The sequence below is a fragment of the Salvelinus alpinus genome, chromosome 3 (genome assembly GCF_045679555.1).
Source record: "Salvelinus alpinus chromosome 3, SLU_Salpinus.1, whole genome shotgun sequence".
NCBI classification, from domain to species: Eukaryota; Metazoa; Chordata; class Actinopteri; order Salmoniformes; family Salmonidae; genus Salvelinus; species Salvelinus alpinus.
This window is the reverse complement of record NC_092088.1, coordinates 76,037,479-76,325,836: the sequence shown is the minus strand read 5'-3', so window position 1 is coordinate 76,325,836 and position 288,358 is coordinate 76,037,479. Positions and strand designations below refer to the sequence as shown.

The following is a 288,358-nucleotide window of genomic DNA, read 5'->3' as shown; positions in this document are numbered from 1 at the left end:
CCCAGTGACACAACCCTACCAGACAAGCTAAATTACTTCTATGTTCGCTTTGAGGCAAGTAACACTAAAACATGCATGAGAGCACCAGCTGTTCCAGACAACTGTGTGATCATGCTCTCCATAGCCAATGTGAGAAAGACCTTTAAACAGGTCAACATTCACAAGGCTGCAAGGCTAAACGGATTACTCGAAGCATGCACTGACCAACTGGCAAGTGTCTTCCCTGACATTTTCAACTTGGGTCTATAATGAGTCTATAATGAGTCTATAATGCCAACATGTTTCAAGCTGACCACCATAGTACCTGTGCCCAAGAACACTAAGGTAAGCTACCTAAATGACTACCGACCCGTAGCACTCACGTCTGTAGCCATGAAGTGCTTTGAAAGGCTGGTCATGGCTCACATCAACTCCATTATCCCAGAAACCCTAGACCCACTCCAATTTGCATACCGCCCAACAAATCCACAGATCATGCAATCTCTATTGCACTTCACATTGCCTTTTCACACCTGGACAAAAAGAACACCTATGTGAGAATGCTATTCATTGACTACAGCTCAGCGTTCAACACCATGGTGCCCACAAAGCTCATCACTAAGCTAAGGATGCTGGGACTATACACCTCCCTCTGCAACTGGATCCTGGACTTCCTGACGGGCCGCCCCCAGGTTGTAAGGGTAGGTAACAACACATCCGCCAAGCAGATTCTCAACACTGGAGCCCCTCAGGGGTGCTCAGTCCCCTCCCCTGTTCATGCATGACTGCACGGCCAGGCACGACTCCACACCATCATTAAGTTTGCTGATGACACATCAGTGGTAGGTCTGATCACCGACAACGATGAGACAGCCTATAGGGAGGAGGTCAGAGACCTGGCTATGTGGTGCCAGGGCAACAACCTCTTTCTCAGCGTGATCAAGACAAAGGAGATAATTGTGGACTACAGGAAAAGGAGGACCAAGCACATCCCCATTCTCATCAACAGAGTTGCAGTAGAGAAGGTTGAGAGCTTCAAGTTCCTTGCTGTCCACATTGACAACAAACTATCATGTTCCAAACACAGCAAGACAGTCGTGAAGAGGGCACGACAAAGCCTATTCCTCTTCAGGAGACTGAAAAGATTTGGCATGGGTCATTCGCTTTGTCACAGACAAACGAAATCAATTCGTGCTTAAAGATGAAGTCATAGAGCCTGCACACATTTGAATGGTGTCTCTGCACCACTCAGTGGACGATGATGAGAAATGTTTCTCTCGTCGGATTTAAATGAAAGATTGCCAATATTGTACTTTCACTTCGTTCTATAGCTAGAGGACTCTTGATATCTCCAGGAGTGATAAGTAGAATTGTCTTTATCTGTTGTCTAGTACTGTCTTTTTGATAGATAAGGCCACCTACTTTAAGTGCTGCCAGTCTTCCCAGTAGCCTACTTGGTGTGTGAATTGCTGACTGCTCATAACTTGCAGATTATTGTTGACACATCAACCAGGATCAAGGGGCAGGGCAATTTGTGACTTATTTTGGTGGCTGTATTGGAGGGGGAGTGGTTTATCCTCTCCTAGGCAATCAGCAATCAGTACAGAGAGGCGTGCTCTCCACCTCTGCTAGTCATTTAGCAATTAGGTTTAGTACTTCAGTCTGCCCTGCTTTCTCAGCGACGGCCGTGTAAGTGGTGGTCATGTAAGCAGTGGTTTTGTCGCCGAAACGAAGAACGTCACCAAAACAAAGACGGTTCTGCAGAGTTCTTCGAGGAAAAGGCTCCACACCACTCTCTCACTTGAGTATGTGGTTATTTTCTGATTATCTAATTTTGCTCTTTTGTAGCTTTGGCAACTATGAGAGTTTTCTATTCCTGTTCACTCCTCTCCCTGTAGGGTTTACAGACGTTCCCCACTCCTTGGCTGCAACCCTTCTAATTTAGTGTATCCTGCGCGCACAACCCATGTGGAATTCTGGGTCTCTGGCAACGTTTGGAACTGCTGATCTGGCCCTGACGGAGACATGGATCACCCCAGAGAACACTGCTTCTCCAGCTGCTCTCTTCATTTGACAAGGTTTTCTCTCATAGTCCAAGAGCATATAGTCGTCGCGGTGGGAGCACAGGGCTACTTGTTTGTCCTAACTGGAGATGTAAAAAAATTCTCCCTCTCTCACCTGTCCATTTCCTCATTTGAATTCCATGCTGTTACTGTCACTTGTCAACTCAAACTTAACATTGTCATTTATCGCCCACCAGGTGCCCTGAAACCTTGATAAGCTAATTTCCTGACAAAAACTCACCGCTCTTCCTACTTGGCGACTGCAACCTCCCGACATCTGCCATTTCTTTCCAACACTCTCTTTTCCCTCCACACCTCTTTTGACCTCTCTTTCCCAATCCCCTCCAACTCACAAGGCAAGCAATACGTTTGACCTCATCTTTAAGAGGCTGTTCGCATAGTAATCTCACTGTAACCATCCTCCAGGTCTCTGATCACTACTTTGTTTTCTTTCCTGTCTCCCTTTCCTCCAACCTTAACCACTCAGCCAATACCCAGATGGTCATGCAACGCCGCAATCTTCGCTCTCTCTTACTACTCTCTCCTCATCTATCCTATCATCTCTCTGCTAAATCCTTCTCCCTCATGTCTCCTGATTCTACCTCTTTGACCCTACTCTCCTCCATTTCCGCATCCTATGACTCGGCCCTCCTCTCCTGCTCTGTGGCTGAGTGACTCAGTGCGAGCTTACCAAACAGGGCAATTCTTTTTGGAAAACTCAACTTCCGGAGGACCTATCATCCTTTCTCTATCTCCTCTCTACCTTCTCGTCTGTGTCTGCTGCTAAAGCCACTTTCTACCACTCTAAATGTCAAGCTTCTGCCTCTAACCATAGGAAACCATTTTCCACCTCCTTAATCCTTCACCCTCTTCCGCCTCCCTCTCTCCCTCCTCCCTATATGCAGATGACTTCGTCAACCACTTTGAAAGAAGGTTGACAACATCCGCTCCTCATTCACTCAGCCTACTGATTCCACTGGTCCCACTCACACAGAACTACCCTATGCCTTGACTTTACTCCCCTCTCTCCAGATGAAATCCTGCGACTGGTGAGGTCTGCCCATCCAACAACCTGACCGCTCGACCCCATCCCCTCCCTTCTAAAGACCAACGCTGGAGACCTTCTCCAATTCCTCACTTCCCTCAACTCATCCCTGACCACTAGCTGCGTCCCCTCAAGAAACCAACACTCAACTCATCTGACGTCAAACTATAGACCTGTATCCATTATTTTATTTAGAAAACACTTGAGCATGCCTTCTCTGATCAACTCTCTAGTTAGATCTCTCAGAACAATCTTCTTGACCCTAACCAGTCAGGCTTCGAGGCGGGTCACTCAACCGAGACTGCTCATCTGTATCAGAGGCTCTCCGCACTGCCAAAGCTGACTCTCTCTCCTCTGTTCTCATCCTCCTAGATCTATCCACTGTCTTCGACATAATGAACCATCAGATCCTCCTCTCCACCCTCTCAGAGCTGGGCGTCTCAGGCTCTGCACACTTTTGGATTGCATCCTACCCTGCAGGTCGCTCGTACCAGGCAATGTGGAGAGGATCTGTGTCTGCACCACGTACTCTCATTCCTGGTTTCCTCCAGAGCTTGGTTCTAGGCCCTCTTCTCTCTATACACCAAGTCACTCGGCTCCATCATTTACTGACATGGTCTCTCTTTTCATTGCCATGAAACCCCTGCAACTTATTCAGAACGTTGGAGCCCGCCTGGATTTCAGCCTTCCCAAGTTCTCCCATGTCACCTTGCTCCTCCATACACTCCGTTGGCTTCCAGTCGAAGCTCTCATCCACTACAAGACCATGGTGCTTGCCCATGGAGCAGCAAGAGGAACTGCCCCTCCCTACCTTCAGACTATGCTCAAACCTTGCACACCAACCCGAGGGCTCCGTTCTGCCACATCTGGTCCCTTGACCCTCCCATCCCAAGCTGTTCTCTGTCCTGGCACCCCAATGGTGTAACCAGCTTCCCCCTGAAGCCAGGACAGCAGAGTCCCTGTCCATCTTCTGAAAGCACATGAAACCCTACCTCTTCAAAGAGTATCTTAAATAATCCCCCTCACCAAGCCCCCCCCCCCATAATTTTTTTAATAATACATCTGAACCAACAATTGAATCCCCCCATCTAGCTCTGACTTTGCTGATAAGTACTTTTGAGGAAAAGTGTACTTAATATGCCTGTGATACAGTATGTGGTTGTCCCACCTGGCTATCTTAAGTTGAATGCACTAACGGTGATATGTGGTTGTCTTACCTAGCTAGATGAATGCAGTAAATGTAAGTTGCTCTGGATACCATATTTAGAAAGTGCTCTGGATACCATATTTAGAAATTTACTAAGCACATATCCCTGAGGGGTCCCTGTGTTGAGGATCAGCTTGGTGAATGTGTTGTCTACCCTCCACCTGGGAGCGGCCTGTCAGGAAGTCCAGGATCCTGTAGTCAATGAACAGCATTCTCATATACTGTAGGTGTTCTTGGCTATGTGGGAAAGGGCAGTGTGAAGTGCGATAGAGATTGCGTCATCTGTTGGGGCAGTATGCAAATTGGTGTGGGTCCAGGGTGTCTAGGATGATGATGCTGATGTAAGCAATGACCAGCCTTTCAAAGTGTTTCATTGCTACAGATGTGAGTGCTATGGGGCAATAGTCATTTAGACGAGTTACGTTGGTGTTCTTGGGCACAGGGATTATGGTGGACTGGTGGACTGCTTGAAACATGTAGGTATTAGATACTGGGTCAGGGAGAGGTTGAAAATATCAGTAAAGACGCTGGTCAGCGCATGCTCTGAGCACGCGTCCTGGTAATCATGGTAATTGGCCTTGTGAATGTTAACCTATTTAAAGGTCTTACTCACATCGGCTAAGGAGAGCGAGATCACACATTCATCCGGAAGAACTGGCGCTCTCATGCATGGTTCAGTGTAGCTTGATTCAAAATGAGCGTAAAAAGGCATTTATCTCATCTGGTAGGCTAGCGTCGCTGGGTAGTTCGCCACTGGGTTTCTATTTGTAATCTGTGATAGTTTGCAAGCCCTACCACATCCGACGAGCATCAGAGCCAGCATAGTAGGATTCGATCTTAGTCCTGTACTGATGTTTCGACAGTTTGATGGCTTGTTGGAGGTCATAGCGGGATTTTTGTCCCACTTCTTGAAATCGGCAGCTCTAGCCTTTAGCTCAGTGTGGATGTTGCCTGTAATCCATGGCTTCTGGTTGGGATATGTACGTACGGTCCCTCTGGGGACGACGTTGTCGATGCACTTATTAATGAACCCGGTGACTGATTTGGTGAAATCATGTTTTTTACAGCACTGTGCCTTTTAAACATCTGAGCCAAACAAGCAGATGTCCACAGGACACATTTCCTTCTTCCTGTTCTAATGAGAGACAATGAAGCATGTCCGCGTCACCTGCAGCTCTACTCTCATTCCATCTATCATCTTTCTGAAACGAAAAAAGGAGAGGGGTGGGGAGTGAGCAGTCACACCTAAGAGTGAGTGCTGGCAGAAAAATATTGAATTGCTTTTCTTTGCTTTTTTTATCACTGAACTACTGGGACAACTCTGCACTATGGATGTTATCTGGTAAAGAACATCTGCATAGGTGACACATTTTTGCAAAGCACAGTTAGGTAGGTCTGTTTCCCCAGACCCATATTAAGCCTATTCCTGGACCATAGACCACTAAAGATGAATCCTAGCCAAGAAGGAAAGTGAATTACAGTAAAAGTATAATGCTGTATGCCATTGAAGGCAAAACTATTTCATTTACACTCTGGTACTGTATTTTATCTAGAAGACGGATACCTAGATCTATATTAATCTAGTAGATCTGTGTCCTCCTATTAGGTTGCTGTACGGCTGGTTGAGACATCAGCCATCCTCTCTACGTTCAGACTGAGCATCTGAACTGAAAACCCAATTACTGTAGCATGAACGCTAGTTCAGCAAGCCTTGTCTGATAGTCTGCTGATCCATTATGTGTCTAATTGCTGCCCTATCAGTCCAAATGAAATGTGCACTGTGGAGTCAATGTGCATCATCAACCCATATTCTGTCACTTCCCTCTGAATCATCTTGACTAACGAAGGAGGGTGAGATGGAGAGTCTGGTTGGGGTCTGTGACTGTTTGTGGTGACTTTTTGTGAGAGAGAACCATTATTTACTCCTCTGGGCTAGTTTGACAAAGTAGCCATAGCAACCGCTATATTACAAGGGCTTCATTTGACTTAATCTAGGTGGAAGGGAGACAATATGAAACCACTTATCCTGCGCCCCCCACGGTGGACAGTGGGGTGTTTCGGCCCATCTGAACATGTGACGATGGCTTTGTAATGGTTCCATTTGGACTGACACAAAGATTGAACCACAAGCTGCATGAGATAGCGAAATACAAATCTGAAAAATAAATTTTATATTAATTCTTACTGTAAAATTTACATTTCAATTGATCTCCTAAAATGAAATGGAGTTAACCCCAACCATGATATGCAACATTCTCCCCCATACATCGCTTCAGTATATGGTCATGAAACACCAGCTAACCACTACATTTACTTTCCCAGGGCAGTCCATGGATGTGAACCAATGGAGACTTTCATTATGCTGTTCAATGGAGCAGTAATATCGTAGTCTACTGGGACATTGGCTATTTTAGCTGGCTGTATGGGAGGGAGTGAGGGGGGTGTTGCTGTGAAGGCACAAGCAGCCCAGTGGAATAAGAGACTGAGCAGTTGGAAGATAATATTGCAGATAACTGGGCCTCATCCTTCCTCTCATCCCTCACAGGACAGGACAAGACTGTCAAGAAGGGCACAATGGTATTTGGAGACTTTATGTGGTTATTCATCCGTTATAGTTTGACGTTTTAATGTCATGTGCACAAATACTGTGAAATGTCTTTCTTGCAGCTCTAAACCCAACATGAAGTTATCAATATCAATGTAGCACTAAAAAGAACACATGGTAGAAAAAAGAAGAACATGAAGTAAGAAGCTACTGTATATACAGGGTCAGTTCCAATACCATATTTAAAATGTGCAGGGATACTAGAGTGATAAGAGAGAGCTATGTGTAGGGGTAAGATGACTAGGCATCAGGATATATGATAAATGAAATTGTATTCGTCACATACACATTTTTAGCAGATGTTATTGCAGGTGTAGCGAAATGATTGTGTTCCAAGCTCCTACAGTGCAGTATTATCTAACAGTTAACAACAATACACACAAATCTAAACGTAAAATAATGGAATTAAGAAATATATAAATATTAGGATGAGCAATGTCGGAGTGGCATTGACTAAAATACACTAGAATAGAATACAGTATATACATATGAAATGAGTAAAGCAGTATGTAAACACTATTAAAGTAACTAGTGTTCCATTATTAAAGTGGCCAGTGATTCCATGTCTATGTATATAGGGCAGCAGCCTCTAAGGTGCAGGGTTGAGTAAGGTGCAGGGTTGAGTTACCAGGTGGTAACTGGCTAGTGATGGCTATTTAACAGTCTGATGGCCTTAAGATAAAAGCTGTTTTTCAGTCTCTCGGACCCAGCTTTGATGCACCTGTACTGATCTCGCCTTCTGGATGATAGCGGGGTGAACAGGCCATGGCTCGTGTGGTTGATGTCCTTGATGATCTTTTTGGCCTTCCTGTGACATCGGGTGCTGTAGGTGTCCTGGAGGGCAGGCAGTGAGCCCCAGGTGATGTGTTGGGCAGACCGCACCACCCTCTGGAGAGCCATGCGGTTGCAGGCGGTGCAGTTGCCGTACAGAGTAGCAGCAGTGTAAATTATGATTGTATGCAAGTGTGTTTGTGTAACCGTGTGTGTGTCCCGTATAAATATGTGTGCATGTTATGTGTGTGTGAGTGTGCATAGTCATATGAGTGTGCATTAGAGATAAAATATAAGGGTCAACTCAGATAGTCTGTGTAGCCGTACTGTTAGCTATTTATCAGTCTTATGGCTTGGGGATAGAAGCTGTTCAGGAGCCTGTTGGTGTCAGACATGAGGTACCAGTACCACTTGCCATGCAGGTCTCCTATCATTTCAATGAGGATGACACTCAACTACTTTTCTCCTTCCCACCTTCTGACACCCAGGTGTCGACACACATCTCTGCATGCCTGGCAGATATCTCCACTTTGATGTCATCCCACCACATCAATCTCAACCTCGACAAGACGGAGCTGCTCTTCCTCCCAGGGAAGGCCTGCCTTCTCAAAGACCTCTCCATCACGGTTGACAACTCCACGGCGTACCCTTCCCAGAGTACAAATAACCTTGGAGTGACCCTGGACAACACCATGTTGTTCTCTGCAAACATCAAAACAGTGACTCGCTCCTGCAGGTTCATGCTCTACAATATCCGTAGAGTACGACCCTACCTCACACAGGAAGCGGCGCAGGTCCTAATCCAGGCACTTGTCATTGCCCATCTGGACTACTGCAACTCACTGTTGGCTGGGCTCCCGAGTTGTGCCATCAAACCCCTGCAACTTATCCAGAATGCTGCATCACATCTGGTGTTTAACCTTCCCAACCTTCCAGTCAAAGCTTGTTTCGACTACAAGACCATGGAGCTTGCCTCCAGAACAGAAGAGGAATTGCCCCTCCTTACCTTCAGGCTATGCTCAAACCATACACCCCAACCCGAGCACTCAGTTCTGCCACCTCTCTTGGCCCTACGGGAGGGCTGCTCCCGCTCAGCCCAGTCCAAGCTCTTCTCTGTCCTGGCACACCAATGGTGTAACCAGCTTCCCCCTGAAGCTAGGACAGCAGAGTCCCTGCCCATCTTCAGAAAACATCTGAAACCCTACCTCTTCAAAGAGTATCTTAAATAATCTCACAGCACCTGTACCACACCCGTGCCTTTCGTGAACAAACACCTGTACCTTTTGTGAACTAACAAGCACGGAGCCTTTTGTGAAATAATAATCAAACTTTACCTTTATTTGTTTAGGCCAACCGCTATCGTGTCATCAGCAAACTTAATGATGCTGTTGGAGTTGTGCGCGGCCATACAGTCGTGGGTGAACGGGGAGTACAGGAGGGGACTAAGCACGCACCCCTGAGGGGCCCCTGTGTTGAGGGTCAGTGTGGCGGATGTGTTGTTGTCTACCCTCACCCCCTGGGGGCGGCCTGTCAGGAAGTCCAGGATCCAGTTGCAGAGGGAAGTGTGCAGTCCCAGGGTCCTTAGCTTAGTGATGAGCTTGGAGGGAACTATGGTGTTGAATGCTGAGCTGTAGTCAATGAACAGCATTCTCACATAGGTATTCCTCTTATCTAAGTGGGTGAGGTCAGTGTGGAGTGCAATAGAGATTGCATCGTCTATGGATCTGTTGGGGTGATATGCCAATTGGGGTGTGTCTAGGGTTTCTGAGATGGTGGAGTTAATGACTGCCATAACCAGCCTCTCAAAGCACTTCATGAATACAGATGTGAGTGCTACAGGGCGGTAATCATTGTGGCTTGAAGCCTTAGAGTACTTAGGAACAGGAATGATGGTAGTCACTTTAAGACGTGGGGATTATCCTGTGGCTTCCTGCATTATTGTCGAATAGCCCCCGTCATATGCAACTTTTCAGGGAAGCTAGGAACCAATATACACAGGCAGTTTGAAAAAGCTAGCCTTTGCTTTCCTGACAGAAATTTGCATCCTGTAGCACAAACTCAAAAAAGTTCTGGTACACTGTAAAGTCCATGGAGAATAAGAGCACCTCCTCACAGCTGACCAATGCAATGAGGCTAGGAAACACATGCTTTCCACCTGGCTACCCCTACCCCGGTCAACAGCTCTGTACCCCCCACAATAACTTGCCCAAGCCTCCCCCACTTCTCCTTCACCCAAATCCAGATAGCTGATGTTCTGAAAGAGCTGCAAAATCTGGACCCCTACAAATCAGCCGCAATTGTTGCAACCCCTATTACTAGCCTGTTCAATCTCTCTTTGTATCGTCTGAGATTCCTAAAGATTGGAAAGCTGCCGCGGTCATCCCTATCGTCAAAGGGGGAGACACTCTAGACCCAAACTGTTACAGACCTATATCTATCCTACCCTGCCTTTCTAAAGTCTTCGAAAGCCAAGTTAACAAACAGATCACCGACCATTTTGAATCCCACCGTACCTTCTCCGCTATGCAATCTGGTTTCCGAGCTGGTCATGGGTGCACCTCAGCCACGCTCATGGTCCTAAATGAAATCATAACCGCCATTGATAAAAGACAGTACTGTGCAGCCGTCTTCGACCTGGCCAAGGCGTTCGACTCTGTCAATCACCACATTAATATCGGCAGACTCAACAGCCATGATTTCTCAAATGACTGCCTCGCCTGGTTCACCAACTACTTCTCAGATAGAGTTCAGTGTGTCAAATCGGAGGGCCTGTTGTCCGGACCTCTGGCAGTCTCTATGGGGGTGCCATAGGGTTAAATTCTCGGGCCGACTCTCTTCTCTGTATACATCAATGATGTCGCTCTTGCTGCTGGTGATTCTCAGATTCACCTCTACACAGACGACACCATTCTTTAAACTTCTTGCCCTTCTTTGGACACTGTGTTAACTAACCTCCAGACGAGCTTCAATGCCATACAACACTCCTTCCATGGCCTCCAACTGCTCTTAAATCCAAGTAAAACTAAATGCATGCTCTTCAACCGATCGCTGCCCGCACCTGCCTGCCTGTCTAGCATCACTACTCTGGACGGTTCTGACTTAGAATATGTGGACAACTACAAATACCTAGGTGTCTGGTTAGACTGTAAACTCTCCTTCCAGACTCACGTTAAGCCTCTCCAATCCAAAATTAAATCTAGAATCGGCTTCCTATTTCGCAACAAAGCATCCTTAACTCATGCTGCCAAACATACCCTTGTAAAACTGACTATCCTAACGATCCTTGACTTCAGTGATGTAATTTACAAAATAGCCTCCAACACTCTACTCAGCAAATTGGATGCATTCTATCACAGTGCCATCCGTTTTGTCACCAAAACCCCATATACTACCCACCACTGCGACCTGTATGCTCTCGTTGGCTGGCCCTCGCTTCATATTCGTCGCCAAACCCACTGGCACCAGGTCATCTATAAGTCTTTGCTAGGTAAAGCCCCGCCTTATCTCAGCTCACTGGTCACCATAGCATCACCCACCCGTAGCACGCGCTCCAGCAGGTATATTTCACTGGTCATCTCCAAAGCCAACTCCTCCTTTGGCTGCCTTTCCTTCCAGTTCTCTGCTGCCAATGACTGGAACGAATTTCAAAAATCACTGAAACTGGAGTCTTATCTCCCTCACTAACTTTAAGCATCAGCTCTCAGAGCAGCTTACCGATCATTACACCTGTACATAGCCCATCTGTAGATAGCCCACCCAAGTACCTCATCCCCATATTGTTATTTAGTTTTTTGCTCCTTTGCACCCCAGTATCTCTACTTGCACATTCATCTTCTGCACATCTATCACTCCGGTGTTGATGCTAAATTATAAATATTTCACCACTATGGCCTATTTATTGCCTTACCTCCCTAATCTTACTACATTTGCACACACTGTATATAGATTTTTCTATTGTGTTATTGACTGTACGTTTGTTTATCCCATGTGTAACTCTGTGCTGTTTGTGTCGCGCTGCTGTGCTTTATCTTGGCCTACCTGGTTAAATAAAGGTGAAATTTAAAAAATAGATGGTAGTCACCTTAAGACTCCCGAGTCATGCAGCGGTCCAAGGCACTGCATCTCAGTGCAAGATGCGTCACAACAATCCCTGGTTTGATTCCAAGCTCTATCACATCCGGCCGTGTTTGGGAGTCCCATAGGGCGGTGCACAATTGACCCAGCGTCTTCCGGGTTTGGCCAGGGTAGGCCATCGTTGTAAATAATAGCGTGTTCTTAACTGACTTGCCTAGTTAAATAAAGGTTTAATAACTTGGGGAATATAGATGGTAGTCACTTCAGGACACAGGGATTATAGATGGTAGTCACTTTAAAACGTGTGGGGATTATAGATGGTAGTCACTTTAAGACGTGTTGGGATTATAGATGGTAGTCACTTTAAGACGTGTTGGGATTGTAGATGGTATCACTTTAAAACGTGTTGGGATTATAGATGGTAGTCACTTTAAAACATGGGGATTATAGATGTTAGTCACTTTAAGACATGTTGGGATTATAGATGGTAGTCACTTTAAAACATGTTGGGATTATAGATGGTAGTCACTTTAAAACATGTTGGGATTATAGACGGTAGTCACTATAAAACGTGTTGGGATTATAGATGGTAGTCACTTTAAGACATCTGGGGATTATAGATGGTAGTTACTTTAAGGCGCGTTGGGATTAATAAAATGTTTACATACCCTACATTACTCATCTCATATGTATATACTGTACTCTATCATCTACTGCATCTTGCCATCTTTATGTAATACATGTATCACTAGCCACTTTAAACTATGCCACTTTATGTTTATATACCCTACATTACTCATCTCATATGTATATACTGTACTCTATACCATCTACTACATCTTGCCTATGCCGTTCTGTACCATCACTCATTCATATATCTTTATGTACATATTCTTCTTTATCCCTTTACACTTGTGTGTATAAGGTAGTAGTTGTGGAATTGTTAGGTTAGATTACTCGTTGGTTATTACTGCATTGTCGGAACTAGAAGCACAAGCATTTCGCTACACTCGCATTAACATCTGCTAACCATGTGTATGTGACAAATAAAATTTGATTTGATTATAGATGGTATCACTTTAAGACGCATTGGGATTATAGATGGTAGTCACTTTAAGACGTGTTGGGATTATAGATGGTAGTCACTTTAAAACATGGGGATTATAGATGGTATCACTTTAAGACATGTTGGGATTATAGATGGTAGTCACTTTAAGACGTGTTGGGATTGTAGATGGTATCACTTTAAGACGTGTTGGGATTATAGATGGTAGTCACTTTAAGACGTGTTGGGATTATAGATGGTAGTCACTAAAACGTGTTGGGATTATAGATGGTAGTCACTTTAAAACATGGGGATTATAGATGGTAGTCACTTTAAAACGTGTGGGGATTATAAAGACTTAATAAGTACGTCACAATAGAAATTGCCCCTTGGAGCAGCTGGAAGATAGTAGGGCCTTCTATAGCAGACAACTGTGCCTTATCCCTCCTCTCACCCCTTCTGTCATCCCTCCTCTCCTCCCTCTCTTTCTACCCCCTCCAGTGTTCTCTTCCACTGAACGCTCAGGACAGGACAGTCAAGGCGAGAGCACAGAGGTAAGCATCAGTCATTATTCATCATTTAAACATTTATAAATGGGTTTTGGACCCTTTATGTTGTGTTTGTTATAAAGGCTTTGTAGATTCTTTAACCACTCTGGTACCAGTGGAACTGTAGCGTCCCACCTCGACAACAGCCAGTGAAATTGCAGGGCGCCAAATTCAAAACAACAGAAATCCCATAATTAAAATTCCTCAAACATACAAGTATTATACACCATTTTAAAGATAAACTCCTTGTAAATCCAATCACAGTGTCCAATTTCAAAAAGGCTTTACTGCGAAAGCATACCATGCGATTGTTAGGTCAGCACCTAGTCACAGAAAACCATACAGCCATTTTTCCAGCCAAAGTGAAGAGTCACAAAAAGCAGAAATAGAGATAAAATTATTCACTAACCTTTGATTATCTTCATCAGATGGCACTCATAGGACTTCATGTTACACAATACATGTATGTTTTGTTCGATAAAGTTCATATTTATATCAAAATATCTCAGTTTACATTGGCGCGTTATGGTCAGAAAAGCATTGTCTCAAACAAACATCCGGTGAAAGTGCAGAGAGCCACATCAAATTACAGAAATACTCATCATAAACATTGAAAAATTTGTTTTTCATGGTAATATAGATAGACTTCTCTGTAATGCAACCGCTTAGTCAAATTTCAAAAACGCTTTAAGGCGAAAGCACACTTTGCGATTATGTTAGGTCTGCACCTAGCCACAGAAACCCACACAGCCATTTTCCAGCCAAGGAGAGTGTCACAAAAGTCAGAAATAGCATTAAAATTAATCACTTACCTTTGATGATCTTCATCTGGTGGCACTCCCAGGTCTCCATGTTAGACAAAAAAATGTTCATTTTGTTCAATAATGTTACTCTTTATGACCAAATACCTCCTTTTTGTTCGCGTTTTGTCCAGTAATAAAAGGCGTGTGCACTAATTCCAGACAAAGTTTTTAAAAAGTACAATAAAAGTTAGTAGAAAAATGCCAAATGATGTTTAAAATCAAATCCTCCGGTTGTTTTTGTCATAAATAATCAATAATATTTCAACAGGACAAAAGCTTAATCAATAGGAAAGGAGAAAAAAAGAAAGACGCGTTCCCGATCAGGCGCATGGCTGATGAATGGAAATTTCCACTGGCCACTGATTGAAAGTGGTGTATCTCCCTCATTTTTCAGAGTAAAAGCCTGAAACAATACCTAAAGACTGGCCACATGTAGAGGAAGTCACAGAGCTTGTGAACTGGGTCCTAAATCTTTGTATGGTGGATAGGCGTTCAATGGAAAAAAGGCCTTTCAAAATAATAGTACTTCCTGGTTGGATTTACCTCGGGTTTTCACCTGCCATATCAGTTCTGTTATACTCACAGACATTATATTAACAGTTTTGGAAACTTTAGAGTGTTTTCTATCCAAATCTACTAATTATATGCATATCCTATCTTCTGGGCCTGAGTAGCAGGCAGTTTAATTTGGGCACGCTATTCATCCAAAATTCCGAATGCTGCCCCTTACCCTAGTGAAGTCTGATTATATACATTTTTAACTGATAGCATAGGCCTATATATGTATTTGATCCACTATGGCTGTGAGCGTTATACAGCAGAGTATTGACCACTACAGAAGCATGGAGGACCTCACCAGCAGATTGTAGTATTGTTGCATCGTAGCAAATAGCTGGAGGCAGGGCTTTCTACTAGAGGGCTCAATTTTTACGGAATGGTCTGCCTACCCATGTGAGAGACGCAGACTAGCTCTCAACCTTTAAGTCTTTATTGAAGACTCATCTCTTCAGTAGGTCCTATGATTGAGTGTAGTCTGGCCCAGGAGTGTGAAGGTGAATGGAAAGGCTCTGGAGCAACAAAACCGCCCTTGCTGTCTCTGCCTGGCCGGTTCCCCTCTCTCCACTGGGATTCTCTGCCTCTAACCCTATTACAGAGGCTGAGTCACTGGCTTACTGGTGCTCTTCCATGCTGTCCCTAGGAGGGGTGCGTCACTTGAGTGGGTTGAGTCACTGACGTGATCTTCCTGTCTGGGTTGGCGCCGCCCTTGCGTCACAGTTTGCGTGCCGTGGTGGAGATCTTTGTGGGCTATACTCGGCCTTGTCTCAGGATGGTAAATTGGTGGTTGAAAATATCCCTCTAGTGGTGTGGGGGCTGTGCTTTGGCAAAGTGGGTGGGGTTATATCCTGCCTGTTTGGCCCTGTCCGGGAGTATCGTCGGAAGGGGCCACAGTGTCTCCCGACCCCTCCTGTCTCAGCCTCCAGAATTTATGTTGCAATAGTTTATGTGTTGGGGGGCTAGGGTCAGTCTGTTATATCTGGAGTATTTCTCCTGTCTTATCTGGTGTCCTGTGTGAATTTAAGTATGCTCTCTCTAATTCTCTCTCTTTTTCTTCTTCCTTCCTTTCTTTCTCTCTCTCGGAGGCCCTGAGCCCTAGGACCATGCCTCAGGACTATTTGGCATGATGACTCCTTGCTGTGCCCAGTCCACCTGGCCGTGCTGCTGCTCCAATTTCAACTGTTCTGCCTGCGGCTATGGAACCCTGACCTGTTCCCCGGACGTACTACCTGTCCCAGACCTGCTGTTTTCAACTCTCTAGAGACAGCAGGAGCGGAAGAGGATCTCTGAATGATCGGCTATGAAAAGCCAACTGACATTTATTCCTGAGGTGCTGACTTGTTGCACCCTCGACAACCACTATGATTATTATTATTTGACCCTGCTGGTCATCTATGAACAATTTAACATCTTGGCCATGTTCTGTTATAATCTCCACCCGGCACAGCCAGAAGAGGACGGCCACCCCTCATAGCCTGGTTCCTCTCTAGGTTTCTTCCTAGGTTCTGGCCTTTCTAGGGAGTTTTTCCTAACCACCGTGCTTCTACACCTGCATTGCCTGCTGTTTGGTGTTTTAGGATGGGTTTCTGTACAGCACTTTGTGACATCAGCTGATGTAAGAAGGGCTTTATAAATACATTTGATTGATTGTCATTTCCTCTACAACAGAACAGTCTGTCTCCTCAGAGACTGAGGAGGATACTGTACTCAACTAAATGAGGATTTTGCTGATGAAACTAAAGCTACATATATTCCACCAATAGGGCCTTATGAAGGCCTCCTGTAGTCTTACTTTATTTCAGTCCATAGCTTTATTAGGGCCTTAATTACATAAAACAGGATGAATTGATTGATTGATTTTAATACAGCTAATAGAACTCCTCTTAGCTAAATTAAAAACAGCGTCTTTACATTAAAACTGACGTTAATAATTCTCCCAGGGATGTTTTTTAACCAGTACTAATCCAGTGCCCAGCGGCCAGCCCTCAACCCTCCTGACAGCCATTGAAATCAACCCTGGCAGGCGTTGATTATTATTCAACCTCAGCTGTCGTTGTTGTACTGTACTGTGCTAGATGATACTCTCTCTCTCTCTTTCTCTCTCTCTCTCTCTCCCTCTCTTTCTTTCTCTCCCCCCTCTCTTTCTTTCTCTCTCCCCCTCTCTCCTCTCTTGCTCCCATCTCTCTGCTCCTCTCCCCTCTCTCCTCCTCTCCTCTCACTCTCTGTCTCCCCCTCTCTCTCTCTCGCCCCCTATCTCTCTCTCTACTCCTCTGTACACAAGCTACTATTAAGACATGTAGCTTTACGACTTGGTACAGTACTCTCTACCTGTTAATAAGATGTGGTAGCTGTCCAGTATGTCTGAGATTGAGTAGCACACCAGAGGGGTCTCAGTGTCATATGGCCCAGGCGGAACAAGCTACAGTAGTTTGAATGATAATTGCAGCAATTATGCGGCCTCAGATAATCAGAGCTATGGCTGGGATAATGAGGGGAGCATGTAGAGAAACATGAGACATAATAACTCACACAGAGAGCTAATGTAAAAGCTAAATAAATGTTAAACATGTTTCAAGTTCTGCATAATGAGTGGTTACATTGACTATCCTTTACATCAGCTTATGTTATTGAAGAATAACATGGTTTCAATGGACTTTTTCCAAAGATAAAGATCTGGGTATTTATTATTTTCAGATTTCATTGTGTTATTGTTGTATTTTACATTGCCACCTATCTTCATCAGCCATATAAGATCAAAGTAGGAGTATTATAAGCTAATTTGGAATAATATTTAGTTTTGATTACTCTATCTGATATGGTCAATATTCACATAACACAATGCTCAAATGATGTTAAACCCTCCCAAAAATATGCCCAGGACTGTCAAAGAATTGTTTGGGTTCCAGGTCATTTCTGACAAACGAAGGGAAGGACCCATCATTGGAACATGTTGAGTACTGTACACATTTTACACAGCCTTTTAATGAAATCTTTTCACAACGTGATTGCAACTGGGATGTCCATTTAAGCAATCACTTTCTAATTCAACCATGAACCAGTGATAAAGAGAGTTGTCCCATTTCCATTTAAACACATCAGACATCCCTGTCAGTGTTATTCCAATGCCTTATACAGGAATGAAGCCACTTGTAGGGGAACTGGACATTTATCCTCTGCTCTCCTCTATACACCAGCTACTAATAAGACAATTATATTAAGTTATATTGGGAAAGAAATGGTGTTTGACCAAAGCATAGTACACACTATAGAATAAGAACGAACAGCATTAAGTGGAATAAGTACAGAGGCATGATGTACTGTAAGTGAATTCATTCTGTCATAATAGCAAGGTTGATGTTTCTTACAACCATGTCATCATTATCAACCTATATGCTGAATGTACTGTATACAGAGCCTGTGGTGTATTTTGATTAGTTTTTTGAATTTCACCTTTATTTAACCAGGTAGGCAAGTTGAGAACAAGTTCTCATTTACAACTGCAACCTGGCCAAGATAAAGCAAAGCAGTTCGACACATATAACAACACAGAGTTACACATGGTGTAAAACAAACATACAGTCAATAATATAGTAGAAAAATAAGTCTATATACAATGTGAGCAAATGAGGTGAGATAAGAGAGGTAAAGGCAAAAAATAGGCCATGGTGGCGAAGTAAATACAATATAGCAATTAAAACACTGGAATGGTAGATTTGACAGTAGATGAGTGTGCAAAGTAGAAATACTGGGGTGCAAAGGAGCAAAATAAATAAATAAATAAATACAGTAGGGGAAGTGGTAGTTGTTTGGGCTATTTATAGATGGACTATGTACAGGTGCAGTGATCTGTGAGCTGCTCTGACTGCTGGTGCTTAAAGCTAGTGAGGGAGATAAGTGTTTCCAGTTTCAGAAATTTTTGTAGTTCATTCCAGTCAATGGCAGCAGAGAACTGGAAGGAGAGGCGGCAAAAGGAGGAATTGGCTTTGGGGGTGACAAGTGAGATATACCTGCTGGAACGCGTGCTACAGGTGGGTGCTGCTATGGTGACCAGCGAGCAGAGATAAGGCGGGACTTTACCTAGCAGGGTCTTGTAGATGACCTGGAGCCAGTGGGTTTGGCGACGAGTATGACGCGAGGGCCAGCCAACGAGAGCTTACAGGTCGCGGTGGTGGGTAGTATATGGGGCTTCGGTGACAAAACGGATGGCACTGTGATAGACTGCATCCAATTTGTTGAGTAGGGTGTTGGAGGCTATTTTGTAAATTACATCGCCGAAGTCGAGGATCGGTAAGATGGTCAGTTTTACGAGGGTATGTTTGGCAGCATGAGTGAAGGATGCTTTGTTGCGAAATAGGAAGCCGTTTCTAGATTTAACTTTGGATTGGAGATGTTTGATGTGAGTCTGGAAGGAGAGTTTACAGTCTAACCAGACACATAGGTATTTGTAGTTGTCCACATATTCTAAGTCAGAACCGTCCAGAGTAGTGATGCTGGACGGGCAGGCAGGTGCAGGCAGCGATCGGTTGAAGAGCATGCATTTAGTTTTACTTGTATTTAAGAGCAGTTGGAGGCCATGGAAGGAGAGTTGTATGGCATTGAAGCTCGTCTGGAGGGTTGTTAACACAGTGTCCAGAGAAGGGCCAGAAGTATACAGAATGGTGTCGTCTGCGTAGAGGTGGATCAGAGACTCACCAGCAGCAAGAGCGACATCATTGATGTATACAGAGAAGAGAGTCAGCCCAAGAATTGAACCCTGTGGCACCCCCATAGAGACTGCCAGAGGCCCGGACAACAGGCCCTAAGATTTGACACACTGAACTCTGTCGGAGAAGTAGTTGGTGAACCAGGCGAGGCAATCATTTGAGAAACCAAGGCTGTTGAGTCTGCCGATGAGGATGTGGTGATTGACAGAGTCGAAAGCCTTGGCCAGGTCAATGAATACGACTGCACAGTATTGTTTCTTATCGATGGCGGTTAAGATATCGTTTAGGACCTTGAGCGTGGCTGAGGTGCACCCATGACCAGCTCTGAAACCAGATTGCATAGCGGAGAAGGTACGGTGGGATTCGACATGGTCGGTGATCTGTTTGTAAACTTGGCTTTCGAAGACCGGGTATGATAGATATAGGTCTGTAGCAGTTTGGGTCAAGAGTGTTCCCCCCTTTGAAGAGGGGGATGACCGCAGCTGCTTTCCAATCTTTGGGAATCTCAGACGACACGAAAGAGAGGTTGAACAGGCTAGTAATAGGGATTGCAACAATTTTGGCAGATCATTTTAGAAAGAAAGGGTCCAGATTGTCTAGCCCGGCTGATTTGTGAGGGTCCAGATTTTGCAGCTCTTTCAGAACATCAGCTGACTCTATTTGGGAGAAGAAGAAATGGGGAAGGCTTGGGCGAGTTTCTGTGGGGGGTGCAGTGCTCTTGGTAGGGTCAGCCAGGTGGAAAGCATGGCCAGCCGTAGAAAAATGCTTATTGAAATTCTCAATTATAGTGGATTCATCGGTGGTGACAGAGTTTCCTATACTCAGTGCAGTGGGTATCTGGGAGGAGGTGCTCTTATTCTCCATGGACTTTACAATGTCCCTGAACTTTTTTGAGTTTGTGTTGCAGGAAGCAAATTGAAAAAGCTAGCTTTGGCTTTTCTAACTGCCTGTGTATATTGGTTTCTAACTTCCCTGAAAAAGTTGCATTTCACAGGGGCTGTTCGACGCTAATGCAGAACGCCACAGGATGTTTTTGTGTTGGTTAAGGGCAGTCAGGTCTGGAGAAAACCAAGGGCTGTATCTGTTCCTGGTTCTAATTTTCTTGAATGGGGCATGCTTATTTAAGATGGTGAGGAAGGCATTTTTAAAGAATAACCAGGCATCCTCTACTGACGGGATGAGGTCAATATCCTTCCAGGATACCCGGGCCAGGTCGATTAGAAAGGCCTGCTCGCAGAAGTGTTTCAGGGAGCATTTGATAGTGATGAGTGGAGGTCGTTTGACCGCAGACCCATTACGGACGCAGGCAATAAGGCAGTGATCGCTGAGATCATGGTTGAAAAAAGCAGAGGTGAATTTATAGGGAAAGTTGGTTAGGATGATATCTATAAGGGTGCCCGTGTTTACGGCTTTGGGGTTGTACCTGGTAGGTTAATTGATAATTTGTGTGAGATTTAGGGTATCAAGCTTAGATTGTAGGATGGCCAAGGTGTTAAGCATGTCACAGTTTAGGTCACCTAGCAGTACGAGCTCTGAAGATAGATGGGGGGCAATATTGTCTCTAGAAACATAATTGAAACTAAGTGATGTCATCACATGTGTGGGTGGTGGAACTGAAGGGTTGGATAAGGTATAATGAGCAGGGCTAGAGGCTCTACAGTGAAATAAGCCAATAAACACTAACCAGAACAGCAATGGACAAGGCATATTGACATTAAGGAGAGGCATGCTTAGCCAAGTGATCATAAGGGTCCAGTGAGTAGTGAGGTTGGTTGGGGTCACGGCGATTCAGACAGCTAGCCGAGCCATGGGTAGCAAGCTAGCAGTCTATTTTTAGCCACCCCGTGCCTTTCCGTCGGTAGATTAGTGGGGTTCCGTGTGGTAGAGGGGACCAATCCAATTGTCAAAATAGTTATAGTTATAGTAGCCCAAGAAGATTGTTCGATAGACCTGTTCAGATAGCAGCCGATATGCTCAAGACAGCTAACGATTAACGGGCCGCAGTTAGCAGATGGGCGTTCAGGTTACGTTGCGATGGAGGGGCCAGTTGAATAACTCCCTCGGGCAGATAACGTCGGTATTCCAGTTGTGAAGGCCCGGTGGGGCTCCGCATCGGCAGTAAAACGGGTCCGGATAGGTGATTGTAGCCCAGGAGTGGCTGATGGAACTCTTCAGCTGGCTAGCTCCGGGATAATTGGTGTTTGCTCCGGAATCGACGTTGGCCAATAGTCACTCGGATAGCAGCTAGTTAGCTGCAAGATCCAGGTGTAAATGTCCAGAGCTTGCGGTAGAAATCCGGGGATACGGAGAGAAAATAGGTCCGGTATGCTCTGGTCTGAGTCGCGTTGTACAAAACTGGCGATAGCTTTCCGAGCTAAAGGATAGCTGATGACCACTAGCCGTGGTTAGCTGAATACTAACATTAGCTAGTGAGCTGGCTAACTTCTGGCTAGCTTCTGTTGTGGATTTCGGATACGAGGTGAATAATACTTTAGGGAAAAAAACAGATCCGCACCACATTTGGTGAGGCGGGTTGCATGAGTGTTTTGAAGTTGAGTTTTTAGAAAAATATATAAAAAGATATGCGAAGAAAAATATATAAAATATATATACACGGGACAAGACGAGGACAAAGGACGTCTGACTGCTACGCCATCTTGGATAAGCCTGTACAAGAATGAAAGGGGAACATCTACTGTAAGTAACAGGAAATTATTGGCTCACAAATGACTCACCCAAGACCAATCAGCGTCAGTGTTTGGTTTCAACTTGGTGTGTCTGCATCCAGGGACACTGGTTCAGTTTTAATAAAACCAAAATACTCACAGATGTGTTAGTGTAGCAATGTATCCCCCCAGATAATAACCCATTTACATTCTCATTTCATCTGATGACCATAAAAGTTCTAAGGTACCACATTTTTTTTCGACAATGACATTTCTTTATATCAGTAGTTCCCACATGCAATAGTCTGTCTGTCTGTCTGTCTGTCTGTCTGTCTGTCTGTCTGTCTGTCTGTCTGTCTGTCTGTCTGTCTGTCTGTCTGTCTGTCTGTCTGTCTGTCTGTCTGTCTGTCTGTCTGTCTGTCTGTCTGTCTGTCTGTCTGTCTGTCTGTCTGTCTGTCTGTCTGTCTGTCTGTCTGTCTGTCTGTCTGTCTGTCTGTCTGTCTGTCTGTCTGTCTGTCTGTGTCTGTCTCTGTCTCTGTCTCTGTCTCTGTCTCTCTCTGTGTCTCTCTCTCTGCTGTTCTTCTCTTCATTAAGATTGAAAGTCTACTGCTGATGTGGCCACTTTCTGAAACCCATCTCCTTTTGAGTCTCGTGTCTAAATCCCAGGACCTTCACCTCTTCATAAGACCAATCAATAATTGGAAACTGTGGGGAGTCAGTGGTGAGGCTAGAGAGAGAGAGCAATTCATGTCAAAGTACTGTGTTTCTTAATCCAACTCAAAGCAGTGAAGAGCAGATTTCAACCAAGCTTTGGACAAACAAATGGATGTGTTTAAAGCCTTCTTGACAGGCATGGCCCCTCATGATCAAATGACATCATTAACGTTTCAATCTGCCACCCAGAAGATAAGACAGTAGCCATTTTGTGTACTCTTAATTTAACAAATGAATGTAATTTATTTGAATGTAAAGCATTTAACCTGTTTTTATATCTCATAGTTTGGATCTCTGGGTCTAGAGTTCTTCCTGGTCAGGTCTCCTGGTTAGTCAGGACAAACTCATGGCGTTGTGGATAACAATCAATTTTTTGTCAACCCAAGAAAAATAATTGAATGTGCGTCTGAAGAGGTGTTTGATGCCGACCACAATTTCCATCCAGAATACACATATTATTGTCTGAAGACCCAAGCAGGGGCTCGCTTGACATATCCTTCCACCGTCACAGCTGCTTTAAATATAGACCCCCTGTTAATGGCAGGAAAAGAGAGCGTATCCCTCCCCGGCTCTGGCCACGCATTGACAGTGGGTGTAAATGAGTTATAGAGCCATTTCCCCGCAGACACATCAGATCACGGACGAGAGAGAGAGAGAGGCCCGATGCAGACTGTAAACCACACAGACGGTATATAGACAGTGTTTTCTGCTTTAAGCCCTAACCTGTGACAGTGGTAATTTCATCAACAAAAATAGTGATGAAAATATTTGTCAAACACTTATTTTTAGGTGGTAATTGATGAGACTTTAGCTGACTAAATAGACAAAAATAGAAAAAACAATAACTAAAATAAAATGATTCTTCATTTCAGTTGACAAAAACGAGAAGAGACAAAATTATCTCTGTGACTAAAACCGGACTACAAAGTGGACTGGACAAAAGTTTTTGGTGAGATTGAGAGCTTTTCAGTGATAAGCACAATTAATATTAGCAGCACAGATGCGCAGTTCTGTTCAGCAGTGGGAAGGATGCGCCACACCCTCTACACAGACTATTTCAGCTGGTGAGCTGTGGGGGAGCAAGTGATGAGTGTAGGCAGACAGGCTCTTCTCCGGCTCCACTTCCAATTATACAAATTGAGCAGGCGACTCTTTTGCTTCCCCGTAGCTAACCAGTCAACACCAGCCTTCTAGTTAGCTACCCTTTGTCTCTTTAAGAGACACAAGCTGCCTTACATAATTTAAAACAATAGCAGCATTGAGTTTAAAAGTAAAACAGCAGTAACTACAGTATGTTTTTCTCTCCCTTGAGTATAGAAAAGTAGACTGTCTTTGAATTTGTAGTCTGGCTTACCCCTCCCACTTTCCCCACTGTATTTCATAGCTAGGTCCTGTAGCCAACGTAGCCACGTCTCCATCTTTTCCTCAGAGAAAATGGCTTTATTCTAGCACTTACCATTCAAAAGATATGACCCATAATACCAGCGCTACGTTTTTTTCTTTCTATCGTGCATTGGCAGGCCGCATTTTACATTCATAAAGTATATCACAGGCCATTCTAAAACTAGGCTACTTGTGGACCTGACTGTTAACCATTTGTTTAGGCTACACCTTGTTCAGTCATGTTACCTCATCAGCTACCTATAGCTAACAACCTGAGGCGCATTCAGCAGGACTCAAAGTTTTGGAACGTTCAGATAGAAATATGCTATGTAGAACAAACATGCCTCTCTGATATGTTGAATAATGAATAACATTGGCTCTATTCATGGAATTTCTATCTGCAATGTTCAAGAACGTTTTGCAACTGAAAGTGGCCCTGGTAACATTACCAGTAGCCTATATGCAAACATTTGGTGGCACAGAAAGAAAGGAAAAGGAATAGCAAACAATTTATTGACTAAATTCCTCTTGCCACAACACTATATCTGTCAGTGGAGGTTGCTGAGGGGAGAACGGCTCATAATAATGGTTGCAATGGAGTAAATGGAATGGAAACATGGTTTTCATATGTTTGTTACCATTCCATTCACTCACTAACCCGTTCCAGCCATTATTATGAGCCATCCTCCCCTCAGCAGCCTGGGAAATCTCAGACTTCCGACTTCAGTGCATTCAAGAAAACTGGGAATTCGGGGAAAAAAGAGCTTAGACTGGGGAAATTAATTTTGAACAGTGATCCAACTCAGAATTCCAAGTCGGGAACTCAGGCCTCTTTCTAAATCTCCGACTTTCCATCCCTTAAGATCACTGATGTCATGATTCGAACTCGACCTAGTTCCCAGTTGTCTTGAAAGCAACATTAGACCCACTACTCTTTTATTTGTTAAATAGAAAATGGTGATATCCAATTGGTAGTTACAGTCTTGTCCCACCCATCGCTGCAACTCCCGTAGGACTCGGGAGAGTCGAAGGTCGAGAGCCACGCATCCCCCGAAACACGATCCTGCCAAGCCGCATTGGTTCTTGACACACTGCTCGCCTAACCCGGAAGCCAGCCTCACCAATGTGTCGGAGGAAACACCATACCTCTGGCGCCTGAAGTCAGAGTGCATGCGCCCGGCCCGCCACAAGGAGTCACTAGAGCGTGACGGGACAAGGACAAACCCTCCTCTAGTGCCTTAGACCGCTGCTACACTCAGGAGGCCTAGAACCACTGGTCTAATCATGCAGGTCCAGGATTTGTTTCAGCCAGGGTGCATTTGCATTTCACACATGCTTTATAGCGCAGATCAGGGTACCAAACGCTCCAGGATCCGGATCATAAGGGGAAATGTGAAAGCACCCTAAGGAGATACAGTAATTCTTATATATTCCTATATACTGTATGGTTGTCATATTTCTGCTGTTGGGAAGAGAATAGGATGTTATGCAAAATAAAACATGTTGGTAGGACAAGGCTATGTATGTTTGTACACATGGAAGTCAGTGATGTATGTTTACTATAGGTTAATGAGGCAATACCAAATGTAATGACTAAAATGAAAGGGCATTTAGTTGACTAAAATGGCCCACTGTTTCCATCATTTCGACAATAACTAGACTAAATCATTATTCAAATGACAAAAATGTGATTAAGACTTAATGATATTTTAGTCAAAATGACTAAGACTAGACTAAATCTAAAAAAAAGAGTGCCAAAATGAACACTGCCATGTGAGCAATATAGATATCATTTCACCCATGCCTCCATCTTTTCAATGGAATCATGTCTCTGTGTGTGTGCTCGTGTGTTTCCTGCCTGTACACGTGTGTGTGTGCACAAGAAGGAGTGTGGGTCAGATATGATGTGAAAGGTTTATTGATGTGTACAATTATGGCTGGGGCATGGCTGTAGGCTGTGAGCCATACAGAGAAGGGACAGGCTGGGGTGTGTTATCAGTGCCTCAGAGCCACAATGGACTGCCAGTGGTAACAGAATCATAGCTAGGGACATGCATCTTTATCAATACCTCAGAGCCACAATGGACTGCCAGTGGTAACAGAATCATAGCTAGGGACATTCATCTTTATCAGTGGCTCAGAGCCACAATGGACTGCCAGTGGTAACAGAATCATAGCTAGGAACATTCATCTTTATCAGTGCCTCAGACGAACTGTGGTAACAGAATCATAGCTCCTACAATTACCCCAGTGATGGATGAACAACAGGAATATCTCCAGGGCTCTTAACCATCTCGCTGCATCCCCTGGCTGGACAATATACCTTTGAGAAATATTATAAAAAATGGGATGTATTATAATAACAATGGATAGTATCTATGTGCCTCTCCATCCATTCTCTGCTTTATGAAGTTAAGGCATGTAAACATACAGCTACAATACAGGCATACTGCTCTCTCTCGCAGACTTGGACCTTATCTATGAATGGAAAAACAATGTAGTTATGAAGAAATGTATTTAGAATTGCAGCTCCAAAGCCTTTTCTCATACCACCCAATGTTCCACAGTGGAACTGTATCAAGTACTGATAGCTGCCGATATCAACTTGATGTGTTGTCATTATCAACGTGATGTGTTGTCATTATCAACTTGATCGTTGTCATTATCAACTTGATGTGTTGTCATTATCAATGTGATGTGTTGTCATTATCAACTTGATGTGTTGTCATTATCAACGTGATGTCTTGTCATTATCAACGTGATGTCTTGTCATTATCAACGTGATGTGTTGTCATTATCAACGTGATGTGTTGTCATTATCAACTTGATGTGTTGTCATTATCAACTTGATGTGTTGTCATTATCAACGTGATGTCTTGTCATTATCAACGTGATGTGTTGTCATTATCAACTTGATGTGTTGTCATTATCAACTTGATGTGTTGTCATTATCAACTTGATGTGTTGTCATTATCAACTTCATGTGTTGTCATTATCAACGTGATGTCTTGTCATTATCAACGTGATGTGTTGTCATTATCAACTTGATGTGTTGTCATTATCAACTTGATGTGTTGCCATTATCAACTTGATGTGTTGTCATTATCAACTTGATGTGTTGTCATTATCAACGTGATGTGTTGTCATTATCAACGTGATGTGTTGTCATTGTGAGAGAATTGATGTAAGGGACTGGAAATCCCATGTTATTGTTGGGTGTAATCAATCACACGTTAGTCAGCTGCCATCTAGATATTTCCATGGGTAGGAGATCAATACCTCGGTTGAATGATTGACCAATGCTAATTCAATTGACTTTTTCAATCTGAATGAAATCTATTCAGAAGCCCGAATTTGCCTGCTCTCTTGCTTTAGTTAAAAGTGAGGTAAGTAAAGAAGACAAGAGAAGAGGACAAACAATACAGAGAAGGATTGATCTAGCCTCTAGTTACAGAGAAATGCAGTGCAGCAGTCATCATTTAGCCATACATTTAGTTTCTAGATTCCTTGTTTTATGTTCACTGTATTTTAGCGATTTTACATTCTCTGTTCTGCTTGGGGTTTTAAAGTGGTTGCAATTACAAATCAAATGTATTTTTCCTCAGAAGTTGCTTTGTCCCAGCACCCAGACTTTACCCAGACTGTCTGTTGCAGACTACACATTTAAATTCTACCTTCCCCCAAGTTCTAAAATGTACAGCACTGTTACAACTGTAGCTGTTCAGTTTTACCACAAACAAACAGACAAAACACCATGGAGAATCTTCAAGAGGGCCATTATTTGGTCCACCTAAGGCACATATGTCAAACTCTTTCCAAGGAGGGTTTTCTGCGGGTTTTCGCTCCTCCCTTGTACTTGATTGATGAATCAAGGTCACTTATTAGTAAGGAACTCCCCTCGCCTGGTTGTCTAGGTCTTAATTGAAAGGAAAAACCAGCAGACACTAGGCCCTCCATGGAATGAGTTTGACATGGAATGAGTTTGACATGGAATGAGTTTGACCTCAGATTAGCCATGATTGATGGGGTCATGTTTGTGTCTGTGTCTGTCTGTTTCACCAGACAGACACAGAAACAAAGCATGAAATGGACCTCGAACCGTTGCTGTGCTGTCTGTACGCATCCACAGACAGAATCTAGATGCTGGCTCTTTCTCAATTTTCCTGCCTGTCCTCGATTCCTCGCATATTATCTCCTTGTCTTCTCTCAACCATATTGGAGTTGATGGTCCAAGGTCCCTCCCCTCAAACGTTCTTTTCCAATGCATTTTGAGGAGGTGACGAAACAGAATGTGAGGAATCGAGGAAAGAGGACTTGAGAAAGAACCCCTGACTTTCGTCTTGAATAACAGCATTAGCTCCATAAAACCATGAACCCCCAGAATAATCCATCAGTCTGTCCATCAATAGGCCGTATTCATTTCCAGGCTTTAAGGATCAGCCCCTTTGTTTGTATTGTACCCGGCATGGAGGGTGATGAGCTGCAGCAGGTGGCCCTGACAGAGGGTAATGAGCTGCAGCAGGTGGCCCTGACAGAGGGTAATGAGCTGCAGCAGGTGGCCCTGATGGAGGGTAATGAGCTGCAGCAGGTGGTCCTGACGGAGGGTAATGAGCTGCAGCAGGTGGCCCTGACGGAGGGTAATGAGCTGCAGCAGGTGGCCCTGACGGAGGGTAATGAGCTGCAGCAGGTGGTCCTGACGGAGGGTAATGAGCTGCAGCAGGTGGCCCTGACGGAGGGTAATGAGCTGCAGCAGGTGGCCCTGACGGAGGGTAATGAGCTGCAGCAGCTGAGTGCCATCTTCCTTGTGAATTCCCTGTCTGGAATTGCAGGGACTAAAAGCGTAGCCTACGCTGCTAGCAGGACAAAGACCAAAGCCGGCGGGAGTACCATTGAGGACAATGGTGTCTCTCTAAGGATCTTTTAAACAAACAAAAGGGTTCTACTAGCAGTTGTTACAACAACAATAAAATAGCTTAAAGTGGAGTCAACTAATAAAATAATGGACAACTTGACCAGGGAGGTCCAGGACCTGAAGAACAGATTGCAGTTCTCCCAGGGTCAGCTAGATGAGATTAAACAAAAAAACGTCAAGATGACAAATCTGTAAGTCATTGAGAGAGGACATTAGTTCTGTATGTGAATTCAAAAGAACAATAACAGAGAAATCATATCATCTCGAGGGACAATCATGGCGGAACAACATTATTGTAGACGGAATTGCAGAATCTCCACATGAAACCTGGACGGAATCTGACGACAAAGTGAGGTAAATGATCTTGGGGAAACTGAAGAGGAAGGAAGATTGAGTTGGAGGGCGCCAACAGGACTGGAAAACCCACACCGGCCCAGGTTCCTAGGACATGGTAGCGGTTCTGGGAAAAGTCAAGAACTTGAGGGGAACATACATCTTCCTCAGCAAGGTCTATCCTGAAGATGTGCGCCAGAAGAGAAAATCTATCCCAGCCATGAAAGCTGCCAGAGCGCGTGGGGACATTGCGTACATCCGCTATGACAGGCTAATTGTCCACCCTCCCTTCCAAAAGCCTGGAAGGGATGAGAGAGCCAAGCCTATGGGTTCGTAGCTTCAACCCTGCAGCACTTACACGCACACCAACTGATATTTTTTTGCTTTGTTTGTTCTTTTCCATATTATCTCTGAGAAGCTACACAGAAAAGGGCTGAAAAAAGTCCCTTATTAATATATGTAGCCTTAGAAATAAGGTTAATGAAATCAATAACTTGCTAACATCAGATGACATTCATATATTAGCCATTTATGAGACTCATGTAGATAATTCCTTTGATGATACAGCAGTAGCAATACAAGGTTATAACATCTATAGAAGAGACAGGAATGTTTATGGGGGAGGTGTTGCTATTCAGCACCATATCCCTGTAATTCTTAGAGGAGATCTCATGTCAAGTGTTATTGAAGTACTGTGGCTGCAGGTTCACCTGCCTCATCTAAAGCCTGTTCCTTTGGGGTGTTTGTTGTGTTGTGTTCATCACTGATTGTCTAGTATAGCATCCGTGATTTGTATCATCGATTGGACAGTCTATTTTGTTTATGTTTTTATCGGAAATGACTAGGTGGTTTGGTGGTTCTATTTCTATTATATTTTGAGATGCTACTCGTTGAGATAAACGTTAGCTTCAACTGAAAACAAGTTTTTATGGTTTTTATGGTATAAACATAACACTGTGCTATAGGCCACCAAGTGCTAACAGTCTATCTAAGTAATGTGTGTGAAATGCTGGATAGTGTTTGTGATATAAATGGAGAGGTCTACTTTCTTGGGGACCTGAATATTGACTGGTTTTCATCAAGCTGTCCGCTCAAGAGGAAGCGTCTCACTGTAAACAGTGCCTGTAATCTGGTTCAGGTTTTAATCAACCTACCAGGGTGTTTACAAACACTACTGGAGCAAGATCATACACATGTATTGATCACATTTTTACTAACACTGTAGAACTCTGTTCTAAAGCTGTATCCGTACCCACTGGATGCAGTGATCACAATATGGCTATATCTAGGAGAACCAAGGTTCCAAAAGCTGGGCCTAATATAGTGGATCATACAACATATTTTGCTGTGACGCTTATGTGGATGATGTAAAAAATATTTGTTGGTCTGATGTGATTAATAAGGAGCATGCAGACGCTGCACTTGATGAATTTATGAAATTGCTTCTTCCAATTATTGATAAACATGCACCTGTTAAGAAGCTGACTGTTAGAACTGTTATTAATGCTCCATGGATTGATGAGGAATTGAAAAACTGTATGGTTGAAAGAGATTGTGCAAAATAAGTGGCTAATAAGTTTGGCTGCACATCTGACTGGCTGACTTACTGCAAATTGAGAAATGATGTGACTAAACTATACAAAAAGAAGAAGAACTTGTATTTTGAAGCCAAAATCAATGGTATAAAGAATGATGGAAAAAAACATAGGCATACTTTAAATGAAATTAGGGTCAGAAAGACAAATTCAACTCCATCTTTCATCGAATCAGATGTCTTATTCATCACAAAATCATTTGATGTTGCCAATTATTTTTATGATTACTTCATTGGCAACGTGGGCAAACTTAAACAGAAATTGCCAACAACGCACAAACCATTGTAAGTTTGAATTTTGTAAAGTTAGTGTGGGACAGGTGGAAAATTATTGCTATCATTCAATAATGACAATGACTGACTATAGCCACTCCTATTTGTCATAGTTAATCGGAGCCTAGAGGAAGGTGTTTGTCCTCAGGCCTGGAGGGAAGACAAAGTCATTCCGCTACCCAAAAGTGGTAAAGTGGCCTTTACTGGTTCTAACAGCAGACCAATAAGCTTGCCGCCAGCTTTTAGCAAAATGGTGTTTGACCTAATACAGTGACATTTATCTGTAAACAAATTGACAACAGACGTTCAGCATGCTTATAAAGAAGGGCTCTCAACATGTACTGCACTGACACAAATAACTGATGGTTGGTTGAAAGAAATTGATAATAAGAAGATTGTGGAAGCAGTATATTAAAGTGCAGCCTTTGATATTATTAATATATTAGTAAGACCCAAGTGCAGACTGTGTGAAGTAACAATGTTAATTGTCACAACACGGGCTGTCAAATGACAGGTCAAGGCAGGCAGGGGTCAATAATCCAGAGTAGGTGAAAAGGTACAGGACGGCAAGCAGGCTCAGGGTCAGGGACTTGAGTCATTGAGTACCTGGAGAGACTTGGACTGGTCATCCCACAGCAGGGTAGCATGGAGAAGGGGGTGAGTAAGGGGAGAATAATAATTATCTTTAAGACTCACTCCAACGAATGAGCTAGGTCTCTTGAAGAGACAGGTAGACACAAAATGACCGGCAGTACCGCAATACAGACAACTCTGGGTCTCAAGTCTGCGTGCGCGTTCGTCTGGAGACAGCCTAGCCCTGCCGAGCTGCATTGGCTCGGGAAGAGGTGAATCGGCAGTCTCCAGAGGCTCTTGGAGGGACTCGGGTAAGCTCAGATCCTCTCGGGGACTCAGACGCCGGGGACTTCCAGAGTTCATCAGCTGCAATGTGGGATCACTGAGTGAGCGATTGGGTACGCAATCGGACCTCTTCTCCCTCCTACGTTCTCGTAGCCGACCATCGAACCGGATGGTTAAAGTGATGAGTGAGTCAAGATCCGTCGGTAGTTCTCGGGCTGCCAGCTCATCGTTTACCTCCTCCAATAATCTGTGCAGGAACGTGTCGAACAGCGCATCCGGGTTCCAGGTACCCTCTGCTGCTAGCGTGCGGAACTCCACCGCATAGTCTGCCATACTGATGGTGTCCTGCCGAAGCTGGAGTAACTTCCGGGCAGCCTCTCTCCCGGACACCAGAGCCTCGAAAACTTTTCTCACTTCCGCCATCAATACTTCCAGACTGAAGCAGACGGCGGGTTGTTGCTCCCACACCGCCATGGCCCAGGCGAGTGCCCTCTCGGACATCAGTGTAATAATGTACGCTATCTTCGAGCGGTCCGAGGGGAACGAAGAAGGCTGCAGCTTGAAAACAAGGGAGCACTGGGCGAGAAATGCCTGGCAGGTTCTGGAATCTCCATCATAGCTTTCCGGGGGAGGTAAGCGGAGTTCCCAGGAAACCGGGTTGACGGTGCTGCTACCAGCCGGGTTACAGAGGGGCTGGGAGGTTACCGTTGTGGTAGGCTGCCTAGTAGGCAACCGACGGAATTGCTCCAGCAATGCGACCAAGGCTAGATCGTGATCTTCGGCCACAGCCTGGAACCCTTCCATCCGCCCTCGAAGCAACTCCTCGTGCCTACCAATGGTGGCTCCTTGGGAGGAGATGGCGTTGCAGAGCTGGTCCAAGTCTGCTGGGTCAGTCATGGCCAGTTTGTACTATCAGGTATCAAGGTAAGACCAAGTGCAGACTGTGTGAAGTAACCATGTTTATTGTAACAACATGGGCAGGCAAACGACAGGTCAAGAAAGGCAGGGGTTGATAATCCAGAGTAGGAGCGAAGGTACAGGACGGCAGGCAGGCTCAGGGTCAGGGACAGGCAAAGTGGTCAGGCAGGCGGGTACAGGGTCAGGACATGCAATGATCAAAAACCAGGAGGATGAGAAAAAGAGAGGCTGGGAAAAGACAGGAGCTGGCAGGACAAATGCTGGTAAGCTTGACAAAGTATTGCTGATGATTCAACCATATACTGTACGTGTCAGCAATCACAGCTAATGAAGTCACTGAAACCCTAAACAAGGAGTTGCAGTCAGTTTTGGAATGGGTGGCCAGTAATAAACTGGTCCTGAACATTTCTAAAATGAGGAGCATCGTATTTGGTACAAATCATTCCATAAGCTCTAGACCTGAGTCTAGAGCCCTAGACATGTTCTGTGTGGACCCCAGGAAGTGTAGCTGCAGCTTTCTCAACAGCTAATGGGTATCCTAATAAAATTCAAAATATGCTAAACACAAAAAATGCTGCCTAGATGTCAGCCACCTACAAGACGTCAGTGGCCTTCCGATACAGTACATTTCATATGAAATTATTATCATATTTTACCCACATAGATCATACAAATCCAATCAAATTGAATTTGTCACATACACAACTGGTGTAGACTTTACCATGAAATGCCTGCTTACGAGCCCTTCCCAACGAGTTTAAAAAGAATAATACAAAATTAGTAACATGAGTAATAAGAACAAGAATGGAGCTACAGGGAAACTAGACAGAAAGTATGAAGAAATTATATTTTCAAATACCTGCCCTTTTTCAAGCACGCAAACCGATAAAAAATAACAACAACAAAAAACTATTAAAAACATCTGTGTGGCCCTCTGTTGAATTTCAAAATCCCGATGTGTCCATCGAGCCAAAAAACTATCCCGCCAATCTGAGAACGACTTAACCCCCTGGGCACAGATGTCAATTCAACGTCTATTCCATATTGGTCCAACGTAATTTAATTTAAATGTGCCCAATGGGAAATTTCAGTAATGGATTTATTCTTTCTAGGTTTTAGGATAGTAGCCTACAACTAGAATGTTTGTTTAGGACATTACATTTACTGTTAGATGAATACATACAGCGCCTTCAAAAATTATTCAGGCTCAATGACTTTTTCCACACTTTGTTTAGTTACAGCTTTATTCTAAAATTGATTAAATAAATAAAAATCCTCATTAATCTACACACAATACCCCATAATGACAAAGCTAAAACAGGTTTTTAGACATTTTTGCAAATTTATAAAACCCTAAAAACAGAAATACCTTATTTACATAACTATTCAGACCCTTTGCTATGAGACTCAAAATTGAGTTCAGGTACATCCTATTTACATTGATCATCCTTGAGATGTTTCACGACTTGATTGGAGTCCACCTGTGGTAAATTCAATTCATTGGACATGATTTGGGAAGGCACACACCTGTCTATATAAGGTCCCACAGTTGACAGTGCATGTCAGAGCAAAAACTAAGTCGAAGGAATTGTCCATAGAGCGCAGAGACAGGATTGTCTCGAGGCACAGATCTGAGGAAGGGTACCAAAATGTTTCTGCAGCATTGAAGGCCCCCAAGAACACAGTGGCCTCCATCATTCTTAAATGGAAGAAGTTTGGAACTACCAAGACTCTTCCTAGAGCTGGCCACCCGGCCAAACTGGTCAATCGAGGGAGAAGGGCCTTGGTCAGGGAGGTGACCAAGAACTCGATGGTCACTCTGACAAAGCTCTAGAGTTCCTATTTGGAGATGGAGAACCTTCCAGAAGGAGAACCATCTCTGCCGCACCATCAATCAGCCCTTGGTAGAGATGGTAGATGGTATGGTAGAGAGGCCAGACGGAAACCACAGTAAAAGGCACATGAATTTGCCTGAATGCCAAGCGTCACATCTGGAGGAAACCTACCACCATCCCTACGGTGAAGCATGGTGGTGGCAGCATCATGCTGTGGGGGTGTTTTTCAGTGGCAGGGACTGGGAGACTAGTCAGGATCGAGGCAAAGATGAACAGAGAAAAGTACAGAGATCCTTGATGAAAACCTGCTCCAGAGCTCTCAGGACCTCATACTGGAGTGAAGGTTCATCTTCCAACAGGACAACAAATCAAATCAAATGTATTTATATAGCCCTTCTTACATCAGCTGATATCTCAAAGTGCTGTACAGAAACCCAGCCTAAAACCCCAAACAGCAAGCAATGCAGGTGTAGAAGCAACAACCCTAAGCACACAGCCAAGACAACGCAGGAGTGGCTTTGGGACAAGTCTCTGAATGTCCTTGATTGGCCCAGCCAGAACCCAGACTTGAAACAAATATTTCATCAATTTTAGAATAAGGCTGTAACGTAACAAAATATGGAAAAGTAAAGGGGTCTGAATACTTTCCGAAGGCACTGTATACTAGCAGTAGGTATTATATTGAGAGTTAGTGATCTAGTTAATGTGTTTCCACTTCCTCAGGTGTTCAACCCCAAATTAATTAGCCTATGATATTAGTAAAGCACATAAAGCTGTATTGAACAATAAAGAAATCTGGAAATTCTGGATTTTTTACAGTAAAATATTACAACTTGTCAACCCAATATTCAACTCAAAAGTTAGTAGCGCGTGCAGTGAGGTGGGCTGGTGTGGATAAAATACCAGGGCTGAATTCTTGTCCCAGTTCTCCCCTGTCCAGTGCCGTTTGCTGGATGGTAGCAGAGTGGACTGTCTATGGTTTGGGTGGCTGGAGTCTTTGGCAAATTTTATGGGCTTCCTCTATCACCCTTTAGACCCTCTGGTCTAAAAAATATCCCAATGCCCCAGGGCAGTGATTGAGGACAATGCACTCTGTAGGGTGCCGTCTTTCGGGTGGGACGTTAAACGGGTGTCCTGACTCTCTGAGGTCATTAAAGATCCCATGGCACTTATCGTAAGAGTGGGGGTGTTAACCCCGGTGTCCTGGCTAAATTCCCAATCTGGCCCTCAAACCATCACGGTCACCTAATAATCCCCAGTTTACAATTGGCTCATTCACCCCTCCCCCCCCCTCTCCCCTGTAACTATTCCCCAGGTCATTGCTGTAAATGAGAACGTGTTCTCAGTCAACTTACGTGGTAAAATAACGGATAAATCCTAAATTTTATTTAAAAAACCCTCTAATAGTTAAATGTTCAGACACATTAAACATACAATAAAATACCTTACCCCAGAAAATAAGTGTGACGCGTAGATTTAATAGCTGTCCCGCAGTAACATGGTTCACATCATTCTAGCATGACATAATAAACGAATGCTCTTAGCTGGAATAGTTTCAATTCATGGTACAATGTAGCTTTTTCTGCATTCACAAGGCTAACACCATTTCTTAAAAACTTTTTGGCTCTCACCGTTCTCTCACCGATCGCTGAGAGAACCCAAATGGGCTCAGAGGTGAGACTTTATCGTAATACTCCATGAGAACTGATAAAGAAAAAGGAGAAATAACTGCTCTCTCTGTCTCTCTCACTCTCAATAAAGCTTGTGTTCGGGGAAAAACAGCCTTAATGTCTTTCAGTTTAGCCTGGGGGAAAGTACTATATCACTGTTGAGGCTATATCACTGAAAGGTCAGTCCATCCTGAGTCTGATTAAAACTATCTTTCCTGGTAACAGTCAGTGCCAACCAGACGGAGCTATCATAATCGTATAAAGTACAACATAACAGCGGGGATGGGGTGAGGTTTGGTATTTTGGATATTGAGATCTGTGTTAACACATCGATTTGAACTTTTGTAAAAATGTATGTAAATAGTGATATCACTGGGAATCAGTTGCCAACCTGTGTTTTCCCCCCAATGTTCCCTCTCTGTCTCTATCTCTCTCCTGTTTGTTATTTTGTTCTTTCAATTTTTCCTTTCTTCCTCTCCTATTACCTTTCTCTATCACACCCCATCTCTCTCTCTACCCCCCCCCCCCCCCCCCCCCGCCCCTCTCATTTCATCCCTCCAGTACACTGTTTCATTGTGGGGAGAGATAACAGATCTGAGGTCAGTGTTAAATGAATACCCACCTAATACTGACCTATAACAGACTGAAAGAGTCAGAAAGTCCCCTTCACACACTGCTGTAATTGAGGTTGTAAAGTGAGACAGGTCAACATGTTGTTTTGTTAATTGTGATTAATTTGGCATAGTTAATTAATTAATTAATTGCAGATTTGTTGAATGCTAAAACTGTCTTCTGACAGTTTGATATCCATGTTCTGTAACTCGGCTGAAGGAAGGGTCATGGATGTTGTAAAATTAATGTCATGAGTTTACTGTACTTCTAAAAATCATTCCAACTGCGACATCTGAGCTTAACTGAGTCTGTGTACCATGTCTTTCAAACACAGACGTACGAACACCACTTTTCTTTTGTCATCGTGACCTGCAATCCTTTCTAAAAACAAGATCTTTGACTGAACCGAAGCCGCGCCGCGCCGCACCGACTTCCACTCCTCATAACCGTATGTATATTTATTCAGCCATGTAGTGTTCGCGGCTGACGATGACGATGATGATGAGGATGGGAGCTGGTTGAGTTAACACTCTGCACGACAGGCAGACAGACAGCTAGAGTAATAAAGGAACAAGCCGTGCTATACTACCTGCCCTGCTCTTTCTATCTCTCTCTGAGTGGGAGAGAAATGACAGGAGCTGAGAGGAGCGATATGAGATGTACAGTCAACAGCCAGGTAAATGGGATGGGGGAGATGGAGGAACACAACATAAAAACAAACAGCAAATGAATCTAACAAGTTTGTAAATTCACAAGCTTGATGTAGTCGTTGCATGCTATGAATATGGGACCAAACACTACTACTTACGACTTTAATACACATACACAGTGCCTGCTCACTCACACATAATACAACTTGATTGGAGTCCACCTGTGGTAAATTCAATTCATTGGACATGATTTGGAAAGGCACACACCTGTCTATATAAGGTCCCACAGTTGACAGTGCATGTCAGAGCAAAAACCAAGGAATTGTCTGTAGAGCTCCGATACAGTATTGTGGAGAGGCACAGATCTGGGGAAGGGTACCAAAACATTTCTGCAGCATTTAAGGTCCCCAAGAACACAGTGCCCTCCATCATTCTTAAATGGAAGAAGCTTGGAACCACCAAGACTCTTCCTGGAGCTGGCCGCCCGGCCAAACTGAGCAATCGGTTGAGAAGGGTGACCAAGAACCCGATGGTCACTCTGACAGAGCTCCAAAGTTCCTATTTGGAGATGGGAGAACCTTCCAGAAGGACAACCATCTCTGCAGCACTCTACCAATCAAGCCCTTTATGGTAGAGTGGCCAGACGGAAGCTACTACTCAGTAAAAGGCACATGCCCTCGCTAGAAGCCTGTGTTTCAGACATAAGGAAGTGGATGGCTGAAAACTTTCTACTTCTAAACTCGGACAAAACAGAGATGCTTGTTCTAGGTCCCAAGAAACAAAGAGATCTTCTGTTGAATCTGACAATTAATCTTGATGGTTGTAAAGTAATCTCAAATAAAACTGTGAAGGACCTCAGCGTTACTCTGGACCCTGATCTCTCTTTTGACGAACATATCAAGACTGTTTCAAGGACAGCTTTTTTTCCATCTACGTAACATTGCAAAAATCTGAAACTTTCTGTCCACAAATGATGCAGAAAAATTAATCCATGCTTTTGTTACTTCCAGGTTAGACTACTGCAATGCTCTACTTTCCGGCTACCCGGATAAAGCACTAAATAAACTTCAGTTAGTGCTAAATACGGCTGCTAGAATCCTGACTAGAACCAGAAAATTTGATCATATTACTCCAGTGCTAGCCTCTCTACACTGGCTTTCTGTTAAGGCAAGGGCTGATTTCAAGGTTTTACTGCTAACCTACACAGCATTACATGGGCTTGCTCCTACCTATCTTTCCGATTTGGTCCTGCCATACATACCTACACGTACGCTACGGTCACAAGACGCAGGCCTCCTAATTGTCCCTAGAATTTCTAAGCAAACAGCTGGAGGCAGGGCTTTCTCCTATAGATCTCAATTTTTATGGAATGGTCTGCCCACCCATGTGAGAGACGCAGACTCGGTCTCAACTTTTAAGTCTTTACTGAAGACTCATCTCTTCAGTGGGTCATATGATTCAGTGTAGTCTGGCCCAGGACTGTGAAGGTGAACGGAAAGGCTCTGGAGCAACGAACCGCCCTTGCTGTCTCTGCCTGGCCGGTTCCCCTCTCTCCACTGGGATTCTCTGCCTCTAACCCTATTACAGGGGCTGAGTCACTGGAATACTGGTGCTCTTTCATGCCGTTCCTAGGAGGGGTGCGTCACTTGAGTGGGTTGAGTCACTGACGTGATCTTCCTGTCTGGGTTGGCGCCCCTCCTTGGGTTGTGCCGTGGCGGAGTTCTTTGTGGGCTATACTCGGCCTTGTCTCAGGATCTTTGGTGGTTGAAGATATCCCTCTAGTGGTGTGGGGGCGGCGCTTTGGCAAAGTGGGTGGGGTTATATCCTTCCTGTTTGGCCCTGTCCGGGGGTATCATCGGATGGGGCCACAGTGTCTCCTGACCCCTCCTGTCTCTGCCTCCAGTATTTATGCTGCAGTAGTTTATGTGTCGGGGGGCTAGGGTCAGTTTGTTATATCTGGAGTACTTCTCCTGTCTTATCCGGTGTCCTGTGTGAATTTAAGTATGCTCTCTCTAATTCTCTCTTTCTCTCTTTCTTTCTCTCTCTCGGAGGACCTGAGCCCTAGGACCATGCCTCAGGACTACCTGGCATGATGACTCCTTGCTGTCCCCAGTCCACCTGGCCGTGCTGCTGCTCCAGTTTTAACTGTTCTGCCTGCGGCTATGGAACCCTGACCTGTTCACCGGACGTGCTACCTGTCCTAGACCTGCTGTTTTCAACTCTCTAGAGACCGCAGGAGCGGTAGAGATACTCTTAATGATCGGCTATGAAAAGCCAACTGACATTTACTCCTGAGGTGCTGACTTGTTGCACCCTCGACAACTACTGTGATTATTATTATTTGACCATGCTGGTCATTTATGAACATTTGAACATCTTGGCCATGTTCTGTTATAATCTCCACCCGGCACAGCCAGAAGAGGCCTGGCCACCCCTCATAGCCTGGTTCCTCTCTAGGTTTCTTCCTAGGTTTTGGCCTTTCTAGGGAGTTCTTCCTAGCCACCGTGCTTCTACACCTGCATTGCTTGCTGTTTGGGGTTTTAGGCTGGGTTTCTGTACAGCACTTTGAGATATCAGCTGATGTAAGAAGGGCTATATAAATATATTTGATTTGATTTTGATTTGATGACAGCCCGCTTGGAGTTTGCCAAAAGGCACCAAAAGACCATGAGAAACAAGATTTTCTGGTTTGATCCCTACGGTGAAGCATGGTGGTGGCAGTATTATGCTGTGGGGGTGTTTTTCAGCGGCAGGGACTGGGAGACTAGTCAGGATCAAGGGAAAGATGAACAGAGCAAAGTACAGAGAGATCCTTGATGAAAACCTGCTCCAGAGCCCTCAGGACCTCAGACTGGGGTGAAGGTTCACCTTCCAACAGGACAACAACCCAGGGACTAGTCTCTGAATGTCCTTGAGTTGCCCAGCCAGAGCCCGGACTTGTACCTGATCGAACATCACTGGAGAGACCAGAAAATAGCTGTGCAGCAACTCGCCCCATCCAACTAGAGCTTGAGAGGATCTGCAGAGAAGAATGGGAGAAACTCTCCAAATACCGGTGTGTCAAGCTTGTAACATCATGCCCAAGAAGACTCTAGGCTGTAACCATTGCCAAAGGTGCTTTAACAAAGTACTGAGTAAAGGGTCTGAATACTTACAGTACCAGTCAAAAGTTTGGACACACACTCAATCAAGGGTTTTTCTTTATTTTTATAATATTATTTTCTACATTGTAGAATAATAGTGAAGACATCAAAACTATGAAATTACACATATGAAATCATGTAGTAACCAAAAAAGTGTTAAAAAAAAACTAAATATATTTTAAATTTGAGATACTTCAATGTAGCCATCCGTTGCCTTGATGACAGCTTTGCACACTTGACATTCTCTCAGGCAGCTTCATGAGGTAGTCACCTGGAATGCATTTCAATTAACAGGTGTGCCCTGTTAAAAGTTAATTTGTAAAAGACCAAGTCCATATTATTGCAAGAACAGCTCAAATAAGCAAAGAGAAATGAGAGTCCATTATTTCTTTAAGATATGAAGGTCAGTCAATGGGGGACATTTCAAGAACTTTTAACGTTTATTTAAGTGCAGTCGCAAAAACCATCAAGGGCTATAATGAAAGCCTTGTTTCATGTAGTCCACGATCAGCTCCTTGGTCGTTCTGACCTTGGGGGAGAGGTTGTTGCTCTGGCACCACACTGCTAGGTCACTCCTCCCTGTAGGCTGACTCATTGTCGCCGGAGATCAAGCCTACCACCATTGTGTCATCAGCGAACTTGATGATGGTTTTGGAGTTGTGCGTGGCCAACCAGTCATGTGGGAATTACAAACCGGGACAAGGAGAGGTTGAAAATGACAGTTAATATGCTCCACCGACGTCTGTGTTGATTTTGTTAGAGAGCATCAAAAAACAGGCTTTATAAAGTGCACCTAAAGTGATTCTAAATGACTTGACACATGATACAATTTTACTGATTGTCACGTTGGTATGAATGATTAGGGAGACAGGCTCAGGAATGCGTAATATTTTTTTTATTTCTTACCCAAATTACGGCGTGCCGTGTAAAGGCACAGGGACGAAGACCAAACAAACATTATATAAAACACAGAGTTGAAACCCAAACAAAAGAGCGAGGAGTACCTCGAATAAATAAAACAAGAGCACAATGATTAACACACGGAACGAGACCCGAAATCATCTGCACAATCCACAATGGCACGAAAGCCAAAACACATAGCACAGGCACTCACACGCACCAACGGACATTGTAACAATAATCGACAGGACAATGGTAACCCAAGGACACACTTATACAATTACTAATCACTGGGAATAGGGGTCAGGGGCCAGGTGTGCGTAATGGACGTTCCGGAGGGATCCGTGACACTGATACTTTCATTGTGGTTCACTGATTATATCAATCTCAATTGGGATATTGTGATTGTACAATGAAATGTGTTTAAAAAAAAGATACAATTGATCCTTACATCGATGATGTTGTTACAGTCTCCCTCCTATGCTATAATAAGATCTGATAAGCCACTCCGCGACAACACAGGGTACGTTCTTTGAAGTGCACCTCTCAGCCCAGACCTTAATTTATTTTTATGAACCTTTATTTAAAAAGGCAAGTCAGTTAAGAACAAATTCTTATTTACTACGACAACCTACCTCGGCCAAACCCTAACCAGAACGACGCTGGGCCAATCAAGGCCAGTTGTGATACAGCCTGGAATCGAACCAGGGTCTGTAATAGCACCTCTAGCACTGAGATGCAGTGCCTTAGACTGCTGCGCCACACGGGGGCCCGAACTACAGTATATTAAGGTGTACCTCTCTGCCCAAACCTACAGTATATTAAGGTGTACCTCTCTGACCTGAAGTATATTAACGTGTACCTCTCTGCACAGACCTACAGTATATTAAGGTGTACCTCTCTGACCTGAAGTATATTAACGTGTACCTCTCTGCACAGACCTACAGTATATTAAGGTGTACCTCTCTGTCCAGACCTACAGCATATTAAGGTGTACCTCTCTGCACAGATCTACAGTATATTAAAGCGTACCTCCCTGCCCAGACCTACAGTATATTAAGGTGTACCTCTCTGACCTGACGTATATTAACGTGTACCTCTCTGCACAGACCTACAGTATATTAAGGTGTACCTCTCTGTCCAGACCTACAGTATATTAAGGTGTACCTCTCTGCACAGATCTACAGTATATTAAAGCGTACCTCCCTGCCCAGACCTACAGTATATTAAGGTGTACCTCTCTGACCTGAAGTATATTAACGTGTACCTCTCTGCACAGACCTACAGTATATTAAGGTGTACCTCTCAGACCTACAGTATATTAAGGTGTACCTCTCAGACCTACAGTATATAAAGATGTACCTCTCTGCCCAGACTTACAGTATATTAAGGTGTACCTCTCAGACCTACAGTATATTAAGGTGTACTTCTCAGAACTACAGTATTTGAATGTGTACTTCTCAGACCTACAGTATATTAAGGTGTACCTCTTAGGCCTACACTATATTGACATGTACTTCTCAGACCTACAGTTTATTAATGTGTACTTCTCAGACCTACAGTTTATTAATGTGTGCTTCTCAGACCTACAGTATATTACGGTGTACTTCTCAGACCTACAGTATATTACAGTGTACTTCTCAGACCTACAGTATATTACGGTGTACTTCTCAGACCTACAGTATATTACGGTGTACTTCTCAGACCTACAGTATATTACAGTGTACTTCTCAGACCTACAGTATATTAAGGTGTACCTCTCTGACCTGAAGTATATTAACGTGTACCTCTCTGCACAGACCTACAGTATATTAAGGTGTACCTCTCTGTCCAGACCTACAGCATATTAAGGTGTACCTCTCTGCACAGATCTACAGTATATTAAAGCGTACCTCCCTGCCCAGACCTACAGTATATTAAGGTGTACCTCTCTGACCTGACGTATATTAACGTGTACCTCTCTGCACAGACCTACAGTATATTAAGGTGTACCTCTCTGTCCAGACCTACAGTATATTAAGGTGTACCTCTCTGCACAGATCTACAGTATATTAAAGCGTACCTCCCTGCCCAGACCTACAGTATATTAAGGTGTACCTCTCTGACCTGAAGTATATTAACGTGTACCTCTCTGCACAGACCTACAGTATATTAAGGTGTACCTCTCAGACCTACAGTATATTAAGGTGTACCTCTCAGACCTACAGTATATAAAGATGTACCTCTCTGCCCAGACTTACAGTATATTAAGGTGTACCTCTCAGACCTACAGTATATTAAGGTGTACTTCTCAGAACTACAGTATTTGAATGTGTACTTCTCAGACCTACAGTATATTAAGGTGTACCTCTTAGGCCTACACTATATTGACATGTACTTCTCAGACCTACAGTTTATTAATGTGTACTTCTCAGACCTACAGTTTATTAATATGTGCTTCTCAGACCTACAGTATATTACTGTGTACTTCTCAGACCTACAGTATATTACTGTGTACTTCTCAGACCTACAGTTTATTAATATGTGCTTCTCAGACCTACAGTATATTACTGTGTACTTCTCAGACCTACAGTATATTAATGTGTGCTTCTCAGACCTACAGTATATTACTGTGTACTTCTCAGACCTACAGTATATTAATGTGTGCTTCTCAGACCTACAGTATATTACGGTGTACTTCTCAGACCTACAGTTTATTAATGTGTGCTTCTCAGACCTACAGTATATTACGGTGTACTTCTCAGACCTACAGTATATTACAGTGTACTTCTCAGACCTACAGTATATTACGGTGTACTTCTCAGACCTACAGTATATTACGGTGTACTTCTCAGACCTACAGTATATTACAGTGTACTTCTCAGACCTACAGTATATTAAGTTGTACTTCTCAGACCTACAGTATATTAAAGTGTACTTCTCAGACCTACAATATATTTAGAGCAGTGGAAGTCAACATAACAAGCATATTTTCCACAGATCTGTTATTTGGCCGGAAGAGGCAGAGTGGTCATTACTATATCGGGACCTATCCCTGGAGAGGCCCGCACTCCAAAATAAACTCCACACACAAACACACACACATAAAAATTATGACACAAACACGCCTCTCTATGCTCTATACGACCCCATACGTACTGGTGTGGGATCAATAATTTGATTGCTTTCCTGTTGCTCGGAATTGTCCTGCATCGCATGAAATGCAGATGAGCTTTGAGATTTACATCAATTCACTGAAATCTACACTAACACAAGGTTATATTAACATATGCACTTTTCATGTAGCTTACTTTTGGACAGCTAATAGCCTAATGGCCGATCATGCAACGTTATGGGCTACACTTTAAGGACCTGTTGCTGCAGGATTGTTTTGCTGTGACAAATAGGTCAAATGAAGATCCTACATCTGTACATATTTCTCCTCGCCCAGGGTCTATATTAACACATAAAGATCTAGCAGTGTGGAGACTAGGTGCAGCCAGCCGCCTAAACAAGATGTATAAATAAACACAACGTGGGGTAGGGAACCAGGGAGAGAAGGAGGCCGGGGTAAGAGGAGGGGAGGAGTCAGACCTATAGCTAAAGTAGGCAGACTGGGCTGTGTTTCGCAATAGCAGCTTATTATCGCTAAGACTGGGGCTCTTCAGATCACAGGTAGCTGGCCTCAGGGCATAATCACCACATACAGTACTGTAGAGGCCTTGTGTTTAGAAGAGTGTGAATTAAGAAGCCTGTCTCGTCCATAGAATAATATAATAATGGTCTTGTCTCCTACACCCACATGAGGAGAACATATAGGGAAGTAGGCCATGAAGAGCAATATAAGCCATTCCTGTACATCTGAATATCTACATCCTCCTCTGAGTTTACATATTGCTTGATTGCATTTTACAGCTTTCAGAGAGGGGGGGAGGCACTGCACACTTCTAATCACAATAACAGTCTCTTTTTACACACTGAATAAGGATGATGCTAAATGTGGATCATTTCCACATGAAAGGGTCAATCTGCGATTGCTAAATTCAATTTTGGACTTTTAAATTAATCATACACCTGTATATACCCATTGATTATTGAATAATATAACTTATGAATACCTCATGAGCTTAGTTCCATGTTCTTACCTCATCTGAACCCAATACAAACTTGTTTTATTCCTTTGTTTGTAAACAAAGTAATTGTAAACAAACAATGTATAGCCTCAAAACATTGTTAAAAATGTCATGTTGATCTCATGGATGGTCAGTCCTTGCATCCATAGCGCTGTCTATAAATGTGAGATTGGCTACATTTCTTCAGCCCATCCCTCAGCTACACTCTTAGAAAAAAAGGTTCCAAAAGGGTTCTACATAGAACTGAATCTGAATCTGATAGGATTTATTTTTGTATTTTGTTTCTTTCTTTCAAATAGTGCCTGAGCATTAGTGCTTACCTCAGTGTTTAAACTTTTACATCAGGAGTTTGAGTAATCTTATAATTTAAAAAAGATACACATGAGAATGTTTTAAACTGTACCTATATGGGAATAATTGTGCACGTATCTGGTATTCCCTTAATCATTTTACATATATGGTACTGCCGTGATTTCTGTCATTCAAATGAGTATTTTCTGTGATTTTATTGAGCGGAGAGTAGGAGAATAGAAGGGAATGAGTGAACCAGCAGTGTATTGTACTGTTTGGTAAATATCAAATTGGCCAGTTTTACCTAGTGTTGATTTTTCACTGTAACATGCCTAGTGTTGATTCAGGAGTTAAATTAACTTAACACTTAGTGGTATAAAATAACCCCAGTATTGGTGTTAATAACAAGAGCATAGTGTGATTGTGTCATTTTCACTCTGTGTAGAGTAAAACACTCAAAACCACTTATCATAAACTCAGCAAAAAAAGAAACGTCCCTTTTTCAAGACCTTGTCTTTCAAAGACTCGTAAAAATCCAAATAACTTCACAGATCTTCATTGTAAAGGGTTTAAACACTTTTTCCCAAGCTTGTTCAATGAACCATAATCAATTAATGAACATGCACCTGTGGAACGGTTGTTAAGACACTAACAGCTTACAGACGGTAGGCAATTAAGGTCACAGTTATTACAACTTAGGACACTAAAGACGCCTTTCTACTGACTTTGAAAAACACCAAAAAAAAGATGCCAAGGGTCCCTGCTCATCTGCGTGAACGTGCCTTAGGCATGCTGCAAGGAGGCATGAGGACTGCAGATGTGGCCAGGGCAATAAATTGCAATGTCCGTACTGTGAGACGCCTAAGACAGCGCTAGAGGGAGACAGGATGGACAGCTGATCGTCTTCGCAGTTGCAGACCACGTGTAACAACACCTGCACAGGATCGGTACATCCGAACATCACACCTGCGGGACAGGTACAGGATGGCAACAACAACTGCCCGAGTTACACCAGGAACGCACAATCCCTCCATCAGTGCTCAGACTGTCCGCAATAGGCTGAGAGAGGCTGGGCTAAGGGCTTGTAGGCCTGTTCTAAGGCAGGTCCTCACCAGACATCACCGACAACAACGTCGCCTATGGGCACAAACCCACCGTCGCTGGACCAGAAAGGACTGGCAAAAAGTGCTCTTCACTGACAGGTCACGGTTTTGTCTCACCAGAGGTGATAGTCGGATTCGCTTTTATCGTCGAAGGGATGAGCGTTACACCGAGGCCTGTACTCTGGAGCGTGATCGATTTGGAGGTGAAGGATCCGTCATGGTCTGGGGCGGTGTGTCACAGCATCATCGGACTGAGCTTGTTCTCAACGCTGTGCATTACAGGGAAGACATCCTCCTCCCTCATGTGGTACCCTTCCTGCAGGCTCATCCTGACATGACCCTCCAGCATGACAATGCCACCAGCTATACTGCTCATTCTGTGCGTGATTTCCTGCACGACAGGAATGTCAGTGTTCACTCAGTTGTTGAATCTTGTTATGTTCATACAAATATTTACACATGTTAAGTTTGCTGAAAATAATTGCAGTTGACAGTGAGAGGACGTTTCTTTTTTTGCTGAGTTTATTTCCAGGCATGCTCTATTTCAGGTTGCTTTTCAGAATTTTTTGTTTCAATATCTGTGTTTTTGCATGTACATTGATTGGTTGATTAATATTATGCTATACAAAAATAAATAACGTATCTTTTTCGAAATTAATCCAATCTGTTAGCAGTTGGAATTATTGCACTCATTACTGAGATGGTTGTTCCTGTTTAGATTATTGAGGTAGTCTCCTTACTCTATGCTCTCTCATTCGGAATGCAGGTTGCGGGTGATTAAATGAGCCAATGGTTGGATATCCTCTCTCTGGCTGGATTCCAGTAGATATTACACTTCACTTTGCACGCCGGCGTAGCGTGACTTGCAGGCCTGATGTGGCCTATAAACCAGGAGTTTCCTAAGACCACTGTGTTAGGGTATAACTTGGCCCTCAAAGAAAGGTGTCATGATATATGTAATGTATTGTCATAACGAGTTTAATTTTAAAGGCTAATAAAGCTGGTGAAACTGTTTATAGAGGGTTCTAGGAAGAACTCTTCAAAGATGAAAAGGGTTCTGAGTAGAACCTTTTATAGGGGTTTCTAGGCAGAACTCTTCATAGAGGGTTCTAGATAGAACCATATACAAGGGGTTCTATGGCAAACCCTACATTAACAACCCCTTTGTAAAGGGTTCTACCTAGTACCAAAAAGGGTTCCCCTATGGGGACAAACCGAAGAACCCTATATGGTTCTACTTAGCACCTTTTTTTCTAAGAGTGCATTTGCCAAACCAGTGGTGGGGAGGCGCATTGTTATTGTTTGAACTGCAGATTGGCCCTTTAAAGAAAATAAAAAGGTTCAAATAGATGGAGAAAAACCTGCCCACATGTAATTATAAAGCTGCAATGGCTTATACAAATAGTACTTCTAAAATGGCACCCTATTCCCTACTGAACTATATAGGGAAAGGGGTGTCATTTTGACCTAGCATATATTGATAAAGTCATTACCGTCAATTAAAGGGACCATTTAAATTAAATCTCCACGTCCTTACAATTCAACAGTGGCTGGCCTGTGAACCGCATTCTAAATTAAATCGTGGAAGACTTGAAGATGGCGAGAAGGAGGGAGGGAGGGATAGAGGGACAAACAAATTAGTAATAAGATGGGAGTTTTGTGGCTTATTGGGGCCAACAGAGGGCAACGTTATCTGTAACATCCATTTAAATCTGCCATATCAGGTGCAGAAGCACTTCAGGGATGGAAATGAGGCTTGTTCCATGGATGTTCCATTCAACCCCGGTCACGCCAAGGGCAGATTCATACAAATACAGCTACCACACAACGCATATGTAACGCTTGGAGCGCAATGATGAGGAGTGAAGGTGGAGAGGAAGGGCCAACCCAAGCCGTCTTTATGATAATACATAGGATTTATTTTTTCCTTTTAAAACTTGAGGGTGACTTTCGTATCTTAACTTGATGTATTTCCTTTCCATATAGTGGCGTGTGTCCCAATTATGTCATTCCTAACCAGACACTGCTGATACAGTACCAGTCCCACTTTTACTGCACATTTCAGGACAGAAGCTCACGACTATAAAATCAAGTAAGCAACTTTTCCCAATTACAACTTTAATTATTTTCCCACCAAAACCACAGCCCTGACTCCCCTATTTCCCACCAGCTCCTATATAGCAAATAGATAAGTCACCCACTGCTGAGATAGCATTGATGAAGATAAGGATTTGCTTTCTCAATGTACTCCCCAATACGTATAGGACATCAATCTATGTCTTTATGACCTCTGCTGTGCCCTGTTATTGTTGTCATTTGAGTCGGGGGGGGGGGGGGGGGGGCTAGGTCGTTCTGTATCCAGAGACATATCACTGGTTGGCCTGTCAGCTGTGTCAGCCAGAGATAACACAGAGCACTTTGTCACATAAAGGGCATTTAAGGTGATGCGTTGTGGCCAATAAGACGATTTTGTTTCAATTAATGCATTAATTGATTTGTTACGCTAATTTGATTTCTTTCCCTTCTGCTGTCCCTCACTGTTAGGATACTCGTACAGGGGAAAAATGTTATTGCACCACACTGTTAAAAAGAAGTGCTTTGTAACACTAAAACTAGTGGCAACTGAGCTGCCACCAACCTTAAGGAGACGAAACCTTAACTTTGCTGGAGCATTGAAAAACATGGTTGTGAGGGTTATGAGACAGATTTATGATGTACTGAAACGTTCATCCTGAGGTGTTCTGAAACATGACATGGTGTGTTGTAACACATGGGTGTTAGGGTATTGGGACAGACTGAAGGTGTACTGAATTTCTTCTGACGGACCTGCTGACGAAAACAGCAGGTCCGGGCCAAGGTAGCACATCTGGTGAGCAGGTCAGGGTTCCATAGCCGCAGGCAGAACAGTTGAAACTGGAGCAGCAGCACGACCAGGTGGACTTGGGACAGCCAGGAGTCATAAGGCCAGGTAGTCCTAAGGCATGGTCCTAGGGCTCAGGTCCTCTGGGAAGGGAGGGAGAGAGGGAGAGAGAATTAAAGGGAGCATTGGCCCCGTCTGTGGCCCCGTCCGACAATATCTCTGGACAGGGCCAACTAGGCAGGATAAAACCCCACCCACTTTGCCAAAGAACAGCCCCCACACCATTACAGGGATATCAAAAGACCACCAACTTACTACCCTGAGACAAGGCTGAATATAGCCCACGAAGATCTCCTGCATCACCCGAGGGGGGCGCAAACCCGAACAGGAATATCACGTCAGTGACTCAACCCACTCAAGTGACGCACCCTTCCTAAGGATGGCATGGAGGAGCTAGTGACTCAGACCCGTGACTCAGTCCCCTTAATAGGGTCAGAAGCAGAGAATCCCAGTGGAGAGAGAGGAGCCTGCCAGGCAGAGACAGCAAGGGCGGTTTGTCGCTCCAGTGTCTTGCCGTTCACCTTCGCACCCCTGGGCCAGACTACACTTAATCATAGGACCTACTGAAGAGATGACGGAGTCTGCGTCTCTCACATGGATAGGCAGACCATTCCATTCAAATTGATTTTATAGGAGAAAGCCCTGCCTCCAGCTGTTTGCTTAGAAATTCTAGGGACAGTAAGGAGGCCTGTGTCTTGTGACCTTAGCGTACATGTAGGTATGTACAGCAGGACCAAATCGGAGAGATAGGTAGGAGCAAGTCCATGTAAAACCTTAAAATCAGCCCTACCCTTGACAGGAAGGCAGTGTAGAGAGGCTAGCCATGGAGTAATACGATATATTTTGGGGGTTCTAGTCAAATTTCTAGCAGCCGTGTTTAGCACTAACTGAAGTGTATTTAGTGCTTTATCCGGGTAGCCGGAGAGTAGAGCATGACATGGTGTGTTGTAACAGATGGGTGTGAGGCTTATGAGACAGATTGAAGCATTGAAACATTCATCCTGAGGTGTTCTGAAACATGACATGGTGTGTTGTAACACATGGGTGTGAGGCTTATGAGACAGATTGAAGCTAAACTGAAACATTCATCCTGAGGTGTTCTGAAACATGACAGGTGTGTTGTAACACCAGTTAATCAAGAATGTGTTATATATTCTTTTAGGGCGATGGTCAATAAAATATCAAGAATACAAAAGTGGTCTTGATTCATATTGAAAGGTTGAATAAACTGCACAGTGCAGTCAGTCATTCAGGCCATGGGGTTTGTGAAGAGTCACTGACCCATTGACTGCATGCTATCATCACCATGCCTACCTGGCTGACATCAATACACATCCATTCAATCCTGGCTATTTCCCCTCAGATAGGAGAGGAAGCTAGAATAGTCCATTGTCAGAATATGTAATTGTGGGAAAATGGGCAACAAGAGCCCTATTATTGTTGTCATTTGAGAGTGGGGGAGGGGGGCGTTCCGTATCCAGAGACATATCACTGCTTGGCCTGTGTCAGCCAGAGATAACACAGAGCACTTTGTCACGTAAAGGGCATTCTAGGTGATATGTTGTGGCCAATGAGACAATGAGAGGAAACATATATTTGTTTCAATTAATTCATTTAGAAACGAATCAATTATTAAATGTATTGTTTCTCCTCATCTCATTGCAGTCTCTACTTGTACAGTTGGCAAATGGTATTGGACCACCTGTAAAATGTTGTCTTCCCCTTACAGGGCAATGGTCAGTAAAACAGCAAGAATACAAAGGTGAACTTGATTCATATTGAAAGGTTGAATGAATTGCACAATGCAGCCTGTCATTCAGACCAGTTTTTTAAAAGATTCACTGACCCATTGAGTGCATGCTATCATCATCATGCCTATCTGACTGACATCAATAGACATATGGCTCTGGCTATTTCACCCTATAGGCAAAAGAGAGGAAGCTAGAGCAGTCATTGTAGATGATCATAGTGGATGATGGGTAACAAGCGAAGCATTGTCTCTAAGTACACATGTAGGATCTTATTTAGAGCCAGTTTGCTACAGCAGGAAAATAATCCTGCAGCAACAGGAAATGTAAATTATTATGTGGATTATAATTAATGGACATTTTTTTGTAGGGGTTGATACATTTTTTGTTCGGGTAAATCAAGCCTGACATTTTAAAGTGGAAAAAACTAACTTTAGAAGCCTTTTTTAAACTTGAATACACTACAAGTTTGCATTTCCTGTTGTGCAGGAAAATTCTCAGGAACAAAAGACTGATCAAATTAAGATCTGTAGTCTGAATTAATGCCATTAGTTACCTGCTATTTTATTGAGTTTCTTCATGGCTTCAAAAGTCAATGTGTCACCCCATGTTATCCCTGCAGGAAGCCAACATTGCAATTTGGTGAACTATTCTCTAATCTATTAAGTAAGTGGGGCTATGTTCCTCCTCCTCTGTCTCACACAATAGGCAAGACTGTAGTGGTCCGTTGTGTTAGGTGAGTGAGTCACTAGACTGTTACTTGCTTCTTGGAAAGGCTCCTTTTGGTAGGACTGAAATAAACCCATAATTTCTCACTCACTCACTTTAGTACACACACACGCACAACCTCAATCATACACACAGGCAAGCAGGCAGGCAGGCAGGCAGGCAGGCAGGCACACACACACACACACACACACACACACACACACACACACACACACACACACACACACACACACACACACACACACACACACACACACACACACACACACACACACACACACACACTTCCAATTTAGTGCCCGGATTGACAATTATCATTATGTTCCCATCTAATTTTGCCTTTACAGATACTTAATTAGTCCTCACGGTTAATGTACTGTTTTATGTAAATCCCTATACAGTCTAAAAGCATCCCTATACCATTGTGGTGTGGCGTGGCACAGACCCCACTGTCTGTCTCCTTTCATGTTGTTAAGCCATGCTGCTTTTACTGTAGCTATAATGTCATCTCAAAAGGTAATCATGATGGACATGATCGGTAATACAAAGACATTGGCCAACCATCCTAACCCTAACCATCCATTCAGTAGCTGCCTGGTATTCCTGTAGTTGTTTTTGGCCACATACATTTGTTTTATACATGTTGATGATGCTGCTGTACCACAAGAGGTTGGTGGCACCTTAATTGGGAAGGACGGGCTCATAGTTAAAAAACAAATAAACATGATTTAACCTTTATTTAACCAGGTAGGCTAGTTGAGAACAAGTTCCAGTAACGTCTGGAACGGAATTAATGGAATTCCGTTCCAGCCATTCACTCCATTCCAGCCTTTATTATGAGCCGTCCTCCCCTCACCAGCCTCCTGTGTGTTGCACAGATAATGCAGTGCTGATTTGACTGAATGGAACCCCTGGACTGACACGACCATGTCTCCATAAGGAAGCCTCCGTGATGCAAGCAGATGCACTTCACTAATCAGTAGACATAAATAATTGAATGTATAGTATTCATACAATATTGTGCGACAGCGGATTTTCGCCACTGTGATGAGACGCCCTCTTCTTGGATGTGCAGGGGTGATATTTTCAACAATACAGACACAGGCAGGCCAGGCACTTGAGCCTCAGGGGTTGCTGTCCTCATCATCTCTCTATGATTGAACGAGAGACTCAGCCAATCTGTGCACGGTGACGTACCGCAAGGCTGGATCTAGACGCGCTTCATCATCATATTTAACACACCCACCCTCGATCTCACGCTGGACAGACAGTGGTTCTCTTTTTCCTCGCGCAAAAGCCACATATTCGAGAGAGAAAGCGAATCGGCACCTGTCCGAATTATTTATTTGATTTGTCTCGTTTTGGTTGTTTTGTATTGCCTGTCGTTATTCCGGTTTGTTGTGTGATCATTGACATATATTTCATCCTGGGTCGCTTACTGTGCAGTAGGCTCTCGGTGAACTAATTCACTTAGCCTACACTTATTTTTTTTTACCTGCGGCGCTTTTCAACGTTGGTTCACCGTTTATCGTGGCAAAGGAGGAATCTCAAATAGACTTATTTAAAAAAATATATATTTCGACATTGGTGAATAGCGCTCTCTGCGCTTTCCCTATCCCGGACTGGACCAATGCGTTGCCCGTGCCCAGCGGATCCACGATAGCCTCGTTTCTCACACCGCAGAGTTCACGCTCAACGGCCGGACCGATGTGCGCCAGCAGACCCCGCGAACACACACCTCTGATGGATCATTTATCTAGCGTTTTTGAGCTTTTTTTCCGGGCCCCTTGCACTTTCTTTATACCTTATGTTATGCATAAAGCCTTGAGGTCGGACTCGGAGCAATAGAGCAGAAAGCAGTTGAGATAATGCCGCTTGCCCAACTTGACCGTTGGTCTGAACCGAATCGACTTGTTTTACCTGGGCGCATGCGGAGAATCCTCTCGTTCTGAATCACAAAAGGAGCCTTCTATGTGGTTGGGAATACAAAAGTTGAACACTGACAACTTTAGTCTACTCAAGACGGCTATAAGTGAAGATGGTTTCGTGTTCAACGTGTATTTCATTAAATTGGCATCCAGCGTAATAAACATAATCAGTGATGTAGTGAGTCTGTTCATATGCGTGCTCATCATTTGCAGTAAATACTCACAACAGCTCAAACAGGGGACTATGAAGATGCTACTCTTCCGTAAATTCCGGGTTTTGATTCTCTTGGTGTTTCTAATCGCCTGCTCGATGCACATCTTGATAGACTTGTTACCAAAGCTGGAGAGGCGCGGCAACACCGGCTGCTCCTGCTCGCACACGCCGAGCGAGGACCCTCAGAACTGGGCTAAACACCGAGCCAGGTCGGGAGTGGAGTCGGGCTGGCCTAACAAACACACTCTGAGAATCCTCCAGGACTTCAGCAATGAGCCAAACTCTAACATCTCTTCCCATTCTCCGGAGAAGATCCCCAAAGCGGGGGACAAAACGGAAGCCTTTATACGGCCTGAACATTATGCGCAAAATGGTGACAAAAATAGACGGTTTATACAGGACACTGTGTTCAACAAAAACGTACCTGTCAAAGGTTCAAGGTTGCGGGCGCTGTTTGACCACCCATTATTTAAGAGAGCCTTACCATCTCTGACCGACGAGGACACATTGTTCAACGTCAACACAGACATCAGATTTGACACCAAAGGCGCCACAGAGAATCAGGAATGGTAACCTATATTTTTATAGATATTTATAGACTATCACCACAATCTGAAAGTGATTATTATCCTCCTCAAATTCAACATAAGACATGAACATAAATTAAACAAACAATACACCTATGATATGATGTGTTAATTTAATCAATTTAATCGTGTTACTACATGAATAAAGGTGTTATTACACAAAGGGTTATAGGCTACGGAACCATATTATCAAATGTCCCTCTTGCAAATTCAAGTCCCTTAGTAAAAAATGTCACCTCAACACACAAAACACTAAAACAGCTGAAGCACTAAAAAGGAGGGTGATTCAGGGGTTACACAAAATGCATAATCATGTCATCCTCCCTGTTGTAATAACACTGATCACCTCCTCCTCCCTCCCCTCTTCCCCCCAGGCATGCTGAGTGGAACGTGGAGGAGTACTCTCCGACAGGAGGGGAGCTGACGGCTGACTCCTACCCCAACTGGCTCCGCTTCCACATAGGGATTAATCGATATGAGCTCTACTCCAGACACAACCCAGTCATCGATGCCCTTCTCAGGGACTTGGTTTCACAGAGAATCACCAGTGTTGGTAAGTCAGAGGAGAGAAGGTAGCTTCTCTATAGCCTGGTCCCAGATCTGTTTTTGCTTCGTTCAGCCAACTCTCATTGCCATAGAAGTTGAGAAACTAGCCTGGTTCCAGATCTGTTAGTGGTTTGTTTAGCCAAGTCCTCTGACTATCATTGACACAGATAACTTGGCGAAGGCACATACAGATGGGACCAGGCTAGTTTCTCCTCTGTCTGGCACAACAACAGTAGTCAGAGGAGTTGGCTAAACGAAACACAGAAACAGATCTGGGACCAGGTTCTCTCTCCAAATCCACACAAAGTGAAATGAGAGAATGCAGGATGGATGCAACTTGGTCTGGCAGTATGGCCAGCTACATGCTGCTCCCTCCAGCCCATATAATTACACAGCTATATGACTACTGAGAAGCAGGATGTCAATACCAATTGAGACTACAGAAGTCAGCAGTTGGTAGTTTGGGTTTTTCTTTATATAGCATGCCTAGCTACAGTCACATCTACTTCACTCATTCACAGAAAGAATACAATACAAATGATCAATGGATATTATATACTGTATATTGATAATGTATGACAAATTCCATGTTCTAGTTGATAGGTGACATATTTGGTAATGTGTAACTCACACTAGGACACGTAGAACATAGAGCCTAAAGCCTTTGGGTCTGTTACATCAGGGCATCTTCCCTATAGAGTGGGTATGCCAACAGTCTAGAGACTGAAACGTTGACATTTTCCTCTTGAACGGTTACCCTCTTCTCGCCTTTGCACAGCCCATGTCAACATCTCTTTTACATTAAACAATATTTTCTCAAAGCTATTATGGTATTTTTCAAAGACTTTGTGCCTCTTTTTTGGGGCCAATTTGTTTTACGGCCAAGAAATTGACTTGAATTTTGTCCCTTTTTGGATGTGAGGATTCCATCTTCTGCCCTCTGAACAGCTGTCTCAGGAGTCCCTGTAGAATGGCTTATTGTGTTCTAGGTTCTAGAGCGAGAGAGGGGGAAGAAAGAACAGAGAGAGAGAATGAGGGAAGAAAGAAGAGCACGAGAGAGAACAGAGAGAAAACAGACAGCGATGTGAATGCACTCTCTGTCCTTCACCTCCCAGTCTCCTTCCTGATCAAACAAACACTGTGACATCATCTGTCACTCACTCTGAGTACACAGTCACACAGTCTGAACTGAATCAGTGGGAGAGGTTGACCATCCTCTGGAGAGGGAAATCCATTGCGTAATTGATTATATCATCTCTGATGATTTTCTTGTACTCTACAATGTGTGAGAATGATTCTGCCATACTGTGTAATTGCTGTCAATGATGATTTGAGTTGTTTGTCTTTGTGTATCTCCAACAGCCATGAAGTCTGGAGGCACCCAACTAAAACTCATCATGACGTTCCAGAACTACGGACAGGCTCTGTTCAAACCTATGAAGTAAGTAGAATGCTCTATAACAACCAGAAATGTGTTTCATGGTGATGTATTGTATAGGTTCAATAGGCTATCCGTACAGTGCCTCAGGGGGACAATCTAGATGAATAAAGGTTAAATGAAAACAACATTTATTTTATTTAACCTTATTTGTATCCAGGTTGGCCATATTGTAATGATAATATACTTCCTCTGAGAGACTTGGTCCTTTAGTCCTAATCCTTTTCATCATTGTTATAGCTAGCTGGGTTTTTAAATGTAATTACTTTTGTTATCGTAATTGGTTAATCATATTCACCCTCCCGTGGTGTGTGGCCTCAGTGTCAGTGTGGAGAGCTGGGTTAAGCCTGTGGATGATCACAGGGGGGAGAAGGAGGATGGAGAATAGGAGGAGGGAAGGGGGAGAAGGTGGAGGAGGAATAGGAACAGGGAAGGGGGAGAAGGTGGAGGAGGAATAGGAACAGGGAAGTGGGAGAAGGAGGAGGAATAGGAACAGGGAAGGGGGAGAAGGTGGAGGAGGAACAGGGAAGGGGGAGAAGGTGGAGGAGGAATAGGAACAGGGAAGTGGGAGAAGGAGGAGGAGGAATAGGAACAGGGAAGTGGGAGAAGGAGGAGGAGGAATAGGAACAGGGAAGTGGGAGAAGGAGGAGGAGGAATAGGAACAGGGAAGTGGGAGAAGGAGGAATAGGAACAGGGAAGGGGGAGAAGGAGGAGGAGGAGTGAAGAAGGGGAAGAAGGAGGAGTAGGAGTGAAGTGGGGGGGAAGGAGGAATAGGAGGAGGGAAGGGGGAGAAGGAGGAATAGGAGGAGGGAAGGGGGGAGAAGGAGGAATAGGAGGAGGGAAGGGGGAGAAGGAGGAATAGGACGAGGGAAGGGGGAGAAGGAGGAATAGGAGGAGGGAAGGGGGAAGAAGGAGGAATAGGAGGAGGGAAGGGGGAGAAGGAGGAATAGGAACAGGGAAGGGGGAAGAAGGAGGAGGAGGAGTGAAGGGGGGAGAAGGAGGAGGAGGAGTGAAGGGGGGAGAAGGAGGAATAGGAGTGAAGGGGGGAGAAGGAGGAATAGGAGGATGGAAGGGGGGAGAAGGAGGAATAGGAGGAGGGAAGTGGGAGAAGATGGAGGAGGAACAGGGAAGGGGGAGAAGGAGGAGGAGGAGTGAAGGGGGGAAGGAGGAATAGGAGGAGGGAAGGGGGAGAAGGAGGAATAGGAGGAGGGAAGGGGGAGAAGGAGGAATAGGAGGAGGGAAGGGGGAGAAGGAGGAATAGGAGGAGGGAAGGGGGAGAAGGAGGAATAGGAGGAGGGAAGGGGGGAGGAGGAGGGAAGGGGGAGAAGGAGGAATAGGAGGAGGGAAGGGGGAGAAGGAGGAGGAGGAGGGAAGGGGGGGAAGGAGGAATAGGAGGAGGGAAGGGGGAGAAGGAGGAATAGGGGGAGGGAAGGGGGGAGAAGGAGGAATAGGAGGAGGGAAGGGGAAGAAGGAGGAATAGGAGGAGGGAAGGGGGAGAAGGAGGAATAGGAGGAGGGAAGGGGGGAGGAGGAGGAGGAGGAGGGAAGGGGGGAGAAGGAGGAATAGGAGGAGGGAAGGGGGGAGAAGGAGGGATAGGAGGAGGGAAGGGGGAAGAAGGAGGAGGAGGAGGGAAGGGGGGAGAAGGAGGAATAGGAGGAGGGAATGGGGGAGAAGGAGGAGGAATAGGAGGAGGGAAGGGGGAGAAGGAGGAATAGGAGGAGGGAAGGGGGGAGAAGGAGGAGGGAAGGGGGGAGAAGGAGGAATAGGAGGAGGGAAGGGGAGAAGGAGGAATATGAGGAGGGAAGGGGGAAGAAGGAGGAGGGAAGGGGGAAGAAGGAGGAGGAAGAGGGAAGGGGGGAGAAGGAGGAATATGAGGAGGGAAGGGGGAAGAAGGAGGAGGGAAGGGGGGAGGAGGAGGAGTGAAGGGGGGAGAAGGAGGAATAGGAGGAGGGAAGGGGGAAGAAGGAGGAGGAGGAGTGAAGGGGGGGAAGGAGGAATAGGAGGAGGGAAGGGGGAAGAAGGAGGAGGAGTAGGGAAGGGGGGAGAAGGAGGAATATGAGGAGGGAAGGGGGAAGAAGGAGGAATAGGAGGAGGGAAGGGGGAAGAAGGAGGAGGAGGAGGGAAGGGGGAAGAAGGAGGAGGAGGAGGAGGGAAGGGGGGAGAAGGAGGAATAGGAGGAGGGAAGCGGGAGAAGGATAAGGAGGAGGGAAGGGGGAGAATCTATTCATAGGCTGTCATTACTAACTCCTTCAGTCTACTCATATCAAGTCAAGCGAGACACACCTCAAATCAGGAGAGAAGCATACTGACATTTTAAACCAGGTGGTTCGAGCCCTGAATGCTAATTGACTGAAATCTGTGGTATATCTGACCGCATGCAACAGGTATGACAAAAAAGTACTTTTTACTGCTCTTATTACATTGGTAACCAGTTCATTATAGCAATAAGGCTCCTCAGGGGGTGTTGTATATGGCCAATATAGCACGTCTAAGGACTGTTCTTACGCACACAATGCAACATGGAGTGCCTGGATACAGCCCTTATACCACAGCCCTTATACCATATACCACACCCCCTATGCATTGTTGCTGAAATATGCAATCAAAATCCATCCAGATTTTCTCTCTGCGGTACACTAATATTGAATTTGAACAGAAACACGAAATTACGTTTGTTTGAAAAGTCAAAACCTGTGGTGATGTGTTTGGGATTTAAATCTACAGTGAGGGAAAAAAGTATTTGATCCCCTGCTGATTTTGTACGTTTGCCCACTGACAAAGAAATGATCAGTCTGTAATTTTAATGGTAGGTTTATTTGAACAGTGAGAGACAGAATATCAACAAAAATATCCAGAAAAACGCATGTCAAAAATGTTATAAATTGATTTGCATTTTAATGAGGGAAATAAGTATTTGACCCCCTCTGCAAAACATGACTTAGTACGTGGTGGCAAAACCCTTGTTGGCAATCACAGAGGTCAGATGTTTCTTGTAGTTGGCCACCAGGTTTGCACACATCTCAGGAGGGATTTTGTCCCACTCCTCTTTGCAGATCTTCTTCAAGTCATTAAGGTTTCGAGGCTGACATTTGGCAACTCGAACCTTCAGCTCCCTCCACAGATTTTCTATGGGATTAAGGTCTGGAGACTGGCTAGGCCACTCCAGGACCTTAATGTGCTTTTTCTTGAGCCACTCCTTTGTTGCCTTGGCCGTGTGTTTTGGGTCATTGTCGTGCTGGAATACCCATCCACGACACATTTTCAATACCCTGGCTGAGGGAAGGAGGTTTTCACCCAAGATTTGACGGTACATGGCCCTGTCCATCGTCCCTTTGATGCGGTGAAGTTGTCCTGTCCCCTTAGCAGAAAAACACCCCCAAAGCATAATGTTTCCACCTCCATGTTTGACGGTGAGGATGGTTTCTTGGGGTCATAGGCAGCATTCCTCCTCCTCCAAACACGGCAAGTTGAGTTGATGCCAAAGAACTCAATTTTGGTCTCATCTGACCACAACACGTTCACCCAGTTGTCCTCTGAATCATTCAGATGTTCATTGGCAAACTTCAGACGGGCATGTATATGTGCTTTCTTGAGCAGGGGGACCTTGCGGACGCTGCAGGATTTCAGTCCTTCACGGCGTAGTGTGTTACCAATTGTTTTCTTGGTGACTATGGTCCCAGCTGCCTTGAGATCATTGACAAGATCCTCCTGTGTAGTTCTGGGCTGATTCCTCACCGTTCTCATGATCATTGCAACTCCACGAGGTGAGATCTTGCATGGAGTCCCAGGCCGAGGGAGTTTAACAGTTATTTAGTGTTTCTTCCATTTGCGAATAATCGCACCAACTGTTGTCACCTTCTCACCAAGCTGCTTGGCAATGGTCTTGTAGCCCATTCCAGCCTTGTGTAGATCTACAATATTGTCCCTGACATCCTTGGAGAGCTCTTTGGTCTTGGCCATGGTGGAGAGTTTGGAATCTGATTGATTGATTGCTTCTGTGGACAGGTGTCTTTTATACAGGTAACAAACTGAGATTAGGAGCACTCCCTTTAACAGTGTGCTCCTAATCTCAGCTCGTTACCTGTATGAAAGACACCTGGGAGCCAGAAATCTTTCTGATTGAGAGGGGGTCAAATACTTATTTCCCTCATTAAAATGCAAATCAATTTATAACATTTTTGACATGCGTTTTTCTGGATATTTTTGTGGTTATTCTGTCTCTCACTGTTCAAATAAACCTACCATTAAAAGTATAGACTGATCAATTCTTTGTCAATGGGTAAACGTACAAAATCAGCAGGGGATCAAATACTTTTTTCCCTCACTGTATTTGTTGTTTGAGGCTGTCAACTCATGTCTGATATTATCTATCCCCTTGGTGTTCTCATCTAGAGACAGGAGGGGCAGGAGGAGTATGAGGCTTATTTTCACTCCCCCGTCTTGATACATTTCATTTAACAAAGCATGGCCATCAGAACTGTCTTGACGGCAGAGTTAGACCCCAATCTCCATCCAGCTGGACTGGCAGACATATCCTCTGCACTATTCCCTAGACAATATTGTGAACCGACACACACACACTTACATTTGAGACATTTAGCAGACACTCTTATTCAGAGGAATCAGTATTAACTGCCTTGTTCATGGGCACATCGACAGATCTTTTCACATCGGTTCGGGGGTTCGAACCAGCAAACTTTCGGTTACTGTCCCAACGCTCTTAACCGATAGGTTACCTGCCGCCACACACACACACACACACACACACACATACACACACATACACATGCACGCAAACACTTGCGCACTCACACACACACCGCTCCATAACACCCCACCAACTCTCTCCTCAATCTGTTTGCGTGTTGCCACATGGTGCATCAAAGAGACAGAGGCTGCAACATCAAAGGCTTCACATCAGCTTCTCCTCTGAACACAAATGCAAATGCATCAACATTTGAGAGAGAGGAGCAGAGCGTCTGGGTACCAATCTGGCGACGGACTCTACCAGTAAACTGGGTTCAGAATAGAATGGCACCGAGCAGGTGCAGATCAGAGCAGGAATCCAGTAGTGCTGCTCTGTATCAATCCTATGTCTCTCTCTCTCTCTCTCTCTCTCTCTCTCTCTCTCTCTCTCTCTCTCTCTCTCTCTCTCTCTCTCTCTCTCTCTCTCTCTCTCTCTCTCTCTCTCTCTCTCTCTCTCTCTTTTTACTATTTTCTACATTGTAGAATAATAATGAAGACATCTAAACTATGACATAACACATATGAAATCATGCAGTAATAAAAAAGTAGCCACCCTTTGCCTTAATGACAGCTTTTCACACTCTTGGTATTCTATCAACCAGCTTCACCTGGAATGCTTTTTCAACAGTCTTGAAGGAGTTCCCACATATGCTGAGCACTTGTTGGCTGCTTTTCCTTCACTCTGCTGTCCAACTCATCCCAAATCATCTCAATTGGTTTGAGGTCGGGTGATTGTGGAGGCCAGGTCATCTGATTCAGCACTCCATCACTCTCCTTCTTGGTCAAATAGCCCTTACACAGCCTGGAGATCATCCAGAACCAGCCTGGAACCACAAATCTCAAATTTTGACTCATCAGACCAAAGAACAGATTTCCACCCCTCTAATGTCTATTGCTCATGTTTCTTAGCCCAAGCAAGTCTCTGCTTCTTATTGGTGTCCTTTAGTAGTGGTTTCTTTGCAGCAATTCGAACATGAAGGCCTGATTCACACAGTCTACTCTGAACAGTTGATGTTGAGATGTGTCTGTTACTTGAACTCTATGTAGCATTTATTTGGGCTGCAATTTCTGAGGCTGGTAACTCTAATTAACTTATTCTCTGCAGCAAAGGAAACTCTGGGTCTTCCTTTCCTGTGGCTGTCCTCATGAGAGCCAGTTTCATCATAGCGTTTGATGGTTTTTGCGACTGCACTTGAAGAAACTTTCAAAGTTTCTCCAGAATGACTGACCTTCATGTCTTAAACTAATGATGGAATGTCGTTTCTCTTTGCTTATTTGAGCTGTTCTTGCCATAATATGGACTTGGTCTTTTACCAAATAGAGCTATCTTCTGTATACCACCCCTACCTTGTCACAACACAACTGATTGGCTCAAATGTATTAAGAAGGAAAGAAATTCCACAAATTAACTTTTAACAAACCACACCTGTTCATTGAAATGCATTCCAGGTGACTACCTCATGAAGCTGGTTGAGAGAATGCCAAGTGTATGCAAAGCTGTCATCAAGGCAAAGGGTGTTTACTTTTACACATCGCAAATATTTAAAAAAATGATTTGTGTAACACTTTTTTGCTTACTACATGATTCCATATGTGTTATTTCATAGTTTTGGTATCTTCACTATTATTTTACAATGTAGAAAATGGTAAAAATAAAGAAAATCCCTTGAATGAGTAGGTGTGTCCAAACTTTTGACTGGTACTGTACATATAACAAAATAGTGGGACCAACAGCAATAATAATAGTAGTAGTGGAAATGGGATTACCATTAACAGAAACTACAACAACACTATTAATGAGAATAACAATTTTATAAAAGCAATAGTAGTAGACCAGTCTCAACCAGTCAGTAGTAGTAGACCAGTCTCAACCAGTCAATAGTAGTAGACCAGTCTCAACCAGTCAGTAGTAGTAGACCAGTCTCAACCAGTCAATAGTAGTAGACCAGTCTCAACCAGTCAATAGTAGTAGACCAGTCTCAACCAGTCAATAGTACTAGACCAGTCTCAACCAGTCAGTAGTAGTAGACCAGTCTCAAGCAGTCATTAGTAGTAGACCAGTCTCAACCAGTCAGTAGTAGTAGACCAGTCTCAACCAGTCAGTAGTAGTAGACCAGTCTCAACCAGTCAATAGTAGTAGACCAGTCTCAACCAGTCAGTAGTAGTAGACCAGTTTCAACCAGTCAGTAGTAGTAGACCAGTCTCAACCAGTCAGTAGTAGTAGACCAGTCTCAACCAGTCAATAGTAGTAGACCTGTCTCACCCAGTCAGTAGTAGTAGACCTGTCTCAACCAGTCAGTAGTAGTAGACCAGTCTCAACCAGTCAGTAGTAGTAGACCAGTCTCAACCAGTCAGCAGTAGTAGACCAGTCTCAACCAGTCAGTAGTAGTAGACCAGTCTCAACCAGTCAATAGTAGTAGACCAGTCTCAACCAGTCAATAGTAGTAGACCAGTCTCAACCAATCAGTAGTAGTAGACCAGTCTCAACCAGTCAGTAGTAGTAGACCTGTCTCAACCAGTCAGCAGTAGTAGACCAGTCTCAACCAGTCAATAGTAGTAGACCAGTCTCAACCAGTCAGTAGTAGTAGACCAGTCTCAACCAGTCAATAGTAGTAGACCAGTCTCAACCAGTCAGTAGTAGTAGACCAGTCTCAACCAGTCAGTAGTAGTAGACCAGTCTCAACCAGTCAGTAGTAGTAGACCAGTCTCAACCAGTCAGTAGTAGTAGACCAGTCTCAACCAGTCAGTAGTAGTAGACCAGTCTCAACCAGTCAATAGTAGTAGACCAGTCTCAACCAGTCAGTAGTAGTAGACCAGTCTCAACCAGTCAGTAGTAGTAGACCAGTCTCAACCAGTCAGTAGTAGTAGACCAGTCTCAACCAGTCAGTAGTAGTAGACCAGTCTCAACCAGTCAGTAGTAGTAGACCAGTCTCAACCAGTCAGTAGTAGTAGACCAGTCTCAACCAGTCAGTAGTAGTAGACCAGTCTCAACCAGTCAGTAGTAGTAGACCAGTCTCAACCAGTCAGTAGTAGTAGACCAGTCTCAACCAGTCAATAGTGGTAGACCAGTCTCAACCAGTCAGTAGTAGTAGACCAGTCTCAACCAGTCAGTAGTAGTAGACCAGTCTCAACCAGTCAGTAGTAGTAGACCAGTCTCAACCAGTCAGTAGTAGTAGACCAGTCTCAACCAGTCAGTAGTAGTAGACCAGTCTCAACCAGTCAGTAGTAGTAGACCAGTCTCAACCAGTCAGTAGTAGTAGACCAGTCTCAACCAGTCAGTAGTAGTAGACCAGTCTCAACCAGTCAGTAGTAGTAGACCAGTCTCAACCAGTCAATAGTAGTAGACCAGTCTCAACCAGTCAATAGTAGTAGACCAGTCTCAAGCAGTCAGTAGTACTAGACCAGTCTCAACCAGTCAGTAGTAGTAGACCAGTCTCAACCAGTCAATAGTAGTAGACCAGTCTCAACCAGTCAATAGTAGTAGACCAGTCTCAAGCAGTCAGTAGTACTAGACCAGTCTCAACCAGTCAGTAGTAGTAGACCAGTCTCAACCAGTCAGTAGTAGTAGACCAGTCTCAACCAGTCAGTAGTAGTAGACCAGTCTCAACCAGTCAGTAGTAGTAGACCAGTCTCAACCAGTCAGTAGTAGTAGACCAGTCTCAACCAGTCAGTAGTAGTAGACCAGTCTCAACCAGTCAATAGTAGTAGACCAGTCTCAACCAGTCAATAGTAGTAGACCAGTCTCAAGCAGTCAGTAGTACTAGACCAGTCTCAACCAGTCAATAGTAGTAGACCAGTCTCAACCAGTCAATAGTAGTAGACCAGTCTCAACCAGTCAATAGTAGTAGACCAGTCTCAACCAGTAAATAGTAGTAGACCAGTCTCAACCAGTCAGCAGTAGTAGACCAGTCTCAACCAGTCAGTAGTAGTAGACCAGTCTCAACCAGTCAGTAGTAGTAGACCAGTCTCAACCAGTCAGTGGTAGTAGACCAGTCTCAACCAGTCAGTAGTAGTAGACCAGTCTAAAGCAGTCAGTGGTAGTAGACCAGTCTCAACCAGTCAGTAGTAGTAGACCAGTCTCAACCAGTCAGTAGTAGTAGACCAGTCTCAAGCAGTCATTAGTAGTAGACCAGTCTCAACCAGTCAATAGTAGTAGACCAGTCTCAACCAGTCAGTAGTAGTAGACCAGTCTCAACCAGTCAGTAGTAGTAGACCAGTCTCAACCAGTCAATAGTAGTAGACCAGTCTCAACCAGTCAATAGTAGTAGACCAGTCTCAAGCAGTCAGTAGTACTAGACCAGTCTCAACCAGTCAGTAGTAGTAGACCAGTCTCAACCAGTCAGCAGTAGTAGACCAGTCTCAAGCAGTCAGTAGTACTAGACCTGTCTCAACCAGTCAGCAGTAGTAGACCAGTCTCAACCAGTCAATAGTAGTAGACCAGTCTCAACCAGTCAGTAGTAGTAGACCAGTCTCAACCAGTCAGTGGTAGTAGACCAGTCTCAACCAGTCAGTAGTAGTAGACCAGTCTCAAGCAGTCAGTAGTACTAGACCTGTCTCAACCAGTCAGCAGTAGTAGACCAGTCTCAACCAGTCAATAGTAGTAGACCAGTCTCAACCAGTCAGTAGTAGTAGACCAGTCTCAACCAGTCAGTAGTAGTAGACCAGTCTCAACCAGTCAGTAGTAGTAGACCAGTCTCAACCAGTCAGTAGTAGTAGACCAGTCTCAACCAGTCAGTAGTAGTAGACCAGTCTCAACCAGTCAGTAGTAGTAGACCAGTCTCAACCAGTCAATAGTAGTAGACCAGTCTCAACCAGTCAGTAGTAGTAGACCAGTCTCAACCAGTCAGTAGTAGTAGACCAGTCTCAACCAGTCAGTAGTAGTAGACCAGTCTCAACCAGTCAGTAGTAGTAGACCAGTCTCAACCAGTCAGTAGTAGTAGACCAGTCTCAACCAGTCAGTAGTAGTAGACCAGTCTCAACCAGTCAGTAGTAGTAGACCAGTCTCAACCAGTCAGTAGTAGTAGACCAGTCTCAACCAGTCAGTAGTAGTAGACCAGTCTCAACCAGTCAGTAGTAGTAGACCAGTCTCAACCAGTCAGTAGTAGTAGACCAGTCTCAACCAGTCAGTAGTAGTAGACCAGTCTCAACCAGTCAGTAGTAGTAGACCAGTCTCAACCAGTCAGTAGTAGTAGACCAGTCTCAACCAGTCAGTAGTAGTAGACCAGTCTCAACCAGTCAGTAGTAGTAGACCAGTCTCAACCAGTCAGTAGTAGTAGACCAGTCTCAACCAGTCAGTAGTAGTAGACCAGTCTCAACCAGTCAGTAGTAGTAGACCAGTCTCAACCAGTCAGTAGTAGTAGACCAGTCTCAACCAGTCAATAGTAGTAGACCAGTCTCAACCAGTCAATAGTAGTAGACCAGTCTCAACCAGTCAGTAGTAGTAGACCAGTCTCAACCAGTCAGTAGTAGTAGACCAGTCTCAACCAGTCAGTAGTAGTAGACCAGTCTCAACCAGTCAGTAGTAGTAGACCAGTCTCAACCAGTCAGTAGTAGTAGACCAGTCTCAACCAGTCAGTAGTAGTAGACCAGTCTCAACCAGTCAGTAGTAGTAGACCAGTCTCAACCAGTCAGTAGTAGTAGACCAGTCTCAACCAGTCAGTAGTAGTAGACCAGTCTCAACCAGTCAGTAGTAGTAGACCAGTCTCAACCAATCAGTAGTAGTAGACCAGTCTCAACCAGTCAATAGTAGTAGACCAGTCTCAACCAGTCAGTAGTAGTAGACCAGTCTCAACCAGTCAGTAGTAGTAGACCAGTCTCAACCAGTCAATAGTAGTAGACCAGTCTCAACCAGTCAGTAGTAGTAGACCAGTTTCAACCAGTCAGTAGTAGTAGACCAGTCTCAACCAGTCAGTAGTCGTAGACCAGTCTCAACCAGTCAGTAGTAGTAGACCAGTCTCAACCAGTCAGTAGTAGTAGACCAGTCTCAACCAGTCAGTAGTAGTAGACCAGTCTCAACCAGTCAGTAGTAGTAGACCATTCTCAACCAGTCAGTAGTAGTAGACCAGTCTCAACCAGTCAGTAGTAGTAGACCAGTCTCAACCAGTCAGTAGTAGTAGACCAGTCTCAACCAGTCAGTAGTAGTAGACCAGTCTCAACCAGTCAGTAGTAGTAGACCAGTCTCAACCAGTCAGTAGTAGTAGACCAGTCTCAACCAGTCAGTAGTAGTAGACCAGTCTCAACCAGTCAATAGTAGTAGACCAGTCTCAACCAGTCAATAGTAGTAGACCAGTCTCAACCAGTCAATAGTAGTAGACCAGTCTCAACCAGTCAATAGTAGTAGACCAGTCTCAACCAGTCAGTAGTAGTAGACCAGTCTCAACCAGTCAATAGTAGTAGACCAGTCTCAACCAGTCAGTAGTAGTAGACCAGTCTCAACCAGTCAGTAGTAGTAGACCAGTCTCAACCAGTCAGTAGTAGTAGACCAGTCTCAACCAGTCAGTAGTAGTAGACCAGTCTCAACCAGTCAGTAGTAGTAGACCAGTCTCAACCAGTCAGTAGTAGTAGACCAGTCTCAACCAGTCAGTAGTAGTAGACCAGTCTCAACCAGTCAGTAGTAGTAGACCAGTCTCAACCAGTCAGTAGTAGTAGACCAGTCTCAACCAGTCAGTAGTAGTAGACCAGTCTCAACCAGTCAGTAGTAGTAGACCAGTCTCAACCAGTCAGTAGTAGTAGACCAGTCTCAACCAGTCAGTAGTAGTAGACCAGTCTCAACCAGTCAGTGGTAGTAGACCAGTCTCAACCAGTCAGTAGTAGTAGACCAGTCTCAACCAGTCAGTAGTAGTAGACCAGTCTCAACCAGTCAGTAGTAGTAGACCAGTCTCAACCAGTCAGTAGTAGTAGACCAGTCTCAACCAGTCAGTAGTAGTAGACCAGTCTCAACCAGTCAGTAGTAGTAGACCAGTCTCAACCAGTCAGTAGTAGTAGACCAGTCTCAACCAGTCAGTAGTAGTAGACCAGTCTCAACCAGTCAGTAGTAGTAGACCAGTCTCAACCAGTCAGTAGTAGTAGACCAGTCTCAACCAGTCAGTAGTAGTAGACCAGTCTCAACCAGTCAGTAGTAGTAGACCAGTCTCAACCAGTCAGTAGTAGTAGACCAGTCTCAACCAGTCAATAGTAGTAGACCAGTCTCAACCAGTCAGTAGTACTAGACCAGTCTCAACCAGTCAATAGTAGTAGACCAGTCTCAACCAGTCAGGAGTAGTAGACCAGTCTCAACCAGTCAATAGTAGTAGACCAGTCTCAACCAGTCAGTAGTAGTAGACCAGTCTCAACCAGTCAGTAGTAGTAGACCAGTCTCAACCAGTCAGTAGTAGTAGACCAGTCTCAACCAGTCAGTAGTAGTAGACCAGTCTCAACCAGTCAGTAGTAGTAGACCAGTCTCAACCAGTCAGTAGTAGTAGACCAGTCTCAACCAGTCAGTAGTAGTAGACCAGTCTCAACCAGTCAGTAGTAGTAGACCAGTCTCAACCAGTCAGTAGTAGTAGACCAGTCTCAACCAGTCAGTGGTAGTAGACCAGTCTCAACCAGTCAGTAGTAGTAGACCAGTCTCAACCAGTCAGTAATAGTAGACCAGTCTCAACCAGTCAGTAGTAGTATATCAGTCTCAACCAGTCAGTAGTAGTAGACCAGTCTCAACCAGTCAGTAGTAGTAGACCAGTCTCAACCAGTCAGTAGTAGTAGACCAGTCTCAACCAGTCAGTAGTAGTAGACCAGTCTCAACCAGTCAGTAGTACTAGACCTGTCTCAACCAGTCAGTAGTAGTAGACCAGTCTCAACCAGTCAGTAGTAGTATATCAGTCTCAACCAGTCAGTAGTAGTAGACCAGTCTCAACCAGTCAGTAGTACTAGACCTGTCTCAACCAGTCAGTAGTAGTAGACCAGTCTCAACCAGTCAGTAGTAGTATATCAGTCTCAACCAGTCAGTAGTAGTAGACCAGTCTCAACCAGTCAGTAGTAGTATATCAGTCTCAACCAGTCAGTAGTAGTAGACCAGTCTCAACCAGTCAGTAGTAGTAGACCAGTCTCAACCAGTCAGTAGTAGTAGACCAGTCTCAACCAGTCAGTAGTAGTAGACCAGTCTCTCTCTCTCTGTCTCCTGAGATTATTGCATCCGGAAAGTCTTATGTTTTGTGAAAAGTGATTTGGAGCATAAGTCAGGTCAGTCAGCTTCCTCAAAGCCCAACTCAGGCAACAGTAAGTCTGATGATTCACCCCTTAACATCGGCCTTGTCATGTTGCGCGCCTTACAAATAATCTCTACATCCTATTTAGTTGCACAATGAGGTAGAGCCACCCACGGTACAGTCTAGTCTACTGTCTTAGTGGGTTAGCCTGAATCCTAACTGATAAGCTCCATTTCACCATGATTCCAGTCTTTGTTTGGGTATAGAGCGGTAGGTTGGGTGTAAACACTGCCTCTGTAACGATCATTATTCTGACAGCCAGTCTAGCTGTCTGTCTGTCAGTCTCTCTGTCTCATCTGTTTGTGGGTGTGGAGGAGACGTGATCGTCATATGTACATCCAAATTAGACCCTGAGTACACAGACATTGTTAGTTAGCTGATGAGATCAAATGGGAGGCAGGGTTGAGTGTTGATATAATCATGGTTTCTGTTCCAGCATTCCTGGTTAACTGTATTGCTTGTCAATCAACGCCACTGAGTCATACAGTACACACAAATCCAATATACCCTGTCGCTTTCTATGGAGACAAATTGGATAGTCTGTGTAGTATCAATCAAACACAGGAGGCTGGTGAGGGGAGGACGGTTCATAATAATGGTGCAACCATATATTTAATTGATTGACAGTTTGAGAGTAGTCAGTGCAATATTTTTCACTCTTTTTGTCAGTATATTAACAACACCAAATAACCCCTGAGATATGTCAGCATGTGTAGGCATATCATTACTCACACAAAACATTTCAACATTTCATCAAAATGGGCCAGATGTGAAACAATGGTTTTATCAAATAGCATCAGAGCTCAGGGCGATGTGCTGTATTGAGATAGAAAAATGTCTGAACTGAACAAGACGTGTCTGAACAGAGTGTCTTTCATTCGCTTTGATGGCCGCTTGGCTTCTCTCTGAGAACAATGCAGCCCTATGACAATACAACGAGTTCTGTTTTGTCAGCCTTATAGAGAGATATCAAACTAACACAATCGTTCAACATTCTCAGCATATAATATAACCTCTTCTCTTTATTTGAATCTCTAATACAACATGAACATTATTTCTCTCTCTCCCCTCTCTCTCTCTCCCTCCCTTTCTCTCTCTCTGTCCTCTCTGTTTTATAATATAACAATATTTGACTAGGTCTTCTGAGATTGACTGTTGTAGAGGAATGACTGGCCTCAGGACAACTGGTTGAGAGGAGATGAATATGAGACAGGTTTAAAATGAGTAGAACTGACACTTTATGATTACTACAATGACACAGCTTCAGGCCAGGGAAGGTTGGTATACTGTAGTAGATGTTTCACCTCTAACCGCTGGTTCAGGGTATTGTTTTCCCATCAGATTGTTTTATGGTGAACAAATACTGATTATTGTAAGGTTGTGTGATCCCAGATCTGTGGTGATTGAGGGGTCATCTTCTAACATAAGTGACACAGGGCAGTGATTGCTAGATGGGGATGCCTTCCCCAGGCCATTGAAAACAAGTCTAGGAAGCGGTAGATCTGTTCTATATGCACTATCTCTATGCTTTTTTAATTTTCTTTTTTGACGTCTTTTTCTTTCGGGTTTGTACACCAGGAAAATATATTTCACAGCGGTTTAGATGGTACAATGATTTTCTACACTATACTTGATTGTTTTGTCACATAAACTGAAATTAGGCGAACTATTAGAATTTTAGCAAGCAGGAAATTGCAGAGCGATTTCTGCATAGTGCATCTTTAATTGACCTGCCTGGTAAAATAATTATAATTACAAGAAATCAAACAAGAAATGCCACACTCTTCAAAGATATATTATGATGATCATCTGAACACAGAACTAGGATTAGCTTAGCTTCACCCTACTATAACTTAACCCATTAGGAGGAAACACACAAACAGACCTTAGATCAGTGTCTTGGTAGCAGTTGACAGTGTTCCTAATGGGAGACGAAGTGAGTCAGAAGAACAAAATAATGAATCAGTAAAGATCTCAGTGTGATCATGTGATACAACAGCACTGTGAGCCCAACACTGGTTCAGCAAATTACCCCCTAATGTTTAATAATGTTTTGACAATTTCCCTGTTGTAATACTGTAATTGGGTCCTCTGGGCTTTGTTGAGTTCAACAGGGTTTGTGTTGAATTACTTAATATATGTTTATGGGGGCTAGTCTAATGAACGGGAGGCATTGTGAAAGGCAATGTAAGCTTAACACACATGCAAACACACACAGGAATGCACAAACACACACTCACGCACGTATGTACAGTATACAGGCTTGCTCGCAGTCCCTACACACACAGTACCTGCACACACCTCCTACTCTCAGCCACAATGTTTAACCCTGGGGGGGTGTGTAGTGGCCTCCTACTCTCAGCCATCATGTTTAACTCTGAGGGAGTGTGTAGTGACCTCCTCCTACTCTCAGCCATTATGTTTAACCCTGAGGGAGTGTGTAGTGACCTCCTCCTACTCTCAGCCATCATGTTTAACCCTGAGGGAGTGTGTAGTGATCTCCTACTCTCAGCCATTATGTTTAACCCTGAGGGAGTGTGTAGTGACCTCCTCCTACTCTCAGCCATCATTTTTAACCTTGAGGGAGTGTGTAGTGAACTCCTACACTCAGCCATCATGTTTAACCCTGAGGGAGTGTGTAGTGACCTCCTCCTACTCTCAGCCATCATTTTTAACCCTGAGGGGTGTGTAGTGACCTCCTCCTACTCTCAGCCATCATGTTTAACCCTGAGGGAGTGTGTAGTGATCTCCTACTCTCAGCCATCATTTTTAACCCTGAGGGGTGTGTAGTGACCTCCTCCTACTCTCAGCCATCATGTTTAACCCCGAGGGAGTGTGTAGTGATCTCCTACTCTCAGCCATCATGTTTAACCCTGAGGGAGTGTGTAGTGACCTCCTACTCTCAGCCATCACGTTTAACCCTGAGGGGTGGGCGTAGTGACCTCCTCCTACTCTCAGCCATCATGTTTAACCCTGAGGGGTGGGCGTAGTGACCTCCTCCTACTCTCAGCTATCATGTTTAACCCTGAGGGAGTGTGTAGTGACCTCCCCCTACTCTCAGCCATCATGTTTAACCCTGAGGGAGTGTGTAGTGACCTCCTCCTACTCTCAGCCATTATGTTTAACCCTGAGGGAGTGTGTAGTGACCTCCCCCTACTCTCAGCCATCATGTTTAATCCTACAGGGATCTCACTAGCATCCTGTGATGCTCTATGTTGGCCTGTTAATGTATTGTGCCCTACTTGCCAATACAAAGGGTCAATATGTGTTACTGTACGATGCAAATAGGAGGTGAATTACACAATGTGGGCATGCACATTACTGTCCTTGTTACTGGCTTTGTGGGTTAATCGCTGTACGCAATGTGTAAAAACAATAGTGCTATTGAATGTTGGAAGATGTTGTTTGCCGTATTTATTTAGCTTCTGATTTTTAGGGTTGTTTATAATATGACAGCATTTGAAGTGTCTTACATGCTGTGCCTTACTCCTCTCTACTCTGCTCTCCTCTCCTCTCCCCTCTGCGCTCTCCACTCCTTTCTGCTCTCCTTTCCTCTCCGTTCTCCGCTCTCCTCTCTCCTCTCTCCTCTCCTCTCTGCGCTCTCCACTCCTCTCTGCTCTCCTCTCTCCTCTCCTCTCATCTCCGCTCTCCTCTCCTTTCTTCTCTCCTCTCTGCGCTCTCCTCTCTGCGCTCTGCTCTCCTCTCCTATCCGCTCTCCGCTCTCCTCTCTCCTCTCCTTTCTGCTCTGCTCTACTCTCCTCTACTCTCTCCTCTCCTCTCTGCTGTCCTCTCCTCTCTGCTCCGCTCTCCTCTCTCCTCTCCGCTCTCCTCTCCTCTGCTCTCCTCTCAGCTCTGCTCTACTCTCCTCTCTGCTCTCCTCTCGTTTCCTCTCAGCTCTGCTCTGCTCTCCTCTCCTTTCTTCTCTGCTCTGCTCTGCTCTCCTCTCTCCTCTCCTTTCCTCTCTCGTCTCCTCTCTCCTTCCCACTTTCCTCTCCTCTCTCCTGTCCTCTCCTCTCTGCTCTCCTCTCCGCTCTCCTCTCTGCTCTGCTCTCCTCTTTGCTCTCCTTTCCTCTCCTGTCCTCTCCTCTCTGATCTCTCTGCTCCGCTCTCCTCTCCTCTGCTCTCTTCTGCTCTATTCTCTCCTCTCTCCTCCTCTCTGTTCTCCTCTCCTCTCTGCTCTGTTCTCCTCTCTGCTCTCCTCAGCGTTGTCTAGCATTGCTGAGTCTCATTGTTATAAATCAACACTTCTCAGCCCAGTGTTTCTCCTCACCACACCCCTGATGATTTTGGACAGGCTGGGAACAAACAAATCTTTCTGTGTTACATTCAGTGATAGGTAGCTCTGCAATCCGTGCATTACTCACAGCTTCCATGCTTCCATGCTGTGAGTGTTTAAACCTTAGAAACATTTCTTAAAAAAGCTAAAAAACCTCCCTCCAGGTTGATTTTTATCAGTTAGAATGTTGTTCTTCTTCCACTGTTAAAGGAATGAAAACACATTTTTCTGCTTAGTAAAGGAAAGGTGGCGGGTTAGTACAGAATCTGCATATCACAGGTTCTCTGTGTGTTTGTCTTTGTGTGCCTGGGTGCGTGTGTGACTTCACTCCTGACATTTCTGTGTTGTCTCAGGCATAATGTTTATGGCTCATCACAATGCATCACATTAAGGCAGGCTCTGATAAACCCGCTCATTGTCTCTGGGAAGACAGAGAAGGTTAATCACCCTGTTTTTATGACACTAATGTACACAACCCCTCCTCCGGCCTCATCCCTATCTGTTCTCCTCTGGAGAGAGAATAAGTCATTTTAATAACAGTAGCTCATTGTGTGACTGTGTCAGTTGATATCAACTGTCACCTTGTCTCGTCTCATGGAGAGAGAGAGACATTATTAGACCCAACCAAATCATGAAAAAACAAAAGATAATTACTTGACACATTAAGAAGGATTAACAAAAAACGGAGCATATTAGAATGCTATTTGGCCCTAAACAGAGAGTACACAGTGGCAGAATACCTGACCAAAATTAAGGAAAGCTTTGACTATGCACAGACTAAGTGAGCATAGCCTTGCTATTGAGGAAGGCGGCCGTAGGCAGACCTGGCTCTCAAAGGAAGACAGGCTATGTGCACACTGCCCACAAAATGAGGTGGAAACTGAGCTGCACTTCCTAACCTCCTGCCAAATGTAGGACCATATTAGAGACACATATTTCCCTCAGATTACACAGACCCACAAAGAATTCAAAAACAAACCCAATTTGGATCGACACCCATATCTATTGGGTGAAATACCACAGTGTGCAATCACCGCAGCAAGATGTGTGACCTGTTGCCACAAGAAAAGGGCAACCAGTGAAGATCAAACACCATTGTAAATACAACCTATATTTATGTTTATTTATTTTCCCTTTTGTAGTTTAACCATTTGCACATTGTTACAATACTGTACATAGACATGAATTAACATTTGAAATGTTTCTATTCTTTTGGAACTATTGTGAGTGTAATGTTTACTGTACATTTTTTATTGTTTATTTCACTTTTGTTTATTATCTGTTTCACTTGCTTTGGCAATGTAAACATATGCTTCCCATGCCAACAACGCCCCTTGAATTGAATTGACATCCCTCCAAGGCCGACAGTACTAGTCTATCTTTCTGCCCAGAGAGAATGTAGCTGCTCGCATAGCCATCACGTTGATTCTTTCAAACTGCTTGACGGAAAACAGTGAATCCTCCTTTTATCCTGACGTACCTGGGTATTAGACGTGAAGCAGCCGTGTAACTCTTCTTAACTTTGAGCGGCACCATCATTTCTCTTTTTATAGCTTCTCTTTTACAGTGCTTTCCTACGTTTATAGGTGTAGGTTTAATCTAGTCTCCTGTATGCCAAAAGAATAAAGAATAAAGGCATTTCAAATGTCATATTATGTCTATATACAGTATTGTAATGATGTGCAAATAGTTTAAGTACAAAAGGGAAAATAAATAAACATAAATATAGATTGTATTTACAATGGTGTTTGTTCTTCACTGGTTGCCCTTGTCTTGTGTCTCTCTGTCTCTCTCTCCCCACCAGTAGGAGCAGACATGTTTTAGAACCGGTAGTTAGTGTCGGAGAAAAGACCCTCAGGAGAATCATTCATAGATAATTAAGCAGGGGGTAAAATACCACGTTGACAGTTCCACAAAGTCTTGACTGTCAGGTTTAATTATGACACCGAAGGGCCAGTGTCACGTTGTCACGTAGGTCTAATCGTTTTTTGTTTTTTTTTTACATGGGAGCTATAAGCTAAGTGATCTGATATGAAATATGGTGTTGTATAGGTCTATATGCATCATTATTGGACAACAGCTAAATCTATTTGCTGCTGTACAGTACATGGTAGTTTGGTCTTTCCCTAAGCTAAGTGATCTGATTCTAAATACACCGTGTTGTGTTGTAAATATGGATGTTTTGCTGCAAAATCTTTGAAAACAGCTAAATCTGTACATTGCTTTAGTCTTTTCCTTAGGAGCTATCTACCCTGATGCATCTGAAACATCACATTGTGATGCATAATTATTGGAGGATAAGGAACAGGAAAATCTGCATTGCTGTACTGTATGCATCTTTGTGGACGGCTGTCATTCAGCATTCTAAAGTCCCCATATACAATAGACTGGGTGTAAAGAAATATCTGTTCAAAGCTTTAAATGACTACAGCGCCTTAACTCCTTCTCTCACTCTCACAAGGGATTTGTAACTCCCTGATCCAGTGAAGGGAGATGGGAGATGGGAGATGTGGATGGCTCACCCCATTGATGTAACTGTCCTCAATGCAACGTGTGACATCCCTGTCCCAACATGATTTGTTCTCTAGTCTCCCCTCCTACAGTCCACCAGGGTTGATGAAGACTTTCTATTTGGACTCTGTCTCTGTGAGTTAGATGTTGAATCTCTCTCTCTCTCGCTCTCTCAGCCCCCCATGATGGGTTCAGATTTTTTGTGTGGCCCCCACCCCCATCAAAGTTGCCCACCCCTGCTATAAATTGTACCAGATAGGGGTTCTTTGGCTTGTAACCGTAGCAAAACCCTTTTTGGTGCTATGTAGAACAATTTTTTGAATGTTCTATAAATAACCATGCTGATAAGGTTCTAAATGGCACCTGTATAGTGCTATGAATAACCCTTTCCTAAGGTTCTATAAAGTACCATTAAAAAAAGTATTTTATACACTGGGTGATTGACTTTGTGATATATGGCCAATATACCACAGCTAAGGGCTGTGTCCAGGAACTCCGGTTGCATCGTGCGTAAGAACATTGGCCATATACCACACCTCCTCGGGCCTTATTGCTTAAATATAGCACCTAAAAAGGGTTCCGCTGTCGTTAAATCCCTTTTGGGGCTATATAGAACCCTTTTTATGGGTCTTTGTAGAGCCGTTATAGAGAATGGTTCTATAAAGAATCTTCCTCAATCTGAAAGGTTCTCTGTAGATCCTTTTGAAAAAGGTGTTTTTTATTCTGGCCAGCCCATATTCTATTGTTAAAATCCATAAGTGTTATTATTGAATGAATTGACAAATTGAATCAAGTCAGCTACCTCTGGAACAGCTGGGGGTCTCTGAGGGGAGAATTGACAACTAGTGACTGATTTAGACTCATACGTGAGTCTCTCAAGAAGACTCATACGTGAGTCTCTTACGTATGAGTCTTCTTTCACAGAAGAAGTCTTCTTCTTCTGTGAGGTTTAACGGCGGTTGCCATCCAATATGTTGCATTGCCACCCCCAACTGAACTATAGTGTAGATCCATTACACTTTGTGATACAAAATGGGAAAAGGGAAACAAAAAAAGGAACAAAATTGTATATATTTATTTTTAGATATTTATATATATTTATATATACAGTACCAGTCAAAAGTTTGGACACACCTGCTCATTCCAGGGTTTTCTTTATTTTTACTACATTGTAGAATAATATTTTAGAATAAGGCTGTAACATAACAAAATGTGGAAAAAGGGAAGGGGTCTGAATACTTCCCGAATGAACTGTATAGTGTATCCTAACATGACCATGGGTAAAGACTCAAAGGACTGACAGTGACTCCTCAGGTTCACCACGGTGGTGAGCCTGGTCACAAACACCAGCAATCTTCAACTTCAATTGCTCCACCTCCACACTTAACGCTACCCCAACTCCTTGCCCTGTTCCTAAGAGCAAAGGAAGAAACAGATCTTGACTCACGTTGCGTGGCACAGAGCGCCTGGTCCTTCTGGTCAGAAGAAACACAAACATCACAAGTCCACTTTGGGTTACCTTCACCGACTCAACAACACCCATCACCTTTTCCACCCAACCTGAAACCATCCATTGATCAGCCAAAAGGCCTGGTATAATATGTAATGGCATAACACAACACATTAGCTCAACTGAAATGATACTCACGGTTGCACAAAAAGAGTTGTGAGAAAACCACACACCCAAACATGCTAATGAGCCGCCTCAACTACAGTTTAATGATCATTAAAAGAGCAAATAAGCCTTTTGTGAACTGCAAAGAACCATTGAAGGGTCCGTTGAGTCATTATGGTTCCACATAGAACCATCACCCTTCCCAAAGAAACGTTGAGAAACCCTTTTTTTTTTGTGTACATTTCAGGGCTGTAGAATATAAAAACCTTCACATCTGAACACAAAGCAGCCAGAAGTGTTCCTATATCAATGCATAAGGAGGACACACTTACCATAACAGCTTATCCACCGTCATGAATTGGCTACATTTGTGAATGTGATTGTGCTATCCAAGTGGTAGGCAGTAGTCACAGCTGTTTTGAATGGAACAACAACAACAAAAAGTATTCCACAGGGACTGGAAACTGGTGGCTTATCATTTATAAAATGTCTTGCTCTTTGTGTGTGTGTGTGTGTGTGTGTGTGTGTGTGTGTGTGTGTGTGTGTGTGTGTGTGTGTGTGTGTGTGTGTGTGTGTGTGTGTGTGTGTGCGTGCGTGCGTGCGTGCGTGCGTGCGTGCGTGCGTGCGTGCGTGCGTGCGTGCGTGCGTGCGTGCGTGCGTGCGTGCGTGCGTGCGTGCGTGTGTGTTTTCCTCCCTCTTATTCTCCCTAGAGAGTTTATTAAAGTAGGTTGTGGATTGTGTAAAATGAAAGGATAAAGAAAATAGCATATGGCAACCAGCCCCACCAAATAATGATTATAATTTGTTGTTGCAAAGAAAACATGACTTGTGTACTTCAGCTTGGTTTGGCCAATCTGGAGAAAAACAGTTTATGAAACTCCATGTCGTAGGGACGGACCATCTTGTTAGTCTTTCAGTAAGGAGGGAAAACATGATGGTGTTTGTCTGTTGGCTTATTCAAATATGAGCTTTGGAGTTGAATCTCTGTCCGAGCAAGACCTCGTGTCTGGGGGAGTGTCTCGCTCATCAGTCACAGTAATGACCCAGTGAAGAAATCATAAAACAGTGCCAGAAATAGGATTTTATATTTACCTTCTGCCCTACCCCCTTCCTCTCCCTCCCACACAGTAGACATCATCATCAAGATGGCTGCCACTTGTTGTCTCTCTCTGCAAAACATTAACTCTGGCATACTTTCAATACACTGATCCAAATAAACTAGTTGGCCAACCATTATGTAAACAAATGACTTGGCTTTAGCATGAAAACATCACTTCAGATCAACGAAGTGATAATCCTGCTCCAGCTATGATCACTTAATGGCATTTTTCCCTTAGAGGAAGTGGAAAGGCTTGGGATGGGACTATTTTAGGTTTTAGAGTCTAAAAAGGCTCCAGAACGAGTAGGTCACCACAGGCTATTATTTCATTTGTGAATGTGTTATGAGTGTATGGTGAGGCTCTGTGACTAGTTCTGTAGGCTTTGGTTCCCCTGTAGGAAAATACGCGACAGTCATTCAGGAAGAGGTTTACAGAGTGGCACCGAGACTATAAGTGACTATAACTGCCACCAGACCTCTCTCTCTGCTGGATCCTTCTGGTATTCTGCACCATATTTGTCACAGTTCTATTTTTATGTTTCTATATCTAGTGTATCTATATCTTTGGTTCTATATCTACACACAGTTCTATTTATATCATTAATCTAAAAGTAATGTTGATTCTCTTTCTTTCTCTCCTCTCTCTCACCACTCGACTCCCTTTTCCAGTCCTCCTCCCCCATCCCTTCATCTTGGCGCGATAGGAAGCAGAAAGCACTGCCCTTTGTCTAGCAACAAACATGTTTTCTCTTTAACAACCTGACCGATCCAATACGGAGGAAAATATACCTCTTAAAATCTTGTGTTTTTCCCTCCTTCTCACTTTGTGTTTTGCTCCAGTGACTCTTACCAAAGCAGTTTATCCACATTGTTGGACAATGTGAACAGTCGTTCATGCACTGCCAATGTCAAGGGAGTCATTTATAATCTCTTTTTTCTTCTCTGACAAACTTGTTTTCCCCCAATAAAGCGTCCCAGACGGTGCCTGTAAATGTTTAACAAGGTTCGTTTTCAGTTGTAGTTTCCACAGTGTATCCTCTCCTCTATTATCCTGTTATATTGGTGTGTGTAAAATAACACAATGAAAGGTTTGGGTTCGTGTAAGGTCAAACAGAGAGTTTTAAGATGCCATTTTCTCTACTTACATAATAATACAAGGAGCTCTGCAGATTGTGTGGGTTGGGATCATCTTTTACTGCCGTCTCTATGGGGGTTTCTCTCTGTTTTTTTCTGTTTCCAGCTGGCTCTCTTTCTCCCTTGCTCAATTCCACCCTCTCTCTCTTATCTCTATCTCTCTTCCCTGCTCTCTTCATCTATCCATCTCTCTCTCTCTCTCTCTCTCTCTAGGCATCAGACTGGGTGTTGGTCAGGGGGTTCTCCTCACCGCTGCCTTACTGCCTGGTCACAAAGGCTCGTCCCAGAGTTTCCCTACTATATTTATAGAAGCCTTCCTGTTTTTTAAATGCTTATCAACAGCCACAGTATTCCCCACCCACCAATTTACCGTACTGAGTAGTGCATCTCTGGCTATACCACAGGGCTCTGACTATACCACAGGGCTCTGACTATACCACAGGGTTCTGACTACACCACTGGCTAAACCACCGGGTTCTGATTACACCACAGGGTTCTGATTATACCACAGGGTTCTGACTCTACCACAGGGTTCTGATTATACCACAGGGTTCTGACTCTACCACAGGGTTCTGATTACACCACAGGGCTCTGACTATACCACAGGGCTCTGACTATACCACAGGGTTCTGACTACACCACTGGCTAAACCACCGGGTTCTGATTACACCACAGGGTTCTGATTATACCTCAGGGTTCTGACTCTACCACAGGGTTCTGATTACACCACAGGGCTCTGACTATACCACAGGGCTCTGACTATACCACAGGGTTCTGACTACACCACTGGCTAAACCACCGGGTTCTGATTACACCACAGGGTTCTGATTATACCACAGGGTTCTGACTCTACCACAGGGTTCTGATTACACCACAGGGCTCTGACTATACCACAGGGCTCTGACTACACCACTGGCTATACAACAGGGCTCTGACTACACCACTGGGCTCTGACTACACCACTGGTTATACCACAGGGTTCTGACTACACCACTGGCTAAACCACGGGGTTCTGATTACAACACAGGGTTCTGATTATACCACAGGGTTCTGACTCTACCACCGGGTTCTGATTACACCACAGGGTTCTGACTATACCACAGGGTTCTGATTACACCACAGGGTCCTGACTATACCACAAGGTTCTGACTATACCACAGGGTTCTGATTACATCACAGGGTTCTGACTATACCACAGAGTTCGGACTATACCACAGGGTTCGGACTATACCACAGGGTTCTGATTATACCACAGGGTTCTGACTATACCATATGGTTCTGACTATACCACAGGGTTCCGACTATACCACAGGGTTCTGATTATACCACAGGGTTCTGACTATACCACATGGTTCTGATTACACCACAGGGTTCTGAATATACCACAGGGTTCTGATTACACCACAGGTTTCTGACTATACCACAGGGTTCTGATTACACCACAGGGTTCTGAATATACCACAGGGTTCTGATTACACCACAGGTTTCTGACTATACCACAGGGTTCTGATTACACCACAGGGATCTGACTATACCACAGGGTTCTGACTATACCACAGGGATCTGACTATACAACAGGGTTCTGAGTATACCACAGGGTTCTGATTACACCACAGGGATCTGACTATACAACAGGGTTCTGAGTATACCACAGGGTTCTGATTACACCACAGGTTTCTGACTATACCACAGGGTTCTGATTACACCACAGGGTTCTGAGTATACCACAGGGTTCTGACTATACCACAGGTTTCTGACTATACCACAGGTTTCTGATTACACCACATGTTTCTGACTGTACCACAGGTTTCTGATTACACCACATGTTTCTGACTGTACCACAGGGTTCTGATTACACCACATGGTTCAGACTATACCACAGGGTTCTGATTACACCACAGGTTTCTGATAACACAACAGGGTTCTGACTATACCACAGGGTTCTGATTACACCACATGGTTCTGACTATACCACAGGGTTCTGATTACAGTATAGGTTCTCCCCACCACATCTCTCTTTCTCACTTTCTCTCTATCTCTCATTGCTCTCTAATAACTATTCCAATATGGAGTGTCAGTCTGCGTCTACCACATACTCTATCTCTCCTCATGCACAGCCCACATGATTTACTGTTGAAACCCAGATACTGGAACTAGAAGGATCTATTCTATACTATACCCTTTTGACTCTCTTCCATGTGTTTTTGAGTCATTTTCTAATCTTATTAGCTTTTGGAAATGCTTTATTGATTTGATATTCTACACAATTTCTGAAGCTCTCAATCTTTAGACTGTTTGTGCCTTGAGAGTCAACCAACCAACATTGCGAGATCTACTCAACATACCTGAGGTGACGTCTGTTATCCAATCACCTCAATTCACGTCAACGCAAAGGAACCAGGATTAAGAAGTACTGATTGTGTTGCAATTAAGCCTGGTAAAACTGGAAAACAGCTCTACATGCCTGGTCCTGTCGGTTCTGTGGCATGCCAACAAAGCCTTACTACCGAGACTGCTTAGCTGTATAATTAGCTTAATTGTTGCAGCAATACATTTCATCCCAAACATGAAAGATTTTTGAGAAACAAATCTAATTATAGTTAGAGAAGTTAAAGAAGTGACCAAGGATGCTATAATCTGAAATTATATCCAATAGGGATCTACTTTTGACCGAAATGTCAACCTATTCCCTATATATAGTACACCGCCTTTGAAATGTCAACCTATTCCCTATATAGTACACTACTTTTGAACTGTCAACCTATTCCCTATATATAGTACACTAGTTTTGAACTGTCAACCTATTCCCTATATAGTACACCGCCTTTGAAATGTCAACCTATTCCCTATATAGTGCCTGTTGTATTCGGCACATGTGACAAATAACATTTCATTTGATTTGATCATACCACATAAAAGGCCCAATTCAACCTCCAGATTATGGGATAGGAATTGAGAGTTGTAGTGTAGCAAGTGACGTGTCATTGGTGGGATAGGGATTGAGAGTTGTAGTGTAGCAAGTGACGTGTCATTGGTGGGATAGGAATTGAGAGTTGTAGTGTAGCAAGTGACGTGTCATTGGTGGGATAGGGATTGAGAGTTGTAGTGTAGCAAGTGACGTGTCATTGGTGGGATAGGGATTGGGAGTTGTACTGTAGCTAGTGACGTGTCATTGGTGGGAGAGGGATTGGGAGTTGTACTGTAGCTAGTGACGTGTCATTGGTGGGATAGGGATTGGGAGTTGTACTGTAGCTAGTGACGTGTCATTGGTGGGATAGGGATTGGGAGTTGTACTGTAGCTAGTGACGTGTCATTGGTGGGAGAGGGATTGGGAGTTGTACTGTAGCTAGTGACGTGTCATTGGTGGAATAGGGATTGGGAGTTGTACTGTAGCTAGTGACGTGTCATTGGTGGGATAGGGATTGGGAGTTGTACTGTAGCTAGTGACGTGTCATTGGTGGGATAGGGATTGGGAGTTGTACTGTAACTAGTGACGTGTCATTGGTGGGATAGGGATTGGGAGTTGTACTGTAGCTAGTGACGTGTCATTGGTGGGATAGGGATTGGGAGTTGTACTGAGCTAGTGACGTGTCATTGGTGGGATAGGGATTGGGAGTAGTACTGTAGCTAGTGACGTGTCATTGGTGGGATAGGGATTGGGAGTAGTACTGTAGCTAGTGACGTGTCATTGGTGGGATAGGGGTGGGAGTTGTACTGTAGCTAGTGACGTGTCATTGGTGGGATAGGGGTGGGAGTTGTACTGTAGCTAGTGACGTGTCATTGTTGGGATAGGGGTGGGAGTTGTACTGTAGCTAGTGACGTGTCATTGGTGGGAGAGGGATTGGGAGTTGTACTGTAGCTAGTGACGTGTCATTGGTGGAATAGGGATTGGGAGTTGTACTGTAGCTAGTGACGTGTCATTGGTGGGATAGGGATTGGGAGTTGTACTGTAGCTAGTGACGTGTCATTGGTGGGATAGGGATTGGGAGTTGTACTGTAACTAGTGACGTGTCATTGGTGGGATAGGGATTGGGAGTTGTACTGTAGCTAGTGACGTGTCATTGGTGGGATAGGGATTGGGAGTTGTACTGAGCTAGTGACGTGTCATTGGTGGGATAGGGATTGGGAGTAGTACTGTAGCTAGTGACGTGTCATTGGTGGGATAGGGATTGGGAGTAGTACTGTAGCTAGTGACGTGTCATTGGTGGGATAGGGGTGGGAGTTGTACTGTAGCTAGTGACGTGTCATTGGTGGGATAGGGGTGGGAGTTGTACTGTAGCTAGTGACGTGTCATTGTTGGGATAGGGGTGGGAGTTGTACTGTAGCTAGTGACGTGTCATTGGTGGGATAGGGATTGGGAGTTGTACTGTAGCTAGTGACGTGTCATTGTTGGGATAGGGGTGGGAGTTGTACTGTAGCTAGTGACGTGTCATTGGTTGCAGTTGTAAGACACTTGAATGGAGTTTAATAGAGCATCAGACAATAACAGATGATGTGTGAGTCAGTGATTACCTTTAATAGAACCTAGTTTCACTCCACTTATTTTGTATTGTTGGCCGTGAAAGCCATTGTGATGTAATATTTTTCAGTCTGTCTCTGTGTCAATCTAAGCCTAAGGGCTTGGCCAAGTGGTGAACAACAATGCTCATTTGAACACATCAACACTGTATTCAACAGTTTTTTCAGTGTCTTTGTTTCATTGGACATCAAGGAAAAACGGAAGACAGTGATATGTCTGATGTTTCCTGTTTTGGTGCACGATTATTCCCTGCTTTGGGTTAACATCAAGAGCAGTGGAAATGAGCTGGCATTAATTAATCTGCTATGATTCCTGTCACGGCATACACGCACACACACTCACACACCTCCCCAAAAACACATTTATTGCTGATTTATTTATTGCTGGATTTATTTAAATTATCGCCCAGCTCTAACACACACGCACGCACGCACGCACGCACGCACGCACGCACGCACACACACACACACACACACACACACACACACACACACACACACACACTCACACACTATGTAGCTGTACACTCTTGAGTGTCTGTAATTAATGAATAGGGTCTGGCTAGGTATGGGACTCCAGAAACTGGATCTGTGATCTCCTTTCTCTCCTTTTACCTCTGAGACCCCTATAGGATCAGACAGAGGGCTCTCTGTGTTGGAGCCCTACTCTGCTCCTGGCTATAGGATCAGACAGAGGGCTCTCTGTGTTGGAGTCCTACTCTGCTCCTGGCTATAGGATCAGACAGAGGGCTCTCTGTGTTGGAGCCCTACTCTGCTCCTGGCTATAGGATCAGACAGAGGGCTCTCTGTGTTGGAGTCCTACTCTGCTCCTGGCTATAGGATCAGACAGAGGGCTCTCTGTGTTGGAGTCCAGTAGTATAAAGTAGGATTTGAACTGTGTTGAGGATGATGGTATTTAGTCCAGTAGTGTAAAGTAGGATTTGAACTGTGTTGGAGGATGATGGTCTTTAGTCCAGTAGTATAAAGTAGGATTTGAACTGTGTTGGAGGATGATGGTCTTTAGTCCAGTAGTGTAAAGTAGGATTTGAACTGTGTTGGAGGATGATGGTCTTTAGTCCAGTAGTGTAAAGTAGGATTTGAACTGTGTTGAGGATGATGGTCTTTAGTCCAGTAGTGTAAAGTAGTATTTGAACTGTGTTGGAGGATGATGGTCTTTAGTCCAGTAGTGTAAAGTAGGATTTGAACTGTGTTGGAGGATGATTGGTCTTTAGTCCAGTAGTGTAAAGTAGGATTTGAACTGTGTTGGAGGATGATGTCTTGTGTTTCCTCCATCCTCAGCCCCAGCCTAGCCAGACAGGATCCCCAGGGGCTAGCCTAGTACAGAGACACTCAGCGTCAGTTTACAGCGGAAGCTCACACAGCTTAGTGTGTGTGTGTGTGTTTCACAGTGCTCATCATCCCAAACGACAGGGGAAGAGTAGTGCCACGAGTTCGCTCTTCCCCCTTTCCCCCTCTCTCTTCCGTCCCTGCGAATGACTTTCACATGTTCACAGATGTGATATGATTCTCCTGAGCTCTCTAAGTCTGGGAGTTCATTGACTGTCTGACTAAGCTGACTTATGCACTGGGACTGGAGGACAAGGACAGCATGTGTTGTCCAACAACATTTTGCATTATGTGTCACTGCACTACATGTACAGTGATCTCTACACAGCGATCTCCACACAGCGATCTCCACACAGCAGTTTCCACACAGCGATCTCCACACAGCGATCTCCACACAGCAGTCTCCACACAGCGATCTCCACACAGCGATCTCCAGACAGCGATCTCCACACAGCAGTCTCCACACAGCGATCTCCACACAGCGATCTCCACACAGCGATCTCCACACAGCGATCTCTACACAGTGATCTGCATTTTGAGCTCTGTTGGCAAGTTACCTTGAAATCCTACATTGTTATTTGGAAATATTTGGAAGTATTTATGAGGCTCTGGCTTTGTCCTCCTTAGTGTGGCCTTCAGCTTTCAGCTGCACAGTGAGGTTTGAATCACTAAGAAGATAAGAGTCTGATATTCTAAATAGCGTTATTGAGAAGTCATTGAAAATCAATGCCGTTTTTTCTACGTTTTGAATTGACCCCACCCCTGGCGTATGTGATTGGCCCATGCAGCCTCTCAAAGTAAGATTCATAAACCAGGCCAAGCAGAGCTGTGTAATCTGAAGGAATGGACGGCCCCTGGCACTCTAACATTATGACTGTGTCATCATTGACTGCCTGCCTGGAATAGCCAGTCGAAGTGTGTACATGTGTGTGTGTGCAGGTTTGTGTGTGTATTCACAGGGAGGCCTAGCCGGCTGTATGACTGAGGACTCCACTCAAACGGCACAAATGATGCTCCTTTTATTGGCAGCTCCCAGGTTATCCCACTAACCAACCCCCCTCCCTGGCCCTCAGAATTCCCTTATAAAAATGATCTCACCACTCAGTAGATCCTCTCCCCTCCTGTTCTCTCCTCTCCTGCCTCCTCCCATCCCCTTCTCTACCAGGGGATTCTCCCTCTGCTCTCCAGACAGAGCTAAACCCATCAGGCCCCAGCTGAGAGGAATGGAACAGATTGACTCCAGTTACTCATCCTAAGCTTGTGTTAACAAGCCCCTGTGTATGTGTAGCCTAGCTGGTCTAGCAGAGAGACACTGTTCGTTCCTTTTCCGTCCTCTTAAATGTATATAATTTCTACCACTTGAAGAGAAGGAACTACAAGGCTGCATCTTTATAACACTTTTATCTACCACAACAATATGATGGATCTAGACTCTTACAGGATGAGGTACATGTTGTTTATTTCATGGCTGTTGTAGAGCATCCCTGTAGCCCTCAAATTTCAAATCTGGATCTTGAAACCAGTCACACTTCTGGTTTTCATCCTCTCCTTCTGATCAGGGACTGATTCAGACCTAGGACACCAGGTAAGTGCAATTAACTACCAGGTAGAAACAAAAAACAGAAGTGTATTGGCCCTCGAGGACCAGAATTGAACAGCCTGATGTAGACCATCACTGTGTGTTAGACCAGGGTTTCCCTAACTGGGTGGACATTTTGGCTTTTGCGCTAGCACTACACATCTTCTGATGACATCCCCCACTGTTGGCGCTTTCGGTAGCCTGATTGCGTCCAGACTGAGGAGAAATCCGCACACAATGCCTCCCTGACCACCTCCTGAGTGGTCAGACAGATCTGAACACAAAGCGACATTTGAGCGTCTAGACCCGTCTTTTCAATCTCTCTCTCTCTCTCTCTCTCTCTCTCTCTCTCTCTCTCTCTCTCTCCCTCTCCCTCTCTCTCTCTCTCTCTCTCTCTCTCTCTCTCTCTCTCTCTCTCTCTCTCTCTCTCTCTCTCTCTCTCTCTCTCAGATAATAGCATGTAGTTACACAGAGATCGCTCCATAAACCTATTGTCAACGTAGAACCACTTTCTGAATTCTATAGTGTCTAAGAAAAGGGGGTTTGAGCCAGTTTAGGACCATTGAAGAATGTAAGGATTCCGACCATCAATTGCTTGTTTTGAAATTGCATCAAAATGAATCACCTTCTGAATGAGCTCATGGGACAGACCAGAGACCATTCCATTCAACTTCACTAACTTCCAAATGTGGTTTGTGTTTCATACTGAATCTAATACAGTTAATGTAAAGAATAGCACCTTCAGACACAAGGATGCAATGAGCATTACTACACCCTGTTACACAGGGGTCAATTCTATTTATAAAACAACAATAGCAGTGGGTGTTGTCCTTTATACTGCATTGCAGTAACAGGGATAATAATAGTCAATTCCAATTACATGAAGACGGTGATTGTGTTATCGTGACAAAAGCAAACATTAAAGTAAATGCATGGAAGCTTGGTGATTGTTGACGTCAATCTTGTTGTCAACATCAGAAGGATTAAATTGCAGCTTTGAAACTGTGAGAGGTTGAAGCAGGTGTTATGTTATGTGTGGATCAATGAATCAATGCAGAAGAAGTTCTACGATCAGCACAACTAGAATAACACTGGCAGCTATTCTACCTTCACTCTTCAACATTCACGCTTCTACCATCATCTGAATGGTGGGTAAGAATGATGGATTATCTTCTATGACAGTGGTTCCCAAACTGTGGGGCGCCCCCACACTGTCATAGAGGATAAAGGAACTCAGTCCGGCTTTCAACTTACTCTTGAAAGTTGTAATAGTAGAATGCATAAGGTGCGATTTCGAAATTGAGTAGTGTATCATCAGTTTTCCTGTTGTCATATCAGTCATTGCATATCATAGGGAGCTATTTATAACTTGTCAGAAATGTCCAGATCAACGAGCCCATGTCAGCTTTTGTCAGCTTGTTGAGCCCATGTCAGCTTGGTGTCAGCTTGGTGTTTTAGCCCATAGATTTGTTTATAATGTTTGAGTCAAGAATATCACATGAATACACAAGACATGGCAACATTTATAAAATTGCAAGAAAATTAGCTTTAAAATGGCAAAACAAATTCTGCACCCCATGACAAAATGTGTAGAATTGGAGGAAATAAGCTTTAAACCTGCAAAATTGTCTCTCCACCAACAAGAGGGGTGTGAACAGTTAGTGTCATGTACAGTGTTTGTGCCCATAGAAATAGACGTGGCACGCAAGTGCCACCACGCGGGATGTTCCGCCACGCCGGATGTTCCCCAATGCTGTCAGGGGAAGTTTGGGAACTCCTGCTCTATGACACATAGAGTATGTTCCTAAAGGAGACCAGATTTTCTCCTGCCCACGCTGTAAAACACACATACAGTCCTCGTCGCTAGAGATGAAGAATAATTTAAAGACATGGCTTATACACTGAGTGTACAAAACATTAGGAACACCTGCTCTTTCCATGACATAGACTGACCTGTTAAATTAAAATTCTTATTTACAATGACGGCCTACCAAAAGGCAAAAGGCCTCCTACGAGGACGGGGGCTGGGATTTAAAAATGTAATTTCTTAAATAAAAATATAGGACAAAACACACATCACAACAAGAGAGACAACACAACACTACATAAAGAGAGACTTAAGACAAAAAAGTATGGCAGCAACACATGACAAAACAGCATGGTAGCAACACAACATGACAACAACATGGCAGCAACACAACATGGTAGCAACACAAAACAGGGTACAAACATTATTGGGCACAGACAACAGTGCAAAGGGCAAGATGGTAGAGACCACAATACATCACACAAAGCAGCCACAACTGTCAGTAAGAGTGTCCATGATTGAGTCTTTGAATGAAAAGATTGAGATAAAACTGTCCAGTTTGAGTGTTTGTTTCTGCTTGTTCCAGTCGCTAGCTCCAGTGAACTGAAAAGACGAGCGACCCAGGGATGTGTGTGCTTTGGGGACCTTTAACAGAATGTGACTGGCAGAACGGGTGTTGTATGTGGAGAATGAGGGCTGTAGTAGATATCTCAGAAAGGGGGGAGTGAGGCCTAAGAGGGTTTTATAAATAAGCATCAACCAGTGGGTATTGCAACGGGTATACAGAGACGACCAGTTTACAGAGGAGGGATGTGTCCTATAAGGAGCATTGGTGGCAAATCTGATGGCCGAATGGTAAAGACCATCTAGCCGCTCAAGAGCACCCATACCTGCCGATCTATAAATTACGTTTCCGTAATCTAGAATGGGTAGGGTGGTCATCTGAATCAGGGTTAGTTTGGCAGCTGGGGTGAAAGAGGAGCGATTACGATAGAGGAAACAAAGTCTAGATTTAACTTTAGCCTGCAGGTTTGATATGTGCTGAGAGAAGGACAGTGTACCATCTTGCCATACTCCCAAGTACTTGTATGAGGTGACTACCTCAAGCTCTAAACCCTCAGAGGTAGTAATCACACCTGTGTGGAGAGGGGCATTCTTCTACCAAAGCACATTACCTTTGTTTTGGAGGTGTTCAGAACAAGGTTAAGGGCAGAGAAAGCTTGTTGAACACTAAGAAAGCTTTGTTGTAGAGCATTTAACTCAAAATCCGGGGAGGGTCCAGCTGAGTATAAGACTGTGTCATATGCATTTAAATGGATGAGAGAGCTTCCTACTGCCTGAGCCATGTTGTTAATGTAAATTGAGAAGAGCGTGGGGCCTAGGATCACGCCTTGGGGTACACCCTTGGTGACATGCAGTGGCTGAGACAGCAGATGTTCTGACTGTATACACTGCACTCTTTGAGAGAGGTAGTTAGCAAACCAGGCCAAAGACCCCTCGGAGACACCAATACCCCTTAACCGGCCCACAAGAATGAAATGGTCTACCGTATCAAAAGCTTTGGCCAGTCAATAAAGATAGCAGCACAGCATTGCTTAGAATCAAGGGCAATGTTGACATCATTGAGGACCTTTAAGGTTGCAGTGACACATCCATAACCTGAGTGGAAACCTGATTGCATACCAGAGAGAATACTATAGACATCAAGAAAGCTAGTCAGTTGATTATTGACAAGTTTTTCCAACACTTTTGATAAACAGGGCAAAATAGAAATAGGCCTATAACAGTTAGGATCAGTTTGATCTCCCCCTTTAAATAAAGGACGAACTGTGGCTGCCTTCCAAGCAATGGGAACCTCCCCAGAGAGGAGAGACAGGTTAAAAAGGTCAGAGATGGGCTTGGTGATGATAGGGGCATCAACCTTAAAGAAGAAAGGGTCTAAACCATCTGATCCAGATGTTTTTTGGGGGTTAAGTTTAAGGAGCTCCTTTAGCACCTCGGACTCTGTGACCACCTGCAGGGAGAAACTTTGTAGCTGGGCAGAGGGAAAAGAGGGAGGAGCATCGGAGCTTGTCACATTAGAAGGGGTGGGAGATGAGGAAATGTTGGAAGGGCAAGGAGGCATGGTTGAGTCAAATAGGAATCCTGATTTAATGAAGTGGTGATTAAAAAGCTCAGCCATGTGCTTCTTGTCAGTAACAACCACATCATTAACTTTAAGGGACATGGGCAGCTGTGAGGAGAAGGGTTTATTCTCCAGGTCTTTAACCGTTTTCCAGAACTTCTTGGGGTTAGACCCACAGAGAGAGAACTGCTCCTTCAAGTAACTAACTTTGGCCTTCCGGATAGCCTGAGTGCACTTATTCCTCATTTGCCTGAACGACAGCCAGTCAGCTTGAATATGTGTGTGCCGAGCTTTTCGCCAAATGCAGTTCTTGAGGTGGAGTAAACTCTGCAAGATCATGGTTGAACCAGGGGCTGAACCTGTTTTTAATTATAATTTTCTTCATGGGGGCGTGTTTAACAATACCACTGAAAATATAAAAAAAGAAGGTCCAAGCGTCTTCAACAGAGGGGATTAAGCTGATTATATACCAATTTACAGAGGCCAGGTCATGAAGGAAGGCTTGCTCATTAAAGTTTTTTACCAAGTGCTTATGACAAATCAGGACAGGTCGTTTCACTGAGAAGCCATTACGAACACAGGCTGTAAAACAGTGATCACTAAGGTCATTACTGAAAACACCAGACTGATACCTATCAGCATTATTTGTGAGGATAACATCGAGGAGAGAAGCCTTTCCTGGGTGTTTGGAGTCATACCTTGTGGGATTGGTAATAATCTGAGAAGGATTTAGGGAGTCCCATTGCTTTAGGACTTGGTCAGGTGGTTTAAGCATGTCCCAGTTTAGGTCACCTAGCAAGACAAATTCAGACTTAGTTGAAGGTAAATCATTTAGGTGTTGTAGAGAGCTTTCATCTACCTTCCACAGGCTGTAAGTGTATTATTATTAACGGAGTGGCTGCGGATACAGAGTTTTAGTATTCCAATTTGCCCAGGAGGCTAAAAATACGGTATTTCGGTGCATGTGTAGGATTTTCATTTTATGGAGCTGAGTGCCCACTCCGTTGCCTACGTAGCTGCTGTACTGAGTACTCCAGTGCCGCTCCCTCCTCCTTGATCGCCTTTGTCATGGTCACTAGTGATGCCTGGGTTGACTCATAACCCGCAGCCCCCTCAACCCACACTAATGGTCACTGGTGAAGCCTACAAACTTCATGTTGTACACAAAACTGTTCCAACTATTGCATTCCATTCATCACTAAGCATAAGAGGAATGTCATGTTATTTTTTCATGAGGGGAGTAGGCTACATGCAGCTATTTACATGCTTTACACAAAATGCATTATCGCCATATTCATACAAACTTTGTTGTCAGTATTACAAACTTAAGCACAACACGAACAGGCAGTCTAGTGATTTCAAGTTCATTGATGTTGAGTTAGTTACATGCAGCTATTTGCTCTCTCCACGAAATCAGCATACTATGGCACAGGGTGATGCAAAACAAACTTGCCCATTGTCAGACTCTTTTCACCAGCCCCCATACATGCTCGGTTGCCTAGAAGGTTTGGCTGCCTAGAAGGTTTGGCTGCCCAGAGATGGAGCGCAGCAAGACACAGACACGCAGTCTAGTGATTGAACTTACTTTTTTCATCATCATTGTAAACATTGGCTAAGCTGCTCAGGAGGCAGACAGACAGTCAGTCAAGTATTGCTTTTTCAGGAACTATGATATGGCAGCAACTATAAAGATTAGCCTACATCATCACACAAAACATTGATTGTTGTTTCTCCAAAGTGTAGGGACTGCATCCTTCTTGTGCAACTGCAATATTGGTTACAACAGACAGAGAGACAAGGTTGTAGCCTTCATAATATACAGTATGTTTTACGAATGTTCATTAAAATTGCGCAGGGTTTTTATTTCAGCTGTTCAGAAATATGAGGAAGAGACAAAGGCTAAGTCATCATTGTTCAGAAGACGGGGAGAAAAGAGATAAACTGAAGAGGGGGAGTGTGTGCAGCAGCTACTTTAGAAAACTAATGTGTGCGTAAAATAACACATGCGCAGAATGTCTTTTTTATTTTATTTCACCTTTATTTAACCAGGTAGGCCAGTTGAGAACAAGTTCTCATTTACAACTGCAACCTGGCCAAGATAAAGCAAAGCAGTGTGACACAAACAACAACACAGAGTTACGCATGGAATAAACAAACATACAGTCAATAACACAATAGAAAAGTCTATACACAGTGTGTGCAAATGAGGTAAGATAAGGGAGGTAAGGCAATAAATAGGCCATAGTGGCGAAATAATTACACTTTAGCAATTAAACACTGGAGTGATAGATGTGCAGAAGATGAATGTGCAAGTAGAGATACTGGGGTGCAAAGGAGCAAAAAACTAAATAACAGTATGGGGATGAGGTAGTTGGATGGGCTATTTACAGATTGGCTATTTACAGGTGCAGTGCTCTGTGAGCTGCTCTGACAGCTGGTGCTTAAAGTTAGAGAGGGAGATATGAGTCTCCAGCTTCAGTGATTTTTGCAATTCGTTCCAATGTGATCCGGATCCTTAAGTAAGAGATTTCCGGAGTGGGGGTGTGGCTTTGGCGAAAACACTGTATCCATAACCATGGCCTATTATTAATCCCTTATGATGAAATTAAATAGAAACCTACACTTTAATATAACACTGTCGGGACGTGACTATGTGATGACTGGTATTCATTGAATAATTACGTTCTACGTTTAATTATTACTCGATTAAATTAATCATGTAATAATTAACTCATCAAGAATTTGGGGCACCATGGGAAAGTGTATTTAATTAGTCAATTTAATCAATCAATCATTTATTAATTATTTCCTCATATCAGTCTCATTCTGAATGTTGTTGACTCCGTTAATCTGCACAAACCCTAACCTAAGTGATGAATCAGCGATACACAAATTAGCTTAATTAATTATTTACTAACTAACTAAATAATCACACAGAAATACATAAACACACACACTGTATATGTTATTGATTACTAACATAAGGCAATGAGAAGTCCCTAGTGGACTAACAAAAACACGGCCGTTTGGTTACACAATAGAAAGGGGTGGGGAAAGAAAAAGCGCGGTAGAGACAAAGAGAGTGGACTTATCGTACATACATTTGGAACTACGCTCACCGTAAATATGAATATTTAGCACCCTAACAACCGCTCATCGGATTTAGAAATGCAACATACATTTACTTGTAGATGTCTTTCTCTGTTGTCTCTCTGTTGAAACCACCCGTCCATCTATGGCGAGTAGTTCGATGCAAATCTCTGGATGTCCATCAGAGGTCACAATGTCCTTCTTAGTTGTAGGCTTCTTTTGTTCTGGAGTGTTGCATTTCTAAATCCGAATGAGCGGTTGTTAGGGTGCTAAATATTCATATTTACGATGAGCGTAGTTCGAAATGTATGTACGATAAGTCCACTCTCTTTGTCTCTCCTGTTCTTTATCTTTCCCCACCTCTTTCCATTGTGTAACGACACATCAGAGGTGTACCACACAGTGGTAAAGTGGGAAATGCTCTTCCCTTTCGTCTTGGTCAATTGTCCTAGACTACTTCATAGTACCCAGCTGCAGACTGAGAATGTTTGGTCTAATCTTCACCTTCACTCGTTGAGAGTTTCGCAGGATCTTATAATTTTCTGGTCTTGTAGTGTTAACCTTTTCGTGACGTCCGGCTTACACCATCTGCCTGCTTGGTCTAATGTACATTTCGTTACGAGTTCTTTTAAGCACTCTGGCCTGAAAGGCGGTTCCATCATGTTGACACAAACTCTGAGCTCACTTGGGCGTGGCTACTGACCGTCACAAGTTTTGCAAGAAAAACTATTCTCATTTAGAAGCCTGAAATCACATTGCTATCTTTTCACAAATAGTTACATATTTAATCATATACGTTTTACAACATTTAGATGTAAATCTGAAATATACATTGTGAAAGCTCTTAAAGTTACGATGTTTCCGTTATAACGTCTTTCTGATCATGTTAATGACAAAAGAGATACTAATTTCCCATATTCCATCCCTCATCATCCCCAACATTTGGATGTTGAAGTATATTATCCCAGTGTCCATTGTCTGATGTTTGAAGTTTTGGGCAAGAGTCTCTCTTCTGTAACACAAAGGATTTCTTTCCCAATACTGCAGAACCAAACGGAGAGTTTCTGCAAGGTATTTACGATCTGGTTGTTAAGTCATAAAACTGTGCCAACTCCAACAGGAGAGAGAGAATTTGGCTATCTGTCAGCCATTGGCCTAGCTGATCCGGCACCCTTGATCCTCACCAAGGAGAGAGAGTCATGACAACACTTTTACTTTAACGTAATGATACAACTAGTTGATTCGACTTCACTCATCATGGGGCTAAGACGTGCTCCTGAGTGGCGCAGCGGTCTAAGGCACTGCATCTCAGTGCTAGAGGCATCACTACAGACCCTGGTTCGATTATAGGCTGTATCACAACCGGCCGTGATTGGGAGTCCCATAGGACGGAGCACAATTGGCCCAGAGTCGTCCGGGTTAGGGTTTGGCCGGGGTAGGCCGTCATTGTAAATAAAAATGTGTTCTTAAGTTCACTAGGGTAGGGGGCAGCATTCGGAATTTTGGATGAAAAGCGTGCCCAAATTAAACTGCCTGCTACTCAGGCCCATAAGCTAGGATACGCATATAATTAGGAGATTTGGATAGAAAACACTCTAAATTTTCCAAAACTATTAAAATAATGTCTGTGAGTCTGATATGGCAGGTGAAAACCTGAGGAAAATCCACCCAGGAAGTACTATTATTTTGAAAGGCTGTTTTTCCATTGAAAGCCTATCCACCATACAAAGACTTAGGATCCAGTTCACGAACTCTATGGCTTCTTCTACACGTGGCCAGTCTCTAGGCATTGTTTCAGGCTTTTACTCTGAAACATGAGGGAGATATAGCACTTTCAATGAGTGGACAGTGGACATTTCCAGACATGAGTCCAGCGTGTGATCGGGAGTGCGCCTTTCTTGTTTCTCCTTTTCTATTGACGAAGCTTTTGTCCGGTTGAAATATTATTGATTATTTATGACAAAAACAACATGAGGATTGATTTTAACAGTTTGACATGTTTCTACAAACTTTTATTGTACTTTTTAAAACTTTTTGTCTGGATGTTGAGAGCGCGCATTGTGCCTTTGGATTACTGAACTAAACGCACCAACAAAGCGGAGGTTTTTGGACATAAAGAGGGACATTATCGAAGAAAAAAAAAGAACATTTATTGTCTAACATGGAGACCTGGGAGTGCCACCAGATGAAGATCATCAAAGGTAAGTGATTCATTTTAACGCTATTTCTGACTTTTGTGACACCTCTCCTTGGTTGGAAAATGGCTGTATGGTTTTCTGTAGCTAGGCGCTGACCTAACATAATCGCGTGGTGTGCTTTGCCATAAAGCCTTTTTGAAATCTGACACAGCGGCTGGCTGATGAGGACAGGGGGTGCTATTTTCACTTTTGGGGAAAATCGTATCCAATTTAAACGGCCTCGTACTCAATTCTTGCTCGTACAATATGCATATTATTATTACTATTGGATAGAAAACACTCTCTAGTTTCTAAAACCGTTTGAATTATTTCTCTAAGTGAAACAGAACTCTTTTTACAGCCCATTTCCTATCCGGAAGTGAGATTTCCAAAAGCGAGGTCTCTCTTCAAGAGCTTGTCTATAAAAGGGCATGTCACTTATGACTGTAGAAACACGTCATACACCTTCCCCTGGGTGTCATGCGGAAGTGAGAGCAGAAATGACTTGATTATCTCGTTCTGGGATTGAATACAACCTCTTGGAGTGAGAGGTCCGCCATTATTTTTTTTTGGAAGGCGCGAAGTTGGACCTGGAATCGCCTCCTGGAAAACCGTCGTTATAGGTGAATATGATCTCCGGCTTCGATTTTATTTGATACATGTCACAATATCATCCTAAAGTATGTTTTTTCAATATAGTTTAATTATATTATTGAAATTTATTCGGGACTTTAGACGTGATACGTTGCAAGAATTTGTTCAAGAAGGAGAGGTTAGCGCCGCACGGCCAGTGTGCTTGCTAATTCAAGAGGGAAATAGTTCGTTCTGGATCCAAACAAAGACGGTTCTGAACAAAGGACCCCTTGTACAACATTCTGATGGAAGATCAACAAAGATAAGGACCCAATTTGGGATGCTATTTCATATATCTGTCGAACTGTGCTATCGCTACCGTCTGCCCTGAATCAATGCTGCTGTGTGTTAGCTATTGTAGTAAGCTAATATAACGATATATTGTGTTTTCGCTGTAAAACACTTCAAAAATCGGAAATATTGGCTGTATTCACAAGATCTTTGTCTTTCATTAGCTATCCACCATATATTTTTCTGAAATGTTTTATGATGAGTAATTAGGTAGTTGACGTTGGTGTCTGTATTTACTCTGGCTACTCCCATGCGATTTCTGACTGTAGCTATGATGGTAGATATGATGGTAGCAGTAATGTAAAACTGATTTATAGCTCAAATATGCACATTTTTCGAACAAAACATAGATTTATTGTGTAACATGTTATAGGACTGTCATCTGAGGGAGTTTTTTCTAGGTTATTTAGGTTGGTTCTAGGTTAGTTAGGTTGGCTTTGTGCATGCTACCTGCATGCTACCGTTGCTGTGAAAAATGTTTGTCTGTCTTTTGTATTTGGTGGTGAGCTAACATAAATATACGTGGTGTTTTCGCTGTAAAACATTTTAAAAATCGGAAATATTGGCTGTATTCACAAGATCTTTGTCTTTCATTTGCTATCCACCATATATTTTTCTGAAATGTTTTCTGATGTGTAATTAGGTAGTTGACGTTGGTGTCTGTATTTACTCTGGCTACTCCCGTGCAATTTCTGACTGTAGCTATGATGGTAGCAGTAATGTAAAACTGATTTATAGCTCAAATATGCACATTTTTTGAACAAAACATAGATTTATTGTGTAACATGTTATAGGACTGTCATCTGAGGGAGTTGTTTCTAGGTTAGTTAGGTTGGTTCTAGATTAGTTAGGTTGGCTTTGTGCATGCTACCTGCATGCTACCGGTGCTGTGAAAAATGTCTGTCCTCTTTTGTATTTGGTGGTGAGCTAACATAAATATACGTGGTGTTTTTGCTGTAATACATTTAAAAAATCGGACATGTTGGCTGGATTCACAAGATGTTTATCTTTCAAATGCTGTATTGGACTTGTTAATGTGTGAAAGTTAAATATTTCAAAAAAAAAAAATATTGAATTTCCCGCTCTGCTTTTTCAGTGGAATGTGGGAGGAGTTCCGCTAGCGGAACCCCTGTCCTAGACAGGTTAACAAGACGTTTATCTTTAATCCTATGCATAAACTTTTTTTTCGTCAATGTTTATGATGAGTATTTCTGTAATTTGATGTGGCTCTCTGAAATTTCACCGGATGTTTGTTTGAGACAATGATTACTGTACATAACGTGCCAATTTCAACTGAGGTTTTTGGACATAAAGATGAACTTTATCGAACAAAACACACATTTATTGTGTAACATGAAGTCCTGTGAGTGCCATCTGATGAAGATCATCAAAGGTTAGTGATTAATTTAATCGCTATTTCTGACTTTTGTGAGCCCTCTCCTTGGCTGGAAAATGGCTGTATGGTTTTCTGTGACTAGGCGCTGACCTAACATAATCGTTTGGTGTGCTTTCGCCGTAAAGCCTTTTTGAAATCGGACACTGTGGTTGGATTTACAAGAAGTTTATCTTTAAAATGGTGTATAATACTTGTATGTTTGAGGAATTTTAATTATGGGATTTCTGTTGTTTTGAATTTGGCGCCCTGCAATTTCACTTGCTGTTGTCGAGGTGGGACGCTACCGTCCCACTGGTACCAGAGAGGGTTTACTGACTTGCCTAGTTAAATAAAGGTAAACAAAAACAAAAAAATATTAAATTAAATACCTTCATGTTTCACACCTTTAATAATTAAAATAATTTGTTTACACTTTATTTTATGATACTTATAAATACGTTTTATAATCAGCTAGTGTTGATTAACACTTAACTCTGCATCCCTGAGGGTAGTAAGTTATATTATATCCTTTAGGTGTTGTTAGCACCATAGAGCCCTCTATCTCTCTTCACCAGCCCCACAGTGAAGCCTCATCACTAGGCTGGGCTGAGAGACACTCCACACTCTGCTTCTCCACAGCTCAGAGTTGGACGTTAATAGCCTGTTTGAAATGCTTAATCGCGTTCTCAAGCTACGTTTTTAATCAAATGCATTTTCATTAAATGTAATCCCTTAATAATGTACTGGTGGCTTTGATGATGATGCACTGGAAATGGAATGAGAGAAATTATATACACCAGGTGCTGTAGATGTCCTGGGGTGCAGGCAGTGTTTCCACGGTGATGCATTGGGCTTGACCGTACCACCCTCTGGAGAGTCCTGCGGTTGCTGATGCTGCAATTGCCATTCCAGGCGGTGATACAGGCCGACAGGATGCTCTCAATGGTGTATCTGTAGACATTTGTGAGGGTCTTAGGGGCCAAGACGAATTTCTTCAGCCTCCTGAGGTTGAAGAGGCGCTTTTACGCCTTCTTCACCACACTGTCTGTGTGATGGGACCATTTCAGGTTGTCAGTGATGTGCACACCAAGGATCTGAAAGCTTTTGGCCCTCTCCACTGCGGCCCTGTTGATGATGATGGGAGCATGCGCTCTCTGCTGTCTCCTGTAGTCCATGATCAGCTCCTTCATTTTGTTGATGTTGAGGGGGAGGTTATTTTCCTGCCACCACTCCGCCAGGGCTCTCACTTCCTCCCAATCTCATGGTTGTTGGTAATCACTGTTGTGTTGTCAGCAAACTTGATGACTGAGTTGGAGATGTGCGTGGTCATGCATCCAAGAGTGAACAGGGAGCATCGGAGGGAGCTGAGCAAGCACCCCTGTGGGGCCCCCGTATTGAGGATTAGAGTGGAGGAGGTGTGGTTGCCTAACTTCACCACTTGGGTTCGGCCTGTCGGGTAGTCCAGGACCCAGTTGCACAGGGTTCAGACCCAGGGCCCTGAGCTTAGTTATGAGCTTGGAGGTAGGTCACTAATGTGTTGAAGGTTGAGCTGTAATCGATGAACAGCATTCTTACATAGGTATTTCTCTTGTTCAGGTGGGATAGGGCAGTGTGCAGTGCGATGGTGATTGCGTCGTCCATAGATCTGTTGTTGCAATATGCAAATTGTAGTGGGTCAAGGAAGTGAGTGCTACAGGGCGATTGTCATTTAGTTCAGTTACCTTCACTTTCTTGAGTACAGGAACAATGGTGGACATCTTGAAGCAAGTGGGGACAACAGACTGGGATATGGAGAGATTTAATAATGTATGTAACCACTTCGAATCAAATCAAATGTTATTAGTCACATACACATATTCAGCAGATGTTATTGCGGGTGTAGTGAAATGCTTGTGTTCCTAGTTCCAACTGTGCAGTAGGATCTAGAAATTCACAACAATACACACAAATCTCAAAGTAAAAGAAATATATAAGAAATACACTACCGTTCAAAAGTTTGGGGTCACTTAGAAGTGTTCTTGTTTTTGAAAGAAAAGCCATTTTTTGTCCATTAAAATAACATCAAATTGATCAGAAATACACTGTAGACATTGTTAATGTTGTAAATGACTATTGTAGCTGGAAACTGATCATTTTTTATGGAAAATCTACATAGGTGTACAGAGGCCCATTATCAGCAACCATCACTCCTGTGTTCCAATTGCACGTTGTGTTAGCTAATCCAAGTTTATAATTTTAAAAGGCTAATTGATCATTAGAAAAGCCTTTTGCAATTATGTTAGCACAGCTTCAGTCTTCCCAGCCTGGTGCAGGTCTACAATTTTGTTTCTGGTGTCCTTTGACAGCTCTTTGGTCTTGGCCATAGTGGAGTTTGGAGTGTGACTGTTTGAGGTTGTGGACAGGTATCTTTTATACTGATAACAAGTTCAAACAGGTGCCATTAATACAGGTAACGAGTGGAGGACAGAGGAGCCTCTTAAAGAAGAAGTTACAGGTCTGTGAGAGCCAGAAATCTTGCTTGTTTGTAGGTGACCAAATACTTATTTTCCACCATAATTTGCAAATAAATTCATAAAAAATCCTACAATGTGATTTTCTGGAGAAAAAAAATCTCACTTTGTCTGTCATAGTTGAAGTGTTGAAAATTACAGGCCTCTCTCATCTTTTTAAGTGGGAGAACTTGCACAATTGGTGGCTGACTAAATACTTTTTTGCCCCACTGTAACCACTGATGCAGACCTTTGGAACATCTACATTTTCACAGTCTAATAAATCCATGTAATATAGCCTACACCTTCACAATAAATCCAGTATTTATTTTAGACAGGTCTAAAGAAGCATGATATGAAGAAAATGTAGTCTATTTCAGAAGAAAATAATAGCATACTCTGAGTTGTCCTTATGTTAGTTCCTGATGTGGCTATGCCAAATGAATGTGGCATACACTAGTTAATTTAGCAGAAACGATTTGCTTAGAATTACGTGGCATTGTTTTATACTATGAAGAATACAATTGAACAAAGCTGAATAAAGTATAAATATTTTCTCCAAACGATTTGAGGGAGTACGCACATGAGGCTATTCTGTGTTGAGTGGTTAATAAAGAAATAGGTACTCCTATGTGCTTAATTTAGAGTTATTCATGTAACTTTAGTTGTTCTACAAACATTGGGCTATATGTTTTGATTTTTAATACATTTTAAGGCTGCATGATGCGACTCTAATGATGATTTGAAAAAGTCGCTTGAAAGGCATGAGCTCTGCTTCGTTTTTTTGCGCAGGCTGTACACACTTCATTCGTCTCTCATTCACAATTTGATAAGCACTTGATAATGCCTCGAATTTCACAGCAGCATCCCCTTTGTGGCCGCAATCCGAAGCACCTCTCACTCACATAGGTCTCCATCACGTGATCGGGTCTTTCTCAAAGGCTACAAGTGAAGACAGACACATCAGGAACGCAACTGCGCACATCCTTATCCAATTCCAAGGTACGTATTGAAGATATTGGGAACTGTCTATATTTACTTTTCGTCAGCCAACAAGATGAGTAGGCCAAACGAATAGCAAAAGCACTAGCCTGTGTCAGCCTACTATCCCCCATAGTACAAAAGTCGACCTATTCTATTCTGTGCAATAAATAAATATTCCAAACATTCTTTGGGACAGTTGTCGGTTGCAATAGATCCCAAATTAATACAACCACTAGCATCCCCAAAAACGTATTTACCCAATGTGGCTGATGCAACAGATCAGAACGTTTAGCTTAAAATGTTGGAAAACTATTAGGCTATTTCTTCAAATTATAAGCGCAGTAATGCGCACATGGCAGTAGGCTATAAGCATGAATGTTAAATTAGCGGGAAAACACCATTATCAAAAGTGACCGCAAATGCGATTACGCATGTAATGCCTTTATTATAAAGGTGCAGTATTATTGTGAAAATTATCTTCCCCAATTGTGAAACTCACGAGCTGCTTATGTATGCCAGATTAATGTGCTTCATTTTAAGAAGTTATACAAACATATAGGCCTATGGGCTATGCTACATGAGATGTGCGACTGTGATTCGAAAATGTCTCAAAATGTTGTTTCTTATGCTGGGCATCCTTGACAAGTGATAATATATAATTCACAAGTGATAGGCTAATATTGTCACCAAATGAGGTGTTTTTCTTTATTTGTAATATTTTCTACATTGTAGAATAATAGTGAAGACATCAAAACTATGAAATAACACATATAGAATCATGTAGTAACCAAATAAGTGTTCAGATGACAGCTTTGCACACTCTTGGCATTCTCTCAACTAGCTTCACCTGGAATGCTTTTCCAACAGTCTTGAAGGAGTTCCCACATATGCTGAGCACTTGTTGGCTGCTTTTCCTTCACTCTGCAGTCCAACTCATCCCAAACCATCTCAATTGGGTTGAGGTCGGGTGATTGTGGAGGCCAGGTCATCTGATGCAGCACACCATCACTCTCCTTCTTGGTCAAATAGCACTTACACAGCCTGGAGGTGTGTTGGGTCATTGTCCTGTTGAAAAACAAATTATAGTTCCACTACGCGGAAAACAGATGGGATGGCATATAGCTGCAGAATGCTGTGGTAGCCATGCTCGTTAAGTATGCCTTGAATTCTAAATAAATCACAGACAGTGTCACCAGCAAAGCACCCCCACACCTCCTCCTCTATGCTTCAAGGTGGGAACCACACATGCGGAGATCATCCATTCACCTACTCTGCGTCTCACAAAGACACGGCGGTAGGAACCACAAATCTCAAATTTGGACTCATCAGACCAAAGGACAGATTTCCACCGGTCTAATGTCCATTGCTCATGTTTCTTGGCCCAAGCAAGTCTCTTCTTATTATTGGTGTCCTTTAGTAGTGGTTTCTTTGCAGCAATTTGACCATGAAGGCCTGATTCAAGCAGTCTCCTCTGAACAGTTGATGTTGAGATGTGTCTGTTACTTGAACTCAGCATTTATTTGGGCTGCAATTTCTGAGGCTGGTATTTTTAATGAACTTATCCTCTGCAGCAGAGGTAACTCTGGGTCTTCCTTTCCTGTGGCGGTACTCATGAGAACCAGTTTCATCATAGCGCTTGATGGTTTTTGCGACTGCACTTGAAGAAACTTTCAAAGTTCTTGAATTTTTCTGGATTGACTGACCTTCATATCTTAAAGTAATGATGGACTGTCGTTTCTCTTTGCTTATTTGAGCTGTTCTTGCCATAATATGGATCTGGTCTTTACCAAATAGGTCTATTTTCTGTATACAACCCTTACCTTGTCACAAAACAACTGATTGGCTCAAACGCATTAAGAAGGAAAGAAATTCCACAAATTCACTTTTAACAAGGCACACCTGTTAATTGAAATGCATTCCAGGTGACAACCTCATGAAGCTGGTTGAGAGAATGCCAAGAGTGTGCAAAGCTATCATCAAGGAAAAGGGTGGCTACTTTGAAGAATCTTAATTATAAAATATAGTAGGCCTAATCTATAGAAAGCTGATCACTCTTTTCTCGTGCATAGCCTATAGAAATTTTGCACAACATGAGCTCATGGCCTGTCATGAAGTGTTTGATTAGATTTTCAATTACATTTGCATTGATGTCAGAGTGATCAGAGTAGGGTTGCACATTTTGGGGAATATTCAGAGGTGTAAACTTTCCGTGGGAATTAACGGGAATATAAGGGAATTAACGGAAATATATGCATATTAATCCAATTTAAATGTAGATGTTTTTTGCATTGGATATATTTACCATATCATATGGAGACAAAACATAAATATTTGACCTTATCATAAGTAGACATAATTGAAAATGATTAAATCTTTTACAATAGAAATAAAAAAGAATTTAGTTACGAATTGAACTTAAATTAAATGAGTTGACTCTTCACATGGGATGATTTCACTGAACAACAAAAGAAAGGGAATATTGAATAATCCCCAATGATCCATCGCATCTCCCAAAAACGTTTTCAACATACAGTACATCTGTAAAATGATAGTCTAGAAACTAAAGTTTTGGTTTTCTTCCTCTCGGACTTCCATGTCTTCTCCCTAGACCTCCTCAATGTCTACCTCTTGAACGTCAGACTCTGAGGCCTCATCTTCACTGTCACTTTCCAACCTTGTTGAGGATGGCTTGTTGTCAGGCTCAAAAGCCTCAAATTTGCCAGGATGGCCACCAATTTTTCAACCCTTGTATTGGTCAGCCTGTTGCGTGCTTTGGTGTGTGTATACCCAAACAAGGACCAGTTGCGCTCTGAGGTGGCTGATGTTGGTGGGATTTAGAGGATGATGGAGGAAACAGGGGGAAAGAGCCTCAGATCCACAAAGTCTTTTCCACCAGGTGGCTGATGAGATATGTTGGCATGACTGCCATATTGTATCTCCATCCCAAAGCCCTTGCTTGAAAGTGTACTTCACCAGACTGCCAAGAACCTTGCCCTCGTCCAGGCCAAGGTGGCGAGACACGGTAGTGATGACACCATAGGCCTTGTTGATCTCTGCACCAGCCAGGATGCTCTTGTCAGCATACTTGGGGTCCAACATCAAATCAAAGTTTATTTGTCACGTGCGCCAAATACAACTGGTGTAGTAGACCTTACAGTGAAATGCTTACTAACCAACAGTGGCATTTTTAAGTAAAAAATTGTTATTAGGTGAACAATAGATAAGTAAGGAAATAAAAAAACAACAACAGTAGCGAGGCTATATAAAGGCACCGGTTAGTCGGGCTAATTGAGGTAGGACCTCTGGCAGTCTCTATGGGGGTACCATAGGGTTTAATTCTCGGGCCGACTCTTTTCTCTGTATATATCACTGATGTCGCTCTTGCTGCGGGCGATTCCCTGATCCACCTCTACGCAGACGACACCATTCTGTATACTTCTGGCCCTTCCTTGGACACTGTGCTAACTAACCTCCAAACGAGCTTTAATGCCATACAACACTCCTTCCGTGGCCTCCAACTGCTCTTAAACGCTAGTAAAACCAAATGCATGCTTTTAAACCTTTCGCTGCCCACACCCGCCTGCCCGACTAGCATCACCACCCTGGACGGTTCCGACCTAAAATATGTGGACAACTATAAATACCTAGGTGTCTGGTTAGACTATAAACTCTCCTTCCAGACTCATATTAAACATCTCCAATCCAAAATCAAATCTAGAATCGGCTTTCTATTTCGCAACAAAGCCTCCTTCACTCACGCCGCCAAACTTACCCTAGTAAAATTGACTATCCTACCGATCCTCGACTTCGGCGATGTCATCTACAAAATAGCTTCCAATACTCTACCAGGCAAACTGGATGCAGTCTATCACAGTGCTATCCGTTTTGTTACCAAATCACCTTATACCACCCACCACTGCGACCTGTATGCTCTAGTCGGCTGGCCGTCGCTACATGTTCGTCGCCAGACCCACTGACTCCAGGTCATCTATAAGTCTATGCTAGGTAAAGCTCCACCTTATCTCAGTTCACTGGTCACGATAACAACACCCACCCGTAGCACGCACTCCAGCAGGTATATCTCACTGATCATCCCCAAAGCCACCACCTCATTTGGCCGCCTTTCCTTCCAGTTCTCTGCTGCCAGTTACTGGAACGAATTGCAAAAATCGCTGAAGTTGGAGACTTTTATTTCTCTCACCAACTTTAAACATCAGCTATCTGAGCAGCTAACCGATCGCTGCAGCTGTACATAGTCCATCTGTAAATAGTCCACCCAATCTACCTACCTCATCCCCATATTGTTTTTATTTACTTTTCTGCTCTTTTGCACACCAGTATCTCTACTTGCACTTCATCATCTGCTCATTTATCGCTCCAGTGTTAATCTGCTAAATTGTCATTTTTCGCTCCTATGGCCTATTTATTGCCTACCTCCTCATGCCTTTTGCACACACTGTATATAGACTTTCTTTTTTTTCTACTGTGTCATTGACTTGTTTATTGTGTTATTGGCTAGTTTGTTTATTCCATGTGTAACTCTGTGTTGTTGTCTGTGTCACACTGCTTTGCTTTATCTTGGCCAGGTCGCAGTTGTAAATGAGAACTTGTTCTCAACTAGCCTACCTGGTTACATAAAGGTGAATAAAAAAATTTAAACAATTGTACGTACATGTTGGTATGGTTAAAGTGACTATGAATATATGATAAACAGAGAGTAGCAGTAGCGTAAAGTGGGGTTGGCGGGTGGCGGGACACAATGCAGATAGTCCGGGTAGCCAATGTGTGGGGGCACCGGTTAGTCGGGCTAATTGAGGTAGTATGTACATGAATGTATAATTAAAGTGACTATGCATATATGGTCAACAGAAAGTAGCAGCAGTGTAAAGAGGGGTTGGGGGGAACAATGCAAATTGTCTGGGTAGTCATTTGATTACCTGTTCAGGAGTCTTATGGCTTGGGGGTAAAAGCTGTTGAGAAGCCTTTTGGTCCTAGACGTGGCGCTCCGGTACCGCTTGCCATGCGGTAGTAGAAAGTCTATGACTGGTCTTAAACAATTTTTAGGGCCTTCCTCTGACACCGCCCGGTGTAGAGGTCCTGGATGGCAGGCAACTTTGCCCCAGTGATGTACTGGGCTGTATGCACTATCCTCTGTAGTGCCTTGCGGTCGGAGGCCGAGCAGTTGCCGTACCAGGAAGTGATGCAACCTGTCAGGATGCTCTCGATGTTGCAGCTGTAGAACCTTTTGAGGATCTGAGGACCCATTCAAATCTTTTTAGTTTCCTGAGGGGGAATAGGCTTTATCGTGCCCTCTTTAATACAGTATTGGTGTGTTTGGACCATTCTAGTTTGTTGGTGATTTGGACACCAAGGAACTTGAAGCTCTCAACCTGCTCCACTACAGCCACGTCGATGAGAATGGGGGCTTGCTCGGTCCTCCTTTTCCTGTAGTCCACAATCATCTCCTTAGTCTTGGTTACATTGATGGATATGTTGTTATTCTGGCACCACCCGGCCTACCACTGTTGTGTCGTCTGCAAACTTAATGATGGTGTTGGAGTCGTACCTGGCCACGCAGTCGTGGGTGAACAGGGAGTACAGGAGGGGGCTGAGCATGCACCCCTGAGGGGCTCCAGTGTTGAGGATCAGTGTGGCAGATGTGTTGCTACCTACCCTCACCACCTGTGGGCGGCCCGTCAGGAAGTCCAGGATCCAGTTGCAGAGGGAGGTGTTTAGTCCCAGGATCCTTAGCTTATTGATGAGCTTTGAGGGTTCTATGGTGTTGAACGCTGAGCTGTAGTCAATGAATAGCATTTTCACGTAGGTGTTCCTTTTGTCCAGGTGGGAAAAGGCAGTGTGGAGTGCAATAGAGATCGCATCATCTGTGGATCTGTTTGGGCGGTATGCAAATTGGAGTGGGTCTAGGGTTTCTGGGATAATGGTGTTGATGTGATCCATTACCAGCCTTCCAAAGCACTTCATGGCTACGGACGTGAGTGCTACGGGTCTGTAGTCATTTAGGCAGGTTGCCTTAGTGTTCTTGGGCACAGGGACTATGGTGGTCTGCTTGAAACATGTTGGTATTATAGACTCAATCAGGGACATGTTGAAAATGTCAGTGAAGTCACTTGCCAGTTGGTCAGCACATGCCCGAAGCACACGTTCTGGTAATCCATCTGGCCCCGCGGCCTTGTGAATGTTGACCTGTTTAAGGTCTTACTCACGTTTGCTACGGAGAGCGTGATCACACAGTCGTCCGGAATGGCTGATGCTCTCATGCATGCCTCAGATTTGCTTTCCCCGAAGCGAGCATAGAAGTGATTTAGCTCGTCTAGTTGGCTCGTGTCACTGGGCAGCTCGCAGCTGTGCTTCCCTTTGTAGTCTGTAATAGTTTGCAAGCCCTGCCGCATAAGACGAGCATCGGAGCCGGTGTAGTACGATTCAATCTTAGCCCTGTATTGGCGCTTTGCCTGTTTGATGGTTCGTCGGAAGGCATAGCAGGATTTCTTATAAGCTTCCGGGTTAGAGTCCCGCACCTTGATAGCGGCAGCTCTACCCTTTAGCTCATTGTGAATGTTTCCTGTAATCCATGGCTTCTGGTTGGGATATGTATGTACAGTCACTGTGGGGACGACGTCCTCGATGCACTTATTGATAAAACCAGTGACTGATGTGGTGTACTCCTCAATGCAATCGGAAGAATCCCGGAATATGTTCCAGTCTGTGATAGCAAAACAGTCCTGTAGTTTTGCATCTGCTTTATCTGACCACTTTTTTATAGACCGAGTCACTGGTGCTTTCTGCTTTAATGTACTCTTTGGCTTGTATGGGTTTGAGGCAGAAGTCTTCACGCTTTTTGATTGTATATCAGAATAGCATTTTCCTCTGCTTGGAGCTACAGTGAAGTGGGCAGGGCAGTACGGATTTTTACAGGATGCCATTGTCTCCCTCAATCTGTGCAATGGCTACTGCTATAGGTTTCAGGAGTTTCGGGCTGCTTACCACTCTCTCCCAAAATATGTAATCCAGGAGGATCCTCTTCATGGGGCTGTCCATATCAGCAGACTGTGATATGGCCATTTCTTGGAGAGACTCCTTCCCCTCCAGGAGACAGTCAAACATGATGACAACACCACCCTAATGGGTGTTGCTGGGCAGCTTCAATGTGGTGCTCTTATTCTTCTCACTTTGCTTGGTGAGGTAGATTGATGACCTTTCACATACCTAACCATTTCCTTGGCTTTCTTGTAGAGTGTATCGATTGTTTTCAGTGCCATTATGTCCTTAAGGAGCAGATTCAATGCATGAGCAGCATAGCCAATGGGTGTGATGTGAGGGTAGGACTCCTCCACTTTAGACCAAGCAGCCTTCATGTTCACAGCATTGTGTCACCAGTGCAAATACCTTCTGTGGTCCAAGGTCATTGAAGACTGCCTTCAGCTCATCTGCAATGTACAGTAGAGACCAGTGTGTCTATTGTACCTTGTGTCTGTGCTCTTGTAGAATACTGGTTGAGGGGTGGAGATGATGTAGTTAATTATTCCATGCCCACGAACATTCGACCACCCATCAGAGATGATGACAATACAGTCTGCTTTCTTATGATTTGCTTGACCTTCACTTGAACTCTGTTGAACTCTGCATCCAGCAAATGAGTAGATAAAGCATGTCTGGTTGGAGGGGTGTATGCTGGGTGAAGAACATTCAGAAATCTCTTCCAACACACATTGCCTGTGAGCATCAGAGGTCAACCAGTTGCATACACAGTTCGAGCAAGACATCCATCAGCATTTCTCTGACTACGTTCCTCCATTGAGTAAAAAAAAAACGTCTGATTCCAGAAGGACCATGAGGTGTTGCTATTGATAAGGTGTCTGATTCATCATTTTCACCTCGAATAGAAGTGGAGGGACTTTTGTCAGAGGTTGCTTGTTGTGAGCGCTGAGGGAACTTTTGCACTTGGCCAGATGATTCTGCATCTTTGTTGCATTCTTCACATATGATTTGGAACAGTATTTGCAAATGTACACAGCTTTTCCTTCTATAATGCCTGTGGCAATTTCCTGTAAAAGATTAGAAAAAAATTAGTAAAAAAACAACAAATACAATTCCATGTACAGATAAATAGTTAAGCAGTTAGATTAAACAACTCCTTTGTAAGATAAATGTTTTAAAATGAAACAGGTGAAGGAACACTCCTCAGTTAGTAGGCTCAAGCAAGCTAAAACCCACATGGTAGCAAAAACTAACTAGTAGAAATTGTTAACAAAATTATTTAAACACACTTTGCTGTAGGCTACTATTTACTAGTTAACAAAAAAGAATGTATGTCGTATAAAATATATTCACCCCACCCAGTATTGTAATCAAAACTTACCAAAAAACATGTAGTCCTTGGCTCAGACAGTGTAGTAGTGTGGGCTTAATAGCATCTCATTAGTCCACCTGGCCGTGCTGCTGCTCCAGTTTCAAATGTTCTGCCTGCGGCTATGGAACCCTGACCTGTTCACCGGATTTGCTACCTGTCCCAGACCTGCTGTTTTCAACTCACTAGAGACAGCAGGAGCGGTAGAGGTACTCTGAATGATCGGCTATGAAAAGTCAACTGACATTTACTCCTGAGGTGCTGACTTGTTGCACCCTCGACAACTACTGTGATTATTATTATTTGACCATGCTGGTCATTTATGAACAGTTATAATCTCCACCCAGCACAGCCAGAAGAGGACTGGCCACCCCTCATAGCCTGGTTCCTCTCTAGGTTTCTTCCTAGGTTTTGGCCTTTCTAGGGAGTTTTTCCTAGCCACCTTGCTTCTACACCTGCATTGCTTGCTGTTTGGGGTTTTAGGCTAAATTTCTGTACAGTACTTTGCTATATCAGCTGATGTAAGAAGGGCTATATAAATAAATTTGATTTGAAATTTGTGTGCAAGATCTTGAGAATCAACTGTACATGTGATGGAAGAATGCACTGAGCATGCAGAGGGTTGCAATTCCATTGAATTGACGATAGTTTAACCAAAATATGCCTCAAGACCTAGAATTGCCGTATGTGTATCCCACAAAAAAAGTTTGCTGTTATAAGCTAACGTTTTTGATGAATTTAAGCAAAATTCCCCAAATTCCAGGGCTTAACTTCTGACCCTGTTCCTGACGCTTTGCAACCCTAGATCAGAGGGACAATAGAGTGCTGAGTAACAGACAGTTAGCAAGTTTGTTAGGCTACTAATGACCATCAGCATTATCAGAGCTTGGAAAAGTCTAATTTCCTTGACTAGGCGGTCGCGTGGAATTTGACAGCCTTCATGACTCCTGACCGCTGGTGTTGCGGTGATATGGTCATCGCAACAGGGACAATGTATCCGGAGAGAGCCATGTTTCCGTGAAACAGAGTATGTTACAGTCCCTGATGTCTCTCTGGAATGAGATCCTCACCCTGAGCTCATCTACTTTATTGTCCATGGACTAAACGTCAGCAAGTAATATACTCAGAAGCGGTGGATGGTATGCACACCGCCTGAGTCTGACTAGGGCACCACTCCTCTTCTCCAGCTTTGGCGTTTTGGTGCAGCCCCCGGGATGAATAGAGCTGCCTCTGGAAGTTCTAAAGGATCCAGGTCAGGGAAGTTGAATTTCTGCTAGAATTTCTGGTGAGTGACCGCTGATATAATGTTCCAAAGTTATTTCTGTATGTAGGTAATAATACAAGAAACATTCTGAGCAAATAATGTAAGAAATAACACAATAAAAACCAAAATACTGCAAAGTTGGTTAGGAGCTAGAAACAGGGCGAGCATGTCTGTCGGCACCATCTTGTTAGCGCCTAAAGACAACATCTATTCCATGTTGGTTCCATGTGGAAACAACGTTGCTTAAACCAGTGTGTGCCTAGTGGGTTGCTGATTTTGAGGTCTGAAATGCACAGGTGTAACATAGATGCAGGAAGCAGGTGAAGTTAGGGAGTTTATTAACAACAAACATGGAACAATAAAAAAACAAGAGAAGTGTCTGCAATGGTAGTAATGAAGTCCAGGTGTGACTGATGATAGGGCACAGGTGTGTGTAATGATGATTGCCAGGTGTGCGTAGAGATGGTTTGCCAGGACTGGTGGTTAGTAGACCGGTGATGTCGAGTAGACATAACAACATAGACATAACAACAGAATTGAAAGCTATATTGATATTGCAGTGTCACGTGTGCTCCCTCTCTGGCCTCTAGGTCACCAGGCTGCTGACTATTGCACACACCTGTCACCATCTTCACGTGCAGCAGCGCCTAATGACAATCATCTGGACTCCATCACCTCCTTGATTACCTGCCCTATTTATGTCACTCACTTTGGTTCCTTCCCCAGGCGTTATTGTTTCTGTTTCATGTCTCTGTGCTGTTAGTGTTTCTTGTTTTGTATTATGATCCATTTATTTATTAGATATTCACTCCCTGTACTTGCTTCCTGACTCTCAGCGCACATCGTTATATGCAGTTATAGGTGCCCGGGTTCTGTAGTGTATTCTAGTGCTGTTGCTGCTTATAATGCATCTACAATTCGCTACTGTAGCTGCTTGCACATGTAGGATTGTAATTTAATCACTTTTTTTGTAGCTGAGAATTTTCCTGCACAGGAAGTAATACAAACTTGTAGTGTATTTCAGTTTTAAAAAGGCTTCATCAGCAGTGAGCGGTAAATCGCTCCCAGTCTATGTATAGATCCCTCTTTATGACCTGTTGATGTAGCTGCCTGCCTGGGCATTTACAGGATGTCATTACAACAGGGCCTGGTAGGGGAGGCTTGCTTATGGAGTATTGTAGTGAAGGATATTAGGTTATGCCTGTCAGTTTATCTACAGTATGTGTGGTAGACGGGGGGGTGGGTGTGTGGAGTAGCTGTGTGTGTGTGTGTCCTTGCGCACATGTGTGTGTGTGGGATTACAGATCTCATCCTGTATTGCATTGCAGGTGCAGGATCTATCTGTCAATCCCTTAGCTGTCTCTTGCTGTCTTCTGTCAGTCCCTTAGCTATCTCTTGCTGTCAACTGTCAGTCCCTTAGCTGTCTCTTGCTGTCACCTGTCAGTCAGTCCCTTAGCTGTCTCTTGCTGTCTTCTGTCAGTCCCTTAGCTGTCTCTTGCTGTCTTCTGTCAGTCCCTTAGCTGTCTCTTGCTGTCAACTGTCAGTCCCTTAGCTGTCTCTTGCTGTCACCTGTCAGTCCCTTAGCTGTCTCTTGCTGTCACCTGTCAGTCCCTTAGCTGTCTCTTGCTGTCACCTGTCAGTCAGTCCCTTAGCTGTCTCTTGCTGTCTTCTGTCAGTCCCTTAGCTGTCTCTTGCTGTCACCTGTCAGTCAGTCCCTTAGCTGTCTCTTGCTTTCACCTGTCAGTCAGTCCCTTAGCTGTCTCTTGCTTTCACCTGTCAGTCAGTCCCTTAGCTGTCTCTTGCTTTCACCTGTCAGTCAGTCCCTTAGCTGTCTCTTGCTTTCACCTGTCAGTCAGTCCCTTAGCTGTCTCTTGCTTTCACCTGTCAGTCAGTCCCTTAGCTGTCTCTTGCTTTCACCTGTCAGTCAGTGCCTTAGCTCTCTCTTGCTTTCACCTGTCAGTCAGTGCCTTAGCTCTCTCTTGCTGTCACCTGTCAGTCAGTCCCTTAGCTGTCTCTTGCTTTCACCTGTCAGTCAGTCCCTTAGCTGTCTCTTTTTTTCACCTGTCAGTCAGTGCCTTAGCTGTCTCTTGCTGTCACCTGTCAGTCAGTCCCTTAGCTGTCTCTTGCTTTCACCTGTCAGTCAGTGCCTTAGCTGTCTCTTGCTGTCATCTTGAAAGCTATTCAATAACACAATAACTGCAGTTCTTCTGCCTTCTCCTCACAGAGTAAAAACACATGTTGTCTTGCCACACACTAACCCTCTAATGGCTGTTTCAAACTCGGATTTACATTTAGGTCTATTTATAGCTTAAACACAGGACTTTTTAAATGTTGGGAAGTTTAATAAGGTAGGGATATTTCTATCTGTTACCACCCAGCAAGGTCAAAGACATCAGGCTTCACACTTATAGTTATTAGCATTCAACACATGTTATTTGATATATCTTAGAAAGTAGACACACAGAGAAGAGGACTGCCTATAGTGTCTTGGAAGTCAAAGTTAAATGGTAATGCAGAGAGAGAACCTGTCAGTCAGTCTTTTAGTACCGACCAACTCTCCAGTCATCTCCAATCCCTGTGTCAGAGTGTAACAGACCACCCCTGGGCCTTGAGAAATCAGCTGTCTCCAAAGCCACATCCAACCTCTTCCTTTCAGCCTCTCCCCCTCTCCACAGCCAGAGACAGCCTTTAACCATCCCCCTTTCAGCTGTGAGATCTGACGAGTGTTGAAGGGTCTTTACTGTTCTTAGAGATACAGAGTTGTCTCACGCACACACACACACACACACACACACACACATACAGTACAGGCACGTATATGCACGCACACACAGACACACACACACACACACACACACACAAACAGTACAGGCACGTATATGCACGCACACATGATGCACGCACACACAGACACACACACACACATACAGTACAGGCACGTATATGCACGCACGCATGATGCACACACACACACACACACACACACACACATACAAACAGGCATACGTGGACCACCGTGTAGGAGTTGTTAAGAATCCTCTGGCTACAAGAGTCTCTAAGTGGAATGTTTACTGCCTAGCTGAGTATCTGTTCACACACTCCTTCTCCCTCATAGACAAGGCAGTCTGGAGCACGCTCAAGGTCTCCTCCTCCTCCTCCCCTCTCAAATTCTCTCATCCTCACCCAACCAGTACACACACTGTCAGCTACCACTGTCTGACCGAGCACTAAATCACTATAAAACACAGCAGCCTATTGAGGCAGGGAGCAATACTGTGGTCATATACACTAGATAGCCTCTCCTATTTTAACTCTGTTTTTAAATGTGGTTGGGGAAAAGATACACTTAGAAATGAGGCGCCTCATTTCCAACACAACAACATGATTATGCTAATTATGCATAATTATTACATTATATTTTTAATCATTGCTCTCATAAAACTATAAGGTGCTTTTGTAGATTAATACGTCACCATCAGCCTTTGGAGAGATGTGTGTTGCCTTTCTCCTTTGATCAGCTCTATGATCAGGCCTGGTGCTCCAGTGAAGTTAAAACAACAGGCCACCATCACCATCAGGCCTGGTGCTCCAGTGGATTGACTAGTGTTCCATTATTAAAGTGAGCAGTGATTCCAAGCCTATGTATATAGGGCAGCAGCCTCTATGGAGCAGGGTTGAGTAACCGTGTGGAAGCCGGCTAGTGATGGTTATTTAACAGTCTGATGGCCCTAATATAAAAGCTGTTTTTCAGTCTCTCGGACCCAGCTTTGATGCACCTGTACTGACCTCGCCTTCTGGATGATAGCGGGGAGAACAGGCAATGGCTCGGGTGGTTGATGTCCTTTATGATCTTTTTGGCCTTCCTGTGACATCGGGTGCTGTAGGTGTCCTGGAGGGCAGGTAGTGCCCCCGGTGATGCGTTGGGTTGCAGGCGGTGCAGTTGCCGTACCAGGCGGTGATACTGCCCGACAGGATGCTCTCAATTGTGCGTCTGTAAAAGTTTGTGAGGGCTTTAGAGACCAAGCCAAATTTCTTCAGCCTCCTGAGGTTAAAGAGACCCTATTGCATGGTGTGTCAGTGATGTGTACGCCGAGGAACTTGAAGCATTCCACCTTCTGCACTGCGGTCCCGTCGATGTGGATAGGGGCGTGCTCCCTCTGCTGTTTACTGAGTACACAATCAGCTCCTTTATTTTGTTGACGTTGAGTGAGAGGTTATTTACTGGCACCACTCTCCCAAGGCCCTCACCTCCTCCTTGTAGACTGTCTCGTCATTGTTGGTAATCAGGCCTACTACTGTTGTTTCATCTGCAAACTTGATGATTTATTTGGAGGGGTGCGTGGCCACGCAGTCATGAGTGAACAGGGAGTACAGGAGGGGGCTGAGCACGCACCCTTGTGGGGCCCCTGTGTTGAGGATCAGTAAATACCTTTTCAGGACAGGAAGTTATAGAAATGTATTGTGTAGAACATATGTCTCTGACATACGGAATATGGACTTTTAGCAGCTCTATGCCATTTTCTATCTGCAACATACTGAACATGAACCCTTCCTAAACAGCCCCAGAGGGACACCATGTGTGGGAAACAGGGGTTTTCTGCAGCCAGCTCTTCATCCTACAGTATGTGTCTGTTTGACAGATTATAGATGAGAGAGACTGGAGTCAGCCTTTAAATGCACCTGAAAGGGCAGAGTGATGCCCTTGTCCTTTTCCTCTGTAGGTCCTTTACACAACATTGTTGCCACAAATAATCTATGCTCTACTTGAGCCCACAGTAAGTATGCACTTATCGTGTCAATATGACTTTGGGACAAAAGGACTTCTCTGCCACATCTGTTCTTTGTTGTTCTGTCAGTGAGAGGTCAGGTATGAGATGTAGTGTACAGGTATGCCTATGGTTTTCCTGTTGCGCATTGCTACTATTCTCACACGCCAGTGTTTGCAGAAACACTGCAGGGCTATTGGCTGCCTTGGGCTTCCAAGCCGCCAAGAAGTTGTCTAACCCTGGAGTGTAAACTATGTGTTTACCCCCTGCTACAGGGTCATGACAATACCCTCCTCCCCCTGATAGGAATCACTGATTCATTCTCTCTCTCTCTCTCTCTCTCTCTCTCTCTCTCTCTCTCTCTCTCTCTCTCTCTCTCTCTCTCTCTCTCTCTCTCTCTCTCTCTCTCTCTCTCTCTCTCTCTCTCTCTCTCTCTCTCTCTCTCTCTCTCTCTCTCTCTCTCTCTCTCTCTCTCTCTCTCTCTCTCTCTCTCTCTCTCTCTCTCTCTCTCTCTCTCTCTCTCTCTCTCTCTCTCTCTCTCTCTCTGTCTGTCTGTCTGTCTGTCTGTCTGTCTGTCTGTCTGTCTCTCTCTCTCTCTCTGTCTCTCTGTCTCTGTCTCTCTCTCTCTGTCTCTCTCTGTGTAATACCATGCTCCAGATAGATAGCTTTATTGGCATTTGAATTAGATGTGTATCAAAGTAATTACCCAGCCTTCCTGCCTCTGGGCAAGACACTCATTGACAAATACGTGTCAATGCTGGATCATCTCTGGCCCTGTAGACAATAAGAGGGGAACACACACACCATGCATATAGGCGCACACACAAACACACACATCCCACACACACCGTGCATGCACACACACGCACATGACAGCCACAGAGTGTCAGGGGGGACACAGAAAGACAGGGTCTTAGTCAGGGGGGACACAGCAAGACAGGGTCTTAGACAGTCAGGTGGGACACAGCAAGACAGGGTCTTAGACAGCCGCTGGGCCATAGGTTCACACTATGAAAACATGGTGTGTATTCTGTTGCACAGAAATGAAATCCAAGATTTTGTTATGTCTAGTTTTCACAAGGAAAGGAATGTGTTAGGAATGTGTGTGGTATGATTGTGGATTTCCAGGAGCCTGAATGACCTTGAATCATAGGACTGAATGTTTGCCAGAAGAAAAGGTGTTAAAAGCTAGTAGGCCTACTGTGCTAGTGCAGTAACTAGAGAGAAGACTCGTTTTCATACACATTTTTTCACTTGAGAAGAAATACTGAACCTAATATCTTAGATGCAAAATTGCTTGGCCCAAGCAAGTCTCTTCTTCTTATTGGTGTTGTGAGGGTTCAGTGACCAGCCGGAGGAAGACGACACGACAGCACCCTCCTCAGGGGATAGGTACTCAGTGTAAAGCCAATTAGTACACACCTGGGCCCACTAATTGGCTTGGTGTCTCCCTCTATACAGTCGTGGCCAAACATTTTGAGAATAACACAAATATTAATTTTCACAAAGTCTGCTGCCTCAGTTTGTATGATGGCAATTTGCATATACTCCAGAATGTTATGAAGAGTGATCAGATGAATTGCAATTAATTGCAAAGTCCCTCTTTGCCATGCAAATGAACTGAATCCCCCAAAAACATTTCCACTGCATTTCAGCCCTGCCACAAAAGGACCAGCTGACATCATGTCAGTGATTCTCACGTTAACACAGGTGTGAGTGTTGATGAGGACAAGGCTGGAGATCACTCTGTCATGCTGATTGAGTTCGAATAGCAGACTGGAAGCTTCAAAAGGAGGGTGGTGCTTGGAATCATTGTTCTTCCACTGTCAATCATGGTTACCTGCAAGGAAACACGTGCCGTAATCATTGCTTTGCACAAAAAGGGCTTCACAGGCAAGGATATTGCTGCCAGTAAGATTGCACCTAAATCAACCATTGATCGGATCATCAAGAACTTCAAGGAGAGTGGTTCAATTGTTGTGAAGAAGGCTTCAGGGCACCCAAGAAAGTCCAGCAAGCGCCAGGACCGTCTCCTAAAGTTGATTCAGCTGCGGGATCGGGGCACCACCAGTACAGAGCTTGCTCAGGAATGGCAGCAGGCAGGTGTGAGTGCATCTGCACGCACAGTGAGGCAAAGACTTTTGGAGGATGGCCTGGTGTCAAGAAGGGCAGCAAAGAAGCCACTTCTCTCCAGGAAAAACATCAGTGACAGACTGATATTCTGCAAAAGGTTCAGGGATTGGACTGCTGAGGAATGGGGTAAAGTCATTTTCTCTGATGAATCCCCTTTCTGAATGTTTGGGGCATCCAGAAAAAATATTGTCCGGAGAAGACGAGGTGAGCGCTACCATCAGTCCTGTATCATGCCAAGAGCAAAGCATCCAGAGACCATTCATGTGTGGGGTTGCTTCTCAGCCAAGGGAGTGGGCTCACTCACAATTTTGCCTAAGAACACAGCCATTAATAAAGAATGGTACCAACACATCCTCCGAGAGCAACTTCTCCCAACCATCCAGGAACAGTTTGGTGACGAACAATGCCTTTTCCAGCATGATGGAGCACCTTGCCATAAGGCAAAAGTGATAACTAAGTGGCTCGGGGAACAAAACATCGATATTTTGGGTCCATGGCCAGGAAACTCCCCAGACTTTAATCCCATTGAGAACTTGTGGTCAATCCTCAAGAGGCGGGTGGACAAACAAAAACCCACAAATTCTGACAAACTCCAAGCATTGATTATGCAATCAGTCATGATGTGGCCCAGAAGTTAATTGACAGCATGCCGGGCGGATTGCAGAGGTCTTGAAAAAGAAGGGTCAACACTGCAAATATTGACTCTTTGCCTCAACTTCATGTAATTGTCAATAAAATCCTTTGATGCTTATGAAATGCTTGTAATTATACTTCAGTATTCCATAGTAACATCTGACAAAAATATCTAAAGACACTGAAGCAGCAAACTTTGTGGAAATTAATATTTGTGTCATTCTCAAAACGTTTGGCCACGACTGTATAGGTGTGCCAGGAGAAGAGCTGGGGATGAATTGGGATCAGACACGGGGACCTGTGAGGACGTCAGACTTTCCTACCTCAGAGAAAGCATCTTCATCTGATGCACCTTGGCTCTATGTTAAACAAGGCAGGCTATAGATAGAGGGAAGCGTTCCCCATGTAAATATGATGTGTAGACAATAGTCTAAAGACAAGGGGAGACGTGTGTTGTTTTGTGTTCCCTTTTTGGCCACAGCCTTTGTCAGCTGCTTAGTTTATGTTTATTATTTTTACGCTGTTGTTTCAGCGTTGGACCCTACCTTGTACTGGGCTTATTTTGTCGGGCGAAAGAAAACCTGTTTAGTGACAATACAAAAGAAAAGGAACCACAGCCACTGCCTCCGGTCTGTTAATTTCATGCCCCCCTCCAGTGTTAGGGTGTTTTGGACGAGCTGATCCGTCACAGTGTATTTTAGTAGTGGTTTCTTTGCAGCGATTCGACCATGAAGGCCAGATTCACGCAGTCTCCTCTGAACAGTTGTTGTTGAAATGTCTGTTACTTGAACTTTTGAAGCATTTATTTGGGCTGCAATCTGAGGCTGGTAACTCTAATGAACTTATCCTCTGCAGCAGACGTAACTGTGGGTCTTCCTTTCCTGTGGCGGTCCTCATGAGAGCCAGTTCATCATAACGCTTGATGGTTTTTGCACCTGCACTTGAAGAAACTTTAAAAGTTCTTGAATTTTTCTGGATTGACTGAACTGGTCCCGTGTAAATAGTCCTCGTATTTTTCGTATACATTTCGTATATATTTTAATTTCACTTTCCATCTAGGAACTGAATATACATTCCTACATTCCGCCTCACCCAATGTGGTACGGACCTGCTATTTTTTATACTTTAGAACCGTAACCCCAATCAGAAGCTAGCCAGATAACTAGCTACTAGCTAGTAGTCAGTTAGCCACTGCTGCGGTCTTCACCCTTAACTCGGACACAGCCAGCTTCAGCTCGGGCCAATACCTGCCAGTCTGCAAGCGCGATATCAACCCAGAGCATATAGGACTGCTTTTTCTCTACCACATCACCGGATTCCTGACGCAAGCTCTGGACAATTACACCGTATCATCACAGCTAGCTAGCTGCAACCGAGTGGCTACTACTGGCTAACACCTCTGTCCCGAAGCAAGCACCAGTTAGCCTTGAGCTAGCCTCGAGCTAGGCCCATCTGCCGGCTAGCCGAAGAGGTCTACCAGCGAATTCTTGGGCTACAATACCTCTTTTGCCAATTGGACTGGACCTTTTTTTGCCGACACAGAGCCCTGCCAATCCATCACAACTGGTCTAAATCAGCTACAAGCTAATTTAGCCATTTTTTGCCGCTGCTAGCAGCTTTTACCTTCTGCACAGACACCAGCCCTGTTATTAGCCTGGATATTACTCACCAATTTACCAGCATCGGACTGTCTCTCGACAACAACGCCGGATTCCTGCCGTAATCCCTGAGCCACTACTTCTGATCCTCACAGCTAGCTTGCAGCTAGCGCAGCTAGCGCCACTGCCACGAAGCTAGCACCAGTTAGCAAACACAATTCTACAATTCACAACCTCTCTTTCGCCATCGCCATCCGGCTTGGATTCTCTGTCGACACGACCACGTCTGAGCAGACCCCCTCCGTCTGAGCAGACCACCCCCCGGGCTACTAACTTTAAACGCCGCGTGCTAGCTTAGTGGAGGCCTCCCTGCTCCATCTACGGCTGCCCCCTGGACACTATGATCACTTGGCTACATAGCTGATGCCTGCTTGACTGTCCATTAATTCACGGTACTCCATTCTGTTTATTTGTGTTTTATCTGTCGGCTCTGTGCTTTAACTCAGGATCTGTGTGTAGTTAATCCGACCCTCTCTGCCTAGTCGTCGCCATTTTTACCTGTTGTTGCTGTGTTAGACTAGCACCCTGTTATTGCTGCTGTTATCTTACCTGTTGTTTTAGCTAGCTCTCCCAATCAAGACCTGCAATCACTTTATGCCTTATTGTATGTCTCTCTCAAATATCAATATGCCTTGCATACTGTTGTTCAGGCTAGTTATCATTATCATTGTTTTGGTTTGCAATGGACCCCGTAGTTCCACTCTCTGTACCTCTGATACCTCCTTTGTCCCACCCCCCACACATGCGGTGACCTCACCCATTGAGACCAGCATGTCCAGAGATACAACCTCTCTTATCATCACCCAGTGCCTGGGCTTGCCTCCGCTGTACCCGTGCCCCACCATACCCCTGTCTGCACATTATGCCCAGAATCTATTCTACCACGCCCATAAATCTGCTCCTTTTATTCTTTGTCCCCAACGCTCTAGGCGACCAGTTTTGATAGCCTTTAGCCACACCCTCATCCTACTACTCCTCTGTTCCTCGGGTGATGTGGAGGTAAACCCAGGCCCTGCATGTCCCCAGTCACCCTCATTTGTTGACTTCTGTGATCGAAAAAGCCTTGGCCTCATGCATGTCAACATCAGAAGCCTCCTCCCTAAGTTTGCCTTACTCACCGCTTTAGCACACTCTGCCAACCCTGATGTCCTTGCCGTGTCCGAATCCTGGCTTAGGAAGGCCACCAAAAATTCTGGGATTTCCATACCCAACTATAACACTTTCCGTCAAGATAGAACTGCCAAAGGGGGAGGAGTTGCAATCTACTGCAGAGATAGCCTGCAAAGTTCTGTCATACTTTCCAGGTCTATGCCCAAACAGTTCGAACTTCTAATTTTAAAAATTAATCTCTCCAGAAATAAGTCTCTCACTGTTGCCGCCTGCTACCGACCCCCCTCAGCTCCCAGCTGTGCCCTGGACACCATCTGTGAATTGATCGCTCCCCATCTAGCTTCAGAGTTTGTTCTGTTAGGTGACCTAAACTGGGATATGCTTAACACCCCGGCAGTCCTACAATCCAAGCTTGATGCCCTCAATCTCACACAAATCATCAAGGAACCCACCAGGTACAACCCTAAATCTGTAAACATGGGCACCCTAATAGACATTATCCTGACCAACCTGCCCTCCAAATACACCTCTGCTGTCTTCAATCAAGATCTCAGCGATCACTGCCTCATTGCCTGTATCCGCCACGGGTCCGCGGTCAAACGACCACCCCTCATCACTGTCAAACGCTCCCTAAAACACTTCTGCGAGCAGGCCTTTCTAATCGACCTGGCCCGGGTACCCTGGAAGGATATTGACCTCATCCCGTCAGTTGAGGATGCCTGGTCATTCTTTAAAAGTTACTTCCTCACCATATTAGACAAGCATGCTCCGTTCAAAAAATGCAGAACCAAGAACAGATATAGCCCTTGGTTCACTCCAGACCTGACTGCCCTCGACCAGCACAAAAACATCCTGTGGCGAACTGCAATAGCATCGAAGAGCCCCCGCGATATGCAACTGTTCAGGGAAGTCAGGAACCAATACACGCAGTCAGTCAGGAAAGCAAAGGCCAGCTTTTTCAAGCAGAAATTTGCATCCTGTAGCTCTAACTCCAAAAAGTTCTGGGATACTGTAAAGTCCATGGAAAACAAGAGCACCTCCTCCCAGCTGCCCACTGCACTGAGGCTAGGTAACACGGTCACCACTGATAAGTCCGTGATAATCGAAAACTTCAACAAACATTTCTCAATGGCTGGCCATGCCTTCCTCCTGGCGACTCCAACCTTGGCCAACAGCCCCGCCCCCCCAACTGCTACTCGCCCAAGCCTCCCCAGCTTCTCCTTTACCCATATCCAGATAGCAGATGTTCTGAAAGAGCTGGAAAACCTGGACCCATACAAATCAGCTGGGCTTGACAATCTGGACCCCCTATTTCTGAAACTGTCCGCCGCCATTGTCGCACCCCCTATTACCAGCCTGTTCAACCTCTCCTTCGTATCATCTGAGATCCCCAAGGATTGGAAAGCTGCCGCGGTCATCCCCCTCTTCAAAGGGGGAGACACCCTGGACCCAAACTGTTACAGACCTATATCCATCCTGCCCTGCCTATCTAAGGTCTTCGAAAGCCAAGTCAACAAACAGATCACTGACCATCTCGAATCCCACCGTACCTTCTCCGCTGTGCAATCCGGTTTCCGAGCCGGTCACGGGTGCACCTCAGCCACGCTCAAGGTACTAAACGATATCATAACCGCCATCGATAAAAGACATTACTGTGCAGCCGTCTTCATCAACCTGGCCAAGGCTTTCGACTCTGTCAATCACCATATTCTTATCGGCAGACTCAGTAGCCTCGGTTTTTCTAATGACTGCCTTGCCTGGTTCACCAACTACTTTGCAGACAGAGTTCAGTGTGTCAAATCGGAGGGCATGTTGTCCGGTCCTCTGGCAGTCTCTATGGGGGTACCACAGGGTTCAATTCTCGGGCCGACTCTTTTCTCTGTATACATCAATGATGTTGCTCTTGCTGCGGGCGATTCCCTGATCCACCTCTACGCAGACGACACCATTCTATATACTTCCGGCCCTTCCTTGGACACTGTGCTATCTAACCTCCAAACGAGCTTCAATGCCATACAACACTCCTTCCGTGGCCTCCAACTGCTCTTAAACGCTAGTAAAACCAAATGCATGCTTTTCAACCGTTCGCTGCCTGCACCCGCACGCCCGACTAGCATCACCACCCTGGACGGTTCCGACCTAGAATATGTGGACATCTATAAGTACCTAGGTGTCTGGCTAGACTGCAAACTCTCCTTCCAGACTCATATCAAACATCTCCAATCCAAAATCAAATCAAGAATCGGCTTTCTATTCCGCAACAAAGCCTCCTTCACTCACGCCGCCAAACTTACCCTAGTAAAACTGACTATCCTACCGATCCTCGACTTCGGCGATGTCATCTACAAAATAGCTTCCAATACTCTACTCAGCAAACTGGATGCAGTTTATCACAGTGCCATTCGTTTTGTTACTAAAGCACCTTATACGACCCACCACTGCGACCTGTATGCCCTAGTCGGCTGGCCCTCGCTACATGTTCGTCGTCAGACCCACTGGCTCCAGGTCATCTACAAGGCTATGCTAGGTAAAGTGCCGCCTTATCTCAGTTCACTGGTCACGATGGCTACACCCACCCGCAGCACGCGCTCCAGCAGATGTATCTCACTGATCATCCCTAAAGCCAAAACCTCATTTGGACGCCTTTCCTTCCAGTTCTCTGCTGCCTGCGACTGGAACGAATTGCAAAAATCTCTGAAGTTGGAGACTTTTATCTCCCTCAACAACTTTAAAAATCTGCTATCCGAGCAGCTAACCGATCGCTGCAGCTGTACATTGTCACGATCGTGTTGACGTGAAAGAGAGGACCAAGGCGCAACATGACTTGAATACATCTTCTTTAATTATAACGACGAAGATGAACACGTAACACTTAACACACTAACCAAACAACAAACGATCGTGAAACCTAAAACGCAAGTGCACACACAAACTACTTACGTCGACATGTACAATGACCCACAAACAGCTAAAGCCTATGGCAGCCTTAAATATGGCTCCCAATTAGAGACAACAGAAATCAGCTGTCTCTAATTGAGAACCCATTCCGGCCACCATAGACTTTCCTAGTAAACTACACACCCATAGACACAGCTAGATACATACACTCAACACAAAACCATAAACTACAACCAACACCCCCTCTACCATATAATACCCCAAAATACACACATACCCCATGTCACACCCTGACCTAACTAAAATAATAAATAAAACAAATAATACTAAGGCCAGGGCGTGACATAACCCCCCCCTTAAGGTGCGAACTCCGGGCGCACCAGCACATAGTCTAGGGGAGGGTCTGGGTGGGCTTCCTTCCACGGCGGCGGCTCCGGCACTGGTCGTGGTCCCCACCATAGTCATAAGGGGCAGCACCGGGATAAGTGGCAGCACCAGGATAAGGGGCAGCACCGGGATAAGGGGCAGCACCGGGATAAGGGGCTCTGGCAGGTCCTGGCTGAGGGACTCTGGCAGGTCCTGGCTGAGGGACTCTGGCAGGTCCTGGCTGAGGAACTCTGGCAGGTCCTGGCTGAGGGACTCTGGCAGGTCCTGGCTGAGGAACTCTGGCAGGTCCTGGCTGAGGGACTCTGGCAGGTCCTGGCTGAGGGACTCTGGCAGGTCCTGGCTGGACGGCTCTGGCAGGTCCTGGCTGGACGGCTCTGGCAGGTCCTGGCTGGACGGCTCTGGCAGGTCCTGGCTGGACGGCTCTGGCAGGTCCTGGCTGGACGGCTCTGGCAGGTCCTGGCTGGACGGCTCTGGCTGATCCGGTCTGGCGGAAGGCTCTGGCTGATCCGGTCTGGCGGAAGGCTCTGGCTGATCCGGTCTGGCGGAAGGCTCTGGCTGATCCGGTCTGGCGGAAGGCTCTGGCTGATCAGGTCTGGCGGAAGGCTCTGGCTGACCCGGTCTGGCGGAAGGCTCTGGCTGATCCGGTCTGGCGGAAGGCTCTGGCTGATCCGGTCTGGCGGAAGGCTCTGGCTGATCCGGTCTGGCGGAAGGCTCTGGCTGATCCGGTCTGGCGGAAGGCTCTGTAGGCTCTTGGCAGACGGGCGGCTTTGCAGGCTCATGGCAGACGGGCAGTTCAGGCGCCGTTGGGCAGACGGGCAGTTCAGGCGCCGCTGGGCAGACGGGCAGTTCAGGCGCCGCTGGGCAGACAGATGGCTCCGACGGCGCTGGGCAGACAGATGGCTCAGACGGCGCTGGGCAGACAGGCAGTGCAGAAAGCGTTGGGCAGACGACCGACTCTGCCCTGCTGAGGCGCACAGTAGGCCTGGTGCGTGGTATAGGCACTGGCTGCGCTGGAGAGGAGGAAAGCTCTGACAGCGCTGGACAGGTGGGAGCAGCTGGAGAGAGAACCCGGAGAGACAGCCTGGTGCGGGGGGCTGCCACCGGTGGACTGGTACTTGGAGGTGGCACCGGGTATACCGGACCGTGAAGGAGGACACGTGCTCTTGAGCACCGAGCCTGCCCAACCTTACCAGGTTGAATGGTGCCCGTAGCCCTGCCAGTGCGGCGAGGTGGAATAGCCCGCACTGGGCTATGCTGGCGAACCGGGGACACCATTCGTAAGGCTGGTGCCATGTATGCCGGCCCGAGGAGACGTACTGGAGACCAGATACGTTGGGCCGGCTTCATGACATCTGGCTCGATGCCCAACCTAGCCCTCCCAGTGCGGCAAGGTGGAATAGCCCGCACTGGGCTAAGCACGCGTACTGGGGACACCGTGCGCTTTACCGCATAACACGGTGTCTGACCAGTACGACGCTCTCTCACTCCACGGTGAGCACGGGGAGTTGGCTCAGGTATCCTACCCGGCTTTGCCACACTCCTCGTGTGCCCCCCCCCAAAGAAATTTTTGGGTCTGACTCTCGGGCTCCCAACCGCGTCGCCGCGCTGCCTCCTCATACCAGCGCCTCTCTGCCTTCGCTGCCTCCAGCTCCGCCTTGGGACGGCGATATTCCCCTGGCTGAGCCCAGGGTCCTTTACCGTCCAGGATCTCCTCCCAAGTCCATTTCTCCTTGCGCTGCTCCTGTTGCCGCTGGTCATGTTGCTTGGTCGTAGATTGGTGGGTCATTCTGTCACGATCGTGTTGACGTGAAAGAGAGGACCAAGGCGCAACATGACTTGAATACATCTTCTTTAATTATAACGACGAAGATGAACACGTAACACTTAACACACTAACCAAACAACAAACGATCGTGAAACCTAAAACGCAAGTGCACACACAAACTACTTACGTCGACATGTACAATGACCCACAAACAGCTAAAGCCTATGGCAGCCTTAAATATGGCTCCCAATTAGAGACAACAGAAATCAGCTGTCTCTAATTGAGAACCCATTCCGGCCACCATAGACTTTCCTAGTAAACTACACACCCATAGACACAGCTAGATACATACACTCAACACAAAACCATAAACTACAACCAACACCCCCTCTACCATATAATACCCCAAAATACACACATACCCCATGTCACACCCTGACCTAACTAAAATAATAAATAAAACAAATAATACTAAGGCCAGGGCGTGACATACATAGTCCATCTGTAAACTACCCACCCAATTTACCTACCTCACCCCCATACTGCTTTTATTTATTTACTTTTCTGCTCTTTTGCACACCAGTATCTCTTCTTGCACATGATCATCTGATGATTTATCACTCCAGTGTTAATCTGCTAAATTGTAATTATTCGATTTATTGCCTACCTCATGCCTTTGCACACATTGTATATAGATTCTCTTTTTTTTCTACCATGTTATTGACTTGTTTATTGTTTACTCCATGTGTAACTCTGTGTTGTCTGTTCACACTGCTATGCTTTATCTTGGCCAGGTCGCAGTTGCAAATGAGAACTTGTTCTCAACTAGCCTACCTGGTTAAATAAAGGTGAAATAAAAAAAATAAAAAATAAAAATGAACTGTCATGTTTCTTTGCTTATTTGAGCTGATCTTGCCATAATATGTACTTGGTATTTTACCAAATAGGGCTATCTTCTATATACCACCCCTACCTTGTCATAACAGAACTGATTGGCTCAAACGCATTAAGAAGGAAAGAAATTCCACTAATTAACTTTTAACAAGGCACATCTGTTAATTGAAATGCATTCCAGGTCACTACCTCATGAAGCTGGTTGAGAGAATGCAAAGCTGTCATCAAGGCAAAGGATGGCTACGTTGAAGAATCTCAAATATAAAATATATTTTGATTTGTTTGACACTTTTTTGGTTACTACATAATTCCATATCTGTTATTTCATAGTTTTGGTGTCTTCACTATTATTCTACAAAGAAAATAGCAAAAATAAAGAAAAACTCTGGAATGAGTAGGTGTGTCCAAACTTTTGACTGATACTCTATATCCTAAGATATCTTGTTGTAAATACAATTATTCTGAAGACCAATGTATCCTTAACTACAACAACATTCTCAGTAATGGTTACAGAAACGTTTCACTTCCTATGACTGATATGTGCTTGGCTGAATGCACCGACTCTAAGTTGCTAAACAAGAATGCACGCTAAATGACCAAAATGTAAACATGAAGACTTGCAAAGAACAATGGGTAATATGTCCCTAGGTAATTACAGTAATATGCTGTAATTGTCATTAGTACTGTGAATGAGATTATAGTAACTCACTTGGTACTGTAATTTCTGGCAATAAGTTACTGTACATTTTACAGGAAATGTTTTACAGTGTAACCAAACACCATACGTAGGCCTAAGCAGAGTCACTTTTTCACTGTTGTTATTCTCATCAGGCAAAGACAGTCTGTTTCAAATTAGCGGTCCCTGTAGAGCCTTCTTCTTAGAAGATAGAATCTGCAGGCTGACGGGTCTTTGAGGATGAACAAGAGAGAGAGAGAGAAAGAGGGGGGAGAGAGAGAGAGAGAAAGGGGGGGGGGGGAGAAAGAAAAAGAGAGCAAGAGACAGCGAGGGAGAGCTAAGGAAGGAAGGAGGGATGAGGAAGCGTTAGTAGAGAGTTAGGAATGCGTTGTGGAGTGTTCCATGATTCCGGGTGAGTTATGTAATGATGGGTGCATATGTCAGCTTCACAGCTGTGGAGCAACAATCACACACAGCTGAAGGCTACAGAGAGAGAGAGAGAGAGAGGACATGAGGGGGGAGAGTGTGAGGAAGAAAGGGGGAATAGAGAGATAGAGAAGTGCTTGAGGGAGGCAGAAAGAGAGAGAGAGGGAGGGTGAGAAAGAGTGATAGAAGAAGAGAGAGAGCGTAGCGCATTGCCTTGCCAAGATAAGAATCTGTTTCCAATCCTCCTCCTGTCCCTCCTCTCCTCTCCTCTGCTCACCACCCCTCCTCAGCTGATGAGATAAGGCCTTCAGAGTAGATATGGATGTGGAGGAGGTTGCAGACCCATTTCTCCTGAAACTACTTCTCTCTGGTTGTGTTTTATTCTTCTAACGCTTGTGTAAACAACAGTGTGAGAGGGAACGTGAAGCATGTCATTGAATGGATGGAACAGTCCCATCTCAGCTACATTCCTTCTATTAATCAGCAATACACCCTGACTACACGTAGATGTTGGATGTTTTGTGGTATTTTTGTTGTTGTGATTAACAGAGTTTGTGAACTGCAGTTCAACTTGCTATCATGTCTTTACTGAAAAACATATATTCTGTGTCAGCTCGTTGATAATCTAAAGGTACCAAAGTGTATGTCTGTTTTTCTTCAACTTCAATGCCTTTGACTCCTTTGTACCTCGCCTCTAAACTCATCCTCTCTGTTGGGCTCTCCGAGAGGGTTAAGCCTTAAAAAGCTTTTTTTAAACAGTCAGAGCTTTCGGTCAGACAGTGTGTGGAAAGCATTTTCAGGGAGGATCATAGGACTCCAGAAATAGGTACGGTAGAGGGCTACAGTAACCTTGAATCTCTCCAGTCTCAAACACAAAGCCACAATGCAATCCGCAAAGTTTAAATTGTGGCTTCACCTCTGTTAGTGCTTTAGAGAGGGCCTTGGTTGTGTGGTAGGCGGTGTGTCTTTGTTAGGTATAGAAGTTGGCATCTTAAAATCCTAGATCTGTGCCTAGAGCAACGTCCATCTACCCAGATAAAACTTTGATCTACCTTGACACTGATCTAAGGTCAATGCAGCGTTCTTTCACCTAAGGCTATGCTTTGGGAAGGGGAAGCTGATCCTAGATCTATGCCAACCCAGAGCTTATTTTCTTGTATGGGGTTAAGAGAACAGGGTTGTAAACCCCTGACCTTTGCCCTTTCCCCTGCAGGCAGACTCGGGAGCAGGAGACGCCCCCTGACTTTTTCTACTTTTCGGACTTTGAGAGACACAATGCTGAGATCGCTGCCTTTCATCTGGACAGGTAAATCACACACACACACCTGTACCTGACACGAAGAATCCACAGTGTGTGTGTGTCTGTGTGTACTAGAGGTCAACCAATTAATCGGAATTGCTGGTTAATTAGGGCCGATTTCAAGTTTTCATAACAATCGGTAATCGGTATTTTTTTTTTTTTTACACCTTTATTTAACTAGGCAAGTCAGTTAAGAACAAATTCTTATTTTCAATTACGGCCTAGGAACGGTGAGTTAAGTACCTTGTTCAGGGGCAGAACGACAGATTTTTACCTTGTCAGCCCGGGGATTCGTTTTTGCAACCTTCCGGTTACTACTCCAACGCTCTAACCACCTGCCTTACATTGCACTCCACGAGGAGCCTGCGTGGAAGGCTGACTACCTGTTACGCGAGGGCAGCAAGAAGCCAAGGTAAGTTGCTAGCTAGCATTAAACTTATCTTATAAAAAACAATCAATCTTAACATAATCCCTAGTTAACTACACATGGTTGATGATATTACTAGTTTATCTAGCGTGTCCTGCATTGCATATAATCGATGCGGTGCCTGTTAATTTATCATTGAATCACAGCCTACTTAGACAAACGGGTGATTTAACAAGCGCATTCGCAAAAAAAGCACTGTCGTTGCACCAATGTACCTAACCATAAACATCAATGCCTTTCTTTAAATTCAATACACATGTATATCTTTTTAAACCTGCATATTTAGTTAATATTGCCTGCTAACATGAATTTCTTATAACTAGGGAAATTGTGTCACTTCTCTTGCGTTCCGTGCAAGCAGTCAGGGTATATGCAGCAGTTTGGGCCGCCTGGCTCATTACGAACTGTGTGAAGTCCATTTATTCCTAACAAAGGCCGTAATTAATTTGCCAGAATTGTACATAATTATGACATAACATTGAAGGTTGTGCAATGTAACAGCAATATTTAGACTTAGGGATGCCACCCGTTAGATAAAATACGGAACGGTTCCGTATTTCACTGAAAGAATAAACGTTTTGTTTTCGAAATTATAGTTTCCGGATTCAACCATATTAACGACCAAAGGCTCGTATTTCTGTGTGTTATTATGTTATAATTAAGTCTATGATTTGATATTTGATAGAGCAGTCTGACTGAGCGATGGTAGGCAGCAGCAGGCTCGTAAGCATTCATTCAAACAGCACTTTTATGCGTTTGCCAGCAGCTCTTCGCAATTCTTCAAGCATTGCGCTGTTTATGACTTCAAGCCTATCAACTCCCGAGATTAGGCTGGTGTAACCGATGTGAAATGGCTAGCTAGTTAGCGGGGTGCGCGCTAATAGCGTTTCAAACGTCACTCGCTCTGAGACTTGGAGTGGTTGTTCCCCTTGCTCTGCATGGGTAACGCTGCTTCGAGGGTGGCTGTTGTCGATGTGTTCCTGGTTCGAGCCCAGGTAGGAGCGAGGAGAGGGACGGAAGCTATACTGTTACACTGGCAATACTAAAGTGCCTATAAGAACATCCAATAGTCAAAGGTATATGAAATACAAATCGTATAGAGAGAAATAGTCATATAATTCCTATAATAACTACAGCCTAAAACTTCCTACCTGGGAATATTGAAGACTCATGTTAAAAGGAACCACCAGCTTTCATATGTTCTCACGTTAGCTTTTTTACATGGCACATATTGAACTTTTACTTTCTTCTCCAACACTTTGTTTTTGCATTATTTAAACCAAATTGAACATGTTTCATTATTTATTTGAGGCTAAGTTGATATTATTGATGTATTATATTAAGTTAAAATAAGTGTTCATTCAGTATTGTTGTAATTGTCATTATTACAAATATATAAAATAAAATAAAAATCGACCGATTAATCAGTATGGGCTTTTTTTGGTCCTCCAACAATCGGTATCGGCGTTGAAAAATCATAATCGGTCGACCTCTAGTGTGTACACCCACCACCTCCGGAGTTAGTCAGACACCCACCACCTCCGGAGTTAGCCGGACACCCACCACCTCCGGAGTTAGCCGGGCACCCACCACCTCCGGAGTTAGCCGGGCACCCACCACCTCCGGAGTTAGCCGGGCACCCACCACCTCCGGAGTTAGCCGGGCACCCACCACCTCCGGAGTTAGCCGGGCACCCACCACCTCAGGAGTTAGCCGGACACCCACCACCTCTGGAGTTAGCCGGACACCCACCACCTCCGGAGTTAGCCGGACACCCACCACCTCCGGAGTTAGCCGGGCACCCACCACCTCCGGAGTTAGCCAGGCACCCACCACCTCCGGAGTTAGCCAGGCACCCACCACCTCCGGAGTTAGTCAGACACCCACCACCTCCGGAGTTAGTCAGACACCCACCACCTCCGGAGTTAGCCAGGCACCCACCACCTCCGGAGTTAGTCAGACACCCACCACCTCCGGAGTTAGCCAGACACCCACCACCTCCGGAGTTAGCCAGGCACCCACCACCTCCGGAGTTAGCCAGGCACCCACCACCTCCGGAGTTAGCCAGGCACCCACCACCTCCGGAGTTAGCCAGGCACCCACCACCTCCGGAGTTAGCCAGGCACCCACCACCTCCGGAGTTAGCCAGGCACCCACCACCTCCGGAGTTAGCCAGACACCCACCACCTCCGGAGTTAGCCAGACACCCACCACCTCCGGAGTTAGCCAGGCACCCACCACCTCCGGAGTTAGCCAGGCACCCACCACCTCCGGAGTTAGCCAGGCACCCACCACCTCCGGAGTTAGCCAGGCACCCACCACCTCCGGAGTTAGCCAGGCACCCACCACCTCCGGAGTTAGCCAGGCACCCACCACCTCCGGAGTTAGCCAGGCACCCACCACCTCCGGAGTTAGCCAGGCACCCACCACCTCCGGAGTTAGCCAGGCACCCACCACCTCCGGAGTTAGCCAGACACCCACCACCTCCGGAGTTAGCCAGGCACCCACCACCTCCACAGTTAGTCAGACACTCATTTTGGCATCATTTACTGTAAATATGGAATCGATATGTGTCGAGAAAGAAAGAAATAAAATAAATAAATCTTATCTCAATTTAAAAATGGCATACAGGGAGTGACCATTAAATCTGGTCATAAGGCAGATACAGTGGACGGATAAGACACTCATTTGAATACCATGTGTAGACTTATATCAACAATGTGGACACAATCAGAAGATCAGGACAAAGGATGCATGTTAGCAGCAGGTAAAAACGGGGCTCATGTCTGTATATCTGAGGAATAGTTAGCAGGCAGAGTTCTGTGTGTTACTCTATTATAGCTCTAATCATCAGGAGGCCCATGAGTCACACTGACTGACTGGCTGAGCACTGCCTTCCTGCTCTTATAAGTGCATCTCAAATGGAACCCCTTTTCCTACATAGTGCACTACTTTTGACCAGAGCCCTATGGTGCACTATGTAGGAAATAGGGTTCCATTTGGGACTCAGCCTATAACAGCAGGAAGGCCATAGTGCACTACTTTTGGCCGGAGCCCGATGTAGGGAATAAGATTCCATTTGGGCTCCGGCCAAAAGTAGTGCATTATGTAGGGAATAGGATTGCATTTCGGATTTAATTTAACAATGACTAGCTAACCCAACCACCCGGCTCTGTCTACATCTCTCTTTCTGGCCTGTCTGTCTGTCTGTCTGTCTGCTCTGTCTTCCGTGTCTGCTCTATCTCTCTGTCTGCCTATCTGCTCTGGAACTCCACTGGCTTTACAAGGCTTTATATCCTGCCTGTTGAGAACGCATTAATGATCCTAGAAGGAAAACTTCCTGGATCTCCTGGATGTAAGAGAGACAAACAAATTAGTATTATAATAATACTGCCATGGTTATGCTCTTTATTATAATAATAGTGCCATGGTTACTCTCTGTATTATAATAATACTGCTATTGTTACGCTCTCTATTATAATAATACTGCCATGGTTACACTCCGTATTATAATAATACTGCCATGAATGTTAATCTCCAGAATATAATAATACTGCCATGGTTATGCTCCGTATTAAAGTAATACTGCCATGGTTATGCTCCATATTATAATAATACTGCCATGGTTATGTTATGCTCCGTATTATAATTATCATAACTCAAGGCGAGACACAGATGCAGACACAGGAGGAAGATGGTTGGAGTCTTAGATGTTTAATAATCCAAAAGGAGTAGGCAAGAGAATGGTCGTGGACAGGCAAAAGGTCAAAACCAGATCAGAGTTCACGAGGTACAGTGACAGACAGGCTCGTGGTCAAGGCAGGCAGAATGGTCAGGCAGGCGGGTACAGAGTCCAGAAACAGGCAAGGGTCAAAACCGGGAGGACTAGAAAAAGGAGAAATAGCAAAAGCAAAAGAACAGGAAAAAACGCTGGTTGACTTGGACATACAAGACGAACTGGCATAGAGAGACAGGAAACACAGGGATAAATACACTGGGGGAAACAAGCAACACCTGGAGGGGGTGGCGACAATAACAAGGACAGGTGAAACAGAGCAGGGTGTGACAATAATAATGCTGCCATGGTTACGCTCTGTATTATAATGATACTGCCATGATGTTTACACTCCGTATTATAATAATACTGCCATGGTTACGCTCTGTATTATAATAATACTGCCATGATGGTTAAGCTCCAGACTATAATAATACTGCCATGGTTATGCTCCGTATTATAATAATACTGCCATGGTTATTCTCCTTGTTATTATAATACTGCCATGGTTACGCTCTGTATTATAATGATACTGACATGATGTTTACACTCCGTATTATAATAATGCTGCCATGGATATGCTCCGTATTATAATAATACTGCCATGTTTACGCTCCGTATTATAATAATACTGCCATGGTTATGCTCCGTATTATAATAATACTGCCATGGTTACGCTCTGTATTATAATGATACTGACATGATGTTTACACTCCGTATTATAATAATACTGCCATGGTGGTTAAGCTCCAGACTATAATAATACTGCCATGGTTATGCTCCGTATTATAATAATACTGGCATGGTTATTCACCATATTATAATAATACTACCATGGTTATGCTCCGTATTATAATAATACTGCCATGGTTACGCTCCGTATTATAATAATACTGCCATGGTTATGCTCCGTATTATAATAATACTGCCATGGTTACGCTCCGTATTATAATAATACTGCCATGGTTACGCTCCGTTTTTATAATAATACTGCCATGGTTATGCTCCGTATTATAACAATACTGCCATGGTTACGCTCCGTATTATAATAATACTCTCATGATGGTTAAGCTCCATATTATAATAATACTGCCATGGTTACGCTCCGTTTTATAATAATGCTGCCATGGATATGCTCCGTATTATAATAAGGCTGCCATGGTTACGCTCCGTATTATAATAATACTGCCATGATGGTTAAGCTCCGTATTATAATAGTACTGCCATGGTTACGCTTCGGTTTCCATAGCTACATACTGTAGTGACATGGAGGTCTAATAGTTTTCTTTCAGGTCATTGATACTATATCGTTTGTAGTCATCTGTCGCAGCCCTTTTCACACAGCAAGGCTTTTCTCTGTCTGGCTCAGTTGTAGTCAACTGTGGTGTGAAGATGGTGATGATAATGTACTTGTTATCTCTTAGTCTTTCACACACATACATACATACACAGTGTACCTAGATAGAGTATGAAGCTGTATCTGCCTGGAGGCACAATTCAGCAATAGCAGACAGTCTGCCACACACCTTATAAATATAAGCCAGGCAGAGACTTGGGTTAGGGTTATGGTTAGCCAAAAGCAGTCGTTTAGTTTTTCACGTTTGGTTTCTGGCCTAATTGAAAGTTTCAGCGTTGTCGTCGGGTACGGGCTAACTATCGAGACTGAGGCTGCTCTGTCTTCTCTCCCAGGAGGCCGCAGACACACACATACACACAGGTATGTGCACAAACACAGGCACACACTTTCCATTTGGGATTTTAAGGTGGGCTCTATGCACCATTAATTATCTGATTGGATTAAAAGGAGGAAATGCTGTCTTAAATGTCTCAGCTTCCTTTGAACTTATGTGGGATGGAGGGTGGAAGGTAGAGGAGGGAGGCAAAGAAGGGGGAGCGTGGAGGGTGGAAGGTAAAGGAGGGTGGAGGTAGACGGCAGAGGTAGAGGATGGAGGAAAATAGTAGCGGTTGAGGAGGGAGGGTGGAGAAGGGAGGGTGGAGGTAAGGGAGTGAGGGTGGAGGTAGAGGAGGGAGGGTGGGTGGAGGTAGAAGTAGAGGAGGGAGGGGGAGGGTGGGTGGGGGTAGAGTAGGGTGGAGGTAGATGGAGGGGAGGGTGGAGGTAGCGGGGTTAGGGTGGAGTTATAGGAGAATTGTCACGCCCTGACCTTAGAGAGCCTTTTATTCTCTATTTTGGTTAGGTCAGGGTGTGACTAGGGTGGGTACTCTAGTTTTTTGTATTTCTATGTTGGCCTGGTATGGTTCCCAATCAGAGGCAGCTGTCTATTGTTGTCTCTGATTGGGGATCGTATTTAGGCAGCCTTTTCCACCTGTTGTGTGTGGGATCTTGTTTCTGTGTAGTTGCCTGTGAGCACTGCTTGAACTTCACGTTTGATTATTCTTTATAGTTTTAGAGTTTCATTGATTAAACATGTGGAACTCTACGCACGCTGCGCCTTGGTGCATTTATTCAACAAACGATCGTGACAAGAATGGAGGTACAGGGGGGTGGTGGTAGAAGAGGGAGGGTGGAGGTAGAGGAGGATGGAGGGAGAGGAGGGTGGAGGTAGAGGAGGGAGGGTGGAGTTAGAATAGTAAAGGTGGAGGTAGAGAACGATAGAGGATGGAGGGAGAGGAGGGTGGAGGTAAAGGAGGGTGGAGGTAGAGGAGGGAGGGTGGAGGTAGAATAGGAAAGGTGGAGGTAGAGGACAATAGAGGATGGAGGGAGAGGAGGGTGGAGGTAAATGAGGGTGGAAGTAGAGGAGGGTGGAAGTAGAGGAGGGTGGATGGAGGTAGAGGAGGGAGGGTGGAGGTAGAGGAGGGAGGGAGGGAGGGAGAGGGTGGAGATAGGAGGAGGGTGGAGCTAGGAGAGGAGGGAGGGTGGAGGTAGAGGAGGGAGGGTGGAGGTAGAGGAGGGAGGGTGGAAGGTAGAGGAGGGAGGATGGAGGTAGAGGAGGGAGGGTGGAGGTAGAGGAGGGAGGGAGGGAGAGGGTGGAGGTAGGAGGAGGGTGGAGCTAGGAGAGGAGGGAGGGTGGAGGTAGAGGAGGGAGGAAGTAGAGGAGGAGGGAGGGTGGAAGTAGAGGATGGTGGAGGAGGGTGTAGGTAGAGGAGGGAGGATGGAGGAATAAGAGCAGAGTGACGAGGGGAAATTGAATCAAGAACTACTTCCTTGTTCTCTCTCTCTCTGTCTCTCTCTCCCTCCCTCTCTCTCTCTTGCTCCCTCTCTCTCTTCTCTCCCTCTCAATTCAATTCAAGGGGCTTTATTGGCATGGGAAACATATGTTTAAATCAAATCAAATGTTTAAATCAAATCCAATCGCATATGTCACCGGTTAGTCGAGGTAATTGAGGTAATATCTACGTGTAGGTAGAGTAAAAGTGACTATGCATAGATAATAAACAGAGTATAGCAGCAGCTTAAAAGAGGTGGGGCGGACAATGTAAATCGTCTGGGTAGCCATTTGATTATTGATTAAGTCTTATGGCTTGGAGGTAGAAGCTGTTAAGAAGCCTTTTGGACATAGACTTGGCGCTCCGGTACCGCTTGTCATGCGGTAACAGAGAGAACAGTCTATGACTACGGTGGCGGAAGTGTGACATTTTTTAGGGCCTTCCTCTGACACCACCAGGTATAGAGGTCCTGGATGGCAGGAAGCTTGGCCCCAGTGATGTACTGGGCCGTACGCACTACCCTCTTTCGTGCCTTGCGGTCGGAGGCCGAGCAGTTGCCATACCAGACAGTGATGCAACCAATCAGGATGCTCTCGATGGTGCTGCTGTAGAACTTTTTGAGAATCTGAGGACCCATACCAAATCTTTTCAGTCTCCTGAAGGGGAATAGGCTTTCAGGAGACTAAACTGTGTTTGGCATGGGTCCTCAGATCCTAAAAAATTTGACATTGCCAAAGCAAGTGAAATAAACAATAAAAAGTCAACAGTAAATATTACACTCACACAAGTTCCAAAAGAATAAAGACATTTCAAGTGTCATAGTATGTATATATACAGTGTTGTAATGATGTGCAAATAGTTCAATAAAAAAAATAATAATAAAAAAAATAAAAAATTACATAAATATGGGTTGTATTTACAATGGTGTTTGTTCTTCAATGGTTGCACTTTTCTTGTGGTAACAGGTCACAAATCTTGGTGCTGTGATTGCACACTGTGGTATTTTACCCAATTGATTTGGGAGTTTATAAAAAAAAAAGGAATACTTTGTGGGTCTGTGTAATCTGAGGGAAATATGTGTCTTCAATATGGTCATACATATGGCAGGTTAGGAAGTGCAGCTCAGTTTCCACCTCATTTTGTGGGTAGGCTGCACATAGCCTGTCTTCTCTTGAGAGCCAGGTCTGCCTACGGCGACCTTTATCAATAGCAAGGATATATATATATATATCTCTCTCTCTCCCCCCCAGGCCTAGTTCATGTCAGTAGGTAAATATTGAAGCATCCCTGGTTAACAGTGGTGTCATCATTAACAGAAGGGGGGGTTATACATGCATAAAATTTGTGTGTAGCACGCACAGAGACAGGAATAACAGCACTCAGAGAGAGAGGGACTGACAGAGAAAGAGAGACTGACAGACAGAGAGAGAGGGACTGACAGAGAGAGAGAGAGAGAGAGAGAGAGGGACTGACAGAGAGAGAGAGAGAGAGAGAGAGAGAGAGAGAGAGAGAGGGACTTAGAGAGAGAGGGACTGAGAGAGAGAGAGAGATACTGACAGAGAGAGAGAGAGAGAGGGACTGACAGAGAGAGAGAGAGAGGGACTGAGAGAGAGAGACCGTGTTCATGCTAGAAGACTCCATCTCCCTGGAGTGGTCTCATACGTGCTGAGAATACTATAAACACAGAACATCTGCATAGCTCATGCATACACACATTCACAGGACATACACATCTGCGCCCACACATGCCAATATTCTGTGCACATACCTGGGTTCACACACAGATGAATCATCAGAGGCATGTGTCCAACTCGTGTCTTCTCTGGATAACTATCTCCTTCCCACATTGTAGAATAGAAACATAGCATATGTCAGAACTACGCATGGTGTAAATTAAGACCAAGCATGGTTGATTAGATCATTATCATCGCTGATTTAGAATAGAGTAATTTGAGCTTTTGATGTGAAATCATTTAGACTTTCTGTGATGACCAAGGCTGTTACTGTAGCAGTTCAAAGCAGAGTGCTCTTTCTTATGTCACAGCTACCTCTGGTGGTGTTAAAAAGAAACTACAGTGCACTTTACTTGAAGAAGAATAGTAGAATAAATAGCATGGTGGCATAGCATGTGGACCTATATGACTCTCTATGTCCTGTTGCAGGATCCTGGATTTCCGCCGTGTCCCTCCTGTAGCCGGTAGACTATTGAATATGACTAAAGAGATCAAGGACGTGACCAGAGACAAGAAGCTGTGGAGAACCTTCTTCATCTCACCAGGTACTGAACCAGACATGCTACGCTCCTCTGTTCTCTGTGTCAGTGTCCTATAGGACAGTAGTCTGAGGTTCAAACACAGTTGTCTTGAGCAATGAAACTGACATGGGAAGCTTATACAGCTTTATTCACATCAGGGGGATTTAGAGAAACAATATAGCTTTGTTCATGTTAGGGGAATTTAGCAAAACAAGGTAGCTTTATTCAAGTCAGGGGAATTTAGCAAAACAATGTAGCTTTCTTTATTCACATCAGGGGGGTTGAGTTCAGGGCTCTGTGCAGGCCAGTCAAGTTCTTCCACACTAATCTCGACAAACCATTTCTGTATGGACCAAGCTTTGTGCACGGGGACATTGTCATGCTGAAACAGTAAAGGGCCTTCCCCAAACTGTTGCCACAATGTTGGAAGCACAGAATCGTCTAGAATGTCATTGTATGCTGTAGCTTTAAGGAGCCTAGCCCGAACCATGGAAAACAGCCCCAGACCATTTTTCCTACACCAAACTTTACAGTTGGCACTATGTATTGGGGCAGGTAGCATTCTCCTGGCATCCGCCAAACCCAGTTGCGTACGTCGGACTGCCAGATGGTGAAGCGTGATTCATCAATCCAGAGAACACGTTTCCACTGCTCCAAAGTCCAATGGCTGTTAGCTTTACACCACTCCAAGCCGACGCTTAGCGGTGTGCATCAAATGAAATATATTTATATAGCCCTTCTTACATCAGCTGATATCTCAAAGTGCTGTACAGAAACCCAGCCTAAAACCCCAAACAGCAAGCAATGCAGGTGTAGAAGCATGGTGATCTTAGGCTTGTGTGCAGCTGCTCGGCCATGGAAACACATTTCATGAAGCTCCCGACGAACAGTTATTGTGCTGACATTGTTTCCAGAGGCAGTTTGGAACTCGGTAGTGTGAGTGAGTGAGTGAGTGTTGCAACCAAAGAGACTATTTTTACGCGCTACCCGCTTTAGCACTCGGCAGTCCATTCTGTGAGCTTGCATGTCCTACCACCTTGTGGCTGAGCTGTTGTTGCTCCTAGAAGTTTCCACTTCACAATAGCAGCACTTACAGTTGACCAGAGTAGCTCTAGCAGGGCATAAATTTGACTAACTAACTTATTATAACGGTGGCATCCTATGAAGGTGCCACGTTGAAAGCCACTGAGCTCTTCAGTAAGGCTATTCTAGTGCCAATGTTTGTCTTTGGAGATTGCATGGCTGTGTGCTCAATTTTATACAGCTGTCAGCAATGGGTGTGACTGAAATAGCCAAATCCACAAATTTGAAGGGGTGCCCACATACTTTTAGTGTAGCTTTGTTCATGTCAGGGGAATTTAGCAAAAAAGGTTGCAGCATTCATGTGAGGGGAACAAAGCAGTGGTGAAACTTAGGGGCAACTCCTTACGATATATGTGGCTCTTCTCACACAAGATGAACTGAGCAGGAGTTAACAACTTGGTGAAACTTCTATTTTTGTGTGTTGCACTTGCATTCAGTACCCACTCTGCACAGATGTCTATTCCACGTTGGTTCAATGTAATTTCATTGAAATTACGTGCAACCAACGTTGTGTGTCCAGTGGGTAGCGTCTATGAATCAGATAATTATGCATAGTATTGGCGTCAAACAGAAGAACCATGGACACAGTTGGCTCCTGGTGCTGTGAGATTATGATATCAGGACCTGCTTAGGCAAAGTAATTGTAACTGTAGAGCAATGGATGCAGTATATGGTCAAATGAATGGCTGCGGTGTTGCCGTTATAATGATTACATGATGCTTGGGATGCTAAGGCATAAAGGTATGAAATTGTATTATTATTTTAAATGTGGTTCTGTTCTTGTCTATTAATGTTCTGTATTATGTCATGTATGTTTTGTGTGGACCCCAGGAAGAGTAGCTGCTGCTTTAGCATTAGCTAGTGGGGATCCTAATAAAATTCTAAACATTATAATAAAAAACACAGTATGAACATATCAACTGTGTTTAAGAACTGTAGATGGTTCTATTGGTCACCAAATTGACAAATCAATATCACCAACTAAGCCATTCATGTCAACTACGTAATTTCTCAGCCAACAACATCTGTTTCTACGGGGAGTGTTCGTACTACTGCTCTACAGAGCATGCTCTGTGCGGTAAGCCAGACCAGATCCAGGGTTCCCTGGCTGCCTTCCTCCCAGACCTGACCCTGGCAAAACGCAAGACCTGGAGAAACCCCTGGAGACGATCCTACAACAAACGCAAGAAAGCAGAGTAAGGCACCAATACAAGGATGACATAATATAACAAATAGAGTGGTGCATTTATATACAGGCTTATACACCCATGTAGAGTTTGAAGAGTTAAGATGTTTAACAGTTTTATTTTAAGGTTGTTCACTCGATAGGTATATGTACATACTGTATATAGGTTATTATGGTGCTGATCAGTACTCTACTGTGTGTGTGTGTGTGTGTGTGTGTGTGTGTGTGTGTGTGTGTGTGTGTGTGTGTGTGTGTGTGTGTAGGTGGGAGGTAGACCCTGACTACTGTGAAGAGGTTAAACAGACCCCTCCCTACGACAGCGGCACCCGTCTATTGGACATAATGGACATGACCATCTTTGACTTCCTCATGGGTGAGACCACACCTCTTAATACATACTTCACAGGAGGCTACTGAGGGGAGGACGGCTCATAATAATGACCAGAAAGGAGCAAATGGAATGGCATCAAACACCTGGAAACCATGTGTTTAATGTATTTGATACCATTCCACTGATTCCACTCCAGTCATTACCACGAGCCTGTTCTTCCCAATTATTAAGGTGCACCAACCTCCGGTGACTTACATACATCAGTGGAGGAAGGGGAGAACCATCCTCAGTGGATTTTTTTTTTTTTTACCATTTAAAAAGTCACCCTTTTTAGATTAAGCTATACTAAATATATCCACATCACCAAATAATTGATTAAAACATACTATTTTGCAATGAAGGACTACAGTAGCACTAGGGTAGCACCATGGTGTAGCCAGAAGACAGCTATCTTCACTTCTTCTCTGGGTACATTGACTTCAACACAACCTAGAAGGCAAATGGTTCTCACCCCCTTCCATAGACTTACACAGTAATTATGACAACCTCCAGGGAACGTCCTCCAATCTGTCAGAGCTCTTGGAGCATGAACTCCACCCAATCAAAGGATCAGAGAATGAATCTAGTACTGAAAGCATAAGTTAGAACCGCAGTGCATAAAATGTGGTGAGTAGTTGACTCAGAGAGAAGACAATGGTTGAACAGTTTAACAAATTAATTTCTTCCAAAATGAAGGAGAAGCAAGAGATTATCATTAGTTTTTTTTTTACTTTTAGTTTCACTTAGCAAATAGAGCTAGCTAGTTTAGCCTACTTAAACACCCTGCTCAAACAGAGGGATGCTATGTTAGCTAGCTGGCTATGACTATCCAACATAACACTGGAACTCTTCCAAGTCAAAGTAAGCTTTTGGTTTTACTAATGTATTGCCACCGGGGCCCTCCGGTGTAAACCGTAGTCTGGCATTTTTATGGCGGTTTTGGAGCAGTGGCTTCTTCCTTGCTAGCGGCCTTTCAGGTTATGTCGATATAGGACTCGTTTTACTGTGGATATAGATACTGTTGTACCTGGGTCCTTGGCTGTTGTTCTCGGATTCATTTTCACTTTTCGCACCAAAGTACGTTCATCTCTAGTTGACAGAACGCGTCTCCTTCCTGAGCGGTATGACGGCTGCGTGGTCCCATGGTGTTTGTACAGATGAACGTGGTACCTTCAGGCATTTGGAAATTGCTCCCAAGGATGAACCAGACTTGTGGAGGTCTACAATTTGTTTTCTGAGGTCTTGGCTGATTTCTTTTGATTTTCCCATGATGTCAAGCAAAGAGGCACAGAGTTTGAAGGTAGGCCTTGAAATACATCCACAGGTACACCTCCAATTGACTCAAATGATGTCAATTAGCCTATCAGAAGCTTCTAAAGCCATGACATCTAAAGCCATGACATTTTCTGGAATTTTCCAAGCTGTTTAAAGGCACAGTCAACTTAGTGTATGTAAACTTCTGACCCACTGGAATTGTGATACAGTGAATTATAAGTGAAATAATCTGTCTGTAAACAATTGTTGGAAAAATTACTTGTGTCATGCACAAAGTAGATGTCCTAACCGACATGCCAAAATTATGGTTTGTTAACAACAAATTTGTGGAGTGGTTGTAAAACGAGTTTTAATGACTCCAACCTAAGTGTATGTAAACTTCCGACTTCAACTGTATACTGAACAAAAATACAAACTCAACATTCAACAATTTAAAAGATTTTACAGTTTTACAGTTCATATAAGGAAATCAGTAAATTCATTAGGCCCTAATCTATGGATTTCACATGACTGTGCAGAGGCGCAGCCATGGGTGGGCCTGGGAGGGCATAGGGCCACCCACTTGGGAGCCAGGCCCACCCATTGCTGCGCCTCTGCAGTCATGTAACATCCATAGATTAGGGCCTAATGAATTTATTTCACCCACAGGGGAGCCAGACCCAGCCAATCAGAATGAGTTTTCCCCCACAAAAGGGCTTTATTACAGGCAGAAATATTCCCCCATTTCATCAGCTGTCCGGGTGGCTGGTCTCAGACGATCTTGCAGGTGAAGAAGCCAGATGTGGAGGTCCTGGGCTGGCGTGGTTATATGTGGTCTGCGGTTGTGAGGCTAGTTGGAATTACTGCCAAATTCTCTAAAACAACATTGGAGGTGGCTTATGGTAGAGAAATTAACATTCAACTCTCTGGCAACAGCTCTGGTGGACATTTCTGCAGTCAGGGTGCCAATTGCACGCTCCCTCAAAACATGAGACATTGTGTTGTGTGACAAAACTGCACATTTTAGAGAGGCCTTTTATTGTCCCCAGCACAAGGTGCACCTGTGTAATGATCATGCTGTTTAATCAGCTTCTTGATATACCACACCTGTCAGGTGGATGGATTATCTTGACAAAAGAGAAATGCTCACTAACATGGATGTAAACAAATTTGTGCACAACATTTTTGAGAAATAAGCTTTTTGTGCATATGGAACATTTCTGGGATCTTATATTTTAACTCAACCAACATGGACCAACACTTCACATGTTGCGTTAAACATTTTGTTCAGTATAGTATTCTTTCTAACAAATATTTCTACATATATTTCAGGATTTTGTGTATCCCTGGGAATAATCAGAATTCATGTAAACATCACAGTTTTGAAAACTTGTCCATGAAAAGTGGTCTCTTGGCACAAATTACCCCGGGTATGGGGTAAGTTGAGCCGCGGGACAGGGTAAGTTAAGCCAGGTATACATTTCTGTACTGAATGAAATATTACCACTACATTTTTAAAACCATGTCTATCTTTATTTCTCAGACACAATTCAACACAATCACCATCGCTTTTTTGTATTTTAATCATTTTAAGCATATTTTAACACCTAACACATTGTACTTTTTTAACACTTTTAACATAAGCCAGGCCGTGTTGTTACCTCACATTCCAGTGATAATGTATTGCATTACGCCTGGAAAGAAAACACTTCAGTTTGCTCAACTTGCCATCAATCAATAATTTAAAATAATTTATAAAGCCCTTTTTACATCAGAAGTTGTCACAAAGTGGAACTCTTATAATCTCCAATCTCCACAGCCAGAAGAGACCACCCGTCAGAGCCTGGGTCCTCTCTAGATTTCTTCATTGGTTCCTTTCTTTCTAGAGTTTTTCCTAGCCACTGTGCTTCTACATCTGTATTGCTTGCTCTTTGGGGTTTTAGACTGGGATTCTTTATAAGCACCTGTTTGCAATTGCTGATGTAAAAAGGGCTTTATAAAATACATTTGATTGATTGATTGATTGAAGTGCTTATACAGAAACCCAGCCTAAACCCCAAACAGCAAGCAATGCAGATGTAGAGCATGGTATCTAGGAAGAACTCCCTGGAAAGGCACATAGTCTCCAGTATCTATGCTGCAATAGTCTAGGGGGGGGGGGGGGGGGGGACGACGACGACACTGTGGCCCGTCCAAAGTTACCCCCGGACAGGGCCAACCAGGCAGGGTATAACAGCAAGGGGGGTTAGTCACTCCAGTGCCCGTTCACCTTCGCACCCCTGGACCAGACTACACTCAATCTAAGAACCTACTGAAGATATGGGTCTATAGTAAAGACTTAAAGCTCGAGACCAAGTCTGCGTCTCTCACATAGATCAGCAGACCATTCCATAAAAATGTAGCTCTATAGGAGAAGGCCCTGCCTCCAGCTGTTTGCTTAGAAATTCTACGAACCATCGCGTACGGGTAGGTACAGTACCAAGTTTGTACACACCTACTTATTCAAGGGTTTCTTTATTTGTTTCTGTTTTCTACATTGTAGAATAATAGTTAAGACATTCAAATTATGAAATAACACATGGAATCATGTAGTAACCAAAAACTTTTAAACAGCTTTGCACACTCTTGGCATTCTCTCAACCAACTTCCACTGGAATGCTTTTCCAACAGTCTTGAAGGAGTTCCCACATATGCTGAGCACTTGTTGGCTGCTTTTCCTTCACTCTGCAATCCAACATCACAAACATCTCAATTGGGCTGAGGTTGGGTGATTGTGGAGGCCAGGTCATCTGATGCAGCACTCCATCACTCTCCTTCTTGGTCAAATAGCCCTTACACAGCCTGGAGGTGTGTTGGGTCATTGTCCTGTTGAAAAACAAATGATAGTCCCACTAAGCAAAGGACAGATTTCTACCGGTCTAATATCAATTGCTCGTGTTTCTTGGCCCAAGCAAGTCTTTTCTTTTTATTGGTGTCCTTTAGTAGTGGTTTCTTTGCAGCAATTCGACCATTATTGCCTGATTCACGCAGTCTCTGAACAGTTGATGTTGTGATGTGTCTGTTACTTGAACTCTGAAAAGACAGGCTTCCAGGGTAGAAAATTTTGGGGCTTCACCATGTTTCATCGAAATGTACAGCTGTGTGTTGTCTTCACAACTGTGAAAGTTGACATTGTGTTTCCGTATGACATCACCAAGAGGTAGGATATATAGTAAAAACAATAGTGGTCCTAGAACGGAACCTTGAGAAACACCGAAACGTACTATTTATTTGTCAGAGGACAAATCATCCACAAAGACAAATTGATATCTTTCCGACAGATAACATCTAAACAAGGCTAGAACTTGTCCGCGTAGACCGATTAGGGTTTCCAATCGCAATGAACTATATTAGCCCACACAGCTACAAGGATACACTTTCATCCTAGGTTTGGAACCTCATATTGAAGCTTATAGGGATGCCTAATGATATATAGAACAACCTTACAATGATCTACTTTGGCATCATGAACCCTCTAACACAATACATTCATTTGACTTGGTGAAAATCTGTTTTTGGACCTAACTCGCTTACCACTTTTTCCATGTGGTTTCTTGGTTCACAGACTGCATGAAATGATGACCTCTTCATAATTATGTGGTCAAATTATTAATTTTGTGTATGGTTTTCTAGAAACAAAGGTAGCTTAACTTACCCCTTTGGCTGAACTTACCGCACTCTCCCCTACAACTACAACATGGCTCCCTTTCTAAAATGACATCTCTCCTTAGGCAACATGGATCGTCATCACTACGAGACGTTTGAGAAGTTTGGCAACGAGAGCTTCATCATCCATCTCGACAATGGGAGAGGGTTTGGAAAGCATTCTCATGATGAGGTGTCTATTCTGGTGCCTTTAAGCCAATGTTGCAGGTTAGTAACTTTTTTTATATTTTCCATCAACTGGCATGTTTGATGTATCATTGGGCATGCAGACATCAAGGGCTTACTAATTAAACTGAAATGTCAGACACCTGTATTCATCCTGAACAATGAGAAATAAGATTTCTTTTATTTTAATAAAAAATAAAAATTTAAACGGCGATATTTAATAACATAGTAAATTGAATCATTTCAAATATAAAAGACAAAAATACTTAACTTCTGACTACTTTAATACACAGATAAGTGAATTTGTCGCTATACTTTTGGTACCCTAAAATGGGGGGTCTACGGGACTTTCTCCCTGTCTTCTTCGATTCGGGTTTGGGTGTAGCTGGTCTCCTGGACGGTGGGGGCTATTGGGGGTTCAACCTGGTTGAGGATAGTGTAGCTGGTCTCCTGGGTGGTGGGGGTTATCTCCTGGGCGGATCCCCAAGGATAGTGTAGCTGGTCTCCTGGGCGGCTCCTTGATAGTGTAGCTGGTCTCCTGGGCGGTGGGGGTTATCTCCTGGGTGGATCCCCAACCAGGTTCAACCTGGTTGGGGATCAGGGTGTAGCTGGTCTCCTGGGTGGTGGGGGATATTGGGGGTTCAACCTGGATGAGGATCCGGGTATAGCTAATCTCCTGGGTGGTGGGGGATATCGGGGGTCAACCTGGATGAGGATGGTCTCATGAGGGGAAACTGTATCAGACAGTTCATGGGCAGCAACAGGAGGAGAGGTAGAGGGTTGTAGTGTGTGGGCATGGGTGTTGATTGCCACCTACAGTCTGATATTACAGTCCACTGGCTTCCAGTTGAAGCTCGCATCCGCTACAAGACCATGGTGCTTGCCTACGGAGCTGTGAGGGGAACGGCACCTCAGTACCTCCAGGCTCTGATCAGGCCCTACACCCAAACAAGGGCACTGCGTTCATCCACCTCTGGCCTGCTCGCCTCCCTACCACTGAGGAAGTACAGTTCCCGCTCAGCCCAGTCAAAACTGTTCGCTGCTCTGGCCCCCCAATGGTGGAACAAACTCCCTCACGACGCCAGGACAGCGGAGTCAATCACCACCTTCCGGAGACACCTGAAACCCCACCTCTTTAAGGAATACCTAGGATAGGATAAAGTAATCCTTCTCACCCCCCCCCCCCCCCCCCCTTAAAAGATTTAGATGCACTATTGTAAAGTGGCTGTTCCACTGGATGTCATAAGGTGAATGCACCAATTTGTAAGTCGCTCTGGATAAGAGCGTCTGCTAAATGACTTAAATGTAAATGTGATATACCAAGGCTTTCAGACAATCAGCATTCAGGGCTGGAACCACCCAGTTTATAAATAAACTTCTGGCGCTAACATGCTTCCTTTGTCCTGATCGTGTCCACATTCTGATTGTGCCCACATTTTCAGAAATGCGTCTACATGGTCTTATCCGTCCACTCTGTCCGCATTGTGAACAGATTTCCTGTATGCTAATTCTTTGACAGATATTCTTTCAAAATAATACATTATTTACATTTGTTTTTTATTGAAGCCGCTCAACAACTAGATCACATTAGTCATCTAACAGCCTCCCATGCAGAGCGAGACACAGAAGCAACCAGGGTCAGCGCCCTGCTCAAGGGCATGTCGACAGATCTCCTACCAGCCCTCCAAGATCCCCCCTACAGTTCCCCAAGAGCTGCCCCCCCCCCCCCCCCCACAGTCCCCCCGAGAAAAGATAAATACAATAATTCCATTCCCCACCCCCAAGACCCCCCCCCCCCCCAATGCACCAACAACCAACAAAATTAATAAAAGCGAAAAAAGACAAAGACAAAGGAAAACAGAAACAACAATGCAAGAGACATCAAGGACAACAAAAATCATAACAGCAAGGCCAACTGAATATGTTTTAGTTCATAACAGCAAGGCCAACTGAATATGTTTTAGTTCATAACAGCAAGGCCAACTGAATATGTTTTAGTTCATAACAGCAAGGCCAACTGAATATGTTTTAGTTCATAACAGCAAGGCCAACTGAATATGTTTTAGTTCATAACAGCAAGGCCAACTGAATATGTTTTAGTTCATAACAGCAAGGCCAACTGAATATGTTTTAGTTCATAACAGCAAGGCCAACTGAATATGTTTTAGTTCATAACAGCAAGGCCAACTGAATATGTTTTAGTTCATAACAGCAAGGCCAACTGAATATGTTTTAGTTCATAACAGCAAGGCCAACTGAATATGTTTTAGTTCATAACAGCAAGGCCAACTGAATATGTTTTAGTTCATAACAGCAAGGCCAACTGAATATGTTTTAGTTCATAACAGCAAGGCCAACTGAATATGTTTTAGTGCATGTATGGCACTATTTACGTGTGTGTGTGTGTGTGTGTGTGTGTGTGTGTGTGTGTGTGTGTGTGTGTGTGTGTGTGTGTGTGTGTGTGTGTGTGTGTGTGTGTGTGTGTGTGTGTGTGTGTGTGTGTGTGTGTGTGTGTGTGTGTGTGTGTGTGTGTGTGTGTGTGTGTGTGCATTTGAATGAGAGTGCATATGTAAAAACACCTGCACTGCATCAGCCTCAGGCAAACAGGCATTAACTGTAACAACACTGCCCCTCAGTGTCATTCAAACTTACTTTTTGTTATATTTTATTTTTATGTAATTTTTTAAACTTTTATCTTTGACCGTCATTCATTCAAATCAAGCACATTATTTATAAAGCCCTTTTTACATCAGCCGATGTCACAAAGCGCTGTACAAAAACCCAGCCTAAAACCTCAAACAGCAAGCAATGAGGTGTAGAAGCATTCTATCCCCCGCCCTGCAACTCCACTCCCACTTGTCTCCAATTCCCCATCCCAACCCTCAGCTTCCCTCAGCCCGTCCCACCTATCTCTGCTGGCCACCCTCTTCGGATTTCGATGCACCATATATCTTTCAACTATGATGTGATGTTTAACATACAATTTCAATCTATCTAATCGAATAGAATCCACAGATTGCGAGTTGAAGATAAATACTTTTACTAAGTGTATTAGTATATTAGTAATTGACAGACCCGGTCTCTCCAGATCTCCCAACGGTACAATTTTAGATCAATGTTATGCATTTTCAGTCATTTGGACCTGAGTCCAAAAACAGGCTACTTGAGGGCAATACCAAAATAAATGGTCTATTGATTCTCTATCCTCACAACAAAATCTGCAGAGCATTGATGATTGTATGCCCCAAATATTTAAGATTTTGTTGCTGGCAAGAATTCTATATAATAATTTTATCTGAAGGGCATTAAGTCTTGAATCTTGTGTCATTTTATATATCAACTCATACACCCTGTACCATGGAATTGGTACATCAAAAATCTCTTCTAAACTATTTTGCAATCTGTATGGCACAGCTGTCAACATCCTGGTCCTCAAATGAAACTGGTATACTTTCCTATTAATGCTATTATTATTCCTCCGCCAGTTTTGATCCTTTATATTGGGCAGACAGACCAGTTCCCTACCTCCTCCCACTCCATTTATGGGGTAATGCTGAAATCAATTGGTTGTAATCTTGGATTGAGCAAACCTTCCCACACAATTTTGATAACTCCATGAAAGACATAACTCTATCATTCCAATTTACAATATAAATACAGGTTTTTTGTCAACCAGCACATTTGAGTTCAGCCATAATATTTGTTGTAATATTTGTTCTATCTTTTCAGGGGGATGAAATTTAAATTGTAGCCAGCTCTGCAATGCTTGTTTGAAAAAGACTGACACTTTAAAAAAAAATATTATTTTAAATGAATCAAAAATGAGACATGGCAAAAAAGCAATGTTTAAACAATGGTTGTGAGTAATCCACTTGAGAACCATTTAGGGTTCAAGTAAAACTTTTGAGTAAGTGAAGCTTTTAGAGAGAGGTTTAGTGCTTTTATATTTAATAATCTCAACCCACCCAATTCATATTCATGTATGGTTTAGTATCCCAGATAAAGTTAAATATATTTAGCTCATATGATTTTAAAAACGAATCATCAGGAGTAGGCATCACCATAACTAAGTGAGTAAACAGAGTTAATCAGAGCAATTTTTCCATAAATAGACAGGTATTTACCACTCCATGGCTGCAGGATCTGGTCTATTTTTACAAGTTTTCTATTGAAATGAATTTATATATTTTGTGTTATGAATAGCAAGTATGTCTACTTCACTATCAGCCCATTGTATAGGTAAACTGCAGGGTAATGTAAAAGTTTTTTTAAAGATCCAATACGTATCATAATTGGGTTTTAGTCCAGAGAGTCCAGAAAAGTTATCTAGATCTTCAATGAGACATTGCAGGGATCTAGCTTGCAGACTTAATATAAAACTTGAGGCATTGGCAGACACCTTTGTTTTTAAGCCTTGGATTTCTAATCCTCTAATGTTATTTGATAGCTAGCATTTCGATGGCCATAACAAATAGATATTGTGACAGAGGACACCCTTGTTTAACTCCTCTTGACAATTCAAAACTCTCTGAGAAGTAGCTGCTATTTACAACTTATACCTGGGGTTACTATACATTACTTTTAGAGAGAATCACCAAAATTGAAAAAATCCAGGCATTTATAAATGAAATCTAGTCTTACTTTATCAAAGGCCTTTTCAAAATCCGGTATAAATACCAGGCCTGGCTTCTTAGATGTTTCATGATGTTCTATTATTTCTAGTAGTTGTCGTATATTATCTCCAATGTATTGTCCATGTAAAAAACCTGTCTGATCAAGATGAACAATACCTGGTAAAACCTTTTTAATTCTGAGTGCTATGCATTTCACTAGTATTTTTGCATCACAACATTGAAGTGTAAGAAGCTTCCAGTTTTTAAGATAGACTTGATCTTTATATTTGCCATCTGGGTCTTGGTTTAGTAATAGTGAAATCAGACCTTCCTGTTGAGTACCTGACAGACTACCATTTCTATAGGAGTAGTTAAAACAAGCTAACAATGGAGCTTTGATTATATCAAAAAAGGCTTGATATACCGGTATGCCATCAAGCCCTGGGATTTTTCCAGACTGAAAGGATTTAATAGCTTCAAAAAGTTATTCCTCTGTAATTTGGCCTTCGCATTGATCTTTCTGTACATTTGTTAATTTTCAATTTTTTGTTTTATTTGGAAAGAATTCCTTACAGTAATCGTCATTAAGTGGGTGAGGATGAGACGGAAAAGAGAACGTCTGCTTAAAATATTTAGCTTCCTCTTTTAAAATATAATTTGGAGAGTCATAGATGACTCCGTCTTCAGTAACGAGTTTCTGCAAATTCTTTTTGTTAGCGTTCCTGTGTTGGAGATTCAGGAATAATTTGGTGCATTTTTCACCATATTCCATCCAGTTTGCTTTATTTTTGTAATAGATTACATTAGATTGTTCTTGAATAAGTTCCTCCAGTTCTTTTTGTTTTTCCTCTAACTTATTTTTTATCTCCGTAGTATCATTTTTGTGCTATCTACCTGTACTATTAGTTCATGTATTTCCCTTGTTAGTCGTGTCTCTTTAGCCAGAAACTGCTTTTTTTATTATTGATGAATATTGAATTGAATGACCTCTGAAGGTACATTTAAAGATATCCCAAACAATAAGGTGATTTGCTGAACCTATATTGTACTGGAAAAATTCAGTTATGAATTATTTGGTTATAGTTAAAAATAAATTGTCCTCCAGTAAACTTTGATTAAATTTCCAATATCCCCGTCCACGTGGAAATTCTATAAGAGTTATGTGAACTTCAATTAGATGATGATCCGATTGCATTCTGTCTCCTGTTAAAACTTTTTTAGAAATTAATCTCTGCCTTTTTTGTTGAGTGCTCCAAATCCATTCTGCCTCGAATTAGTAATTTTGGAAGATTTTCTTGGTAAGGCCTTTTGTTGGATTTTTGTCATAGTTGTCGAGCACCGCTCCTACTTTTCTTTGTTTGTTGTAGGCCTTCCTGAACTCTCAGAATTTACTTGAATTGTGACTGGTGAACTGCAATGCACTTAACCTGAGTTTTCACTTATCATAAATTGATGACTTTATATGAAGTTGTAATCAAACAGCATTAATAAACTTCCTCCATTCCCTCCTGTCCCTCCAGAGTGAAGAAGTCGACACACCTGCGTCTGCAGCTGCTGGCGAAGGAGGAGTACCAGCTGAGTGGTCTGATGTCTGAGTCTCTGCTGAGAGACAAACTGACCCCCATCCTCATCCAGCCCCACCTGAAGGCTATGGACAGACGACTACACCACACACTCAACGTCCTGGCAGACTGCATCGAGAAGGAGGGCTATAGTAATGTTGTGGAGGATGACCTGGCGGGGGAGAGGGAGAGGGGGCACACATCACCCAGGGGGAGGTAGCTGCGAGGCCTGAACCGTTCTAGAATAGACTGGATTGGACTGGATCGAACTGGCCGGAACTAGAGTGGATCGGACTTAATTGGACTGGATTGAACAAATGTGGACCGCTATCACCATAGGCCCCTTAAATAACTTAGTGTACACCACCCAACCAACCGATCGATCGATGGATTGCCCACCACAGCGCTACAGACCATGAAAGTCTTGAGAGATGCTTGTCTTGTTCAGAAGACATTTTTGAATTCAGTGAATTCCAAGACTGATATTATTCCTTCTGTTGTCACCTGAATCATGTGTGTTTATAAGCATTGTTGGGACCTGTCAAAGGCCTGTAAACAACATGCCTATTGGAGGAGATCGACTCTGTCTTAATTTTTTTTTTAAAGTGTATTGCTAATTGTTTTATTACTTCTGTTGCTGTTTTACGTTGTTGTCGATGTGTTTTTTTTATAAATATATTTGATTGGAGTGCCAGTTTACTGCAAATTGTGTCTTCTGCTTTTCATCTTTCAAGTGCAACCTGTTCTGAGAGTATTTATTAGTTACCCCTGCCACAAAGTGGTCACAGAGTTCAAAGTTTGTCAGGTAGAGGGTAGCACTAGTGCATCTACAAATAGCAATGTCCTTTGTCAATAAATTTGAACTTTTTGTTCAATGTTAGTGGAAAGGAATCTGAATCGCTTGTGGATTCTGTTTGAACTGTGTCAAAACCTAACAAGGGTACAGTAGGCTGAGTCCAATTTAGGCTCTTTTGACTTTTCAAGAACTGCACCAGTCCAGAGCTGTATCACAATTCACAGACCCGTTAATCATTGGTTGGACTAAATCATATCAAAATGTATGTTCAAATCTATGTTTATATTACAACAATTATTCAGATTATTCCTTTGTACTTTTTTTTCTTATTTTTCTCCTGCTTGTAGATTATTTTATTGATTTGAGGATGAAGTTAAGATTTAAAAGTAGTCCTCTATTGTACTAAGAAGCTAAACGTGACACCAAGGTTTTGTATGATGATTGTTCCTTTAGAGTGTGGTGAATGTCTGATGTCCAGATGGAAATGTGGTCTACAGATATTCAGGATGTACATTTCTTAACTTTCCAATGGCAGATCTGCTTTGCTGGAGAAAACATTTCAGTTATTGCTACTGAAAGTCAATATATAGATCATTGGAGGCTGGTGGGATGAGCTATAGGAGGACGGGCTCATTGTAATGGCTGGAATGGAATAAATGGAACAGTATCAAACACATTAAACATATGGAACCCACATTTCTGACTCCGTTCCATCTATTCCATTTTCAGCCATTACAATGAGCCCGTCCTCCTATAGCTCCTCCCACCAGCCCCCACTGCAGTAGATAAACCTAGTGCCTGTGCAATGATAGAACTACTTGAAAGTTTGGGATTATGACTAAAAGAGTAATTGCAGGAAAATATGAATTCCTGATATAAAGCTATATACATAGGTGGGGAGTTCTGTGCGTATACTCCATCTATCCCATCTTGTTTTTATCTGTGTCTCTTTAGGTCTGTCTGGTTGATACTGTATGTATGGACGGTTAATGTGGAGGTTTGTAAAGGTGCAATTAAACAAGATGTGCATTTAAATGTGTCATTTAACCTCATCAGTTATATATCTCAAAGTTAGAAAAATAGATAAAATAATGATTGCGACGGGGCATAAAACTCTGACTTGATTCTGATCCTTGTAGGCACCACAGAAACAGTCAAGTCTTACAGAAAACAAATATATCTAATATCTATGTGTCCATACGTTCAGAGTACAGTGCCTCATCTGTAGCTTAATTGACACAATCAAGTGAATTGAATACATATAAGTACAGTAATGATGTCTACTACAGCACCCCAACATCAACATGTTTACAGTCTTTTTGTTTTGATAACCTTTCCCTAGCCTCCGTAAAAGCCTCCGCTATGCTTTATAAATGCATCCATAGGACTGAATGGAGGAAGCCCAGTCTGAGTTTACGACTCAAATAGCACCCTATTCCCTATATTGTGCACTACTTTTAACCAGAACCCTATGTGCCCTGGTCAAAAGTATTGCACTGTAAAGGTAATAGGGTGCTATTTGGGATGCTGTCTGAGACAAGCATCTAATAGAGAGAGACCACAGGCCTAACCAGGGTAATCAGCCTGACCGCAGATGGGACAGCAGAGGAATCATCGTCATGGGAATAAACCAGGAATCCGACCAACAGGACGCCTTATCTGATCCTGCGCCCACCCTCTTTCCTCTGCACTGCTCCGATGGAGTGACCATAGAATAGAATAGAATGGACATAGCTTTGGAATCTGTTTCAAGTTCTAATTCTATGATAGTGACTCCTTGTTTGAAAATGTGGGTGGTACACCATGCCCTGGATTTGCTCCAGAAGACGGTTGATTTCACTGCATCACTAAAGAAAGGGAATTAGTGTACTGGCATGTTTAGAATAGATAATGGGTTATTGCAATTAGAATAACTGGCTAATCACTTTATTTGCGAAATAATTTTGAGGGAGACGAACCAAAGGTCACAAAGGTCGCTTACAAACAGAGAGGATACACCGTGGCTCTAAATGTGAATACAATATCCTGTAGTTGATAATGTGGACACCTCATTGTTGCAGTTGGACTGACACCTAATTATAGTTGATATAATCCACATTTTCTGGTATCGGCCTACAGTGCCTTCGTAAAGTATTCAGACCCCTTGACTTCTTCCACATTTTGTTACGTTTCAGCCGTATTCTAAAATGGATTAAATAAAAAAAATGTTCCTCATCAATCTACACATAATGCCCCATAATGACAAAGCGAAAAAAAATGTTTTTCAGAAAATGTTGTACATTTATTACAATTAAAAACCAGAAATACCTTATTTACATACAGTACCAGTCAAAAGTTTGGACACACCTACTCATTCAGGGATTTTCTTTATTTTTGCTATTTTCTACATTGTACAATAATAGTGAAGACAACAAAACTAAGAAATAACACATATGGAATCATGTAGTAACCAAAGAAATGTTCAACAAATCAAAATATATTTTATATTTGAGATTCTTCAAAGTAGCCACCCTTTGCCTTGACGACAGCTTTGCACAATCTTGGCATTCTCTCAACCAGCTTCATGAGGTAGTCACCTGGAATGCATTTCAATTAACAGGTGTGCCTTGTTAAAAGTATATTTGTGGAATTTATTTTCTTCTTAATGCGTTTGAGCCAATCAGTTTTGTTGTGACAAGGTAGGGGTTGCATACAAAAGACAGCCCTATTTAGTAAAATACCAAGTCCGTATTATAGCAAGAACAGCTTAAATAAGCAAAGAGAAACAACAGTCCATCATTAGTTTAAGACATGAAGGTCAGTCAATATGGAACAATTAAAGAACTTTGAAAGTTTCTTCAAGTGCAGTCACAAAAAAACATCAAGCGCTATGATGAAACTGGCATTCATGAGGACCGCCACAGGAAATTAAGACCCAGAGTTACCTCTGCTGCAGAGGATAAGTTGATTAGAGTTAACTACACCTCAGATTGCAGCCCAAATAAATGCTTCACAGAGTTCAAGTAACAGATACATCTCAACATCAACTGTTCAGAGGAGACTGTGTGAATCAGGCCTTCGTGGTCGAAATGCTGCAAGAAACCGCTACTAAAGGACACCAATAAGAAGAAGAGACTTGCTTGGGCCAAGAAACACGAGCAATAGACATTAGACTGGTGGAAATTTCTCCTTTGGTCTGATGAGTCCAAATTTGAGATTTTTGGTTCCAACCCCCGTGTCTTTGTGAGATGCAGAGTAGGTGAACGGATGATCTCCGCATGTGTGGTTCCCACTGTGAAGCATGGAGGAGGAAGTGTGATGGTGTGGGGTTGCTTTGATGGTGACACTGTCAGTGATTTATTTAGAATTCAAGGCACACTTAACCAGAATGGCTACCATAGTATTCTGCAGCGATACGGCATCCCATCTGATTTGCGCTTAGCGGGACTTTAATTTGTTTTTCAACAGGACAATGACCCAACACACTTCCAGGCTGTGTAAGGGCTATTTGACCAAGAAGGAGAGTCATGGAGTGCTGCATCAGAAGACCTGGCCTCCACAATCACTCGACCTCAACCAATTGAGATGGTTTGGGATGAGTTGGACTGCAGAGAGAAGAAAAAGCAGCCAACAAGTGCTCAGCATATGTGGGAACTCCTTCAAGACTGTTGGAAAAGCATTCCAGGTGAAGTTAGTTGAGAGAATGCCAAGAGTGTGCAAAGTTTTCATCAAGGCAAAGGGTGGCTACTTTGAAGAATTTAAAATCTAAAATATATTTTGATTTGTTTGACACTTTCTTGGTTACTACATGATTCCATATATGTTATTTCATAGTTTTGATATCTTCACTATTATTCTACAATGTATAAAATAGTAAAAATAAAGAAAAACCCTTAAATGAGTAGGTGTGCCAAAACTTTTGACTGTTACTGTAAGTCTTCAGACCCTTTGCTATGAGACTCAAAATTGAGCTCAGGTGCATCCTGTTTCCATTGATTATTCTTGAGATGTTTCTACAACTTGATTGTAATCCACCTGTGGTAAATTCAAATGATTGGACATGATTTGGAAAGGCACACACATGTCTATATAAGGTCCCACAGTTGACAGTGCATGTCAGAGCAAAATCCATGAGGTCAAAGGAATTGTCCGTAGAGCTCCAAGACAGGAGTGTGTCACGGCACAGATCTGGGGAAGGGTACCAAAATATTTCTGCAGCATTGAAGGTTCCCAAGAACACAGTGGCCATTATTCTTAAATGAAAGAAGTTTGGAACCACCAAGACTCTTCCTAGAGCTGGCCAAGAACCCAATGGTCACTCTGACAGAGCTCCAGAGTTCCTCTGTGGAGATGGGAGAACCTTCCAGAAGGACAACCATCTCTGCAGCACACCACCAATCAGGCATTTATGATAGAGTGGCCATAAGGAAGCCACTCCTCAGTAAATGACACGTGTCAGCCTGCTTGGAGTTTGCCAAAAGGCACCTAAAGACTCTCAGTCCATGAGAAACAAGATTATCTGCTCTGATGAAACCAAGATGGAACTCTTTGGTCTGAATGGCAAGCATCACGCCTGGAAGGAAACCTGCCACCATCCCTATGGTGAAGCATCATGCTGTGCGGATGTTTTTCAGTGGCAGGAACTGGGAGACTAGTCGGGATCGAGGAAAAGATGAACGGAGCAAAGTACAGAGAGATCCTTGATGAAAACCTGCTCCAGAGTGCTCAGAACCTCAGACTGGGGCAAAGGTTCACCTTCCAACAGCACACAGCCAAGACAACACAGGAGTGCTTCCGAACAAGACTCTGAATGTCCTTGACTGGCCCAGCCAGAGCTCGGACTTGAACCCGATCGAACATCTCTGGAGAGACCTGGAAATAGCTGTGCAGCAACACTCCACATCCAACCTGACAGAGCTTGAGAGGATCTGCAGAGAGGAATGGGAGAAACTCCCCAAATACAGGTGTGCCAAGCTTGTAGCGTCATACCCAAGAAGACTTGAGGCTGTAATTGCTGCCAAAGGTGCTTCAACCAAGTATTTAATTAAGGGTATGAATACTTATGTAAATATGATGTTTCATATTTTTTATAAATTTGCAAAAATGTCTAAACCTGTTTTTGCTTTGTCATTACGGGTTATTGTGTGTAGATTGATGAGGGGGAAAAAACAATTTAATATTTTTTAGAATAAGGATAACTTAACAAAATGTGGAAAAGTCAAGGGGTCTGAATACTTTCCTAATGCACCATACCTAGGCTGCCAGCATATGGTTGGGCACATTTTTCATATCATTACTTGAACGTTTTATTCATTTGGAAAATGCACAATTACATGATCTGAGAATAGGACTATATTTATTTGGACGTGGACGTCTAAAATGTTCACTCTTGTTTGCCTCTTTAAAATTGACCTGGGTGTTGACACTTTGTTACCCCATTAGTATAGAATTAGTAAACACAGAATTGCGTTTTAAAACGGTTCTGGTCGCATCGATATAATCACACAAAGGGCCGCTACAACAATTAATCTACTGGATCCCAGCAGACCACACATGGAGGCCTCGCGCCCATGGGCTGTTGGCTGCCTGGAGAGACCTACATGCCACTTTAGTAACCAGTCTGAACACGCATCCCTTGTTTAATTCACGGAAACACAATTTGCGGCCATTATACAGCGTTATAGACTGCATCTACAAAACTCTCCTTGTTGACTAAAATGCAAGGAGCCCCCCCCCCCCCCCCCCCACACACACACACACAAAAAAAAAAAAACATTGGACAGAAAAAAGTATAATCTTGACACAACACACTTTTTAAAGAGTTAGGCTGAAGACGAACAATAGAAAGAGAGCGATGGAGATGTGAGGTTTGTTAGTATTGGATTAGTTTAAATTCTGTTAGGTAGATTAACCTATAAGAAACATAACAAAGTCAATTCTAAGTAAGCTATAGACCACCCAGATTCAAAGTGAGACAGAGATTAGTCTAGCTACCAGTTGATCACACCCCGGGTTCAGACATTCAAGCAGACAGCATGTGTTGGGCTGGCCAAGTCATTTGGTGCATGGCATGTCTTATCGGCGCTAGCCTAGCCTACAGTAGCTGGGGAACAGTCAGCCAGTCAGGAGGAGAGTGGGGGTTCCTTGTGACCCAGTCATCAACCGAGGGAGAAGGTAGACTTCATTCTCAGTAGCTACCACTATGAGTAGAGTATGCTAGAGTAGAAGACCGTTGACATTCACTGTAAAGGAAACAAGTGTCTGCTTTTGTTGGTATTTTGAGGGTGGTAAAAATCGCCTTTATTTGTTAATTAGATGAAGCAGTCCGATAATAGCCAGTGTGGAAGTGTAGACATGTTTGATAACTCACAGTATCCATATAACTGCTTCAACTATGATGGAGATGGATACCCTTCCTGCAGCACAGATGAAGACAAGAAGATGTGTCGACCTGCTTACAGGTAGAATTCTTATGATTAATATAGGCTTATAAATGTATAATATAATTATCAAGAGTATTATTATTAGCATTATTCATGATCTAAGCTATTATAAATTATGTATTTAAAATATTACATTATGTTTAGTTAGTTTTAATGTGTAAAAAAGTACTAAAGAAATTCAAATTATTTTGGTATTTTATAGAACATAATATAAATCCCAAAGGAATGCAATGCAACTCATTTAAAATCTAAAAACCTTTTACTTACTCTCAGTTACCTTATTTTCTTAATTTCAAATAACCAAATATTGTTGTATTATTTTAATCAGATTGTGGTATTTCAACCAATATCCAAATTAAATTGGTATCATAATTAAGAATATTAAACCAGTTACCCTGAATATAATTTTAATCAGTCTTATCAAGATATTCTTGGTCAGGGTTGGGTAGGTGACTTTCTAAATGTAATCCGTCACAGTTACTAGTTACCTGTCCCAAATTTTAATCAGTAACGTCACTTTTGGATTACCAAAACTCAGTTATGTAATCTGATGATTACTTTAAGGTACTTTTGGATTACCTTCCCCTTAAGAGGCATGTAATCAGTTACTCTCCAACCATGTTCTTGTGAATTTCAATGTGAAAAACAACAAATAAATCGTTTTACTTTTTGTAACTTTCTGTCTGCACTCTCTCCTCAGTTACATAGCGTTGATAGCCATGGCCATCCAGCAGAGTCCAGAGCACCGGGTCACCCTGTCAGGGATCTATGAGTTCATCATGAAGCGCTTTCCCTACTACCGGTCAGGAGCTTCACATGTCTATTCAACAGCCATTTTCTGGATACCTTCCACAAATTTGACAGAGTAGTGTTTCCTTTATCCACTACAGGTCCAACCAGAGGGCATGGCAAAACTCCATACGACACAACCTCTCTCTCAACAGCTGCTTTGTTAAGGTAAGGGACATTTTATCACATGTTGTGTGATGATATTTGATCATTTGATTAAGAATCATTAACAAACAGTACAAATGTTATCACAATCGTCGATACAAGTTTCACTTGATATCAGTCAGAACAATATATAATATTTTATCCTCATTGATGAAATATTGTATGAAACTTAGAAAATATATTACAATAATAATAATAATAAGGTAACAGTAAAGACAGGCATACACGTTTACATACAAATTTACCAATCGACTGTATGAATTGTAAGCAAATACTTTTTTGTACACAATATCAGCAAAAATGGTAACAGACATAATACTGTTTCATTACAGTACTGTATGTAGAATTCACATTTGAGCGTGATCTCTTTTCTTATTGGTGTGTTTTTTTATTTCCCTCCAGGTTCCCCGTACGGAGGGAAATGAGAAGGGGAAAGGCAACTACTGGACCTTCGCCACCGGTTGTGAGTCCATGCTCGACCTCTTTGAGAACGGCAACTTTCGGCGTCGCCGGCGCCGACGCAACATGAAGATTGGTTTCAGAGAGCCTGGGGAGCCTTTCCTGCCAGTAAACAACAACAATAACAACATCAACAACCAACAAAGCGGCTCCACCAGGCGGTCCGATCCTAACCCCAACCCGGACTCCTTCTGTTCCATCAGCCCTGCCCACAGACCAGGTCACCACAACCCCCTCAACCCAAACTGCCAGGGGAAACCAGAACCGGAAATTAAATTCAGTATTGACTACATCCTCTCCACCCCAGACCCCCCTCTGCCGGGCTTCAGACCCCCACATAGTGGTACAACAGAGCCCCACATACACATTCTGGAGCCCCAACACCTCAACCTGCACTTCTGGACCCTGTGAGTGTCACAGTCTTGACTATAAAGAGAGCGAAAGACTATATCTGAAAGACTGGATGGTTTTCCCTCCATATCTGAATTAGTAAATGAAGAGATCGAAAGACTGCCCTTTTGTGCAAGGGGATATTTTATTGACTTGTTCTGTAATTAAATAACAGAGAGGTCCAGCATTGTGCTGTGGATCCTAGCTGATTATAGTAAATATACATTAGTATACACTCAAAAGAAACTTGTACACTGTTCATAGTCTTGCCCCAAGGCATACATGTTTACATTACGCTTTATCCATAAAGTGGGATGTTCTGTTACGAAGGTCTGTGAAAATAATGATTCACCTATATAATATCTATAATCTATATAATATCTATAATCTATATAATATCTTGCCTATTTTAAGTACAGGATAATACAGAGTATGCTGACTGTATGAGAAAGCTGATAAAACTGAAGGGAGTGTGATATCATCATGAACTATTAAGATTAAAAGGTAATAATCTCTACAATGTTTTGGGTTAGTGAAAGTGTCAAAGCAATGAACAGGGTAAAGGACACATGTCACAGCTGGTACTCAGCCACTTCAACCCTTGTTGTGATTGAAGGCAATTATCATGAGGTTGAATTAATCCAGGCTGAGCCCTCTCCAAACCTAATCTTTCCCAATGACCTTTTAAATTCTCCTGAGACTGACATAGTCCATATTTAATCCAGGCACTCCATTAAAATACATTATATTCATATATTGTATGTAGGAGTTTAAACATGGGGTCTACTCTGCTAACATTTATTTCCCTGTTATGAGGAGGGATATCAATCATCGCCGGGCTTCTCTTGCTTGTTTGAAGGGACAATTTTCAATTTAACCTTTATATTATGCCGTGACTACATCATTCAGGACAGGAGGGGTTTCAACAGAGCACAACAACACACTTAACATGAGTGGCATTTAATATAGCATTACACTTGAAAGGTGAGACCGAGATGTGACCCTAGTCAAATACACAAGGCCTGCCATAACACTGCCGCAACCCCCTCCCGACCACCCTGACGCAATTATAATTAAACACACCGGCGTATGCCTCCTTGCAAATCCTGTGATCGATCAGTGATATTAACATTCATACCTGCTTGGCCCTCCAGCCAATGTCTAGCACCACCACTGTTATGGATCAGTAGGTTTCCATTAACGAAGCTGTTGATATAAGGTGGCGCTGTGGATGTAGGCCTATTTGGGTAAATGAACTTAGCATAAAGTGCTGCAAGGCTGGTCTGGGTCTGCATGGGTCTGTGTTGAGACACCAAAGAGAAAGAGCACAGGCAGGGGAAAAGTCGGTGAAACACATTATGTTGTCAATGAATGCTCCTATTATTGCTGTAGCTGCGGACTCAAGGGTTCTAGAACGGCGTCTATTACATTTATTAAACATCTATATTTCATATTTCATGTTTGATTTATTTTTCTGGGGAAATATGTTTTAATTAATCCAAACATTTTCGCAAAATATTTTAAATGCATTTTGAGGCTATCAATATGTTTTACCTTAATTTATGTCATATTGAGCAAAAAAAAACAGACTCTGCAGCTGGCCTATCTAGCGGAAATCACTCAGTTCTGCCTGCCTCCAGGACAAGACTCATCCCAATAAACGTCAACCTGCTGTGGGCTATGTTGCAGGTAGGTAATGTTGAAATGTGCAACGCAGGGTAGATTGAGTGGAATAGGGAGAAGGAAATTGGGAAAGCAACGATCTGCAACGTTAATAACATCTAAATCATAAACATAAGTAAGTCATTTAATCTACAGCGTTTGTTTTATAATTGGATTTTCATTCTTGGGAGTCATTTTCAACATGACTATGATCATGAATCTCATTATAAATATGTGTGTTGTTGTTTATAAACAATACAATACAGTGTATGTTTGTATATGTGGGAGGCTGTGTAATTTCTCCTTACTTGACTAACAACCATGATTTCTTTGAGCTGTGGTAGGAGGGGATTGGAGGGGGTAGGGGTGCACAGTTTGTTGTATGGGACTTGCTTATGTACCAGTCCTACAGTGGAATGCAGATTGCTGGGTAATGATATCAGGCTTGCATCTAGCTAATGAAGATGGGTTGGAATAGCCTGAGAAGCCAGAAAGGACTCACATACATTTGAATCCATTCGAAGCCGCATTTACAGTACAAGTCAAAGGGCCAGGGATAGATTCTGCGGGGTGGAATATGCCAGTTTTAAAATGGCTTTTAAATGTGTTTTGAATGAGAACATCAACACTGGATGTCAAATCAATGTCAGTTTAGATGTGTTTACAGTTAGATTATATTTACTGTAGATCCTTCAGGCCCTGATTGCCTCCTGCTACTGGAGACCTGTTAGGATGTCCCTGCTAAACCCAAAACTGGGGTTTAAAAATGCCTAGAAGGGTGTCAGAAATGAAATAGGATGTAAGAGAAATACGGGAAGTATCCTTTATTTTACATCACTATTCACTGAGAATTGGCATCTACCTGCCTAGCAAGCAGGAACCGCTTTATATGTTGAGGCACTTCAGTGAATCTCAAAAGAAATGAGAGTAATTTGTTAGCTAATTACTATGTAATTATGGTAGCTTGCGACTCTTAGTAAATAGCAAGTAAACATCGGACTGTAAAATAAAGCGTAAGCCCTCATTTCCAATTCAGCCTGCCTCATTTCTTCTCCACCTCCAGTTCCATGCCTGCTTGTCCCAGTCAGGAAGCCTGGCAGAGCTTACGATGAGTCCCAAATGACACCTTATTCCTTTAGTGTATGTCCCAAATGACACCCTATTCCCTATATAGTGCACTATTTTTGACCAGGGCCCATAGGGCTCTTCTCAAAGTAGTGCACTATGTAGGGAATAGGGTGCCATTTAAGAAGCAGATTACTAAAACCATAGACAGAACACAATGTCTAATCCAATGTTTGATGGACCAATCTGAGACATCCACTTGTTGTTCCTGAGTCAACGTTTTGTAAACCATCTTCAAGAATATTATCTGTGACAACATCTATAGGGGTACAGCAGACTGCTTTAAAAAGCTAACTAGCATATTCACATTATATTGTCCCATGTTTCAGTATTCACACTTCACAGTCATGTCCTTTGGGTGAAAATACAATAATTAATATGCATTTATCATGAAATGATAGATGAGAAGACGGTAGACAATGAGATTAAAAAGTTTCAGAATCAGACCTTGACTTTTATTTAATTCTTCCTTGCAATTGTAAAGACTGAATTACACAGCATGCACAATGTGTGTCATCATGACACAGCTCTGTGTTGCATGGAAGGCGCATTGCACACCATGTACACACACATGCAATGCAACTACAATGCACCACAGCACTGGTCAATACACACAAACGCACGCACGCCAGACAGTCTCTCTCTCTCTCACACACACACACACACACACACACACACACACACACACACACACACACACACACACACACACACACACACACACACACACACACACACAGAGACACACACGCCAGTTAATTTTGCTGCTTTGCTATGAGTGTATGGGCTGATTGACGGTCGTTAGTCCCAGTCCCTTCCAGCGCTGCTTGCACATGGCCATTTGCCTTCTCACATCCAGTTTGGCCAGTAGGAGCTGCTCACAGCTTAGAATGTGAACTGTGATTGCCATGTTTCCATTGAAACTGAAGAGAGAGGAAGAGAAGAACATAATTAATCCTGTCTGTTTTACACCACTACTGCCTTCAGTAGGTTCTACCACAGATAAAAGGTTATCAGTATCTTTGATACTACTACGTACTGCAAAGATCCATGGTCCCATGTAAACAACCACTAGAAAAGGGGATGGGAAGAGACCATTGACATTAATAGAGGCTGGGTGACTGTAAGACCACTTGTTAATTCATGTTGTCGTAAGTCGGCCTATGCCAGGGTTCCCCAACTGGCGGCTCGCGGGCCAAATTTGGCCTGTAGTTGATTTTATTTGGCTCCCCAAGTTTTCTAAACAAAAACTAAAAACATTTTTGTTTTTAATTAAACATTATATATATATGTTCATTGTTGGACATAAAAGACTGCAAAAACACCAGGAAATCAGCTCCAAGTGATTTTAATTTAACCTCCTAGAGTTGATTGACGCACCGTTGCTTCGATCTAAGTTACATAACAAAAAAATCCCCATAAAAATGTGTCAGTTAGCTAGAGTTTAGGTTGTTTTTTGTGTGCATTGGATACGTCTCAATGCACCTCATCCGCCAGTGTCACACTTCCGCATCTGCAGTGAAAGGTGGTAAAGCTAGAGCGGTCTTTGTTAGACCATGAGACATCCTGAAATCGGTCTTCTCACTTAAACATCTGTAGCGTACGAATGGTTTGACCTACAAACTAAACTACTACCTCGCAATGGAAAGGGGAGACTCCCAAAAACGATGGTGTTCTCCGTTTTGCTCTACGACCCCCACAAGTGTCACGGGATATCCACATCCGACCCCCACAAGTGTCACGGTACCGGTTTTAAAAAACGAATGGAAGGAAGGTGATTTTGTGCATACCCCAAAAAAGGGGTTAAATATGTGTAAAGAAAATATATATATATAGATGTATTTCCTGAGTTTTCTTATATCTCCTAGATTTAGGACAGACACTTCAAAACCTTGTTTTTTATGATTTATTTTTTGACTATCTTTTTTGCCATTTATGAATGTGTTATTCAATGTGTTTCTCTGGGCTTTAGTAGTAAAGGCCAAAATCTACATTTTATCAAATCATTTTGTATATATTTTTTGATACCTAAAGGGGTCCTAAAATTCTAAATGTAACAGCTAAATGATCCATAGTATGACCAGTTTAAAACAATTCCTTGTCAGTTTAGTACCCCATCCTCCAACAATGTCTTAGACTCTAAAGAATTAAGAAATTTGTTCCCAAGTATTCCCACGCACAATTGAGACACGTGATCGTATACAAATTTAAGCAAGGTTTAAAGTTATTATGTTTTAGTCAAACATATCTGTTTGGGTTTTCTGTGGTCAATTTGCAGTCTACAAAGTATTTGTAATTATGTTCCGGCCCCCAACCATCTGCTCAAGAAAAAATCATCCCGAGGCTGAATCTAGTTGATGATCCCTGGCCTATGCTATGCTCAGACTGCTCCCTCTACACACATACATTAATCAAGAGCTCTATGGTTTTAATAATGTAATTGATTTATTAGGACATCTCTATCTATTTCAATCATTGATAACGCAGAGGCAGCTTTTTTCTCTTTCAGATCGATGTCCTGTTACCACTATCACATTACTGGACAATACGTAAGTCTTCAACGCAGTACTCGATCACATGTGGCATGATCACATTTTTTTCTTAGAGGTTTTCATAAAGGTTTTGAATCTTCTAGTTATTATAATGAAAGTGTTTTGGCGGGGTTTTCATAAAGGTTTTGAATCTTCTAGTTATTATAATGAAAGTGTTTTGGCGGGGTCACTTAAATCATTCACATTTTCCAAAAATGGCAGATTATAGTAAATTATAGCGTTGAAATTATGAGAAAGGATTATTATACAAGATTGAGATGATTCAGTAAATAATCAATCAAATATGAAATGTGAACACACTGCAAAATACATGTACATTGTCATAGAATTTCGCAACATGAAGAACAAACATCCATCTAATGCAACAATATATTATTACTAAGATTTACCTTCCAAAGTGAAATCCACACGTTATGGAATAGAACAGAATAGAATTTGTGGACAACTGTCCACACATGGTCAGCAAGCTTGTGCAAAGCATGAGTTGTGCAATAAGACACGCCCATATTTTTGACCGGGAAAATGCAGCAGGCAGTATGGAGCAGAATGTGAGGAGCCAGTCATGCTCCAGATGAGGTGATCCTAAACAACCAATGGGAGAGCCCCTAGACTACTGGCAGTTAGGGCCTGCCCCCCTAAGGAAGAAAGGGATGAGAGAGAGCCTTGGGGGGGGCTGGGGGGGGGATTGGAGGGAATGCAGTGTTTCCACAGCAAGGTGAATGGTTACTGTAGGTCAAATTAGACTAGAGTATTGTATGTGAGGCAGAAGCCATGAAAAGGTTTACTTCTGTTCCACAGTACAGTAATATACAGTAATGTACTTTGTGTTATTTATTTGGAAGCATATGTAATCATGCACAGCCAAAACTGCACACAAATGTATCAGACAAGTTGATACAGTCTAGACTCAACATAACTATATACACAGCATTAAACTATATACAGTAAGAAAAAAAAACAAAGGGATAAAGTTGGTGCAGATTACACTGCTATAGCGTTTTATTGGTGTTCAACACATGCATGAGTCACACAATAGAGTCAAACAAGTGAGCTCCAAAAGTATTGGGATAGTGACACATTTGAGTTCTGGCTCTACTCCAGCACTTTGGATTTGAAATGATACAATGACTATGAGGTTAAAGTGCAGACTGACAGCTTTTTAATTTAAGGATATGTCCATCCATATCGGGTGAACTGTTTAACAATTAAACACTTGTTGTACATAGTTCTCCCATTTTAGGTGACCAAAAGTATTGGGACAAATTCACTTGTGTATTAAAGTACTAAAAAGTTAAGTATTTAGTCCAATATCCATAGCATGCAATGACTACATCAAGCTTTTGACTCCACACATTTTTGGGGGATGCATTTGCTGTTTGTTTTGGTTGTGTTTCAGATTATTTTGTGCCCAATAGAAATTAATGGTAATTAATGTTGTCATTTTGGAGTCACTTTTATTGTAAATAAGAATAGAATATGTTTCTAAACACGTCTACATTCATGTGGATGCTACCATGATTATGGATGTTCCTGAATGAACTGTGAATAAAGATGAGTGAGAAAGTTAGAGGCACAAATATCATACCCCCAAGACAAGCTAACCTCTCACCATTATAATAACAGGGGAGGTTAGCATTTTTTGGGCGGTATGATATCCACATCTGGCTTCTTCACTTGCGAGATCATCTGAGACCAGCCACCCGGGCAGCTGATGAAACTAAGGAGTTTTTCTGTAATAAAGCCCTTTTGTGGGGGAAAAAATCTAAATTCTGATTGGCTGGTCCTGGCTCCCCAGTGGGTGGGCCTATGCCCACCCATGGCTGCCCAGTCATATGAAAGCCATAGATTAGGGCCTAATGACTGTATTTAAATTGTCAGATTTCCTTACATGAACTATAACTCAGTAAAATCGTTGAAATTGTTGCATTTATATTTTTGCTCACTATACTTCAATTTGGGCAGCAGGTAGCTGTGGTTAGAGCGTTGGACTAGTAACCGAAAGGTTGCAAGATCGAATCCCCGAGCTGACAAGGTAAAAATCTGTCGTTCTGCCCCTGAAGAAGACAGTTAAACCCACGGCTCCTAGGCCGTTATTGAAAATAAGAATGTCTTCTTAACTGACTCGCCTAGTTAAATAAAGGGTAAAAAAATAATACACAAGTGAATTTGTCCCAATACTTTTGGTCCCCTAAAATGGGAGGACTATGTACAAAAAGTGCTGTAATTTCTAAACGGTTAACCCAATATGAAAACAACTTCAAATTAAAGTGGAGAGTACAGAGCCAAAACAACAAAAAGTGTCACTGTCCCAATACTTTTGAAGCTCACTGTAACACAGTAAACAGCTGAAGCAGTAGGCATACATACAGCCTCCCTTATAAAATACCCTTTATTTTTTACCATATACACATTATTTGTTCTTTCTAAGGGCAGGCTTCAAAGTGACCACCTTATTATACAAGATAAAGTATAGAATCAAAGTTCCACTGAGCAAGCTAGATCAATATCAAGCTATATTAAACTATGTATACTGGATGGCACACATAGCAATACTTCTTCCCCCTCCAATACATGAGATGTACAGTCTTATAGCAGGGCAACCCTTCTACATGCACACACCATATTTCCATTCATAGAAGAGACGGAAAACCTTTTCATAATGTGCAATGTCAACACTTCTTTTAAAGTGTCTTTCAGAAGCGAGGTCATTTTTCTGACGCCTATGATGTTGGTTCATCATGTGCTAGGCTGTCCCATGAGATATATATATATAAAGACAGAGGGGAAGATACAGTAACATGACTGTACTGCTTGTTCAACAAACCATGGAAAAACAAACACATTCAATAGGGTTATTTTCTTAGTTACAAACCAACGAGTGGACACTTGCCATAAATAGTGACCGTTAAAGTTGTTGCAAATTAATCCGAATACATTTATACAATTTCTAACATTGAATCAGCATAAATCATTGTGTAGGAAAAGTCCATAAACGATCAACAAAACATGTTTAACACACATGAAAAACCTTGTTTTTTGAGACGATCAGTCTCATAAAGCAGTTCATGATTTCATTCTGCCTTGTAAAATAAAACTATTTCAAATACTGATAGAACAGAAGAAAATACAAAATAAATTATTCCTACACTTGTCAATATTTCAACATTCTCCGTTGATTACAGATATGTTAAACGTACCAACTCACTCAACTAGATCTTTTAATAATAACATAACAGCAGAATACGGTAATGAAGGACTGTCAAGTGTTTGTATGAAACAGCACGTGTACTATCAAGAAAGAGAATAAAGATGATTTCAGTACTCCATGTTCTTGCTCATACCAGTATAGCAGTGTTGTTTCTGAAAACATCAATGTCACATTCGCTAAATGGTGAGAGACTGGCTCCCACTCAGGCCATCCCTCTTTTCAGCACAGTCACACTGTTTCTGATCAGCTGGTGAGACCACTGAGCTAACTCGCTAGCATCTGAGTGATGTGCCAGCACAGCCAGCGAGAGACAAGAACATGGTAGAGTTCAGGTGAAAATATAACATTGGACTCCCCAATCAGAGACCAAATGTCCCCTTCATAGTGTTCATAACCATCTCTTCTATATATATTTTTTAACATCCACTAAACAAAACTTCAGTCCATTAATTCAGTTATTATTCAACACCAGACATACAATATTCAGCCTGCCTCCATATCTGTAGTGAAAACCACATTACAGACTTTAAAACCTAAAGTTATTGTTCTCATAAGACTGACTAATACATTATCACTTCTGACTGACTCTTACAGCATTATCAGCTACTCTATTCACTATGAATGTGATGCATTCATGCTTGGGCTCCACGACAACATCTGGTCTTTGGCTTCCCAGCAGCATTGTACCTGTCCCAATATATGGATGAACAGAAAATCATTGTCAGGTAGATACTACTTATTTGTTCATTAAAATAAAATGTATAACACCTCAATAAACAACCATAGCAGTGCATTTAATGATTTAATGAATGTTGTCTTACTCTAAAAAACATCAAATGAAAATGAATAACCCGAAAATAAATCTCTCCAAACTAATATTCTAGAAATCTACACACTCAAAAACAAAGTTAAATGGATGAAGTAAGACATCCAGTCAGGGGCTATAATGGACAATATAATAGACTTGGAATTAAACACATCGTAAAAACAATACAATGATCCAGAATATTCCCCATTCATACATCTCATGATATATTTCAATACTACCTGCCCTCATCTGACCTATAAAAAAAGGTTAACAATAACTGTCCCTGGACTTCATTTAACTCCCTTTCAGTCCGAGGAGGGATTGAAGGGTGGATGGATCTGTTAATACATGCAGTAGAGTAGGGGACGACTGGATAGGGATGGCTTCTTGCTGTCAGAACAGAGCAGAATATGGGTAGTACTGTAGGTAGGGAACGTCTCATATTACCCTTCAGAGGAAGACCAGCCCCGGGACAGAGTGAGCTGCTGGTTTATAAAGATGGCTGTTGATACTCCACAGTCCTTCTGAAGCTGGAGACAGTCCCAAACCATCAACTGTTAGATAGGGACGGTTGATTATGGGAATACATTGCAACCTTGTTCCTAATGAAGCTGGTTTCTTTCAACAAAAAAAAAAAAAATTACAATGCGTGGGGGTTCCCTTCGCAGTGTAGTAAATTGCCTGAGAACATGAATATGTGTTACTGGGTAGCAGACGTTTAGCTGATGGTAGACAGCTCCAGAGTGGGAGGATGAGAAAGTGGATTTGTCACAGACAACAGTCTGGGGACTCCAGGCGCTGGTCAGAAGTCAAAAGGTTAAGAGAGGTCTACTAAGCGAGGGGTTTCAAACCTCTCCTCAGGGACCCACAGCCGTTCCATGCGTTTGAACTATTCCATGGCTAGCACACCTGATTCAACTTGTCAACAAATCATCAAGCCCTTGACTAGGTGAATCAGTGGGCTAGTTCAGGGCCACAACATTGTGAAATGTCTGGGGGTCCCCGAGGAGAGGTTTGAAAACCACTGTACTAAGTGAACAGGGCGTCCTCTGGTCTTTCAGCCTTCTTCTTGGGTGCACCGGTAGTTGCACCGGGATCACCACTAGGGGGTGAGGGGAGGCTGGGCACCATCTCTGCTGCCTTTGCCCGCTCCTCCAGAAACTTGTCAAACTCTAGAAGGAGGACGAGAGGGATCAGAGGAAGCATATTATACATGCTAGCTACTAGAGGTGAATAATTGTTTCCTACCTTCACTGGTCACACCCTCTTCGCCCTCCTCTCCTTGCTGTCGTGGAAGGAAAAGCATCATTGTGGAACTATCTTTTAAGGATAACCTGAATTCTGAATTTAAACTCCTATAATATACTTTTACATTTTGACCTTTCATTTACCCAAAAGTGCTGATTGAAACACAACCAGACCCAGCATTGACAAGTTCTGTGCTTAAAACCAGACAGGATTACACCCACACAACGGCGGATCCCCTATTTCACCAACACCGCAATGCCATTTAGGTTAGAGAACTTCAACACACACACAGTATTACTACATATTCTTACATCAAATTAAATGTTAAGACAAAACCACCATGCACCAAAGAGGACAGAAATCGTCCTTTGTTCCCTGCCAGGACACACCATTATTTAAGACTACACAGAAAGCTACAATGGATCAGAAACGTGATTGGTCAAAGATGAGAAAATGTGTTGAAAGACAAAGAAAGTGGAATGTGATAGTTAGATTTCTGAAGAACAAGAGGAGTCCAAAAATGGAAGGATGCAACAGGAAAAAGAGAAAAGAAAACAGGCGGAATAAAATCATAGTCTCACCACGTCAGTACACAGCCACTCCTCTATGTCATCCATGACAGAGGATTGGCCAACGGGAATCTACAGGGCAACGTCATGGACAAACAGCACCACAACAAAAATATCCACAGAAAAAAAAAAGACAAACAAAACCAACTTAAATATAAAAAATAACTGAAATAACGTGAAAAGCAATACTTAAACCTAACATTTAATAAAAACGCAACCAAACCATTCGATAAATGGTACATAGACCTCTGCTACTGATCGATGACATGCAGTACCAAACACCATGAAACACTCCAACTAACACACAGCCATGTGAAAGCTTTGCAGCGTCATGCAGTGACAGTCAATATGAAGAGGCAGCATCTTCCAGGCTGTATAAAACACTGTTGGATGGAATGGCCATGCACTAGACTTTAATGTTAGAGTTGTTGTTAGGGAGAGAGGTTGTCTGCTCAAAACAACAAGCACCAACTACCACAGGCCAGCTAAAAAGATCTATCCCATCAAAAACAAATCTCTATATGAAATCCTTACTTCTGAGTGAGTGTAAGCTTGGGATCAATGGTTAGAGCAGAGGCCAACATTAAACACACACGCGCCAATGGTGGAAAATAATGTATTGCCCGCAGGGCTGACCCCATTTAGTCGACTGGTCGATTGTATGGTCGATAGGCTGTTGGTCGACAGAGACACCCGTCTGATTCTCGCCTGTCTCAGTGGCCTAATCCATTGTGAAGGCCGTGGGGATGGTAAAGTCCATCACTAAGACATATGTGCTACTGAAATTGTAGTTAGTTATATTATGCAAGAACAAAATGGTGCAACGCTAATAATTTTTTATTATCATTTTACAACAAATGTTTTCCGAATTGTGTGGTTAATTACTATTAACATATAATGCCAAACATCCCCTTTCATTTATCTGTGTATCGGCCAGATTTTTTTGCAGACAGCACACGCGAATCTGCCTAACTGTTGCCTAAGACTTACCTACTGCTACATACGGTAGCTACTCTGAACTCTTATTAGGTCTAATTAAAGGCAAAATGTCAAAAAAGTCTGCAGTTTGGCAACATTTCATTGTAGTAAAGGATGACACCAAAAAAGTGGAATGCGAACTCTGCCAACAGCGGTTTGCTTACCATAGTTCGACAACAAATATGACATACCACTTGAAAACAGTAAGTTAACCTCCTTTGTTTTTCTAGTTGCATGCTAAAACATTGACAGGTTTTATATGATTGAAAAGTGAACATTACCAAATTGAATAGGCATATTACAATGTAATAACATAGTAATAGCATACAGAATTTAAAATGTACTTTATTTGTGTATTTATAGGCGCATCCCCAGTACAGCGCCTCCACTGCTAGCTCAGGTTTAACCACCTCGGACCAAAAGCCCCACATCTCAGAAAAAAGAAAAAGAGAGATAACCGATGGTATCGTGGACTTCATTTCCCTGGACATGAGGCCCGTTAACCTGATAGAAGGCGTGGGATTTAAGAAGATGATGAAAATCTTGGAGCCTGGTTACACCGTTCCCAAGAGAGAAACTGTTATGCATGCTCTGACTGCCAAATATCATAACACAAAAGAGAAGGTTTTGGAGTATATCCAAAACAGCCAGGCAGTAAGTTTTACAACCGACATGTGGACCTCCCTGAGAATGGAGTCTTACATGACCATCACTGCCCATTTCATTACCAAGGCCTGGAGACTGCAGTGTCTTGTGCTGGAGACAAAACAAATGGAGGAGAATCCCACCACAGCCAACATTGCAGAGAAACTTGCAGAGAAACGTTTCCACGCTGTGGAACTCTTCTCAGACAATGCTAGAGTGTCTGCTAGAACATAGATGGCCCATGCTCTCCGATCCAAACTACACAGGGAAAAGGGAACAGCCTTGATCTCACCACAGCGCAATGGAACATGGCAGAATACATTTGGAATGTGCTGAAGCCTATGGTCACCCTGACGGAGCTGCTGTCTGAGGAGGACAACACATCTTTATCTGCAACCTTACCCATGCTGGCGCATCTCAAACGCCGCCACTTGGCCATGGCGGAGGACGACAGCCCTACCACTAAGAGTCTCAAAACAAAGCTGGTGCAGGAAATTGATAGAAGATGGCAGCTCAACGACCAAATATTTGACAGTAGTCTTTACATCCAAGCAGCAGTCATAGATCCCCGCTTCAAGCTGCTTTCCTTCCTTGACGATGCAAAACGGGATGAAGCCTATGTCAACCTGTCCCAGCTGGCCGACAGTTTGAGCGCGTCACAGCTAGAGGGGCCAGGGCCCCATGAGAGAGAACGAGACAACTCTACATCCACGGAGGAAGAAGAGGAACCTGCACAAAAGAAAACGGACAAGGAGCGAGAGATGGATATGCTCATGAGGAAGAGAAAGAGGATCAACGGGATAGCAAAGCAGAAAAGAAGGAATATCTCCAAGATATAACGAAAGTCAACGGTGGACCGCTAGCTTGGTGGAGAAAAAAATTAGGACAGGTATCCGAAGCTGGCCAGAGCAGCGAAATACCTCTTCTCCATCCCGGCGACCTCTACTCCATCAGAGCTGATCTTTTCCAAGGCAGGGCTTATATTCAATAAAACCAGGAGCTGCCTTCTGTCCGAAAATGTTGACAAGCTGGTGTTCCTGTCTCATAACTTGAAAAGATTGGGGAAGTAGGTTAATAAGTGGCAGCCCAGGTCTATGTGAGGAAGTAAAGTAAGCCAGTCCGATACAGCTGACAAGAGAGAAGACTAAGCTATTATGCAGGTGGATAAACGTTTGGAATTGTGCAATAGTCTATGCTTATTATTTTTTTGTAAGTAGCCTAGGCCTATATAAGCCATTTTATGTTCAGCATTAGAGATCATAAGCTGCTGTTGAAGGTGACTTAAATTGCCTACTGTTGTGACAACTTGTTCTTCATACACAAAATACCCCATAATGACAAATGGAATTAAGTTATTCAAAATTTTAACAAATTAATTAAAAATGAAAAGCTGAAATGTCTTGAATCAATAAGTAGTCAACCCCTTTTTATTGGCAAGCCTAAAAAAAATTCAGGGAAAAAATTGGCTTAACAAGTCACATGGACTCACTGTGTCCAATAAGAGTTTAACATCATTTTTATGACAAACTCATCTCTGTACCCCACACATACAGATAATTGTGAGGTTCCTCATTTGAGCAGTGAATTTCAAACACAGATTCAACCAAAGACCAGGGAGGTTTTCCAATGTCTTGCAAATAAGCTAGATGGGTTAAAATGTTTAAAGCAGACATTGAATATCAGTATTACTCAGTTGCAGAGGGATTTCACCAGGAAGCCAATGGTGACTTTATAACAGTAAGAGTTTAATGGCTGTGATAGGAGAAAACTGAGAATGGATCAACAACATTGTAGCTACTCCACAATACTAACCTAATTGACAGAGTGTAAAGGAAGCCTGTACACAATAAATAAAAAAATAAAGTAATACTGCAAAAAGTGTGGCAAAGCAATACACTTTTGTCCAGAAGTGTTATGTTTGGTGTTATGTGTTATGTTTGAGGCAAATCCAATACATTACTGAGTAGCACTCTCCATATCCTCAAGCATAGTGGTGGCTGCATCATGTTATGGGTATGCTTATAATTGTTAAGGACTGGGGAATTTTTCGGGATAAAAAATAAATAAAATGGATCTAAGCACAGGCAAAACCCTAGAGGAAACCTGGTTCAGTCTGCTTTCCACCAGATACTGGGAGATGAATTCCCCTTTCAGCAGGATAATAACCTAAAACAAGGCCAAATTTACTTTCAATTTGCTTACCAAGAAGACGCTGAATGTTCCAGAGTTAAAATGTTGACTTAAATCTGCTTGAAAATCTATGGCAAGACTTGAAAATGGTTGTCTAGCAATGATCAACAACCAATTTGGCATAGCTTGAAGAATTTTGAATCAATCATGGTCCACAAAGCTCTGAGACTTAACCAGAATCACTGCCAACGGTGATTAACATGTTTCGACTCAGAGGTGTGAGTACTTATTTAAAATTAGATATTTCTGCATTTCATTCTCAAAAAATTTGCTAAAATTTCCCAAAACATGTTTTCACTTTGTCATCATGTGTAGACGGCTGAATTTAATCAATTTTGAATACAGGCTGTAACATAACAAAAATCTGGAATAAGTCAAGGGGTATGAATCATTTTTTAAGGCACTGTATGTTGATTGAATACTAGGCCTATCGGCTGTAACTCTTGCGGTTCATTATTTTAATTAAGAACAATTTTATTGTTTATTGTTCAATTTGTTATGTTCTTAACAAATGTCTTATTTTATCTGCTCTTTATTACATAGCTTATAAGATTTTTCCATATCTTATATCTGAGAGACATAGGCTATTCGCGTTTGGAGGAGTCAGTGATAAGCTTAGCTTTGACTGTTTTAACCTGGCTGCTGTAGGTCTAATTCAGATGGTTGACTCCCACAAGTTGTTACCTGGTTGATTCGGTCAAATAGAAAGTATTAGTTTGTTGTGTATAATCACCAGTCTTGAAGCCAGGGGCGTAGGAGCGACTCCGACATTTGGGGAGGCACATTTTTGGGGGGAAAAACAGGTTTTAAATGTTAATTTCGAGAAAAGGATACAGACAAATATTAACTTACAAATGGGAAAATGTACAAGGTTAAAGGGGGCCTTGCAGAGGGGCACTTCTTCTGGTACAGTCCAATCAGTCTTAGGGCCATGGCCATTCATACTGTACTGAATACCACTGACAGTTAAGCTAGCAGCATGGTCAATCCGGCATCTGCATTGGCCGTACAGCATTTAATGCGATGCTGCCTTTGCAGAAGTCTGGGCATTCATACTTCTTGCAATTCGCAGAGTTGTTGTAAAGAAAGTTGTCAAGGAAGGAGTTTGTGTTTATACAGGACGTACAGCTCCCACCTACCATTCACATCAATGCGGAGCCTTACAGAGCCCTCTGCAATGTTACAACATTTTGGAGGTGCTTGATTTGGCTTCCACAGACCTCAGGCGGCTCTGCAAATGCATCACACCCTCCGTACTGAGTCTCTGGATCGCATTGCCAGATCAAGCATAAAAACCAGCTTTTTAAAATGTGAATATGTTCAATTAAAACTGTACTCTGTATAATTAATTTCCTAGTATTTTCCTCACTTCATCTGGTTGTTACTACTGCTGCTCTACTTACTGTATGGTTGAAAACTTAAAGTAACATTGTTCACTTAGGTTTATTTTCTTCTGGTTTATTTTCTTCTGGTTATCTTTATCTCTGGCTGCCTCTTTAGTCATTAGTGTGTCTTAATTATTTCATCAATTAGTGCGCTTAAAGAATCAGACAAGCGCCATGCATATAGTTCATTTTATTCAAACACATAGGGTGTGTATATATGGAAAAATACACGTTTTAAAGAACAGAAGAATCTCGGTCGACCAAGATTATTTTTTGTTGGGGACAGCCCTACCCGACAGTAACAGCAGACCGCATGGAAAAGTTAGTGATCATTAGTGATGTTAGCGCACTTCTAAAGGTTGACCAGCCACAATACTCACCCCTCCTGCAGGCTGCTGCCTGACTTCCAGAGTAAGAGGCAGCTCAATCCCACCTACAGCATTAAGGTCCTCTAGAGGAGCTCTGCCAGGATAGAGGTAATGACCAGAAGGACAGTTATAAAACATTCAGATTTAAAATGTATGGTGCAGAACAGACACTGTCAGTCATGTAGAAAAGCTATGCTCTATTCTCTAAAAGCTATTGTGTATGCTCTATTCATTACAAGCCTAGGAGGTAGGGGTTGTCTCTGAACAGGAGAACATGTATGATGTGTTCTTACGTGACGAGTGTCTCGGTGGTCAGTGGCAGAGCTCCGGTCCTGGTCTGAGCGAACATGTCAAAGTCGTCCTGAGGCTTACAGCTGGGCAGAGAGCTCAGAGTGCTGGTCACACTGGCATCCACGTCTGAGGAACAACAAAAAGACAGCCGCCAAATTGTTCCAACAAAATTAAAATATAAATATTTATGTTTTTAAGAACTTGTCACATTGCTAAATTACCTGGCAAACAGTTCAAAGAGAACAAAATGCTTCAGCACTGTTAAAGTAGAATGTCTTTTTACTGTACACCGAAGTCTATTTAGTAACAGTCTGGAGGACATACCGAGGCCGGCCAGCCGAGAGGCGAGGGAGGCAGGTGAGGAAGGACGTGCGGTGGGGGCGGTGAAGTACTGAGGCGTGGCGGTGGAAGTGACCATGTTGCTGACGACAGCAGGAGAACCAGGGCCCAGGTCTATAAGGTTGTCCTCTGTAGCCTCACTGAGGACCTGGGATCCAGGGATGACAGAAGGGGAAAGAGAGAAAGAGACCCATTGAAGACAATGTAAGACCACTCTTTTAGGAGCCATTCCAAAACAGAATGCTAATTCCATTACTATCACTACAGCAAAGTGACAAACTAGTCCTGAAGTAAGGGGAGAGGGATTACATAAAGGGCTCTGACATTTGGCTTCAGTTTGTTCATCAATTTGACTAAAATCAACCTGATTACCTTGAACAGAAAGGTACAGGCAAATAAAGCACGTGAGAGGTCAGGGAATATCATAGGTTAGCTGGAGAAAAACAGGAATCTGCCCATGAATGAGGAACAGTTGTTGTTTGTGGGAGTTTTTCTGAAGGGAGGGGTAGGTACTCAGCCAGAATGGGTTAGTCAGAGAATTGCAATAATATGATTTGTTTGTGGCGAAGAATGAGCTGTTTGGTGTGTCTGTGATATTGTCATTCATTTATGAGCAGTGACCACAGTAACCATGGCAATGACCTTTGCACTGGGTGGGTGTTTTTTCTTTTGGCTGCGAAAGAGAATCATTTTTCCTCTTGAGAATGATGGGTGGTGGTGGGGAAGGGGTTGGTGCATCTTTAGACACGGGTAGATGTTACCCCTTAGGCACAGATCTAGGATCAGTTTACCCTGAATCCCAACTTTAACCATACAGGGAGGAAACCCACCTGGCCTTAGATCAGTGTCTAGTGGCAACTACTCCCAGCTTTAGACTGTCTCAGTTACTGAGGGGAGTGGGTGGTTAAAACATGCCACATGGAACAAATGGGATGTACAGGGTCCATATAGTTCAGCCATGAGTGGCCACCTTGGGTCCAAATACGTGACATACTACTTATTGGGGCGACTTTCATACTTGCCTGCCTCAGCTAGACATAGAGACAAACAGAAAGGAAAAAGACCATGAAAAATCATTAACATGCCTGGGCAACACGCCACGGTCAGTGTGGACATGATATTAATGGTACGGTGCGGACATCGACAGACGATCTAACATGTAACATGCCTACATCTCTAGACAGAACAGTTGTATTTTAGACAGACTCGACAACGTTACAGAATGAGGAAACGTGAGAAACAGGCAAGCTATGGAAGACAAAGTACAGAAACTTTACCACAGAAATATGCGACAACCATGTACAAATAAGCAAGGGATGTCATTGTGTGTGTGTGTGGGGGGGTTACGTCCTATGGCTGTCACTACTAACTCACCCCATTATTGATACCCTGAGATGCTCTGCCTGACCGATACCTCTCGTACCTGAGAGAGAAGCCAAATAACAAGTAGTCCATACCTGCTCATAATGACTATAAAGTCATGCATGCCTCAGAGGAAAAAGGTGTTGAGACAGAAATGTTAGCCATCTCTCATAGTGGTGGGTGGGTGTGTGTAAGCTAGCCTACCTGTCGTAGCGTAGGAAGATGTTGTTGAGGTCGTCGTTGACATGCAGTAGTTCCTCTGTGACCTCCTCGTCAGACACACAGGAGATGAGCTCCACTATCCTCTGCTGCATGGCCCGGCATGTCCGGTTCAGCTCCTACAAAAAGCACAGGAGGGTTAGCCGTCAAAAGATATAGTGCTGCCCAGGCTGAAATCACTTGTTGATATCACAGATACCTCCACCAGTACACCAGAAACAATGAAGCAGACCCTACCAGTGGCCTCCGTAAAATAAAGTCTAGGAGTTCTCTTGTCATGTCACATGGCCAAGAAACCCAGCCCTATTTACACGCTATAAGAATACCAGAGAGAAAGAGGGGCAAGGAGGCTGACCTGCAGGAGCTTGTGGTCCGAGGGGTCCTCCTGTCCAGGAACCATCTCTGTCAGCATCTCTGACATCACCTTTGTGTTGCCACGCACAATGTCCAGCTCCCTTCGCAGCCGGCAGATCTGAACAGGGAATACCATGTCAACTCCATCTCCTTGCACCTTAGAATGCAAGCTATCCAGAAGATGTTAAAGCCTTCTTACAAATCTGAGAAGGGAACAGATTGTGCAACTGTAATGGCAATTCACTCATTCGCCTACCTGTTCAGGTGAAGGGTTGATAGACCCAGAGGCGCCAAGGTTGGGGACCTGCGGGGCGGAGTAGGTGGGAGGAACAGACGATGCAAACGATGGGGCGGAGACAGCATGGGGAGGAGGCTGCTGTTGGGGTTGGGGGATAGGCTGGGCCAGGGGAGGGGCGGTGGCTTGGTTCTCCTCTGGGCCAGTCAACAGCTTTAAATGAGAGAAAAAAAAAAAAAAAAGAGACTCAAACCCCAAAAAACTCAAATAAACTTGTTGAAAAGTGGCAGAACAGCAGATGTATTTTCATACTCAATTTAGAGTAAGGAAATGCATGCAAATGGATGTGACAGTGGCAGTTGTACCTGCTGAGGAGTGTGGATGGGAGACAGGGCATCCAGGTCCGACATTGGGAAATCTATACCCTTCCTCTTCAGCTCCTCATAGATCTGGACCACACCCGTCAGGTCTGGACTACTCCTGAACGCATCAGCCCACGCCTGGGAGACAGGAGGGAGAAGGAGGATGAGAAAGACAAATGTTATATACACTGTATAATCTTCTCATGTTTCTCAGTGCTGTATTTATTAAGTGGTCAAAGTATTAAGGTCAGAGGTGTCAAAAATTACATTTAGGCTACCACAAAAGCTATTGCTTGCCGAGCAAGGAAGCATGTGAGCATCTTTGGTGTACCAGTCTTCCGACTAGCTTGGAAAGACAGTACCGTGCAGTACCGAAGAGCCCTCACTGCTGCTCGATCATCCTACTTTTCCAACTTAATCGAGGAAAATAAGAACAATCCAAAATTTCTTTTTGATACTGTTGCGAAACTAACTAAAAAGCAGCATTCCCCAAGAGAGGATGGCTTTCACTTCAGCAGTAATAAATTCATGAACTTCTTTGAGGAAAAGATCATGACCATTAGAAAGCAAATTACGGACTCCTCTTTGAATCTGCGTATTCCTCCAGGGCTTAGCTGTCCTGGATCTGCACAGCTCTGCGAGGGCCTGGGATCGGGAGAGACACTTAAGTGTTTTAGTACTATATCTCTTGACACAATGATGAAAATAATCATGGCCTCTAAACCTTCAAGCTGCATACTGGATCCTATTCCTACTAAACTGCTGAAGGAGCTGCTTCCTGTGCTTGGCCCTCCTATGTTGAACATAATAAACAGCTCTCTATCCACCGGATGTGTACCAAACTCACTAAAAGTGGCAGTGATAAAGCCTCTCTTGAAAAAGCCAAACCTTGACCCGGAAAATATAAAAAACTATCGGCCTATATCGAATCTTCCATTCCTCTCAAAGATTTTAGAAAAAGCTGTTGCGCAGCAACTCACTGCCTTTCTGAAGACAAATAATGTATACGAAATGCTTCAGTCTGGTTTTAGACCCCATCATAGCACTGAGACTGCACTTGTGAAGGTGGTAAATGACCTTTTAATGGCGTCAGACCGAGGCTCTGCATCTGTCCTCGTGCTACTAGACCTTAGTGCTGCCTTTGACACCATCGATCACCACATTCTTTTGGAGAGACTGGAAACCCAAATTGGTCTACACGGACAAGTTCTGGCCTGGTTTAGATCTTACCTGTCGGAAAGATATCAGTTTGTCTCTGTGAATGGTCTGTCCTCTGACAAATCAACTGTACATTTCGGTGTTCCTCAAGGTTCCGTTTTAGGACCACTATTGTTTTCACTATATATTTTACCTCTTGGGGATGTTATTCGAAAACATAATGTTAACTTTCACTGCTATGCGGATGACACACAGCTGTACATTTCAATGAAACATGGTGAAGCCCCAAAATTGCCCTCGCTAGAAGCCTGTGTTTCAGACATAAGGAAGTGGATGGCTGAAAACTTTCTACTTTTAAACTCGGACAAAACAGAGATGCTTGTTCTAGGTCCCAAGAAACAAAGAGATCTTCTGTTAAATCTGACAATTCATCTTGATGGTTGTAAAGTCGTCTCAAATAAAACTGTGAAGGACCTCGGCGTTACTCTTGACCCTGATCTCTCTTTTGACGAACATATCAAGACTGTTTCAAGGACAGCTTTTTTCCATCTACGTAACATTGCAAAAATCAGAAATTTTCTGTCCAAAAATGATGCAGAAAAATTAATCCATGCATTTGTTACTTCTAGGTTAGACTACTGCAATGCTCTACTTTCCGGCTACCCGGATAAAGCACTAAATAAACTTCAGTTAGTGCTAAATACGGCTGCTAGAATCCTGACTAGAACCAAGAAATTTGATCATATTACTCCAGTGCTAGCTTCCCTACACTGGCTTCCTGTTAAGGCAAGGGCTGATTTCAAGGTTTTACTGTTAACCTATAAAGCGTTACATGGGCTTGCTCCTACCTATCTTTCCGAGTTGGTCCTGCCGTACATACCAATACGTACGCTACGGTCACAAGACGCAGGCCTCCTAATTGTCCCTAGAATTTCTAAGCAAACAGCGGGAGGCAGGGCTTTCTCCTATAGATCTCCATTTTTATGGAACAGTCTGCCTACCCATGTGAGAGACGCAGACTCGGTCTCAACCTTTAAGTCTTTACTGAAGACTTATCTCTTCAGTAGGTCATATGATTGAGTGTAGTCTGGCCCAGGAGTGTGAAGGTGAACGGAAAGGCTCTGGAGCAACGAACCGCCCTTGCTGTCTCTGCCAGGCCGGTTCCCCTCTCTCCACTGGGATTCTCTGCCTCTAACCCTGTTACAGGGGCTGAGTCACTGGCTTGCTGGTGCTCTTTCATGCCGTCCCTAGGAGGGGTGCGTCACTTGAGTGGGTTGAGTTACTGACGTGATCTTCCTGTCTGGGTTGGCGCCCCCCCTTGGTTTGTGCTGTGGTGGAGACCTTTGTGGGCTATACTCGGCCTTGTCTCAGGATTGTAAGTTGGTGGTTGAGGATTTCCCTCTAGTGGTGCGGGAGCTGTGCTTTGGCAAAGTGGGTGGGGTTATATCCTTCCTATTTGGCCCTGTCCGGGGGTTTCTTCGGATGGGGCCACAGTGTCTCCTGACCGCTCCTGTCTCAGCCTCCAGTATTTATGCTGCAGTAGTTTGTGTCGGGGGGCTAGGGTCAGTTGGTTACCTGGAGTACTTCTCCTGTCTTATCCAGTGTCCTGTGTGAATTTAAGTATGCTCTCTCTAATTCTCTCGTTCTCTCTTTCTCTCTGAGAACCTGAGCCCTAGGACCATACGTCAGGACTACCGGGCATGATGACACCTTGCTGTCCCCAGTCCGCCTGGCCTTGCTGCTATTCCAGTTTCAACTGTTCTGCCTGCGGTTACGGAACCCCTACCTGTCCCAGACCTGCTGTTTTCAACTCTTAATGATCGGCTATGAAAAGCCAACTGAGATTTATTCCTGATTATTATTTGACCATGCTTGTCATTTATGAACATTTTGAAAATCTTGGCTCTCTCTAATTTTCTCCTTCTCTCTTTCTTTCTCTCGGAGGACCTGAGCCCTAGGACCATACGTCGGGACTACCGGCCGTGGTGACTCCTTGCTGTCCCCAGTCCGCCTGGCCTTGCTGCTATTCCAGTTTCAACTGTTCTGCCTGCGGTTATGGAACCCCTACCTGTCCCAGACCTGCTGTTTTCAACTCTTAATGATCGGCTATGAAAAGCCAACTGAGATTTATTCCTGATTATTATTTGACCATGCTTGTCATTTATGGAAATTTTGAAAATCTTGGCTCTCTCTAATTTTCTCCTTCTCTCTTTCTTTCTCTCGGAGGACCTGGGCCCTAGGACCATGCGTCGGGACTGCCGCCCGTGGTGACTCCTTGCTGTCCCCAGTCCGCCTGGCCTTGCTGCTATTCCAGTTTCAGCTGTTCTGCCTGCGGTTATGGAACCGCCACCTGTCCCAGACCTGTTGTTTTTCAACTCTTGATGATCGGCTATGAAAAGCCAACTGAAAATTATTCATGATTATTATTTGACCATGCTTGTCACTTATGAACATTTTTGAACATCTTGGCATAGTTCTGTTATAATCTCCACCCGGCACAGCCAGAAGAGGACTGGCCACCCCTCATAGCCTGGTTCCTCTCTAGGTTTCTTCCTAGGTTTTGGCCTTTCTAGGGAGTTTTTCCTAGCCACCGTGCTTCTACACCTGCATTACTAGCTGTTTGGGGTTTTAGGCTGGGTGTCTGTACAGCACTTCGAGATATTAGCTGATGTACGAAGGGCTATATAAAATAAAATTGATTGATTGATCATTACACATACATCTTTGTGAGAAAACTGTGCTGTGTTTGTAATATAACACTTGCACGAGGTCTGGTGAGAAACCATTCAGTTCATTGCTGTCAGGTCTCTGTTATGTGTTACAGTACTTGTACAAGATGATATTGCTGTCAGGTCTGTGTGCTCTAGCAGACATCAACAGCCACCATGTCAGCGGGAAACAAGAAGCCACCTGAGGTAATCGGCCAGGGTTACCCGAGATCCCCACAGTAAACAGAGAACCAGTGGCCTGGCTGCAGGTAGCACACCAGCAAGACCCTGCCTGGTTAACACTGCAGCTACATGTAACCAAACACCCTCCTCCACTGCCTCAGTATGTAGCCTATACTGTACAGTACATTCTCAAAGCACTTGACATACAGTATACTTCCTCAAATGACTCCCATTTTCCCAAGGACAAACTATCATCATCTCCTCAGACAATTCTGTCAGAATACTCAATGAAAGCTGGTTCTATTAATGCCATCACTCAAGTCGTCAAATATAAAGGAAAACATGTCATGCATACACATTCACACAAGTGTGTGTGATCCTTTACCTGGATCAGGGTGAGCACTTTGTCTTGCACAATAGTGGGAGGGTTGTTTTTGGGAGAGATGATTTTCACAAGCACACCGTCTATGAAGTCCCTGCTGGTGATGAGGGCATGAAAACGATGCCCACAGTTCTTCACACATGTCTCCAGGACGGTCAGTGCCAGCATCACCTCCCTGTAGTTCTTGTTTCCGTTCAGCCTCTTCTTCATGGCCCTGATAGCATCCTTGGGCCTGCAGCAACAACACACAGAGCAGAGCACAGGGTCAGAGAGGGAGGAGACAGAAACATGATGTGCATGATACACAAAACATATAGTCTACTGTGTAGTAACAATGTAGTAACAGCACCACCAAACATAATTTCTCCATGTTGACTGAAATAATGTTAGTAACACTTTACTTAAACCCTTTAACACTCAATGTTTTACTTACATGGTCTAATAGAGTGCTCTGGTTTAGGTTACACTATAATGCAGATAACAAATCAATGGTACTGTGATAGGTAGGTGTGGCCTTCCCTTGAATTATTGATATAGGGCTTTATCAAACTGATGTCATACTTTGAGATAAACTGGGAGTAGGGGCAAATCAACATACCCTAACTTCCCATTTATCAAACAGAAACAGGCAATGGCTTTCAACATTTTCACAAACAAGGTTAATGGACCAGATTGCCATCCAAGCCTTAGATAGTAGAAGAGCACTTGGAGCAAATCCATCCTCAAGTCCATTACTGCTTCTGATAAGACAAGTATTTGATAAGCGGCAAACAAAGACAGAGATCTTCACCAAGAAAGCATGGTCATATTCACATGTAAGTCACTAGGGACAAATTGAGTCCAACTTCACACAGCTCCAGAAGAGGTGTAAAATGTGTTTTGACTTCATATTATTCATTGGCCTAGTTAGAAAGCTATTTTCTACTTACCCATCCTCAGTTTCATTTATGATGTCACATATTTCCATATTGAGGGTCCAGTCCTCACTCTGAAGGGAGCCATCAGTGGCTCTCTCTAAAGAAGACAGAACATTACATTTCCTCTTGTCAGAGCAGTAGAATTGTAATGATCACATACTAACTTGTCAGCTAGCTAATTGGCTCACAACCACTGTCAACTCTATTCTGTGGAACAGACAGGTAGTGCTAACTAGCTAGTTGCCCACACTCGTACTGGGGAGGACTGGTTATTGCGGTTTAGGACAGCTGCGCCCAGGTCAGTAATCCAGTTGTATCAGTTGTCAAATGTATGGCAAACGACAGACATGGTTCAATCGAATAGCTAGCTAGCCAGCTACAATCATTCGCTAGTAAGCCAGTTAGCGCAACCAGATACAGTACAGACTGTAACCTAGCTAGCTTGGTTGGTAACTAGCTAGTTTAGTAGTGGGAATGAATACAAGATAGTTGACGTTAGTTATAGCAGGCTAGCGATACAACATACTGTTCCAGATCCCCACCACGAACTAGCAAGATTACCACCAACTATTGTTTATGAGTATATACACATAGCTAGTTAACATCTTTATTTCCAAACAGCCTGCAAATAACCAAAATAATAGCAAGTCAGCCAGGCATATAGCGTCGCGGCTAATAAGTGGGTCGATAGCCAAAGAGCTTAAAGACGATAGCAAGAATCAAATGTCAGTGCGATTCAAGAACGTGAACCACGATTATCTGACGTTTCCTTTCAATCACAGTTTATTTAAAAAAATACTTACCAATGCAATGTCCCACAGGAGTGCTGTATGGATTTCCCAAAAGGAACTCCATCTTGATCGACAACAAACAATTTGTACGAAGTCACCAGTTCATGGGAAAGGCACAAGTAAGCCCCGCCCTTCGAGCAATCAGCTGCATCTAGCATGTCAATCTGATTGAGCAACATTAACGTCATCTTTACATTATTATTGTAAATAAATGACAACCAACAATAAAACCTACTCATTTTTGTTTTAGTTTTTTTCCAACTGAATAGGATTTTACAATCTGTGCAGTGGACACAATCCAATGTAAACCCTTGAGAAAGTATGTTTACATTACATATGTTTACATTCTCACATCAACAAGACAATAATTCAATGAATTTACAATAGGATTTCAAAATGTTTTCTAACAAAAAAATACAAAAAGTGTTTCCATGTCATTTTTATTCTAATGCATTTAGGGTTTGATGCAAAGTTGTTAGGCCAAAAAGCTGGTGATGTATGTCCCTGCTGTGCATGTAACAAACATACTTTAGTCAGTTTGACCCATTGATAGATTTATTAAATTTTTACTGAAGCAAAAGAGTAAACTTTGTACAAGCTAGTCACCACATAATAAATACAGTGGGAGTGGGTGAGAAGTCTGGGCTGAAACAGACAGAGGGTAACACTTACTGTTTCCATAAAAACATCCGATGTTCCAAAAAGTCACTGATGACTGAGGTACTAGCTAGGTTTCCATCCAATTGGGGACAGATTTTCATGGGAATATATAAAAAATCTGCATAAGAACAAAATACGCATTTTCCCACCGAGATGTGGTTCCATCAATGACGTAGATGCGTGATGACGTAACGCACCTACCCGTTGCGTTAAATTCCCATGTACCGAATAACAAAAACAAGTTAAATGGATTTCAATCGCATTTTCAACTCTACTGATGGGTCTCTCACAAAACAATGTGTTATATAGCGAGTGTGCCCACTCTGGTATTGGCACGTGCGCTCTAGCAAACGAGATTATTTTGTGTCAAACAGCAGCCAAGCATCGATGATCATGTCACCAGAATAAGACCCTCTATATTTATTGGAAAGGGGCATCAATTGAGTTGATCACCTTACACTTTATTTAATCTGTAGCCCAATACAGTGGTTCCCAAACGGTGAATACTTTCCAGACTAGTCATAGTGGGAGAACCACACATGTTATCAGCCGACTCCAAGTTTACATCGATACTTAAAATAATTTCCACCAACGTTTCTCATGTAATTAATTTGACCGATACAAAAAGAGCCCAACTTGTCTATCATATTGTGTTTTGTCGACATTTGTAAAGTTTGCAGACAAATGTTCTGTTTCCATCAAGCCTGCCATGATATTTTTGTCCCACATGTACTTTACTCCCATAAAAAGGTTGGATGGAAACCTGGTTAGTGATTCAAAACACATGTAGAAGAGATGATCATCATACTTGGCTGTACTTTATAGGGAAGGAGTTGCAGAGGAGACGGTTCCTCTTTACTGAAATGAATCATCACAGGACGTTTTATAAAAGGCAGATTATGTCACGGACCTGTGCAGATAAAAATACGTGTTTTTGTTCCGCCAAGGACAACACCAGAGATAAATTCAAGTCCTAAGGAGTTGGGATTTCTTCCCAGTCAGAGGCCAGTACACTGCCTTTGTTGTCTTTGCTCTTAGAGTGCTGTCTGAGCTTGTATGTTTGACTCAGGGAAGCGCCGAAGGGCCTCCTTAGTCTTGCATGAGTTTGCGTTTGACCGTTGAACTCTCAGAGGAGAAATGTACAAACAGAGCCCCTGCTGCTGTACGTGCTCTCAGCTCATACAGGTCAACATCATGAGCCCACTCTACATTTCCCCAATGCCCGATCTGTGAAGGGGAAAGAGAGTGAGGGGAAAATAAATCGTTAGTAAGAGAGGAAGACAGAAACAGACAAGGAGATTGAATACATAGCCAAGATGCTTTTCTAATCTGTATATGCATTGATTCTGTGGCGAGTTCATACCTGGAACTCCTCCTCTAGTCGTGACAGCAGCACGGCCTGCTCCACTGTAATGTGTTTGTCAATCAATGCAAATGCCAGCACCACAGACTTCAGCTGGGTGATCACATACTCCAGTCCTACACACAGAGGACACGCAAATAGTATTAGTGCAGTCGTGTACTCTCTATTTAACTAAGAGACTCAGCAATATGATGTGATCATGAACAGCGGTGCAACTTCTGAGGGTTCTCTCTCCATTGGTCTAGGCAAGAGGCTGATTCCTTTAGCACCCACACAGTTCAGAATTTGCACATGTGCACAGGATGGGAGTATCTCTAATTACGCTTTTAGTTGTTTTTACCTGTCATGGACCAGAAGTTATAGGAACCCAGGTGCTGGCGAAAAGTATCCATCGTTGCCTGTGGGATCTCTGGCCCCAGTATATTGGTAGAAGAGCCAATGACTACGTTGTACCTGCAAGAGGAAAACATTAATTCAAGTACTCTCAAGACAATGCTACAAATCTGTTTTCCTCCTTTGCTGAAGATGACATGCAAATAAGTAGACATGTCCATGGAACTTCTAGTAAGGTAACTCACAGCAAATGAGTCAATGATCATGTTAAAGTGAAATTAACCTGTCTTCAATCCAGTTCAGCACAGGGTCCCATTCATTATTCTGAAGCTCCACTAAAGTTGGAGGCTCCTCAACTCTGTAACTACAAGGAGACAACATAATCACAGAGTTATAATTCCTACAAAATCACACACATTAATGATCTGATGGAGAGAACCTGTGTATCATATTGGTCCTTTGTTAGGCAGGTTACTTTTATTCACCAGAAACTAAAACCCTATGCTACTACGAAGACATCTGCATACCAAATTGTGTCAGTCTCCAGATACTTCAGGGCAGCGGTGATTATTTGGTCCTTGCTGCGGAATGTAGGGTTATCGAGGGCTGTGTTGCAGAGAGTGGTCTGAAGTAGGAGAGAGAACAAATCTCAAATGGCACCCTTTTCCCCCATTAGTTTTAAATCAGTGCCCAAGTCAAAATAGCTAATGAAAGTAGTGCCCTGTTTGGGGTACAGTGTGTCATTCCAGATACAGCCAACATGAAGCATCAAACAAAATAAGTAACTAAAGTAAAAGGTCATACCATATGCATGCTGTAGAACTTGAGCGTGTCTTTCTGAGTATCCCACTCATTTGCCACAGCAATGGCTAAGGCTTCGTTGGGGGCTGTGAACAGCTTTCCTCCTGGTGTCTTCATTTTCCGTTGGTCCAGGTTGATCTCAAACATGCCACCTGCTGACCAAGAATCAAGGTAATGTTACAGTAAGTTCTTGAATTCTTAGCACTCAGACTTATTTCAATCAAGAGAAAGTATCTCACTCGCTCGGTCCAGTACTCACCCTCTCCGTGGGATATGCTGACATCCTTGTAGAATTTCTTTCTTTCTGTTGATGACAGCATAACAAAGTCAACATGTCAAGAACTGTGCAACCTCCATGGTGCATATAGCCAGATATTTGATGAAAAAAGGTGATCAAATGGTGCACCTCTTACCTGTGATAATGGAGTAATATTTTGAGTTCACAGAGAGTAGAGGGAGCGGCAGGTTGAGAGCTTGACTTCTTGGGTAGACAATGGGGGGAGAGAGGGCATGCCCCACACGACTGTGCAATCTCACAAGATTCCTCAGCATCGTGTCAGTGACAAGAGTTATTAACAAACAAGTTTTCCCAATCCAAGTGGGGTTCAAAACTTGCATTAACGTTAGCTAGCAGGAATTATGAATACCGGATAGTGTCGCTATTCAAAATGTAGGAAATATTGCGGTCACTATAAGAAACGACTGAAGAGTAGTTGAAGGTTGACTGACCTAAAACTAACCATTTGGAGAAATACGATTGTATTTCCACACACCTCTCACTGCAATGCATCGCATCTCTACATGAGATTGACCTTCCGTGTTTGACAGACGGCAGATTCGACAGAATTCCCAGATACATGGGAAACGTAGTTCCATAGTGGTTATAAAATCAACCAGAATGGAACAGTACCAGAGAGGAAAAAACGACATCCTCACACTTCCCAGGGAGCATTGCGCTAAATAAGCCAGTCAGGAGCGAGGTTTTAGATCACTGAAATTCCTCAGCTAATGAGAGAGGAGGATGCTGCTGCCTTACGGCACCTGCGTCAAAATCCGCTTACTTTACTCGAGACTGGTGGTGACTGAAGTGCTTACAGATTTGGAGGTACAGATTTGGAGGTATTTGGATGTAGGTGAGCCGCCTCATTCGTGCTCTCCGTACCCCCTTCCCACGTCTATCGCCCGGACGGCCACTGACTGCGGTCGGTGTCCTCCCCGTGGTACCTGAATCATGCCTGTCCCCGCTGGATACCTCCGTAACACCCCCATGGCCTTCACATCCTCGGCCTCGCTTATCCCGGCTCCCCCGATCAACACCCACCAGCCCGGGGTTGTCGCCTCGCTTCTGTACAGCGGCTCCAAGTTCCGAGGACACCAGAAGAGCAAAGGCAACTCCTACGATGTCGAAGTTGTTTTGCAGGCAAGTTCGATTTATGAAACTTTAATTTGCCAGTCAGCTGACGAGTTATTTTGCTGACATGTCATAACACGTAATGATTGACAGCTTCCAGAAATTACCTGAGGAACCCTCAACTCGTTTCTCTTATATCGAGGCGGAGTTGAGTTTTGATGACTGGTCGCGGGATTTACTAGCAACAGCATTGAGACGCCATCCATCCATTATTGTAAAAATGTTAATTCTGAAAACGCTTACCTGTACCTATGTTTGTCAAGTGTTCCAGTAGTAAGCTACACCACTTTAGGGCAAAAAAGTAATTAACTACTGAAAACACTACATATATTTGAATTTAGTTAAACTACCACCAAGCTAATGCAAAATGTAGTTAAATTAACGTTACTAGTTGAACTACATGTCGTTCACTAACGTTACTCCCCAACACTGGTTATGCTCGGCGGTATTCCGTATTTTACTATATGCCGGTAATGATGCACGGACCGGTTTGGGTTTTTACTTTACCTGGTATAATGCTATTTGAATGTTTGGTTTGTTAAATGTGATAAGTCTTGTAACGTCCATTTTATTTATATATATATTAGTTTACTCCGCTACTTGAGTCATCTCTTCTCTCTCGCTCTCTCTATGCTGCTTTCCACACAGACCTAGTCCCGCCCCCTGTCACTCAACCATTTGTTGCTTGACCACGAGACTTGTTTGGTCTGCATGGTCAATGCAACAATGTTGTTGACAACGATGTTGTTGCCACTTTCCTTCGTGCGTGTTATTACACTATTCGTTTTGTATTTTCTTAGCAAGTTTTAGCTAAATCGTGTTAGCAGCTAATCGCTAAATAGTATCTGCAAAGCACCAGTCTAACGTCAACAGTGAAGAGGCGACTCAGGGATGCTGGCCATCTAGGTAGAGTTGCAAAGAAAAAGCCATATCTCAGACTGGCCAATAAAAAGAAAGGATTAAGATGGGCAAAAGAACACAGACACTGGACAGAGGAACTCTGCCTAGAAGGCCAGCATCCTGGAGTCGCCTCTTCACTGTTGAAGTTAGACTGGTGTTTTGCGGGTACTATTTAATGAAGCTGCCGCTTGTGAGGCTTCTGTTTCTCAAACTAGACACTCTAATGTACGTGTCCTCTTGCTCAGTTGTGCACTGGGGCCTCCCACTCTTTCTATTCTGGTTAGAGCCAGTTTAAGCTGTTCTGTGAAGGTAGTAGTACACAGCGTTGTACGAGATCTTCAGTTTCTTGGCAATTTCTAGCATGGAATAGCCATAATTTCTCAGAACAAGAATACACTGACGGGTTTCAGAAGAAAGTGTTTAGTTTCTGGACATTTTGAGCCTGTAATCAAACCCACAAATGCTGATGCTCCAGATACTCAACTAGTCTAAAGAAGGCCAGTTTTATTGCTTCTTCAATCAGGACAACAGTTTTCAGCTGTGCTAACATAATTGCAAAAGGGTTTTCTAATGATCAATTTGCCTTTTAAAATTGGATTAGCTAACACAACGTGCCATTGGAACACAGGAGTGATGGTTGCTGATAATGGGCCTCTGTACCCCTATGTAGATATTCCATAAAAAATCATCTGTTTCCAGCTACAATTGTCATTTACAACTTTAATAATGTCTACACTGTATTTCTGATCAATTTGATGTTATTTTAATGTGCAAAAAATGTGCTTTTCTTTCAAAAACAAGGACATGTCTAAGTGACCCCAAACTTTTGAACAGTAGTGTAATTATAATCATCGTTCTATTTCCATGATTCCAACAGTTCACCCAAGTGTTTTCATCTAAGTCGGCAGTCAAATCGCAATTGCAACATTTGGTTATAGATGAGGTCTAGTTTTTTGCCCATATCATGCAGCCCTATGTGACAGTGTGGAAATTGTCTCAAATGAGTGCAGGGAATGCAGAAATTGATGGAAATTATTTTTGGTTGAATTGAACAGTATAAAACAATCAGAATGAAGAAAGGCCCATTGAATGTGTTGCCACCGTAGGGTCACGCACAACTCAAAGTAAAACTTTTTTCAAAAACGTTAAATACCGTCATACCATCAAATTTGGAAAATACTTTGATATGATATTTTGGCCATATTGCCCAGCCCTACTGCCAGTGTCATCTTACATTTTGTCAGGGATGCTCTAACAGCCATTATAAACTTTATGGTTCAAGCCCTAAATGCTGATTGGCTGACAGCTGTTGTATATCAGACCGTATACCACAACAATTTATATTTTTACTGTTTTAATTACATTGGTAACCAGTTTATAATAGCAATAAGTCAGCTCAGGGGTTTGTGATATGGCTAATATACCATGGTCAAGGGCTGTGTCCAGGCACGCTACGTTGTCGTGCTTAAGAACAGCCCTTAGCCGTGGCATATTGGCCATATACCACACCCCCTCAGGCCTTACTGCTTAATTAAACCTAGCTTTAGGATGACCCTATCATTAATTGAAGTGACATGTGATAGGGTTAACATTTTCATTACCAGCTCTCCTATCAGTCCTGAGATTCCAGCAGAAATCAGCTTTTCATTGATCTTACTTTCTGTATGTCCAGCCTTTATATTCACAATGAAGTGTTGTTTCTTTCAGCATGTGACCATGGAAGCCTCATACTTGTGTGGGTACTTGAAGATCAAAGGGTTGACAGAGGTGAGAATGAATTACGTGATACTGAAGAGGTTAAATAGAGGTTGAATCTCAAGCTTTTATTTTCATCATGTTTCTGATTGCTGTTCATTGACTACAGCTCAGAATTCAACACCGTAGTGCCTGCAAAGCTCATCACTAAGCTAAGGACCCTGGGACTAAACACCTCCCTCTGCAACTAGATCCTGGACTTCCTGATGGGCCACTCCCAGGTGGTAAGGGTAGGCAACAACACATCTGCCATGCTGATCCTCAACACTGGGGCCCCTCAGGGATGCGTGCTTAGTCCCCTCCTGTACTCCCGACTCCAACACCATTAAGTTTGCTGACGACACAACAATGGTAGGCCTGATCACCGACAATGATGAGACAGCCTATAGGGAGGGGGTCAGAGACCTGGCAGGGTGGTGCCAGGACAACAACCTCTCCCTCAATGTGGGCAAGACAAAGGAGCTGATCGTGGACTACAGGAAAAGGAGGGCTGAACATGCCCCCTTTCACTTCGAGTTTCAAGTTCCTTGGTGTCCACATCACCTACAAACTATTCATGGTCCAAACACACCAAGACAGTCGTGAAAAGGACATGACAAAACCTATTCCCCCTCAGGAGATTGAAAAGATTTGGCATGGGTCCCCAGATCCTCAAAATTCTACAGCTGCACCATTGAGAGCATCCTGAACAGTTGCATCACCGCCTGGTATGGCAACTGCTCGGCATCCGACCTTAAGGCACTGCAGAGGGTAGTGCGTACGGCCCAGTACATCGCTGGGGCCAAGCTTCCTGGCATCCAGGACCTATATACTAGGAAGGCCCAAAAAATTGGCAAAGACTCCAGTCACCCAAGTCATAGACTGTTCTCTCTTTGTTTTTACACTGCTGCTACTCGCTATTTATTATCTATGCATAGTCACTACCCCTACCTACAGTTGAAGTCGGAAGTTTAGATGCACTTAGGTTGGAGTCATTAAAAATCGTTTTTCAACCACTCCACACATTTCTTGTTAACAAACTATAGTTTTTGGCAAGTTGGTTAGGACATCTACTTTGTGCAAGACACAAGTCATTTTTTTCCAACAATTGTTTACAGACAAATTATTTCACTTATAATTCACTGTATCACAATTCCAGTGGGTCAGAAGTTTACATACACTAAGTTGACTGTGCCTTTAAACAGCTTGGAAAATTCCAGAAAATGATGTCATGGCTTTAGAAGCTTCTGATAGGCTAATTGACATAATTTGAGTCAATTGGAGGTGTACCTGTGGATGTATTTCAAGGCCTACCTTCAAATGCAGTGCCTCTTTGCTTGACATCATGAGAAAATATAAAGAAATCAGCCAAGACCTCAGAAAACAAATTGTAGGCCTCCACAAGTTTGATTCATCCTTGCGAGAAATGTCCAAATGCCTGAAGGTACCATGTTCATCGCACCAAAATACGTTCATCTCTTGGAGACAGAACGCGTCTCCTTCCTGAGTGGTATGACGGCTACGTGGTCCCATGGTGTTTATACTTGCGTACTATTGTTTGACGCGTTCCGTCTCCTAGAGCTGCAAATCAATCCCAGAACAACAGCAAAGGACCTTGTGAAGATGCTGGAGGAAACGGGTACAAAAGTATCTATATCCATAGTAAAACGAGTCCTATATTGACATAACCTGAAAGGCTGCTCAGCAAGGAAGAAGCCACTGCTCCAAAACTGCCATAAAAAAGCCAGACTAGGGTTTGCAACTGCACATGGGGACAAAGATTGTACTTTTTGGAGAAATGTCCTCTGGTCTGATGAAACAAAAATACAACTGTTTGGCCATAATGACCATCGTTATGTTTGGAGGAAAAAGGGGGAGGCTTGCAAGCCGAAAAACACCATCCCAACCGTGAAGAATGTGGGTGGCAGGATCATGTTGTGGGGGTGCTTTGCTGCAGGAGGTACTAGTGCACTTCACAAAATAGATGACATCATGAGGCTGGAAAATTGTGGATATATTGAAGCAACATCTCAAGACATCAGTCAGGAAATTAAAGCTTGGTCGCAAATGGGTCTTCCAAATAGACAATGAGCATACTTCCAACGTTGTGGCAAAATGGCTTAAGGACAACAAAGTCAAGGTATTGGAGTGACCATCACAAAGCCCTGACCTCAATCCTATGGAACATTTGTGGGCAGAACTGAGAAAGGGTGTGTGAGCAAGGAGGCCTACAAACCTGACTCAGTTACACCAGCTCTGCCAGGACAAATGGGCCAAAATTCACCGAACTTATTGTGGGAAGCTTGTGGAAGGCTACCCGACACGTTTGACCCAAGTTAAACAATTTAAAGGCAATTCTACCAAATACTAATTGAGTGTATGTAAACTTCTGACCCACTGGGAATGTGGTAAAATAAATAAAAGGTGAAATAAATCAGTCTCTCTACTATTATTCTGACATTTCACATTCTTAAAATACAGTGGTGATCCTAACTGACCTAAGACAGGGAATTTTTACTCTGATTAAATGTCAGGAATTGTGAGAAACTGAGTTTAAAGGTATTTGGCTAAGGTGTATGTAATCTTCCAACTTCAACTGTAAATGTAAAAATTACCTCAAATAACCTGTACCTCCACACATTGACTAGGTACCGGTACACCCTGTTTAAAGCCTCGTTATTGTTTATTTTACTGTAGTTTATTTAGTTAATATTTTCTCAACTCTATTTCTTGAACTGCATTATTGGTTAATGGCTTGTAAGTAAGCATTTCACTTATGACAAATAACATTTGGTTTGATTTGATTCCCAGCCTATAACTTGTTTCTCTTTCTCTGTTGTGATTTTCTTCCATAGGAGTACCCCACTCTGACTACGTTCTTTGCTGGGGAGATCATCAGCAGGAAGCGTCCATTTCTAACCAGGAAGTGGGATGCAGATGAGGATGTGGATCGCAAGCACTGGGTAAATCAAAGATGTGATCTTTAATTTAGCCTTTAAAAAAAAAAACGTGATTCCACCAACATTGCTCTGCTTTAGGCCTCAGATCTAAATGAAGTAGGCTAATCTTGTCTGGTGAGAATGTGGGGGCATCACCCCTGCCCCCCACCCCCCCCCATGAATGATGTTGGGTTGCAGTCACTGCTTATTTGGTCATATCAGGATTGAGTGAAGGTTGTGCTGAAAGTGGGGGCGGAGATTTCAATTAATGAGAGGATTCAATTAAGCTGGCCCGGGTTAAGAGTTTCTGTTTATGGGGATGGAGACTTCACTAGTCTGGTTAATATCTTCTCTCATGCATCTCCCCTTATCCAGCATATGACGCAGTTACACACAGTTCTAGTTCTGTGTTTCTGAGATCAGGTTGCTACAGAACAGTGGTTTGGCTTTTATTGTCTGATATCAGTAGATTTGTCAAGCAACAACAATAGTTCTGATTGTTAACAGATTGTACTGATCCAGCAAAAGGACCCCTTGTGGTGTGTTTTAACAATTTTCTATTTGGGCTCCAGGGCAAATTCCAAGCCTTCTACCAGTATGCAAAAACGTTTAACTCGGATGAGTTTGACTATGATGAGCTGAAGAACTCTGACTACATTTTCATGAGGTGGAAGGTAAGCTTAAACCTGACCGCATGTCACCTTTTCCTCCCCGACCAAGGAAAACCTGAAACATGCATATGAAGTTTGGAAACATTTCCCCTGTATAATGTTGTTATAAGGATGTACTAACTGTTGTTTTCCTCCTCCACAGGAACAGTTCCTGGTCCCCGATCACACAATTAAAGACATCAGTGGTGCTTCCTTTGCTGGTTTCTACTATATCTGCTTCCAGAAGTCCACAGCCACCATTGAGGGGTACTACTACCACAGGAGCTCAGAATGGTAACGGGACACTAAATACCAACGGGTTAATTCATGAACATTTTATGACTGATAACTTAGAACATATTCCTGTGCATCATCAGTTCTGATGATTTATTTTCTCTAAATTAATATTTTTTTATTTACACTGGTTTTGCAAATATTTGATATCCTCAGGTTATCAAGGTCAGAATGGTGTTCATGCCCTGTTTCTGTGGGGCATGAAGTTATGTGATTTTTACTTCAGTCAAGTTAAACAGAATGCACTGTTCTCTGTAAGATATGAGTCAAGGACTAGAGGTTGATTTGGGACAGGCCAATGCATCTCTCCTCTCTTGACTTTCCACACTAACTAGCACTGTCTGACTCTGTCTCCTTCACAGGTACCAGTCTCTGAACCTCACCCATGTTCCAGAACACAGTGCAGCCATCTATGAGTTCCGGTGACCCAGGAATTGTGGCTCTGTTGGCTCAGAAGGACTGTAAGGCCTGCAGAAGCTACTGAGGCTGGGGAAGGACTGGGGAGAAGGGAACATGGAAACTGTTGTTACGATTACCAAGAGGACGAAGTACATTTACATTTAAGTCATTTAGCAGATGCTCTTATCCAGAGCGACTTACAAATTGGAAAGTTCATACATATTCATCCTGGTCCCCCCGTGGGAATTGAACCCACAACCCTGGCGTTGCAAGCGCCATGCTCTACCAACTGAGCCACACGGGACCTAAGTAAAGGAAATTATGGATTTATTGATGGACAGATGGAAGGAGGTCTTTTAGGCTGGAGCTTTCACAGATTAAGGGATGGAAAGATGGATGCAAAAGACTGAGGGAAAGGACTGCTCTGCCCCAGGGCAGGCAGGAACTTCATTCGTAAGATTGGGGCAGACAGCTGCAGCAGTGTGACGCTTTATAATTTCTTAATTTGTTTTAATGTCTGGTTTAAAATATCTTGTTTTCTTTCACTCTGCTGCTTTGAGGTCGAGTCCTGGACTCCATTACTACAGCACTTATCTTTGGACACTATAAATACAGCTGAAGATTCCCTCTTATGGACTTGTCTGCTGTTATCCAATCACAGCTGAGCTGAACAGATATTGGACAAGGATTCTTCTAGAAGTTTACTCTATCAAATGCTGGGTCAATTTTGAAGCTGAATGTTAGCGTTTGGAATAAAGTTTACTGATCTTTGAACTACAGGTCAGGCATCTTTTGGATTGGAGGTTTATAGACTTTATAGCTCATTGAATGACAGTGTTATTGTTTTATTGGAAAGCTCAGCTAACTTCTCTGATTGCCTGCGAAGAGATTTTGCAAGTTACATCTTCAGCTACCCATTCTAAAGCTTCAGAAGACAGAGTAATGAGTGTCTGGAGGTCTCTGACTAACGAGGTGACATTCATGATTACTTCTGTTGCTGGGTTTATTTGCCACACATTGTTGTGTTTAACTCCAGTGCAACACTGGTAACCCAGTGTACATGCATAATGTAATGCCACACGTAGATCCTGGTTGGATTTGACATGGAATCATGTTATTAGCCCCATGCAGTCGGCAGCATTTTACTTTTCACTTACAAAAAAATCAATGCCACCTCATCGTTAACTATGCAACATTATTTAACAGTACAACTCTGACTTCAACCATACAACTCGTTTTCAGAAACCAGATTTATTCTATAATGATAGTATTAAACGTGTCTTTCTCATTAAAGGAAATATTGTGTCTAATTGCCTTTTAAAGCAGTCCCTTGCCATGGAATGGTGCCATCTTTTTAAAGCTTATCAAAATGTGTGGAGTGAAAGTAGATTGGTGTGACCTGACTGGTTGTGGCTATGAGGAATGGAGTAAATCATATCAAAACGCCTTGTCTTTTTCTTGAAAAATAAATGACTGTTGTATTAACTGTACTGCAATGACATACTAGCAATGGGTCCTGCTCTTTATATTTCTCATACAAACACCTATAATGAGCTAAATAAATATTATATCTGGTTGTATTTTCTGAGCCACATCAAGGTCAAGAATGCTCAGCGGAAAAAATGTGTGCAGTTTTTGGTTACCTGTTCCTACCTACAAACCACTGCCCTCTAGTGGTCATACCTATCTGATACACAATGTTTTGTCAATAGTTTACAACAAAGTATTCTGGGTCATAACGAAAAAAAGGATTCCATAACACAGAACGCTTCGACTGGTGACGCCTGGAAAATAAAGAAAAACTAAGCTCTGTTTCTGCATCGATCTGATCTGACATACAACAGGCTTACATTTCGGCGTAATCGCCTTAATTAAATCCTTGGCGGTCAGTGAAAGTAACCAATTACTTTATTTTTAAGTTTTCATAAACAACACAAAAACAAAACGCCCACTACACAAATCATTCTCTGAGACGGTCAACATACGATTTCCAAATTCTGTCAAATGTGTCTGGTTTATGTTATATAGAATATAATGGGGTGTAGCTTGGTAGTTCAGTCCTCCAGTTTGATAAGGGTGAATATGAGGCGTACCAATTTGATCGCTATTCATTTGTCCGTAGCAATTAGACCTGGATTGCAAAACTTTCTCTGATATTGATCACCAATATTTACATTTCCCAACAGACAATCTTGGAGATGGGTGGATATAAAATTCCTATACACAATAAAATGATAGCACATACATTATCCCAAAATAGTGTTCAGGGGATGCTGGTGGCAGAAGCTATAGGAGGACAAGCTCATTGTAATGGCTGGAATGAATATATGGAACTGTATTGAACACAGCAAACACATGGAAACTTTTTGCATCTCCAACAGCGATGTGACATTTCTGGGTGCATTACATTCATTCTGGCAGGAATGTGGTAAATCCTATGAATGATCTTAAATTGCTGTAGTTTCTGTCCCATGTTGTAGGAGCAGGTATGAGCATTTTCAAATATCTGTGACCAATAGTTCTCCATTTCTTCCTTTAGATCAGGTAGAGTTTCAATCAACCCTTGATATAACTTGGCAATCAACGTCTTTGGCGTAGAAGGTTCTTTCGTTATGTTTTCTATGTTAGATGCCTTTAGGTTCATCCAGATTTGTTGAAGCGAATTGAATAAGATTTCTGAGTTGTAAGAACATAAAGAAATCGGATTTGGATAATCCAAATCTTTTTTGTAATTGATTGAATGACAGCAGAGATCCATCATAGTACACATGCTCAGAATGTATGATGCTGCTTTGGAACCAGGATTTAAAGGTGGTATCATTAAACGCTGGAGGTACAGTGGGGTAATTCCAGATACGGGTGCTGGCGATATTGGTTTTTTCCACCTCCTGAATGTATGTTCATTTTCCCAAATACGAATGGAATGGAGAATCATTAGATGCTAAATTTGACCCGTGATGAGCTTCGAACTCGCATATGCTAGACGTTTGCGTTAATTATGTTTGCCTCAAGTAACCATCTGTCCAACATATCATACTACACTGAACAAAAATCTAAACGCAACATCTAAAGTGTAGGTCCCATGTTTCATGAGCTGAAATAAAAGATCCCAGAAATGTTCCATACACACAAAAAGCTTATTTCTAAAGCAATGTGTGCACAAATTAATTTACATCCCTGTTAGTGAGCATTTCTCCTTTGACAACATAATCCGTCCACCTGACAGGTGTGGCATATCAAGAAGCTGATTAAACAGCATAATCATTACACAGGTGCACCTTGTGCTGGGGACAACAAAAGGCCACTCTAAAATGTGCAATTTTGTCACACAACACAATGCCACAGATGTCTCAAGTTTGGAGGGAGCGTGCAATTGGCATGCTGACGGCTGGAATGTCCACCAGAGCTGTTTTTTTTATTTTTTATTTTTCACCTTTATTTAACTAGGGTAGGCCAGTTGAGAACAAGTTCTCATTTACAACTGCGACCTGGCCAAGATAAAGCAAAGCAGTGCAACAAAAACAAAAACACAGAGTTACACATAAACAAACGTACAGTCAATAACACAATATAAAAATCTATGTACAGTGTGTGCAAATGTAGAAGATTAGGAAGGTAAGGCCATAGAGGCAAAATAATTACAATTTAGCATTGGAGTAATAGATGTGCAGATGATGATGTGCAAGTAGAGATACTGGGGTGCAAAAGAGCAAAAAGATAAATAACAATATGGGGATGAGGTTGTGTGCTATTTACAGATTGGCTGTGTACAGGTACAGTGATCGATCGGTAAGCTGCTCTGACAGCTGATGCTTAAGGTTAGAGAGGGAGATATAAGACTCCAGCTTCAGTGATTTTTGCAAATCTTTCCAATCATTGGCAGCAGAGAACTGGAAGGAAAGAAGGCCAAAGGAGTTGTTGGCTTTGGGGGTGACCAGTGAAATATACCTGCTGGAGCGCGTGCTACGGGTGGGTGTTGCTATGGTGACCAGTGAGCTGAGATAAGGCGGAGCTTTACCTAGCAAAGACTTGTAGATGACCTGGATCCAGTGGGTTTGGCAACGAATATGTAGCGAGGGCCAGCCAACGAGAGCATACAGGTCGCAGTGGTGGGTAGAATATGGGGCTTTGGTGACAAAACAGATGGCACTGTGATAGACTACATCCAGTTTGCTGAGTAGAGTGATGGAGGCTATTCTGTAAATGACATCGCCAAAGTTAAGGATCGGTAGTACAGTTAGTTTTACGAGGGTATGTTTGGCAGCATGAGTGAAGGAGGCTTTGTTTGCGAAATAGGAAGCCGATTCTAGAATTCATTTTGGATTGGAGATGCTTAATGTGAGTCTGGAAGGAGTTTATAGTCTAACCAGAAACCTAGGTATTTGTAGTTGTCCTGTGTGTATCAAGAATGGTCCACCACCTAAATGACATCCAGCCAACTTGACACAACTGTGGAAGCGTTGGAGTCAACATGGGCCAGCATCCCTGTGGAACGCTTTCAACACCTTGTAGAGTCCATGCCCCAACGAACTGAGGCTGCTCTGAGGGCAAAAGAGGGTGCAACTCAATATTAGGAAGGTTTTCAGTGTAAGTGTTGGCTGGTGCAATCAAATTTCCCCTCTGGGGGATTAATAAAGTACTATCTTATTGCTATTTCGAGGACACCTATGGGAGGTCTTAAACGCCAAGCATGTGTGGTCAGATGGGGTAACAGTGTTTCAGAGACTAACAACATGTGATTCAATTCCACTGTTTTCCCCTTCCATTTATGAGGCGAGACTCAAAAGCCATATCCTCTGTCCTCTCACAATGAATATAAAGTAGACCTAGAGGGTATGAGCTGCCAATATAAAGTAGACCTAGAGGGTATGAGCTGCCAATATAAAGTAGACATAGAGGGTATGAGCTGCCAATATAAAGTAGACCTAGAGGGTATGAGCTGCCAATATAAAGTAGACCTAGAGGGTATGAGCTGCCAATATAAAGTAGACCTAGAGGGTATGAGCTGCCAATATAAAGTAGACATAGAGGGTATGAGCTGCCAATATAAAGTAGACCTAGAGGGTATGAGCTGCCAATATAAAGTAGACCTAGAGGGTATGAGCTGCCAATATAAAGTAGGCCTAGTGGGTATAAATCAAAGCAATTTTATTGGTCACATACCAGTGTTTAGCAGATGTTATTGCGGGTGTAGCGAAATGCTTGCGCTTCGAGCTCCGACAGTGCAGTAATATCTAACAAGTAATATCTAACAGTTTCACAACATACACCCAAAAATACACGTAAAACTAAGTAAGGAATGGATTAAGAATATATACATATATGTCAGAGCAGCATTGGACTAAGATACAGTGGCATATGTAACGGATGTGAAATGGCTAGCTAGTTAGCGGTGGTGCGCGCTAATAGCGTTTCAATCGGTTACGTCACTCGCTTTGAGACCTTGAAGTAGTGGTTCCCCTTGCTCTGGAAGGGCCGCGGCTTTTGTGGAGCGATGGGTAACGATGCTTCGTGGGTGTCAGTTGTTGATGTGTGCAGAGGGTCCCTGGTTCGCGCCCGGGTCGGGGCGAGGGGACGGACTAAAGTTAAACTGTTACACATAGTATAGAATACACTATATACATATGAGATGGGTGATGCAGTATTTACACACAATTAAAGTGACTAAGATACCGTAGAATATTATAGAGTACAGTTTACACATATGAGATGAGTAATGCAAGATACGAATACATTATTAAAGTGGCTAGTGTTTCATTTCCTTAAGATGGCCAGTGGTTCCTAATCTATGTCTATAGGCAGCAGCCTCTGATGTGCTGGAGATGGCTGTTTAACAGTCAGTGGTGTAGTATAGAATAGAATATAGTATATACATATGAAATGGGTGATGTAATATGTAAACACAATTTAAAGTGACTAAGATACTGTAGAATAGTGTGGAGTGCAGTTTATACATTCCTAATCTATGCCTATTGGCAGGCGCCTCTGATGTGCTAGTGATGGCTGTTTAGCAGTCCGATGTCCTTAAGATAGAGACTGAAAAACAGCTTCTCGGTCCCAGCTTTGGTGTACCTGTACTGACCTCGCCTTGTGTATGTGTATGTGGATGATAGTGGGTTGAACAGGCAGTGGCTCGGGTGGTTGATGTCCTAGATGATCTTTTTGGCCTTCCTATGGCATCAGGTGCTGTAGGTGTCCAGGAGGGCGGGAAGTTTTTCGCTGTGCATTGGGCAAACCGCAGCACCCTCTGGAGAGCTTTGCGGTTATGGGCAGTGCAGTTGCCGTACCAGGCGGTGATGCACAATTTACCATTCATTTCAATTGGGCACAAAATAATCTGAAACACAACTAAAACAAATCGCAAATGCATCCAACAAGTTTGTAAAGTCACAAGCTTGATGTAGTCATTGCTAGGAATATGGGACCAAACACTAAACATTTTATTACTTTAATACACATATAAGTGAATTTGTCACAATACTCTTGGTCCCATAAAATCGGGGGACTAGGTACAAAAAGTGCTGTAATTTCTAAACGGTTCAGCCGATATGGATGAAAATACCCTCAAATTAAATAGTTATTATATAATTTCACATCCCAAGTGATGGAGTACAGACACAAAATAACTAAATGTGTCACTGTCCCAAAACTATTGGAGCTCACTGTATATACAGTACAGTGCACTCCAGTGGATAAACCCCACAGCAGTGGATAAACCCCATGTCACTGGATAAACCCCATGTCACTGGATAAACCCCAGGTCACTGGATAAACCCCAGGTCACTGGATAAAGCCCAGGTCACTGGATAAACCCCATGTCACTGGATAAACCCCATGTCACTGGATAAACCCCAGGTCACTGGATAAACCCCATGTCACTGGATAAACCCCAGGTCACTGGATAAAGCCCAGGTCACTGGATAAACCCCAGGTCACTGGATAAACCCCAGGTCATTGGATAAACCCCAGGTCACTGGATAAAGCCCAGGTCACTGGATAAACCCCATGTCACTGGATAAACCCATGTCACTGGATAAATCCCATGTCACTGGATAAACCCCAGGTCACTGGATGAACCTCATGTCACTGGATGAACCCCAGGGCAGTGCTTGAAGTCATGACCAAAGTTGTTGCTATTTTTCAAATGACCACAAGAGAACAGCAAAAGACCTGTAGAGCAAACCCCATTGATACAACCCTGCTATCTATTCTTTACATTAAAATAAAAAAAGTTTACAGGATTGATGAATAAACTGCTTATTTGTGAAGGTAATAATAATAATAATTCATTTAATTTGTAAAGCACTTTTCTATGGAAGAGTATTAGGGCCAGGTGAAGAGAAAAAAAAATAAACGTGATGGGTGGTTGCAGTGGCGATTTTAGCATGTAAATCTTGGTGGAGCAAACAAAAAAAAGTGGGATGCATGCCAGTAAAGCCACTACACAACACAACACAACACTACACAATACATTAGTTGCACTATAACAGTGACAAACGGTGCCCACAAACTGTTAGGGCCTACATAAAGATGTCCAAACAGCAGAGTCTGAACAGCAGAGTCCCAACACCTTACCACTGCTACACCTGGCTTTCAGCGGAGCCTTGTCTGTTATCGAAACAATTCATTCAGCCTCAATTACTACCTTTAAAAAAACATATCTGATATGGCAGACTTGCTTAATACTGACAATTGAGATGTACAAACTATGGCATAAGGGGACGACAAGCGGATAAGAGGCAATCCGTAATTTCGATTAAGACATGAGCAAGTGACTTCGGAAATAGTCACTATAACTATTTGTTTAGCACTTTTGAAAATGTACAATGACAGAATTCAGAACATGGGCCGTTCTTACAGTGAACCTGTACAAGTTAGAACTGTAGGATAAATAAATGGGGCATATAAACAGACAATGAAAGCGCTTACAATATTCGATGAATACATTGCTCTAAAACAGGTTATAGGCTATTTGTGCGCTACCAAGTTAGAACAGTAGGTGAAATTAAGAGGTGAAAATAGTAGTGATGGGCATTCCGGCTCTTTTCAGTGAGCCGGCTTGTTCGGCTCAGCTAACCAAAAAGGGCTGGCTCCTTTGGCTCCCAAATGGCTCTATAAAAAAAATATGTTTCGTATTTTTTCAAGTCAAACAGTTTGCGATAGTTTGACTATGATTGGTGTTAAAACAATTCTAATTAAATTATTAAATGAGATCATATTTAAAAATGCATTGGTTTGTTATGAAAAAGAATGCTATTAAACATTTGCATTTAAAGTATAACCTTTTAAAGTATATAAACAAAGTGCATATAAATGTAACAATTCAAGACTAATACAATCTGAACAGCATAATAATAGAATATTGCACCATATCAAAGAAAAATAAATAACAATGTGCAAAACTGCAGCATCCCACTTAAAACAAAAAGGATCTGACCTCCGTTATTGCATCTTTGTGCTGCATCCCCAGTTGCTCTCTCGTCAAACAGCATCCAAACAGCAGACGTTTGTGGCACTACTGCTGGTGCTTCTGCTCCATCTGATCCCTCTTCTTCCTGTTGCCCTGGTGCCTGAGCCAGCTGACTGCTGGGGCTGTCCCCCCCTGCTGCTGAGGTTAATCTTTGAAGAGCCTCATCAATCGCTCTGGCATCACTGAAGGCTAACTTCTTAAACCTGGGGTCAAGTGCAGCGGTTTCTGATAGCACGTGATTATATTCCATTCTGTGGAACTTTCTGTCCATTGATGAACGTAGTGTGTCCATCAACTCTGTCACATGTCCTGTGGTTACATTTGCTTCTCTCTGGCGGCTGGCTGTGATTCGCTTTAGACCCTTACACAGGAGTATCATTTTTGAGGCTGTCACATAGCTGAAAAGACAGAACAGTAACTTATTAGTTCAGGTTTTGTCTACTGATACTACATTCTAATCTACTGCTCATATACATATATAATACTGGGTTAAATAATGATGTAGTAATAACTGCTTACTGTACATCTCTCCACTGATCTCCACAGTGACCTGCTCAAAGGGTTCCAGGACTCTGCACAACTCCTCCACCACCTCCCATTCCTCTTGAGTCAGAGACTCAACAGGTGCATTGACATTGGCCAGGGTAGAGATGATGGCATCCTTTGACTCAAGAAACCGCTTCAACATATAAAATGTTGAATTACACCTTGTAGTGCAGTCTTGTTTAGGCCTCAGCTCAGGCATCCCCATCTGGCCTTGTGTAGTTTTTCAGCACCTACTGTGCTCCTGTGGAAGTATTCCACAGCTGCTTTCACTTTGTCCACAGTAGGCATCATCACCCTCAGAGCATCTCTTACAATCAAGTTGATTGTGTGGGCAAGACATGGATGATGGGTCCATTTTAGTTACGTTAGCTGCATTGTCGCTAACACAACAGACCACTTTTCCATCTACTTGCCATTCTCTGGCCACTCTCAACAGTTCCTCTGCCAAGTTCTCTGAGGTGTGTCTGTTGCTGAACTCAAAGCAGTCCAGAAGACAGCTAGACATCGAAAACTCTTCAATGAAGTGACATATAACTGACATGTAAGAACTGGTTACCCTTGATGTCCAGCAGTCAGTGGTAAGGCAAACTGCAGTAGCTTTTTGGATTCTTTCCCAGTCTGAAACCTGTGTGCTCTCGTACAGTTGTGGAATAAGTGATTTTGAAAGGGTTTTCCTCCACAATCGAAAATGGCTGGAAATCGGTGGCAATCATTTTAGCCAATACGATATCAATTTGGCCTTGTTTTGCTACAGACATAGACTTTGGCATAAACTGATCCATAGAAGACTGCGTTGCTGTGGGTTGCGGAGTAGGCCTACTTGACTGAGTGGATACATCTCCACATGTGGAGGTGCTGGCTCCACCACTATCACTAGCAGGCCTGCTAGTTTCTCGAAACTCCGCTACAGATAGCTTCATAGTTGGGTGCAGTTCGCATATGCCGGTGTAGGTTGCGCGTAGAACCGGCTTTATATGAGATTTTGTTCTGGCAAATTCTACTCTGTGTGTTGATGATCATTTACATGAGAATGAGACCAAGTCAAGACGCTGGACAGGGTGGAATCGGATATAGTAAAGGCAGTTTATTCTGAGTCAAAAGATATCTTTTCAAGCGTGCACGGACTCGTTCTTTTAGCTCAGAGGGAACTAGCAGAAGAGAGTCCCTAAACATAGCGTGCATTAGGTTTTAGTTTTGCTCTTCTGACTGGTCGGTGAAGAGTTGGAGGCGGGCCTGCTCTAGCCAGAACAGTAGCCCCATTGGTGCACAGCAGAGTCCTCTGCTCTTGGCACCCGACCAGTAGAGAGGGGAGTGAAATGTGTGTGTGTGTTTGGGTTCATGCGATGTAACTCTTTGTGTGTCCAGGAGTCATGAGATGGGCTAGGGAGTTTCCTGAGTTATATGGATGTGAGCAATTACTTAAGTCAGGCGGTTTAGTTTGGCGCTTCATAACTGTTTTGTGCGGTCAGCAGTTTTGTGACAATGGGGTATCCTGTTCGGTGCCTCAGCAATCTTGTGTTTTAGTCATGGGGTGTGTTGTACAAGCTTTTAATCCTATTGTCACACACAGTCTCTAACGCAGCCAGATGACACTAAAACAGGAGTTATCTAAAGGTTAACTAGTCTGACCATTGAGTTAGCTAACCCAATGGTACTGTATGCACAAGCTATATGTATGTTCATATATATGTAGATATGGTTATGTATGTATGCATAAGCTAGATGTATATTTATTATATATAACATGTGCTCTAACATTGTCTACATTATTAAAATGCTACTGTGATTCCAACTCATTTTCCAGCTGTTGTTTTCACAGCTGTCCTTCTCTCTCCTCGGCTGCTAAGTGTGTGACTGTGAGTGAGTTGGCTCGGCCCTCCCTCACAGGTGAGGCTGTTAGCCTGAGCAGACAGTCAATTAAATAAGCTTTTAATTTGACACGTCAAATAACACAATTCTAATGTAGAATGTTGTGCGTGATGAATTTGCACGTGCAAGTCAAGCACCACCAATACTATCAGTGGCGCTGTCAAAGCTGTACAAAAAAGTTGCCAAACAAGCACAAACCAGGCCACGAACGATGGGTATACAATACCGTGTTGGTGAAAATAGACAAAATGATTATTGTGAGGCACATGGCCTACTAACAGCGTACTACACAATATACACTTAGTATTACTTTCTTAGCTAGAGTAAACATTTCCCCCTTGCATATTACATAATTCATGCAGCAGCATCCAAGACACTTTTGGACTCACTTTGTGAAGGTGGCGCAGCGGTCCTTTCTGGGCAAATTTTGTCATCAAAGTCTGGCATTCTTTGGATTTATGGTGGGAACTCTGGAAAAAAAACACAGCCACTTCATTGAATAGCAGGCTAACATTAGTGGTTTCTTTGCAACGCTTGGAGTTAGCAACTGATTCCTTCCAAACAACTCATTGTTGAATTTGCGATTTCCATCTTGTTGTGTAATCTTTATGTACAATGGCCGATGAGCACCGATACGTTTTATTTATAATTTCTCTTCATTATTAATCTTCATATGACAAGGATTAAAAAGGATTGTCGGCTTGATGACAACTGATGAGGACTGCTAGCTAAGACTTTGAAAGTAAGATGTTGACATGATCAGTCCAATCGAAGCTATTGTAGATATAACGTGATTTGATGTCATTCTATCTATGGCCAATGACCTTTAGCCTTCTTGGATGAGCACTTCTAATATAACTCTATGGCAGAACCCAAGGGGCAAACATTTTAGAGCTTTACGCTTAGAATTGGGGTGATGTACTGTCCCATGAGTGACAGAAAACTGAGCCAATCAGGCGCAACGCTCTGTATTTTCTGCTGGCTAGCCCCACCACCACAGAAAGCACTGAGCTAGACTGAAACACCTGCATTTTGGAGCTGCCTTACTCAAGAAAGCAAAACAGAGACCATGTTTGTATGTGGCTTTATTAACTCAATCATATATATTTTTTTACATTGTTTGCAAACTGATATGTGACACATATTAATGCCAAAATAGCAAGCAAAACAGGCAACCACCCCCCAAAATATATGTTTTATATATATTACATTTTTTACCTAAAAGTGTGGAGCTCAAAACCCCACCTGCCCTGAGTGATTGGTCGCCACTGGGTGGTTGTACTTGGAGATTTTTTTGTGGCACGATAGTACTTTCGAGAATAAAGTGGCAATATTTTGAGAATAAGCTCGAAATTCAATTTCTTTCGAGAATAAAGTCTAAATACATTTAGTTAATAAAGTAGCAATATTTTGAGAATAAAGTGGGAATATTTCAAGAATAATGTCAAGATTACATTTTTAGAATAAAGTGGCAATATTTTTAGAATAAAGTGGCAATATTTTCAGAATAAAGAGGCAATATTCCTAAAGTGGCAATTATATTTCAAGATTAATGTATGGGGATTTGGTTAATTGCATGTCTCCCAGAGACATGCAGGGAGCCCTGTTGCTGTGTCCACCACTGTTGAAATGCCTGAGTTTGATGAACCTATTCTTTAGAATTGGCTTTAGTAACAAGGAAATCCTTGCTCTTTAAAAACGAAATAACCATATTATTATAACTATTAGGACAAAGAGGTTGTGCCACAGATCATTTTCAGAAGGAAGAACCATGGTTACATACATAGGGAGAGACGGGAGCGTTGTGTGTTTGCAGATGTGTGTGTGTGGCCGTAAAAAGTTGTGGCAAAACAAACAAATGGCCATCAATTTTGATCTAAAACACTCGTTCAAACAAGGAGTTACGCTTATTTGGTATTTGGTCTTTTAATAGGACACCCATTAGCTGATGTGAAAGCAGAACCTTCTTTTTCTGGGGTCCACACAAAACATAAAAAATGACATAAAACTGGGCTACGGCCGTTTGGGAACAACAGTCGGCCACATGCTTCAGTCTGGAGGGATTTGTGGCGGAGGTGAAAAAAGTTTTCGAGGCTCTGGTGTCCGGGAGAGAGGCTGTCCGGAAGCTACTCCAGCTTCGGCAGGACTCCCTCAGTGTGGCAGACTATGTGGTGGATTTCCGCACGCTAGCAGCGGAGGGCGCCTGGAACCCGGAAGCGCTGTTCGACACGTTCCTGCACGGGTTATCGGAGGAAGTAAACGATGAGCTTGCAGCCCGGGAACTACCGATTGATCTCGACTCACTGATCGCTTTAACCTTCCAGGTCGATGGTCGGCTACGGGAACGTAGGAGGGAGAAGAGGTCTGATTGCGGTCCCAATAGCTCACTCAAGGATCCCACCTTGCATCTGATGAACTCCGGAAGCTCCTGGCGTCCATGTCCCAGAGAGGATTCGAGCTTACCCGAGTTCCTCCAAGAACCTCCGAAGACTGCCGATTCACCTCAGCTCGGCAGTGCTAGGCTGTCTCCAGCTGAACGTGTACGCAGACTTGACACCCAGAATTGTCTGTATTGCGGTACTGCCGGTCATTATGTGTTTACCTGTCCCTTCAAAAGACATAGCTCATTCGTTGGCGTAAGTACTCTGATGGGTCTTAAAGATCATTTTCTTCTCCCCTTATTCGCCCCCCTCTACATGCCATCCTGCTGTGGGGCGACCAGTCCAAGTCTCTCCAGGTACTCATCGACTCGGGAGGCCGATGTGAGTCTTATGGACGTCACCCTGGTGTCTGAACTGGGCATCCCCTCTCAACCCCTCTCCATTCCCATGGATGTTAGAGCATTGGACGGGCGCTCTATAGGCCGGGTCACCAACCATACCACCCCCATCAACCTACTAGTATCAGGGAACCACAGCGAGACGATCCAATTCCTGCTAGTTGAGTTTCCGCAGGTTCCCGTGGTATTGGAATTCTCTAGGCCCAGAGACACAATCCCTCTATTGACTGGGCTACTGGTGCCATCGTGGGCTCGAGCCCATCCTGCCACACTCATTGCCTGAAGTCAGCTTTGCCTGCCCCAGGACGTCTTCGTGGGGGCTTGGAAGTTGCCCCGGACCTTTCCGCCAGCCCCGCAGATTACCAGGACCTCCGGGAGGGGTTCAGTAAGGCCGGGGCCACTTCACTTCCGCAGCACCGACCGGTATCGGAGAAGGTCAAGCCAGATGCGCTGGCACACCGCTACACCCCCGGAAGCCGAGACCTTCCCCCCCCGCTCCAAGATCATTAGCCCCTCTGCTGTTTGTCCTCTGTTGCCCCGTGCCCTCCGTATACTTCCTACCTTTCCTGTGTCTAGTACTAAAACCATGTCTTACAGCCCTTTGTCTCCTGTTTCCAGTCCCACCCCTCTCCCCCGTCTCATCAACGGCCAACCGGCGTACATGGTGAGACGTCTCCTGAAGGTTCGACTTCGGGGCAGGAGATTCCAGTACCTGGTTGACTGGGAGGGTTATGGCCCGGAGGAGAGGTGCTGGGTCTCCGCTAGGGACATCCTGGACCCAGGCCTCATCTCCGAGTTCCAACACCAGCACCCCGCTCAACCAGGTATGCTTGTCTCCACCCCCCTCCAGGTGTCACCCATCTTTCCCATTAGCCCCTGTGTATTTATACCTGTGTTCTCTGTTTTTCTGTTGCCAGTTCGTTTTGTTCATAGAACCTACCAGCGTTTTGTTTCCCTGCTCCCGCAGTTTCCTTGCTCCTGTTTTCTAGTTTGCCGGTTCTGACCGTTCTGCCTGCCATGACCCTGAGCCTGCCTGTCGTCCTGTACCTTTGCCCCACTACTCTGGATTACCGACCTCTGCCTGACCTGACCCTGAGCCCGCCTACTGTCCTGTACCTTACACCCTCTCTGGATTATTGACCTCTGCCTGCCTTGACCTGTCATTTGCCTGCCCCTGTTTGAGGAATAAACTTTTGTTTCTTCAACACTGTCTGCACCTGGGTCATACCTTAAAACGTGATAGTTTGAATATATTTATGGCTGGATTCTCCCTTTCTTGAAATAATCATTGATCTAAATATAGGCCTATTAGATAAATTCTTATAGGCTATAAAGAAATAATCACTTATCTGACATGACTTGGTAGCCTACCGTAATATCTCCTTTCACTATCCATATATCGGTGATGTCTTCAAGGATGGGAGGAATCAAGCATGCATAAGTTATCCCAAAGAAGGGGCATCATCCCTGTTATAGGCTATTTGTCTCAGCTATACCGCTAACTTAGGCTACCACTTGTTCACCTTACAGAGGCAAGTGGCTATACCTGTTTGCTGTTAGGTTATAATAATGGAACATACAATTACCCTTCTCATACGGGGCTTTACCCAAACCCCTGCCCATGCTCCATGGCTATGCAAGTTCCATGACAATCGTTTGGGGGCAGCCCTTGAGCCCGACAGGGACACGTAATCCTTCTCCACGCAATTCGTGACATTCACAAGATAATAAGCATAGGCCTATGATGCTACTTCATTGGAAGTGTAGCCAACATAAAACCCCATGCCATTACGCACACGTTTGTAAGTTAACCTTTCGTTTCAACATATAGGCTGCTGGTCTAGCTGTTACTCTCTAGTCTAAAATATACTGTACAAGGTGTTGACATACCCAGGGGATTGAGGATAACATTGTAGCGAATTCAAAGGGCACCGTGAAGGAAAGGGAATTACCTAGTCAGCTGTACAACTAAATACATTCAACTGAAATGTGTCTTCCGCATTTAACCCAACCCCTCTGACTCAGAGAGGTGCGGGGGCCTGCCTTAATCGACATCCACGTCATCAGCGCCTGGGGAACAGTGGGTTAACTGCATTGCTCAGGGGGAGAACGATAGAGTTTTACCTTGTCAGCTCCGGGATTCAGTCCAGCAACCTTCCGGTTACCAGCCCAACTATCCTACCCGCCAGTCCCTGTGACTGATGCTCACAACTCCATGTCTCTTCGCAGTCTGACAACTCACCATTGCCGTTAGAATGGTATTGCTTTTGGGATACTGTGTGTGTGTATTCTTGAAATATTGACACTTCATTCTTGAAATATTGCCACTTCATTCTTGAAATATTGTCACTTTATTCTCAAAATATTGCCACTTCATTGTCGAAATATTGCCACTTTATTCACTAAATTTTATTTCGACATTCTCTAAATATTTTTGTAAAGCACTATACCGTAAAAGAAAATAATATTATAATATATTATCCAAGTACCACCACCCCTTACCATTTATAAATGTTTTTCTCTTCACTAGGCCCTAATAATCTTCAATACTTTTCTCACACCCAAGGCGAAAAACATGTATGATAATAAAAACACTCCAAAACATAGACAACAAACAAAGCTATTTACAGGTGTCATTAGATCTGGTGGACATGAGAACAGAATTAGCAGAGTTCCTTGAAAGCTTTTCTGAACAACATGGTCTTGAGCTGTGCTTTAAAGCAGGACAGAGACTCTGCAGCCCTAATAGTCTCCGCTGAGCTGCGTAACTGAAAGCCCAGTCACAACATAGTTCTAATTACATATACATTGTCATATTTATATATGACTAACTCAGATAACCACATTCTATATACCAAACATGTATTTTCCCCAGAGTTTCATGATGACCCATAAAGAAATAACTTCCCTGTCCAAGGTAACAAACCCCAGCCAATCACTCCATAAATCATCATTGCACATCCTCTGTCCTGTGCCCTTGTCATAGAAATAACTTGTAAGTTGCAGTATAATTTCAGGTATCTACTGTCCTTGTAGATATGATGTGTTGGTTAGTTAGCACTTTGGGTTTGGTAGGGTATATAGTAGCAGGTCTGGAAACCCCCATCGCTCTCATTCAACTGGTATGCAGTGGAGGAAAAACCCATTGTCTAGACACGTTTACACCAGAACAATGGATCTTTATGTTATTTATTTCCCAGAAATAGTAGGAAGGTCAGTGTTGCTCTGCAGTGACACAAGGGCATGGCTGGTATTTCCTGACAATAAAAAAGCATCACTGGAATTAAATAAAGTTATATTTTCCTGTGTCCCATCATAGTGTGTTTTAATTCAAGAATATGGCTTGTGAGTTAATTATATTTATGTAAGGCTCAGAGGTCGATTATGAGTGTATGAATGTTCCACAGAATGGAACTGACTGCGTTTTAACGACTTTGCAGAAATGAAACAAACAGACAATCATAAAATCAAAAACAAATATCAAACCACAAGTTTATGCTTCAAAACCAACTTTTAAGAGGTTTAAAAAAATTCCATGACATACAGTGCATTCGGGAAGTATTCAGACCCCTTGTTTCCACATTTTTATACGTTACAGACTTATTCTAAAATTGATTAAATACACACACACAATACCCCATAATGAAAAAGTGGAAACAGGTTTTTAGACATTTTCGCTAATAAAAAAAATAAAAAATAAATAGAAATACCTTATTTACATAAGTATTCAGACCCTTTGCTATGAGACTCAAAATAAGCTCAGGTCCATCCTGTTTCCAATGACTATCCTTGAGATGTTTCTACAACTTGATTGGTGTACACCTGTGGTAAATTCAATTGGTTGGAGATGATTTGGAAAGGCACTCACCTGTCTATATAAGGTCCAACAGTGCATGTCAGAGTGAAGAAACAAGCCATGAGGTTGAAGGAATTGTCCATATAGCTCCGAGACAGGATTGTGTTGAGGCACAGATCTGGGGAAGGGTACCAAAACATTTCTGCAGCATTGAAGGTCCCCAAGAACACAGTGGCCTCCATCATTCTTAAATGGAAGAAGTTTGGAACCACCAAGACTCATCAAGACTCCAAACTGAGCAATCGGGGAGAAGGGCCTTGGTCAGGGAGTCGACCAAGAACCAGATGGTCACTCTGACAGCGCTCCAGAGTTCCTCTGTGGATATGGGAGAACCTTCCAGAAGGACAACCATCTCTGCAGCACTCCACCTATCAGGCCTTTATGGTAGAGTGGCCAGATGGAAGTCACTCCTCAGTAAAAGGCTCATGACAGCCCGCTTGGAGTTTGCCAAAAGGCACCCAAAGTACTCTCAGACCATGAGAAACAAGATTCTCTGGTCTGACAAAACCAAGCTTGAACTCTTTGACCTGGATGCCAAGTATCACGTCTGGAGGAAACCTGGCACCATCCCTATGGTGAAGCATGGTGGTGGCCGCATCTAGCTGTGGGAATTTTTTAGCGGCAGGGACTGGGAGACTAGTCAGGATCAAGGGAAAGATGAACAGAGCATAGTACAGAAAGATTCTTAATGAAAACCTGCTCCGGAGCGCTCAGGACCTCAGACTGGAGCGAAGGGTCACCTTCCAACAGGACAACGACCCTAAGCACACAGCCAAGACAAAGCAGGAGTGGCTTTGAGACAAGTCTCTGAATGTCCTTGAGTGGCCCAGCCAGAGCCTGGACTTGAACCCAATCAACCATCTCTGGAGAGACCTGAAAATAGCTGTGCAGCAATGCTCCCCATCCAACCAGACAGAGCTTGAGAGGATATGCAGAGAAGAATGGGAGAAACTCCCCAAATACAGGTGTGCCAATTTTGTAGCGTCATACCCAATAAGACTCAAGACTTTAATCGCTGCCAAAGGTGCTTCAACAAAGTACTTAGTAAAGGGTCTGAATAATTATGTACATTTTATATTTTAGTGTTTTATTTCAAATACATATGCAACCATTTCTAAAAACCTGTTTTTGCTTTGTCATTAAGGGGCATTGTGTATAGATTGGTGAGAAAAAAACACAATTTAATCAATTTTATAATAATAATAATAATAATAACGTAGCAAAATGTGGAGAAAGTCATGGGGTCTGAATACTTTCCGAATGCACTGTAAGTGGACATAATAAAGGGCATATGTTTTCTAGTACAATAATGTGCAGTTTGGGTCACAGTTGTATGTTCTTTTGTAAAAACAAATAGTCTATGTCTGGCCTGTGAATTTGCTAACTATGCTGAACTTTAACGACTGTTATCCACAGTTAACATATCTCTTAGTTGTCAATCAAATGTATTTGGCATCGATCAAATGGGCGGGCAGGCAGGCAAGTTCCCATTCAGTTTTCAAAACGTGGGTTGGGACAAGCATGCATTAGCAGGCAAGCTGCAGAAGGACGAGTAGGTTACTATTCCCAATTGTTTATCAATCAATGCAATTTTGACCGCCAATTAGCTGTCAAAGTTTGAAAGAGTTTATCTGATGTTCCCTTGTTAGATTTTAGCTCCTCTCGCTCTGGCTCTCGCTCTGGCTAGCATTAGTTGTTGATCAAGCTAAAAACACAGAGCCTAACGTTAGCTAGCTAGCTAGCTTCTGGGAGGATGCTTCAAGATGGCCACCATTGTTCCTGTACCCAAGCATGCAAAGGTAACTGAACTAAATTACTTTCGCCCCGTAGCACCTCACTTCTGTCATCATGAAATGCTTTGAAAGACTAGTCAAGGATCATATCACCTCCACCGTACCTGTCACCCTAGACCCACTTCAATTTGCATACCGCCCCAATAGGTCCGCAGACGATGCAATCGCCATCACACTGCACACTGCCCTATCTCACCTGGACAAGAGGAATACCTATGTAAGAATGCTGTTCATCGACTACAGCTCAGCAATAAACACCATAGTACCCTCCAAGCTCATCATTAAGCTTGAGGCCCTGGGTCTCAACCCCAGCCTGTGCAATTGGGTCCTGGACTTCTTGACGGGCCGCCCCCAGGTGGTGATGGTAGGAAACAACATCTCCACTTCACTGATCCTCAACACTGGGGCCCCACAAGGGTGTGTGCTCAGCCTCCTCCTGTACTTCATGTTCACCCATGACTGCGTGGCCATGCACGCCTCCAACTCAATCATCAAGGCGTACACATGGACAAATTGAAATGGTCCACCCACACAGACAGTGAAGTGAAGAAGGCGCAACAGCGTCTCTTCAACCTCAGGAGGCTGAAGAAATTTGGCTTGTCACCAAAAACACTCTTGTCACCAAAAACACTCACAAACTTTTACAGACGCACAATTGAGAGTATCCTGTCGGGCTGCATCACCGCCTGGTACGGCAACTGCACTGCCCTCAACCGCAAGTCTCTCCCGAGGGAGGTGTGATCAGCACAACGCATCACCAGGGGCAACTACCTGCCCTCCAGGACACCTACAGCACCCGATGTCACAGGAAGGCCAAAAAGATCATCAAGGACAACAACCACCCGATCCAATCTCAAGGCCATCAGACCGTTAAACAGCCAGCCATCACTAACACAGTGAGGCTGCTGCCTACATACAGACTTGAAATCATTGGCCACTTTAATAAATGGATCACTAGTCAATGTAATAATGCCACTTTAATAATGTTGACATATTTTACATTACTCATCGCATATGTATATCCTGTATTTTATACCGTCTATTGCATCTTGCTTATGCCGCTCGGTCATGGCTCATCCATATATTTATATGTATATATTCTTATTCCATTCCTTTACTTAGATTTGTGTGTATTAGGTAGTTGTTGTGGAATTGAAAAGGGAGAGAGCCTCCCTTTTCATGGTTGTTTGATCAATGGGACTGTGAAGTTCCCAAATGTTAGAGGACTCCTGTGGTATTTACATATTTGCAGAAGTCTGTTCAAGTACATTTTGTGGCTTTTGGCGAATGCATTCTAATGATCTAAAGTCACGCTGTTACTACTGCCTGTAAACACACAATCCTGTTCAAAGTGAATGATGGCAGGCCCGTGTGGCAAATGGCTTATTTGTATGTAGGCTTACAGTAGCTGTGATTGGCTATGACTCACCAGTCTGCGTAAACTCCGGTCCTGGACAAGACAGATGTTTTTATTAGGTTTTGCAGTGTCTATTTATTGTCCAAACGCATGGCAGCTTTCTCACTCTATATTGCTATAGAATTTTCATCAATGCCTTAGTATATAACATCCCCAAATATTCTATGAATGACCATATCTAAGTAAATGTAAAAAAAGGTGTCATATTCTTCCTGGGGGTGTACAGTGCATTCAGAAAGTATTCAGAGCCCTTGACTTTTTCCACATTTTGCTATGTTACAGCGGTATTCTGCAGTGAAGAATAGGAGAAACTCCACAAGTACAGGTGTGCCAAGCTTGAAGACTCAAGACTGTAATCGCTGCTAAAGGTGCTTCAACAAAGTACTGAGTAAAAGGTCTGAATACTTATGTAAATGTGATATGTCATTTTTTTTTTTTATTAAATACAATTTGCAAACATTTCTAAAAACCTGTTTTTGCTTTGTCATCATGGGGTATGTGTGTAGATTGATGAGGAGAAAATAAAAAGTTATTAATTTTGGAATGAGGCTGTAAAAAGTGGAAAAAATCAAGGGGTCTGAATACTTTCCAAATGCCCTGTATATGAACAGATTTATATATGATTTTAAGTTGCTAAAACGCTGTCCGTTTCACATTAAGTACAGAAATGAGACAGAGAGGGCAGGGCATGAAATTGCATTACTGTCACGATCGTCGTCGTGGAAATGACCGGACCAAGGCGCAGCGTGGTGAGCGTACATTTTCCTTTATTTATGTAAATGTCGCCAACAAAATAAGAAACAAAGAAACGACCGTGAAGCTTACTAGGGCTATAGTTCCACTAACAAAGATAACTACCCACAACTACCAAAAGGAAAAAAGACTGCCTAAGTATGATTCCCAATCAGAGACAACGATAGACAGCTGTCCCTGATTGAGAACCATACCCGGCCAAAACATAGAAACAAACAACATAGAATGCCCACCCCAAATCACAGCCTGACCTAACCAAATAGAGAAATAAAACGTCTCTCTAAGGTCAGGGCGTGACAATTATAGGCTACAACAAAAATAGGGAGCAGCCTTACGTGAAGAGGTGCTCATCAAGGTTGGGGTCAATTCCATTTCAATCCCAGTCAGTTCAGAAAGCAAATCAAATCCGTGGCCTTTGTGGTCCAGTGGTTACAGCTTCTGACGCTGGCAAGCCACACACGTATGCCAGAGTCTGCATTGGGTTTGAATCCAGCCCACTGCCCTTTGACTCACCCTCCCCCCATCTTTCCAACATTTTACAGTCGGGTTATGTAATACTATATTGGATCACTCCAATATGGTATCCTTATTGGAGTGATCCTTATTGGAGTGATCATGTGTGTGAGGTAGAATGCCCTACCCCTTCATGGTCAGGCAGTTTACACTGTTGGCTTAATTATTTTTCCACAAGAGAAAGCTACAGCCATTCATGTTTCCTCTCCTTCATTCAGATAGTGTATGAGACAAAGGCTGATACTGTATGTCCCATTCTATATGATCATACAGTGGTTACAGTATATACTATAGACCATTAATATTACACTGTTGGCTTCATTTATTGTATGTTAGCCCAACCATAGTGAGATTACACTGGTGCTTTTTTCACACAGTTTCTGGGTTGCAATAGTTTTTGTTACACTGTTTTACAGTACAGACAGTAACTATCATAGTTTCCTTTGGAAACTCATATCTCAGCTCTTTACACTGAGGGTTTCAGTGTGTAGCTGTGTTTACTAGATCTGGAGACTGGCTAGGCCACTCCAGGACCTTGAAATGCTTCTTACGAAGCCACTCCTTCGTTGCCCGGGCGGTGTGTTTGGGATCATTGTCATGCTGAAAGACCCAGCCACGTTTCATCTTCAATGCCCTTGCTAATGGAAGGAGGTTTTCACTCAAAATCTCACGATACATGGCCCCATTCATTCTTTCCTTTACACGGATCAGTCGTCCTGGTCCCTTTGCAGAAAAACAGCCCCAAAGCATGATGTTTCCACCCCCATGCTTCACAGTAGGTATGGTGTTCTTTGGATGCAACTCAGCATTCTTTGTCCTCCAAACACGACGAGTTGAGTTTTTACCAAAAAGTTATATTTTGGTTTCATCTGACATTCTCCCAATCTTCTTCTGGATCATCCAAATGCTCTCTAGCAAACTTCAGACGGGCCTGTACATGTACTGGCTTAAGCAGGGGGACACGTCTGGCACTGCAGGATTTGAGTCCCTGGCGGCGTAGTGTGTTACTGACGGTAGGCTTTGTTACTTTGGTCCCAGCTCTCTGCAGGTCATTCACTAGGTCCCCCCGTGTGGTTCTGGGATTTTTGCTCACTGTTCTTGTGATCATTTTGACCCCACGGGGTGAGATCTTGCGTGGAGCCCCAGATCGAGGGAGATTATCAGTGGTCTTGTATGTCTTCCATTTCCTAATAATTGCTCCCACAGTTGATTTCTTCAAACCAAGCTGCTTACCTATTGCAGATTCAGTCTTCCCAGCCTGGTGCAGGTCTACAATTCTGTTGCTGGTGTCCTTTGACAGCTCTTTGGTCTTGGCCATAGTGGAGTTTGGAGTGTGACTGTTTGAGGTTGTGGACAGGTGTCTTTTATACTGATAACAAGTTCAAACAGGTGCCATTAATACAGGTAACGAGTGGAGGACAGAGGAGCCTCTTAAAGAAGAAGTTACAGGTCTGTGAGAGCCAGAAATCTTGCATGTTTGTAGGTGACCAAATACTTATTTTCCACCATAATTTGCAAATAAATTCATTAAAAATCCTACAATGTGATTTTCTGGATTTCTTTTTCTAATTTTTCTCAAATTACAGGCCTCTCTCATCTTTTTAAGTGGGAGAACTTGCACAATTGGTGGCTGACTAAATACCTTTTTGCCCCACTGTATGTTGCACTACTTTACAGTACAAACAGTAACTATCCCTTAATTGGAAACTGACAGCTCTATTACACTACTGTTTTTTCACACAATGTGTAGCTGGGTTTACCTTAGTTTCTCTTTTGCACTACTAACAGTAGACTACATACAGTAACTATGCTAGTTTCCAGTGACTATCCTATTTTCCCCTGGAAACTTACATCTCAGCTCTATTACACTGCTGTCTTGTACAGTGTGTAGCTGAGGTTACTAGTTCTGTTTAACTTACAGTTATGACAGTACCTATCCTATTTTCCCCTGGAAACTTACATCTCGACTCTACTACACTGAGGGTTTCAGTATATACAGTTGAAGTCAGAAGTTTACATACACTTAGGTTGGAGTCATAAAAACTCGTTTTTCAACCACTCCACAAATTTCTTGTTAACAAACTATAATTTGGCAAGTCGGTTAGAACATCTACTTTGTGCATGACACAAGTAATTTTTCCAACAATTGTTTACTGTCAGATTATTTCACTTATAATTAAATGAATCGCAACTTCAGTGGGTCAGTTTACATACGCTAAGTTGACTGTGCCCTTAAACAGCTTGGAAAATTCCAGAAAATTATGTCATGGCTTTAGAAGCTTCTGATAAGCTAATTGACATCATTTGAGTCAATTGGAGGTGTACCTGTGGATGTATTTCAAGGCCTACCTTCAAACTCAGTGCCTCTTTGCTTGACATCATGGGAAAATCTAAAGAAATCAGCCAAGACCTCAGAAAAAAATTGTAGACCTCCACAAGTCTGGTTCATCCTTGGGAGCAATTTCCAAACGCCTGAAGGTACCATGTTCATCTGTACAAACAATAGTACGCAAGTATAAACACCATGGGACCACGTAGCCGTCATACCGCTCAGGAAGGAGACGCGTTCTGTCTCCTAGAGATGAACGTACTTTGGTGCGAAAAGTGCAAATCAATCCCAGAACAACAGCAAAGGACCTTGTGAAGATGCTGGAGGAAGCAGGTACAAAAGTATCTATATCCACAGTAAAACAAGTCTTATATCGACATAACCTGAAAGGCCGCTCAGCAAGGAAGAAGCCACTGCTCCAAAACCGCCATAAAAAAGCCAGACTACGGTTTGCAACTGCACATAGGGACAAAGATTGTCCTTTTTGGAGAAATGTCCTCTGGCCTGTTGAAACAAAAATAGAACTGTTTGGCCATAATGACCATCGTTATGTTTGGAGGAAAAAGGGGGAGGCTTGCAAGCCGAAAAACACCATCGCAGCCGTGAAGCACGGGGTGGCAGCATCATGTTGTAGGGGTGCTTTGCTGCAGGAGGTACTAGTGCACTTCACAAAATAGGTAGGAAAATTATGTGGATATATTGAAGCAACATCTCAAGACATCAGTCAGGAAGTTAAAGCTTGGTCGCAAATGGGTCTTCCAAATAGACAATGACCCCAAGCATACTTCCAAAGTTGTGGCAAAATAGCTTAAGGACAACAAAGTCAAGGTATTGGAGTGGCCATCACAAAGCCCTGACCTCAATCCTATAGAAAATGTGTGGGCAGAACTGAAAAAGTGTGTGCGAGCAAGGAGGCCTAAAAACCTGATTCAGTTACACCAACTCTGTCAGGAGAAATGGGCCAAATTTCACCCAACTTATTGTGGGAAGCTTGTGGAAGGCTACCTGAAACTTTTGACTCAAGTTAAACAATTTAAATGCAATGCTACCAAATACGAATTGAGTGTATGTAAACTTCTGACCCACTGGGAATGTGATGAAAGAAATAAAAGCTGAAATAAATCCTTCTCTCTCCTGTTATTCTGACATTTCACATTCTTAAAATAAAGTGGTGATCCTAACTGACCTAAAGACAGGGAAGTTTTATTAGGATTAAATGTCAGGAATTGTGAAAAACTGAGTTTAAATGTATTTAGCTAAGGTGTAGGTAAACTTTCAACTATAGCTGGGCTTACTATAGTTTTCTTACATTAGTTTACATACAGACAGTAGCTATCCTAGTTTCCCTTTGAAACTCACATAACAGCGAGATTACACTGCTGGTCTTACAGTTTGTAGCTGGGGTTGCCATACTATTTTGTTATAGTGCAGGGTATACTACCCATCTCTTCTTCCCACAGAGAGAAACTACCATTTCCAGTATGGCTTGTCGCCTTTAGAAATGTGAGGTGTCTCTGCCCACAGCCAGCGGACTGCGCCTAAGAATGGTGGCACTGCAGTCACCCTGAGGTGCTTGCCGCTGGCATTGGCAGCTTCTCACAGGTCCAAAGGCCAAACTGAGAGTGACAAGTGGAGTCCCCATGGGCATTGAATAAAAACCACCACTATAGTTCTGGCGCCTGAAATGTGTCAGGGTCTTCTAGTGGGTCTTCTAGTCAGGGTCTTCTAGTGGTGACTCACTAGTTGACTGAATGTTTCCGAATGACTTCAGATGAAGGAGTGTCAATCTACATCCAAAACCCTCATTCTGGCAATGGTTTCTGTATGACAGACACGTTAACCGGCCATTACAGTTGTCCACACACGCATCTCGCAGTTGCGGGTGTACTAGGGGCTTCCCCCAGTGTGTTGTGCCCGGCTAGGGAAAAGGACACTTTCACAGACACAGGCAATATAAAATCTTTATCAGTTTTCATTAACTATGGTGAGAGAGTTTTGGGCCAGGGCCTATCTGACCGGACTCTCACATTGCATGGTTGACACTATTACTGCAGCATTTCGGCTGGCCCGCCGGCCTTTGCCTTTTGTTGTGGTGGCACATTCTACTGGAGGAGTAACTGCCTTACCTGGACGATTGGATAGTCTACCCTATCCAGGGAACACGCCACAGCGAACACCAGCGCCCTCTTGAGCCACATTCGAGTTACGGGCCTCACCCTAAAGGAGGAGAAGAGTCACCTGACACGCTCACGGAAGGTGACCTATCTCGGGATGTCCATAGACTTGACTCTCATGAAGGCACGGCTCCCTCAGGTGAGAGTAACAAAATCCTATCCTATCTCAACCGTTTCCGGCTCGGACGAGCCATGTCGGTGTTAGATTGCCAACTGTTACTCTGTTAGTGTGGCTTCACTGTTGGTTCCACTGGGCATTCTCCGTCAGACCACTCCAGCCATGGTTCAATTCTGGCGGTCAAAACAACACAGACACTGTCAACTGTTGGTGCAAGTCTGAGGATCCTATCAAAGTGGCTATCCCGCTCCTTCCTGGTAAAGGAGGTGAGCCTGATCCGAGTCCACCATAGAGAGCTGGTGTGCACTGAAGCCTCTCTGACGGGTTGAGGTGCCATGTTCATTGGCAGCTGGCCACTGGATTCCCCCCATGGAGTGGTCATCACATCAATGTGCCGGAGCTCAGGGTGGTTCACATAGCTCTTCAACACTTCCAGCCCTACCTGGTAGGACAGTATTTCCTGATCCTTTGGCTCGGGAGCTCTTGCCGTGGGCCTAGACCCGCTTGACATCGCTGCGTGCAGCACATATCCCCGGGGTCCTGAACAAAGCAGCGGCATGCTCTCGGGAGACGGACCGCTGGGGGGGCCTAGAGTCTACACCCTCAGGTGGTGGTACAGCTTTAGGACAGGGTCAGGAGAGCACAGGTGGACCTGTTTGCATTTCAGGAGAACACTCATTGCCCCAGTTGGTTCTCGAAGTCGGACCCTATGGTACTGCGGCGGCAGCTATTTAAGGGGGACAGCCACAACACTACTAATCTGAGGATACTATTGTGTATGTTACCATGGAAGAGTTTTGAAATCTGTCACAGGGACATCAATGGGACATCCCAACTCTGACATCACCCCATTGAAGTAAAAATTTGAAACGGTTGAATCATCTTTTGTTTTGTCAGAGGAGAAAAATATGCACGATTAAAAACAATATGCTACGTATTGTTTTATCTATAACATGTCTTGCACAACATACATAATTTGTTTTGAACACTTTACACATTTATTTTGGGATCCACCCCGTAAACGTCATTATTTTGAGATCCACCCCCTAATAACGTGCGAGTGGAGAAGCACTATCTCATTTCAATCAACTGCATTCCATCCACTTTCACTCTCCTCGCCGACTCTCCTCAATTAACTTGGACCTTTTTCAAAAGGAGACGAGAGAGGACGGAGGAGAGAGGACACGTGAGGTGAGCAAATCTAATTCATAAAATGCCTATATCTTCAACAAAGCTAAAACAAATAGGCCAAGTGCAGTCAAAAACATGATTTACCTGTGTTTTACAGTGCATTCAGAAAGTATTCAGACCCCTTGACTTTTTCCACATTTTGTTATGTTACAGCCTTATTCTAAAAAAAAAATTTTTTTTTTAAATGTCCTCATCAATCTACACACAATACCCGATAATGACAAAGTGGTTCAAGATGTCCACCATTGTTCCTGTACCCAAGAAAGAAAAGGTAACCAAACTAAATTACTATTTTTCCGTAGCACTCACTTCTGTGATCATGATGTGCTTTGAGAGGCTTAAGGATCATATCACCTCTATCACACCTGACACCCATTACCCACTTCATTTTGCTTACCGCCCCAATAGATCAACAGACGATGCAATCGTCATCACACTGCACACTGCCCTATCCTTCCTTGACAAGAGGAATACCTACGTCAGAATGCTGTTCATTGACTATAGTTCAGCCTTCAACACCATAGTACCCTCCAAGCTCATCATTAAGCTCGGGGCCCTGGGTCTGAACCCCACCCTGTTTAACTGAGTCCTGGACTTCCTGACGGGTCGCCCCCAGGTGGTGAAGGTAGGAAACATCACTTCCACTTTGCTGATACTCAACACAGGGGCCCCACAAGGGTGCGTACTCAGCCCCCTCCTGTACTCCCTGTTCACCCATGACTACGTGGCCACGCACGCCTCCAACTAAATCATCAAGTTTTCAGACGACACAACAGTAGTAGGCCTGATTACCAACAATGACGAGACAGCCTACAGGGAGGAGGTGAGGGCCCTGGCAGAGTGGGACCAGGAAAATAACCTCTCTCTCAACGTCAACAAAATGAAGGAGCTGATTGTGGACTTCAGGAAACAGCAGAGGGAGCATGCTCCTATCCACATTGACGGGACCGCAGTGGAGAACGTGGAAAGCTTCAGGTACTAAATTGTTACCCAGAAAATATTTTATATTGAGATTAAAAACGGCTGCATTGGACCTTTAAAAATAACCTTTAAAAAGAAAACCAAATTTAAATGCAATTGACCCCGACACTAGTGCTCATGCATTTTACCTCGTCTTGCAAGTGACAAAATTATCTTGACTTTTAAGGCTGCATAATTTGTAATTGACAAGGAATGTAGTGTATGTGTAGTATACACCGCGTATTGCATCATCTGTGTCTGTGGGACTGAGTTGCACCTCTGGGGCTTGGCGCTAACAATTCATTTATGATGGCTTAGTGATAGAACCTACAGCCTGCATTCCATTGAATGATTAGTATCTGTGTGTTAAGGATTGCAAACCTGAGAAGCCAACCCTGTATAACAAGCAATAAATGAGCTAGTGACAGAAACCTGCCGCAATGTAAATCTTGCTATCTGTTGCTTGATAGCACAATGTATAATTCTATACATCTGTGGTTTGTCATGAACATTGAGGAGGATGTACTTTTCTATAAAGAGCTGTAACCTAACCCTGCTTATTTGGGCTCTCACCGATCACTTAAGGGTGGTCATTGACCAGCTTCATTATTGCAATTCTTAATCGATAATAACGTTTGATTGTTTAGATGAAATCTAAAAGTCTCTCTCCTTTGAATCAGAAATGTTCCACGACAATACACGCACACATACACAAACGCACACAGACACACATTTTATAGACATCGTTTTATTGTTATTGTGTCTTGGTTAACACGTTACATATCAACACATTCACTGGAGACGAAGGAGCCACAAAGTGGCTATTAACATGTAGCGTTATTTCATATTTGGTTCCCAAAACAATAAGATTGAATAGATTTACTTACAGTAAAATACAGTGTTTATTATGTTACTACACTATACAGTTTACAGCAAAAGTGGGTGACGAAGTATCCATTGCCAATTTCTTTAATCAAGAGTCAAAATACACATAATATAATATTAATAATATAATATATTCCATTTATCAGATATGTTTATCCAAAGCGACTTACAGTCATGTGTGCATACATTTGATGTATGTGTGGTCCCGGGAATCGAACCCACTATCGTGATGTTGCAAGCGCCAACCACATGCCTGATACAGACAAAACCAAAGGCCTGCACTGTAACGGTCATCTTGTGGTGAATGAGCGGACCAAGGCGCAGCGGGTGATGAATACATAATGAATATTTATTTAATAGACCAGACGAACACTGACACGAAAATATACTTGAAAATACAAAACAACAAAACAAACTAAACAGACCTGAACATGAGAACTTACAAATACACGAAGAACGCACGAACAGGTACAGACTACAAACAAACGCTACAGTCCCGTGTGGTACGAACATACATACAGACACGGAAGACAATCACCCACAAACAAACAGGGTGAAACAGCCTACCTATATATGATTCTCAATCAGAGGAAATGAATAACACCTGTCCCTGATTGAGAACCATATAAGGCTAACAGATAATAAACCTAAACATAGAAACACATAACAATGAATGCCCACCCCAACTCACGCCCTGACCAACTAAACACATACAAAAACAAGAGAAAACAGGTCAGGAACGTGACATAACCCCCCCCCCTCAAGGTGCGAACTCCGGGCGCACCAGCATAAAGTCTAGGGGAGGGTCTGGGTGGGCATCTGTCCACGGTGGCGGCTCAGGCTCTGGGCGTGGTCCCCACCCCACCATAGTCAATCCCCGCTTTTGTAGCCTCCTCCCAATGACCACCCTCCAATTTAACCCCACTGGATTAAGGGGCAGCACCGGACTAAGGGGCAGCACCGGAATGAGGGGAAGCTCCGGACTAAGGGGCAGCTCCGGACTGAGGGACGGCAGCTCCGGACTGAGGGACGGCAGCTCCGGACTGAGGGACGGATCTGGCTGCTCATGGCTGGCTGACGGCTCTGGCTGCTCATGGCTGGCTGACGGCTCTGGCTGCTCATGGCTGGCTGACGGCTCTGGCTGCTCATGGCTGGCTGAAGGCTCTGGCTGCACATGGCTGGCTGAAGGCTCTGGTGGCTCCTGTCTGGCGGAAGGCTCTGGCTGCTCCTGTCTGGCGGAAGGCTCTGGCTGCTCCTGTCTGGCGGAAGGCTCTAGCGGCTCCTGTCTGGCGGAAGGCTCTAGCGGCTCCTGTCTGGCGGAAGGCTCTAGCGGCTCCTGTCTGACGGGCAGCTCTAGCGGCTCCTGACTGACGGGCGGCTCTGAAGGCTCGGGACAGACGGGCGGCTTTGAAGGCTCGGGACAGACGGGCAGCTCTGACGGCTCGGGACAGACGGGCAGCTCTGACGGCTCGGGACAGAGGGGCAGCTCTGACGGCTCGGGACAGACGGGCAGCTCTGCGGCTCGGGACAGACGGGCAGCTCTGACGGTGCTTGGCAGACGGGCAGCTCTGACGGTGCTTGGCAGACGGGCAGCTCAGACGGCGGTGGGCAGACGGCAGACTCTGGCCGGCTGAGGCGCACTGTATGCCTGGTGCGTGGTGCCGGAACTGGAGGTACCGGGCTATGGACACGCACCTTCAGGCTAGTGCGGGGAGCAGCAACAGGACGCACAGGACTCTGGAGACGCACAGGAGGCTTGGTGCGTGGTGTAGGCACTGGTGGTAATGGGCTGGAGACACGCACCACAGGGCTAGTGCGTGGAGGAGGAACAGGGCTCTGGAGACGCACAGGAAGCCTGGTGCGTGGTGTAGGCACTGGTGGTACTGGGTTGGGGCGGGAAGGTGGCGCCGGAAATACCGGACCGTGCAGGCGTACTGGCTCCCTTGAGCACTGAGCCTGCCCAACCTTACCTGGTTGTATGCTCCCCTTCGCCTGACCAGTGCGGGGAGGTGGAATAACCCGCACCGGGCTATGTAGGCGAACCGGGGACACCATGCATAAGGCTGGTGCCATGTAAGCTAAGCCGGCCCGAGGAGACGCACTGGAGACCAGACGCGTTGAGCCGGCTTCATGGCACCTGGCTCAATACTCAATCTAGCCCGGCCGATACCTCACCGGGCTATGCACACGCTCTACTGCATAACACGGTGTCTGCCCGTACTCTCGCTCTCCACGGTAAGTACAGGGAGGGGAGTAGGCGCAGGTCTCCTACCTGACTTCGCCACACGCCCTTTTAGCCCTCCCAATAATTTTTTGGGGCTGACTCACAGGCTTCCTACCGCGTCGTCGTGCTGCCTCCATTCGCCGGTATCCCTCCTCGCACTGCGCCAGAGAATCCCAGGCGGGCTCCGGCATTCGCCCTGGGTCGATCGCCCACCTGTCGATCTCCTCCCACGTAGTGTAGCCCAGATCCTGCTCCCATTGCCATAAATCCTGTGTAGGTGGGTCTTGGTCCTTTTGTGGTGGGTGATTCTGTAATGGTCGTCTTGTGGTGAATGAGCGGACCAAGGCGCAGCGGGTGATGAATACATAATGAATATTTATTTAATAGACCAGACGAACACTGACACGAAAATATACTTGAAAATACAAAACAACAAAACAAACTAAACAGACCTGAACATGAGAACTTACAAATACACGAAGAACGCACGAACAGGTACAGACTACAAACAAACGCTACAGTTCCAAGTGGTACGAACATATATACAGACACGGAAGACAATCACCCACAAACAAACAGGGTGAAACAGCCTACCTATATATGATTCTCAATCAGAGGAAATGAATAACACCTGTCCCTGATTGAGAACCATATAAGGCTAACAGATAATAAACCTAAACATAGAAACACATAACAATGAATGCCCACCCCAACTCACGCCCTGACCAACTAAACACATACAAAAACAAGAGAAAACAGGTCAGGAACGTGACATGCACACACAGTTTCTGTATTTAAAAGGTCCCCCTTTACCTCTTTACTACCGGCCTCATTATGATGTTATAAAAATAAGATAACAACAATGCTGGCATAGGCAATTTTTTCTATTTTTTGAAAGTAAAGACCCTACAACTGTAATATTCTCTAATATTCTGTATGGCCATGGATACATAGGCTATTGCAGCTTTTTTTCTAGGAGACAACAAGGAAAGGGAAGTGACAGACTCCAGTGCCTCATCCCCAAATGAAAGGTAAAGTTCCAGGAACTGACTGAATGAAAGGATAGGTGCTTCACCTATGTGTTACTGGTATTTGAGAGTGGAATGATGTTCCACGTGCCATGCATCAGCCTTTCTGACAAGTTGCTGGTAAAACGTGCCAGTCCAAGTGTCATGCCATGCTCTGCTTCCTCCTAAGCTATTGTCTATTGTTGAGCAGAGATGCTGATGCTTGCATAGATAACCTGTCTGGTTGGAACTGGGCAGATACATTATTCAATGTATTATTCACATTCAATGTATAACAAGTTTATACATTATTTACTAAACTACATAGACCAGGAATAGCTTTAATCTATTTAAAAAAATATATGTATATATATTTATATTATCACATTCATATAAATGAATACCATATTGCTTGCTGATACACATTATGATGCTGTATTATTATTTAGTTATATGATATTATGACAAGTTACGGACAATAACAACTGTGTTTGTGTGTGTGTGTGTAATTGCATGCACACACACAGGTAATAGCAGCCAAAAACAGATTTAATATCAACTACATGTGATTCATCATCCCATCCTATTCACAGCAACAGGTTCTCGACACTGTCAATGTTGCTACTGTGCTTCTTCAGTACCACAAACACCTAGCAGGTATTAACTAACACTCTCTGAAGTTATCTTGCCAGCTAGGTGTAAGGTAGAATTAATTCACATTTTGCAAGTTCGTAGTAGGCTACTTGGTATGCCTACAATCAATGGATAAGTAAATGTAAGCCTGGTGCCTACCCATGACCAAACCATTTAACTTGATAAATTACTATCCACTGTTTCTTTTGTAATTGATTGTTGTGGTTGATGGACTGGACGGATGAATTGACCAAGAAAAAAAAATCTATTGAAAGCGACAAGACCTTTATTCGCTTTAGCCCACAGCCCACAGCCAGGTAAAAAGCACCACAGTGACGATATAGTTGCATAAGTGCCTACCGACTCCGCCTCTTCTCCTAAAGTATAAATTGTACTAAACTAGTCGAGCAGATAGAGATCAAAGCAAGAGGCTTGCGAGAAAGAGTAGATTATCAACTCAAAATAAGATTAGAATAAACTCAGACATGGGAGACCAGATGCGCTATGCCACTAGTGCCCAGATTATTGGAGTGATATATAGAGAGGCATTTCAAGTCAAGGTAAACCACTATAGAAATGAATAAGCGTAGAGTGTGTGCGTCTATTCCATTTTTGTGTATATAAATTGATCAATTTAAACATTTTTCCTTATATTTGTATCTGTTAAATTTTTATTAAGTATTCTAAAATAATATCATTTCAAATTTTCTACAGATGTTTATGATCTCCATACTGTGGTCTGATGAGACTGAAGTAATTGTCTACAGATCATTCCTAGATTTGAAGGAGTTTCATGTAAGTTTTAAATTGAACCTGTACATCAATAAAGGTGCGTCAGTTAGCCTAGAGGTTAAGGGGGTTGGGCCAGTAGGTGAAAAATATGTCGATATGCCCTTGAGCAGGTACTCAACCCTAATTGTTCCTGTAAATTGTTCTGGATAAGAGTGTCTGCTAAATGACAAAAAAATATATATATTAAAAGTGATTGATACATCTTTATCAGAGGATATGTGATATCCCTCCTCTTATTTCAACAGAGACAATTGAAGAAGAGGTTTTTCCTTGAGAATCCTTTCCGCAAGAGAGACAGAGTGATTCCTAAATTCAGAGGTAAGTCAACAACCTCAGTCTCATCTTTGCCTCACAATCTACTCCCAAACTATTTCAACTCTGCTTCGTCACTTTGCTATCTCACTTCCTCATCACATTCATGTTCTTCTTCCTACCTCAATGAAAAAGTGAAACCTCAACAATTAAAAAAGAGGGAATACATTTTTCTTTCTTTCACTGCGAATACTGAGTTCGGACCTTACTAATTGTTGTCTTCTCTCAGCCACAGCTATGAGGAGAAAGATCCAGGAGAAGGGTCCTAGTTGGTTGATGCGTCGGATGAACTTACTGGAGAACTACTGCAGCGACCTGCTCAGGTGTGACCCCTCCGTGACCCGCAGTTCAGAGGTCACTCGGTTCTTCATGCCCAAAGACCACGACCTGCAGGCAGACTTCACCAAGAACAGGTAAACACATACAAACATTCCTCGTTTCAGCCTCTTTTTTTTGTTTCAGCCTTCTTATTTCACTACACTAATAATTAAATTGTAGATTAACGTACCGGATGAAAGCATCTACTTACTAGATGGCAACAATCTTTTATGAGCCTAGCACTCTGTTCTTCTCATGTAAACTTAAAGAAAACGTCCAGCAGCTATGTTACTGTCAGCATTTGTCTCCTCTCCACAGTGTCATGATGCTGCCATCGAAGGAGGGGGTGGGGAACATGAGCGGGCAGCGTCTGAGCGTGGGCAATAGGACACACACCTTTATTAGCCAGTCTTACCGCTGTGTGGGGCCCTACAACACCAAGGACACTAAGAACAGGCCCTTTAAAGTGGCCTTGGATGAGAGGCTGGACGTGCTCATCAAAGACCCGGCAGGTTAGAGTCCTCTTTAATATAGTTTACTTTTATTTACCTGTATTTAAACGTAGGTTAGCCCACATGTAATTTCTCCTTACACTGTTAACCTGGGATAGGCTCCACTTTCAAGCTTTGTGTGGAGAAGCATGGAAATTAAGACTTCCTCTGTCTCGATCTGTGTGTGTTCATTCAGGCTGGTGGCTGGTGGAGAACGAGGATAAACGGTTGGCCTGGTTCCCTGCTCCCTACCTGGAGATGTGTGAGGCAGAGGAGGATGAAGATGAAATGGATGGAATTCCCTTGGGGGGTGAGATACTTCTTACTGTATATTAATGCATATCCTTTCCACAGTCCAAACTTGATCACAGTAGATGTTGTGAGTTTGTTTAATATACTAGGCCTACAATGGATTGCAGTTGGCGCATGGTGAAACCATAGTAGTTTGAACATTCCACAGCCAGCCAAACACCAGGGGGCAGTCCTGAGCTAGATAAATCACCCTCATCCCAACATAGTAGAGAATGACAGACTGAGATTGTATTACAGATTACAATATTGCGTTACAAGATGTTCTGTCATGGTTTTGAGATTTGTCAAGATCCACTATCTACAGTGCCATCAGAATATTTTCACACCCTTGACTTATTTTGTTCTCTTTGGGGTGGTAGGTATCCTAGTGGTTAGAGTGTTGGGTCAGTAACAGAAAGGTTGCTGGATCAAATCCCTGAGCTGACAAGGTGAAAGTCTGTCCTTCTGCCCCTGAACAAGGCAGTTAACCCACTGTAGGCTGTCATTGTAAATAAGAATTTGTTCTTAACTGACCTGCCTAGTTAAATAAAAAAATACAACGTGGATTAAATAGATTTGTCACCCATTTACACACAGTACCCCATACTGACAAAGTGAAAACATATACAGTATCAGTCAAAAGCTTGGAGACACCTACTCATTCAAGGGTTTTTCTTTATTTTTACTATTTTCTACATTGTAGAATAATAGTGAAGACATCAAAACTATGAAATAACACAATCATGTAGTAACCAAAAAAGGTTTAAACAAATCCAAATATATTTTACATTTGAGATTCTTCAAAGAAAACACCCTTTGATTTGATGACAGCTTTGCACACTTTTGGCATTCTCTCAACCAGCTTCATGAGGTAGTCACCTGGAATGCATTTCAATTGACAGGTGTGCCTTGTTAAAAGTTCATTTGTGGCATTTCTTTCCTTCTTAATGCATTTGAGCCAATCAGTTGTGTTGTGACAAGGTAGGTTTGGTATACAGAAGATAGCCCTATTTGGTAAAAGTCCAAGTCCATATTATGACAAGAACAGCTCAAATAAGCAAAGAGAAACAACAGTCCATCATTACTTTAAGACATGAAGGTCAGTCAATCTGGAAAACTTTAAGAACTTTTAAAGTTTATTCAATTGCAGTCGCAAAAACCATCAAGAGCTATGATGAAATTGGCTCTCATGATGACTGCCACAGGAAAGGAAGACCCAGAGTTACCTCTGCTGCAGAGGATACATTCATTAGAGTTAACTGCACCTCAGATTGTAGCCCAAATAAATGCTTCACAGAGGTCAAGTAACAGACACATCTCAACTGTTCAGAGGAGAGTGCATGAATCAGGCCTCCATGGTCAAATTGCTGCAAAGAAACCACCACTAAAGGACACCGTTGGTCAATTTCTTCAACAGATGATCAGGTCTATATAGTTATCAAACGTATATATATTGGTAGTAGAAAGGAAACACAGACTCTTTGTTCAAGTATTAAAATTCTCATTTAGTAATACAATTGTAGGTAGAAGTTGTTACAGAGTACAGTATATGATAGCTCTCCCCAGGTTCTGCAAAGTGTCTAAGACATCCTGTAACTCATAAAGCCTCCCCTGTTCCCCTTGCATGACTTTCCCTGGCAACAACATTTTAATTAATCTAACCTCCCCTGACAGCAGCAATCATCTTGTCAGCAATTGAAAGCTCAGAAGTGGGTTTGACCGAAACTTGACCTTTCATCACAAGAACAAGGTGAACGAGTCCAAGCATCTTCTGACAGGTGGCTGTTTTCATCAGCCCTGCGGCAGCCTTGTGTTCTCAGAAAACCAGTCGTGTTTCTAAGAACCTCAGAAAGCCACGGTGGGGCCCAGACAGGAGGAGTATGAGCGTAGGCGGTAGTGTCTGAAGTGATAGTGTCTGAAGGGCACAACACTCAAAACAGGTGTTAACACACACACAGAGGTCTCCTAAAAGGAGACCTTGCAGTTTATCACAACACAATTAATTAACCCTTTAAAAGGTATGAGGCCTTGGTTTAACCCCTTCAACACCAATAGGAAGAAGAGATTTGCTTGGGCCAAGAAACATGAGCAATGGACATTAGACCAGTGGAAATCTGTCCTTAGGTCTGATGAGTCAAAATATGAGATTTTTGGTTCCAACTCCCGTGTCTTTTGAGACAGAGTAGGTGAACGGATGATCTCCGCATGTGTGGTTCCTACCGTGAAGCATGGAGGAGGAGGTGTGATGGTGTGGGGGTGCTTTGCTGGTGACACTGTCAGTGATTTATTTAGAATTCAAGGCACACTTAACGAGCATTGCTACCACAGCATTCTGCAGCGATACGCCATCCCATCTGGTTTGCGCTTAGTGACAATGACCCAACATACCTCCAAAATGTGTAAGGACTATTTGACCAAGAAGGAGAGTAATGGAGTGTTGCATCAGATGACCTGGCCTTCACAATCACCCGATCTTAACTCAAATGAGATGGTTTGGGATGAGTTGGACTGCAGAGAGAAGGAAAAGCAGCCAACAAGTGCTCAGCATATGTGGGAACTCCTTCAAGACTGTTGAAAAGCATTCCAGGTGAAGCTGGTTGAGAGAATGCCAAGAATGTGCAAAGCTGTCATCAAGGCAAAGGGTGGCTACTTTGAATAATCTAAAATATAAACACTTTTTTGGTTACTACATGATTCCATATGTGTTATTTCATAGTTTTGATGTCTTCACTATTATTCTACAATGTATAAAATAGTAAAAAAATAAAGAAGAACTCTTGAATTAGAAGGTGTGTCCAAACTTTTGATTGGCACTGTATATATTTTTTTTGCTTGCACATTTATTCAAAATGAAATATAGAAATATCTTATTTACGTAAGTATTCACACCCCTGAGACATTACTTTGTAGAAGCACCTTTGGTGGTGATTATAGCTGCGAGTCTTTCTTGGTAAGTCTCTAAGAGCTTTCCACTTTTATTCTGAAAAACTTATTTGAAAAAAGTAAAGGGTTGTGAATACTTCTAAAGGCACTGTATACATTCCCAGAAGGACTACTGCTGATGCTGTTGTAGAACGGAATCTCTGTTGTTGTTTTAACAAGCTTCCTGGTTTGTCCCTCAGGAACTCTCTACTGTGCTGTGAGGAGTTACTCCACTAACAACAATGACGAGGTGCCTGTTCCTATTGGCTCTGTGGTAGAGGTGCTGAGGAAATCAGATGACGGATGGTGGCTCATCAGGTATGTCAACATGTAACCTGACTATCAGTCTGCCTGTCTGCCTCTCAGAATGCTACACAGACAAAGCAACCAAAACTGCATTTACTTGTCTGGTCTGTGATACAAGACAACGCAACCAATGTACAACCTCTCATTGTCTTGGCTACAATAGTGTGACAGCAAGTATGTGGGAGGAACTTTTGAATGCATTGTCACTCCAAACATGATTATAGTTTATGTGAACAGGGAGCACCTACTTGGCTGGCCACCAAAAGTTAATACCTGAAATAAAATGTCATAGACATCCCGTGGTTTTCTTAGTGTTATTTGGTAACGAACAACAGTGAAGAGAGTAGGGATGACCAATCACCTGTTAGTGGTTCCTTTTGACAAATGATGATTGATGGTGACGAACGGCACCACTTCAATATTCTGTTAAGCAAAGACCTGAAAGTCATGACCTCAAGATGTCCTGTAAAAAAACTAACTATTTGAACTCTGAGTGATGCAGCTCTTTTCTCTCCAGGTATAATGGCAGGATGGGCTATGTTCCCTCCATGTACCTGCAGCCCTACAACAACCCACGTGCTGGCCTCCACACCCTGCAGAGGAAGCTGCACAGCTCCTCTCTCAATCTTGCAACCCACATGAACAGCTCTACTCTCAACCTGGCATTAAGTGGTGGAAGCCAATCTAGCAACCGCTACCCAGCCACCCTGAATGAGGAGACAGAGCTTAAGGAGCATACTACCCAGCCCAGGGGTAATCCGTACCGGGCTCCCCATCTCCAAAAGACGCGCTCTCTGGAGATCCTGTCTGAGACCCGTCTCGGCATGGCCGTCCCTCCATCCCAAAGAGAGAGAGAAGGCCTGGAGTCAAACCCGAATCCGGCAATCCGCAAGAGCACCATCAGCGGGGCAGAGGCCTCCATCTCTGACTTCAGCTCGTCAGGCATTGAGTCTCTGGACCGGAGTGTCAGGGCGTATTCCTCCAGTGAGGAGGACCCCCTAAGCCCCGCACACAGCCCCAAGTCCTCACCCGAGCCATGGGAGAGGAATAGTGTCCGCAGCCGCCCAGATGAGAGCCTCTCCTCCAGCTCCAGGCCTGAGGCTGGGTCCTGTAAGATGCCCACCGCTGTCCCCAGGGTGCCCACGCGACCCAGAGCCCATGAGATCCTGACTCGGTGTACCACCATGACCCGCAAGGCTGCCCTGGCCTCCAGGGGGGAGTTCTCCCTGCAGAACCCCATCCAAACCCTCTAGAAAGGTTGGCAGCAGTGGTAGGGGTAGTAGGACAAAGGGTCATGGGGAGCCGTGGGGGTTTTGGGGTTAGGTGTAGCGCAATACTTTGAGTATGGCTCATGAGACTATGGTTAAATTAGCATAAGAATGCCTATGCTGTATGCTACACTAACTATGACTCCATCCAACCCTTTTTATGCGAGTAATGTACCTGTCAAATAAAAAACTCTCGACAGGCCTTTTATCCATAATCAGAGTTAAGATGGGAAGGAAACACATTGTACTTCTGTTTTTTATTCAGTAACTTAAAAGTTATGTGACAAGGTACTTTTTCAAATGTGTACAGTCTCATACGCTTTAGATCTACCCCTTTATAGTTGACCAATGACTGATTTGTTTGTAGTTGACCAATGACTGGTGTGTTTGTTGTTGACCAATGACTGGTTTGTTTGTTGTAGCCTACATCTCATTCTTCTATTGGATTCTGAAGTCACTGTTATTCCATACTGGAATTTTACTCTAACTATTTACCATTACTGTCTGTATGCCTTATATGCATGTCTAACTAATATAGTGTGCATTAAACAATATCCTATACACTGAATTCAATGTATTCATCTTCTCTCTTTCCAAGTCGTATTTTCTACTGTGGTCACGTGTTTCTTTACGTTTATATTGTCAGCTCAGAATCCACTACCTCGCAAGCAAACTGAACATCTTATTAAAAACATCCCTCCAACACACACAAACACAATCCACCAGTTGCCTGCGAAGACATCAGGTGAACAGATACCCGTGGTATTTAAGAAAACACTAGAAGTGATTGAGGAGCTGAGATTATGATTCAAATGGTTCATTACACTGTTTTTCTTGTTAATTTTATCTTTCTAAATGAGTTCAATTCCATTCATTTCAAAGGCGAGGTGACTTAAACTGTAAAATGAATGAAGTGAAGAAAAAGCATTGTGTAAAAGCATTCGTGGGGATTGCCTTGACACTATTAGACGTTGTAATCTGAAATTGTCGATTTTCTTCTGATTGAGGTGAGAATAACAGCATGTTATGTAACTTGGTTTCTTCTGTTCTCTTACAGTCAGTTAGAAAGACTGATGAACGAACATTGTAAAATAAAACTCTTGTCACTCTGTCATTGCCTTGCCGTGGACACTGTTAGATGATAAAGTAGTTTCTCAAGTTGTTGCTGTTGGCAGCAATTTCTCTGTGTATGTCGACAAAAGGCCTTTGTTGACATGACTCATGCTACGGACAAAGGGATTCACTTCTTATCACATCTTAAAAATAACTTAACCGTATCATATTCAATATCAATCTTTATGGACAATATATGTTTTGCTTTTCGTGACAAGAAAAAGAAGACAGCACTTTATGGCCCATTTACTAGTTAAATAAACAAGGTATTCTGATAGTTTCCTTCTGAGAAAATTAATAGTGGACTCTGCATCTAGATTAAATCTGTCAATCAAACAATAAAGGAAATATATAAAAGAGAAGAATGTGGAGTTTCCAAATCATTACATGAATTGAGGTTCTCTGATTTCATCTATAACTTCCACTATTACTTCTGGACTTGTACACATTAAAACTTGAAACTTGAAACTAAAGAAAACCAACAGTGTACTTTTAGGAGTGGCATTTACAGTCAGGAACAAAGTGTTAATTGTGTTGACATTATGACTTTTATCCAAACACAAGCGGGAAGGACACGCTGGGTAGAGTAGCTGAACTGGCTGCCCCCCATTCTTGCTTATTACACACAAGTGTTGCTAAAAGAGTGACGGCTTATTGGGAAAATGAGTTAATATTCATGAAAAGTCAAAGCAAAGACAAGGGAATGTGCCTAGTGGGAATTGCTTAGGGATCAATGATTTACTGGTGGGAATGCTTTTAAGAGAAGGTTAATACTGTAAGAAAGGTAATAAAGACTTTTGTTTACACAAAAAAAGCATTGGTAGATTATTCAATTGACCTTTAAATCACTGAAAATACAGACATTGCTGATATAATAAAAAACTTTCCCATGTCTCCAATTTACAGGATGCCTGTAACATTTTGCCAGTAAGTCAGATCAATGTAATGTACTCAACGCAAGCCGCAAGTTGGCACAAATTCAATTAAAACAAAAGGAGGAAAGCTTCAGAAATGTGACTCACAAACGTATGTTTCATGATTAACGACTCATGGTGTAATTGTAATAACATACAGGAACTCAAGGCGTTTTGTTCACCTGACCTAGAATACATCACAATCAAATGCCGACTGTGTTATCTCCCAAATTAAATGTATTCGGTTATTGTCACAGCACCGTATGTCCCCCCTCAAGCCGAATCCACGACAGCCCTCAAGGAACTTCACTGGACTTTATGCAAACTAGAAACCATATATCCTGAGGCTGCAGTTATTGTAGCTGGGGATTTTTTACAAAGCAAATTTGAGGAAAAGGATACCTAAATTCTATCAGCATATCGACTGTAGTACTCGCGCTGGAAAAACACTCGATCATTGTTATTCCAACTTCCGGGATGCATACAAGGCCCTCCCCCGCCCTCCTATTTGCAAATCTGACCATGACTCCATTTTGCTCCTCCCTTCCTATAAGCAGAAACTCAAACAGGAAGTACCCGTGCTAAGGACTATTCAACGCTGGTCTGACCAATCGGAATCCACACTTCAAGATTGTTTTGATCACGCGGACTGGGATATGTAGCTTCCGAGAATATTATTGACGTGTGCACTGAGACGGTTACTGATTTCATCAAGAAGGGAGATGTTGTACCCACTGTGACTATTAAAACCTACCCTAACCAGAAACTGTGGATAGATGGTACATTTGCGCAAAACTGAAGGGCGAACCACCGCATTTAACCATGGCAAGGTGACTGGGAATATGGAAGAATACAAACAGAATAGTCATTCCCTCCAAAAGGCAATCAAACAAGCAAAATGTCAACATAGAGACAAGTGGAATCGCAATTCAATGGCTCAGACACGAGACGTATGTGGCAGGGTCTAAAGACAATCACGGACTACAAAAGGAAAACCAGCCAAACCGGACACCGACGTCTTGCTTCCGGACAAGCTAACCAAGTTCTTTGCCCGCTTTGAAGATAACCCAGTGCCACCGATGTGGCCAGCTACCAAGGACTGTGGGCTCTCCTTCTCCGTGGCCGACGTGAGTAAGACATTTAAAAGTGTAAATCCTCGCAAAGCTGCCGGCCCAGACGGCATCTCTAGCCGCGTCCTCAGAGCATGTGCTGACCAGCGAGCTAGTGTGTTTACAGACATATTCAGTCTCTCCCTATCCCAGTCTGCTGTCCCCACATGCTTCAAGATGGCCACCATTGTTCCTGTACCGAGGCATGCAAAGGTAACTGAACTAAATGACTATCGCCCCGTAGCACTCACTTCTGTCATCATGAAGTGCTTTGAGAGACTAGTCAAGGATCATAACACCTCCACCGTACCTGTCACCCTAGACCCACTTCAATTTGCATACCGCCCCAATAGGTCCACAGACGATGCAATCGCCATCACACTGCACACTGCCCTATCCCACCTGGACAAGAGGAATACCTATGTAAGAATGCTATTCATTGACTACAGCTCAGCAATAAACACCATAGTACCCTCCAAGCTCATCATTAAGCTTGAGGCACTGGGTCTCAACCCCAGCCTGTGCAATTGGGTCCTGGACTTCTTGACGGGCCGCCCCCCAGGTGGTGAAGGTAGGAAACAACACCTCCACTTCACTGATCCTCAACACTGGGGCCCCATAAGGGTGCGTGTTCAGCCCTGTCCTGTACTCCCTGTTCACCCATGACCGCGTGGCAATGCACGCCTCCGACTCAGTCATCAAGTCTGCAGATGACACAACAGTGGTAGGCTTGATTACCAACGACGACGAGACAGCCTACAGGGAGGAGGTGAGGGCTCTTGGAGTGTGGTGTCAGGAAAATAACCTCTCACTCAATGTCAACAAAATAAAGGAGATGATCGTGGACTTCAGGAAACAGCAGAGCAAGCACCCCCCTATCCACAACAGCGGGACAGCAGTGGAGGTGGAAAGTTTTAAGTTCCTCTGCATACATATCACTGACAAAATGAAATGGTCGACCCACACAGATAGACTGGTGAAGAAGGCGCAACAGCACCTCGTCAACCTCAGGAGGCTTGAGAAATTTGGCTTGTCACCTAAACCCTCACTAACTTTTACAGATGCACAATTGAGAGCATCAGGCTGTATCACTGCCTGGTACGGCAACTGCACTGCCCACAACCGCAGGGCTCTCCAGAGGGTGGTGCGGTCTGCACAACGCATCCCCGGGGACAAACTACCTGCCCTCCAGGACACCTACAGCACCGATGTCACAGGAAGGTCAAAAAGATCATCAAGGCCACTGCTTGTTCACCCTGCTATCATTAGGGCGGCAGGTAGCCGAGTGGTTAGAGCGTTGCACTAGTAACCGAAAGGTTGCAAGATCTAGTCCCCGAGCTGACAAGGTACAATCTGTCGTTCTACCCCTGACCCACTGATCCTAGTCTGTCAATGAAAATAAGAATTTGTTCTTATAGTTAAATAAAGGTAAAATTGATTGGGAGTCCCATAGGGCGTCGTCCAGGTTTGGCCGCGGTAGGCAGTCATTGTAAATAAGAATTTATTCTGACTTGCCAAGTTAAATAAAGGTTAAAAAAAAATGTTTTTATGAAAAATAAAAAAATACGCAATTAGCCAATTCTTAACAAAAGTTCCTTTAATACACGTTCTGCTGCTGGTGAAATGGTGGAAAAACATGTTGACTATGGCAGGATATGAAATATTACTGAAAAACATGTTAACTATGGCATGATATGAAATATTACTGAAAAACATGTTAACTATGGCGGGATATGAAATATTACTGAAAAAACAAAGCTGCGAAACAATAATAAAAATGAGTAACAATAATAATAATAACAACAACAATAATAATAACACTAATAACACTAATAATAACAATAATAACAATAACAACAATAATAATAACAACAATAAATACAAATATGTGTAATAATAGCACACTTTTCAAAACCTTTCAAAAAGCTCTCATAAAAACCTTCAGCCAATGTCACAGACAAAAGTATTGAAATTCATATTATATAAAATAAACTACAGAATAAAGTTGGCTGTTATTGCATTTAAAAGGCAAATAAAACCGAAAGTGTACTTTTTATTGAATAGAAACCTCCACTGAGTTCTGAAAGAGGCCTATTCATAGTAGCCCACTCACTGTGGCCGTCAGTCAGAGCAATAGTTAGAGAATGCCGATGGGTTTGGAAGCTCTAGAGCCAGCCGCCATTCATTTCCATGGCAACTCCCCCTGTCAAAGCAGTAAAACCTGGAGGGTACCAAAAAAAGAGAGAACGAGAAAAAGAGAGAAAAAAGGAGCCAGGTGGTTAGTCACTAGCTCTGGACGTAGTTTTGAGTCTAACAGTAAGTACTATAGTGTGGAACTTCAGAGAAGAGGAATGACATGGATCTTTACCACGGAAAGCTGAATGATTATTGGTCAAATGATGTCTTATTTCCAGGGTGTTTTAGCAGTGTATTTTTGTGGCTTGGCACACAGGGATATTTGTTTGTGTTGTTGACATGTAGGCTAGTCCTAACTAAAGGGAGTGAGGGGCTAAGCTGTGGGAATGAAAACTGTAGCAACTGTGACCTCATGACAATTGACAACAGAGCAGTGAAATATGGTGAGTTAATATATATAAATATCATTTGTAATGATGAGTGACTTTATTGATGAAAGATGGTGAGTTAATATATATAAATATAATTTATAATGATGATTGACTTTATGGATGAAATATGGTGAGTTAATATATATATAAATATCATTTATAATGAGGAGTGACTTTATGGATGAAATATGGTGAGTTAATATATATAAATATCATTCATAATGATGAGTGACTTTATGGATGAAATATGGATTATGATTTTTGAGAACAACTTTGTGTCGAGAGAGCTACAGGTATCCAAAAAACTTAAGAGGTCGTAGAAAAGGAACACAGATTATTATATATTTTTTAATAAGTTATGTGGTTGAAGAATTTGTGCACTGGAGTGCCTGGACCTGGTAATTTGTCAACCACATAAACATTTTGGGGAGATTTGATTGTTCCTGTTTAATGTATTATGTTTTATTATAACAGAGTGGCTTTGATTTGACTAATTTACTGCTATTGACATTACTTTGATTTAGTTACCTAAAGTACAACTATCTTATTTCCTAACTAACTTCTCTTGTGTGTGTGCGTGCGTGTGCATGTGTGTGTGTGTGTGTGTGTGTGTGTGTGTGTGTGTGTGTGTGTGTGTGTGTGTGTGTGTGTGTGTGTGTGTGTGTGTGTGTGTGTGTGTGTGTGTGTGTGTGTGTGTGTGTGTGTGTGTGTGTTTCAGAGTGGGGGTTACGACGTGGACCTGTTTGTGGACGGTCCAGACTATGACCTGCTCTGCACCATCTGTAGAGCTGTCCTGAGGTGTCCTGTCAGAGTGGCCTGTAACCATGTCTTCTGCAAGACCTGCATCCTACAGTGGCTCAGGAGGTACAGTACACTGAGTCCTCAGTTTAGGACACACTGTAGATAGAAGGAATATTGTAACTATAACTGGTTATTCATTAGGAAAGACAGTAGCTGTATTATTATGAAAGGTAGGAAGCAACATCCCACTGGACATGCACTTGTTGAATCAACGCTGTTTCCACGTCATTTCAATTAAATGGAACCAACGTGGAATAGACGTTGAATTGATGTCTGTGCCCAGTGGGATGTGTTACTAGAACACAAGATTCTGATTTTGGTACATTTTCACAGTGCTGAAAGATGATTACCATCTAGTTTCTTCAGGTTTCGACTGTAGAAATTATCATTTTAAAGTGTAAAATTAATGTTATTGATTCAATTCAGCTCTCTTCTCTAGACAGGAGACTTGTCCCTGCTGTAGGAACACTATCAGTCCCAGCTTTATGTTCGTCATGTACAAATTGAGTAAAACTATCAGCCGCCTCAGGATTAAGGTGAGTTATCACAGCCTGATGTTGCTAAGTGTTACTATTACAAAGTAATGGAGTTCATTTTTCTCTGTAAGCAATGTATGAGGGCCACATAGTGGGAAGGAAATTGGATGTTTCAAGCATAGAGGAACTTTCCCTGTCTCATATGTCATCATGACTCTCGTATTGAATAAGTTATTTATTCATAAATCATTCAAACAACCTTCGGCAATCTTTGACTTTCCCACACTCTTCCACTTCTTCTCCTCTCTTCTCCTCTTCACTCCTCTTCTCTTCTCCCCTCTAATCTCTCTCCTTCCCTCTCCGCTCATCTCTGCTCTACCACTCTCACTCTCCCCTGTAGTGTAACAATGAGGGATGCTCGGCCACTTTCCCTCTGTCTGAGGAGTTCCTCCATAGTTCCTCCTGCCAGTTCCAGAGGGTTCCATGCCCCCACCAGGGCTGTGGTTCCTTGGTGCCCCGCTCAGCCCTGGAGGTCCACTCACAGCACTGCCAGCACTGGAGCCAGCTCTGCCCCATGGGCTGTGGTACTCTGCTCACACAGGCCACCCAGCCCCAACACAACTGCTTCAGGTGGGTGGGTGTTAAAACACTGGGAGTGGGTGGATGTTAAAACACTGGGAGTGGGTGGATGTTTAAACACTGGGAGTGGGTGGGTGTTAAAACACTGGGAGTGGGTGGATGTTTAAACACTGGGAGTGGGTGGATGTTTAAACACTGGGAGTGGGTGGATGTTTAAACACTGGGAGTGGGTGTGTGTTAAAACACTGGGAGTGGGTGGATGTTAAAACACTGGGAGTGGGTGTATGTTAAAACACTGGGAGTGGGTGGATGTTAAAACACTGGGAGTGGGTGGATGTTAAAACACTGGGAGTGGGTGGATGTTAAAACACTGGGAGTGGGTGGATGAGGTGAGACAGAATGGATATGGTGTTTGTATTTTGAATTTAGAAGCATTCCTCTATTTATTTTGTAGTAGATTAGGTGAGTTTTCTATCCTGGAATCCAAACTGAATATTACTGAAAAGGAAAGGAAGTGGAACAATATTCAGTTTGCATTCCAGGCTAGAATTTCCACTTTATAATGCTCTGAGTCGATAATCAAGTCATAAGAAGGAATTCCCCTCGACCACGGCCACAAATTGGGGGAAACAAACATTATTTCCCATTGACCCCCGTTGTAAAAGAACCAACTTTGTCGTAGATGTCTTGTTATACAAAAATAACAAAACATGTTGAAAAGCTGCTTTGTTGTTCAATGTTCCCACATAGGGGAATAGAGCCTGTGGCTTCAGGTGTGGGAGAGTGGTGTGGGAGAGTGGGAATAGCGGGGACCCGGTGTCCTAGTAGGGTACATGTATCTATCTGTGTAGAAAACATTTCATTACAGGTAAGACATTTATCTTCTTTAGTACAGTCCGTTTGTGACTCCACTCACTACTTGTAGCTTTATAGTCTGTTTGTGGAGCAGGTCTTGGCTAGCTTAATGTTCTGGTTGGTAGCAAGCTAGCACTCACATGGCTGCTAGCACTGTCATGAAAAGGGGCATGAGGGAAGCCCTACTATATTAAGTTTTATAAGTAGTGAGAAAGCTCTGGAGCAGGTAATGTTGAACAGTTATCTATGTTGTACTTTAGATATGTTGTACTTTCTTAAATGTAGTTTTGTAATTGCCTAAAACAAGCAGACAACAAGAAAATTGTGTTTGAAAAAGGTCACGTTTTTAAATGTGAGCCCACGGGGTAACCTAGGTAATCACAGGTTGTCTTCACCCAAGGGGGAGCCACGACATTCTATCTAATACCGATTGGGAGTATATACAAATTCTCTAAGTAAAGCTCTGTATAAATGCATGAATCCCCTATGATGATAATGATGGTTACCCCAGGCAGCTGAGGCAGCATGTGGAGGCCCAGAGGCAGAGCCACAGAGCCATCGCTAGCGCCCTCCGGAGAAAGATGGGGAGAATGCAGACGGCCATGACACACGTCAGGAGGCAGGTGGCGCTCATCTGTGAGAGCCTAGAGGTCATGGGAGAGGGGGAGGGAGAAGGGGAGGAGGGTGGAGAAGTGTATGAGGGATATGGAGAGGGGGAGACTACAGGGGAGAGTAACACAAGCAGCAGTAGCAGCAGCTCTTGAGATGGGTACAGGTTTTAATTTTTTTTACAAATTATTAATTAAGTTTTATGTGACATAATGGTTTTTATATAAAATCTGTTAATGCAGAAATGTGAAAATGAAAGAGGTTTTGGATTTTAATGATTTTAACGAAACTGTTAATTTCATTTTGGTGTATTTTGTAAAGACTGCAAATGTATTCTTCTTTTCAGAATGTTTTTATTAGGTTGATTATTGTATTTCGGCAAAACCAAAACTCAAATGATTAAAAACATGACAAAAACACTTCCTCATGTCATGGTTTTATTCAATGATTGTTTTCATTTTCATGTATTAAATATGGACTGTCTGCTCAAAAGGACATTGACCTGTAAACAATTAAAACAGCAAGGAAACTCACACCTCATTACTGTTCCTCACATGTAAACATTGACCAAAGGTATGACTTCGGTTGAAGTTCTGTAATATAAAGTATCCCACTACATTTGGTGACATATCTACTTGTAGTGCTATGAGAACTTCAAGGGTGTCATAGCGTCATTGGGCCACAGGGAGGCACTAGTCCAACTCTGTAGTAGTATTGTCCTGGGAGATCCTCTCAATCGACTCCATGGAGGAGTGGTCTGATGACTGGGACGGACACTGCTGGGGCTGCTGGGCCACTGGAGGACCGTCCATCCCAGAATGCATCAGAGGCAGGTAGATGTCATCTATGTTGGGCAGCACAAACACTTTCTGGAATGGAGTGAAGATAGGTTAATTGTTTTATTTGAGGTAGATTGTCTTACTTTGGATTTGTGGGGAAGGTCAGGGAGGGAGGGGGAGGGAGATGAGGGGGAGAGGAAAAGAGGAAGAGATAGATGAAAAAAGACAAGGGAGGGCGAGAGGTGAGAGATACAAGGGTAGACAAGGTGAGGGAGGGAGGGGAGCGAGAGAGAGAGAGGATAGAGAAGTCTAACCTGGAACTCATCCTGCAGCTTCTTCTCAATCCACTCACTCACGTGACAGAAGGTGACCTCCCTCTCCCCCAACTTGGGTCTGACACGCAGGTCCATCTTGGGAGGTACACAGAAACTGTACCTGGAATACACACACACACACACACACACACACACACACACACACACACACACACACACACACACACACACACACACACACACACACACACACACACACACACACACACACACACACACACACACACACACACACACACACACACGAGTGTGGGAACGTCAAACACACATATCTGAGTGTGGGCCAAACCATATTCTATCAGTAGGGGGAGGAGGGATATTGAGTGTGGGCCATACCATATTGTACTAATAGGGGGAGGCGGGATATTGAGTGTGGGCTGTACCATATTCTATCAGTAAGGGGGAAGGGACGTTGAATGTGGGCCGTACCATATTCTATCAGTAAGGGGAGGAGGGATGTTGAATGTGGGCCGTACCATATTCTATCTGTAGAGGGAGGAGGGATATTAAGTGTGGGCCATACCATATTCTATGATTAGGGGGAGGAAGGATATTGAGTGTGGGGCTATACTCATAGAGGATGATAGAGGCCTCTAGTGGCCAAAAGGTCATATTAGCATGGGCAGAGCAATTGAGGGCTTTCACGATTTTAATGTAGTCAACTGGGTGGGACTTCCAACTTCATTGGCTTATCCCTCCTGGTGACTCTGTTGGAGTCATGTCCAACCGGGTCATCAACAGGGATCAGCCAATCGTGAAGAAGAAAATTGACTTCCTCAAAATTGAGGACATGGCGCTGCCTTGGCGCTGCCTATGTTGTCACAGACGCTATAATGGCACAGATACAAAGATCAGTCCTCTATCTATCTCTAAGGCCGTACCATATTTTATCAGTAGGGGGAGGAGGGATGTTGAGTGTGGGACATACCATACTCTATCAGTAGGGGGAGGAGGGATGTTGAGTGTGGGACATACCATACTCTATCAGTAGGGGGAGGAGGGATGTTGAGTGTGGGACATACCATACTCTATCAGTAGGGGGAGGAGGGATGTTGAGTGTGGGACATACCATACTCTATCAGTAGGGGGAGGAGGGATGTTGAGTGTGGGACATACCATACTCTATCAGTAGGGGGAGGAGGGATGTTGAGTGTGGGACATACCATACTCTATCAGTAGGGGGAGGAGGGATGTTGACAGCCAGTGTTCCAGAAAGCTCCTGAACCTCCACTGCCAGCAGCAGGGGCATGTTGGACATCTCCTCAATCTTCTTTTTGATGAACTCATTCTCTGTCGCCTTCTGGAAGTACTTAGACTTTGCAATTTTGTTGACAAATCTCAAAATCCGCCTGCCTGTCTTCCCGCCACCAGCAGAAACCCTGCAGAGGGGAGGAGAGGAGGAGAGAGGAAGAGAGAGGGATCATGTTTACCGTGAATGCAGTCTCCTCTAACACAGGAACATTGCCTTTAAATATCATTCGGGCTATAACAAGGACCTTCAGCGCTACAGATTGAATCGAGCCCTTAGTGTGCAATACAGCAGAAGGTCACAGTCAGGTCACAGTCAGGAAAAACATCATATCATTCTACATGGCCGACTATATTGGGTGTGTAAGAGAATGGAACATCCACTACCCTTCAGGACCAGGTAGAGTCCCCTTTTCTCCCACAATGACTTGGGGCTCTGAGAGCAGTACTTCCTCCTCGTCAGAAGAGCCGGCGCTGGAGGACTCCTCATCACTGTCAGCCAGAACACTGAGGACGGGTCTGTACTTGGACACAACAACACAGGTTAAAAATCTCCCTGAGACTAAACTTAAACTTAGACCCTAGCTTCATGTCCATATTTCATGTCCACAACCATAACCCTAGCCTCAACCACAGAGAAAGGGTTAGCTGATTGGGTGTGTCGAAAATAAATAGATAGGGGTGTCATAGGCGTATGGAAAGCACACATGTAATTCGTGTGACTATCTATCAGTTCTTGCACGTGAGGGCAGAGATTAGTGGAAACATGACTGTGTAGGAATGCGCATCGAAATGAACTTGAGGAAGTTTTGGAAACTCAGAATGATGGTGTTGTAAAATCACTCAGGCGTTTGGAAAAACACTGCATGTAAATGCACGTATCTTAACATTTTACAATTATCAAATTTCATTGCAGTTGTGCAGGCTACTGTGCTCAATGTCATTATCAAACTTGTCGATGTCCCATTTCTAAACACCGGTAGCAAGTTTTCTCAAGGGCAGACCAATGGGTGGCATGCCCGGCTGAAAGTTTGCTCAAGGGCAGACCAATGGGTGGCATGCCCGGCTGAAAGTTTGCTGACATGCCGCCGACGACCAATTTATGAAACGAGTCGAGCCAAAATAGCCTACAACCTATGCTGATGGAGGTCTGATACTAGTACATTATAACATCAGGAGATTCAAATGAGGTTACCCTGGTGGCAGATCTTCATGTCTCGTCACAATTGCTTTCATAAAAGTTTGAGTTGTGTATGTCAAAATGATTATGCGACTGAACAATACTATGCATGACACATAGTAAACTGGTAATAACTGTACATGTTTGCTTTCATAAAAGTTTGAGTTGTGTGTGTGTGTTTAAAACTGCTTTAGCATCTTCCATGCACTTCCTGAAAGCGACGGAACAAAATAGGCTTGTCTGAGTGGTGTTACCGGGCAACAACCCTGTCCAATCAAAAGAGACCATCCAATACCAGTGTACTTTCGCCACGCCCATTTATTTTAACACACCCACTTATTTCGACACGCCCACTACTCCGAGAGCAGTCCGGCACACAGCTACCTATACTTGGAACCACAACCCTAGCCATAAACTTAGATTCATGTCCACATCCCGGTTAAACTCTTACCCTTAACCACAACCCTAACCCTCAACCACAGAGACCAGACACACATAATCTACAACTACTTGAACTGGGCCTCAGACACAATGACTTCACATTCAACTTTAAAAACTACCTACAAACTCATGGGACAGCAATGGGCAAGAAGTTTGCAAAGATTATGCCAATATATACAGTGGGGAGAACAAGTATTTGATACACTGCCGATTTTGCAGGTTTTCCTACTTACAAAGCATGTAGAGGTCTGTAATTTTTATCACATGCGAATTAATTACTTAAAAATCATACAATGTGATTTTCTGGATTTTTGTTTTAGATTCCGTCTCTCACAGTTGAAGTGTACCTATGATAAATATTACAGACCTCTACATGCTTTGTAAGTAGGAAAACCTGCAAAATCGGCAGTGTATCAAATACTTGTTCTCCCCACTGTACATGGCGGACTGGTAGACAACGGCATTGGCCAAATGCCAATTGCTGCCCCTGTTCTATAAACGTTATCTGCAACACAACACAACCTACAAGACTTCACTAAATGTATACTTTTAGGGGAATTGTCAAATCCCAACTCTTCCGTTTTCACAAATTTTGCACACAACATACAGACGACCTAAATTACTTCTATGCTCGCTTCGAGGCAAGCAATGCTGAAGTATGCATGAGAGCATCAGATGTTCCGGACGACTGTGTGATCACGCTCTCCGCAACCGATGTAAGACCTTTAAACAGGTCAACATTCACAAGGCCTAAGGGCCAGACTGATTACCAGGACGTGTCTTCACTGACATTTTCAACCTGTCCCTGTGTCAAAATTCTCCAAAAGGAGATGTGGGTGTGGAGTCAGGCGCAAGAGAAAACAAGTTTCCGAAAGGGCGTTTAATAAACAAGGTCCAAAGAACAGGAAAAACAGGACTACAACAGTAGCCTCAAACCACCTGTCAAACAGACCCCAAAACGCAACCCAAAACTGAATGACAGTAAACGCAACAATCCCGCACAAAACCCAGAGGAAATGGCGAGCCTAAAATACCCCCCCCAATTACCCAAATAGAACACAGGTGACACACAAGACAGACATAACCAAAAGAAAAGGAAAAAGGATCGGTGGCAGCTAGTAGACCGGCGACGACGACCGCCGAGCGCCGCCCGAACAGGGAGAGGAGCCAGCTTCGGTGGAAGTCGTGACACCCTGACTGAGTCTGTAATACTGATTACAGTATTAAAGTAGGGCTGAGCGATATGGCCAAAATCTCATATCCTGATATAGGTCATTTCATATCCTGATAACGATACATATCACGATATAGCACATTTTCTGTAAATTCAATGAATAAATAGTTGATATAAAATGACCACATGTAAAGGCCTATTTCTTATTACATTTTGAATTATACTCAACAAATAACAGGTTCTTACTCATATTTGATTATTTCTCCTTTTATTTAGAACCTTTGTGCAATTTTTCAATTACGCATGTGACAAAATATAAAATAATAATGTATAAAATGTAAAAAGGAAAATAGAAAGCACTTCAACTAGAGATGCAAACAAAATAAATATAAGCCTAAAATATATACAGTATATATATATTTTGTAGAGGTGGAGCGATTATGATTTTTCAACGCCAAAACCGATACCGATTATTGGAGGGCCAAAAAAAGCAGATACCGATTAATCGGCCGATTTTTATATATACATTTGTAATAATGACAATTACAACAATACTGAATGAACACTTTTATTTTAACTTAATATAATACATTAATAAAAATCTATTTAGTCTCAAATAAATAATGAAACATGTTCAGTTTGGTTTAAATAATGCAAAAACAGTGTTGGAGAAGAAAGTAAAAGTGCAATATGTGCCATGTAGTTCCTTGCTCAGAACATGAGAACATATGAAAGCTGGTGGTTCCTTTTACCATGAGTCTTCAATATTCCCAGTTAAGAAGTTTTAGGTTGTAGTTATTATAAGAATTATAGGACTATTTCTCTCTATACCATTTGTATTTCATATACCTTTGACTATTGGATGTTCTTATAGGCACTATAGTATTGCCAGCCTAATCTCGGGAGTTGATAGGCTTGAAGTCATAAACAGCGCTGTGCTTCAAGCATTGCAAAGAGCTGCTGGCAAACGCAGGAAAGTTCTGTTTGAATGAATGCTTTCGAGCCTGCTGCTGCCTACCACCGCTCAGTCAGACTGCTCTATCAAATATCAAATCATAGACTTAATTATAATATAATAAACACACAGAAATACAAGCCTTAGGTCATTAATATGGTCAAGTCCGGAAACTATCATTTCGAAAACAAAACGTTTATTCTTTCAGTGAAATACGGAACCGTTCTGTATTTTATCGAACGGGTGGCATCCCTAAGTCTTAATATTGCTGTTACATTGCACAACCTTCAATGTTATGTCATAATTATGTAACGGTCCTTGTTAGGAAGAAATGGTCCAGGCAGCCCAAACTGCTGCATATACCCTGACTCTGATTGTACAGAACGCAAGAGAAGTGACATTTTAAGAAAGGCATTGATGTTTATAGTTAGGCACATTGGTGCAACGACAGTGCTTTTTTCGCGAATGCGCTTGTTAAATCACCATCCATTTGGCGAAGTAGGCTGTGATTCGATGATAAATTAACAGGCACCGCATTGATTATTTGCAACGCATGACAAGCTAGTTAAACTAGTAATATCATCAACCATGTGTAATTAACTAATGATTATGTTAAGATTGATTGTTTTTTATAAGATAAGTTTAATGCTAGCTAGCAACTTACCTTGGCTCCTTGCTGCAATCGCATAACAGGTGGTCAGCCTGCCATGCAGTCTCCTCGTGGAGTGCAATGTAATCGGCCATAATCGGCGTCCAAGAATGCTGATTACCGATTGTTATGAAAAATTGAAATCGGCCCTAATTAATCGGCCATGCCGATTAATCGGTCGACCTCAAATATTTTGGGGGGCGTGCCTGTTTTACATGTTATTTTGGCATTAATACGTGTCACATATCAATTTGCAATTGGTACCTTGGGTCGAGTGTTAGCACCAACTCACGAAACCCCATTTCTCGACCGTGTAAATTGGGGCCATGTCTTTGCAGATGTAAGTTGTAATGGCAGCTGTTATGTCCTTCCATCTTCATGATTCTTTGCCATATGGTGTGCCGCGGACAAAAGCCTCTTGCGACGCCTGAGTCGGGGGTTTGTTTAGAGCACTCGAATATACTTTTTTGGGTCTCATCCGTAGACTCTCTCCGTACTGTTTCACATGTTCCTTGCATAGGTGGTAAAAGATGTTACTGGTGTTTGAGCCTGTTGTCGGGACCGGCCTGCGGCATATTTTGCAGAGGACAGTTTTCTGGTCCGTGTCAGACTTTCATACCCAAACCACGTCCACGCAACCGAAGTAGCCCCTCTTTTAGGTATGAGCTCTGTGTCTCCGTGCTCTGTGTCACATTCACTCTCCTCCATGTTTGTTTGTGTTGCAAATTTCCCGTGTGGAAGAACTCAAAGCATCGTCCAATTGATAAAAAATATTACCATAAAGAGTGTGATTTGCGACACAACGAAATAAACAATAGAGCATAATATGAAACGATAGATGTTTTTCTATCGTCACATGATATATATCGTCATATCACCCAGCCCTAGTTTCAAGCAGACCACCATAGTCCCTGTGCCCAAGCACACTAAGAACACTAAGCCATGAAGTGCTTTGAAAGGCTGGTCATGGCTCACATCAACACCATTATCCCAGAAACTCTAGACCCACTCCAATTTGCATACCTCCCCAACAGATCCACAGATGATGCAATCTCTATTGCACTCCACACTGCCCTTTCACACCTGGACAAAAGGAACACCTATATGAGAATGCTATTCATTGACTACAGCTCAGTGTTCAACACCATAGTGCCCTCAAAGCTCATCACTAAGCTAAGGACCCTGGGACTAAATTCATCCCTCTGCAACTGGATCCCGGACTTCCTGACGGACCATCCCCAGGTGGTAAGGGTAGGTAACAACACATCTGCCACACTGATTCTCAACACAGGGGCCCCTCAGGGGTGCATGCTCAGTCCCCTCCTGTACAGTGGTTCTTCCTTTAAAAGTCGCGTCGTACTGCAGCACAGCTTGCAGGCTGCAGCAGAATTCTATGGCACGCTATTTAAGTGTCAGCCATTGTTGCCATTAATGCTAGTTAGTGCTAGTTTGACTACCAGAGGGCATCTTTGAGAAGCATTTGACTGTTTTTAATATTGGCTGTACTAGAGAATTTTTTAAAAGTGCAATAACATAGTATATGGGATTAATTTTAAGAAATTTTGCTTAATTAATTAGATTAATATTATGGTGTTTCTATTCCAAGAAAAATGAAAAACGAAACCCTCGGGGTTTCCATTAGAAAAATATGACGCTGTACAACGTGACCAGTCGGGAGTAGGCTACTAAGTGACTGCGAGTGAATAGCAAAATAATCCTAACATCTACACACCCTAATTGTAGGCTAACCAATACCCAAACGGAGATTCAGTGAAAATGAAAATCTCATTGATTTATCAAGACCAGTCCCCATGCTTGTCTCAGAACAGTGTGAAACAGTGCGGAAATAGTTGACCACACGCGGGTAGGCTATTGCTTCAAATCCTATTTTAACAATTGGATGACTTTGGGTGTTCCAGTAAGCAACAATTCGTTGCCTTCATTATCCTACTTTATTCTTAAAGAACTCTAGCACAGAGAAGAGAAAGGAGCCTTAAATAATTAAACAATAAAGCGATTGAATTCAAATGCATTTGACTGTTATTAATATTGGCCATCAACCAAAAACACAGCATCTACTGTGGTAGAAATATGTTATTGAATTCGATAAATAAATAAAAACTATTTCAAAATGCACATGTTTATTAGGCTACTGTGCAGGTAGACAAAACCAACAGGACAATGAGAATAGGCAAAAAATAACACATTATTCCTCTCAAGAGAATTAACATTACAGTTACCAACTGGTAGGCTAATCACACAATTGTTCAAAATGGTAAGAGAACTAATGAAGAAAGTTACTCCTCTACATACACTTTTCTTGTATTTACATATAACAATAGCAACAGGAATATTTTAAAAGTAGAATAAGTATTTGTTCTGACTTACATTTGGTCAAAAACACACAAATATCAAAAGAAAACAGTTTGATCTACACAATAGCCAACCTAACTAAGAAATACATTTTGTTGATTGCCATGGTGAATAAGCCAATAATAATTGGTAGGACACATAAAAGGAAACATCAAAGAGTTTACCGGAATCTCTAAATGAAAATACTGGCAGATCAATAAAATGTCCTTGTACAGTAGTAGATCGAATTCAATTTAGAGTATTCTAATTTAATATCTAAGGGGCTATTATACAATTATAATGCAGGGTTAATAATAAATTAATATATTTGTAGGGGTTGATGCATTTTTTGGGGGGGCAAATCTGGTTTTAGATTATTTAAGCATTGAATACATTGCAAGTTTGCCCATTTTGGCCTTTAGGCTACACTTTACAATAGGACTCAACTCTGACTGACTGCAGAATCTACAGTGTGTCACGTTCCTGACCTGTTTTCTGTTAGTTTTGTATGTGTTAGTTGGTCAGGACGTGAGTTTGGGTGGGAAGTCTATGTTTTCTGTTTCTATGTTGGTAATGGGTACCTAATATGGTTCTCAATTAGAGGCAGGTGGTTTTCATCTCCTCTGATTGAGAATCATATTAAGGTAGGTAGTTTCACAGTGTTTGTTGGTGGGTGGTTCTGTAACGGCTTTCCTCCTCCTCTTCATCCGAAGAGGAGGAGCAGGGATTGAACCAAAATGCAGCGTTGTGTGATGACATAATTTATTTAAACAAGACGAAAAAACGAACTATACTTGAATAATTAACAAAACAAATAAACGATGTAGACAGACCTGGACGACGAACTTACATGAAACACGAAGAACGCAATAACAGGAAAACTGACTACATAAAACGAACGAACAAACAAAACCGAAACAGTCCCGTATGGTGCAACATAGACAGACACTAACACAGGAGACAACCACCCACGACAAACAATGTGACAACACCTACCTTAATATGATTCTCAATCAGAGGAGATGAAAACCACCTGCCTCTAATTGAGAACCATATTAGGTACCCAAACCAACATAGAAACAGAAAACATAGACTGCCCACCCAAACTCACGTCCTGACCAACTAACACATACAAAACTAACAGAAAACAGGTCAGGAACGTGACACAGTGGTACAAGTATATTATTGAATTCGATAAAAAAAATGTTTATTAAGTAGTCTTGCTTGTCTCAGAACAGTGTGAAACGGTGCTGAAATAGTTGACCACATGCGGGTAAGCTATTGCTTCAGAATCGTATTTTAACAATTGGATGACTTTGGGTGTTCCAGTAAGCAACAATTTGTTGCCTTCATTAGCCTACTTTATTCCAGTATTTTTGTCATTCAGTGATATTTATTCCCATAGTAATTCATTATGGATCCATCCAGATGTGGTTAGATAACAAAGCATTTGGTGGACTTGGTAAATATACCACATTTTTTTTCAGAACGTTAACCATGTGTGTTCTCTTGTTTTGTAGTGTTCTGTAGTTTCAGCCCAATGATTCGTCTGACAAACAAAGAACTTTGCGTCCTGCAGGCCCAGGCTTGGATCAAAGCTGGCGAGACATTCAATGACATCATCAAGAGATATGCTTGACCCTAAGTATTTTTGGGACCACATCGTGTCTATTGTCCTCCTAATAGCCCTTGAGTTTAACCACAATATTTGTTGTATTATTTGTTCTGTCTTTTCTGGTGGATTAAACTGAAATTGCAAACAACTTTCTATGGCTTGTTTAAAAAATAACAATATTTTGGAGACTATTTCATTTTCAAATAACCGAAAGTGAGTGGTTGTAATCTGAATAAAGGGGAAAATGCCATTCTTGAACATGTGGTGAGACATTCTTACTAATTTGCTAGAGAACCAGTTCGGAATTAAGAATAACTTTTGTATGACTGTCGCATTTAGTGAGAGGTCTAATGCTTTAATATGTAATCATTTCTGCCCTCTGAATTCATATTCATTATATAAATAGGCCCATGTGAACCTTCATCAGATGAACCGCAACATGTCGGCTAAAGCGATTTAATTCATTTATGCATTTGAACGTTTTTAATATTGTGATAGTGAAGAGCAAAATAATGCTAACATTTCCCCCCAAAAATTTGATTGATTTATCAAGACCAATCCCCATGATATGTCATTCAGTGATATTTGTTCCCATAGTAATTCGTTATGGATCCATTAATATATTTCAAGTCCCTAAACTCGGCAAGAGTCCATTGTCCTGCTGATAGTTGAAATAAACATCTGCATTTTGAAAGAGTATTTTTATAATTTATTTATTAACGAAAGCATAAAGATGTCGATGAAGAAATACTGTACATTATATGCTTTATCCGACATTTTGCGGTTGCACGAGGTTTAGAGTTAGAAATGTTCAACTTTAGAGTACTTAATACATTGCAAGCTGGGGGGATTTTTTTCACAATAGCCGAGCTATTCTTTTGTAAAGGTTGAAGAGTCTATTGTCCTGCTAATAGCCCATCATTGAAGCATTGTTTGCACCCATAGGTTTTAGGCCTGCAGTAGGTTATAACAATCCCTGCCTTCTGGGAATGTTTAAAAGTCCAAAGGTTATGGGTGGAGTTAGAATTTTGCTCTCAGAAGTATTCAAATCAACCAATGTCAGCCTTTAAATGCTTTATTATCCAAATGTTTAAAAGGGCGTGTGAGTGACGGAGAGAATGCATTTTACTGTTTTTAATATTGGCCATCAACTAAAAACACAGCATCTACCGTGGTAAAAATATGTTATTGAATTCATTTTTTAAAAACGATTTCAAAATGCATATGTTTAATAGGCTACAAAGGGTTGCTGTCACATCTAACTTGCCCAAAGACTTACGCAGGCTTGCTGTCACATCTAACTTACCCAAAGACTTACACAGGCTTGCTGTCACATCTAACTTACCCAAAGACGTACGCAGGCTTGCTGTCACATTTAACTTACCCAAAGACCTACACAGGCTTGCTGTCACATCTAACTTACCCAAAGACCTACACAGGCTTGCTGTCACATCTAACTTACCCAAAGACTTACACAGGCTTGCTGTTACATCTAACTTACCCAAAGACTTACACAGGCTTGCTGCCACATCTAACTTACCCAAAGACCTACACAGGCTTGCTGTCACATCTAACTTACCCAAAGACTTACACAGGCTTGCTGCCACATCTAACTTACCCAAAGACCTACACAGGTTTGCTGCCACATCTAACTTACCCAAAGACCTACACAGGCTTGCTGCCACATCTAACTTACCCAAAGACCTACACAGGCTTGCTGTCACATCTAACTTACCCAAAGACCTACACAGGCTTGCTGTCACATCTAACTTACCCAAAGACTTACACAGGCTTGCTGCCACATCTAACTTACCCAAAGACCTACACAGGCTTGCTGCCACATCTAACTTACCCAAAGACCTACACAGGCTTGCTGTCACATCTAACTTACCCAAAGACCTACACAGGCTTGCTGTCACATCTAACTTACCCAAAGACTTACACAGGCTTGCTGTCACATCTAACTTACCCAAAGACTTACACAGGCTTGCTGCCACATCTAACTTACCCAAAGACCTACACAGGCTTGCTGTCACATCTAACTTACCCAAAGACTTACACAGGCTTGCTGCCACATCTAACTTACCCAAAGACCTACACAGGTTTGCTGCCACATCTAACTTACCCAAAGACCTACACAGGCTTGCTGCCACATCTAACTTACCCAAAGACCTACACAGGCTTGCTGTCACATCTAACTTACCCAAAGACCTACACAGGCTTGCTGTCACATCTAACTTACCCAAAGACTTACACAGGCTTGCTGCCACATCTAACTTACCCAAAGACCTACACAGGCTTGCTGCCACATCTAACTTACCCAAAGACCTACACAGGCTTGCTGTCACATCTAACTTACCCAAAGACCTACACAGGCTTGCTGTCACATCTAACTTACCCAAAGACTTACACAGGCTTGCTGTCACATCTAACTTACCCAAAGACTTACACAGGCTTGCTGCCACATCTAACTTACCCAAAGACCTACACAGGTTTGCTGCCACATCTAACTTACCCAAAGACCTACACAGGTTTGCTGCCACATCTAACTTACCCAAAGACTTACACAGGCTTGCTGCCACATCTAACTTACCCAAAGACTTACACAGGCTTGCTGTCACATCTAACTTACCCAAAGACTTACACAGGCTTGCTGTCACATCTAACTTACCCAAAGACCTACACAGGCTTGCTGTCACATCTAACTTACCCAAAGACTTACACAGGCTTGCTGTCACATCTAACTTACCCAAAGACCTACAACAGTATATTAACTACAGGTTCTAACTGGCAATGCAAATGGAACAAACAATGCTTATTCTGTTATTAATGACATTGAGTAGATGAAATGCAGATGCTCTGTTTATCTGTCATGATTCTGTTATACTGATAAAACAATAAATGACTATAGTTTACTAGAAACCATTGCCCCTCTTACATTGTCTCCTTTATATTTACTCAGAACTTGAGAAATCAGTCAGAATTTCGGTTATAGACGTTTGCAGTTCATGTCCAGCAGGTGGGGCGATATCTCTGTGTATGAGCTACTGAGAGCACCCCAGCTCAGGGCATCGGGTGTGGTATACCCAGTCATTGGACATGAGTCTTTTAGAGTCAGGAAAATGCTGACCTGAATTGGCAAGGTGTAGACTGGTGGAACTAAGACTGTAGCTGTATCAACATTTTGACAGTGAGCTTCTTTGTCAAATCAAAGGTTATTGGTTGCATACACATACTTAGCAGATGTTATTGCGGGTGTTGCGAAATGCTTGTGTTCCTAGCTCCAACAGTGCAGTAATATCTAACAATACAAAACAATACACACAAATCTAAAAGTAAAATAATGAAATTAAGAAATATAGACATATTAGGATGAGCAATGTCAGAGTCCAGAGAATAAACATGTACAGTATGTGACGGGATATATAGACATTATGGAAAGTATGTGGATAGAATATATAGTATATCTCAAGAATGCGAGGATAGAATAGTATGCACAGCAATAGTTGAATAGGATGGATTTGACTAGAATACAATTGTTAGGTATTTCATGATGTACAAAAGGGCCAGGGTTGGTCTCTCTCTCTCTGCCCCAGCAGGAAGTCATTCTGTGGGCCTTGGCAGTTGGCACGGACCCTGTGAGGGAGAGGAGTGGCCCTGCAGCCCAGCTAGGCTCAGAGGGGTATCATTACTCTACTAGCACGACTGACACATACATAGACACACAGAGCCCTCTCATGAGTCACATACTCACTCATGTCTGAACCAGTTACTACTCTACTGTGTGTCTTGAGGGAGATGATGTGTTTTTGTGGATTTCACCACAAACAAGTTTTAACGCTTACTTTCGTTCTAAATATTGCTCTTGTAGTGAGCATTTACTGCATAACTCAATGTTTGAGAGTTTACTGGAGCCCATTAAAACATAACAGATTTATATAAATTCTAGTCAATGCCACCCTATTCAACTATTGCTGTATTCAATATATACTGTTCTATCCTACGTATTCTACCGATACTGTATACTAAACATTTTATCCACATACTGTCAATAATGTCTAGTGTGTATATATATATATATATATATATATATATATATATATATATATATATATATATATATATATATATATATACACAGACACACTCCAGACTACGACATTGCTCGTCCTAAAATGTATATATTTCTTGTTTCCATTCTTTTACTTTTAGTGTGTATTTTTGTGAATTGCTAGATACTACTGTACGGCTAGAGCTAGGAATACAAGCATTTCACTACACCCGCAATAACATCTGCTAAATATGTGTATGTGACCAATAACAATAGCATACCTTTTGACCTATATATCCCTCACAATGCCCTTTGAAAACCAACATATGATGTCACCTACATTAGGGTTAAACAGTCGGACCTGGCAGTTGTCATTATAGTGTTTCCTAGCAGAGACGACCGATCAAAAGCATGACTGCACCTTTACTCTAATGACATGTTGTTGTGTTAGTGCTCTCATAGACATCTCCTCAGCTGTTTGTCCTTTTATAAGGCCATAGCAAACATACACACATATGGACGATCTGAACGATAGATGACTGGGCAGCAGAAATGTGTAATCAGGGTACAGCTGAAGAGACCAGACATCCCTTCACAATCCTGGGCAGTGCAGGCCAGCCCGACACAAAGCAGTGTTTTGGCTGCCTCAGAGAAGTATGTGTCTCCACCACAAAGCTGTTAGGTAAGCCACAAACTGGTTTGAACAGTGTATTCTGTTGAGGCATACGTACATAGACGACCAGTAGTGCCATGCTGTGTCCTGACATGTAGTTCTTCACACTGAGATCAGTGACATTTTAGCCATAGGGAATTACCCTCACACTAACTGAAACTCTATAAGACATTATGTCAATCTATTTTTGCTTAGTAGTCAAATACACCAAATACTGTATGCATGTGAATAAAGTTAAGTTGTTTACGTAGTACTGTCTGGGCCAGTCATTAGAATGTAACTCCCTGTCTTTTTTAAAGCAGAGTTGTTTATACAGGATCTGAGTTGAAGGTGATTTGAGGACACTGCTGAAGCTGAGGTAATGAGCTTGATCAGAGAGCAGAGACTTGTCATGCACTCACCTGACACCACAATCCCTGAAAATCTAACACTGCATATAGATGATGTATCTAAGAGTATTTGAAACTAACACTTCAGGTAAAGTGGGGGATGAGGTCGATGTTTGATACAGATGTAACATTTTCAGAGAAGGTTGAAAGAACTTAATCAGTCTTAGCTACACACCATCAAAACAGGAAAGTGAACTTGAACTGTTTATACTGCACCTTATACAGTACACACCACAGCTGCTTTTGTCCAATGAGTATCATTCAGGACAGGGACACACAAATACAAAGTCACCGACACTAGCAGTGAGACAGCAGATGAGTGTACATGGGACCTATGGACCCGCATACTCCGTCATACACACACACAACCACAAACACACACACGCACGCACAAACACACACACAGACACACACACAAACACAGACAATGCCGTCCCCATGGGAGAGTTCAGCACTCTGTTGTCTGATTACTGCCATAAAAAATACCTGGAAACTGTCAAACGGAAATGCCTTATCCCATAGGGGTAGCTATACTAAGGGTATTTACACACCTGCGTATCTATCCACACCACTCATCCAGGCACATGTTGGTGGCATTCAGTTTGAAGAGAGAGATCCTAACGGCCATTTTAGTTATTCCTAGTGTCATTTTTAATTCCACCAACATGCTAGAGCAATATAGAACTTTAATTTTGAGCCTACCAACATTCTATAACATTCAATAAAAATTTTACCCCACTAACATTCTAATTTGCAAGATAGTGGATAAAATGGCTGGATTAAAATGACTGGTGCCCCCACCACATCATTCTAAGCCTCCAGGGACCCTCACCTGCCAATGGGACAGGATCACATCACATCTGGACAGCGTTAGCCTCCATTTCCCCCTGTGGGTGGCTGGCAAATAGCCACATCCATCTTTATCCTCTGACACGCTGTATGAGCCCCAGACCACACCACATAATCCAATGTAACCTGCATTTCTAGGGGCCCTTAAGACCACACACACACTCACAGCAATGCATCAAATAACATGATCTAGCGGACAGGCTGTGCAGTGAGCTACTGATCAATGTTAAGTTTACAGTCAAAGAGAACAGTATTGACATATTTCAAATCCATCTAGGATTTGATATGAAGTTAGAAATTGACAATGGAACAAGATGACTTCTCGCCTTGGTGTCCTCAAATTGGATTTAAACAAGAAGGTTCAGTTGGCCCTTACACAGCCCTCTACTACTGTGGATTTAAACAAGAAGGTTCAGTTGGCCCTTACACAGCCCTCTACTACTGTGGATTTAAACAAGAAGGTTCAGTTGGCCCTTACACAGCCCTCTACTACTGTGGATTTAAACAAGAAGGTTCAGTTGGCCCTTACACAGCCCTCTACTACTGTGGATTTAGACAAAAAGGTTCAGTTGGCCCTTACACAGCCCTCTACTACTGTGGATTTAAACAAGAAGGCTCAGTTGGCCCTTACACAGCCCTCTACTACTGTGGATTTAAACAAAAAGGTTCAGTTGGCCCTTACACAGCCCTCTACTACTGTGGATTTAAACAAGAAGGTTCAGTTGGCCCTTACACAGCCCTCTACTACTGTGGATTTAAACAAGAAGGTTCAGTTGGCCCTTACACAGCCCTCTACTACTGTGGATTTAAACAAGAAGGCTCAGTTGGCCCTTACACAGCCCTCTACTACTGTGGATTTAAACAAGAAGGCTCAGTTGGCCCTTACACAGCCCTCTACTACTGTGGATTTAAACAAGAAGGCTCAGTTGGCCCTTACTCTGCTCTCTACTATTGTGGATATAAACATGCCGTTTTATTACAAGAAGCCTCAGTTGGCCCTTACATAGCTTTTTACTACTGTGGATTTGTGGAGAAGTTAGCATGTCTTGGGGGTATGATCTTTGACCCTCTGTAACTTTCTCACTCATCATTATTCACAATTAATTCAGGATTATCCATAATCATGGTAGCATTCACATTCAAGAAAACTGTTAAGAAATGTATTATATTCTTATTTACAATAAAAGTGACTCCAAAAGGACACAATACACTATTTATCATTCATTTCTATTGGGCACAAAATAATCTGAAACACAACCAAAACAAACAACAAATGCATCCAACATATTTGTACAGTCACAAGCTTAATGTAGCCATTGCGTGCTATGAATATAGGACCAAATACCTAACTTTTTACTACTTTAATATACAAGTGAATTTATCCCAATACTTTTGGTTCCCTAAAATGGGGGTCTATGTACAAAAAGTGCTATAATTTCTAACAGTCTGCACTTTAACCTCATAGTCATTGTATAATTTCAAATCAAAAGTGCCAAAACAACAAAAAATGTATCTCTGTCCCAATACTTTCAGAGCTCATTGTATATACAGTTGAAGTCGGAAGTTTACATACACTTAGGTTGGACTCATTAAAACTCGTTTTTCAACCACTCCACAAATTTCTTGTTAACAAACTATAGTTTTGGCAAGTCGGTTAGGACTTCTACTTTGTGCATGACACAAGTAATTTTTCCAACAATTGTTTACAGACAGATTATTTCACTTATAATTCGCAGTATCACAATTGCAGTGGGTCAGAAGTTTACACTAAGTTGACTGTGCCTTTAAACAGCTTGGAAAATTCCAGGATATGATGTCATGGCTTTTGAAGCTTCTGATAGGCTAATTGACATAATTTGAGTCAATTGGAGGTGTATCTGTGGATGTATTTCAAGGCCTACCTTCAAACTCAGTGCCTCTTTGCTTGACATCATGGGAAAATAAAAATAAATCAGCCAAGACCTCAGCAAAAAAATGGTAGACCTCCACAAGTCTGGTTCATCCTTGGGAGCAATTTCCAAACGCCTGAAGGTACCACGTTCATCTGTACAAGCAATAGTATGCAAGTATAAACACCATGGGACCACGCAGCCATCATACCGCTCAGGAAGGAGGCGCGTTCTGTCTCCTAGAGATGAACGTACTTTCGTGTGAAAAGTGCAAATCAATCCCAGAACAACAGCAAAGGACCTTGTGAAGATGCTGGAGGAAACATGTACAAAAGTATCTATATCCACAGTAAAACGAGTCCTATATCGACATAACCTGAAAGGCCGCTCAGCAAGGAAGAAGCCACTGCTCCAAAACCGCCATAAAAAAGCCAGACTACGGTTTGCAACTGCACACGGGGACAAAGATCGTACTTTTTGGAGAAATGCCCTCTGGTCTGATGAACAAAAATATAACTATTTGGCCATAATGACCATCGTTATGTTTGGAGGAAAAAGGGGGACGCTTGCAAGCCAAAGAACACCATCCCAACCCTGAAGCACAGGGGTGGCAGCATCATGTTGTGTGGGTGCTTTGCTGCAGGAGGGACTGGTGCACTTCACAAAATAGATGGCATCATGAGGTAGGAAAATTATGTGGATATATTGGAGCGACATCTCAAGACATCAGTCAGGAAGTTAAAGCTTGGTCGCAAATGGTTCTTCCAAATGGACATTGACCGCAAGCATACTTCCAAAGTTGTGGCAAAATGGCTTAATGACAACAAGTCAAGGTATTGGAGTGGCCATCATAAAGCCCTGACCTTAGTCCTATAGCAAATTTGTGCGCAGAACTGAAAAAGCGTGTGCGAGCAAGGAGGCCTACAAACCTGACTCAGTTACACCAGCACTGTCAGGAGGAATGGGCCAAAATTCACCTAATTTATTGTGGGAAGCTTGTGAAAGGCTACCCGAAACGTTTGACCCAAGTTAAACAATTTAAAGGCAAAGCTACCAAATATTAATTGAGTGCGTGTAAACTTCTGACCCACTGGGAATGTGATGAAAGAAATCAAATCTGAAATACATAATTCTCTCTACTATTATTCTGACATTTCACATTCTTAAAATAAAGTGGTGATCCTAACTGACATTAGACAGGGAATTTTTACCAGGATTAAATGTCAGGAATTGTGAAAAACTGAGTTTTAATGTATTTGGCTAAGGTGTATGGCTAAGGTGTATGTAAACTTCTGACTTCAACTGTATATCCACATTCTATTCTTTATCTGCTTGGTGAACTATACACATCCCTAGACCTTCATAATAGTATTCAATGCATTCAAGACTAGATAGCTTTCATTTTCAGAGTTGCTTCTGCTAGACATGTACTGTATCTCTGCCTTCCTATCGCTACTCAGAGAAAAGCTGTGGTAGGGAATGTTAGTAAACACCACCTCTGATTCCTGTCCCGTATTGTTGTCTGTCCTGTGAGAGAGATAAACAGTGAAACACATCAACCAATGTGTCGAACCGCGGCGATGCAGGACCTGAAACGATTTAATCTGTTCCTCCCGCCCTCTGCAGGGATTTAGAACTATGTCTACGTCCCAAATGGCACCCTATTTCCTATATAGTGCACTACTTTTGACCAGGGCCCGTAGGATTGTGGTCAAAAGTAGTGCACTATGTAGAGCATAAGGTGCCGTTTGTGGCACAGTAACCTGGAACTGATCTCAGAAGGGGTGTTTTACTGTGAAGAAATGCGTTATGTAACTATTTTTCTGTTCTGTTCTTTCTCCCTGTACAGTCACACAGGCCTAAGAGACAAGATGACGAGTCAAGCTTTTGAATAGGCTGTCACAAGAGTTTGGTTGATGTTAGAAAAATAGTTTTAATTATACACTAACTAGTAGCCTACAACTCATAGACCTAAGGTGCTGCAGAATCTATTTTCCAAAGATAAACATTCTGACATTCTGGCATACATCTGTAGGATCTTAATTTGATCACCCTGTTGTAGGAGAACTTTCCTGCAATGCAGGACATTTGAGGTTTGAAAAGGCTTGATTTTCCCTTACAATTTTTTTTTATCAACCCCTACAAAAATGTCTGTTACTTATAATCCACATAATAATTCACATTTCCTGTTGCTGCAGGATTATTTCCCTGCTGTAGCAAACTGGCTCAAATTAAGATCCTACATCTGTAAGTAGCCTGTCTCTTTACTCATTTTTATTTGCTTTTTGGTTTCTAGAAGTTTCTCTGAAATGGTTAGCCCCATGGACACTTCTGTTTATTTATGGATAAACTGGTTTGTGATACAGTATATTTTCTTTCTCTGTGGAAGCCATCAAAGAAGAGGAGACCAGCATGATTGCAGTCCTTATTCCATAGATGACATCATACTGTAGGCTATAGAATCACGTGGTTTGGGCTTCTCTCTGTATGTGTCCCACTAAATTTGACATATTAGTCATTTAGCAGACACTCTTATCCAAAGCGACTTATAGGAGCAATTAGGGTTAACCCACTGGGCACAGACGTCAGTTCAACGTCTAGTTTTGATTTACATTTGGTTAAGTTGTCAACTAATGGGAATTCAACGTGAGATCAACAACAAATGTCATCATGTCATTGGATTTAGGTTCAAAGTTGGTTCAAAAAGATTAAGTGCCCTTACGTTGACAATGTTTTGCAAATCCAATCAGTTTTCCACATTGATTTTTGGGGTTGAAATTACATGGAAACAACATTGATTCAATCACTTCTTTTCCCAAGGGCACATTGATAGATTTTTCACCTAGTCGGCTTGGGGATTAGAACCAGCAACATTTCGGTTACTGGCCCAACGCTCTTAACTGCTAGGCTACCTGCCGCCTGCTACGTAGTAATGTATATGAAATACATACTGTATTGCAGAGCTTAGGATAAGTTGTTGGATTTGTTGCAAAAAGGAAACATCAGGTCAAGAAAGACCCCACGTGAATGCACACACACCCCACGTGCACGCACACCTACCACACACACACACACACACACACACACACACACACACACACACACACACACACACACACACACACACACACAGTATGTGTAGTACACACACACTTCATGTGGAAAGTGGGTCCACATGCTGTCCACAGCAGGTTGTTATGGGTGGTCTTACTACTGTGAATTACACCTTTCAGATAACAACCTATCAGAGCTGGGCTGATTGCTTACTGCTGTAGATTAAAGACCAGATACCTCTGTTGAGGTTGTTTTCCTCTCTGACTTAAGGTCATGGTTTCATTGTTCCTGGGAATGCATATTGTCCATATTTCAAAAGTTGTTTTGACACTGTTCAACCTACAGTGACTTTCGTTACCCAAATACTGCGGTGCATATTTTACCAATATATTTCTTTTTTTTTTTTTTTCTATGAGAGACTTCAGCTGGCTTTTTTTCAGGTTAATATTTATTTTGCCCATGGGTATTGTTAGTCTGGTGTGTACATATTGATGGTATGTGGGGTGAATTACTCCCGATTTAAAAACCCTTAGAAACTTAATGAAAAGCTCTTCAGCATATACAGTAAATCCAATCTATTACCCTACTTCAATAAATATCATGACCAGTTCATGACCTGTCTTTTGAACTACTCTAATGACCTCTTAAGTACTGTGAATGTGCCACTCCATCTCATCCATCTGCTTTTTCCATCTAGCAGCAGCAACAGCAGTAGAAATGGACTTCAGGCCTCTAGACTTCCAGTTGTTCTCTCCCAGTGTTGTGTCTGGATCTCCAGACGGTATCACTAACCTCTGAATTTAAGACCACTGTGCTTTTCCCCCAGTCCCTATGCAGTTTTATAAGGACTTAACCCAGTAATCATGGTCAGTGTATTTGTTTTAACGTGAGGCCCTGACTATTTTCACTCAGTATAACCCAGCTGATGTCCTCAGCTCTTTCTCTTTCCCAACCTAAAGGCGGATCTCAAACAGTTTACATTGAGTTATACATACAGATGTAGGGGCTTATTTTGATCACTCGGTTGCAGGAGAACTTTCCTGCTATCCAGGAAATGCAAAACTTCTACATCTGCATTTCCTCCTTTTCCTCTACTTTGTGACACCTGCTGATGTTAAACAGGCTTTATAAATACATGTAATTGATTGATTGTTTAAAAAGGCTTCTGAAGTTTGTAATTACCACTTAAATCAAGAAAATCAAGAAAAAATGATTAACCTCTACAAAAATGTCCACTAATTATCCATATAATCCACATAATAATGCACATATCCTGTTGTGCAGGATTATTTTCCCGCTGAAGCAAACTGGCTCAAATTAAGATCCTACATCTGTACTAGTTCGCATTGAGTAATGAGTACAAAGAAACAATCAGACCAGAAGTTAACAGGAACATCTCTGCCTGGCCTGATTTTATTAGACTCAGACTGGAAGATGTAGGATCAGCTCACCTTCCCCTAATCCTAACCTTAACCATTAGATGGAAAAATTATCTCTGACCTCAGAACAGTGTCTGGATGCAACTTCACACTTTTGTTTTAATTAGAGACAATGACGGTGTTTAACCACAATGCAGCGCATTAAAGCCTTTAATGGTCGTTGGACAGGCATCAGCTTGGGTCTCCTCCACGGCATCTTTGTCATCTTTAATAACTTCACAGGCTGATACATTTTTTCATTATTCCCAAAATTCCCACATCTCGCAGGAATACGTTCCTGCATGTACATGCCTGGCACTTACTTATACCCTCAGAGCTGCTCCTGTTTGAAAAAACGTTTGCGCTGCCTGCCTGCTAGCCTGCCTGCTAGCCCTGCAATAATCCCCTATACTTAGCCACCTAACCACAGTACTCTGTCCTACAGTTAGGGAATATGGCCCTATAACTGGGTTTCACACAACAGAGAGATAAATAGATATAGAGATAGGGATAGAGAGAGAGAGAGAGAGAGAGAGAGAGAGAGAGAGAGAGAGAAAGGGAAATAGAGGGAGAGAGAGAGAGAGAGAGAGAGAGAGAGAGAGAGAGAGAGAGAGAGAGAGAGAGAGAGAGAGAGAGAGAGAGAGAGAGAGAGAGAGAGAGAGAGAGAGAGAGAGAGAGAGAGAGAGAGAGAGAGAGAGAGAGAGAGAGAAAAGTTTTTTTTCTTCTATATATTTCCCATTTGAGTCCATAAGGAGAACAATCTGTGTCTTGTGTTTGTTCTCAGTGGGTGTGGGGGTTGTCTCTCTCTCTCTCTCTCTCTCTCTCTCTCTCTCTCTCTCTCTCTCTCTCTCTCTCCCTCTATTTCCCTTTCTCTCTCCCTCTATTTCCCTTTCTCTCTCTCTCTCTCTCTCTCTCTCTCTCTCTCTCTCTCTCTCTCTCTCTCTCTCTCTCTCTCTCTCTCTCTCTCTCTCTCTCTCTCTCTCTCTCTCTCTCTCTCTCTCTCTCTCTCTCTCTCTCTCTCTCTCTCTCTCTCTCTCTCTCTCTCTCTCTCTCTCTCTCTCTCTCTCCCTCTATTTCCCTTTCTCTCTCCCTCTCTTTCTCTCTCTCTCTCTCTCTCTCTCTCTCTCTCTCTCTCTCTCTCTCTCTCTCTCTCTCTCTCTCTCTCTCTCTCTCTCTCTCTCTCTCTCTCAATTCAATTCAATTCAATTCAATTCAAGGGGCTTTATTGGCATGGGAAACATGTGTTAACATTGCCAAAGCAAGTGAGGTAGGTAATATACAAAAGTCAAATAAACAATAAAAATGAACAGTAAACATTACACATACAGAAGTTTCAAAACAATAAAGACATTACAAATGTCATATTATATATATGCAGTGTTGTAACAATGTACAAATGGTTAAAGCACACAAGTTAAAATAAATAAACATAAATATGGGTTGTATTTACAGTGGTGTTTGTTCTTCACTGGTTGCCCTTTTCTTGTGGCAACAGGTCACAAATCTTGCTCTCTCTCTCTCTCTCTCTCTCTCTCCCTATATTTCCCTTTCTCTCTCCCTCTATTTCCCTCTCTCTCTCTCTCTCTCTCTCTCTCTCTCTCTCTCTCTCTCTCTCTCTCTCTCTCTCTCTCTCTCTCTCTCTCTCTCTCTCTCTCTCCCTCTATTTCCCTTTCTCTCTCCCTCTATTTCCCTTTCTCTCTCTCTCTCTCTCTCTCTCTCTCTCTCTCTCTCTCTCTCTCTCTCTCTCTCTCTCTCTCTCTCTCTCTCTCTCTCCCTCTATTTCCCTTTCTCTCTCCCTCTATTTCCCTTTCTCTCTCTCTCTCTCTCTCTCTCTCTCTCTCTCTCTCTCTCTCTCGGTGCATGCTGGGTGTTTTTGGAGTCTGAGTGTTTGGTGTGGAAAGCTCTATCCTAACTAACTTTCTTGATTCTTTTCTTTACATGTTATTTTCTATGGTGGAGGGTTAATGCAATATTTGTTTTTGGCGGTATCCAAAGTTTTTTTTTTCAAAGTTAGGGTGGAAAGAGGACAGAGTAACTTTCCTGGGGGTTGGAAGGTGTAGTGTGCGCAATGGCTTCTCAGCCTAGCGCGGAGGAGACGCTGTCTATACAGCATGGATTCAGGTGTGTTCCTGAGAACGGAGTTAAGGTGGAGGAGGTTCTGCTCGCGGTCGGTGAACAGGTAGGAGCTGAGTTTATACATTCTGCTTCTAGAATGAACAAAGCTGTGGTTGTGTTCATGAAAAGGGCTAATTTGGTCGGTAGGCTAATTGCTAGCGGAATATTTGTAAGGGATGTGTTGGTGTCAATTTCACCTCTCTCTACCCCTTCAACAAGAGTTGTAGTGGCAAATTTGCCTCCGTTTATCACGGATGATCAAATTAGGAAAGAGCTGAGTCGTTTTGGTAAGTTTGCTAGCGGTTTCCGTGTACTGTCAGCAGGGTTTCAGGCAGATGCCGTTAAACACGTTGTTTCGTTCCGGAGGCAAGTGTTTATGTTTCTGAACAACAACGAGCAACAGCTAAATGTGCATTTTAAAGTGAGGCATGGGGAGGGTCTCTATGCAGGTTTTGCCAGCACAGATAGTCTACGGTGTTTTGAATGTGGGGATTTGGGGCACAAGAGCTTTGCGTGCCCACATAAAGGCCGTAGACAAGGTGAGGATACAAGCGCAAATGGGGGAAATCGAGGTCAAAATGCAGGGGGTAAGGAGATGCAGACAGCAGAGGCTGGGCCTAGTCAGTCTAGAGATGGTAGGGTAGTGGAGGCTGGGTCTAGTCAGGCTAGAGATGGTGGAGAAGCAGAGGCTGGGTCTAGTCAGGCTAGAGATGGTGGGGAAGCACAGGCTGGGTCTAGTCAGGCTAGAGATGGTGGGGTAGCTGAGGCTGGGCCTAGTTATGCTATGGAGGGTGGTGTAGAGGGTGCTGGGTCTAGGCAGGCTATGGATGGTGGTATAGCAGAGGCTGAGTCTAGTCAAGCTATGGATGGTGGGGTAGCTGAGGCTGGCCCAAGTCATGCTATGGAGGGTGGTGTAGATGATGCTGGGCCGAGTCATGCTATGGAGGGTGGTGCAGATGATGCTGGGCCGAGTCATGCTATGGAGGGTGGTGTAGATGATACTGGGTCTAGTCAGGTTATTCTAGTGGATGAGGAGAGTATAGTGGGGAAGTGTAAGAGATTAGGGGGGGAGGAGGAGGGTGTCAAGCGGAAAAGGAAAAAGGGTGTGGACAAAGGCACCATGGAAATGTTGCCTGTTGCTGTGGGTGAGGCCCTAACCAGAGAGAAAGGGCAGGTGGTCAGGGTGGGAGATAGAGAAGAGGAGGAAAGTGAGTCTGAGGAAGAGGATGAGGAGTTATTTTTTTCAGACTCCTCTTCAATTGGCCCGGAGCTGACAGCCAGTCAACCAGAGGGGTCTAAGTACACGTTGAGAGAACTGACAAGGTTCCTGAATGAGACTAAGGGGAAAAAAGTTAATCTTGAGGCTTTTTTTCCTGATTCTAGAAAGTTTGTAAGATCAGTACAACATGCTATGAGAAATGAGGGGCATGGTGTCCTCTCACCCAAGAAACGGTTTAGGTTGAGGAAGTGGGTCACAACAGTGCGTAAAGGTTTACCTTCAGACACTGTTTAAATGTTTAATTTCTTACTGACACTGGGGCTTTTTGAGCTTTCCTATTGGTCTATTTCTCTGCTGGCTTTTCTCCCACTTCTTATGGAGACTCTTTGGGTAGGCTCGCTTAATATAAATGGTGCCAGAGATGCGGGAAAGAGGAGTGTGTTGGGTGAATATGTAAAACAAAAGAAAGTACAGGTGTTGTTTCTGCAGGAGACGCATAGTGATGTGGTGAATGAAGTTGATTGGGGGCTCTGGTGGAAAGGGGCAAGTGTGTTGAGCCATGGGACAAATCTTAGTGCAGGGGTGGCAGTCCTTTTTGCACCGGGTCTGGCTGTAAAAATTTGCTCCTCAAAGGAGGTGTGTAGGGGCAGGTTGCTTGTTGTTAAAGCAGAGATTAACAACATGGGTTTTGTCTTTATAAATGTGTATGCGCCTAACACAGGGAGAGAAAGAGGGGTTCTATTTGGGAGTCTTAGACAGGAACTCTCACAAGTAGCGCCTGAGGAGACGCTGGTGATCGGAGGTGACTGGAACTGTACAATGGATTTTACAAAAGACAGAAATGGGGAAGAGCCTCATTCAGTGTCAGTGGGAGTGTTAAGGGACATCTTTAATCAGTTTGACCTAGTGGATGTTTGGAGAACTAAACATCCAAACACAAGACAGTATACGTGGGTGAAGGTTTTTGGGGCTAGGGTGAGTGCAGCTCGACTTGATCGGTTTTACATGTCCAGGAATCAGAGCAATAGGCTGCTGGGTGCTACCATTCTCCCAGTGGGGTTTTCGGATCACCACATAACCATGGCTCGGCTGTCTATTTCACCAGGGCCCCGGCAGGCATCTTATTGGAAGTTCAATGTAAAGCTCTTACAAGATGCCACTTTTTGCTCAGGTTTCCAGACTTTTTGGGAAAGATGGGGGCAGCGAAGAGAGGAGTATGAGTCTCTGAGTCAATGGTGGGATGTGGGGAAAGTGCAAATTCGGCTTTTCTGTCAACAGTACACAGCTCTCTCATCCTCAGAGGCTAGGAGAGTATTGGGGGAACTAGAGCGGTGTATTAGTGAGATGGAGGTAGAGATGGTGGGGCAAGGCAATGTAGGCCTCCAGGCTAACTTAGCCGAATTACGTAGGGACCTGGGCAGTTTTTTCCAGGTTAAAGCAAAGGGAGCACTTGTAAGAGCTAGGTTCTCCATGCTAAAGGAGATGGATGCTCCCAGCTCCTTCTTCTTTGGTTTGGAAAGACAGAGCAGTGAAGCCAAGGGTATGCATTGTCTACGGCTGTCTGATGGGCGGGTGACCTCTGTGGTGGGGGAGATGCGGGAGCGGACTGTGGAGTTTTATACTGAACTGTATAGGGCAGAAATGTGTGATCCTATGTGTGCTCAGGTCTTGTTCGCAGGACTCCCTAAGCTCTCTCGGGCACAGAGGGATGAAATGGACATTCCTCTGTTGTCACATGAACTGGCAGAGGCCGTAACCCAGATGTCCCCCGGTCGTGCACCCGGGGTCGATGGACTTCCAGTGGAGTTTTACAAAAAATTCTGGGGAACTATTGGACAGGATTTCTTTTGCGTGTTGCGTGAATGCGTCGAGGTAGGAGAGTTGCCGATGAGCTGCCGTCGGGCGGCACTGACTCTCCTGCCCAAAAAAGGGGACTTGTGTGAACTTAAGAACTGGAGGCCTGTGGCATTACTCTGTGCGGACTATAAGATATTTGCCAAGGTCCTCTCTAACAGACTGAAGTCCCATCTGGACTCTATAATACACAAGGACCAGACATATTGTGTACCGGGACGCTCAATCACGGACAACTTGTTCTTGATTAGGGACATGTTGGACTTGTCGAGAGGTTCTAATGTGAACTTTGGACTGGTCTCTTTAGATCAAGAGAAGGCTTTTGATAGAGTGGATCATGAGTATCTGTTTAATGTGATGTCTGTGTTTGGGTTTGGGAAGAGCTTTGTGAACTGTGTGAAGCTGTTGTATGCTGGGGCGTCATGTATGGTTAAGGTGGGAGGGGCGCTCAGTAGGCCTGTCTGGGTGAGACGGGGCATTAGACAAGGATGCCCTCTATCTGGGCAGCTGTACACACTAGCCATTGAGCCTTTTTTAGGACTGCTACGCAGGAAACTGCGGGGAGTGTGCTGGACAGGCATGGAGGTGGTGACAGGAATAGCAGTCTCAGCATATGCAGATGATGTTTCTGTGATGGTCAGGGATGGGCAAGATATGCAGGAACTAGAGACCAGTCTGAAGGTGTACGAGGGAGCTTCATCAGCTAAGGTAAACTGGGGAAAGAGCAAAGCTCTGTTATGTGGGGCATGGGGGGATAGGGCTCCTCCTCTGCTTCCAGGGGGTTTGCAGTGGGGTTGTGAAGGGCTTAAAGTGTTGGGGGTGTACCTGGGCTCGGAGAGGTGGGTCAGCAAGAACTGGGAGGGGCTGTCACAGGCAGTGGTGTCAAGACTGGCCAGGTGGAGGTGGCTCCTGTCCCAAGTGTCATATAGAGGGAGGGTGCTGATAATCAACAACCTGGTGGCATCTTCCTTGTGGCATAAACTGGCTGTCCTCAACCCCCCCGCCGGTCTGCTTGCAGACCTGCAACGCAAGCTGGTGGACTTCTTTTGGTCGGGCCATCACTGGCTGAAGGCAGCAGTGTTGTACATGACCGTCCACGAAGGAGGACAGGGCCTGGTGGAACTGGAGAGCAGGATGGCTGCTTTCCGGCTAAAGGCGGTGCAGAGACTGCTGTACCATACTGATGTTGGCTGGAGGGAACCAGCATGCGCGCTGCTGAGGAGAGCTGGCGGATTAGGGTTGGACCGGCAGCTGTTCCTCATGAAGCTGGAGAGGCTGAGTACAGCAGGTCTCTCAGAGTTTTACTCTGCGGTGCTGAGGGCCTGGCAGCTGCTAAGGCCCACACGAGAAGGGGGTGTGGAGCCTGGGCAGTGGGTGTGGGAGGAGCCTATTTTCCACAACCCAGCCATCCCTTTGAGATCGGTTCAGTCGGCCACCCTGCAGAGGCAACTGATGGCAGGGGGTTTACAAAGGCTAGGTGACCTGAGACTGCTGGGAGAGGAGGGGTGGAAAACCCCGGAGGTCTTGGCGCAACAAACAGGAATAACGTCTCTTAGGCTGCTGGAGAGATTCCTGGAGGAGGTCCAGGAGGCACTGTCTGAGCCGGTAAGGGGGGTGTTTGAGAGGCCAAAGGGAGAGGGGCCACCAATGTTTCCGCCACTGCAGGTGACGGCAGAGACTGGAGACTGGCAAGGGGGTCTGGAGGACTTGTTAGATTTTAACACTCCGAGCCTGGGGGAGTTTGAGGGGGTGGGAGGTAAAGCCCTCTACAACCTCTGCGTTAAGGTTAGGAACATTAGAAGCCTAACAGGAGTGAAGGCACATCAGTGGCAGGGGGTATGTGGGGCGGAGAGTATGGTGGGTTTTAGATGGAGGGCGCTCTACAAACCCCCAGTACCAAAGAGGTCAGGGGACCTCCAGTGGAGGGTTCTTCATGGAGCCCTGGCCACTAACAGCTGGTTGGCACGGGTTGATCCGGGAATTGGGCAGGGGTGTCCTTTCTGTCAAATGAATGAAACTGTGATTCATGTGTTTTCTGTGTGCACCAGGTTAATGCCATTAATGTCTCTGTTGGAATGTCTGTGTGACAGGTTGGGGGTGGTTTTTGCTGCTGGGATGTTTATAATGGGATACAGGTATTCGAGTAAGGAGAAAGAAAAATGTGTTTTGTTGAATTTTCTGTTTGCTCAGGCAAAATTAGCTATTTGGCTAACAAGGAGAAACAGGGTCAAAGGTGGGGGGATAACAGACCCTTTACTACTGTTTAATGGGATGGTCTCTGCGCGCCTTAGGGTTGAGTTTGAGTTCTATAAACTGATCAAATGTGTGGAGATGTTTGAGGAGATATGGTGTGTTGGGGGGGCTGTCTGTATTGCTGGGGAAGATGTTTTGGATATACGGTTGTAGGAGAGGGTATTGTTTTTGTGTATGGTGATGGTGGTTTGTATCATGTGGTAGATGGAAAGGTGAGTATGGTACATGTATGCAGTACAGGATATATTTTTGTTTTTTTATTTTAGGGGGGGGTGAGTTTTAAATGAAATGAGAATGTTTCAATAAAGAAAGACAAAAAGTCAAAAGTCTCTCTCTCTCTCTCTCTCTCTCTCTCTCTCTCTCTCTCTCTCTCTCTCTCTCTCTCTCTCTCTCTCTCTCTACCCCCACACCCACTGAGAACAAACACAAGACACAGATTGTTCTCCTTATGGACTCAAATGGGAAATATATAGAAGAAAAAAAACTTTTTCCCAAACACAGTGTGTCTAAACTCTGGTGTCCAAACACCCAGCGCGCCCTAGACCTTCTGTCTGAGGACAAACTAGGCTCACCTAGCCACATAATAATACACACAGGCACAAACGACCTGAGAGCAAAGCAGGAAAGGGTGGCCACAGCACTGAAGGGAGTGATTGAAAAAGCTTCTTCTACTTTCCCCAATGCACAAGTGGTTATCTCCACCCTGCTACCACGAAAAGACTTCCACCCTGCTACAATACAGCGGGTAAACGCAAGCATTTCCCGTGACTGTGCCTCAAAACCAAATGTTTTCCTGGCCCACCACTCCACCCTGGACTTGAACAGCCTCTATGACCAGGTCCACCTCTATAAGGCAGCAGTGCCCACCTTTGTCCGGACTCTAAAGGACATCGCTCTCAAACGCAGCCCCAACACTTCACACAGGAGCAACAGATCAATAGACACCCCACCCAGACCAGCGAGACACCCTCCAAGACCTGCAGGACCCCCCCGTGGACCTACACATAGAGGACCCACGCCAAGAGGACTTACATCCAGACCACAGCACCCCCAGACACATCCACACCCCCACCCCAACCAATCAACACCCCCCCACATCAACCATGCCCACACCCCATTTAGGCCCCCTCAGATCAGACCTATGCCACTCCTGCCCACCCCATGCACCCCACCCCCGCAAAGAGAGCATCAACATGGAAGTCACACATACGCCCAGGTAGTGAGCGGGCAAACAGGCCCAACCCCCACTCTTACACTCGCCCAAGCCAACGGCATGTACCAGATGCTCAGCAGGCTCTGCTCACACTTACTGGCCTGAGGCCAAACCACACGGCCAACAACATTGGACACTTTATGGAACAAAAAGCCTTCACTATATCATCCTGGAATATCCAAGGCCTGAGGTCATCTGCCTTTGGCCTAAAGAGCAGGAACACGGACTTCACCAAAGAAATCGGTAATGCAGACATTGTCATCCTGCAAGAAACATGGTATAGCGGAGACGGACCCACTGGTTGCCCTCTAGGTTACAGAGAGCTGGTAGTCCCATCCACCAAACTACCAGGTGTGAAACAGGGAAGGGACTCAGGGGGAATGCTAATTTGGTATAGAGCAGACCTAACTCACTCCATTAAATTAATCAAAACAGGAACATTTTACATTTGGCTAGAAATTCAAAAGGAAATTATCTTAACAGAGAAAAATGTCCTCCTGTGTGCTACCTATATCCCCCCACTAGAATCCCCATACTTTAATAAAGACAGCTTCTCCATCCTGGAGGGGGAAATCAATCATTTCCAGGCCCAGGGACATGTATTAGTCTGTGGCGACCTAAATGCCAGAACTGGACAAGAACCTGACACCCTCAGCACACAGGGGGACAAACACCTGCCTGCAGGTGACAGCATTCCCTCCCCCATATGCCCCCCTAGGCACAACTATGACAACATAACCAACAAAAACGGGTCACAACTCCTGCAGCTCTGTCGCACGCTGGGTATGTACATAGTCAATGGTAGGCTTCGAGGGGACTCCTATGGTAGGTTCACCTATAGCTCATCTCTTGGCAGTAGCACTGTAGACTACTTTATCACTGACCTCAACCCAGAGTCTCTCAGAGCGTTCACAGTCAGCCCACTGACACCCCTATCAGACCACAGCAAAATCACAGTCTACTTGAACAGAGCAATACTCAATCATGAGGCATCAAAGCCAAAGGAACTGAGTAACATTAAGAAATGCTATAGATGGAAGGAATGCAGTTTGGAAACCTACCAAAAAACAATTAGGCAACAGCAAATTCAATCCCTTTTAGACAACTTCCTGGGTAAAATGTTCCACTGCAATAGTGAAGGTGTAAACTTGGCAGTAGAAAATCTTAACAGTATATTTGACCTCTCAGCTTCCCTATCAAATCTAAAAATCTCAAATAGAAAACCGAAGAAAATGAACAACAATGACAAATGGTTTGATAAAGAATGCAAAAATCTAAGAAATAAATTGAGGAACCTGTCCAACCAAAAACATAGAGACCCGGAAAACCTGAGTCTACGCCTTCACTATGGCGAATCACTAAAACAATACAGAAATACACTACGGAAAAAGAAGGAACACCACGTCAGAAATCAGCTCAATGTAATTGAAGACTCCATAGACTCTAACCAATTCTGGGAAAATTGGAAAACACTAAACAAACAACAACACGAAGAATTATCTATCCAAAATGGAGATGTATGGGTAAACCACTTCTCCAATCTTTTTGGCTCTATAACAAAGAATAAAGAACAAAAACATATACATGATCAAATACAAATCCTAGAATCAACTATTAAAGACTACCAGAACCCATTGGATTCTCCAATTACCTTGAATGAGTTACAGGACAAAATAAAAACCCTCAAACCCAAAAAGGCCTGTGGTGTTGATGGTATCCTTAATGAAATGATCAAATATACAGACAACAAATTCCAATTGGCTATACTAAAACTCTTTAACATCGTCCTTAGCTCTGGCATCTTCCCCAATATTTGGAACCAAGGACTGATCACCCCAATCCACAAAAGTGGAGACAAATTTGACCCCAATAACTACCGTGGAATATGCGTCAACAGTAACCTTGGGAAAATACTCTGCATTATCATTAACAGCAGACTCGTACATTTCCTCAATGAAAACAATGTACTGAGCAAATGTCAAATTGGCTTTTTACCAAATTACCGTACAACAGACCATGTATTCACCCTACACACCCTAATTGACAACCAAACAAACCAAAACAAAGGCAAAGTCTTCTCATGCTTTGTTGATTTCAAAAAAGCCTTCGACTCAATTTGGCATGAGGGTCTGCTATACAAATTGATGGAAAGTGGTGTTGGGGGTAAAACATACGACATTATAAAATCCATGTACACAAACAACAAGTGTGCGGTTAAAATTGGCAAAAAACACACACATTTCTTCACACAGGGTCGTGGGGTGAGACAGGGATGCAGCTTAAGCCCCACCCTCTTCAACATATATATCAACGAATTGGCGCGGGCACTAGAACAGTCTGCAGCACCCGGTCTCACCCTACTAGAATCCGAAGTCAAATGTCTACTGTTTGCTGATGATCTGGTGCTTCTGTCACCAACCAAGGAGGGCCTACAGCAGCACCTAGATCTTCTGCACAGATTCTGTCAGACCTGGGCCCTGACAGTAAATCTCAGTAAGACCAAAATAATGGTGTTCCAAAAAAGGTCCAGTCACCAGGACCACAAATTCCATCTAGACACCGTTGCCCTAGAGCACACAAAAAACTATACATACCTCGGCCTAAACATCAGCACCACAGGTAACTTCCACAAAGCTGTGAACGATCTGAGAGACAAGGCAAGAAGGGCCTTCTATGCCATCAAAAGGAACATAAATTTCAACATACCAATTAGGATCTGGCTAAAAATACTTGAATCAGTCATAGAGCCCATTGCCCTTTATGGTTGTGAGGTCTGGGGTCCGCTCACCAACCAAGATTTCACAAAATGGGACAAACACCAAATTGAGACTCTGCATGCAGAATTCTGCAAAAATATCCTCCGTGTACAACGTAGAACACCAAATAATGCATGCAGAGCAGAATTAGGCCGATACCCACTAATTATCAAAATCCAGAAAAGAGCCGTTAAATTCTACAACCACCTAAAAGGAAGTGATTCCCAAACCTTCCATAACAAAGCCATCACCTACAGAGAGATGAACCTGGAGAAGAGTCCCCTAAGCAAGCTGGTCCTAGGGCTCTGTTCACAAACACAAACACACCCCACAGAGCCCCAGGACAACAGCACAATTAGACCCAACCAAATCATGAGAAAACAAAAAGATAATTACTTGACACATTGGAAAGAATTAACAAAAAAACAGAGCAAACTAGAATGCTATTTGGCCCTAAACAGAGAGTACACAGTGGCAGAATACCTGACCACTGTGACTGACCCAAACTTAAGGAAAGCTTTGACTATGTACAGACTCAGTGAGCATAGCCTTGCTATTGAGAAAGGCCGCCGTAGGCAGACATGGCTCTCAAGAGAAGACAGGCTATGTGCACACTGCCCACAAAATGAGGTGGAAACTGAGCTGCACTTCCTAACCTCCTGCCCAATGTATGACCATATTAGAGAGACATATTTCCCTCAGATTACACAGATCCACAAAGAATTCGAAAACAAATCCAATTTTGATAAACTCCCATATCTACTGGGTGAAATTCCACAGTGTGCCATCACAGCAGCAAGATTTGTGACCTGTTGCCACAAGAAAAGGGCAACCAGTGAAGAACAAACACCACTGTAAATACAACCCATATTTATGTTTATTTATTTTAACTTGTGTGCTTTAACCATTTGTACATTGTTACAACACTGCATATATATAATATGACATTTGTAATGTCTTTATTGTTTTGAAACTTCTGTATGTGTAATGTTTACTGTTCATTTTTATTGTTTATTTGACTTTTGTATATTACCTACCTCACTTGCTTTGGCAATGTTAACACATGTTTCCCATGCCAATAAAGCCCCTTGAATTGAATTGAATTGAATTGAGAGAGAGAGAGAGAGAGAGAGAAAGGGAAATAGAGGGAGAGAGAAAGGGAAATAGAGGGAGAGAGAGAGAGAGAGAGAGAGAGAGAGAGAGAGAGAGTCATGCTCAACATGAGCTCCTGATATATTTGATTTTTTGGGTTTTTAGAATGAGATAAACACTCTAATCGAAGAAGAATTCCAGACAAGAAGTGATGAACAACAACTCTATACATTCAGAATAGAAAAAAAAGTAACTTTGCGCCTCAAGTTAAGAAGTCTTGAGTCTAGCTAGCTAGCTACACAACAAAGACCCAGCCAGCAGACTAACAAGCTAGCCATAAGAAACGAGCTAGAACAAACCTAACAAGGTCAGTTAATACAACTACATCAAACGACCAAACTGAGTGAGTAAACCAAAAAGGAGCACGGACTAACTGTAAACATATCTTCAGTCGGATTTTTCACTATATTTGCTGATTTTTGAAAGTAGCGCGAACAGCAGACGAACAAATCGGTTGCCATGGCAACGGGGCAGCAGAACAGCGCAGCAGTAGCGGTAGTAGCAGAGCGCACAGACACCATGTCCCCACTCCCCCTCAGCGCAGAATCCATTCTCTACCCAAAAAAGGCCAAAAATGACACAATGAGGAAAGCTTTCAAACAGAAACTACTAGAGGAGAGGCCAGAAACCCTTTTTGCAGACCTCTACAAAAACGGTGACGTGAGTAATCTCATCTTCCTCACTGACCAGCCAAATGCATGGCGCTCAGCAGTCTGCTCTCACTACCCATGCATAAAGAAAGAGGGAATCTGTAATGGGTGGAAGCTGAAAATCAAAGAGACAGACGACCCTGACAGCACCATGATAACAATCAACCTCTACAAGACTGGGACTGTCATGGTGCAAGGTAACATCAGGCTGTTTGAAACAGACTTTCAGACCATTAAGGAGAGAGCGGAGAGAGAGAAGGACACCACCAGTGACATGCCCTCCCACAAGACAAACTCCCCCAGCACCACCCTCACCCTTACCCTCCCCACCCAACAAGGCACATCCAGCACCTCTCTTCCCACCATAGTGGAGGACACGCCCCAAGAGGAGAGCGACCCCCTCAGTGCAGAGCAGGCTCAGGCCCTCCTCACCACCATGGCTGCCATGAGGGATGAGTTCACCAAACTGGAGGGGGAGGTGGTCCTGCTCAGGGAGAGCGTGAGCAAACAGCAACCAGACAACCACACCTTAGAGGAGCTCCTAACCAAGGTGAGGACAGAGCAGGACAGCAGCTTTGCAACACAGCTGAAAGAGGTTCAGCAAGAGAGAGACGGACTCAAGAGAGAGCTGGCTGATCTAACAAAGGAGGTGAGAGAGCTCCAAAAAGACAGGCAGAGCAGCAATAAGGAGCTGACCGCACTAAGAGAGGAGCTGCAGGAGAGAAAGAGAGCAGAGGACAGGCTGCAGGAGCAGATAGATCACCACCCTATGACCTGCCCTCACACAGCAGAGGAGCCCAGCTCAACCAGCCAGACTTCCCCAGCCCTGGCTGCTGCACCCCTCCTCCCCAACCCACAGAACAGCCTCCCACTGACAGTGGCACCCACACAGACCAGCCACACCCCAGCTCCAACACCCACCAGCCCCCCCTCTGCCCCCCCCAGTCCAGAAGAAACACTGGC

The 288,358-nt window shown here is 43.4% G+C and overlaps 6 protein-coding genes, 3 long non-coding RNA genes and 1 other non-coding gene across 15 annotated transcripts; 4 read left to right on the top strand and 6 right to left on the bottom strand.

Moving 5' to 3' along the window:
- Positions 1-47,865: 47,865 nt before the first annotated feature.
- On the bottom strand, positions 47,866-55,051 carry LOC139571352 (uncharacterized). The gene is made up of 2 exons (XR_011674279.1): positions 54,915-55,051; positions 47,866-50,368 (listed from the first exon to the last, which is right to left on the bottom strand). It is a non-coding gene; the product is annotated as an uncharacterized lncRNA (long non-coding RNA).
- Positions 54,016-157,179, top strand: LOC139571351 (extracellular serine/threonine protein kinase FAM20C-like). Of its 2 annotated transcripts, XM_071394150.1 has the most exons (10): positions 54,016-55,473; positions 55,866-56,044; positions 57,400-57,478; positions 131,703-131,795; positions 137,616-137,708; positions 141,319-141,434; positions 143,509-143,689; positions 143,943-144,052; positions 149,074-149,215; positions 155,307-157,179. In XM_071394150.1, exons 1-10 carry the CDS (start codon positions 54,734-54,736, stop codon positions 155,566-155,568), a joined length of 1,995 nt encoding a protein of 664 aa, XP_071250251.1. In that variant the 5' UTR covers positions 54,016-54,733; the 3' UTR covers positions 155,569-157,179. The 2 variants fall into 2 exon arrangements, with proteins under 2 accessions (XP_071250251.1, XP_071250252.1); XM_071394151.1 differs by lacking the exon at positions 137,616-137,708.
- Positions 157,180-162,359: 5,180 nt separating this feature from the next.
- On the top strand, positions 162,360-164,889 carry LOC139569757 (forkhead box protein L3-like). Of its 2 annotated transcripts, none has more exons than XM_071391132.1 (4): positions 162,360-162,584; positions 163,267-163,368; positions 163,457-163,523; positions 163,923-164,889. In XM_071391132.1, the coding sequence occupies exons 1-4, from the start codon at positions 162,439-162,441 to the stop codon at positions 164,388-164,390; spliced, it is 783 nt and encodes a 260-aa protein (XP_071247233.1). In that variant the 5' UTR covers positions 162,360-162,438; the 3' UTR covers positions 164,391-164,889. The 2 variants fall into 2 exon arrangements, with proteins under 2 accessions (XP_071247233.1, XP_071247232.1); XM_071391131.1 differs by having other exon boundaries at positions 163,237-163,368.
- A 2,703-nt stretch (positions 164,890-167,592) lies between these two features.
- On the bottom strand, positions 167,593-170,187 carry LOC139569756 (uncharacterized). The gene is made up of 2 exons (XR_011673958.1): positions 170,098-170,187; positions 167,593-168,079 (listed from the first exon to the last, which is right to left on the bottom strand). It is a non-coding gene; the product is annotated as an uncharacterized lncRNA (long non-coding RNA).
- A 487-nt stretch (positions 170,188-170,674) lies between these two features.
- On the bottom strand, positions 170,675-190,816 carry LOC139571347 (TOM1-like protein 2). 2 transcript variants are annotated; one of them, XM_071394143.1, is made up of 14 exons: positions 190,421-190,816; positions 189,630-189,714; positions 188,704-188,932; positions 184,273-184,407; positions 183,929-184,120; positions 183,674-183,790; positions 183,304-183,437; positions 183,112-183,160; positions 181,723-181,885; positions 181,401-181,524; positions 181,120-181,201; positions 175,554-175,613; positions 174,973-175,009; positions 170,675-174,896 (listed from the first exon to the last, which is right to left on the bottom strand). In XM_071394143.1, exons 1-14 carry the CDS (start codon positions 190,470-190,472, stop codon positions 174,754-174,756), a joined length of 1,602 nt encoding a protein of 533 aa, XP_071250244.1. In that variant the 5' UTR covers positions 190,473-190,816; the 3' UTR covers positions 170,675-174,753. The 2 variants fall into 2 exon arrangements, with proteins under 2 accessions (XP_071250244.1, XP_071250245.1); XM_071394144.1 differs by lacking the exon at positions 175,554-175,613.
- A 129-nt stretch (positions 190,817-190,945) lies between these two features.
- LOC139571350 (ATP synthase mitochondrial F1 complex assembly factor 2-like) lies at positions 190,946-194,404 on the bottom strand. 2 transcript variants are annotated; one of them, XM_071394147.1, is made up of 8 exons: positions 193,979-194,404; positions 193,825-193,869; positions 193,569-193,720; positions 193,292-193,389; positions 193,048-193,128; positions 192,772-192,884; positions 192,432-192,547; positions 190,946-192,295 (listed from the first exon to the last, which is right to left on the bottom strand). In XM_071394147.1, exons 1-8 carry the CDS (start codon positions 194,181-194,183, stop codon positions 192,158-192,160), a joined length of 948 nt encoding a protein of 315 aa, XP_071250248.1. In that variant the 5' UTR covers positions 194,184-194,404; the 3' UTR covers positions 190,946-192,157. The 2 variants fall into 2 exon arrangements, with proteins under 2 accessions (XP_071250248.1, XP_071250249.1); XM_071394148.1 differs by having other exon boundaries at positions 193,569-193,717.
- Positions 194,405-194,518: 114 nt separating this feature from the next.
- On the top strand, positions 194,519-242,901 carry LOC139571349 (NADPH oxidase organizer 1-like). Of its 2 annotated transcripts, XM_071394146.1 has the most exons (10): positions 194,519-194,985; positions 197,584-197,643; positions 200,466-200,573; positions 201,122-201,223; positions 201,363-201,493; positions 201,856-201,915; positions 237,207-237,343; positions 237,519-237,632; positions 240,736-240,853; positions 241,359-242,694. In XM_071394146.1, exons 1-10 carry the CDS (start codon positions 194,797-194,799, stop codon positions 242,092-242,094), a joined length of 1,755 nt encoding a protein of 584 aa, XP_071250247.1. In that variant the 5' UTR covers positions 194,519-194,796; the 3' UTR covers positions 242,095-242,694. The 2 variants fall into 2 exon arrangements, with proteins under 2 accessions (XP_071250247.1, XP_071250246.1); XM_071394145.1 differs by lacking the exons at positions 194,519-194,985; positions 197,584-197,643; positions 200,466-200,573; ... (1 more) ...; positions 201,363-201,493; positions 201,856-201,915 and adding exons at positions 233,662-236,204; positions 236,447-236,519; positions 236,743-236,926 and having other exon boundaries at positions 237,150-237,343; positions 241,359-242,901.
- trnaa-ugc (transfer RNA alanine (anticodon UGC)) lies at positions 202,122-202,198 on the bottom strand. Its single transcript has one exon. It is a non-coding gene; the product is annotated as a tRNA-Ala (tRNA).
- Positions 209,166-223,822, bottom strand: LOC139571346 (uncharacterized). The gene is made up of 3 exons (XR_011674278.1): positions 223,711-223,822; positions 213,167-213,247; positions 209,166-210,760 (listed from the first exon to the last, which is right to left on the bottom strand). It is a non-coding gene; the product is annotated as an uncharacterized lncRNA (long non-coding RNA).
- Positions 242,902-247,567: 4,666 nt separating the features above from the next.
- On the top strand, positions 247,568-251,551 carry LOC139571345 (RING finger protein 151-like). The gene is made up of 5 exons (XM_071394142.1): positions 247,568-247,824; positions 248,531-248,676; positions 249,053-249,149; positions 249,490-249,719; positions 251,035-251,551. Exons 1-5 carry the CDS (start codon positions 247,822-247,824, stop codon positions 251,285-251,287), a joined length of 729 nt encoding a protein of 242 aa, XP_071250243.1. The 5' UTR covers positions 247,568-247,821; the 3' UTR covers positions 251,288-251,551.
- Positions 251,552-288,358: the final 36,807 nt, after the last annotated feature.

Coding starts and splice junctions, on each gene's coding strand:
- LOC139571350 (XM_071394147.1), bottom strand. CDS start 194,183: ATGCAAGTTTTGAACCCCACTTGGATTGGGAAAACTTGTTTGTTAATA. Junction 192,885..193,047: donor CTGAACTGGATTGAAGACAG/GTTAATTTCACT, acceptor TTCCTCTTGCAG/GTACAACGTAGTCATTGGCT. Junction 192,548..192,771: donor TAACTTCTGGTCCATGACAG/GTAAAAACAACT, acceptor CTCTGTGTGTAG/GACTGGAGTATGTGATCACC.
- LOC139571347 (XM_071394143.1), bottom strand. CDS start 190,472: ATGGAGTTCCTTTTGGGAAATCCATACAGCACTCCTGTGGGACATTGC. Junction 189,715..190,420: donor TCCTGTGGGACATTGCATTG/GTAAGTATTTTT, acceptor TGTCTTCTTTAG/AGAGAGCCACTGATGGCTCC. Junction 181,202..181,400: donor ACCACCGAGACACTCGTCAC/GTAAGAACACAT, acceptor CTATCCTGGCAG/AGCTCCTCTAGAGGACCTTA.
- LOC139569757 (XM_071391131.1), top strand. CDS start 162,439: ATGAAGCAGTCCGATAATAGCCAGTGTGGAAGTGTAGACATGTTTGAT. Junction 162,585..163,236: donor ATGTGTCGACCTGCTTACAG/GTAGAATTCTTA, acceptor CGTTTTACTTTT/TGTAACTTTCTGTCTGCACT. Junction 163,524..163,922: donor TCAACAGCTGCTTTGTTAAG/GTAAGGGACATT, acceptor ATTTCCCTCCAG/GTTCCCCGTACGGAGGGAAA.
- LOC139571349 (XM_071394146.1), top strand. CDS start 194,797: ATGCCTGTCCCCGCTGGATACCTCCGTAACACCCCCATGGCCTTCACA. Junction 194,986..197,583: donor ATGTCGAAGTTGTTTTGCAG/GCAAGTTCGATT, acceptor TGTTTCTTTCAG/CATGTGACCATGGAAGCCTC. Junction 201,224..201,362: donor ACATTTTCATGAGGTGGAAG/GTAAGCTTAAAC, acceptor CCTCCTCCACAG/GAACAGTTCCTGGTCCCCGA.
- LOC139571345 (XM_071394142.1), top strand. Junction 248,677..249,052: donor ATCCTACAGTGGCTCAGGAG/GTACAGTACACT, acceptor TCTCTTCTCTAG/ACAGGAGACTTGTCCCTGCT. Junction 249,720..251,034: donor CCCCAACACAACTGCTTCAG/GTGGGTGGGTGT, acceptor TGGTTACCCCAG/GCAGCTGAGGCAGCATGTGG.
- LOC139571351 (XM_071394150.1), top strand. CDS start 54,734: ATGTGGTTGGGAATACAAAAGTTGAACACTGACAACTTTAGTCTACTC. Junction 131,796..137,615: donor GCTGCCTTTCATCTGGACAG/GTAAATCACACA, acceptor CCTAATTGAAAG/TTTCAGCGTTGTCGTCGGGT. Junction 149,216..155,306: donor CCTTTAAGCCAATGTTGCAG/GTTAGTAACTTT, acceptor CTGTCCCTCCAG/AGTGAAGAAGTCGACACACC.